General features: G+C 51.9%; 11 protein-coding genes across 15 annotated transcripts; 5 read left to right on the forward strand and 6 right to left on the reverse strand.

Moving 5' to 3' along the window:
- Positions 1 to 620: 620 nt before the first annotated feature.
- Positions 621 to 7,534, reverse strand: DBNDD2 (dysbindin domain containing 2). Its single transcript, XM_068419704.1, has 4 exons — positions 7,432 to 7,534; positions 2,623 to 2,778; positions 2,011 to 2,154; positions 621 to 1,207 (listed from the first exon to the last, which is right to left on the reverse strand). The coding sequence occupies exons 1-4, from the start codon at positions 7,472 to 7,474 to the stop codon at positions 1,008 to 1,010; spliced, it is 543 nt and encodes a 180-aa protein (XP_068275805.1). The 5' UTR covers positions 7,475 to 7,534; the 3' UTR covers positions 621 to 1,007.
- Positions 7,535 to 16,852: 9,318 nt separating this feature from the next.
- Positions 16,853 to 19,151, reverse strand: SYS1 (SYS1 golgi trafficking protein). Its single transcript, XM_068419732.1, has 3 exons — positions 18,980 to 19,151; positions 18,295 to 18,362; positions 16,853 to 17,727 (listed from the first exon to the last, which is right to left on the reverse strand). Exons 1-3 carry the CDS (start codon positions 19,139 to 19,141, stop codon positions 17,487 to 17,489), a joined length of 471 nt encoding a protein of 156 aa, XP_068275833.1. The 5' UTR covers positions 19,142 to 19,151; the 3' UTR covers positions 16,853 to 17,486.
- Positions 19,152 to 19,212: 61 nt separating this feature from the next.
- Positions 19,213 to 44,558, forward strand: SDC4 (syndecan 4). Of its 2 annotated transcripts, none has more exons than XM_068419762.1 (5): positions 19,213 to 19,345; positions 39,164 to 39,305; positions 40,193 to 40,245; positions 40,484 to 40,667; positions 41,931 to 44,558. In XM_068419762.1, the coding sequence occupies exons 2-5, from the start codon at positions 39,182 to 39,184 to the stop codon at positions 42,080 to 42,082; spliced, it is 513 nt and encodes a 170-aa protein (XP_068275863.1). In that variant the 5' UTR covers positions 19,213 to 19,345; positions 39,164 to 39,181; the 3' UTR covers positions 42,083 to 44,558. The 2 variants fall into 2 exon arrangements, with proteins under 2 accessions (XP_068275863.1, XP_068275862.1); XM_068419761.1 differs by lacking the exon at positions 19,213 to 19,345 and adding an exon at positions 25,165 to 25,287.
- Positions 44,559 to 55,775: 11,217 nt separating this feature from the next.
- Positions 55,776 to 76,499, reverse strand: RBPJL (recombination signal binding protein for immunoglobulin kappa J region like). The gene is made up of 12 exons (XM_068419605.1): positions 76,472 to 76,499; positions 68,786 to 68,861; positions 61,857 to 61,982; positions 60,112 to 60,182; positions 59,770 to 59,885; positions 58,731 to 58,905; positions 58,217 to 58,354; positions 57,544 to 57,653; positions 57,304 to 57,444; positions 56,802 to 56,957; positions 56,465 to 56,568; positions 55,776 to 56,049 (listed from the first exon to the last, which is right to left on the reverse strand). The coding sequence occupies exons 1-12, from the start codon at positions 76,497 to 76,499 to the stop codon at positions 55,776 to 55,778; spliced, it is 1,515 nt and encodes a 504-aa protein (XP_068275706.1).
- Positions 76,500 to 78,932: 2,433 nt separating this feature from the next.
- MATN4 (matrilin 4) lies at positions 78,933 to 85,537 on the forward strand. Its single transcript, XM_068419731.1, has 10 exons — positions 78,933 to 79,002; positions 80,125 to 80,694; positions 81,857 to 81,979; positions 82,446 to 82,568; positions 82,673 to 82,795; positions 82,927 to 83,049; positions 83,519 to 83,932; positions 84,288 to 84,440; positions 85,198 to 85,302; positions 85,479 to 85,537. Exons 1-10 carry the CDS (start codon positions 78,933 to 78,935, stop codon positions 85,535 to 85,537), a joined length of 1,863 nt encoding a protein of 620 aa, XP_068275832.1.
- Positions 85,538 to 90,434: 4,897 nt separating this feature from the next.
- Positions 90,435 to 91,310, forward strand: LOC137674424 (caltrin-like protein 2). The gene is made up of 3 exons (XM_068419764.1): positions 90,435 to 90,509; positions 90,676 to 90,837; positions 91,044 to 91,310. The coding sequence occupies exons 1-3, from the start codon at positions 90,446 to 90,448 to the stop codon at positions 91,046 to 91,048; spliced, it is 231 nt and encodes a 76-aa protein (XP_068275865.1). The 5' UTR covers positions 90,435 to 90,445; the 3' UTR covers positions 91,049 to 91,310.
- Positions 91,311 to 102,107: 10,797 nt separating this feature from the next.
- Positions 102,108 to 113,462, forward strand: KCNS1 (potassium voltage-gated channel modifier subfamily S member 1). The gene is made up of 3 exons (XM_068419737.1): positions 102,108 to 102,146; positions 106,055 to 107,047; positions 113,007 to 113,462. The coding sequence occupies exons 2-3, from the start codon at positions 106,082 to 106,084 to the stop codon at positions 113,460 to 113,462; spliced, it is 1,422 nt and encodes a 473-aa protein (XP_068275838.1). The 5' UTR covers positions 102,108 to 102,146; positions 106,055 to 106,081.
- A 7,039-nt stretch (positions 113,463 to 120,501) lies between these two features.
- STK4 (serine/threonine kinase 4) lies at positions 120,502 to 168,447 on the reverse strand. 4 transcript variants are annotated; one of them, XM_068419710.1, is made up of 12 exons: positions 168,345 to 168,447; positions 165,565 to 165,645; positions 164,577 to 164,705; positions 162,528 to 162,642; positions 161,811 to 161,975; positions 161,237 to 161,404; positions 160,546 to 160,683; positions 159,765 to 159,893; positions 159,280 to 159,333; positions 157,289 to 157,475; positions 143,929 to 144,086; positions 120,502 to 123,722 (listed from the first exon to the last, which is right to left on the reverse strand). In XM_068419710.1, the coding sequence occupies exons 1-12, from the start codon at positions 168,374 to 168,376 to the stop codon at positions 123,564 to 123,566; spliced, it is 1,515 nt and encodes a 504-aa protein (XP_068275811.1). In that variant the 5' UTR covers positions 168,377 to 168,447; the 3' UTR covers positions 120,502 to 123,563. The 4 variants fall into 4 exon arrangements, with proteins under 4 accessions (XP_068275811.1, XP_068275815.1, XP_068275813.1 ...); XM_068419714.1 differs by lacking the exon at positions 168,345 to 168,447 and adding an exon at positions 164,386 to 164,466 and having other exon boundaries at positions 165,537 to 165,619; XM_068419713.1 differs by lacking the exon at positions 120,502 to 123,722 and adding an exon at positions 134,452 to 134,520.
- An 81-nt stretch (positions 168,448 to 168,528) lies between these two features.
- Positions 168,529 to 172,837, forward strand: TOMM34 (translocase of outer mitochondrial membrane 34). The gene is made up of 7 exons (XM_068419691.1): positions 168,529 to 168,714; positions 168,792 to 168,891; positions 169,133 to 169,285; positions 169,945 to 170,102; positions 170,378 to 170,522; positions 171,170 to 171,296; positions 171,817 to 172,837. Exons 1-7 carry the CDS (start codon positions 168,594 to 168,596, stop codon positions 171,913 to 171,915), a joined length of 903 nt encoding a protein of 300 aa, XP_068275792.1. The 5' UTR covers positions 168,529 to 168,593; the 3' UTR covers positions 171,916 to 172,837.
- A 3,071-nt stretch (positions 172,838 to 175,908) lies between these two features.
- Positions 175,909 to 187,328, reverse strand: PABPC1L (poly(A) binding protein cytoplasmic 1 like). The gene is made up of 15 exons (XM_068419688.1): positions 187,136 to 187,328; positions 186,112 to 186,305; positions 185,510 to 185,625; positions 184,724 to 184,863; positions 183,794 to 183,888; positions 183,364 to 183,501; positions 182,741 to 182,836; positions 181,580 to 181,846; positions 180,930 to 181,020; positions 180,509 to 180,637; positions 179,012 to 179,151; positions 178,549 to 178,642; positions 177,536 to 177,666; positions 176,595 to 176,684; positions 175,909 to 176,002 (listed from the first exon to the last, which is right to left on the reverse strand). Exons 1-14 carry the CDS (start codon positions 187,326 to 187,328, stop codon positions 176,601 to 176,603), a joined length of 1,908 nt encoding a protein of 635 aa, XP_068275789.1. The 3' UTR covers positions 175,909 to 176,002; positions 176,595 to 176,600.
- Positions 187,329 to 191,418: 4,090 nt separating this feature from the next.
- YWHAB (tyrosine 3-monooxygenase/tryptophan 5-monooxygenase activation protein beta) lies at positions 191,419 to 205,482 on the reverse strand. Its single transcript, XM_068419620.1, has 6 exons — positions 205,398 to 205,482; positions 197,414 to 197,714; positions 196,306 to 196,429; positions 195,132 to 195,295; positions 193,738 to 193,833; positions 191,419 to 193,288 (listed from the first exon to the last, which is right to left on the reverse strand). The coding sequence occupies exons 2-6, from the start codon at positions 197,705 to 197,707 to the stop codon at positions 193,232 to 193,234; spliced, it is 735 nt and encodes a 244-aa protein (XP_068275721.1). The 5' UTR covers positions 197,708 to 197,714; positions 205,398 to 205,482; the 3' UTR covers positions 191,419 to 193,231.
- Positions 205,483 to 228,595: the final 23,113 nt, after the last annotated feature.

Here is a 228,595-nt window from a genome sequence, read left to right on the forward strand (position 1 = left end):
GACCATGGTTGTGCTGACACAGGCCCAGCAGGGACAGTGCTTTCCTGGCCTGCAGCCACTGATAGCAGCAGCGGGCCCCCGGCCAGCTTTGTGCCTGACTCCTCTTGACCTCTCCTGCAGGGAGCAAGCGTAGCAGGCTGCAAAGTGGCTTCATTGTGATGGCTCTTCCTTCGCTCTTCTAAATCAGCCTCCAGCCAGAGCTGCTGCTGTCATGCTGTGCTGGGGAGCAGTGGCAGCTGGTGCTGTTGTGCTGATGTTCACTCAGCTGATTTGCATGGCAAATCATGTGTGTGTGCTCATGGCGGGTAGTTACAGGTCCCCAGCAGCCCTGCTTGGGTCAGCTGTGTCCACGCTGCAGTCGCCAGCTCTCTCCCTCCTGGAGGCAGCACTGGAGTTTCTCAGTATGGTGACCTGCTCCACCAACAGCCGCCCTGCTCTGCCGAGGTCCGTGCTGTCTGCTCCCACCCTGGGTGCAGGAACCATCCCTGTGCTGGAGCTGGGCTTTGTTTGCTCCTGCACTGCGCCCTTCACACTGCCTTTACCCAGCTCTCCCTCCTGCAATCCCCACCTAACCCTCATCCCCAGTGCTGTTTTCTCCCAATAACACACGCACCCACTGCTTGTTTAGATCGGAGTGTTATTTCTCTGTATGCCACCGTTAAGTGCTTGTCTGAACGGGACCTTTGTCAGTAGGACGGGGGGCCTGGGATCCCAGGGGATGGCTTTCCGGGAATGGTGGGGCTGTGGGATGCTGAGCGTTTTGGGGGAGTGAAGCAGGGAGTGTTAGCAGCAAAGCCTGAAGAGTTAATTTTGGGAGCCTACAATACCCCATTTCTTTCTCCCTTGGCTGCCAGGAGAACCTGCGGAGGGAGAGGAGGGAAAAACCACCTCTCCACTCCTGCAGGGCAGCAGTCCAGGACGGGGTTTATACTGAGTGGCAGCAGCTTTCCTTCCTCCGGGCTGGCAGGTCCGTACAGAGGAGGCTGAGAGCAGGGCAAAGCTGGCTGCTAGCTTCTTGCCTCCTGCTCTTTGGGACTGTCCTCCTGCAGGTCCTCCTCATCCGACTGCACCACGGGGGTCTCGGCCCCCTCCTCGCTGGTGTCCAGATCCGTAGAGGCAGAGGACGTGGAGGAAATGCGTGACTTGCTCTCGGCTTCGCTGGGCACTTGCAGGGTGATTTCCTCTGGGCACTGGCCGGCATCTGCCCCTGGAGGAGACAGCGGTAAGAGAAAGAAAAAGCCTTCTGGAGTTTTATTGCTCCCTAAGCTTCATGGACAGCCCCTCCAACACACATGTCTTATTCCTTGGCAGGCCACACTTTCCTGGCCGCTCCCCATGCGGCTGCGGTGGCCGTTCCCCACCTCACACCCCCGGCTTGGCTCTGGGCAATGCCGCACATTCCTTCCCCGTTTTTGGCAGTGGAGCCTCTTCTGTCTCACTTGAAACGCGGCTCGGAGCCATGCGGTGTGAGGCCATCAGCTGCAGCAGGCAAGGAGATGTTGGGCTTGGCCTCGGTGAATCACTACAGCGTGTGTGCGTGTGGAGGAAGGTGCTGGCACCCCAGGCTTTCCCTGTGGGACCCAAGCCCAGCTCCCTGGGGTCTGGCTGGGAGGTGGAGGGGTCCTGCAGCCTTCCCGCTTGGTGCAGTGAGCTCTGCAGCATGGCGGGGACCTGGGAAATGGTGACAAGACACTGGCTGCTCCAGAGGAGCTTCAGGACAAGAGAATTTGCCCCACAGACTCTGGAAAGTGTCTGGGTTCCCCTGTCCTCTGCAGTGTAAGGTGTTTACAGGGGTCTGTACCTTTGGGCTGTGCAGGTGGATACTGACATGGACCAGCCCAGGGCTGGGTCCCTCCAACCTCACAGACCTCAAGCACCAAGTGTCTGTCTGTGCGTGGATGTGTGTGGATATGCACGCCGGGTGGCCAGGGCTGAAGAACAAGCTGGTGTGGGCACTGGGGGCAGGAAGGGCTCCCAGCCTGGCCCGCAAAAGGCTGGGACTGCACGTACCTGGCAGGGGCCCAGCAACACTGCTCTCCTCTGTCCCACAGCCCAGAAACACGTCCACAGTGTCCTGGTCTGACAGGTCCATCATGTCCATCTGCTCCAGCATGTCCACGTTGACCTCCATGGAGGAAATGCTGCCTAAGGGGGCTGCAAAGACAGAGGCCAGCAAAAAGGTGAGTGCTAGTGCCAGGCAAAAGGCACCGTGAGCCCTGTGCGGCAGGACCCCGAGGAGGGGGCCAGCCTTGCTGTGGGGAACTGAGTTCCACTTGCTGCTCAGAGTACCCCAGGAAAATCATGTTTCCTTAAAACACCCCTCTGGAAGCCCCTGCTGTGTCACCACAGTCCTTGTCCCTGCCCCAAACTGCTGTCTGGAGGAGCCTGTCTGAAGCCAGTGCCTATGCAGGGCGCCAGCCTGGGTACCCACACGCAGCGACGTCAGCTAAGTGGTGTGAGTAACCCACAGCACACCCACACGCAGCGTGTGTGGTCTGTCTCAGGGCAGGACACGCGTGTCCCCGGCCGTCTTTAGACTGGGGATGTCCCACTGATCTCTAACACCCGTGTCATTGTTCCCTGAAACACCCCCAGCCCCGTGCCGGTGCCTGCAGCACTTACGTCTCCGATGCTCTATCTGCAGGTGAGACATAGGGAAGAAGAAATCCACGTCATGCTGGAAAACCTCCTCAAAGAACTTCTGCCGGTCCCGTAGTTTCAGCTGCTGCTGCTGCATCTGCTCTGCCTCCAGGCTCCGCTGCGCCTGCTCCATGTCGGCTGGGGAGAAAGGTGAGGAGGGTGGGACCAGGCAGGGCTGTCCGAGCCCTTCTGCCCATCCCAGCTCCCACGGTATGGCCGTGCTGTAGGGTGGGTGATTCCCTTCTGCTCAGCTTTACCAGCGCACATTGATTTAGTCACCGTGAATAGATGTTACACGCCGTAACGGCGTCACCAGCACCTGCTGCGCTGGAGCCTCAGATCTCGCTTCTGAGGCGCAGGGCAGCCAGGAGCTGGGAGCTCATATGCTGCGTTCACGGCTGCTGAAGTGAATTATTGAGGGGGGGAAAGGGTGGTGTTAGGAGATCGGCCGTGGTTTGCACATGTTCAAGTTTCAGTTTCCTTGCTACAGAACAGAGGGTTGTCTGTGAACGCTAACAACAGGGGAAACTCCCAGGGACAAGAACTGGCGTTAGTGCTCCAGGCTTCCTGGGCTGAGGGCTGCATAAGGAGCCCTGTCACCCCCGCACACGCGCACCCCTGCTGCCACCGGCGCTATAAATACAGCTGCACCCACGCTCGCAGGCTCCCCCCTTCACGTCCCCCGCCTGCACAGCCAGCTTGGCTTCTGCCTGCACAAACATTTTCATTCCTGTAATTCCTCCCGCAGTTCAATGCCAGTGCCTGTGTCCCCGGTTCACACGGCAGGGAGTGATGGGAGCCCTCAGGCTGTTGCTGAAGGAGATTGTTGCTGCATCCCTGGGCCTGGTACCTCCCTTCCAGGTTGGGTACCCACAATGGCAAGGACCCAAATGGCACAGAGGGGCCGTGGCTGGTGGCCCTGGCTGTTCCCAGGCTGGTGTTTGACCTCAGCCATTCCAGATCTCCTCTCTGCTGCTCTTGGCCCAGCCAGCACAGGGAAAAAGTGATTACTGGAGCAGGCAGTGCAGTAACCAAGGAAACCAAACAAACATCCTCTGCTCTTCCTGAGCACAGCCCAAACCCTCCACTCCTCCAGGCTGGGGAGGAGGGAACAGAGTGAGCAGCATCCCCACCCTGTCTGGCAGGAGCGGGGGCGAGGGCAGCAGCGGGGCTGGCTGCCAGCAATATGTAGCGGCGTAGGACCCAAACAGGAGAGAGGCGGTGGGCCTGGTGAGATGTCCTGGAGATCAATGTCACATCTTCCCGAGAGCCCTTCCAGGGCTCCTCTGCACCCCGTTTCTGGGGCATCCTTCAGCTAAACCCCATCGTCTGCAGGTGCCTGCCCTGGGAAGCTGGGTTGCGCCTGCAGCACAGCGCGGGGATGTAGCGTGACTCATGGCCAGTCACCATACACTTGCTGGAGGAGGCTCCGGTCCTTTCCTGGCTGCTCAGCGTCTTCCTGCAATGCCCAGGGCAGTGATCCTGGCTGCCTGAAGGGGTCTTTGCCTTGGTATGTCTGACCTAAGCACTGGGTGCTGGTCAGAGGCTCGACGTGCTGTGCAGCACCCGGGCTAACAGCCGCGGTGGTGGACGCAGTGTGCTGGTGAAGGTTTCCTCACAAGGCTGACCAGCGGCTGCAGCCCAGCGCTGCTGGGGTAAGGCACAAACCTCCTGCCTCCCTTGTGCCATCTGCAAGAGAGGATAGAGCTAGGGACGAGGAGGGGGTGCTGACTATGGAGCTGGCCCCCTTCAGCAGCTGGAGCCAGCCCTGTCCTCTCTGTCCCAGGCAGAGCTTTGCCCACCCCGGCTGTGCCAAATCCATGGCAAACTGCCGCAGTTCACCCCCCGAGGAGAGCCCATCGGGCTCCAGCTGTCGGAAGGCTGGGCTCGGGGCAGAGCCTGCGCTGCCTCCCAGATTCAGGGCAACAGACCAGCTCTCCGTGCGGCATCTTGCCAAAGGGACCCCAGTGTGGAGGTAAGGAGGAGGGTCTCTAAATCCTTCTGCAGTGCAAATAAATACAAAATAAACCAAAATGCTAGCGGGCACTGCCCCGAGCACCGTGAGCGTGGCTGATCCATTAATGTTCTCACTGCCCAGCTCTTTCTGGCACGTGACCGATTCTCAGGGTAAGGGTGCTTGGGGAGAGTCAGGACGGGTGCTGGTGGCAGCATTCCTGTGGGCGCCGGCATTCCTCTTGCGGGACAAATTAGCAGGACCTGTTTATGAACTTGTTTTCGAGCTCTCGCTGGGGAGTCGGGCACGAGCACTGAGATCCCTTTATGTAAAGATCGCCGGCAGCGGGAGACGGCAGCTGGGCTGTGCCCGGCCCTGCCTGACCCGTGACCGCGGTGAGAGTCGGGGACGGAGCCTTCCCCCCCTCCGGGGGCTCTTCCGGGCCCGGGGGGGCAAACAGCCCTGCTAGTGTACCCGCTCCTCAGCAACCCTGGCTGGGGGAATAAAGGAGAGCGGCGTTCCCTGCCGCGGCCCTTCCCATGCCATGGCCGGTCACGCTGCCCGGCTGTCATCGCCGGGATTGTCTCATCCTGCTGGCATGTTCCCACCACGGGACACGTTCGCGCACACAATGCGGCCCCTGTGCAGCGCGGGGGATCTGTCGGTACCTGCTGGTGGCCTGGCTTTTATTACTATTGTCATGGTTATTACTACAGCCCGCCGAGCCAAGGGGCTGGCGGCTTATCTGCATTCAGAGCCAGGCTCTTCCCCGCTGGCTGAACCCCACAGTGCGGCTGCGACGGCACCGAGCGCCCCGCTGCCTTCAAATCCTTCCGGCTCTCACGGCTTAGTAGCCAGCGCGGCTTGGAGAGGAACCGGGGCCAGACGCTGGTGCTGGGTGGGCAGGGCAGGATTCCCCCCAGGAGGTGCAGGAAGGGATTTCTTTCTCACCCGCTCCTGGGCAGCTGCACAGAGGGTGGGTTGCAGGCAAGGATGCCAGCCCCGCTGGTCCCTCTGCCCTGCCGGGGCACGCCGAGGAGCCAGCCCTCACGTGGTGTGGGCTCGTGGCCACCGCCACGGTGGGGAACGGCGCGGGAGGGCTGGCCGTGGAGCAAACCGCTGCGAGCTCTCCCATCCACAGCCTCGCCAAAGCGGGCTGGGAGAGGAGCAGTTCCTGGGGGGGTGTTAGCATGGGGTGAGGGCCAAACAGGGCTACAGGGTGCTGGGAGCACGAACTAAGGGTGCTGTCGGACCCAACGGTTCCATTATCTGGCTGCCTTTCTGCTGGGAGGGGAGCGTTTGTCATTCCTCCTTGACCCACCGGATCCCAGTACAACCCCCGCTGTGCCAGTGAATAGCAGGGGTGGCTTTGAGGGTAGGAGCTGGCTTGTTAGTGGAGGCACAAGGCCAAGAGAGGATGGAGACGGCCTTTTCTTGAGGCCATGGCTCTGCAATACTCACAGAGATTTCAAGGGATTTAAATAAGGTCCTGAAAAATAATCTGGGCTGTGGAAAGGGGCAAGGGGGTGACAGGGAGGTGAGCAGAGTTTAAGCGAGGTGTCACTCCAAGCGTGGGCCAGTTCCCTGGTGAATGAAAGAGCTGGGGCAGGCTGGCCCAGACAGCTTTTGCCCCTGTCCCTGCGCTTTCTCAGCACCTGATCCCCTGACCCCGCTCCTCCAGAGAGGTCCGGGGCACCCCACCGCTGACCGGCTCGCCGGACTGTGCCTTGCCCTCTCGGTCCCTGCGTGCAGTGCTGTGAGGAGATCTGGTGGGGGGAAGATGCAGCTCCTCCACTGCCACAGCATCTTCCAGGAGGCCCTGCGGGGATCGCAAGCCTTTCCCTTATCACCCTGCCCCAGCAAAACCGCTGCGGGACAAGGGTAAATCCCCAGGGCTTTCGGCTCCTTTAGCCTTGGGAGAAGCAGCTGGCGCGGAGAGCTGGGAATGCCTCGGAGAATCGTGCCGAGTCAGGCTGTGAGGAGACGGGACGCCTGGACGCCAGCGGCTGCCTGAGCGTTAATTCCCTGCACGGTCTTTTCTCCATCGGCACGTCTGACCTCGCGTTGCAGCACAGCAAAAAATAACCGTGGCCCCGGTGAGAGGAAATGCACCAGGAGGCAGCGGTTTTGGCAGAGCTGCTTGCTGGGAAAAGCTGGGGGGGTTGGAACTAGAGAGGGAAGACACGACACCTTGTAACCTCTGCCTGCGCAGCGGTTCCATCGCCTGCACTCCTCGAGCCATCGCCAAATCCCCTGCGTCTCAGCACTAAAAATATCCCCGCCGCCCGGAGCTCCTTCCCCAGCGGAGGCTGTGTCATAAGACCCTGCTATTTACGGGGCCCCGCTTCGATCCCTGCAGCGAGAAGCGTGAGGACAAGGCAGCCAGGAGGGCAGCGCGGTGCCAGCCCCGGGCACGGGGCCGTGCCAGGCTGTCCCCCCGCAAACCCCCCCTCACCCCGGCTCTGCTCAGCCGCCTCCTCCCCTAAACCCCGCGGCTGCGGGGGGCTCCGCTCCTCCCGGGGGGGCTCCGAGGGATACCGACACCACTCCACAACCAGCCCGTGGCCCAACAGGTCCCCCAGCTCAGCCACTTCCCACGCAGGTGCCCCCCCCGCCCCGAGCATCCCCATCCCAGGCACGGAGCGTCCCGGGCGGCCCCTGCCCAGAGCAGCCGCGGAGCGGGGCCGGTACCGCGGGCTGGGGCTGGGGGCTCGGGAGTAGCGGCGGGGGGGCATGGGGTGGGTGTTGCGGGGGGGGGTACGGGCAGCCCGAGCCCTGCCCGCCCGCCCGGTGCCCCGCTCCCCTCCCGCCGAGCGCGCCCCGCGGCCGGCACTTACCGGGTAGCCGCCGGCTGCGGCTCTGCGCCCCGGGCCCCGACATGCGGCGGCTGCACCGGCTGCGATGGGGCCGGGCCGGCGGGGCTCAGCGCGGGGCGGCCGCCCCCCCCCCGCCTCCCGCCGTGCCGCCCGCCGGGGCTGCGCGCTCGGGGCGGTGCTCGGCGCTGCGCGGGGCGGTACCGGCGCGCCCGGCCCCGCGGCATCGCGGCGGCGCCTCCCGCCCGCTGCCCCGCCGGGGCCCGGCGCTCGGGGAGGGGTCCCCGGCCCCCAGGGAGGGTCCTCGCAGAGGGTCCCCGCGCAGCGTCCCTGGCCCCCGCGGACGGCAGGGCCCGGTGCGCGATGCCCGGCCCTCGCGGAGTGTCTGTTCCCGGGCCCCAAAGAGAGTCCCCAGGGAGGGTCCCTGCAAAGGGTCCCCCCGCCATCCACAGCCACCGCAGGCAGAGCTCTGTGCCCTGCAGGGGCAGCAGGGCTGGGGCAGGGGGAGCGGGGCTGGGGCAGGGGCAGCAGGGCTGGGGGCAGGGGTCTCTAGGCCTGGGCAAGGAGCACAGTTACTACTCATGCTTTGGGGCTTTATTTTTTTTGCCTTTCTTCTCTAAATGCCCAGCTCGCGCCATCACGCAGGAGAGATGACAGCGTGCTGTGCCCTGGGCTCCCTCCCAGCTCACCCCCAGCCTTCTGAGACCCTCGTCCCCCAGCAGATCCCACTCCAGGGTGTTTTCTCCCACGTTCAGCCCTGTACATCAGGGCTGTTCCTTGGCACAGAAGTGGACTTGGCCGCCCGCCTCCTTCCCGTGGCTCAGCAGGGTGAGTCAGTGCCTCGCCGTGCCCAGCGCCAGCTCTGCCCGCAGCCTGGTCACTGCCGGGCCGGGCCGGGATGGGGGGGCACCCACTCTGCCCTCTTCTCTCGCTGAAAGGGAGTTTCCAGTGTCTGTGGCGTGTCCTGCCTGCCCCCTTCTCGCTGTGTTTGTCTCACTGTCTGGATGGTTACAGATAACTGGGTATTGTTTGTGTCCCAGCTCTGCTTTGGCTACTGTTGCTTTGCTGTCCCCCTCCCTTGCCGCCTGGGAGCTCCTGCTGCCAAAAACCAGCTTTGTGCTGAGGACCCAGTGCCCGCACCCTCTACACTTGCCTGTAGCTGCTGGCTTCAGCTCACACACAGGGCAGTGGTTACGAGGAGTCAGCTTTGCTCACGCAAGTGTTTATCCATATCCAAAAAGCACCCTGAGTCCTGCCTGCCTGTTTCCACCTGAGCGTGGGATGCCAGCGCTGTGGCTGGGCCCTGGGGAGCTGGGGGGCCAGGCTGGTGTAGCAGGAGGGGGCTCATGGTCCTCGAGAAGCTGTGGCAGAAAAATCTCTGCTGGGTACCTGCTGGCTCGGGCTTGCTCATGGCTCGGTGTGGTCTGGCGTGGCCTCGGACAGCGTCAGCCGATCGCCACCGTCCCTGCTGACCCCCTGCCCTGCCAGCGGGGAGGACAGGAGGCAGGGCACAGAATTAGCTCAGGTCTCTGCTATGTGACACGTCCGTGGCGATCGGCGCTGGTTGCTGCTGCGAGGCGCGGGGACTGCTCCTGTGCACGTGAGCCCCCCGGAGCACCCCAAGCCCCCAGGGCTCACTGCAGCCCGAGCCCCCGCTGCGGGGACGGCGATGGTGGGTGCTGCCCGCGCAGTGACACACACCCAGGCCCCCGCTGCCGCGGCCCTTCCGCCCTGCCTCGCTGGGAGGGGGCTGGCAGAGCAGTGATATCATCCATCATCTGCACGGAGCCTGACTCACCCGGCTCTCCAGCACGCGCCGTGCCGCTCAGCGGGGCACACATTTTATTCCAATTAAACCAGCGCAGGCAAGACAGCTCCACATAATGATTTTTTTTTGCTCGTGGCCAAGCGTGCCTGCCCCTGGCCAAAAGGCGAGAGGGGACAGAGGTGACGCTGAAGTTGATGGAGAGTTTCTGCTTCTGCTGGGGAGCCCTAAGAATGAGCCTTGGAAGATACCTGCTGGGTCTGCCTCGGCCACCGTGGCATCCCTGCCTCCCTTGTGCCTCCAGCCTCGGCTGATGGCACCTTTTTGTGTCAACAGCCTTTGCCCTAACCGTGAACGCCCGGGTCCTTGGGCGGTGTCCCTGGAGATCCGGGTCACAAGCTCAGGTAGGAATCGTGCCTCTTCTCTCCATGACACAGAGCACAGCTCCTGCCAAATGTCCCCAGGGGAGCCAGCATCAAAGCGCACCCATCATCAGGAGAAAATGTAACGTGACTTGTTCCCCCTGCCCTTCCCGCTCAGGTTTCTCCCACCTATTAGAGGTTTGGGAGGTGAGTCAGGGAGCCGTGGGGCGAGGATGGAGCTGAGCAGGAGTTGGCTGCTACGGGAAAGGTGAACCAGCGCCAGGCAGGTGAATCACTGGCTGGTGAAAACAGAGCTGATTCTCCAGGAGGAGCGTGTGGATGAGCTGGGAGTGAGCTGCAGCTTGACTCGGTCAGCAAATTGTGGAGTGGGGAGAAAAACAAGGCAAGGCTTTTCCAGTGCACGAGGGGATACGCTGCAAGGCAGCAGCCCGCAGCAGGCAAGGCTCCAGTGACCGGCCCTCCTGCGGCTCCCTTAAAAGGGGCGATTTTAGCCTGGGACAGCGGGGAGACAGAAAAGCCATAAACACCCTCGTAGGCATATGGCTGCTGAGAAACGAGCATCTCCGCAGGGCCGGGGAGGGAGGCGAGACGGGGGGAGCCGAGGGGCCGCCTGGCCGGGGTTCACAGCCCTGCTTCGTGCCAGGAGCCGGCTGGCTCCTTGGCCACGTCCTGCCCCGAGGGAGGGGAGCCCAGTCCCGGTGCTAGCGGTCCCTGCACGGTGCCAGTGGAGGCTCCTGCCAGGCCCCGGGGGTGTCGTGTCCCCACATCCTGGGGCTCCACACCATGCAGACGTCCCCGACAGCCAGCTGCTGGCACGGGAGCTGGTAGAGCTGGGAGGTCCTGTGGGGGCAGCAGGACACCCAGCCCCGGCCCCGGGCGAAGAAGGGGTATTCCTGGAGCACCTCGGCAGACACCTGGGCAGGGCGAGGAGAGGTCCCGCGTCAGGTGGGGGCAGGGGCAGCCCCTCAGCCGTCCGCTCTCGCCTGCTCACCCCACAGTTTGGGCAGGCTGGCTCCTTCCCAGCTGCGCCAGCAGCCAGGCTCAGCCGTGCTGTGTTTGTCCCCAGTAAACCCACCAGTCCCACCGGTCCCCACAGCTCCTTGTATCCTCCCACATACAGAGGGGTGACTGGGGCCGTGCAGCGTGTCGGTGGCAGAGCGGGGATTCGTCTGCCCCAGCCGTCCCTGGCCGCTGCCCCTCTCTGCTGAGGGGACTGGGCCAGCCTGGCCTTGAGCAATGGCACCGACCCGGCCGTCAGGAGGCCAGGAGCTGCTCAGGGCTGGCCAGTCCTGCTCTGCAGTAACATTTGCCGAGCCCATGGAGTTGCTTTGGGTAACAAGAGCTGTGGGAGCGCAAAGGACGGGAGCTTGTGTCGGTGACCGCCACGTACCCTGCGTGTTTGGGCAGGAGGTCCCGGCTCCCCTGGTGTTCCCTGTTCTCTGTAGGACGGTACCTTACGCACCCGCCTGTTCTGGTCCACAGATGAAATCAAGCTGCTCGTCCCCCGATGAAATCAAGCATCCTTGCCTGGGGGGACACATCCCCGGGGGAGCCCTGAGCACCCCGGGGTCGTGCTGGAGGGATGCTCGCCGGGAGCAGCTGAGTCCTGCCTGGGTTTGTAGTTTGTTTTATTGAGTTGTTCTTTTGAAAATCAGGAGATGTGTTCATGTTTTTCAGACCCAAGCGCTCTCAGAGTTGCGTTTGCTCTGGGCACACGCGGCATTTGCAGGGTTGTGGTGCCCGCTCGCTCTGGGTTCCCGGGGCTGGAGGCGGCTGGGGGTGCTGGCACGGCCACCCCAAGGGCAGAGGGTACCTGAGCACAGGGGGGGTCCCACTTACGGAGGTGGCACCAGCTGGCACGTTCCCAGCCCCGGAGCATTGCAGGCTCCTGGGAGCGATGGGGGGACTGGGGGAGAGACCGGGGAGCGAGAGCGGCGGCGTGTGGGTGCACCCAGAGGGGCTAAACCCGAAGCAAGGCAGCCCTGGCCCTGCGCTGGTGCGGGGAGCGGGGTGCGGGAGCCGCGAGTGCTGGCGGGGAGTCCCGAGAGGATCGGTGCTGGGAGGTCCGGGGGTGCGGGGCACGGTGGGGCCGGGGGTACGGGCACGGGGCTGCCCCCGGGAGCTCATCAGCCGCGGCCCCGCCCCCTCCTTCATTAGCTGCGGCCAAAGCTGCTCATTAGCCGCGGCCGGGGCCAGGCGCCCTCCCCGCGGAGGCGGGATGGGGAGAGCTGCCGGCCATGGGGCTGCGGGCAGCGGTACCGGCAGCTCCTTGCCCTGGGTACCGCTGCCCGGGCAGGGGTCGGGGTGCCCAGGCCGGGGGGGGGCCGCTGCCCGGTGGCCTCTGGGGTGCGCAGGCCGGGGGCGATGCGGGCTCCCCTCCCTGCGCCCCGGGGCGGTGCGGGCTGTGTCCCCGGTGGGTGCTGGGTGCCGGTGCTGAGCTGGCCGTGCCCCCCCCCGCCTGTCCCTGCCCTCGGGCCGGGGGTGCCGGTGCTGGGTGGGGGGGAGCAGCCGGGGCAGGCTGGGAGCAGGGCACCCCGACTGCCCCCGCACCGGCTCCCTGCCCTGGCAGAGCGGCTCGTCTGGGCTCTCTGCAAACGCAGGCAGGGCCGGACACGGGCGAGGGACGGGGCGAGGCTTGTGTGTGTCCATATGAGGGAGAGCTCGCCATGGCCGGGTGGCACCGGCACTGCGGCAGCCCAGGGTGCCCAGGTCACTCCGCGAGGGAGGTGGGCTATGTCCCCAAAGGTCTGGGTGCTCATGCCGGCCCCCTCGGCGGCTGGTAGGGCACCTGGCCGGGCTGCTGGCATCAGGCACCTCCTGCGCCAATGTTTACCAAGGTTTCTTGGACTGTGTCCTCAAGCTGGGGGAAAGCATGGCCACGGAGGAGCAGGTGGATGGTATCGAGCTGCAGGGCTTGCACCGAGTCTGTGGGTGAGTACAGCCCCGTGCCAGGACCCCCTGCGTGAAATGGGAACTGCTCTGCTTTGGGCTGCAATATATACTTTTTTTTGAACACGTGGCTTCTTGATATTAGAAAACAACCGAGCACGCAGCCCAGCACGTGCTGTGGTTGACTGCCGGAGGAGCAATTCCTCTGCTGAAACTCACATGAGAGGTGTGAGATGAGGTTTTTCTTTCACAGGCTCTGGGGCACTAACCATCACAGAACAGGTCCTGGGATCTTCCCCGCCAGCAGGCCTGGGGCTCTGCACTTTCTGAGACATGCCAGCTTCTCCTGCCCATCCCAGAGCATGGCTAGCTGGGCTTGCTGTGGCTGGAGGAAAAAGCTGATGATGTCCCAGCTTCCTGCCAGGAAATATTTCTGAATCATTGGCCTTTAGCCCTCAGTCTTCTCTTCTGCTGTCTGCTTTCCTGGTGCCGTGGTCCCCTCTCCAGGAGCGTGGGCGAGGGACGGATGCGGAGCTGAGAGCTGGCCTGGAGCTGGTGGTGTCTGGGCTCTGGGCGCGTGGTGCTGCCCCAGAGCTGGTATGGGCAAGTCACTGGACAGCAGCAGAGCAGATGGAGGCTGGGAAGGGTGAAACACTGGGAATTGCCATCCCAGCTGAAAGCAGACCGAGGCAGGAGCTGTCATCCCCCTCTGCCTTCCCCCAGCCATCCTTTGCCCAAAGACACGGGCCAGGTTTCACCCTCGCCTGGCAGACCTGCCTTCTGCTGCTGCCGCAGCTGGGGAGCGAGTGCAGGAGGTTACCTGGGTTGGCACCAGCTTTTCTCATTATCTGGGGACATTTATTCTGCCACAGTGACTCAGTTTAATGAACTCCCTCACAGCTGGTGTTCTGACGTAAGCCCTGGTAGGAAAATTCAGTCAGTGGAGCGCTCGGTCTGCGTGTCTGCTCAAGGTGGTGTCTCCAGCACGGTGTGCTTGGACAAAACCAAGCTGCCCCTTTCCTGCGTGCAGGGTCCCTGCTCAGCTGGCCAGGCTGCATCTCCTTCCTGAGGGGTGGCATGTGTGCCTGGTGTCCCGGTGGGACGGGGAAGGTGGCAGAGCAATTGCTCCTGCCCTCTAGGCAGTCCCCAGCTCACAGGTCAGTTATGGGCTGGAGGTGGTGCCCAGCCCTGGCTCACGTGGGACAGCGAAACTTGAGGTGGAGGGGAGGACAGGGCAGGAGGGTGCCTCGGGGTGTGAGTCGTTTGGTGCTGTGGGCTGGCAGAGGCTGAGAAGCTGGCTGGGACCCGGGGGGTGCTGCCCGTGGCTGGCCCCTGCCTTGGCCTGGTGTTGGGCGCCAGGACATGCATTGCTTCAAAGCAGCTGCAATACGAAATGCTTTTGTGAAGCTCTTTTCAGGTAAAAGAAACTCCCTTTGAAAGAAGTCATGGGGGGAAGTTTAGTGGCAAGCATGGTGTAAAGCCTTACCAGTCCCTTGGGGCAGTTTTTGTTTTGGAGAGGAGCCACTTCCAGAGGAGAGGATTGCCCATGGCAGTTGCTGAGACTTTCGGGCTCCCACTTTTTTATTTTGTGGGTTTGTACCAAAACTGAGACCTCATCTGTGAATTCAGCTGCGTCAGGACTTACGGACATGCTCGTGTGTGCGCAGCAACCTGCCAGGCTGTGGGTGCCCTCCCCATTGCAGCACCCACAGCAGCCTTTGGGGAGTCTGACACAGCGTCTAATGCCCCACTGTCCTCAGATACTCAGCAGCCAAAACAAATCAGGCAGGGATGCCCGTTCTTCTCCTCCCTACACTGGGTGGGGGGACACGGCCCAGCCTGGTACCTGCTGTCCTTGTCCCTGGACAGCTGGAGCCTAGCCCTCCCTGCTCAGCTTGACTCCTGGGGACAAGGAGCTTGTTAGAAACAGCTCAAACCCAGCTGCTTCTTCTCCAGAGGTAAGGAACGAGCTCCAGGAGGGGATAAAGCCTTGGCAGGCTCGATACTGCTCTGGGTAAATGCAGCGCGGGGTCATCCCATGTGGCGCTGGCTCCAGTGTGCCAGACCGGTGGGGTGATGTCCACTGCGCCCCTCCTGGGAGAGTCTTCTTGGGGGCTGTGGTCTTCAGCTCTGTTTCTGCTGGGATTTTTCCCTGCCTGGTTCTAGCTCTGGATCTGAAAAAAAAAAAAAAAAGAAAAAAGAAAATCCAAGGTGTCGACCCAGGGGGAGGCAGCCAAGGGGTCTCCAGCAAGCAGCTCCCTGTTACTGCAGGACCACAGGTTATCTTTGCCTGCCCATGCTCCCCAAGAGCCTCTTCCCATCGAATGGCTTCCACTCACGCAGGGTAATACCCAGCAGATAAATGGAGATGTGTCTAATGAGAACACACTGAATAACTCCTCTGGCCCCTGCCCATACCTGAGTTATAAAGCTGCGACTGTCTGCGGGAGATGTACTCTTTCTTGCTTTGTGCTTGCATTTTGCCCTTGACTCAACTTGGGGAAAGCTATGAAAGAAACACGCTGGGCCTTTGTTCGGAGCCCATTTTACACACTCAGGGTGCTTGGTGCCAAAGGGAAACATTTGTTGATGGAAAATAATGGATTTTATTGACTTCCAGAGAAAGAAAAAAAAAAAAAAGTCATGAAATAATTTCAGTGTTTTGATGTTTGGAGTTTTATCCAAGATGGTCTGGGAGACAAGGGAGGGGATGATGAAATGCTGAGGTTGTTGCTGCTCAAAGGGCAGGCTCGGGGCAGCAAGGCTCTGCCCAGCTTCTTGGCATTCTGCTGCTGCAAAGGGACTGATGGTGCGATGTCTCCCCTGGCTGCAGGTACTGGGATGAATTTCACACGTGTGCCCTGGGAGTGCCAGAAGCAGCAGCTGTCTGGGAGACACTGAGAAGGGAGTCTTGAAAAAGCAAATTTCAAGGCAGCTTGTTTGACCTCTGCAGGCCCAGCACGGCCCAAAGCTTTGCCTGGACCCATGTTCCCAATGCTTCCGTCCTTGGCATCCCCCTCATCATCACTTGGCTGAACTTACAGAGCCGCAGTTTGTAAGCACCGCACAAAGGTGGTGGCAGCCTGTGTCGTGGCATTTCTGATCATTGTTACAAACCTTTGAGGAATGAATGCACTGCCCCGATCCCCATCGCAGCACATTCTCTGCTCTTTTCCGAGGGAGATACTGGCACCTACTGGAAGACCAGTTTATATCTAGGCTGAAGGTGACTGGAAGAAAGGCAAGTATCCTTATATATGAGGAACGAGCAGATATTGAGAGGGGATGAACCACTTGCTGACTGCAGAGCAGAATTGCAGGGGAAGCCCTAGGAAGTGACCTCTGGGTGGCCCTCCCGCAAGCACTGGCTCCTGCCCAGAAAAAAACAAACTCGTGTGAACTCTTGCCTCTGAAAGACTGCTGCTGCTCTGAAAGGTGTTTTGGTCAGGAAGAGATTCTGGCGAAATCTCAGAATATAAAACGTTCTGTCTAAACAACTGTAACCGGCAATCCTCCTCCTCCGCGGCAGAGCTGCCAAGTCCTTACACCACCAGGATGTTATCCTGCCTCGATGTGCAGTGTGAGAGCAGGAAACGAAATGCAGCTCCCCCAGTAACAAAAGAGCAGCTTCAAAGAGTTTATCAACTTCTGCATCTCTCATCATCCCACACTTTTCAATGAACTGAATTAGCAAATAAATGATGCAAATTAACACTTACAGATATTAATGTACACAGGAAAGTTACTGCAGCAAGGTGCTGCACAGGAGAAAAATCTGTCTGTGGAACTGGCTTTGCCCTTGTTTGGGATTGCACAAACTGGCCAGTTTGCAGAAACGAGGCAGGATGCAGCTCTGCTTGCTCAGGCTGCGGGCTCTGGAGGAGCCATCCAGCTCTGGCCCCTCGGCAGTGAGGTGTCGTCCCTGCCTGCCCACAGGTAACGTTTATTTGAAGTGCCTCTAAATAAAGGAACATCCTATTATTTTGAGAAACAAGCAGCAGACTCTCACTTAACTAACCATCACCTCTACCACACCAGATCTGTTGCCAGACTTCTGAAGCCTGACAGGAAGACCCAGACAAGTGGGAACAGCAGTGTGGCTCCAGGACACCTTTGCAGGCTTCTCTGGGATGGCTCCAGCCGCGGGCTGAACGTGTGGAGATCCTGGATTGCTGACACGGCTCCTGAAGCGAGGATTATGCTGGCTGACTTCCCAAGACAGCACTCACTGATGCCTTCATTTCAGAGCAGAGGTATGAAATATTTATTGTAGGAAATTTTATGTGCCCTAGACAGTGGGCATCTTACAGCCGCGTGTTCTCCTCTGGCCCAATCCTTCTGTTGCCATGATAGGGACACTCGCAGTATTTCTTGAAGTGCTCAGCTTCCCAGGAGAACCATAACACGCTCACAGTAACATAATATTTTTATTATTACAAAAGATTTCTTCAGCAAACTGCTGTCTGACACCTCTATGTATTAAATATGGAAACAGCAAACAAACCCATCTAATATTATAGGTTATTTAGGGTCTCAGCTGGTGATTCATGTAAGTACAACTGTTTTCTTTCTCCCCATCCATTCACTTCCTTGCCTTTTTTTCCAACCAAAGCCCAAACAAACAAGTTACAGCTCAGAAGCAGCAGCTCCCAGCCTCACTGCTCACCGTGCCAGCTCCCGCAAGAAGAGCTGACCATTGCATTACCCACACAGGGCACTCCCACGTTTGTTAAATTCCAGATGCTCCTCACGCATCAAACTCACATTAAAAGCTACCTGGCTTTTAACAGTCTCTTGAGCAAAGAGTTTAAGAGCACATTCGCCATACAGTCATATTAAATGCTTTGTGTTAACAAAATAAACATCTGCTTCTCCCCGCGCTGTCGGCTGATGCCAGAGGAGATGCTCATGCAGTTTACCACAGCCCCAAAAAAAAAAGTCTAACCAGACCTGCTGTGCTTCTTCAGTGATGATTCTCAGGCATTAGATGCACTTGTGCTGGAAACAATGACATAATGCAGCATGTTGTTGCCAGAGCGAGTCTATACGTTGGATTTGGGGGCAGAATTGAGGGGGATTTCTCTGAGTTCTATCCTCATGCAGAGGTACTCGCCGATGGCAGCCATCAGGGCCGTGCACACGATGTGTACCAGCCACCACGTCAGGGTGGAGGGAAAGCGTGAGTTATAAATCCAGCAGCCCAGAAGGTGGAAGAAGTGGACCGTGACTGTGAAATCCAGGCACTGCTTTCCTCGGCGGATGAAGTACAGCAAGCCCAGAGCACTGCGAAATAAAGACAGGAGATTAATGAACAAACTGTGCTGTGTCTAGGAAAAAGGAGATACAGCAAGAGCTATCAGGAGCTGTTGGTGCAAATTTAGCTGCTTTAGAACTTCGTAAATGTTTGAAGGATAGGCTGTTTCTCACCTTGCTCTCAGCCGCTTCAGCAAGACTTAAATGCTTACAGGTTTTTAACCATCTGATGGCAGGGAAATGAGCTTTTAGTTTAAAAATTCCTGCCTGGTGCTCTGCACAATCTCCCCCAGTAATCTTTGCTCACTGGCAAAATACATTCTTGTTTAGAGATCAGTGTTTGCTGAGATCCATTAATTCTAACTTTCAGTAAAATCTCTCACAGAAGCAAATCTCATTCCCAGCTGAGAAACTGAGGCAGTGAAGTGAAACGACTTATCCAGGCTCTAGAAAGTCAGGAGTCAGCAGCTCCTGACTCCCCTCAGCAGACATGCTCACCCAAGCACAGGGCTTTGAGAGACGTAGGTCTTGCTAAATTCTCTTAAAGTTTAATCTTAAAGAACAAGACACAGGTGCTCCAGCTAGTTGCCAACTTACCAGGTGAGTGCATTGAGGACGAAAGCCATCATGGAGAGCCTCCCCGGTGGGGTTGAGAAGCCTAAAATCTACACGGGACTATTAGTAGGAAACCACGGCACAAATCACAGCCCACAGCACGTAATCTCCTCCCGTGGCCCAGCCGCGTCGGCACGGCCCTGCGCTGTGACCGGTAAGAGGAGCCTGAGCAGTGAGGGCAGCCCTTCTAAGAGGTCTGTCTCTCTGCCTGGAGGTACCCACAGAAAAGGGCCAGGTCTGTTTCTGTACTGAGGGGTGCCACCTACACAGGCTGTGGGGGGGTGTGTCTCCATGCTGGGGTTACCTGTATGGAGGGGGGGGGTGTGTTTGTCTTTATGCTGGGGGTACCTACACAGGGTGTCTCTCTCTATACTAGCAGGCGGCACCTACACAGCGAGGTGCTCTCTGTACCGGCGGCACCACCTATTCCAAGGGAGGGCTCTGCTCCATACTGGGGGCACGTACACTGGCAGCGGGTCTGTCTGTAGTGGAGGCAGCTACACGGGGGGGGGGGCAGGCCTGCCTCTGTACCGGGGTGCTACCCACGGCGGGGGGGCTGTCCCTAGCACTGCGGAATGCCCGCACGGGGCGCGGGGTCCGTCTCCCCCGCCCCAGGGGCCTGCGCCCCCGGCGGCTCCCCGGGGCCCGGGCGGGCCCGCGCCCTCACCTCGTCGCTGAAGACCTGCTGGAGGGAGGGCCCGGTCCTGCCCAGGGCGCCGAGGAGGGCGAGCCAGAGCCCGAGCGAGCTGTAGTAGCCGGCCTGCAGCAGCACCATCTGCGCCACGATCAGCGCCGGGTCCCACACGTAGCTGCGGAACTGCGCCGCCATCGCCCGCCCGCCGCCGCGCGCCGGAAGTGGCGGTCGCCGCCGCGCGGCAGCGCCCCCTGGCGCGGCGGAGGGTCCTGGCGCTGCCCCCGGTCCGGCACCGAGCCCTGACCTCGACCCCCGCCCTCTGACCCCGCGGCACGGCGGGCCCGGCCCCGGCGGCCACCGAGGGGGGTGCCGCTGCCTCCCGCCCCCGCTGCGAGGCAGGTAAGTGCCGGGCCCCGGGCCGCGGGTGGGCCGCGGGGAGCTGAGCCCGCCGGGGAGCTGAGCCCGCCGGGGAGCGCGGCCCGGCTCCGCGCGGGGCCGGGGGCAGCGCCTGGTGGGCCTTGCCGGGAGCGCTGGGGCCTTCGGCCGGGGCTGCGGCATCGCCCTTGGGCGCCTTGAGCGCAGACCGGGCGGCTGGGGAGGGGCAGCGGTCTCCCCGGGCGGCCGCAGCACGTATTTGGTTTGTTGTAGGTGTGTCGGCGGTGGGTCCGCACCCGGCTCCCGTGCTGGCGTGGTGTGGGCTTTCCCGGTCTGCACGGTGCCGATCGGGGTTTGTTTCAGTGGATTCAATGATTTGGCTGAGCAGCCCTTGCTAAAGAGGCCCAGATACCGAGCATAGACGGAATGCTTGTCCTGGGAGATTTCCTTTCATCTCCAGCCCAGTTCCCGTGGGCGCCGGGGCTGTGGGGAGCTGCTGCCCAGCTGTGCGCGTTTGAGCTTTAGGCCATAGGGCACCAAGATGTTCTTATGAGTCCTGGTGTGCCCTGGCAGCACCTTTCCATTACAGGGCTGGTCGTGTGTGGGGCTTGGCTTTTTTTGTGGGGTTTCTTCTGGTACGTGGTGGTTTCTTCTTCTTATGCCTTATGCAATGGCCAGGTGCCAGAGTCCCTCGTGCTCTGCTGTACCTCCTCTGTCATCTGCTCTTGGCTGCTGGAGCTCATTTTAGTGGCCTCAATAAGCTGTCCTGCTTGCTTAGCTTCGGATGTGACAATTGTCACTAGCTGAATACTAAAATCCCCAAGGTTGCCTGGCACAACGGAGCATTTTGGAGGCAAGGTCTCTGCTGGAAAAAGGAGAGGAGACACCCCCAGGCTGCTCCAGGGGTTGAGGGAGTTGCCCCAGAGCTCTTGTCACCTGGAAAAGAGAGGAGGAGGACAACAGGGGAACCTAGCTTTTATGGGAGGTGGTAGACTCGCATCAGTCATGGGTGTGGAATATTTCTGGCTATGGGAACTCCGATGATGATCTCTGACATTCTCTCATGACGTTTTTTCCGTGTCCCCATATGGGAAGTTCCCTGTGTAGCTTCGCTGCGTGTTTTCCCTTCCTTGTTCTGTGGATGTCGCTGCACAAGGCAGGTTTGATACATTTTCCTCCCTGTTCCCTGACCTGCCACTCCTAGAAAGGATTGTGCAAGGCAGAGGTGGCGTGGGGCGGACAGGGGCCACCGCTGCCAAGTTCTGACTTGGGCCTTCGGAGAATTTCTCTCTGCAGAAGGTTACCAGCCTTAGCCAGTGCAGAAATGAACACGGGAAAATCCCAGCCCTATCAGGGCTGTGCTGCCAGCACATTGCTGAGCATAAATTGCGAGACTCAACACTTCCTCTGTTAACTCTTGGTAGAAATTGGTTTCCTTTCCTGAAATCTGCTGCGTTTGGCTCTCTGAGACATGCAAGCCACTGCTTAGATAGTAATTTTCACTTCTCTCTTTCCTTTTCAAGCTTTATAGGACTGACTTCCCTTTGCCAGCAAAAATTTTGGTTGTTTAGTCATAGCCAACTAAAACTCCAAGCTAGCGTGAGGCAGGACTGTTGGTATAACTGCTGGGTGTCTTTCCACAGCCAGAGTCATCAGCAACAATATTTCTGATTTATCCAATAGTCCCTGGGATCACAAGATCTGAGCTGGTGTTTTGGGAGGCACCGACTCCTTTCAAGTTCGAGACTCCTCCCGAGGGGTGAGTTGAGGCTCCCTGCTGTCTTGGGTGGGCAGTGCACCGCCACAGACACAGTGAAGCACTGAGGCACAAGGACATTTGTGCTCCCAGTCAGCTGCAGCCCAGTTCATCAATTCATTTCCTGGCTGACTTGGCGATGGCGTGTTGCATGGTCGCGTCTGTTAGTCTGTGCTCCTGAATTCAGCTCTCCCTCCTCTCCAGGCTGCTCCAGCTTAGAGGACCCTGTCCTTCTCCTGGAAGAGAGGGTGTTCTTTCCACGGGGAGCCTTGCCCCACACCCCTGCTCTGTGGGAAGGGTTTAAAGTGGACCTGGGGACCAGATATTTTTGGGGAAATAAGTGGCATTTTCAATTTTCCTTTTCTTCTTCTTTAGCTGAAATGAAAGTCGGGGGCAGCTTTGGAGGAAACACGTGTAAAGGGGAAAAGGATGTTGAAACACAGAGATTATGCTTTCTAGGGTGCCATAGTAGGTGCTGCTCGCCTGGCTTCTGGTTAGAATGTCCCTTTTTAACCAGCTGACTGGTTTGTGCGTGACACCTGCGTGTCGTGAAGAGCAGCAGGTGGAAGAAGTGGCGATATGCCCAGCAGATGCCCTGAGAATGTACCCAGGTCACATGCAGCTATCATGGTCACTTCTTTAATAGCAGTGTGGAATAAGAATGCCCTGTTTAGCCAGGGATTCTTTCCATAAGAAATGGCTGTATAGGATGGTATTGTTTTTCCTCCTCAGGAATCATCGCCTAAAGGAGGAAGCTGTTTATTTAGGTGATCTGTATGTTACCAGCTGGTGTACAAAGGGTGGTGCTATCTGAACTGACCTTGGCTGGGGTTCATTTCCCTCTTGCGAGGCAGGTAGCATTTGTGCTAAAGTGACCTTTGCTAAAGGGACACTAAGGCTAAGATTGTACATTTCAGAATAACTCGGCATTAAGTAGCTCAGAATGTGGGATGAGAATTTTCAGTCGCTTCCCTTCCTCTTCTCACACAGCGTGCAGGTGAGTTTTTCCAAAGAGCTCAGCATACTGAACAGACTTTGGGAGTTGAGATTTTTTAAAACGCTACTTAAAGTTTCTTCGTGCTTAAGAATCCTGCTCTAAGCTCGTTTTAAAACCCGTCTTTAAGAACTGTGCAGAGCTTGGCCAAACAATCTATTTTTCTGACCAGTGCAGTAGCATTTATGGTGTAGAATTGTCTAAAGGGCTCTGCGTGTGGCCTTCTCAAGATTATCTCGACATTTCTTTACGAGTCATGTAAAATGTGATTTCCCCTCACCCTCCAAATCAATTGTATTTGAACACTCCTTTCGACTTCCAGCACGCTTGTGTCATGTATTGGGAACTGGCAGATGTTTACTTTTATTTTCAGCGCAAGAGTTAGGTAACTGTTCACTGTTGAATGCTGGGTTAGGAACAGTGGAGGCCAGCCTACCTTATTTGTATGCCAACTGTAATTTTTAAATGGAGAAGGGAGCTGACACACCTTGAATGTGAGAATTCATCACCCAGAACAAACATATGGCTCATCGTGTGTTTTATTTTTCTTCTGCTTCTCTCACTTGTAGTGAGGTTTCAGGAAAGTACATTTCAGTTGTGCGTTTTTTCTCACTGGGCCCATTTGTCCTGTCGCTCTTGGTGAGTGTCATATACCCACAATTTTCTGCTTTATTCCAGGGAGAAGAGAATGTCAGCATTTTGAGAGGGGACATTTGAAGGGCAAAATAAAGCAGGCTATTTAATGTCATGGGTTGACATAAATTAATTCTCTTGAGATACAGTCACAGCAAGTTTGTGTGTGTGGTCAGGGAGGTGGATCTACACAGTACACTTTGAAAATGTCATTGGTAAAGTTACGTAAATTTGTTCTCAAGGTTGGAAAATACATTAGGGTTGAGTTTAATTTTCTCTTCTGTTTCCAGAAGCCCAACTTTGCTTGAAGGATTGCGTGTGCAGGTGTGACTTTGATGGACAATGTGCGTGGTCCCTGGGCCAAGTAGGCAGGCTGGCTCCTCTCCATTCTGTCAAAGCAGAACTTCCCTAGGAGGGAAAATGTTGTCCTGTGCCGTGCAGGGGGACTTCTTGGTGAAGGGAGTGTGTGTTGAGGGGTGTGACAACCAGGAGGAGTATGGTGTATTGTGCTTGTTTGAAGAGGAAGTTAACAGCCAGGTTAGCAGTGTTTGTAGCCACGATACAGACAGCTGGTTTTGAGAGCACCTATGTGGTGGCTGCTTTACCTGGAAAGAGGTGTAGAGAGGTCATGGCCACACGCACACAAATACAGGTGCCATTTAGGGGGTTAGAGAGCAGCGGAGGGCTTCTGGCCACCTTGTGCTGCTGACGCTCTCTCCTGGCTGGCAGATGTTGTCATGGTATGGACCAGTCTTTGCACATTTGACCCAGCCCATGTGCTCTCGTTCCTCTCCATCTTCTGCTGCCCACTCTGCTGGGTGTCCAGAGGTGGAGACTCGCTGGAGCTGGGCTCCCCGACCGCACCAGGAGTGACTTTCATCAGCTCCTCTGTGTGATGAAGCGAGGGAAATCATGAAGGGTAGTAACCGAGCCCACAGCGCAGATCCCTCCTGGCCTTGGAACTAGAGGGTTAGCCATACATCGCTGTCCTAAGCACAGAGGGTCATGTGCTACAGGAAACTCCACCACAGCCTCCTCTAGGCTGGTTCCTACCTTACCTGGATGTATGCTATCTTCAGATCTTATTTTTTTAAACTCCGAGTAGTGTTCCTTGTCACTTCATATGGAGCCAACTGGCTCCACAGCCAGTTCAGCGCGGTGCTGCCAGGAGATTCTCCTGCCAGCGGTCATGTATGCAGGCACGGTCCTAACGAACATTGAGACCTCTTGCCCTCAGCTCGCACCCTCTGTACCTATTTATTCCCAAAGGAACAGGCAGTTGGGAAGGCTGCTTCACCTTAGGGATCTTTTTGGTTTGAGGGGTAGCATGTTAAGGTGGGACAGGGGGAAGGCTACGGGGTCTCTCAGGATAGCTTTGTAGTGCTGGAGCGGGCTGAGAACTGAGTTTGCATCCGTACCTGGCAGCTGGGATCATGGCACACATGCTTTGTAGCCTGTGCATTGCTTCCCTGTTAAGAACATATTTTATTCTCTACAAACTAGAGCCCAAGTGCAAACCGATGTGACTGCAGTATGAGTGAGGGACCGATGCAGACAGAGTACCGCTAGGGTAGTTCAGCTGCACCTGGGTTGTTAAGAGGCTGAATTGGGTGCTTTCGAGCAAATTCTCATGGTCAGGCAAAGTTATTAATGAGAGAAGGAAAAATGAAATAGTTAAACTGTGCTGTTGGGTTTTTCCCGTCTTTATCTGTGTGGGTTTTTTGCACTTGCCACTGACGGAGAAAACAGACGGAGCGGTTTCGTTTTCCATCTCCAACAAGAACCCTGTGATGTAACACCCGCCTGACAGCCGCAGCCACGACGCGCTGCGAGGCCCTTTTCGGTTTTCTGTAAATGTGAGACTGTCACTTGTGGAACCAAAGCGGATATTGTGTGCCTGCTTCCCCCCGGCTTTCCTTCTCCCCCCTTCCCCCCCCCGTTTCCTTTCCCCTCCTCCCCCCTTTCCTTTCCCCCTCTCCTCTCCCCTTTCCTTTTCCCCCTTCTCCTCTCCCCTTTCCTTTTCCCCCTTCTCCTCTCCCCTTTCCTTTTCCCCCTTCTCCTCTCCCCTTTCCTTTTCCCCCTTCTCCTCTCCTCTTTCATTTTCCCCCTTTCTCTCCCCTTTCCTTTCCCCCCTTCTCCCCTCTTTCCCTTCCCGTCGTCTTCCCCCCTTTCACCCCAAGGCAGTAGCCATCCCCACGCCGGCGGTACAGGGGCACAAGCGCCCCCCCCCCCCAAGCGGGCTCCGGGCCCTCCCGGCTCTCACAGCGCGGGGCTGAACCCCTTCGGCAAACAGCCGGACGGAGTCCCCGGTCCCCGTGCCGGCCGCCCTCCTCCGCCCCCCGCCGCGGTGCCGGGGCTGCCGGGGCGGGGGCAGCGGCGCTCCGCCCCCGCGGGGGCTGCACCGTCCCTATAAGCGCGGCGGCGGCGGCGGGCGGCGGTCAGAGCCGCTCCCGCGCCGGCCGCTGCCCCGCTCCGATCCGCTCCGCCTCGCCCGGACCGGCCATGCCGCTGCCCCGCGTCCCGCCGGTGCTCCGCGCCGCGCTGCTGCTCGGCCTCCTCCTGCGAGCCGCCGCCGCCGAGTCGGTGAGTCCCGCCGGGTCTCCCCCCGCCTGCGCGCCCCGGGTGGGGAAGGGCGCTCCCGGTGCCGGGGGTGGCTGTCCCGGCTGTGCCAGCCCCGGCTCTCAGCACGGGTCCCGGCCGGGGCCGCGCCGGTGCCCTGGGAGCTGATGCCGCCGCTGCCGGCCTGGGGCTCTCCCGCAGCCCTTTATCCTTCCCCGAGGGCGAGGGGGCAAAACGGGCTAGTAGCAATGGGGCAGTTCCCGTTCCCTCCCCCGGTTCCCTGCCTCCTTCCCGGCTTGTGCTGCTTCCTCGGGTGCCGGAGCAGCATTGCCCTGGCCCAGGGGGGCCCCGTGCAGACCTCTTGCGCTGTCACTGACAGGTTATGCCACCCCTCACGTCTCCCCCTCTCACCCCTGCACACTGCTGAGCCTCGTCTTGCTCTTCTGTAATCAGGCCCAGTGGAATTAGAGCGGTCTGGGCTACAAGGGTACGTGATAGACGTGAACTACTGCTCTCCATTATAGCTCTGATCTCCAACTGCTGCTTATGGATTTAAGTCTTTTAATCCTGCTTTTATCATGAATGTGTGATGGGTTAGATACGTGCAGTGTGTTACAGCGCCTGGGGAGGCTTTCCAGTCTTACCTGAGTTTGGTTCTGCCGATACCTGATGTCTTTGTGTATCAAACCTTCCTGACTTCCACCTGGGAGTGAAAAACAATGCATTACCATGGAGGGTTTGAGAATCTCTTAAATATATAATGAGGTGAAACTGTTTGGATGCTTCAAGCCAGGCACATGAGGGGTCTTCATGGTGAAGCAGAGATTTTGGGATTCTGCCTTCCCTGCTGTTTGTTTGGTTTTGTGTGTGTGTGTCCCCATCTTGCTGATAGTGCAGTCAGGGCAGATTCCTCTGCTAGTCTGAAAGAGCTGCTGAGATTAAGGTAACTGCAGGAGATCAGGAGTTCTCAAAACTAGGTTTAATCATCCACATTGCTTCGTTCTGGACTGAAGGCTGGGTGGGCAGATCAGAACTGATAAGGCTGTGCTGCTTGGTTGCTCTCCAATAGGGACAGGGGGTTGGGAAGTTGCTGGTTGTGGAGTAGAAAACTCTCCCACAGAGAGCATCTGTAGTAATTGTCAGCTACTCTTTGCTAAGACCAACCAGCACAAATCCACTTTAATCTGGTGTCTTTATCCCTGCTATTAAGCACGTGATGAATCGCTTGTTTGAGAACTGGCCCAAACTAGCAGGGTACACCTTTGGGGCAGGCAGCATCTGGAAGTCACATTGACCATGTTTGGTATGAAATGCAACTTGGTGTCCCTGGGGAACTGAGTGGTCTGCAAGCATCGGATTTCTGCGAAGACGACAAGTTTTACACAGATGTATTCTGTAAATCCTTATATAGAACTTGTACAGAGTATTTGTCCGTATCTGTTATACCTAAGATGGAGTGTATGCTTGAGAAGGAACTCTGGCCTACTATAAAGCCTTATCCAAACAAATTGTTTGGGTTACAGGCTGCTGGGGAGGAGATGAGGATGACACACTGTTTGGGAGAGTTCTGCTGGCGCTCCTCCCATGTTATTTTTTTTTAATAGCACTGCCAAAACGTGCAGGGCTGCACAGCATGTGGCTCTTAGTTCTCCTGTGCAGGCAGGGGTGAAGAGAGGTAGCTGTTTCTTAACAGGACGGGGATTGTATTTCATGTGCTTATGTAAGAGCGTGGCTTTTGAGAGTGATTCGGTGCTTGAATATTTCCCCAAGCCTGTACAAACAAAAATGCCTTGGCTCCTTTCCCCTTGCGTGGCTTTCTGGTGGAGATGGGATTTCTCCGCGTGAAGCAATCTTGGATGTGTAAGAGGGTGGGGAGTATTACTGAAGTGCCGAAGTGTGACGTTGGGTGCTTGGGCTGTGGGTGGGTTGTGTTACGACAGCGCAGCAGCTTTGTGTGAGAACGTGGGCTGGTTCCCGTGGGGTGCGGGGAGGCTCCAGCTGAAGGCCCACATCTCTCAGGGGTCCCCGGCCCTCTCTGGTTGAGGGCTTTAGAAAGCAAAGGCTGTGCGGGCAGGGTGCTCCCCTCTGCTCGTGCTCTGCGAGGATGGGCTTCCTGCAGAAGATGCCTTTGGGGCCTGCAGCTGGGGACAGGCAGAAAGCCACCAATGCAGCCAAGACATGGGATCAGTGGAGCTGACGAAGGGCTTGAGGTCTTCTTGCTTGGGCAGAGTAGCGTTGTTGAGCTCTCTCTGTGCTTTTAGCATCTAAAAGTGCCCCTGGCAGCACAGGAGGGAAGCAAGGGGTATTCCCCCGCAGCAGAGGTGTCTGCTTGCTGCAGGCTTGGGCTGCTCCTCTGTTTATCTGAGCTGCGAGAGGGCTCTGATGCCCTGAGCTCAGCAGGGCCGTAGCAGTGCTGATGGGCTGCCAGCTTGTTGCAGCTGTCCTGCTTTTCTGCCTTGAAGTATGCAGAAAGTCTCCGTGCAGCACCACGTCGTGTTTGTGCGTCCCCAGCAGTATAGACAGCAGAAATCCAACCCAGGAGCTGCTGGCAGAGGATTGCTCAGGGAGAGGGGGGAGGCTTCGTGCTGTTTGTGGGCTCTGTTTGCTGGTTTAAAGCAATCATGCTCGGAGGCCTCCTGATTGGCAAAGCTGGTGTCTTGTTGATGATAGCTGTGTTTGGAAAGTAGTGCAGCATTATTAATGTTAAAACCGGTTTGGCTTGTCCTGCTGCCATTGATCCCCGAGGCCTGTTCTTTCTGCTCTTTGCCCAGTTTCTCATCTGTCCCTCCCAATCAAATCAAGACATTGCTATCTGCACGTTTTACTTTATTTTACCTTCTGAGTTGGCAAACTCACGAGGCAGCTGAACATGTAGATCAAATCTTTGCTTTGCTTCAGTCTCCCTAAAACAGAGAGCAGCACAATCACAGTGTCTAAGGTGATGCCCCTTAGTCCTGAAGGGAAGGAGCCCATGACTTCTGGTAGCCAAACCCAGAGCTGGCTGTTGGGATGAAACGCCTGTAACATGGAGAAAGAGCGAGCCCCTCGAGCACCGTGTACCTTGTCGAACTGCGTGCACAGCTCACGGGGTGGGCGCTCAGGGGTGCACGGTCCCTCTGTAGCCCAGCACCTTGTCCATACCAGATGAGGAGGTACCCGCGCGGGTGGGAGCAGTCACCCCCGCAGTGCTTGGGGCACAGGCAGGGAAACGGCACTGCTGCCCGGTTCCCATCTGTCCTCAGTGCCTGCCAGCTCCCATGCTGGAGAGCACTTTCTTGTGGTTTAGAGTTTTCCGAACAGCTTAGGCAAGAGGCGCATCGGGGCTGAACTTGGTACTTTTCAGACTCACGACAGTAGAGACTCATTCACTCTAGGAAGGTGAGGCTGTTAGCCAAAGAGATTGCTCTCTTTCCTGCCCCTCCTGTTGTGGTCTCCCAAGGCCTTGACACTTCAAGGGCCTGCAAAGGTCTGTATCCAGTCCAACAACAGTGAAAATGTTTGGTTTTTTTTTTTCCTCTGTCTTCCCCTCTCCCTTCCCCTCCAAGCCTCTGTTGATGGATTTACTATCGCCTTGAGCTGTCTGAATGCTTGGGGTGGGGAAGCCATTTGCTGCTCTCAAATGCCTGAGAAGGGGAGGCTAATGTGACCTTGCCATGATTTTCCTGTGGTGGCTTTCTGCCCTCTTGATACACCATGAAGCTGAAAGCTGCTGACTTGACTTCCAGAGTGACCATGGAGAGGAGGGACTGGCTGACTGCTTGGCATGCAAAATTTGGCACAACTCCTGCAGCTACTTTTCCCTCCCTTCTGACTCCTGGTGCTGGTAAATGCTCTGTTGAAAACATGCTGGTTGCTCAAATCCACTTGGCTATAAGTTAACACCAGGTTGTGTTGCATTTTGTGTGTGTTAAGTTGTTCTCCCTCAAACGGATGGATTGATGGGCTTTGTCTTTAAAACCAACTTGTTTTTTTTTAAATTCGGTGGTAGTGACTGTCCCAACAAGGAAAGCATGGTAGCTGTGGTTCTATGGTCTGCAGTGTAAGTGACTTGACTCGTGATATGACTTGATTAAGTTATTGTGGCTCGCTGATCCCGCAGGACTCCCCAGCTATCGCTTCAGCTAGATAAAACGGAGTGTCCAACTTTCAAAACACTTCCTTGCTCTGAGTTAACATCTATCCTCTTCAGCCTGCTCTTAGATCCTTGCAGCTGCGTTCTCCCCCTCCACTCAGTGCAGCTTGTTCCCTTATGCCTGTAACAACAGCAGGTTTGTGCTGCTTTTGCAGCCTCCAACTAGAAGCTGATGCAGTTGAAACACTACAAAACTGGTGGGGACAAACCCTGCGCACGCCTGACCTCTGGGCTGCTGTTGTGGAGCATGTGTGGCTGTTTGTGTGAGACTCTGTGGAATGCAAATGCTTTAGATTAAGGATTCAAATAACTTACCCTAGAATGAGACTCCTGTGATGAGACTGGGCTTGGTGGCTCTGACAGGGCAGCCTAGTTAAAGAGTTTAACTTGTAATAAGCTACTGCTCAGAGGGGCTGTAGAAGATCCTGCTTTAATGAGCTGTTAGGGCTGCACTTCTAGATTAGTTCAGACTTATGTGTTTTTTTTTTACTTTAAGCATCTGCTTGAATGGTTGTCCGGTAAGTGCTGCTGCCTCAGATCGGCTCTGCTGTGTGTCGCCGTCAGCCCTGACTCGCAGCAGTCATGCTCTGACTCAGGGTTTCTGGCACTGGCCTGGCCTCGCAGCTCCCCGAGACTCTGCTGTCACCCTCTGAGTAACGGCCCTCGCCCCTTACCCAAAGCGATGACTCAGGCTTCTGAGGCGCTGCAGCACAGAGGTGGATCTCCTCTCATGGGGGAAGAAAAGGGGAACTAGTGCTGCTTGGCAGATGGGCTGTGCTGCCCTCGGCGCCGAGCGCCTTCGCTGCTGCCTCTTGTCTAATCTGCTGTGGGTTGTGGCTACGGTGGGCAAAAAGCTATCGGGCTCCGACATCTGATTGCTGCTGGTAGCGGAGCTGGTGTTGGCGAAGGCAATCAGAAAATGGCCTTGTCTTGAGCAGCCACTAACTTGCCCTGGCAGCTCTCTGGCTGTTGTGTTTTCAGACAGACAGAGCTGGAAAGGAGAGTTGCATGGGAGAGAGAGGAAAGCAGCCCTGTTATCTGAAATGACTGAAAGCGTTCAAAGCAAGCTGAAGGAGTGGAAAGTCTCAAAAGAGGGGGTTAAATACTTCATCCTGAATCTGGAGAAAATGTCAGCGTAGGAGGGGAAAACACACAAGATGTAGTTGCGTCCCTCTCAATTTCTGAAGGCTGGCTGACTTCAGAAACAAACTTCTTGTAAAAGCCTTACTTCTGATGGAAGTACACGCTCTTGTCAGTTTTATCCTTAAATCCTTTGAGGCTGAGACTCTGCTTATAAAATGCCAAGTGGCTCTTGTTAGACAAATTATTGAGATAACTTAAAAATCAAAGCAGTTAATTAAAATCTCAGAGAGACACTCCTTGGGGTGGGAAGGAGACTGGGAGACTCGTAGCGCTGTTACCCAAGCAGCTAGTGTCATGTCAAGCAAAAACAAGGTTTCTTCTTGCTTAAACAAATTGCATTCTGTCAGGGAAAGCAACGCCTGCCACGGGAAGGATTTCTCTCTTCTGATGTTGCTCTGCCTTAGCTGCTGAAGGGGAGAAGGTGTCTCCACCGCAGTACAACTAAAAATCTGCTGCTGTCTGCTCTAAAACTTGAAGACAAAGTGCCCTGTTTACCTTGCTGCGAGGCTCACCCTGCCTCCTGCCCTTTACCTGCCGTTACAGTCGAACTATGGCAATAAAAAGAAGTGTTAATGTGTGTTAACTGTGGAAGTGCCTGCCTTGGACTAGCACCGAAACAGCCTGCACGGCGCAGCAGCCAGAAAACTGTGCGCTAGGCGAGGTGACCGAGGGGAGCGTGGCTGGAAGGAGGGTGCCTGGTGTGATGGCTGCCTCACTGGCCTGGAGAGGAGGTAGGACCCACGGGTGGAGGGATGGATCCTGGCCAGCGTGGTGCTAGGAGGGTGGCAGAAGCTTCTTTTGTGGGCTAGTGTCCCCGTTTAAAGACAGAGAAGCTTCTAGCGGTCTCTCCCCCAAATGGAAATATATCCTTACTGATGTCAGGAGCTTTTGCTTGGAAGGGTCTGTTCCCCAGCGAGATAAATATTTATTGCAAATCCACAGCGTGCAGTGGAGCAGACTCTGGAGCCAGGATCTTGTGGCAGACTGTTTACATGAGGTCTGTTCTTGGCGCTAATTCCAAATTTCCCGAGGCTGAGTATGAGGAGCTGGTCCTACACATGGGTAACTAAACAACTTGCTAGTCCAGGCGAGTGCAGGCTTTGCAGAGCCAGGGGAGGAGTGACCAAAACAAGAGCTGGGTCCCCCAGCTCCTGGCTGTGACAGTGAGGGTTCAGGACGCGGGCAGGGAGTGCTGGAAAACTGCTGCCAGCTGCTCACCCCCGCCTCGGAGAGGGGGGGAAGCCTGGCTGGGAGTCCAGAGCTCTCCGAGAGAGAAAAATGCTCCCAGGAGTGACAGGTTTCCCGAAGTACAGCTGCATTATCCCCAACAGCGCATGCTGTGTCCGCTGCTTCCTGATCCCAAGCCAAGGCCAACCTCTGCACAAGTTGGGAATGTCTCTATTAAAAAACAAACCAAAAAAACCCCCCCCACACCAAAACCCCAGCCTCTACTGCTGTGGCTACCTAAGAAAATCCCTGCTGTTGAAATGTTTGTTTGTATAAATGCTTACACGGGTATAGCCTGATAGCGGAGTGGCACGGGTGCTGTCTCAAGTGCTTTTGTGCTGATAACTTCCTCTGCTACAATTTTTTGCTGGTAGCTTTGCCAACAGAGCAAAACTCTAAACAGCGTAACTGTGCTGGCAGAGCTCAACTGCCTGGGTTAAGCCTAAATCTTTGGGCTACTACTTCTGATAAGATTAAAATGGATTGTGGGAGGGGAAGCATTTGTAGGGCGCAGCATTGGGAGTCTTGGCTGTACAAACAAGCTGAGATTAGGTGGATGGTGAGCCAGCTAGGAGAGGCACCCTTTGAAGTTGAGTGTCTGCCTGGTTTAATTTTGCTAACCCTCTGGCATGAGGGAGCAGAAAGATCCCAAAAACGCATGTCACGCGTTTCTTGCCAAGTGGAAATTCTGCTTGTGTGCGTGTTCAGGGAAATACTGGGGTGTAGCTGTATTCTAGGAAAGGGCAGTGAGGGCAGGCCTCTCCCTGCCATGAGGGGGAAATACGATACATGAACTATCCCAAGCTTGAAGTATCGGCCTGAGAAATCATCCTTGATGGAAAAGCTGCTTTGCTGGTCCTTTTTTTTTTTTTTTTCCACAGACAGAGATGCAATAGGAGCCTCCTGGTACAGAGTAGGGCAACTCAGAGTCAGTCATAGGCTGGAAAAACTTAATTCCTTCTATAACCTTGAATATATTTCTCCAACTTCTGAACTGAGCCCTGGGTAGTGAAGTGTATGAAATACCTATGATCAGGTTTGTAAATACCATAAAAAATATGATCTCTTTATGAGCGAGGTGTGTATCACTGCCGGTGACCAGGAGAACCTTTCGGGGCATGAAATGGCTCTGCTGAAGTTGTTTTCCTCCTGAGTCACATGAGAGCTCCTGCTTTCCCCTCCTGCAGATTTATTCTGAACCTTATCTTTATTTGCTTCAGGGCAAGTGATGGACACAAAGCCCTCTGCAACTGCCTGCTGAGCTTTATCTCCTCTAGCTGGAGGGGGCAAGCAGTCATCTCCTTCCCGCTCGGCTCTGTAGATCTCTGGAGCTGGGCATTGAGTATTTAGAGAAGCTATTTTGCCTCTGTTGCAGTAAACAGATCCCAGCATATGCCGGTCTGGCAAAGGAGTCAATCTTTATGGCTTTGCTCTTGGTTGATAATCGGGCAAGAGCAGTTAAACAAGAATTCATTCCTTTGTAATCTCTTGGTCCTCCTCCTGCTTTCTTCTACGGCACAGCCTGAAAGGCACGCGCGTACGGTGTGGTCTGAAGAGAGCAAGCTGTGTGTAAGCAAACGCACGTAAGTTAAAAGGTAACGGAGGTTTGACTTTGTAAGTGCAGGGAAGCCTATTTTGAGCAACAGAGCCCAGGAGGATTCATCCCTGCTGCAGAGGAGGCACCCGTGACAGCGGGTCGCTCTCCAGAGCCCAGGATTATGGTGCGACTGTCATGGGGATTATGCCTCCGCTGCCACATGAGCCCCCAGGAGAGCTGCTTGGGACAACACAGCTTAAAGAATCACACAGGGAGTGGGGGGGTGACCCAGGCCGAGGCTGCGTTAGTGCTGAACGTGCGTTACTGCGCCTGCCCCCGCGGAGCACGTGGGCTCCTGAGCCTGAGCACACAGGGCTGGTTATGTGGCCCTCGGGAGATGGGTACCTGGTTGGACAGGGACTGGGGATGCTTCTCTTAAGTCACCTCGAATGAGTGACGTTTTTACCAGCTGAACAGTTTGTCAGCCTGCATGTTGCTCTTGCTCTGTCTTATTAAGCAAGACCCTGCTCCCTGCCTGTATTACCGACCACAGTTCCAAAAATAATATATATTCTTTTTCCCTCTTTGGTAAGAGGCACAAATGCAAAGGGCAGCGTGCAGCAGCTGATCCTGGGGTACTGGAGATGCAGTGCTGTCCCCTGCTGCCAGCCAGGAGCTGCCTGCAAGCCCTGGTCTGTGCTTCTGTCTCAGATTTCCCCCTTATTCCTCAGAGGTGTTAAGGATTTACCTTTCCAGCTCACTGTCATGGGAGTGCACCTTTACAGTGGCTGTCGGAGGGGAGACAGGCAAGGCTGGCTCTGCCCGAAGCCACTGTGCCTGTGGTCCTGCTTTAGGACCGCTTGAAAAGTGTTGAGCAAGGGCACAGTAGTATTTAACCATGTCTGGAAGTCTCAGGGTGAGCCTGTCATGCAACTGAACACACATGTGTGCCTGGATGGGAGCTGTTTTAACTTCTGTCCCTTGGCACAGAGGCCCTTCACTTACTAGTCTGTCAGGAGCTACCTCTGCCAGAAGCTCATGTCACTTCTTTCTTTTAATGCTTATTAAGAGGGGAAGATAGAGCTGCCTTTGCCTGTTACCTCGCTGCACGCCTCCCTCCCTTGGAGGCCAGCTCGCTTGGGCTGACTCTCACCTCTCCGAGCCGCCCCGGTTCCAGCACTGTGGGACTCCTCCTCTCTCCTGCTTTCGGGGGGCTGGTGTGCTTCGAGGGGATGAGCTCAGCTCCTAACCCCTGCTCCTTTGCACGAGCTTTAAAACCTTCCTGGTTTGTGTGCTTCTGCAAGAGCTCGGTGGAAGTGAACTGTATGGAAATCCCCTCTCTTGGGCTTGGTGGTTTACAGAGCTTTGCATCCTTGCACTGGGAAGGCCCCAGTGGATTCGTTGCTCTTTGATTCGTGATGCAGGACAGCATGGGGGCCAGGGTGGTGGCTTTGTGAGAGTGATCTCTTAATAACAAGGCTCTGAGGCTGGACCATGAGGGCAGCTGCTCGTGTGGTCCAGAGCCCTTTCTTGTTAAACTGATCTAGATGTGCATTGTGGTGGTGTGAGGTGACCTCTGTCTGTGACAGCACAGGTCTGGGAAAGACATTTTGTGTGATAGCACTTACTGAAGAGAAACAAGGTGGTCTGTACAACTGTCCCCTGGTACAGAGCACCTGAGAAAAGCCCCAGGAGCAGCTCACATTGATCTGTCTGTGCAGGCTGCAAAGAGTTAACAGGTCTGCACCTCTGCCCTCTCTTCTGCTGCCTCCCAGGCTGGCCCAGCTCCATGTGCTTTTGTCTGGGAAAGATTGACTTTCACCTTGCCCCTGTTTACTCCTCGACTTGTGTACACAGTGCTGGGGAGGGAGACGCAGGAGCAAGCGCTGAGTCTCCACACCAGAGAGTTATAAACTTGATAAAGAGCTCCCTGCTTGGCTGCCCGAGTCTCCGCAGGTCTGACTGCCTTCGCAGCTTGCTGGCTGGGACCCTTCAAAGGAGCTTTTAATGAACTCTGGTGTGTTTGATCAGAGACAAGGACCAGCCGTAAAAGCCAGTTCTGTGTCTGGAAAACTTTGTCTCTACCCCAAAACATCATTTGGGTTTTTTTTGAAAGGGTTTGCAAAGGCTGTGGTGAGGATGTGTGGGCTGGGGCAAGCTAGCTGCCAGGGTTTGTTATTTCCCAGAACTAGCCAGCAGCTGGGGAAATTCACGCATCGGGCAGAAGCTTTGCTTGCTGCCTCAATAAGTAGATGTTCTTGCTTTGAGAAGAGGCTAGTGGTATGCTGGGGCTGGAAGTGAAGGCCCCAGGAGCATGGAATGGAGTGGGGTGGGCTAGGGATGGAGCACAGCAGGGCTGCAAGCCCCTGCCTGGGATGCCAGGGGTGTGATTCCTGTGCCTGACCTGAGCAAACAGGGTCTGGCTTCACCCAGTAGCGCAGCATGTCTCGGGCTCAAACATGAGACCTCTGTGTCTGGCTTTTCCAGGAATGACGCTCATAGTTCACGTGCCTGGTTGTCTGGCAAGGGATAAACTTATTTTTTTGCCACTGGCAGGCAGGAAAAGCTTCTGCTCCGCAGCACGTTGGTTAATCCCCCTTGGTGCTTACTGGGGATGAAAGCTGCTTAACATAAGGAAGAAATCCTGGAACTAGATTCCTGCAGAAAAGGTTGATTGCTGTACAGACCTCTCCTAGAGGGGAGCATATTAATAGTAGGGCTCGACTTCAGCTGCCGGGGCGAGGTGGGGCTGCTCAGTCACCCAGTCTGACTCTCCCAGCAAGTCCCTGGCCTGGCTCCAGTGCTGGGATAACAGGTGGTGGAAAGCAGGCTCCGAGCAGCGCCGGTGCCCTTCTCCGGATGGCATTTGCAGAAGGTGTTAAGCTGAATGTGGCCAGAGATGACTTGGCAAGGGCTGACCATCATCCTGCAGCAGTCTCCTGGATTTTTCCTCTTGACTGCAGCCTGCCAGCCGAGAGGAAGCATGGCCACCTTCCATGGTGCCTCTTCACCTGGTAGTGGAGCTGTAGAGGAGACTGAATCCTCTTGGAAAGGGATGCACTTTTTAAGCAGTTCTCCAGGGAGCTCTTTATGTGGCACTTGGGAAGCCCACAGCCCTTGTTTTTAAGTCTGTGAAAGTGCCTGTGTGCCCTCTCGCAGGTGTGTATGTGAGGAATGTGCCTGCTCCAGACCTGCCCTGTGAGCACAAGCACGGCACTCCAGTGTTAACTCTTCCCGGGCTGCCCATGCCCCAGCTCCCAGGAGGAGCCTGCTCCCTAGAAGAGCATGTCTTGAAACCTGGAGGGTAAGTATGGCAATGCCCAGCAGCCCTCTTAACTTCCCTGGCAGGTGAATGTGTAAAATGAGGCTCGCTGCCCACAAGAAAAGTTTCCTGTACAGTTTGAGAAGCTCTTGTGTCTTCCAGGAACTTCCCTGTCCTTGTTCAAGAGATTGATGAAGGCTGAGTTCAGGGTATGCTCCCATATAATCTTATTTACGCTTGTGAGTCAGTAATTATGTCCTCTGGCTTGTAAACACTGTCTGTCCTGGTTTAAATAGAGTTTTCTGATGCCCAAACCTGGTGCGTTCCACAGCGTGTACTGATCACCGTGGCTGGCTGCCACCGACGGCTGGGTGATCTGATAAGGCCAGCCTGCCGTCCAGCCACGCAGTGGCCTCAGCGCGGGTTTTCTTGAGCCGCCCTCACTAGGACATTAGCTGGCTGTGATTCATAACGAAGGACGGCGTGAGCTGGCACAGGGGTGTGGCTCGGTGCTCTTGCCAATGTTGATCTGCCCTGGCACAGCAGCTGGGATAGACGGCTCTGCAGCAAAGGTGCTGCCCAGCCCGGGTGCCCAACTTGGGCAGGCGGGAGTAGGGCTCTTCCTGCCCCTTGCTGAAATGGCCAGAAGCTCTCATGGGAACAGCTACTGTGTGCTGGCAGCGGTCTCCATTGCAGGTCTGGCTTTGGCTGGGTTTCACATGTCTTGAAATGAGTTTGTCTTGGAGCAAGTGATCCATAATGTTAGGAATGCCTGGATCCAGGCTGGGAGGGGATTTCTTCCCAGCTGGCCTTCCTCCCCAGCCCCCTTCCCATCACCTAGTGCCAGGCCCTGGCAGAGAGGAGACAGGGGGTCTAGGAGGAGAGCCTGCCTCAGCACTTCATGCCCTCCAGGCTGTTCATTTGGTTATCCTCTAGCAGGGGTGCTGGGGAAACCAGAGATGCCTCAATAAGCTAATGAAAAGCACATCTAGTAGCCACTGCTCCTTATGCAAAATGAGAAACATCTTGTCCTGACCACAAGACTTTGTTTGTGGCAAAAGCAGAATGCTAATGGCCAGGGAAGTCTGGGCTGGAAGCAGGGCTGGGGCTGCAGGCAGAGGAAGCTGACACATGGCTTGTGGCTGATCGCTGGCCTTTGCTTGTGAGATCAATAGGGGATGTGATTTGTCGGTCAGTGTCACCGCTGGGCTGTAGGATGAGCCACGCGTGGCCCGGTGAGCAGGAAGGCTGATCCCAGCCACTGGAGCTGCAAAACCCCTTACTTCATTCTCAGGGTCTCGCTGCTGCCCTGATGAAGCAGCAAGCGCTGGGGCTCAGGTGCTGCCACCCAGCTCTAACTGTCCCTGCAAGTCTCTCATCTGCACCCCTTGCGAGGCTGTATCTCGTGGTAAACCTGTACAGTAAGAAGAGCCCTCGGATGTGTGGGACTGTGGAGTGCATTAAAAATGCTCTCCTGGGTAGTTAAATCTTCAGGACTTGAGCCCAAGCTCTAGGAGACTCCCAGGGAACCTGTTCCTAGTCTTTCTGTGACTACAGCATGAAAAAATGTTGACAGCTTAGCCCCCAGCTATGGGAGCCATCCATCTGCCCTGTAGGGGAAGGGGTCGAGTGCCCCATGATGGTGATGACTTCATGGCTGTGGAAGCATCTGGAGCTGATGGAATCTGTGAGCTGGCGTAGAGCAACCCAGGAGCTCATACCTGTGGTGCCCTCACTGGGGCTGGCCCCCGGGCTGTGGGGTGAGGAGAAATAGTTCTGGGAAAATTGCGTAACGTTGGTGAGGGCAGGAGGTTTGGGCTTGTGGCTTCTTGAAGGTCCAAGTGCAAATGAGCTCTGGTGTGTAAGTGGCTGTTGTGGCCAAACAGCTGATTCTCTGGGAGGCTCTCCTGCTGTTCTGTGTCTGTAGCTGCAGTCATCGGCCATAGGACTGCTGATTTCTACTTTGTTTTACAGGCTTGTTTATGTGTGTTTTGAGAAGTGAGGCAGGGGAAGCTCTTCCTTCAGGCAAGTCATTATTGATAACAAGTGCTCTTGAACGTCACACTATATTGCCCTGCAATTCAGCTGAACTGACAGACCAGTTTTTAACCCTTGGGTGATAAATTAGGTTTGTTCTCATTACGAGAAGCAACGAATTGCCTTGGCGTGAGGCTTCGGTGCTATGCAGAGAACTGACCTATAGGTGCCAGGCTTTTTCCTCTGGGAACAGCAAGTCCTTCCAACTCCCCCTTTATCACAAACTGGAGGTATTGCTTTTCCAAATGCTTTTGCTACAAACTCCTGACCAAGATCCTGTTGTGTTATTTTCACCCTGTGAGTTCAAGTGAACCTTCTGCATCTGTAGCCCTCAGGAAATTCCCCTCCTAGGCTGGCTCTCACTTCTGTTCTGAGAAATTCTAGGGGAATTCAGCTATTTCCAGACTGATGAAGATAATGGTTTTGGTGGAGAGGAAGTTCAGCATTTAATGTTCTTCTGATGGAAGTGATGTGCTCAGCAGAGGCTCTGAACTCCTGACCTTTCGTGAAATGCTTCTGAGGAGTTGCCTGATACTTAACACTTCTCCACCCCCATTTACAGGTGAGAGAAACCGAGACCATGGATGCCCGATGGCTTGACTACCCTGCCTCCGGAGACTTGCCAGACGATGAAGACATTGGGGAATTCAGGCCTCACTTAACTTCTGATGGATTAGATATAGATGAGGCATCTGGGTCTGGAGGTAAGCAGGGAAGGGGGGAAATGGATCTCCCTCAGTTGATGCTGTGAAATTCTTCCCAGGGTCAGGTGGAGATGAGAAAGCTGGGTGAATCGTAGGCACTCACAGATGGGAACAGGGAAAGTGGTTGTGCTGTGATGTTGAATCACTTGGGGAGCACAGATGGAGTCCAGCCAAGCTTGTCTTACTGCAAGTGAAAAGGCATTGCACTGGCTGGATCTCTTTCCTGTTGAACTCCAAAGAACTTCTGAGAAACTTTTTAACAACAACAACAAAAAAAATCTATTGTTGAGGTAGTGTTAAAGGGCTTAAAGTTGGTGTCTCAACTGAAGCCAAACGAGGTAAAGGACTAACTGGTGTTCAAGTGAACTCTGTGACATGCAAAGCTCCCTACCCAAACCGGTTTCTGTAGCTCTGTGTCCCCTTTATGTGAACATTTGTTCTCTAAAAGGGAAAGAACAAGTGCTGAAATCAGTGCCTGACATGTTTGGGCAGATCTGGTAACTAGAGGGTGGGCAAACTATCCTTTAGGGGTGGGTGGTGAGAGCATTGCCCTCCATTGGCATTACCTTAGCAAGATATAGCAGACCTGCTTTGCAGGGCAGTTCCTAATAATCTGGGCCAGTGGATCCAGCTGTAGATCCCTCCCGTGCGAGAGGTGTTGGCCTTAAGATTACATCTCATGGCCTTGTGCAATCAAAGCCATTCAGTGGTGAAAGTATTAGTAGGTAAGAGGGAATTGTAGACAGCAGAGAACAAGAGTCGTAAGTTTGTCTGCAGTTGCTGGTATTGCAGGAACTGTCTGAATTCTGGAAAGATTGCATGTAATGAGAGGAAAATTTAGTGTCCTCTTCTATTTTTAAATTTTATTTATTCCCCATCCCCTGCAGACTACCCAGACTCTGAAGATGCCATCTATCTGACCACCATGGATACTCCTGTGGTAGGTATTGCCTCTGCATGCTTTAAGCAACTTGTAACTACTCTGGTCTGTCTGTGAAGCTTTCCGAAACCCTTCCCTTGCAAGACGTGGCATCAAGAAGAATCTACCTGCATGAGCAGGAACAGTGTACTCGTGATGCATTAAGCAAACTTTCTTCTCCCTGCACACCCTCCTCCTTTCAATTGTAGGTAGGCTGGGTGCTGCTTACTTAGGGGTGTGGTTTGTCTCTATTCTGTAGATATCTGACAACTATATCCCTGGAGATACTGAGAGGAAGATAGAAGGTGAGAAGAAAAACACAGTGCTGGACAATGAAATCATTCCAGACAAAGCTGTACCTGTCGAAGAGAACCTGTCCAACAAGATCTCCATGGCAAGCACAGCCAACAGCAGCATCTTTGAAAGAACAGAAGTCCTTACAGGTAATACTCCACCTTGTCCTGATAAGTCATTAATACTGTAAATCAAAATGGCTTTTATCGTTCCCTGTTTCTCTGGGGAGCAGTTCCCTGCTGACAAGGGGAGTGAGACGCATTACCTCTGTGACCACCTGTAGCAGGGTCTCTTCTGCCTTCTAGTCCTTAAACAACAGAAGAGCCTACTGCTTGCCTTGCTGGGGTAAACTGCTTGTTTTGGAGCTTGCCAGCTGACTGTTGGCTTAAGTGCCACACAAGTCACGTGGCAGCTGCTCTGCACCCAGAGACTACCTCAACAAGAGGCATATCTGGCCATAAATCAATGACATCATAGAATTTCATATCAAATGCAGGCGTCTTCCTTCTAACCTCTGCCCAAGTCCTGCCGTTTCTGAGCCTTGCCAGGAGCCAGCCGACCCCTCTAAGGGATTTGAACACCTAGTCAACTGTTAGGAATCTAAGTACCTCTGTCTAGAGCAAAACCAAGCAATTGGCTTCCCCCCAGCACGTGGGACAGGTCTGTCTCAAGTCATGCTTCATCAAGCACTTGGCCTGATGGTCCGAGTACAAACCTCGGCACATTTTGCTGATCTGCAGCCATCCTCCCAGTCAGAGGAGTGACTGGAAGAGTGGATTGCAAAGCCCCCTAACAAAGAAGCTGATTTAGCACAGTGAGTAGATGTCACAGCAAAGGATGAACTTCACTTGTGGCCAGCCTTGGTGTGAGGAGAGAGAAAATCTTGGTGGTTTGTTTGTGGGTTTGTGGTTTTTGGTTGTTGGGGTGTGGTTTTTGGTTGTTTTCAGAGGGAGGTGGTGGTGGTAGTGGGATGTTGCTGTTTAATTGAAATACAGAGTCCCCACAGTGTGCTCACACAGGTTGTTAACAAAGCATTCAAACCACTTCCATGGAGGGGATGCTCTTTGTGGGTTGTGGTGGGGCTTTTTTGGGTGGGTTTTCTTGGTGTGTCTCCATGCAGGGAGGATGTCTTTTTGTCAAAATTTCTTTCTTGCACTAACCTGGAAGATTAACCAGCTTATGTTAATGTGGAACATGTGATTGTTCTATGGTGAAAAGCAATTTCTGTCCTTTTCCAATAACATCTGGTGTCGCTGAAAACGCCAGCACATGTGGTGACAGACACGTGGATAGCACTGCCTCTGGAGGCAGTTCGGGGGGCTGGTACTCTTGAAGCAGACTTTGAGATGTAGCTGGTCGTTTGGAGTTGTCCAGGAGTTCAGACTTATCCATGCTCTTTTTTTCCTCCCCAGCTCTCATTGCAGGAGGGGCAGTGGGCCTCCTCTTTGCTGTCTTCCTGATCCTCCTCTTAGTCTATCGCATGAAGAAAAAGGACGAAGGCAGTTACGACCTTGGGAAGAAACCGATCTACAAGAAGGCCCCTACAAATGAGTTCTATGCTTAAAGCTCAGCAGCACCTTGTGCCCATCAAGGGACAAACAGACTGTCTGGAAACACTGTGCCATCAGACGAGATGTGCTGAACAAATGCTTTTTTTGGATTGAATTTCAAAGCGACTTTGAGAAAAAACAAACTTCCTACGTGACCCTTCCCATCCTGCTCAGCTAACAAGGGCCCAAAGAAATACAAAGAGTCTGAAAAAAAAAAAACCCCAAAACCTCAGTGTATTTTTTTTCTAAAGCTAGTGTATAAAGGATAAAGATGCCAAACTTTCTGCTTGGTTTTATGGAGGGTATATAAACACAAACCAGACTGTATGGAAGCAAACACCATGTGTTTGCACGCAGTGTGCCCTGCTCAGATTGGCTGCTTCTATAGAAGACGGCTTTTTTTATAAACCTTGCGAGTAGATGTCTTGCAGCAGGCTGTTCATGCGGAGCGTTTCTGTGGAGAGCTATATTTATGAATCTCTGACACTACAGATAATGTTGCCTTATCAGGGAGAAAGAGGTCCTCAGGGGCTCCAGATCCCTGAATGCCAGAAAGGGCCTATGGGAACGTCTTCCCCAGGAGAGTTCTGTCCCTTCCTGTCGGCCCCAGGCAAGGGTCATCAGTCCATGAAATCAGGACAGCCAGTTCTGTTGGGCTATGACAACACCCTTTCCTTGCCTCCAGTCTCTTACCTTTTTTTTAAGGATTGCTTGTAGGATTTTTTTATAACAAAATTTAAAGAAAATAGCTGAATGTTTATATAAAGTTTGTAGAAATTGTTTTGAAATAATAATAATAAAAAAAATCTACTTTTTTAATTTCCTCAGATTTATTTTTTCAATCCCTTTGTGTTTCCTTTGGCCGGGCATTTCTCTTAGAGATGTTGTCTTGTATGATTCATATTCTGAACTGAAGCAGAGTTAGCTCCAGTGTGTTACAGGTTTCTTGTAGTTCTATAGCAGCTACTGTAGAGGGTAAAGATATTTATGCTTTTCGCATAACTTTTTTTAGGATTTGATTTTTTTTTTTTTTTTTTAAATATAATTATTTATAGTTTCTGAAATGGCTGCTCTTCTCATTTGGTAACTTTTATCCTTTTTATGTAAAACACTAGTATAACGAGTCTCTGTGGAAACTATTTAAGTTTTATTCTGTGGATTTTAATTATAAATTTAAGGCAATAACTTCTAGGATTAATCTGTATGCAAAATGGGATTCATACTATGGTTGAAGTAGGGAAAAGACGAGAGTATTTCTAGCCTGTAATATATTATAATCAGTCCTATAGAGCTATATATTATATATTTTACTGAGAAATATACAGTTAAGAGTGAAAAGGCTGGAGTTAATTCTTCAGCAGCCCCACTGTGCGTAAGAGGCTTGATCTTGTTTGTACTGCTGCTCGCCCAGCGTCTTGTGGGCTTGTGCTGGGGAGGGCAGCTGGGAGCAGCCTGAGCCCTGGGGCTCTGTGGCCGTGTCCCGGGCCGTGCCTGGAAGCAGACTGTGGTGGGTGATGTGCTGGGTTTGAGCCTCCGGGCTGGAGCAGAGATCCCCGTCTGGGGTTGCTCTTTGCAGCGAGCGTTGGAAGCTCGCAGGACGGAGACAGTAACTGTGTTGGTTTGGGGCCTGGCTGTGCTGCAGAGTCCCCTGAGGTGCTGTGCCCAGTACCTGCCTCTTGCAGAAGGCTGGCTTTGGTGGCTGAAGTCTGCCTTGGTGGCATCTCCCAGCTGGGAGCACTGAGCTTTCCGAGACTGAACCTCCTACGGTGGGTCTGTCTTGATGTATCATGTACATAGCTCCTATCTCTACTGAGAGTTAGAGCCATTCCCCAGTGCTCCTAGAGCGAAGGGGCATGTGCATGTTCAATGCCTCTGCCTCGGGAAGGCGTTGCAGAACTGCTTTGTGCGAGTCATGTCCCCTCGCAGCTCTCTGAATCTGGTGTGGCTTAACCCAAAATCTGAGAGTGGGGCCCCAAACCGAGTTCACTGGGTAGGCAGCACAAAACCAGACGGTTGAGAAGGTTGTTTAGAAATCTAATGGACTCCTGAAACCTCCTTCCTGCAGCTTTGCTGTAGGCTTGAGGCCAAATTCATGGAGGCGAAGGAAGAAAGCAGCTCAGCTTCAGCCGGTGGCAGCTGCTTCTCGGAGCCGGGCAGGCGAAGGGGGGACGCAGGGGAGCCGGGTATTGAGACATCTCTGCGAGAGGACTTTTCCCAAGGCTCCTCCTCCGGGTTGACTCACTCACTTGGTCCGGGTACAAGCGTGTTTGGGGAAACTGGGGGCTCTGGGAGGCATGAAAAACTGCACAGAGGTCACTGTAGAGTGGGAAGGAGAGGGAGGATTTCCCTGCCTATGGACAGCACTGCCAGGAAGGCAGGAGCGGTGTCTGCTGCTCTGGGTGTTTAGATTCTCTTGTGTAATTGCTCTTGGGGATTTTCCACTGTTACTGATTTATTTTTTTTTCTCAAATAAACTAGTACTTTCTAAAATTGGCTTTTGGGACTGTTTATGGTCTGAAATGAGTTTTGGGAGCTGGGTAACAGGGAGCTCATGTTTATGTAACTTCCTGGTTTACCGAAGCGGGAGGCAAGCCAGGATCTGGCTTGGTCATCACCAAGCTCACAGGGGCTTTGTCAGCTACTCCTGAGTTGTCTTCAACGTCTGACCCACAAGTGGCTCCTGTGGGACCAGTGTCACTGCGTTTCTGGAGCTACTGGAGCTCTTCCAGGCAAGCAAAGAAGATGCAGCATGGCACAATGAGGTGAGTCCATCCCTTTGCTGGTGATCAGTTGTGCGATGGCGCTTTCAGAGGGTTGTCCTCTTGCAGCCAGAAGGGACAGAGGGAGGGAGAGATGGGCTTGTGCGTGTCCCCTGATGATGGCAGCGTGTTCCCATGCCCTCAGACTTACGGGGTCAATGTGCAGAGTCTTGCTCGACCAAGTGTTAAGCCAACCCTGTTTAACTGATGTGGGCCTTCAAGTTGGGGTAGAGCTGTTTCAGCTTCCCTGGGAGCAAGTCCACGGGTGACTTCATGCCATTTCGGACTGCAGCAGCTCTTCTCTTAAGCAAGACCTAGAGGAAGATGCTGCTTCTCTGCACCCCTCTGCTCTGATAGCTTGGAGCCCTTGAGGGACGGGACCCATCTCTGTCTCCCCAGGCACATGGGAGAGAGTGGGCTCTGCGGAGAGCAGGGCTGCTTGCTGGCAAAAGTGCCGAGTCTCCTAAGTGCTGTGTTTGATGGGTTATTGTCCTGGAGAAAATCTAATTCCCTTCTCCCTGGTGGGAACTCCTACTCCAGGTGGTTACAATTAGCAGGGGTGGAGGAAACAAACTAGGACTAGTAGACAGGCTCCCTCGGGGGTGAGGGAGTGACAAGCGCTTGCTCTGCTTGGTGTTGCACGGTCCATCACTGGTGTGCTCTTAAAGGTCCTCTGAGAACCTGCTTCTGGTACCAAGAAGAAGACACCCACGCTCAGGGCTGGTCTTTGCTCCGTGGGAGCTGCTGTTTGTCGGTAAACTGGTGACGTACGCCTGCGATCTTCATGTTCTCATGCCTCGTGTGGCTGTGACAGGTTCTTGGACTTACTCCTTGGAACAATGTATGTTTATTTTTTTTTTCTTCCTTTCTCTCCTGGGCTTCATCTCTCAGTTGCAAGAATCCCGTGTACTTTCCAAAACCGCCCTCAGCGTCAAAGCGCCGTGTTTTTTCAAAGCAATCTGGATGGGAACTCTGCAAATCCCCGGAGCGCAAGCCTGGCTGCCTGCCCGTGCTCACAGGGCCACGGTTCCCGAGACGGATTTGTCACTGTTCCCTTCCTCCTGCCTTTCTGCCCTCCCTGACCAGCCTGCCCGTCTCCGGTGTTAACTGATGGGCGACTCGCACTTGTCAGTTGTTGGTCTTCAGCTTTGACCCCAGAGTTGTCACTCGTTTTTTCCTCCTAGTGCTGCTCTGGTTTTAAAACCAAAACCCTGAGGACCTGCTTTGCCTGGCTTGGAAATAGCCGCAACCCCCCTGGGACTGATGGGCTGGAGTGGCCGTGGGCAGCTCTGCCCTTCCCAGCACTCCCTGGCAGGAGGGGCTGGGGCTGGGGGGGCGAGCGGAGGAGCTGGAACGTGCAGTGTAACCTTGCTGGTCCCCTTTATGGCTTCCAGAGGGGTTTTCAGGTGGAGTGCATGGGTGTGTGGGTCCCGTGTTTTGCAGGGTGAGCTGTGGTGCTGCGGTGGGTGCTGTGCTGTGTGCCAGGGGTGCCGAAGCGGGTCACGGAGATGGTGTGCGGGAGTGCTGGCGATGGTGCTGCCCGTCCTCAGCACCCCGGAGGGGCACAGGGCACCCCCCGTGCCGGGCAGGACCCCCGCGCTGCCCGGGGAGGCCGGGAGGGGACAATTCCTGCCCCCCGCAGACACGGTGTTTCCCGGGAGCACCCCCAGCCCGCCGGGCGCTGAGCAGGGCGCGCAGCCCGTTACCGGGGGGAGCCCCGCGCCCACCCGTGACACCCCGGCACGGCTCGGCCCGGCCCGGCCCCTCTGCTCGCCCGGGCTCTGCTGCCACCTCCTGGGCACAGCCCGGCCCCGCCCGGCCCTCGCTGCCCGCGGCTCCCACCGGGGAGCGGGTTGTGGGGATGTGGGGTGCGGGGGGGTCTGTGCCCACTCCAGGCTGCAGCCGTGGCACCCGCCCGGCACGCGGCGGGCTGGGGATGGGTCGGAGCTGACGGGGTCGGGGCATCCAGCCGGCCCCTACAGGTCTGTCCTTTTTCTTTTAATTTCCCCCTCTTTCCCCGCCCCTTTCCCCCCCTCTTTCCCCCCATCTTATCCTTTCCCCTCTTCTTCTTCTTTTCTTCTTTTTTTCTTTTTTCCCTTTTTTCTTTTTCCATTTTCCTGTTTTCCCTTCCCCCCTTTTTTCTTTTTTCCTTCCCTTCAATTTTTTCTTTTTTATTTCTCCTTCCCTCCCTTCCCTCCCTTCCCTCCCTTCCCTCCCTTCCCTCCCTTCCCTCCCTTCCCTCCCTTCCCTCCCTTCCCTCCCTTCCCTCCCTTCCCTCCCTTCCCTTCTTCTTTCCTTTTTCCAGGGCAGCGGAAGGCCCTGAGCCCTTGGCAGGAACGGGAAGGAGAGACCGAAACAGCTTCTCACCTGGAGGTGCCACCAGCTCCCGAATCCTCAGACAAGCGCTTCCCCGAGCGCTCCCCAGCCCAGGTTTGTGCTCCTTACAGGGAGGATTCAGCGAAAGCATTATCGAGGCATTAGCTACGTCATTTTTCATCCCAGCTATTGCAGCCAAAGCTCATGGGCAGCTCTATAGAGGTGGCCTGGGAAATGATGCCTTCAGGCATCATAAAGGGCATTAAAAGAACCTTGGTAGGGCTTTGCTGCGGGGGGAGCAGCACATGGCTGGACAGAGCAGCAGAGGGACAGTCACCCACAGTGTCTGGTCAGCTGGGGAGGGTGGGGGAGTGGTGTGAGCCTGGGGGGAAGGGGGACCCACAGACGTCCCAGTGCCGTGGGGCTGGGCCCTTCCCCTCTCCCTTTCCCCAGCAGAGCAGAGGGAGATGCAGATCCCCTGTCCCCACGTAGAAACCAGAAGGGGCAGGGATTTCTCCTGCCATCCTAAAATACTGGTGGCTTGGGAAAAGTGTGTGTGGGAAAAGCTGTAACGACGCATTTGTCCTGGGAACAGATTAAACTTAATAACACGGGGTTACTGTGGTGAAGGTGCGTCTGATCGATGTGAGATGAGGCAGAGCTCGATGGGAGCAGCCCCGGTGTGTCTGGTGTGACCCCACGGCACCAGGACCTCACCCGAGAACATCCACCCGCGGTTGTGCCAAGCATGGGGTGGCCAGGGCTGCCCTGCCCAGGAAGGGGCTTGGGGCTGCCCGCCAGCCTGCTTCATGCAGGAACCCACCACCCAGCACGGGGGTCCCAACGGGCTGTGGGGATAGCGGGTGCTGGCAGCCCCAGCACCTCCCCCAGGTGCCCCCTTCTTGTCCTGGCCTGGGACCAGCACGCTGCCGTGAGCTGCCATGTCCTTGGAGCCAGCGGCAAGCCCGGACCTGCGAGGGCTGTGCTGAGCATGGCGGAGGGTGTGGTGGAGCCAGCCTGGCTCCCAGCGGCACCCCCAGCCCCGGGGCGGGGGGCGGTGGTGGCTCGGTGCAGAGCCTGGACCCCTGGGCAGCCCCGGGGCAGGGATGCTGGCTCGGCTCAGCCTCCCTGTCGCGTGCTTTGCCGCGGGAGGCTGAGCCCAGCGGGGCCAGCCTGAGCCCTGTGGGTGCATCTCCATTGGGCTGCAGGGGTGGGAAGCTCCCCCAGGACTGGTGGCCCCTTGTCCCGGGTGCTCGCCTGCGTGGCCAAGACAGCCAGACGTGTGGGGTGCTGAGTGTCTGCCAGCAGCCAGTCCCTGCCTGTCCTTAGCCTGAGTGCTGGTTGTGCAGGATCTGGCCACCAAGGCTGAGGCTGTTGGGCTCATTGCAGGTTTGTTTTGCAAGTCCATCCTTGGCAAAGGTGACTCAAAACCCTGGTCCTCCCGTTGAGCCTTTCCTGGGGCTACCAGGAAGACGCTGGCTGGGGCCCCTTCGTGCCCATCTCCTCGCAGCAGGCTCAGGAAGCAGCACAGCCCCAAAGCAGAGTGAGAGCTCGGGGCTGCCTAATTTTGAGGCAACCTGCTGGGACCAACATGAGGGGCAGGCTGGCGTGCTATCCCCTGCCGCTGCCCTGGAGAGTGGCCGTACCACCAACGACTGGTTTATTGTTGGAAACCAGTTTGCTGCAGCTGCAATTCCATTGCTGCTCTGCACCCTGAGGGTGGGAGCGTGTCAGCGCGAGGCAGGGCAAGGGCTGGGTGTCCCCAGACCTCCGCAGGGCTTGGCACGGGCAGGGATGGACACGAGTGTGGATGCCCCCATGGCTCTGCCCAGCCAGGCTGGCGTGAGGGCCCGGGGTGCTGGGGGTGCTCCCTGGCTCAACAAGCACCCGAGGCTGAAGTTACCCCCCGGGGGAGAGGAGGGTGCTCCCAGTGCCCAAAGCCGCCGGCTCACCCGTGGGCACCGCCCTTACTGCTGCAGTCGCCCTGCCAGCCCCAGGCAGGGGGAGGCTCGGGGGGGGTTTGCCCAGTTTTGCAGAGGGAAAAGACACGGTTTTTAGTCACAGGCTGGTTATTTTGGGGAAGCGGGGGGTGCACGAGGTGGGCTGGCGGCCCCAGGCACGTGGAAGGGAACAATGGGGCCACTGTGCGGCCAAACACCCCGGCTCCTGTCAGAAGGGTCCAGCGAGGGGCTTTCAGCACGTTCCTATTCCCCCGCTCAGGTATAATTACACGAGGGAACAAAGAGCCCTTCAAACCTGCCTGCTCCCCCCGGCGCAGCCCCGGGGGGCTGTGTGCATGCACGCGTGTCGGCTCTCGGCGGGGTGCGAGGGGACGGTGACTGTGCCACCAGCGAGGGCAGCCCGGTGGGGCTCGTGATGCTGGGCAGTGGCGTGGGGACAAACCCTGGTGCGTCCCCAGCTCCCCTGGGAGCCACAGCCGGGGTGGGGGGCTCCTCTCCTGGAGCCACGCTCCTGGTTGTGCCCCCCCGGGGCGGAAAGCAAAGAGCAAATCTCGTCCTGCCCCCAGCACTGATCCTGCTCCTGTTAGTGCAGCTTCTGTTAACATAGGGAGCGGGTTTGTGCAGGACAGAGCTGTGCTCACCCATCAAAGCTGGAGCAATTCACTCCTCCTGTCTTTTTTTTTTTTCCAGCCCGTGTCTGCAGCTCAGCACACCCCCCGAAACCCCGGTGCTGGGACCAGGGCCAGGTCCCTGTTGTGGTTGCAGGGAGCAAGGACACATCACTGTGGGGTCGAAGCCCTCCAGCTGCTACTTCTCCTCCCAGCTGCTGTCCTGGCAGAGGCCGGTGCCCTCAGTCCCTTCGCAGTGGGCTGTCCCCCACAGGCCTGATGCAGAGGTGAGGGGCACTGATGAGGGAGTTTGGGGCTTCATTCCCAAACTGTCCCAGCCCAAACCAGCCAAGGCAGGAGGTCAGATTTAACGTGGCAGGGGGCATGGGGGTACTTGCAGCCAGCACGGCCGTGCAGGCGAGGTGCCGGCACGCTCCGTGCACAGCACTGCCTGATGCGGCCGAGCACCCAGGGGTGCTGCTCGGCTCTGCTGCTGCCAAGTCCTCACTGGGCTCACGAGGAGGGAGCTGCACCCAGTCATTTCTTTCTCAGTGCAGATCTTAACCGCTGTCACTGCCTGGTTTGCATGCTTCATTACAGCAATGGTCCATGGAAATCAGGCCGGTATTTTTCAAGCCCTGTTGTTTATTTAATCTGTTTAAAAATCGACTTTCCCTCCCCAGTGAACCCCGAGAAAACTATCCATGTGGTTCTTCAGAAAGGGGGATGAAAGCAGATTGCCAGCTCCCTCCATCCTGCCCCTGCCAGCTGGGCTCCCTGGGCCCTGGCAGCGCTGCAGTGTGGGGCTGGCTGCGAGGAGCCGTGGCCAGCGCTGGCCCCGCACCCCTCATCCAGCCAGCGAGCCCCGGCTGCAGCCTGGGGCAGTGGTCCAGCCCTGCATCCCAGCAGGATGCTGCTGGCCACTGGGCTGGGTCCTTCCCTGGGCTGCAGGGAGTCAGGAGCCTGCCAGGAGGGAGCTTGTTCTCAACTTGTTTTTCTTGTTTTCAGGAAAAAAACCCAAAGAAACCAAAAAGGAAACCAAATTTTCCACAGGCTTTTTGGCTGCATGGGCAGGGCTGAGCACCCGGAGCTGTGGGTACAGCAGTGTGGCGGTCTCTGCCCCTGAACAGCCCGTCTCGGGACAGGGGCTAATAATAACCGCTCCTGGTGTCACCGGTGACGCGGGCACCCATGGGTGTCTTGGGCTCGCTCCATCCTTAATGCTTTCTGGTTTTTTTTTTAGAGTCTGGCCAGCTGGGCCACACGCCTGGGCAGTTCCTGATGTGCTTGGAGTCTCTTGAGCAGGTAATTGTAATTCCTCAGCCACCCAGCTCAGCTTATTTTGGCCTCGGTGCAGTTTTGCATCCCACTGCCCAGCTGGGTTATTTATAGCTCTGTCCAAAAAAGGATAAAGTCAGCAGAGGTTTTCTGGTCTGCGCTGGGGCCAGGGGTGCCCTTGGAGGGATGCTCGGGGTGATGGGACCCCCCTGGGGTCTGCGGGTAGGGCTGGGACCAGTGCGGGGGCTTGGGAGGGAGGGGGATTTTTTGACTTGTGATGCAGTAACCGGCCCCTTGGTTCAGTCTTGTTGGCCGAGCCTGGTTCGTGCACTACACCAGCCCCAGGGCACCACCTTTCCAAGAAAGGGCTTTTTCTCTGCACCTTTCCCCTGGGTGCTCGGCAGAGCAGCATCCCTGCATCCCCCACTCTCCTGGGCTGGTGATCCCAGATATTTACACCAAGCAGCGTGGGCTGTGGGCCCACAGGACCTCCCGAGGCTGTGCCTGGGGTGTGGGACAGGGACAGCCCCAGGGGAAGCGCTTAGGGCTGGGGGAGACAGGCTGCTGGGTGAGGTGGCCCTGCTTGCCCCGTGTCTCTGGCGCTGGCTGCGGCAGCTCGTCCTGACGCCGGGTCCCTGGCGATGTTCTCCTGCTGCCCCGAGCTCCTCCGCAGGGGACGGGCACGGACCTGGCAACAATGTCGGCAGGCTGGGTTCGGGCTCAGTGAGCAGGGAAGGGACATTCCCCGCACTCCCTGTGTGCAACGGCTGCCCCCCGCTCCCCAAAACCCACCCACCCAACCCACCAGGAAGCCTGCTGTAAGGTTTGGGGCAAAATACACTGCAATTGCTGGTTAAAAAACCCGGCCAAACCCTCTGAGTTGGGCAGAAAGTGTCCCCTGGGGATGGCCGGGGATGGCCAGAGATACCCAGGTGACCCCCAGAACCCGTGTGGCTGCCAGGCTGGCCTGCGACCACAGGCAGTGTGATGAGTGTGGCAGTGCTCAGTGGGCACAGGCAGTATGCTGAGCGTAGCAGTGCTCGGCAGTGTGCTGAGCGTGGCAGTGCTCGGCAGGCGCAGGCAGTGTGCTGAGCGTGGCAGTGCTCGGCGGGCGCAGGCGGTGTGATGAGCGTGGCAGTGCTCGGCAGGCAGCGTGCTGAGCGTGGCAGTGCTCGGCGGGCGCAGGCGGTGTGATGAGCGTGGCAGTGCTCGGCAGGCAGCGTGCTGAGCGTGGCAGTGCTCGGCGGGCGCAGGCAGCGTGCTGAGCGTGGCAGTGCTCGGCGGGCGCAGGCGGTGTGATGAGCGTGGCAGTGCTCGGCAGGCAGCGTGCTGAGCGTGGCAGTGCTCGGCAGGGCGGGTGCCCCAGCCTGGCCTCACTAGATGGCAGCAACTGTTTTCCCAGACGGCCAGGACGGTGCTGCACAGCCCAGGGAGGCAGACCCAGACCAGGCTTCGCGTTCCTCTGGGATACTGTTTTAGGGAGGGCAAGCCAGGATTTCATTTTCCTCTGGATATTTTGGAAGGTACGCTCATCTCCGGGACCTGCCAACGGCTCCTGGGTGCAGTGGGGCAGCCCCAGCTTCGCCCTGACCCGGCGGGAGCAGGGGATCCCCGGTGCCTTCCAGCCTCACCATCGCCCAGGGATGCTCACACAATGCCACGGCCACACGCAGTGTAACTTATCCTGAGCACCCCTAAAGCATTTGATGTTTTTCCTAAATCCCCAGCTCTTGGAGTGATGTGAAGGTTTTATAACGCTTCATAAAACCTGTGGCTGAGGGAACTGGGGGTGTTTAGCCTGGAGAAAAGGAGGCTGAGGGGAGACCTTATCGCTCTCTAAAACTGCCTGAAAGGAGGGTGTAGTGAGGAGGGTGTTGGTCTCTTCTCTCAGGTAACAAGTGATAGGGTGAGAGGAAACGGCCTCAGGTTGTGCCAGGGGAGGTTTAGATTGAATATCAGGAAAAATTTCTTCACTGAAAGGGTTTATCAAGCATTGGAACAGGCTGCCCAGGGCAGTGGTGGAGTCACCATCCCTGGAGGGATTTAAAAGCCGAGTAGATGTGGTGCTTGGGGACATGGGTTAGTGGAGGGCTTGGCGGTGCTGGGTTATTGGTTGGACTCAATGATCTTAAAGGTCCTTTCCAGCCAAAACGGTTCTGTGATTCTGTGATTTTATACCCGTGTTTCTGGCTGCCTTGGGGATGGGGAAAAGCCCCACGTGTAACTCAGGAGAACAGAAAAGAGCTGCCAGACGGGCTCCGCGGGCAGCCCAGCTCTCTGGAGCCAGCGGGACGGTCTGTGTGTGTTCCCCTGGCACGTGCTGGGTTACTGTAGGATCCGGCGGCGATGGGTGCTGCCGACGAGCGAGAGCACACCACTGCATGGCTGGTGCCTGTCTGAGACATTTGTGTTAATCAGTGATTATGCAAATACACAGCTCTGCCGATGCCACCAGCTCCGCCGCTGCGACATGGAGAGTGTGTTCCCATGGCAGGGAAGTGCCTCCTCCGGGAGCCGCAGAGCTCCTCATCCCTATTTGTGGGACCTGCTGTGAAAAGCAGATTTAAAGCAGCCTGTGGCTGGTCGGGGGAAGGCAGGAGCCCCTCGAGGCCCCCCCAGCCCACCCGCCGCCACCTCTCCCCTTTCCCCATGTGGTTCGAATTAGGGCTGCTGTTTGTTTAATCCCCCAGCCTTCGAGACTGAGCCACTCGGTGCTGTCGTGGCCTCTCCAGCAAAGCGCCGTGCTGTAAACACAAGGCAGGCTTGTTCCAAGCCCTTGAAGTCAACAAGCAATGCTCCTGCTGCCCTTTGGGACCGGGCTGCTGCTAAATATAGCTGAGAGTGCTTTCCATTCATAAAATGTGAATTATGCCCCGGCCTCTGAGGGAGCAGAGCGGGTTGAGGAGCCCATGGGCTCCAGACACCCCTGCACGGGTGAAGCTGGAAGGCTTGGCCCCATCCCTTCCCTGCCCTCCAGCCCTTCCCCAAGGAGATGGGGGAGGAAATGCTTTTGGGGAGATAGGAGAGATCCTCTGCTCAGGTTGCTTAAGGGATTTTCTTGCATCTCATCCTCAGTTACCTCCGGGATGGGGTGGATTTGCTGGGGAGGTGAGCTTAGGGGATGGGAAGCGTGGGCTGATGGGGTAGCCCAAGCGGCTGCCGCGCAGGGAGAGCCCCCTCTGCCCCCAGCACCCGTGTAAGATGCTCGAGAGTTTGCCAGGAACAGGAGTAGTGAGTTCTCGTACCAACTGCTCCCAACACCTAATGAGCACATCGGGACCTGCCTCCTGCTCGAGGGACTTGCTTCCTTTTGAAACCCCCTGCGGATCTTCACGTGGTTGCCCTTCCTCTCTCCTCCAGCCCTTTCCTCCGCCGGCCCTTGGCTGTTGGCGTGCCCTGTAATATTGTCCCTGAGTTTTCCCCTGGCAGCTGCAGGTCCAGATGCACACGGATGTGTCTGCCAACAGCTTTTCACCCTCTGTGAGGTTCCTGGTTTGTGGAAGGATGAACCCCATCTCCTGGTGGAGTTTAGGGAGGTGCTGTGCCCCGGGTTAGGACCCCGGAGCCCCAAGCTCCTGCGCTCCCACCGGAGCTGGGGCTGTGCAGGTGCTGCAGAGGGAGGAGGCCAAGACACTGGGCATCATTCTGCATCTCTGTGCTGGGTGGTGCCAGGCTGCCGGTCCCCTGTAGCCCCGAATTCAGCATCCTGAGCCGCAGCATGGCAGGGGACACACACAGCGAGGCTGAGGATGGGCTGCACGCCGGGGCTGTTGGTCTGCGCGGTGCCGGCGTCTGGAATGTGCGGGATGGCACGAAACACGCAGGTAAGCCGGGCAATGAGCCAGGGATGCTCGTGTGCAGGGCCGGGCACCCCACGGCCCTGGGGTGCTGCAGGTTGTGGGGCACCGTGCGTCCCCTGCTCCCCTGCCAGTTCAGCGTGGGTTAAACTCCTCCGTGGGTTTGGCCGTCGCGTTGTTTCAAAACCCAGCTCTGAACTGCCAAAGCAGCAGGTTTCCAGGCACACCATGGGCCTTTTGATGCCACGGAGATCTGAAGACTAAATAAAGCTGTAAGACCCACTCTGCATAAGGCTCGGGTCCGGCTCCAGGAAACCTGCTGCTTTTTATGGCATCTTCAGGTCAGCAGTTCCCTCCTGATGCCAGCACTGCAGTTTGTGTGTGTGTGAGTGTGTAAAACAACGGAGCTCAGCAGAGCCACGCCAGCTAGGAAGGGGCTGGGTTTCACACCAAAGTGTTTTTTTCTCTCTCTTTTTCCCTTTTCCTTTTGAAATAACCCCATTTGGGCCTCTAATAAAAAAACCAAAACATCTGGCGCCAAGTACTCAGCTGCTGGAAATCAGCTCCTCATCACTGAAAAGCACAGAAGCGATGCAGGGATTCCTGGTATAGATCAATAACACTGAGGTCACATTCATGCATCATCCCTGCCCCTCCTGGGCCGTTGAATGTATGGACTGAGGACATCGAGGCAGCTGCAATGCTCTGTGCCAGCACAGAAGGTTAGTAAAGAAGCAATTGCATCAGTGAAGAGTCCTGCAAGCCCGATTTATTGACGCTCTCCTGTGAGATCTCAGCAGGGTGAGATGCTGCCGTGAAGAAGAGCCAAGCCAGCAAACCGCAGTAACGTGGTGGGCATTCGATGCGTGGAGAGGGACCCTTTGGCAGGGCCCCCCCGAGCCCTGGATGGGGGACCTGCAGCAGGGCTCAGGGCTGCTCCCCTGCCCCGGGGCCGGCGGCAGGGCCAGGGCTCTGCCCGCCCAGCTCACTAGCTCTGCATGAAGAGGTGGAAGTTGGTCCTGGTGAACTCCTGATGGATGCTGTCAAGTAGTTTGTCTGAATCCTGGGGGATATCCGAGAGGACCTGCTGCCCTGGGATGAAGCTCTGCTCCGGGGTGTAGGTGAACGTGAACGAGCTGGAGTAGATGAGGCCATCATCCCTGATCAGCAGGAGCGGGACCGTGATGGGGTATCGCAGCCACCTCCAGTCACTGCCGAAGGCGGAGACGTCGGGGACAACGCACACAAGCGACTTGGGGCTCCTGGGAACAGCGCAGGAGAGGAAAACGTGCATTAGGCCAGGAGGGTCCCACACAGGAGCGGCTGGCAGCGAGTGCCCACACATCTCCTTCAGCCTGGAGCTCACAGCGAAGCCTCCAGCTGGTTTCTCCTCTCCTCCCCCATGTTTCATTCCCCTCTGCTTGGTCGTTTGCAGCCCCCTGAGGTCCCTGTTGTCCCCCACCCACCGCTCTCCCTAGACTGCATCCAGAGCCAGCAGGCACCAGCCAGGCCCATCTCTGCCTCTCCTTGCAATGCTCGTGCTTGGTCCTGCAGAACGGGCAGTGCAAGTGCCCCCTCCCCAAGGTCGGCAGCCACGGCCCTCCCAGAGCTGCCCAGCACAGCCCAGACCTAGCTGCCCGTTCCCTGCCTGCTCCCTGGCCCCCTCGGTCACGTTACCTGTACATCGTCTCTGCTTCCACGTCTCCGAACCAGACCTTGAGGTGTGCGTGGAAATATTCCCCCTGCACCTCCAGCATGGCCACGTCCCCGCCGCCTGTGAGCTGTGACAGGGGAGCACACAGCAGGCGTTACGTGGTGGCATGAGCCAGACTCCATCCCCCAAAGGTTGCTCTGCCCACGTGCCCCGTCCGCACCGCAGCTGCCCAGACCCAGCCATTCCCACAGCATCCCAGAACTGGGAGACACCGAGCGCGGGTGCAAGGGCTCAGCAGCAGGAGCCACGACAGAGGTGACGGAGAGGAGGGGGGTGGCCTGTGACCAGCGCTGTACCTACCTGCAGGGCAGCGATGAGCGGCATGGGGCTGACGGGCTCGCGGATGCAGGCCAGGCTCTCGCTGAAGGTGTACTCCACCATCTCGGTGCCGATGATGGTCCAGCAGGAACCGTCGTTCAGCAGCTCCCGGTTGGCTTCCTTTGGGCAGGGAGATGCCTGCGGAGAGTGTCACATCTCCAGCCACACCACAGCAGGGACGGCGGGGGACCGGGGCCAGGGCTTCTGCCCACAGCGTCTTGGTTCCAGCAAGCGACTTCTTCGCTCACTGGGAAACGGGGATCACGGTGCCTTTGCAAAGACCTCAGTGACTATGTCCCCACCAGAGAGACAAGCTGAAGGCAGATGGCTTTGCAGCGATTCTGACCTTAATTTGGGCATAAACCCCCTTTCCTGGAAGACCCCTCCCAGTGACATGTTCCCCAGCCAGCAGCAAGGCAGAGGAGGCTGGAGAGAGGACGGGGAGTGCCACGGGAGTCCCCATCCCCTCCTCACGCTGCCGTACCTGGAACTGGATCACTTTCTCCGTGGAGAGACACAGGTACATGCGGTCGGTGCCCTGGAACTGGAAGGCGCATTTGTGGAGCTGGGAGATGGGCTCGTCCACGTCCAGCATGGCGTACTGCTTCGTCACCTTCCGGATGATCTGCGGGGCGGCAGCATCGTCCCAGGGCCGGTACCCGTCTCCCAGAGGCACGGAGCAGCCGGGTCCACGTGCCTGACACCCGCAGGGATGGAGGCTTACCAGGGGAGGCAGGGTGATGCCGGTGGCCGTGCAGACGAGCCGGACCACGGAGCCGTAGCGGATATACCCTTCCCGCAGCGGGAACTCGCTCCGGGCGCAGCGCTCGTCGGCTGGCGGGGACGGAGAGAGGCAGAGTCACTGCCCCGAGAGGCCGGGGAGCAGGTCAGCCTGTGCTGCTTTGCTACGTGCAGCTCTGGCCATGCTCCCGGTGCTTTCTTACTGCTTCCTCTGCTCTGCAGGTGCCCACTGCTTGGAGAGACCGCTGCTCCCTGGGAGCCCAGCACGGGAGAGCAGGACTGGGATACGGCACCTCGCAGGGACACCGCCGGAGGCAGCGTGGGCAGGGATGCTCTGGGCTCCGGCCTCTTCCAGGCAAGTTACTCCCTTGGATTCGTGAGCCCCCAGACTGGTACAGCTCTTTCTGCCCCAGTCACGGCCCATGTGCTCTCAGGGCACGATGCCAACCCTCAAAGCCAGCAGGAAACAGCTGTCGGCTCCAGAGCCACACCAGGAACACCGGGCAGAGGCAAGACCTGAGCCAGGTTCTCGTATCCCCTGGCTACCTCCCACCCCTTTCACCCCCAAGAACTGGCTTTGTGGAAGGGGAGAGCCAGGGCTGGAGGCAGACAGCCCTGGGCATGGCCAGCATCAGCGGCCCCACGACGGTCCTTACCCAGGTGGAGGGTGAAGGCTGCCCACTGCCTGGCGCTGGCGATGAAGGCTCCCCCCTCGACGGAGAGGTAGCGGGTGCTGATGGTCTGGGAGCGCAGGCGGTTGAAGAGGGAGACTTTGGAGCCCGAGGAGATGCAGACTGTGGGTAGAGGTGGCTGCGTTAGCGCTTGCCAGGTCTGCGTGTGGCTTGAACTATGGCTGTGTCAAGGCCAGGGAGGACAAGTCCTGGTTACTGGTGTAACCAGCCACCCCCCTCGACTGCCTTTCTCTGCAGGTGGGTGCCAGCCCAGCTGGGCTTTTCAGAGGTGGGGAGCCCGGGGAGCACATCAGCATCATGCAGCGTGGTGGGTGAACCCTTCAGAAAAGAGACATCAATATGCCCAGGTACATCCTCTTCTGGGGGTGTCCATTATGCCCAGCCTGGACCACTCTGGAGCCAAGCTGGGAGCACTTGGAGAGCATCCCACCCTGACTCACACGCACTTCCCTCCCCGCAGAGCCATCCCTGTACGCACGGTCCGTGTTCTTCAGCGACTGCTTCTTCTGCGAGGGCTTGGAGATGACCTTGATCAGCTTGCTGTGGAAGGTGCCGATCTCCTGCCCGTTGCTGAAGAAGAGCTTCAGGACCAGGCGGAAATGTTTGCGCTTGTCCGTGTCCGAGATGTACAGCGCCTTGGCGCAGCCGAAGCCCTGCCGAGGGCAGAGAGGGGCTGCCGGCAGCTCCAGCCTTCCTCACCCTCCTCACCGCCCCGCAAGGACATAATAGCACCCTTTCAAAGAGCCCCGTGTTCGTTTAAAGGGGGAAATGACCAGAGATGTTATTACAGGTGGAATGAAGAGCTGGGGATCGGCAGAGGCTTTATTTACACTGGGGGCAAAGAATTCCTCATGGAAATGAATGTTCACGTGTGATTTATCCCACAGAACATGAGAAATCGCCCTGGGTTTATGGTTTCCCCGCCGTCCCAGCTGATACGCTGCGCCTTAGCAGCAGCGCAAGCACTGCAGACAAAGGCTCTTTTTGTGAGGTTCCTGGCCCGGCTCAGCCCCCGTGCTCTTCAGGGACCCCAGGTAATGCTTTTTTTTTCTTTTTATTTCTTTTTTTTTTTTTCCCTATCAAAAGGTGCCAGATCTCTGCTGAAGCTCTTGGACTTTGGGATCGATCAGGATTTTTTTTTTTAGCTGTTTATCTGCAAATGAAAGCCTGGGGAGTTCTGCTCATGGGGAGAATGTAGCGGGGCTGAGGGAGCCGTGCAATTTTTGGCAGCTTGCCTGCCACGGGGCTGCAGACCCGAAAAGATGGTGCCAAAGAAAGATGGGGCTCTTTGCAAGGCAGGGGAGCCTGTCCAGCTGCTCGGGCTGCCACCCGTGCCACAACAGGGAGGCAGAGCAGGAGCAGGGAGCGATGGCCAGGAAGGAAGGACCACGACACCCCGAGGAAAGGGATGACGTGACATCCCAGGGTGTGGGGTGACGCCAGGGAAAGTCCAGCCCTGTTTGAGTGGGGTCCCCATGGTATGCCACCGCGTGGTCCTGGGGAGCATCAGCCTGTACCTTCGCGTCTGGCTGCTCCTCGAAGCTGAGCTTCTGGGTCTCCATCAGGCTGCTGCCCATGCTGTCCAGCCCCATGTACCCGCACACCCGAAAACCCGCCTCTCCCAGGTCCCTGCCTGGAAGAGATGGGGAGAAGCACCCTCCAGCCCCTGCGCAGGCACAGGCGTGGGCTCGGCTCTTCCTGGCCACCGTGGTGGCTCAGCCCCGAGGGGGAAAGAGGCGTTTGGGGGGGGGCAAGATAAACTAAACTGGGTCACCCTCCCCTTTGCAGAGGTGAAGGGCAGCTCTCCATGGCATGGGAAGGATGGGAGGAGAGGTCCGGGGATGCCGCCCAGCGCTTACCTTTCATCTGTTCCTGTTTTAACTTCCATCCTGGCCCGCTCAGGTAAACGCAAGGCGGGGGGCAGAAAAACCTGCCGAGACAAGAGGACATTTTCTTACTGCACTTCAGCACCCAGAAAAGGTGCTTGGGGATGATGGGATGGCTGCGCTGAGAGCAGAGACCTTTGCTGGGGCTCACTGGTGACGGGAGCAACCCTGCACCCCGAGAGGTACGTGGTGCTGCGGCGAGGGGCTGGGGACCCCCGGGCTGGGGGCGCGGGCAGGGCTGGCTGGAGGAATCGGGCTCTGCTGAAGCAGTTGCCTCAGCCTCTCTGCCCTGCACCGGCTGCATCCGACCCCAGCATCTGGCCCCAGCCCGGGTGGCTGCCACATCTGTGGGTGCTGCTGGTGGCCATGAGGCCACTGGCCCCAGGAGGGGAGGACAGGGTGCCTCGGCACCCCCCTGCCCTGAGCCGAGCGGGGATCGAGCCCCCTGCCCCTACCCGCCTGCCATGTGGGAGGTTCGGCAGGTCAGGAACAGAGTTTGCATTCACAGCCAGGCTCGGAGCCCAACGCAAATAAATCTATAGCCAGGGCTTTGGAAACCTATTTTCCTGTGTTTTATTTGGGTTTCCACTGTCTTTGCACTTGTGTGAATGGTGCAAATTCATCCTCTATTGATACTGGGTGAAGTGCTAGCAGAGGAAACACCCGTGCAGGGGGCTGGATATTTCAGAGTCCCAAAGTCCTGGGTATGGGTTTATTTAAACAACTCATCCACAGCACGGGCCCCTGACTCCCACCATGAACTAAAATGGCACCAGCACCTTTAGACTTTAACCTGGCAGCTCTGTGCTGGTTTTCTCTCCCTCCCCAGACCTGACGTCTGATTTTCACTCTCATTTCTTGCACGGGGTCTGGAGCAGGGGCAAGAAGCTGTCCCAAAGGCTCAGCGACACAAGGGCTTCCCTCCTGCCTGGGAGACCCAGCCCTGAAATAAAACCTTTGCTGGGGACCAGCAGCCCCTGGCAGGAGGCTGGATGCGGTGAGGACTTTGTAGGCGCAGCCCAGGCTCGAGCTGTCTCCTGGGGTCGCTGGGGTCTGTGTGGGTTATGCCTTGGAGGTAGAGCTTGTCACCTCATAGCTGCTCCACACTCGGTAATAACGGAGGATTATTTATAGCAGAAGCATTAATGGAGGATTAATTATACTGCAGTGCCACAGTCTGACGTCACTGCCCAGGAGTAGCAATTTTGGAGATTCAAGCCAGAACCTCAAGGTGTTTTTGCAGTGCGGGAAGGATTTTAAAAATAGCAGCTTTTGGAGACCGTGGGCATTGATGGAAACACCCCAGTCCCTGCTGCGGCCGCTCAGATTTTAAGACAAGATTTCCAGAGCACTCAAAACACTAACCTTTCCTCTTCTTCATCTTTGTAATTTCATGCTTGAGGGGTAAGATTTGAATAGTATCTCTCCTTCTTTTGCTTTATCTTTCTGATCTCCAGCACTTTGCAGGAGGAAGCTGACCACTGGGAACGTCTGACTGGGACAGAGGCAGGCAGGGGTTGATATCTTTCTTGTGTTATTCAGTTCACAAAGACTAAATTATGGTTTTGGATGCAAAGAGGTCATGAGTGGATGGACCGGGGATATATCAAATCATTTGCTTCACCAGCTTAAATCAGAGAAATCCAGCAAGGCTGAAACCAAGCTTTAGGCAGCCGGGTTTGGAAGCGGCTATCAGAGAAGCTGGAGCACTCTCCTACCTTTTTTCATTGCCGTATGACTTCTGTGCGACTTTGGCGTGCAGTATCAGCACTGTCTGGTCTGCTGGCAGCTGCAGGTACCTCCGCACGCCGTCTCGGAGCAGGTTGGATTGGTAGGGGTTGGATCTACAAGACAGCAGTCCCCCAGCCCTGTAACACCAGCACCGGGCTCCTTGCCGTGCCCTACGCCGAGTCGGGAGCTCCCTCCGTGTCCAGCCTGGTGGGGTGGGCAAGGTGGAGAGGCTTTCCCCTCGGAAAGCACTGGAGCTCAGAGAACATCTCAGCTGCTGCAAGACCAGGGTTGGCATTGAAAAATATAAAGTTTGGATAACTGAGTAATGGCTTCATCAGTTTTCAAGCACACACACACAGGGCACTATGTTTCTAGCTCTGAAATGTGCATTTCTAAGACTTCCAGTCCCACGCGATGGTGGCAGTGCTCTAATTGATCACAAATTTGTTTTTCCACCTGATATGCTTGTTGCTGCATGGCTTTTTGGTGAGTTGGGAAACGATGCTGCTGAGCCGTGAGTGGAGCTGGGGAGCTGTCACTGCTTGTTGGCTTCTGCAAGGGCTGTTGGGTGAAAATAGCTGCATTTTTCTCTGAGACCTAAGAAGTAGGTGGTTTTGCTGATTGTTTCTGCTCTATTAACTAGAAGGAGTTCCCATGCACCCAGAATTTAACTCTGCTAACTCATTAGGTTGGGCGTTAACCGGCTGGAGAGAGACGAGGTAGGTCCAAGCCTGAGGTGCCCTGCTCTGCCACCTGGGACACGTGTGCAGGAACTGGGGGATGAGAGAGGAGGGTTATGGGGTGGCTACTGGGGAGACCTTCTGTGGTGCTGCCTTGCTTTCAGAGGAGGCGAGACTGCCCATCTGAAGACCATCAGCTCCTGCCCTACTGAAATCCCTTAAACCCCCCGAGTACTTTCAGCTGGATAAGAAGAAACCAGAGAAGAGGGAAGGTGTGCTGCCTGGGCAGCTTGTTGGCATGTCTGCCCATGGTTGGGACATGGCAGCTGGGCACACTCAGGAGAAATTTCTCCTACCCAGGGGACCCAGCCTGGCTGGTTACGATAAGGTCTTGGCTTAAGCCTGAGCTCACTTCTTCCATGCGCTGAGCTCACTTGCCTTCCTCCAAAGGGGTGTTCGTGCCTGCTGGTATTGGGACAACGGCTCAGTGTTTCTGCTCTGCATGCCCCAGAGATGTTTTTAGACCTACTTGGATGAACATCAGACCCAAACCAGATCCAGCATCCTCAGGAGAGAGAAAACTGGATGGAAACTGCCTTCAGGCTCTGGCTCTTGACCCTCGCAAGGCTGCTGGGGTCTCTCATGACCTCTCCACACAGCGATGGCCTTGCATTGGAGGCAGAGACAACCAGCAGTGTCCAGAGAAGGCTGTGAAGCCCCAAGCCCAGCTACAAACACACTGCTGAGCCACCGAGAGGAAGCAGCCGGGGACTGAGGGCAGCGCTGAGGGATCGCTCGGAGGAGAAGCGGTGAGGATGGGGGGCATCAGCCATGGCCCCCCAGGGTAAATCTTGCAAGAGGTACACAGTGGAGCATCCCCATTAAAAACAGCCTCTCTTCCTCTTAAATGGGCTAGAGATGGAGAGTAATTTAGGGCATAAACGATCAGATGTGTGAAGAGAGGTAAATCTGGTCCTGCCAAGCACCCCGAGGCAGGCTACGGTGAGCTCTTGCTCGCTTGCAACCACTGCCATACCAGGCAGCCATTTAGAAGAGTTCATCAGCCAGTTTTGCTCTTCCCAGTGCAACGTGTATTTGAAAGAGGCTGTGCCCTTTACAGCTTCCAGGACCCACATTACCATTAGCCTTAAACTTATAGCCCTTCACTGCCAGCTTTCCCACGGTGTAGAGGGAGCCGATGCTCTCCTGTTTGTGCGTGGAACACAAGCACGTCTGCCCATACAAGCAAATATTTACCCAGCATCTCCCCTGGGTAGTCCCACGGGGACCCGACGCTTTGCACTCCCCAGATTTTCCCGTCACTGCTGTGTTCGGGCAATATAATCTCCTGCCCTTCTTGTGCTCAGGTCTTTACCCCAGACACGTTAGCCAGATCACCAGCAGACATAAATCAACAGAGCTCTGCCAAAATCAGATTTACAGCCGGTGCCAGCGTCACCCACAGCATTAGCTGCTGCTCTGTGTCTGAGCAATGAACGTTTGATGGCCGCGGCAAGCCCGTTCCTGACTGCAGAGCACGTGCCGCAGCCGAGCTCCTCTCCCCGCGGCAGCCCCGGTGCTGCTGCCAGCACACGGCTCGGGGCTCAGCCACGGCTGGCACTCACGGCAAGGCAGAAGGAGCTCCTTTGCCACACACCCCCTTGGATTGCCCCTGACAGCTCCCGTGCCAAGGCTGGATCTGCTTCCTCTGCCGCAGGGCTGGGAGACTCCTGCTCATGCTGAAGTTGAGCTCAATCAACCAGTAGCCCACCAGTGCTCCAGGGTGGGCTACTGAGTCTTGCTGAAAAGCTTCACTCCAGCCTTTCGATCTCCTGAATGGTTTGTATCTTTGCACAGCCAGAAATCCCGTAAGGAAGTTATTTACTCTTTTTCCATACTGGCAATCTGCAGCTGTCTCTCTCCTCTGCTGCCAAGCAATAGTGTGATTTCAGCTTTTGCTATTTTTCCCTTCATCTAAAAGCACCATTTGGGAATCTCTCTGAAAAAGTCTTTTTTTTTTTTTTTTTTTTTACAGAACTACTGATTGTGATCAGGATAAATGTGGAAACGGATCGAGGACAAGGCTGTCCGTTGGCCTGACCCTGGAGATTCTTTTACACTAATGCAACACAGTGAAAAAAGAGTATTAAACCTTGCTGGCTCCGTTCAGCAGCGTTTCACCCTCAGTTTGCCAGAGACAACGGGCACAGAGCAGGGAAGAACCAGGCTGTGTGTGTGAATTTTTTCCTGGTGAGTCTCATCATTGAGTATCCAGTGCAAAACGAGGAGCGTAGCTTTGGGTCCTTGCTCGTGTCTCAGCTGTGGGGACACACGCTCCATCCCTGTTAGTGTCACCCACCGGCATCGAGGTGCTCACCAGTGCCCACCAGCCCATCAGCGGAGCACAGAGCAGCCTGGTACCGAGGCCAGGCGGTAGCAGGGAGTGTGCAGGAGCAAATTGCCAAAACCTCTGGATTAAGACATGTGCTGACAGCGTGGCCAGCAGCAACGCCTGCTCCGCAGAGCCTCCCGTGGCCCCGGCGCGGGGCAGGGCCAGGCTTGTGCCGGTATCACTGCTCCCTGCCATCCGTGCGTAATACCAGAGGCACGTGGGTTACTGCCCGGAGCTTATTGAAGAGCCTTCTGGAATAATTATCCACATGCTATTTACTGCTTAAAGTGGGAGCTTCCATGCCAAAGGCAGGTAAGCAGACTGCAGTTCTTCAGATTTGATGTCTAGCTGGAGGAGCTACTATTGAGAAACTTGTTTTTCTTTTCTTCGTCCATTCTCTGCAGCCATTGCCTTCCAAATTTGGGGGTGAAATTGTTGGAGCGATGCATTTCTGAACAGTGCTCGCCATTCTGCCCTCCGAGGCGACCACCCAGCATCCATCATCTGGTTTAAATTTACCTTCAGAGAGTCAAAGGGCTATTGCTAAAGCAGCTCAATGTACCCACTCGGCTCCTTCTGGCACCTACAGCCTCCTCAGGGTTACAGGGAATTATTCAGTCCTTCTGACATTTATTATATAAAATTATTAAAATGCTTTGATTGGAGGGCAGTGTTAGTTCAGTGTCATGTTAGCAGCGCGGCACGGGCCGGGCTCTCGGAGCTCACGCTAAAAGCCACCTTTTCAGAGCCCGAGGTCTCAGCGGGGACTCGGCTGCTCTCGCACACAGTCAGGCATTATGTGGCAGCAGCGGGGGAGCGAGGGGGGAGCCACCACCTTTCTCCTACGCTGGTTTTTGTGAGCCTTTCCCCTCCCCGCTCAGCCTGGCATTGCTTGCCGCAGAGGCTCGTCCCTCGCTTAGGGCAGGATGTGCTTCAGGAGAGGGTGCGAGCGAGCTTCGAGCTGCCCTGGTGTTGGAGGTGGGAGAGACCCAGGGCACCCGCGGGTGTTTGCAAGCCCCGGCTGTGTTGCTGTGCCCCCTCCCATGGGAAAGGAAGCAGAAAAGGAGGAGTGCCCTGTGTGCTCCCCGCAGGAGACACACGGCTGGGCCACCTCGTGAAGGGCTGGTTGATGGGGGCACGCAGGGAACCCAGGCAGGCGCTGAGAGGCTTCGGGAGGGTCAGACCCTGCACTCAAATCGCTGACGGTTAACACCACAGCTGAAAATTAGCCCTCGCCTCCCCAGCAGCGAGCGTGGGGGGAATCACTCAGTGCTTTGTCCTGCTTCCAGCTGGGAAACCCATTTTCCCCTTCCTTGGGTGCCCGTGGGTCGGGCAGGGCAGTGCATCGCCTGGTACCTCTCACTGCAGAGCACTGCAGCTCAGTGCCTCCTGCCCTCCCGCTGCCGCCCTGGGTGACCGCCCTGCTGCAGGCACGGCTCCTGCCTGTGTCACACGCAGGGCAAAACCCAACAAAGGGGCCTTTTCAGCTCAGCCTTCCCCTGCCACTGGGTCGCACGTCCCTGCCGAGATAGCCATGCTCATGGTGTGGGATGTATCCTGGTCCCCACATCACCTTCTGCTCTGCGAGGGCAGATGGGGCTGGGAAGTCCCACAACACCCCATGTGTGCACCCTGGGGCAACCACAGGAGCAGAAAAAGCACTTTACGGGCACCGGGAGAAGCGAACCACCTTCTGCACTGCTGCTTTCCAGCTCACTGACGTTCACCAGCTCAGTCTGCACAGGAAGGGATCCGATTTTGTCGGTCCCCTGGGAACGAAAGTACCCGACTCAGGACACCACAATACGATCCCGTCAGCTATTGTTCAGAAACTGGGTCTTCAAATCAACTCTTTATACAAGAACTTTAACTCACGGTAACACTGTCCTCAAGTGCAGGTAACACTGAATTCAAGGGCAGAGATTTAATTGGCTGCTTTTCCCTCTTTGCCTTGCTCAGCAGACAGCTGCTCAGCAGCTTGCTGGGGACTTGCTGCCACAGAGGGCAATTGTTCTTTCCTGGGCTTGGGGAAACCGAATGTCCTAATAAAAAATATCCATTTTAGAGGTCTCGGTTCTATTTTGTACAGAGCAGGGGAGAAAATGCCTGCAGTGCTCTTGGGTATGGAGTCAATGCAATGTTTATGCAAAAGGAAAAGCCATTAGAAATTACAGAAATGAGAAGCCTGCAGTTTCTGGCTTCCCTCATTTTTCAATACCTCCTTTAATCCAGCCCAACCCAACCCACAAGCCCTTGTATATGCATGGGTATTTATAAATCTTATATTTTCCTCACTGCACACACAAGTGAAATTCAGCCTTTTCTGGGCTTGGGGGATTTATTGACCACACCAACGGCAAACACCAGCCGAGAGCAGGAAGCACGAAAACCCTGCGGGGGACCAGGGGCCAGCCAGGGTGGTCACTGTGGGCATGTTCCCGGCTGTCCTGCGCCTGCCCCAGCAGCACCCACACCCTCAAAATGCCCGAGTTTGATAACACAGTATTGGCTCATCTGCTAGAAAATTCAGATAATGTGGGTGATTTACCGTAGTCTCCTTTCTCCATTCCTCATGTAGCTACTTATGTTAGTGCAAAGAGGAAGGCAAGTGCTGTTAAAGCACTAAAACACAGTCCTGTAAAGCCCTGACGGTGGTTCCTACCACCACTAGACTGATGCAAGTGCTGAGAAGAGGTGGAGGGCTTGGAAGGTGTATTCCAGGGTCTCTAAGAAGCCTCTGCTGATGATCTCTGATTTTTGATGGTGCCAGAGCCCTGGCACAGGCTGCCCAGGGAGGGTGGGGAGACTTCTTCTCTGGAGATATTCAAACCCGCCTGGACGCAACGCTGTGCAACGTGCTCTGGGTGACCCTGCTTGGGCAGGGGGTTGGGCTGGATGATCTCCAGAGGTCCCTTCCAACCTCAACCAGGCTGGGATTCTGTGATCTCTGTTGCCACAGTCGGGCACATCACTTGACCTTCTTGCTGGAAGCGTGACCTGAGGCCCTACAGCCCTCAGAGCTCTGGTCTGCAGCTCCCTGGTTCAGACCCACCTCCCTACACTGACTGCAGCTGCGACCTGCCGAGGTTCCTAAACTCCCAGGGCACTGGAGCTCCAATGGACGGTAAGCTTGCACCCTGATTTTTCCAGGACCTTTGGAGTTTATGGGGCTCCCAGGTGCACTCCCACAGCGGGGGAAGATGAAAGAAAAAAAAAAAAGAAAAAGAAAGAGAAAAAAAGGAAAAAAAAAAGAAAAAAGAAAAAAAAGAAAAAAAAAGAAGAGAAAAAAAAAGGCGGCCTCTCCCCGGACGGTGAGCTCCCCGCAGGCACGGTCTGTGAGTACCCCGGGCCGGGCACAGCCCGGTGCCGGTGCCCCCGCACATCTGGCCACCTCCGTTTCCACCTGCGCGCAGCTCCGCGGGCACCGGCACGGACACGACCCGCGGGGCGGGGGGAGCCGGCAGCCCTCGGCCCCCCCCCGGCCCCAGCGCTGCCCCGGGGCCGTGCCCGCCCCGCTGCCCCCCCCCGCTCCCCCCGCCCCGTTAAATACCGCGCGGGGCCCCGCCACCGCCCAGCGCTGCCGCCGCCGCGCACCTCCGCGCACCGACCCGCACCGCGCAGCCCCGAGCACCTCTGCGCACCGCCCTGCACCGCCCCGCGCAGCCCCGAGCACCTCCGCGCACCGCTCCGCGCACCGCTCCGCACACCGCATCGCACCGCGCACCTCCGCTCCGCGCACCGCCCCGCGCAGCCCCGAGCACCTCCGCGCACCGCTCCGCGCACCGCTCCGCGCAGTTCCCCGCAGCCCCGCGCACCGCACCGCGCAGCTCCGCGCCCGCCGTACCTGCCCCAGCAGCGCGGCGGGGAGCGGCTCGGCGGCCGGCCCGGGTGAGTGAGGGGCTCCGCGGGTCCCGCCGCCCCTGCGGGAAGGGAGAGGAGAGGAGCGGGGTGAGGGTGAGCCCGGCCCGGCCCCGCGGGGCTGAGCCGCGGTGCTGTGCGCACGGGGCGGGCAGCCTCCGGGGGGGCTTTTCCTTGGAGTGGGGCTGGCAGAGAGGGGAGCAGCGGTCCTGGGCACGAAGCAAAGCCGGGCAGGGGAAGAGAAGAGCCTTTGCTGTGGGTTTTTCCCCCAAAGCTGGAGCCCTCCCGAAGCCCCCCCCCGGCTGGGTGCTTTTGCACCCCCGGCTGGGTGCCAGCGATCGCCCCCCCGGAGTGCGCTGGGCCGGGGGTCTGTGTTGTGGGGCAGCAGGAGGTCACGGTACCCCGCTCGGTCTGTGGGGTCTGTGTTGTGGGGCAGCAGGAGGGCACGGTACCCCGCTCGGTCTGTGGGTGCGGAGGATGTGAACTCTTCTCCCCCGTGGGGATGGCGCAGTTTGCAGCGTGCCCTGCTCACCTTTCGCCTAGCTTTCGGGCAGGTTCCTGCTTATACGCTCGAGGATCTCTTTTAGCAGAGAATAATAATAAGGTCTGGTACACCTGGGCAAGGCGTGCTGAGCAGCAGGAGAGCGAGATCCTGCAAAAAGATAAGCTTAAAAGTGTGCCCTATGTTTGTTGCGCACTCTTTCTGCACGACTGGAAGATTGGATCTGTGCATACTCATAAATATGTTTGCACAAGCAATCACCCACCTTTGGCTTATAATTCCAACCATTTCATGGGGAAAAATTAGCTTTGGGCACTTCTGTTTACATGGGAAAACTTGTTTGGAAAATCAGATTATTCTGCACGCGTCGTATCTGTGCTGACACGCAGCCGTCCGAGATAAGCGGAGCTGAGCAGACACACGATGTGGGGGTACGCGCTCGGCTGGGCTTTGCCCCCTCGTTCTGCGAGGACAGGCTTTGCTGCCGAATCCATCCCGGAGGCAGGGCTCCGGAGCGGGTGTCGGTGAGGAGGCCGGCACGGGAACGGGACTGTGCTGCTTCGAAGAAAGCCACCACGTGTGTGCAAGGGGACTGGGGGGGAAACAGGGCTCGAGAGGAGCCTGTTCAGAGCCCCGACTGAGACGAGGCACACAACTTCACCTCTGCTGCTTAAACTCATTGGATTTTTGCTTCAGTCAAGCCCAGTTTATAAAGTTACTATGAAGTCCTCCCTGTGGGACCCTCTGTAGCATCTCATGATAGTAAAGATGATTTTTTTTTTTCTTTTTCCAAGAACAGGAGCAATTAACCACAGGCAGTGAGCGCGCAGGTTCTCAGTAACAAGTAGAAACTGCATTTCACAAGCAGATTCTTGTGATCTCTTCAGGGATTCATTAGATTGGCATTTGACAGCGGCAAAAAGTGTGTGTGGGGAAATCTGCTCTCGGATCTCAGCCCTGATACTTGCCACCAGGATATGGCTAAATTTGGCCTCGTCCGAAATACAAATTCCCATCTGGAAGACGTGCAAGAGATCTCGGTGTTTGCAGTAAAACACCACTTTCCGTCGAAGCAGGCGGGTATTACTGCATCCAACTGGAAAAAAGCTGTTGTTGATTTTTATAGAAGTTGTAACTTTCTTTTTTCTTGAAGAATCAGAGAAATTTTACGTGATTAGTACAAGATGGGCTCGGGAGCTGCCCCTGTGGCGACGGGAGCACACAGAAAAGACGAAGCCAACAAGGCAGCCCGTTGTAGGCAACCTGCGGTCACAGAAGATGTTTGTGCTCCGATTGCTCGTAACTTAGCGTTTCCCTTGAGGTTGGTATTAGGGGTTAAAGGTTTTCAAGAGAAGCCTTTGTTTAAACATCTTTAAAGTTTCCAATAGGGGCCCCTTTGTTCGCTGGCCGAGCGTGCCTGTCTTGTTAAAAACTCGGTGCTCATAAAATGCCATTTATGAATGCTTGATGGATGGGGCTGGAACGCAGAGGGGGAGAGAAAAGGTGTTTGTATCTACACGCACATACGAATTACAGACAAGCCCTGCTGTGAGTGAATAAAGAAGAAACACGGCAAAAAAAAAAAGATGGAGTGGTGCTTATAAAGAAACTTATAAAAATCAGCTACTCCCCCAGAACCAGGCAGTCCCTCTCGTGCCAGATGTCACACGCGTCTCCTCTGGCCGTGCTGGGAGGCTGAGTGACTCCTGCCACTTGTCATTACCTCTCAGTAACCGTGTTTTCGCCACTTTGGGCCCAGACCAAATTGATCACTTGGGCTCAGGGGGGCTCATGCAGCTGCCATAAGGGCTCCATTGAGCAGCCGGGCGCGGGGACCCGGACTTTGGGCTTTCGGTTACCTGGTGCGGGCTGGCAAGAATCACCCCTCTGTACGTACCTGCAGCACGGATGTACCTTTAGGTATCGAGTAACATTTTTAGCACTCAGCCGACTTTGGTTCCCTCTCCCATCCTGGCTAACTGTAAAGGGTTTAAATACAGCTCTGTTAAAGCTGGGGAGGGTACAGGCGTGTGCTCAGGGGACTCTGGAGAGTGGTGCACAGCTATGGCAGTGTTTCCATGCGGCATCCCCCGGGGCTGCTATGCCTGATCCTGTGTCTGCAGCTTTTCTGGTTCTCAGGCAGCTTGTTCTTCCTGGTGTTTTTCACTGGAGGCTGGATCCTTTTTCCCCAGCCAGTTTCTGCCTTTGCCTGTGTCTCTTTTTCTGCAAACTTCTGATTTCTCGCCGTGCAAGCCCTTGGTTGCACACGTGAATCCATCACTAACCTGGTCCCTCTGGTCGCATCGGGGAAATCCATAGGGATCAGCTGTGGTCCCTTGCAGAGAGGTGGCAGTCATTTGGTTTCTCTCCAGACTTCAGCTTTCTGTCCCTGAGCTGTGTCACACTGCTTCGCTGGTTGATTGCCAATGTATAAGTTTGGGAGCCTTTGGGCTGTAGTCTGTGGACCCAGAGGAGTCCGTGGTCTACAGCAGGAACCAGTAGGAGCAGACCTGTTGACAGCAGAGGTAACCCACTATACGAGAGTCTGTGTCTTGACTGGAAAATTAGCAGGGTCCACAAGCTGAAAAAAATGGAAAAACCCTGCCTTTGGGTATTCACAGCTCCTACGCTTGCAGCTGGGCTTGGATGGCTTCCCCGAAGTGTCACGTTAGACATTCCCCTCGTCTTTTTCTCTTTTCACAGCGTCTTGCTTTGGCTTTAACAGTACCAGCCAGGACGAGAGTGACACAAAACATTTCAGTCTGTGCTCAAATGCCAGGCAGCAATCTCACTACTGCTTTTCCATTTTGCTGTCCTTGTCATCTGCTGAACCTCTGGTGTCAAGTTGTTGAGGCAGATGACGGGCTGAGAGCGGCTGCCCCATGCCCAGGTACCCAAAAGCACATCTGGGCATTCCTTTGTCTGTCTGAAGTGCCCTTGTTTCACCCCAGCTGGGTCTGGGCCCTCATCCCGGGGTGCAGGTGGGAGAGCCAGCTCAGGTCCCAGCTCTGCCACAGACTTCCCACAACCTTGAGCAAGTGGCTTTGACTCCCCTGGTCTCTGGTTCCTCATGCCATGATGTAGGACTCTCCTTGGAGAACCTCATGAGGCCTGAAAGCTTCAGTGAAGCAACCTCGGACTGTTCCCTGATCTCTCCTGGAAGCAAAGACCTTGTAGGCACCTTTGGCAAGGACTTGGTAAATGCATCAGAATGAGATGATTTCAACTAGTTGCTCACGAGTTGACCAGAAAGGGCTAATCCCACACAGGGGTGAGGCTGAGGTCAAGTGGTCCTCAGCCATGGCCTCAAATGCTGCTTTGAGTCCCTGGGAAGGTCTCACAGGAGATTTCCATGCAGCATCGGAGCGTGCTGACGAGGCCAGGGTGACGCGCAGATACTGAGGCACAAGGGTCCCCAAGGCACCTGCTCTTCAGCGTGGGCAGAAGTGAGGCCACAGGCCTCTGCGACTCTGGTGCAAGTTCTTCTCTGGTGCATGTCCTGTGGGCTGACAGCATCCCAGTCCTGGGGCAGCAGTTTTCCTGCCGTCAGAGGGACGTGGCGGCTGTGACGTTAGGTGGGAACAGTTTCCCGTGCTACCTTTGAGGTTCTCCCTGTGAAAAGTATCTAGACAAAGAATTCCACCAGCTTGCATTTCTCTCTTGAGGAGGGCCGAAAAGTCTCCGTGTGCTTTTCTGCAGCCGCCAAACGCTCCTCGCTTTCTGCTATTTCAATTAAACACATAGCAGGATGGGTAGGATAAAGGGGAGAGGCACAAGAATATTCTCCTGGCGTGTTTCCTTATGCCAACACATTGAGTCACGTCTCTAGAGTGAGAAATATGATATAAAGATTTAGAGAAGGAGGTCAGGCAATGAATCTATGATTGCGGGGCTGAAATAGCAGGCGTTCTCTGTGGTTGTCTGTGCCATGTAAGCTTGCTGGAGGTCAGCTGGGGATATTGGTCCCAGCAGATTTGGGAGACAGACATCCTGCTAGTAACCATCAATCTCATTGCTTAGAGATACCGGCTCTGCTGCATCAGGAGCTCAGCTGAGAAACTGCCCCAGCCCAGAGCTGCTCCGGGCCACTTCTCTTTCCTTTGTGGTTGAACATGCATATTTCTGGGGAAAAAAAAAATGCACTCTAACACCTTCCTCCCAGAACAAGAACTTGGGCAATGGATTGCTGCTTCAGCTTCTGGATGGCCCAGACCTCCTTTCCTCCAAGTAAAGTCTCTTGGCCCAGTCCAGCTGTCCTCCAGGGCCCCGTCTGCAGAAGAGCATTTGCTTTTTGAAGAGAGTCAGTTAGGTGGGTCTTTCCCTTGTGGATCCCTCTTCATCAAAATCTAAAAGTATGCTAAGATTCCTCCAGTTTTGCTTAAAATACTGGGCAGGACCAAGTTTGCCTGTCATGCAGCTCAGGGGACAAGCACAGCCTAGGGTCTTGAGTGGGATAGAGAGGAACAGAGGAATACCTCCAGCAGTCCTGAAATAGGAGCCATCTCTTGCCATGATTAGTTGAACAAGGGGAATTTGCTGAACATCTGATGTTTTCCTCTTGACTAGATCTTTAATGTGCGCTTCGAAAGGCCGTGTTTAATTTGCAAGTGGATATGGCATTTCTTCTTGCCAGCTGTTGCCGCAGCAGCCCAGGTACAGCGTGTTTCAGGGCAGAGGCTGGCTGGGCGAGAGGCTTTCCTCTTAGCTGAGCTGCAGAGCACTGGGAGGTCTTTTAGGAATAGATGGGCAGCAGAGAAAGGCCCCATGTGCTGTCGTGGAGAACATCTAAAAGGGGGTGCTGTGTCCATTGCTGCATCCAGCATTTCCCTCCCAAGGGGACTTCAAATGTCATCTCATGGTATAAGCCTGTCGGGACTTGTATGATGTTAAGTCCATGAGCTGTGAGACAAAGACATCTGTCACTCAGCCTGCAAATGGACCTGGACAAGAAACCACTCTTCCTTCTGCCCTCCCTGCGAAGGTGCTAATCCTAGTGAGTGCAGGAGTGGGCCCTGTAAAATGGGGAATTGGCTTTTTACGGGGAGCGAGGGGAGAGAAAGAGAAGTCCCTTCTGCATCCAGCAAGGTTTTCCTGTTACAGCGCTCCTGTTGGGTTTGGAGCCATGATGTGCTGTTCGAGAAATACAGCCTTGTTTTTCAAACAACGTGTCCTTCCAGGTGGCACGTGGCCCAGTAAAGCTGCCATAGCGTTGTAACCAGAGAGTGCTGTGATGTCCTGGAAAGAGTCTGCTCTTGTTCTCCCACACGTGTGTTTGGGAAGAACCAAGGACACACCAGTCCCTAAAAAGGGGGAAAAAACCATTTTGGACTGGAAATTCATGCCATTTTCCTGATCTGGACGTGCTTGTGCTCCCTGACACTTCCTTGCTCTGAAAACCTCATTGGTGTCGTCACTTGTGGGATTTGCAACTCATCACCCAGCCACTGTGGAGGATGAGTATTGAGATGCTGGAACTGTGACTGAGTGCAAGGTCAGTGCTGCCTATAAAACGGTCCTGAGGGAGGATTCAGTGCTCACGGGCAGCAGAGGCACTGCAGGAGGGTAAGGCTGGGTCACACTGCGAGAGCTGTGCGTCTGCAGGCAGGGAGTGCCTAGAGATTGTGGCTTGTGTTGGGAGAAACCAGCTTTGGGCAACCCTCCAGGAGAGGGTGGATCCAGCTCCACGGCTGTCCTAGGCCTTGTCCATTCACATGGCTTGAGGGTCTTGCAAATATGTGGACCACATGCCAGTGGTCCATCAGGGTTTCCACAGCAAAATCTGACATCAAGAGGTGCCTCTAGGTTGATGTAACTTGTCTGTATCTCTCCAGGCAGCTCTGGCTGCTTCCTTGTCCCCCATACCTGGGGTAAGACACACTTCTGTCATCCTCTCGTGGTCTCACCTGCACTTTTTGGGCAGTCTTTCTCTTGGGCCTGGACCCGACAGATGACTTGCTGTCCTGCCAAGGACAGATGCAAATTTGTCCCCACATCCTCCAGCCCAAGGCCAGCTCTTGCTGTCTTTCTGCTGTTGTCCTGGCAGGACTGCAGTGTCCTAAGCAGAAGGAGCCTGTGTCCAGGCTCCTGAGCCTGTTTTGGGGCTTCTTTGACACTTTCATCAAATAACAGTCATGTGGGAGTTGAATTATGGCCTGCCAAAACAGCCTGATGGGGTGTCCACGAAGAAGAGCCCCGCAGAACAAAGCAGGCTACACGGAGAGGCAGGTGAGCCGGGTGAGTCTCAGGAACATCACGTCTAGGGCTGCTCTACCACCACCAAGGTTTCCAGCACAGCAATACGTGCTGTTAGCTGGTAGTACATGTGGCATCAGTGCCGTGCACCCCTGCCATGCATGCCCAGGCAGGCTGTGCGTGCCTCCTCCGGCGCATGGGCACGCTACATCGCACTGCCCTCCGGCTTTGATGTGTTGGGTAACAGCGTGCTCGGTCAGGGGCCCCTGCCTGTGCCCTGCTCCTTGCAATGCACGGCGATCCCTTGTCCTGGCTTCTCACAGGGGCTGGAGCCAGGGCAGAGCTGCTGCTCGTACAACGTGCCAAAGGGCTGCCAAGCCTGGGCAGGTAGCTGGGATCGTGTGTGTTTTGTTATAAACAGAAATCTCAGCTGAAGGCTGACATGCCCAGATATATGAAATCTTGCATGTGGTTGTCCCTGAGACCTGGCTCCTGACTCCATAGCCATGGTCCACAACCTACTTTCCTCCTCGTGGCACTACGGTTGGGGCTGTTCCTGGGCTGTGAATGCACTGCCATCACCTGAGCCTTTCACCCCTTCTTTCTCCATCACCTTCATCCCCTCTACAATTCAATATATAAAGCCCCCACCCCTGTACCAAGGAGGGTATGGAGCTGGATGCATCCCTCACCCTGCTCCCTGCCGTGCCCCGTCCTTTGGGCTTGCCCAAGGGAGGATGCACCCAGGTCCGACCTGCGTGGGTGAACCAGAAGGAGAATATTCAGAGCATTTCTGTGAACCTGTAGCCAGGAGGGAGCTGCCAAGGAGGCCGTGCTGAAACCCAAAGCGTCTGTTTTTCCCGAGACTCAGCACTTGGCAGGGAGAGCAGATGGAGGAGCGGGGGAGCAGGGAGGGCTGCAAGCGCCCTGGGGGGCAGGTGCCCGGGGAAGGTGGCCAGGGAAGGCATGCTAGCTTACCTGTTTGCCTCTGGGGATTCAGCTCCATGTCCTCCTTGTCCGAGATCACAAGAGGAGCCGAGAGGAGGCAGGGGTCATTGCTGTCCCTTCTGTCCTTAGGTGTGGCTCTTCCCTTGGTCACCCTCTTTGTGCCATGGACTGAGCATCTCCTCCAGCAGCGACAAGCGACGGCTGGTTTTTCCCCTTGCGTTGCTCAGAAAGGTCAGGAGATGGTCCAAGTGCCCCTCTCGGCTCAGCCACCACGGGGTTCGGCTGAGCCAGCCCAGCCAGCAGCACTCAGCCTGCCTGGACCTTTTTCCCTTTATAGCTCAGCGTTATCTCAAGGTCTCCGGCGCTGCAGCCGGCGCCGTGTTTGCCTTGCCTCGCAGCACCTGCCTGCCAGCCGGTCGCTTCCCACCCATCTCCCTCCTGCCCCCCGGGTGCTGACAGGGGGCTCGGGGGGGTTGTGGGAGCCCTCGGGGTGGGGGGGAACCCCCATGGGGCTGCAAGTCAGCTCCAGGGGAGGGAAGACAGCGAGTAATAGGGGAGGTTGCCCAGCGTGGGATGGTGGGAGAGATACTCGGGGGCATCTGTCCTGTCAGCTTTGTTTCCCCATCAGCCTTGCAGCTGGGGCAGGGCTGGGTGTTACACTGAATCGGGGACCAGGGCACTGTCCTAGGCTGGGTCTGCGCTGCCAGGACCAGCGCTGGATGCATGGCTGAGCCGCCATGCCCTGCCCTGTCCAGGCAGCCTCAGCCCCTCCAGCTGCGGAGGATGCCAAGACTTCATCCAAAGACCCATAAATACTGAGATGCTGTTAAAAATAGATCAGTCGTGAACTGGTTTTCTCCTCCTTGATTCCTGGCCCGAGAGCTCATTCCTCTCTCTGGGCTGGCTTTGAAGCGATCTGGATGCTGCGAGACGCAGGCTGTGTGCCAGCCTGCCATTGCAGGGAGGCCTGGAGAGCTGCAGGAACGTTATAGGTGGCATAGCTGTCCCCCGAATATGTAGTGGTTAGTGAGTGCTTTCTCCCCCCCAAAAAAGCATTGCTGGAAAAAGAATCTGCTAAATAAAAGGGGAAACGAAGCTGGAATAGGAGGGGCTGGCTGGGCTGCTCACACTCGCCGGGAAAGGGCTGTGTCCCTCACTTTGAGACTGGTATTCTGGATCCCAGTTTCCTCTCGTAGCCCTTTTCTGTCCTAATTCTTCAATATCATTTTTCAGGTGTGAGCACTGGGTCTGGAGACAATTTTAAGATGCAGCTGTGAAACCTATTATCAGTGTTGCTGCTATCAAATACGTGAGGTTCAGGGTTGCACGTAACCACTGAGCAATTAAACGGCAACCCTGGTGATGAATTACAACTGAGACCTCCTGGGGCTAAATAAATATCAGCTGATAACTACCGATAAAATGAATTTCCGTGGGCTTTTTTTAAAAGCACCCTTCCAGTATCTGTGCCGGGTCACGGCGCTGCATGTCTCCCGGGGGAAGCCGCATTAAGTGTGGCATTTCCCCCCACCCAGCACCTTGGGTTTCCAACCAGAGCTGGAATAAAAATAAACCAAATAAATCTGTGTCATTGGAGGAGCCAGGCAAGGCAAGGTAACACAGAGGTGGGCAGGGAGGGAGGCAAGTGACAGGTGAGGTTTTGGGTAAGGGGTGTAAATGTCTTTTGCTCATCTATCCTACCCCAGACTGGGGAGAGCTGCAAAGCGCCAGTGGCAGAGCGGAGGGGTCCCCTGGGGTGATGCGGAGAAGGAGAGCAGTGGGCTGGCAGTGCTTCACCCAGCACCCTGCCCGGGGGAACGGGTACAAGCCCATCTGCGCAGGCATCCTTAGCCCTGTGCCTGTGGAGGCTTCTGCTCCCTGCTCTCCAAAGGTAGTGTGGAAAAAGGCAGAAAATAAATTTATGGAGCTTCTTGGAAAAATGATCTTTGCCGGTGACTTTGAGAGACTTCCGAGGGGGTTTTGCCTGCACTGGCATTTGATTTGGGGGCTTCTCTTCCCAGCACACTGTGGTGTGGAGGGAGCGTCGGGAGGGCTGGTGCTGTGCGGCCCCGGGCGCAGCTTCCCCAGTCTCTGGCTGGCTGCGGAGAGCAGCCGCACCGCCAGCGGAAAAGCCTTTGGCTGAACATCCCACCCGCCTGGTTTGCGAGTGAAAATAAGGCTTGTCCGATGGCCAACTCCACCCAGAGCAGAAAATCAGACCCTTTGGCGGATGGTTGCTGCTGTAATGAAATTTAGCTGTGCTGAGACTGCCAGTCCTCGAATGGGAAAAGTCTCACGTGGGTTCAGAGGAGTTTGGGGATGGATCTGTCACAACTGCTGCTGCACAGGGGTTTTGGCGCTGCCTGGGGACACCCAGCACAGCTGAGCGTGGCCCCGTGGCTCAGCCCACCCTCAGCACTGATTGCGACGTTGTCCTCTCCCTGCAGTGAGTCCCCCCAGCCCCGGAGCCGTGTGGTCTCGCAGAGCCGTGATGAAGCTCCTGCCTGTTGCCCCTCTCCTGCTTCTCCTGACGACGCTGGAAGCCAGACCCAGACCTGCAGGTGAGCCCCAGCCGGTGGGAATTGCCTGCAGGAGAGAGAAGTGAGGCTGTCAGGGCAGTGAAGCCCTCAGAGGGTGGCTTGCTGCTTGAGGTGGGGGGACCTGATGCTTTTTCTTCGGGGGCATCCCCAGGAGGACGGAGGATCCCCCCAGGCATGGGACCCGAACCTCCCAGCGCTGCCCAGGGGAGCAGGAGCACGAGCCTGGCCCCAGCGTGGTGGGTCTGGTGCCACTTGCTCCGGGCACGTCCTCAGCCTTGGCACAACCCAGCTCAGGGCTTGTCACCCTCCTGCCCGCTGGCTCCGACCTTGGCAGGAGGCACAGGCGTGAGGGGGGACACCCTCCTTGCATGGGTCTACTGATGGGGGGACAAAGCCAACCCTGGGGCACCAGCCTCTCTCCTCCCAGGGCAGAGGGAGATAAATCAATTCCAGTTTAAAAAGAGTGAAGGCACCGAACACAGGAAGGAGCTGGGTATGTCTCAGACCTTCGGAGTAGCTGAGATGCCAGCCTGGGTCAGGGCATCATCCCATGAGGACTCAAAGTGTTTGCTTACCGTTAGGGCCAAATTCTCCCAGGCGTGGGTACACACAAGCCAAGCAAAATATGTTCATTGGCATTTCACTCACGAAACACTCTCCTGGTTTGCACTGCAAGTAGCGCCCATATGTCCAAGAGAGGCTCTTTGGCTCGATCGCCACTGTGTGCATGCCCTTAGCTGGGCTTTTCACTGTCTCATCCCTTAAAAAAAACCCCAAAACCCAAGACAACAAAGCAAGCCCTGGTTTTAGGCAGAAACTGGCAAAATGCAGTAAAAACCAGGGGAGGCTGGAGCTGGGTCTGACTGCAGGGACAGTGTCGGGGAGGAGGGGACACTGCCATTTCCCCATAGCCCCATGGCCAGGGCATGTCTCCCCAGCCTGTTGTTCCTGCTCCCACTCTGCCAGCACCCTCCATGGGTTTGTTTGGCAGTGGGAAGGTGCTGGTTGGTGGGAGCTGCCCAGACCTGCCCTCTCCATCCCCCACTGAGCACCCCTCAAGCCACCCGACAGGAATGTCCCCGCTCCCAGCCCTGCTCCCCACAGGCAGCCGTGAGGCTGAGCCGTCTCTTTGCCCCCTTCCAGCCCTGAAGTGCCGGACGGGCCCCCTGGACATCGTGTTTGTGATCGACAGCTCCCGCAGCGTGCGCCCCTTCGAGTTCGAGACCATGCGGCAGTTCATGATAGACATCATCGGCAGCCTGGACGTGGGCCCCAACGCCACGCGGGTGGGGGTGATCCAGTACTCCAGCCAGGTGCAGAACATCTTCTCCCTCAAGACCTTCTTCACGCGGGCGGACATGGAGAAGGCCATCAACAGCATCGTCCCGCTGGCCCAGGGCACCATGACGGGGCTGGCCATCCAGTACGCCATGAACGTGGCCTTCACCACGCAGGAGGGCGCACGCCCTCTGCACAAGAAGATCCCCCGCATTGCCATCATCGTGACAGACGGACGGCCCCAGGACCGCGTCACCGAGGTGGCCACCCAGGCGCGGAACGCTGGCATCGAGATCTACGCCGTGGGTGTCCAGCGGGCAGACATGAACTCGCTGCGGGCCATGGCCTCGCCACCGCTGGAGGAGCACGTCTTCCTGGTGGAGTCCTTCGAGCTCATCCAGCAGTTTGGGAAGCAGTTCCAGGACAAGCTCTGCGGTGGGTGAGAGCCACGGCTGTGGGGTGGCAAGGGTGGCCCTGGTGTCTGCTCCTCACCCGGGCTAGAAGGTGACCTTCACAGGGGTGTTGGGGGTGGCTGCCCTGGCTAGGAGCAGCGTGGACAGGGAAGCAGCCTCCCTGATGGGATACTGGGACAGGCATCCCATCTTGCTCACCTCTCCTCTTGCTCTTTCCTCTTGTTCACCTTTCCTTTGCAGGGCTGAGATAAGGAAAGCTTTGAAATCATCGCAAGCAAACGCTTTTCTTCACTCATGCCCAGTAGCTCTTCTCCAAGCCAGGACACGATAACAGCAGTGATGGGAATATTGAAGAGCAGGAAACGTGGAGCTGGTTTCCCTGTGTGTGACAGGGAGGGGTGACACGTCCCAGAGCCCTGTATACGTTTCGACGTGGCTCTAGCAGGGTCTCCTCCTACGCAGACACGTGCGTGGCATCTGCTGCGTGCACATCTGTGTTCAATAAAACCCTGGCTGCGTGGAGCTGCTCTGGAGCGGCCGGCCGGGCTCGGCTGGGAGCCGGGAGGCTGGTTCACACCGTGGCTGTGCTGGCACGGGTCAGGAGCTTGCAGACTGGGACTTGTCTGTCCCCTCCTGTGCTGGCGGGCTTTGCTGGAGACCTGGCCCTGCAGTGGGCTGGCAGGACCTTGCTCATGTGCTCCAGCCTCTGTGTAAGGGCAGAAGGCAGCTGCCAGCCTCTTCAGGCAGCGTTTCCTCGCCAGGGGCACATGCGTGCCTGCAGGGCTGCCTCAGTGCCGCGGCGTGTGGGGCAGGGGCCAGGGCTGACCAGGTATTGCCCTCCGGGGGCCTGATGGGCTCCTGCACCTCGTGCCTTTGCTTACAACGCCCTGCCCGTCACCTGCCTGCCCTGGTCCCTGCTTCCAGCTCAAGCTATCAACAGTATCTGTTAATATTGAGCGTTGATTTAGTGCTGGGGTAGGTCTGAAAGCCGAGGCGGTTCAGCCACCTGCCCCACGTGGTGTCCGTGCACTGAAATCAGTGGGTGAGCGCTGGGGCTGGAAGGGCCGGGGCCGTGCGGGTCATCCCGGTGGCTTTGGCTGCAGGGACAGGGCACGTGCCGGAGCTGGGGTCCCCACTTATCCATCATGCCCACGGGCCGCTCTGATGCCATTTCTGCCTTGCAGGAGTGGACATGTGCGTGGAGCAGGAGCATGGCTGCCAGCACAGCTGCATCAGCATCCCCGGCTCCTTCTACTGCGAATGCAACCCAGGCTACAAGCTCAACGTGGACGGAAGGACCTGTTCCCGTAAAACCCCTTTTTTTATCCTAACTTTTATAGACGACTCGTAGTTACAGGTCTCACGGAGGGAAACTGAACCACAGCAGAGGACCCTGCAAGGCCAGCAGCAGCCTGGGTGCTCCGTTCACCGGGCCCGCAGCCTCCTGGGTCTGTAGTGGCTGTGGATGGTGCTCAGCATTGCTAAATCCTGGTCACCTCTCTGGGATGGGACACTTGGGGCTCAAGTGGGCACAACTGGCTGCCACCTGAGGGAGCTCCAGGCAGTGGGTACCAGAGGATGCATGTCTCAGCCCGAGTGCACAGTGTTTTGGCCCTGTACTTTGAGTGCAAAGTTGGTTCCAGCCACCACCCTGGGACTTGTCCTTCTTGGGTTAGGGTGCTGGGAGCTTCCTCAAAGCCCTGGAGCAGCCCCTGCTCGGCTGCCCCGGGGAGACCAGGGCAGGAGGGTGATGGGTGTCCTGTTCCCCCGCAGCCATCGATGCCTGTGCGGATGGGAGACACGGCTGTCAGCACCAGTGCGTCAGCGCTCGGGGGTCCTACTCGTGCCGCTGCCGCGCGGGTTACTACCTCAACCAGGACAAGAGGAGCTGCTCTCGTGAGTGGCCCTCTCCTTTCCTGTCCCTTCTTCATTTGCTTCTCGCTCTCCCTCTCCTTCTCTTGTCCTTCCCTGTCTGCCCACCCCTCTCCTTCTCTCACCAGTGATCGATTACTGCAGCTTCGGAAACCACAGCTGCCAGCACGAGTGCGTGAGCATCCCCAGCGGGCACTACTGCCGCTGCCGCAGGGGGTTCACGCTGCAGCCCGACGCCAGGTCCTGCAGGGGTACGTCCCGGCACCCCGCTGCGGCACAGGCTGCAGTACCTTTATGTCCTGCCCGGTCCCCAGGGGAAGGGCTGTTCCTGGGCCACCCCACCTGGGTGGGGATAACCCTCTGCCCTTGGCTTGTCTTCCAGCCACCGACCTCTGCAACGGGGTGGATCACGGCTGCGAGTTCAAGTGCGTGAGCACGGAGGGCTCCTACCGCTGCGTGTGCCCCGAGGGCCAGCAGCTCCAGGCTGACGGCAAGGCGTGCAGCAGTGAGTACCGGGACGTGGCTCCTGGCGTCCTCCTTGTCTGGGCTCTGTGCTCCTGGCGAGGGCTTACCTGAAACTAGGCTGGGGGTCTGAGCGGGACTTTGAACTGGGTTGGAAGGAGGATGGAGAGCTGGCTGGGCTTGGAGGAGCACCCCAGCTGCTGTGGGGATGGGTGTGGGCTTGTGTCCTCAGACACATGGCCCAGAACATGCAACAGGAGCTTTGAGGAAAGGTTCAGGAAGAGGGAGAGCTAGGAAAGGCTTTCAGGGGGCGCGGGGGTGGCAGTGGAGGTTTTTGGGCTGAGACCCCTGGGCGTGCTTTGCCCTGCTTCCCGGCCTCACCTCAGCTGCAGATCCAGGGGGTCCACATAGTGTCCTGAAGCCCAGCAGCTCTGCCCCAGCCCTGGGCATCTTCATCCTAATGGTGACCGTGGCCTGGCTGGTCCCTTCTCACCTTCCCCCTGTGCCCACAGAGTGCGGGGCTGGGCATGTTGACCTGGTGATGGTGATCGATGGCTCCAAGAGCGTCCGGCCCCAAAACTTCGAGCTGGTGAAGCAGTTTGTGAACCGCATCGTGGACCTGCTGGAGGTGTCCCCCCACGGCACGCGGGTGGGGCTGGTGCAGTACTCCAGCCGCGTCCGCACCGAGTTCCCCCTCAACAAGTACCACAGCGCGGACGAGATCAAGAAGGCGGTGATGGAGGTGGAGTACATGGAGAAAGGCACCATGACGGGCCTTGCCCTCAAGCACATGGTGGAGCACAGCTTCTCCGAGCTGGAAGGTGCCAGGCCTCTCTCCCACAACGTGCCCAGAATCGGGCTCGTCTTCACGGACGGGCGCTCCCAGGACGACATCTCCGAATGGGCCAGGAGAGCAAAGGAGTCAGGTGCGGGGGGCTGGGGAACCCCAGATTGCAGTGCTGTGGGCATCTCAGGAGGGTTCCTCGGGGAGGCTGGCTCTGGGAGTGGCTGTGGCATCCAGCCTTGGGGTGCTGCATCGCCCAGGTCTGCAGGGCAGATGTGCCCCTGCCGTGGTCACGGGGTGCTCTGAGCAGCACCCTTCGTGCGGCAGCCTGCGCCGTGGTGGGAGTGCCACGCTCCTGCCCGTCCTTCCCAGATTCCTGCCCTGTGTTTGGGAAGCTCAGGTGAAATCCTGCGTCCTCGGCTTTGCTCCCTCTGGGCTTGGGACTGCTTGGTGCGGGGGGGCTGGCGCAGTGCTCAGGATCCATCCTTGCCACGCAGGGATCGTCATGTTCGCTGTGGGTGTCGGCAAGGCCGTGGAAGAGGAGCTGAGGGCGATCGCCTCCGAGCCGGTGGAGCAGCACTTCTCCTACTCGGCAGACTTCACCACCATGACCCACCTCGTGGAGAACTTCAAGCTGAACGTCTGCCCAGGTGGGTGCCCCCAGCCCCGAGCTGGAGGGAGCCCTTCTCTCCCTGCAGGGGTGGTTTGTGTGTCTGTCACCCTGTGTCTTGTGCCCCAGGACCAAGCTGGGCTAGTGTGAGCCTAGGGTGTCTCTGGATCTCATCAGGCTGTTGTGGTCTCAGTGGAGACATTTGGAAGAGGAGGAGGTGGAGCCGGGGGGTTTAATATGAAGGGGATGGTGTACGAGCATCCACTCTGGTGCTGTTGCATGGGCAGAGTCTGGGGTCTCACCCTGCCTTGAGGGGTGCTGCCCCAGCTCCAAGGGTGGCCCGTCTCCTTGTCCAGACCTACACTCCTGTTGGTGCTGGGTGGAGGAGGACCACGCTGGGTTACTGTGGGATTCTCCCTGCCCTGGGGCAGGCAGGGCTCCCCAGTGCTCTTGGGACCCCCAGGGTCTGCAGACATGGGGTCAGTGACACCCCCCCTGCCACCCTGGCTTGAAGGCAAAGCGAAGCTCGGCACTGGCTGTCCTTGGCATGCTGTGACCTCGTATGTGGCAGCTCTGTGGGATGTCTGGTGCGATGTCTGGTAGTGAGGTCACTGGGATGCAGCCGGGCAAAAAGGAGTGGGGCTGGAAAAAGGGGAGAAATTGGGAGAGCCTTAAGGCTCAGGTCCAGCCCTGGCAGGTGGCTGTAGGAACAAGGGACTCGTGCTGTGTGGGAGCAGGGGAGAGCTGGGCACCGTGGGGCCATGGCTCTGACTGCACCCAAACCCCCGCGGTCACAGAGGAGGGCAAAGGGGAGACGGAGATCCGCAGCCCGTGTGAGTGCGAGGCGCTGGTGCAGTTCCAGACGAACACTGTGGCCATCCTGCAGAGCCTGACCGAGAAAAATATCCTTTGGGGTGATGCCTGGGCTTGCTGGGGTGCAGGGCAGCGGGGGGACAGACCGCACACAGCTTCTCTGGGTGGATAAAGGGGAGCGGGGAAAGTTCTAGGTTCCTTCAAGGGAAAGAAGCCCTTTGCCCAGCAGACCGCCCGGCTCACGGTGTTTCCTTAGCACGGTCACTTGCTCAGATGACGGCCAGACTCGAAGACTTGGAAAAGCAGATTGCCACCAAGAAGTGATCCTTGCAGAGGGCTGCAGTGCTCGGCTGGGGCACGGGGACGGGCAGTAGCTACGTGGCATTGTTATTGCTAGGTTATTGTAAAGCATCAGTGTTTGTTCTTGTATCGCAAAATCCCAAGGGGGATGTGGAGTGTATTTAAAAAACTAAAAATCCTAAAAAAAAAAACCAAAACACCAACCCAAAAAAGAACTTGAACAAGACCCCCTGCTGCCAAGCCAAGGGGTTCAGCCATCACCATTGCCTTGTTCCTCTGAACTGGCAGGTCTGGGCTGAGGTGGGATGGCTGCGTGGGCAGGCTGGGCTGTGACCGAGGAGACGTGACACCCGCCTCTTCCCAAAGCGGCTGGGATAAACCAGCCCCCAACACCCTGCAAGCTGCTTTGCAAGAGAAAAATAAACCTACAGTGATGGTCCCCTGAGAGCTTCTGCCACCTGGGCGTCTGGTGCCCGGTGGTGGGCAGGGCAAGGGGACGTGTGCCACGCAGCTCCCGGCACGGTGCCTGGGTGTGTGCCCACGGGAGAGCAGGCGGCACGGACCGGCAGATCCCCTTGTCCCCATTTTGGCAGAATTGTTTGGGAATCGGTCGTTTTCTCTTTTTTTTTTTTTAATCACATAGCAAACCGGTAATAATTCTTTCTATAAATATTCACATGTGTGTGTGTATATCTATTTCATTTGGAGAGCAGGGTAGTGCTATTTTTAAACACTTTTATATAAAGAAATTTCTATCCTGACAATAAACACCCTGAAGATTTGTATGACATGTCCCTCTCCTTTCGGCTGGGCTGCGGAGGCATCTCTGCGTCGGAACAGCTGCCTCTGGCTTTTGCAAAGGGCCCCTGTCCTCAGGCTCCAAAAATCCTTTGGGAAAATCCTTCCTCCACGGGCACCCCAGGGTGCTGCAGACCAGCCTGGGCTGGAGGGAGCCAGCGTGGCACGGACGCCGTGTCACCATTCTCAGTGGAGCCTGCGCTTGTGGGAGCACGGGGAGCTCAGCGCCTGCTTTATGGGGTGTGAATGTGCCAAGTCAGGGGTGCGGGGCCACTTACGCCTGTGGGGACATGGCCCTGGTGCTGGGACACATCTGCTCGGGGCAGGAGAGCCACCGAGGTCCCTAGCTGGCTGCATGGGGAGGGATGCCGAGGCAGGGGGAACCATCTCCCGCAGGTGCATGGTGCAGAGGTGGCTTTTTAATCACAGGAGCCCACCTTGGTGTAGCCCCATGTCCCACACCCAGGGGAAGGGCGGTCTCCACGTAGTCCTGGCTCCTGCATGCAGCAGAGGCAGCTGGATAGGGTCCACAGCAGGTTTTTGGAGGGGTCCTTCATGTGCCCACCTTGCTTGCTGGTCCTGGACCAGGAGGTGAGAGCAAAGCGGGACTGAGAGGAGCTGCTGCTTCTGAACTAGCAATTGGTGCATGGATTCATGTGCCTGGGGGTGCTCACGGGGCTGGGCAGGGTGCTGGGCCGCCCCGGGCTGGTGGGGGGAGGAGGATGAGGGTTACAGCCCTGGGCACACACCGCTTCGGCACAGCTCCTTCTCCCCGGGGACGCTGTTAGTGGCTCCAGCTCCCACCTTGGCCACTTTGCTGCGCAGAGTCTGGGTGTTTCCGCTGCCGTGAATAGTCCTGGTGGGTTTACAGAGCACTTTCAGGGGTGACTGGGGGGACACATCCTGCTGATCACCCTTCCAGGACTGGTTTGCTCCACAGGACACGTGTTGTAGGGGAGTGTGAGCTGGGATGTGGCGAGGTTTTGTGTGGTTGGGGCTGGGATTTGGAGCCAAGGAGCAGGAGGGTGAAAGCAGGTCCTGGGCTGGGGTGTGGGGTTTGCTGGGACTGCTCCGGGGAGAGGAGCTGGGAAGTGCTCAGGTATTCGCTTTATGAGCCAAGGAGCAGCTTTTTCCACATGCAATCAAAAGCTGTGGTTCCCCCGATCAGCGTGGGGCTCTGATGGCTTGTGAGCAGGGCTCTTGTCCCAGGGGGCGTGGGCTGGGGCACTCGCAGCCTCATCATGTCTGTTTGCTGGGCCAGCAAACAAAGCACTACTGATTGATTAGCTCTGCACATATCCCAGCTGGCAGCCCCACAGCCCTCCTGGTAGCCCCATGGCCCTCCTGGTAGCCCGATATCCCACCCATCAGCCCCCCAACCCACTTGTCAGTACCGATGCACCCCTCCCAGCCCCCATATCCCTCTCACATACCTCACAGCCCAGCAGACAGCCCTCGGGGCGGTGGTTAGGATGGTGCTGATGGTCACAAACCACATCCAAACCAGCTCCTATTGCTACAGAGAGCAGTGACCAACAAGGCACAGCGGTGCACTGCAACCCTGAAACGGGGGGGACTGGGACTTCCCTGCTTTGTACGCAGCTCCCTAAAAAAAAAAAAAGGAAGCAATTAGTTGAGTTTGGGATTTAATAACAGGCTTGATTAGGGCAGATAACGGCACGCCCTGAGGGCACGATTAAGCCTCGGTTGGCCCCATGTAATTGTGGCAAATATTAAGGGAGGTTGTAGACAAAGTGGAGCTGGGCTGGCAGTGAGACGGGGGGGCTCGAGGAGGGCTGGCAGCACGGTGTGGCCTCTGGGATGGCACAGCATGGGTGGGGAGGTGTGAGAGGGGAGGTGGGCAGCATGGGGAAGAGCAGCAGGAGCTGGGCATCAGCTGAGGTGGGATTTTTTTTTTGGGAAGGCATCCCTGGGACAGGCTGTGGGATGGCATCTGGGAGCAGGGCCGTGGTCCTGGAGAGCTTCATGAATGGCTTTTCACTAGATGGCACCAGACACCAGCGCTGATGAGGGTGCACTGGGCTGGGGGCACCCCCTTTTCCTGGGCACCCCGAGGTGGGGCAACCCAGGGGCTGGCATTTGTGCCCAGAACTGCCTGCACGGTCTGGGTTATTGCTATTGCAATAGCCGCAGATTTTAGACTTTTCCCCTATGGACTTGCTATGGATAAAGCACAAGCAAAAGTCCTTCAGATGGATTTCTTCCCCCCCAGCTTCTCCTCTGCAGCTGAATCCAAGCCTCGCTCCTTGGTGTCTTCTCATCTCTCAGAGAGAGGTGCAGCCCCAAGCACCACCTCAGCCAGCTCCTGTCACCAGCTGGGAGCACAGCACTGTCCTCTCCAGCCCCAGCAGCAGCTGAACACCAAAGGATTGCTTAAAAATTAATCCAGTGCTTGTATTTCTCCTTGAAAGTGCTAAATTGTTGGTGAACGGCCCAGAAAGTCTTTTTGGGGTTGGCTAAATACTCTCCCGCTTATTTAATAAATGACTTTACAAAGAGCTAAATGCAGGCACAGAATCATTAGGGAAACTAGACAATAATTAACAAATATCCAGTACATTAAGGTCCAGTTAACACGGCACATCGAGACATGAGAAGGGATATCTGAGCAGGAAAGGGCATGGCAAGATGCCCACCAAGCCCTGGGTGAAAAGCGGGGGCTCCAGGGGCTGGGTGATGGTGGGGGGCTCAGGGGCTGCGTGGGGCACGTAGGGGTGATGCCTGGGCTTTGGCTGCTCCTTGCCCTGCTTGGTTGCGAAATCAGGGGCTGCCCCAGCCTGCCCTTTGCAGGAGCACGGGGCATTTGGCTGCAGGTGCCTTCTCCTCCCGGGGCATTCCCAGCGCCCATTTCCAGCACAGCTCGGGTTCCTGCAGCCCCAGAAATCCCACAGAAAGGTTCCAGGAACCTGTTACACAAGGCAAGGGGGACGTTGACCCACTGGTGGGAAATGGGGTAATTTCCCATTGCCCAAGAGCACCTGAAGAAAACAGCTTTGCCTGGGGTGGGGGTACAATCTCCTTGTGAGGGGGAAGATGGAGGCCTGAAGGCTGGTGAGATCTTTGCCCTCTGAGCAAGGACTACAGCCCCTTATCCCTACAACCATGAAGAGGGAGGGCTCAGTCACACCAGGGATGTTTGGCTGATGACAGGGCTCTGCGGAGCTAATGCTCCTACCCAGCCACTTTCTTCCAGCACCAACCTGCTTCCCACGTGCCCCAGAGAAGATGCTGGGGCCCAGGTGACCCCCACAGAGCTTGGGAAAGACTCACCCTCGGCTGAGCCAAAGCTGCTTTCCCCACACCAGCAGAGCACGAGCCAGGAGGGTTTGGGGCTGGGGCAGGTTCCTCTGGGAAAACCTTGTAGGATCATCCGTGGGAAGGCACAGGCAGCCCCACGCTGGTCTGGATCATGCTGTAAGGTTTGGTTCACAGGTCCATGTTGAAGCAAGGTACAGGGGAAACCCACAGAACAGACCCCCCAGAAGGGAACACAGCGTAATCACCACAATGGTTTAGAATCACAGAATCACAGACTGGTTTGGGTTGGAAGGGACTTTAAAGCCCATCTAGTTCCAACCCCCTACCACAGGCAGGGACACCTTCCACCAGACCAGGTTGCTCCAAGCCCCATCCAACCTGGCCTTGAACACTGCCAGAGAGGGGGCAGCCACAGCTTCTCTGGGCAACCTGGGCCAGTGTCTCACCACCCTCACAGCAAAGAATTTCTTCCTAGTATCTCATCTAAATCTCCCCTCTTTCAGTAGGTAGTAGATTTCTCCTGGAGAAGCATACCTGTCCAGGAGGAAGCAGCTCCTCCACCTCCAGCCTGCTTGGGGAATGATGCCCTGGCCCATCGCCCCTTGGCTGGTCCCTCAGCCCCAGGTGTGGCTGCAGGGAACCGTTGTGCAATGGAACAAAAGCTTTTTGAGCAATCGAACAATCCTGTTTGTATCTTGTGCAAAAGGCTTCCGGAAAACACAGTGCAACAGCAGAGGAAAGAGGTACAAACCTGGGCACGTGCCCAGCCCCATTGCCCACCCCCCCACTCCCCAAGGGTTTAAATGTCGCCGTCCCCCAGCTCCCCACACTCACACCTCTCGGGGACACGGCAGCATGAAGACGGTGGCCGCCCTTCTCCTGGTGGGGATGCTCATCCTCTGGGCAGAGCTGCCAACAGGTACGGGACGTCCTGGGATGGGGACAGGGAGGGAAAGCACAGGGGCTGGGAAGGAGCCGTGTTTGCGGGGATCCTCGGGGACAGGAGAGGGGCGTTTGCTGGGGAGCATCTCCCCAGGGCCCCTCCGCTGCTGGCAGCCTGGAACAACCACTGTCTCCTCTGGCAGGCAGCGCCTGGTCCTGCCCGCCCGTCCGCTTCACCTGCGCCATGCACAACCCACCCAACAAGTGCTACGCCGACTGGCACTGCCCGCAGGGCAAGAAGTGCTGCCGGTCCTTCTGCGGGTTGAGATGCATCTCACGCCCACCTTCCGTCCCCATCTCCTACGGTAGGCTCTCAGGGGCCCCCCATCCTGCGTCCACCTCCCTGGGTGGCAGAGGGGGGATGCGGTGACAGTGGCTCTGGGCAGGGAGCTGTCTCCAGCTGCCAGAGCCCCCCACTGTCAGGCTGGTGGGGTGACTGATGGCCGAACACACGGGCGGGGGTTACTCTGAGCACCAGACCCAACCTGTGGCTTTCTCTCCCTTTCCCCAGTGTAAGCTCCTGCTCCCAGGACAGACCAAGCACCTTCTCAGCATCCTCGTGCCACTTCAGCACCAACCAGCTGCCCATGCCTCTGCTAAGGCTTGTCCTGCCCAACTCCACCTCCCAGGATGGGGACAGCCACCAGCCCGTGCTCAGAGACCACCTCAGCTCCAGGACCACCCTGCTGATGGCTGCTGCAGGATGATACTTGCTGCCTGCTCGCCTCCTCCCTCCCCTTCCCCGCTGCTGTTTTAACAAATAAAATGGTGTGTCCCAGGGATGCTCATGATGTGCAGCTCCTTCCCCCACCTCCTCCAGGCCCATCCTAGCACACGCTCCCACTGCTACATCCATCCCAGAATTTCTGCCTGGGGAAGAGGATGAAAACAGCCTGTCTGCAGCCCCACAGCGTGGTTAGGGGCTGGCTCTGGGGAGCAAATCCAACCCCAGAAGGAGGGGGCGATGGGAAGGGGTTGGAGGGAAACATGATGGGATGCTTTAAGGGACTCTCCTGGCAGGCTGCGAGGGGCCCTGGAGAGCAGCGTGTTCCCCCCCAGGCACACCCCAAGCCGGGCAGGGCTGTGGGAGAGGACTGAGCCTGCCTGCCCGGGGGGATGCAGGAGGCAGAGCCTCCCCGGGGGTACCCCATGTGGGGCACATCTGGAGGGCAGAGGAGGGGGGCTACATAGACCCCAACACCAAGTGGTGCTGAGCCCCTCACTGGGCCTGAGCTGGTAGGGAAAAGTCATCTGAAGAAAGTCGCCTGGGAAATCCTCAAGCCAGGGCACAATCCACAGCTCTAAGGGGTTCTTGTAATTTTTGTAGAGCCGAGTGCCAGTGCCAAAAACGCAGGAAATGCTGAGGAACAGCAGCAGGAGAGAGCGTGCGCAGCCCGAGGGACCTGCCTGTGTCTGCCCAGTGCAGCAGCAGGGCCAGGCGTTGCCCCACGGGCTGCAGGGACAGAGCATCACCCAGCCTGCGCCCATGCCCAGCAAACAGTGCCTGCCAGCCCCTGCCCGGCCCCACGGCTGACACCAGGCTCGCACGTCCCATCAACAGGCAGACCCAGCCCAGACTGGGAGAGGAGCCTGGTCTGCCTGCACACACTGGAGAGAACAGAGAGGAAAATGAGTGAGTGCTGGACGACATGGGAAAGGCTGCCCGGGAGGAGGCCCTTTGCCTCCATCACCTTGGACCTGCGCGCAGACCCCACAAGCAGCCCAGCTCCAGCCCCTCACACCTCCCTGCCCAGGGGGAGCGTCCCGCAGGCACTGCCTGGTGCAGGAGCTGCTGCTAATGGTCCCCACTGCCAGGCACGAGCAAGGCAATGAGAGCACCATGAACTGGCCAGATAGTCAAAGCCAACCACAGACAGAGAGGATGAAACCTCTGGCTGTGGGATTGACATCTTACATGGCCCAAGGCAGCCACTGGAAGCTCCCTGGCCAAGGCTGGGGGGATCATCTGCTGGAGCGAGTCCTTCCATGGCAGAACAGGAGGGAGGGAGGCAAAGACTCAGGAATTACTCAGTACTGAGAAGGAAGAAGCCCTATGGTGAAAGACCACCTCTCTGCCTAGCTCAGCCAAGGAGGGCAGAGGTAAGCGAAGAGCCCCTGCAGTGCCAGGGGAGGCTGGAAACACCAGGGACATGCAGAACAAGGGCTGGGAGCTCATCAGCCAAATTCGGTGTGAAATCAGACATTGCTTCTGACCAGTACAGTGTCCTCCTGTGGGAGGAAGATCTCCCTGCCATCCTCACACCCACCCCGTGGGAAGCGCTGTGCCACATAAGCCGTGGGGTGGCAGGGGCACAGCCCCAGCAGTCCCCTGGCTGTCCCCACACCAGGCTGGTGCAGCAGCCAGGGCAGGGAAGCCTGATGACACATCCCACCGGTCATTAGTCACAGATCCCAGCCCTCCCTCCTCCGTCAGGCCCAGCTATTATCAGCTATTAAGCAGGCATTTCCATACAGCTGGCTAATTTGATAATGCTGCAATTATCTTGGTTTGTTAACAAGATTAAGTTGCTAATTGGTTTGATTAAACACAGAGCTCCAGGCATGGGGTGCCTCTCAGCTGGCAGTGCTCATGGCCCCACACACCCCATGGCTGCCATGCCCAGCACAGCAGCTCCTGCGCAGAGACAAGGGCAAGGCAGCAGCCCAGGCAGGCTCCATCCTCCCAAAAACTGCTGCGTGAGGCCTCCAGATCTCCATGTGACAGCCTGGGGGGGTCCCTCCCCCTGCCCTGGGACAGAGCCAGCTTTGCCCTTGTCACCGCTGTCACCCAGCTGCTGGCCCAGGGGATGGCTGTGGGGCCAGAGGATGCTACGGGGACATCTGGTCTGCCCCAGTCCTGCTTCTTGCTGTTCAGGAGCACTTCAAGTTAGAAATCCCTGAGGCAATGCGCCTGCATCAACAAATCCCCTGCCCTTCTCTCCCCAGGCACAGGTCCCTGCCACCATGCACAGCGTTCCCAGCAACACCCAGCTCACCACTGCAGCCATACTGGGGAGGTCCCATCACCCTGGGTTAGACTAACCCGTACCTCCCCTGCAGCCAGCACCCACCCGGGAGGAGCTGGGCAATGCACCAAAACCCGCACAGGGCAGGATCACGGTGGTAGCTCCTGGCAGCACGTTTTGACTGGAAATCCTTTAGATCCAGGTCTCTGGGGAGGGAGGGAGTTCCCCTCTGCATCCTAGGAACATGCCAGCAAGACAGCAGGAAAAGCAGCGAGTCCTGTGCCAGCGAGGAGATGTTTCCATGCTGGTTCTTCACTCATCATCTGCTTCCCCAGGGCTGGAGCAGCCTGGAGATGGAGGGGTTTGTTCTCTCTGTCTGGGGGCTTACCACAGCTCAGGACTCGCTGCTGTGGGACCTTCTTCTGGGTTGAGCCCATCAGGGCTGGTGCTGGGAAGGTGGGCAAAGGCTGCACTCAAGGACCCAGCTTTGGGTTAGGAACATCCATCATGGCAGGTCACAGCAGCAGCACCATTGCAGGGCAGGGAGCCGCTCAGCTCCTCCTGCACATGGGCAGGTCAGGCTCCCTCCCTCTTCCCTCAAAACAGGGCCTTTGGGGCCAGTCACTCTTGGACCGATCCCAAAGGAAACATCCAACACTCCCTGACATCCCAGGGGATGGATCCAGAGGGGGTCCCCGGGGAGCCATGGGCATCACGGAGGCAGCCTTGCTCCATACAGGAATGGACTGTGGTCCACTCTGAGATGGAGACAGGGCAGAGGATGGAGGAGTAAGGTCTCACCCACAGCACACCCCTTGCACACATGAACGTCTTCTAATATTTTCTTGGAGCCTTCTCCCTGCATATTTTATGCTCTGGCTCAGCAGCCTGGGTGATCAGGGTCTGAATATAGAACAGTTTGGTGCTCAAGAGTGATGCGAGACCTTTTCAAGAGATGATTCAAGCCAGCCTAATAAGAATTACTCCAGCTTGGAAAACCTTTGAAAAGGGAGGGTTATTTAACTAGCCTGGCCCAGGAGTGGGAAGCTGTAGTCCCAGCAGGATGCAGCACTCGCATCAAACCCAGAGGAGGCAAAGCCCTGGGCTGAGCAGATCCAGGCAGCAGTGGCTCTGCCCCCATCAGGTGCTACACACAACCCTCATCTCTGCAGAGAAGCAGCAGGATTTTGGGTGGGAAAAGGAGTCAATACCCTTCTGGTCCCCACCACAGAAGAAACGTTTATACGCCTCTGCAGAAAAATAAACCATCCTCACCCTGCTGAAGGTCAACAGATGTATGAAGTCACTCTGTGCTTTCTTCTGTGGGAAGATTTATACAAAGTCAGCTCCTCACCTGGACCTAGTCACCCTCCAGCTGCAGGGAGGGGGTGGTCAGGGCCAGAGCTGGCTCACAGCAGCTGATGCCCTCCAGCATTTTCTTTCTGAAGACACAGGGATGCCCTTTTCCTGCTCTGGAGTCTTGCTATGAACACGCCTCAGCTTGCCTGGCCACGATGCACCAGTAACCCTTCCCAGTGTCCTTCCACCCTACCCAAATGCAGCAAGGGGGGACATGCGGCACCAGCTCCTGCTGTGCTGGGAGGGCAGAGGGGGATTGCACCGTGGAGGGAGGCTGCAGGTGCCACCACGAAGCCTTTGAGACAGCCGGGGTGGAAGCTATCCCTTTGGCTCTGGCACATCACCCCGGCTGTGCACCGCACGCAGCCCCCTGTGTGGTGGGGAGCCCCAGAACAGCAGGGTCTGGCAGGGGATGGGACTGTGCTGCCAAGCTTCCCAAGTTGCTTGTGATGAAGCACTTCGATCTGGCACAGAAACAGCTCTGCGTGCCCCATGACAGCCAAGAGGCAGCAGAGCTGTGCTGAGCCGCTTGGCTCCATCCCCTCTTCATCCCACCAGGAATCCTCACCAAGCTGCTCTCTGCTGCACGCCCAGGAAGCCTGGCAGATGCTGGCAGGGCTTCCCTGAGCCAGGGAACCAAAAGGAAAGGAAGGCAGAAAATGGGGCGCCGGCAGCACCTTGTAGCTGGGAGAGATCCCTGCATGCCAGCAGTCCCTCGTCCCCACACAGAAAGAGAGTGGAGGAGACAGAAACCTCTTTTCTCCGCACGAAGGCCTGTGTGGAGCTCAGCAGGAGGCTGGGCAGTGGCACAGGCAGGGCTGGGGCTGCTGGGCTCCCTCTCCCATGCCCTCTCTGCAGCCCCAGCTCTTGGCTCCAGGGCCAGACCCGCAGTCCCTCAGCCAGGCTGATATCTGCATTCAGCTGGGATGGTACACTGAAAACAGCTCTGGCAGAGGCTGGCAGAACACTTGAAGACTCACACAAAGCAGTTTGCAGAGAGCAAAGCACCAGCAGTGAGCAAAGCACCTCCCATAGACACCTGCCCTGCAACAGCCCCTGCTCACGCACCCAACTGTGGCACAGGTCCCAGCTCATGGCCCACACATGTGCTCTGGGCAAGGTCAGGGTCACAAACTCACCACCACCCCCCCAAATCCAGCACAGGTACCAGGGTACACGCACACCCCCTCCCCAATGGAGCTACTCACCTGCAGAGAGACCTTCCCAACCAAAACCAGTGCCTCCCCATAGCAAAGTGCTGTAGAAGAGGAGGGTGGGCTATTTATGCTATCAGGCCCAGGTGAGCTCCTGCCACTCCCCAGCTCCAGCTGTGGTGACAAAGCCATTTCTCAGCTCCTTGGGGTCCCAGCACTGGCTTCCCACCAGCACCAGCAGCATCGCACGGGGGAATTCCTGCCTCTTCAGCCCTGCCCGTGCCAAGGCACACACAGATGCTCCTTTCCCCGACAACTATGTAGGTTAATAACATGCAATGTGATTGCAAGACACAGGGAACCGCGAAGCTATGTCAATATTTAGCTTTTACACATTTGGCTAATTAGAGAGGAACCTGTGGTTCCCTCCGACGGAGGCACGGCTGCTTCGCCCCTCTCCCTCCCCTTCTGCCTGTTCCCAGCTCAGATGTGATAAACGTCAGCTCGTTATTTCTGGAGTTCGCTGCTCGCAAACGGTCTGTCCCCAAATGCTATTCCCGGGCACTGGATGTCAGAAATCATTACACTAAATAAAGCTTCATGAATGATTCATGAAGCCGGGTTTCACATTAGTCAGGGAGCAAAAGCAGCGCAGCATCGCAGACCGTCGTGCCGTGTTCTTGCCCAGGCAGGCAAACGGGGAGGTTCGGAGCTTCGAGGAGCAAATCAGAGCCACGGTGCAAAGCAGAGGAACACCCTGGTCCCAACACGATCGCAGCCTGACCGAGCGGAGCCCAAAAGCAGGCGATGGGCTGTTGCCCAAATACCTTTCTGCTTCAGGAGCTCCTGCAACTCGCTCACGTCCGTGAGCCCAGGGCAGCCCGCGCCGCTGCTCCGAGCACCCTCAGAGATGCACGACTGCTGTTCGCATCAGCCCCAGGCTCCAGCACGGGGCTGGGCCAGCACTCACGTACTGACTCCCCGGCTCTGTGCGCTGTGGCCACTAAAAATAGAATACTTTTTCTGAAATGTCATCAGGAGGCTCCTTCCAGGGCCCAGGCAAACGGGGCTTCTCCCTGGGTGCCACACTGTGTCCCGGTACGGGCTGTCCACCAGCGGGTATTTTCTTGGGATGCAAATGCTTCTTCCACTGCTCCAAGGCTTTGGAAAGAAGGTCGATATGTCCTCTTTTGGTACCCGAATCTAGTTAAAAAGGCAAGCCCTGGACCCCGTAAATCAATGGAAGAGTGAGGGGTGCCCTGAACAGGGCAGTGCTGGGGGAAGCAGGCAATGGAGCGTGGGATCGCGGGTGCATTTCGCAGGAGCGAGTGCCCGTGCCTCTCCCGACCAGCCAGGCTCAGCCAGCGAGCTCTCGTCCTTGGGTCTGCCCCTGCACCCCTGGCTGCTCCTCTGAGGCTTCTTCAGAGAGTCCTGGTAAAAAAAAAAAAAAAACAACTACAAAAATACAGCAACAAACAGCCAGGCCAGCTGTACGGCAGGGAAAATCCCATAGCTGGCTTTGTAAAACCTGGGCTCTGACACGAAGACAGCAGCGATTCTACTGCCCAAACCCCTCTGGCCAGAGCAACCCCCTTCCAGAGCTCGTGGGAGGCCCCGGGGGGGACAAACACAGCAGCAAGTGCAGAAACCACCAGGAAAAATGAGTATTAAGGAAAGCCCAAAGGTCTTTGCCACGGAGAAACGCAAGAGCAGGCTTTTGCGTCTGCCCTAATTCAGCTCTTTCCCTCTAGAAAGGGCTATTTGTTAAACACTTTGTGTTCGTGTGCCCAGCATTAACCAGCCCCCGTCGGCAGCCGGCTCCTCGGGTGCCCCTGCGCTCACGGTGCACCAGTGCTCGCCCCGCTCTATCCCACCGCCCCCGTGGCAGGTACCCAGCGGCTCCAGCCTTTCACAACGGATGTCCAAGGGTCTGAGAAGTGCTTGAAGATTTTTCTTTTAATTAAAGGAGCTCTGCAGATGTGCTATATTCGTATATATTTTCCCCTATTTTTTAATTTATTGCTACATCAGCCATTTGAAAAAAAAAGGCAGAAAGAAGAAAGGAAGGGAGGTGCCACCAGCTGAGCGCCTTTCGGGATGACTCACTGCAGCACTGAAATGGCTGCTGGCTTCAGACTCGCCCTGCCTCTGCGATTTGCTCCCAGACTGCAGACGAGACCACGGCAAGAGGTTTCACCCCCCGTCCTGACATGGAGGATTTGCCGTCTGGTTATCGACATAATGCCCCCGGGCCTCGTCGGGAGGAGACCTGCCTTCCCCGGGAGAGGAAGATGAGGGGAGACATGAAAGGAAGAGATGGCGAGGTGTTTCCAGCTGACCTGATTTTCTGCCTGTTCCCGTCTCCACGTCACTGCCAGTTAGCTCAGGAGTCGTGGCGGCGGCGTGGGGCTGGCCCGTGCCATGGGCAGCTGCACCCTCCCAGCGCGGCTGCAAACCCGGCTGCACCGAGGAAGGCCCCTTGCCCCCCAATTTGCTGGGAAAGAGCCTTAAAATTGGAGTCTCCCTTTCCTGCCACGGCTTGCCAGTGTCAGTGCAAAGTCAGGCCAACAAGTTCTGGTCGGTTAATAGGCGAGTCAGGCCTTTTGCATCCGAGTGTGTGCAGCAATGGGAAAATTCACCTCGGGTACCATTGATGCTGCAGCTCAGTCCCCTCTGAAGGATGCTGCGATGCCAGCACAAGCCTAAATGAGGCATCTGCAACCTCGGGAGGTGAACTTTGCTCTCCTGCAGCTGCTTCCAGCCAGGGCTTTGAGCTGCAGCAGGAGGCATGGAGGTGTCTGCCCTCCCTGTCCCCCCAGCCCTTGCCCAGGGTGACTCCTCCAGCCTGGGGGCAGAGCCCTGGCAGCTCCCTGCCTCTCTTCCCACTCATGCTTCACCTCCTCTGCACGGCCCAGGGGACACTCAGCAGGGAGAGATGGTTTTAGGAGGGACAGGGCTCCGGTCTGCCCTGTGGCAGTGTGTAAGTATGACTCTGGTACAGAGACAAAGTGCTGATGGAGCGGGCATCTTCACAGCGCCTGCACGGCCTTCAGGGCACGGCTCCTTCTCTGAAAAATGGCTGGCTGAGAAATATTTTCAGAAGGGAAACGAAAATTCACCCCAGTCACAGGATGACGGTGACAGGCAGAGAGAACCCCAGCAGGAGCCAGCCCTCCTCCCAGCCCGTGGGCTGCACCCCGTGGGCTCAGCACCTGCTGTGAGCTGGGCTGAAGCTGCTGCAAGTGGCCGGAGCAGACAAAGCCGGGCATCCTTATCTTGCAGCTTCCAGGGATGCTCAGCCGTCCCTAATTGCCATAAAAACAAATGCTTTTTGCTTCATATCACAGAGCAGAGGAATTTCCTTCAGTAGTTTTTTGTTGGTTTTTTTTTTTCCTCCTCCATTTGTTTTTTTGCTTTTCTGAAGCCTCCCTCAAAGTCGTCCCTTCCCCCTCCCTCCGCTGCCTCCTTCCCATGTAAACAGGCACACGGCACACACAGCCTGACACACCACACACATGGACACACAGCCTGACACGCCACACACATGGACACACAGCCTGACACACCACACACATGGACACACAGCCTGACACACCACACACATGGACACACAGCCTGACACATCACACACACGGACACACGCCGACGGCCCCGCAGCAGCCAGCGCTGCCTGGCGCGGGGACGGGGCTGGCAGCACACGCGGCAGCGGGAGGCAGGCGTGCAGGCGGGGGGCAGGATGCTCGCCACCAAAAAGAGCTCCCAGCCAGCCACGTGCAAGCCCAGAGAAGGGCGAGCACCCACAGGCCCCAGCCCCTTGGGCTGCAATCAGCAGGCTGACGGCCGCCATGCGGAGGGTGGTGTGAAGTCTGGCTCCGTGCGAGCCGTCTGTCTGACACAGCTGCTCTGTGCTGGCTGCCGAGCAATGAGCCATCGCCGCGAGGACACGCAGCCCCGGCCGTCACCCCGGGAAGGTCTCCCGTCCTCTCTTTCCCGTTTCTCTGCTCCAGCAGCTGACTTCTAGGGGAGTTGGTGTGCTTGCGGCAATCCCCAGACCATGCGGGGCTGGCCCCGGGTGGCATCGGCAGCTCGCTGACCTGAAACCCAGAGTGTGCCATGCCTGGGACTCTCTGCCTTCACCCACCTCCATTAAAGAGACAGCGGGAAGCTCAGCGAGCCAGGGGGGCTCTTCCCCGGGGGGCTGCCCCAGTGCCCTGCGCAGCCCCTGTCCCAAAGAGGAAGATGGAGCTGGATCACGTGGAGGGCGTCTGCGAGGGCAGAGGTGCATCGTCTGCCTGGCACAGGGCAGCACCGCTGCTGGGGCCCTGCTCGGCCTGAACACCCATGGCACGGGGCAGCACGCTGGGGGCTCCGGGGGCTCGGCCCCCCAAAGGCAGAGCTGGCCACTTGGGCAGCTCTGCAAAGAGCTGGGGTAGGCCAGGGCTGGACGAGGCCTGTGCCCCCACCGCGGCTCCCACCCGCCGTCCCGCAGGCTCTCCCGGCTGCTCGGGACACTTCTAGCAGGTAAGGCGATGGGGACAGGGGTACCCACGCCTGGCCCAGGCTTCCCATCCCTCTGCCAGCCCCAGCTCGGTCCTGCACCCCCACCCCAGCGCTGCCGCCTGCCCCGCACCGGAGCTGTGCCCACCCGCCAGCTGGTTTTGCCCAAATCGCGTCCCCCGTTTTGTGGTCCCGGTGGGCTCCCCGGGGGAACGGGGTGGGCTCCCCCCGGCATCCCCAGCCCTCTCCCCTGCACAGAGCTCGGGGGCCGCCCCAGAGCACCCGGGGGGCAGCCGGGCACCGGGGACGGGCACCGGGGACGGGCCTCCCCGCTCCCGCCCCGCGGCTCCGGGCGGGCGGGCAGGGGGGCGGCACCCCGGGGGGGCGGCGGGAGGGACCCCCCCGCCCTGCGGCCCCGCGGAGCTCCTGTCGCCGCCGCCGGCCCCGCAGGGCTCCGCGGCTCCGCGCCGGGCGCGCACGCTGCGGCGGGGGCGGCGCCGAGGCAGGTGAGAGGCGGCGCGGGGCCGGGCTCCGGCACCCGGGGTGCGGCGGGCACCGGCATCGCGGGGACCCGGGGCTCCGGCACCCGGGGTGCGGCGGGCACCGGCGTCGCGGGGACCCGGGGCTCCGGCATCCCGGGGTGCGGCGGGCACCGGCATCGCGGGGACCCGGGGCTCCGGCATCCCGGGGTGCGGCGGGCACCAGCATCACGGGGACCCGGGGCAGCGGCATCCCGGGGTGCGGCGGGGACTGGGGCAGAGGCATCCCCGGGCGGAGTGAGGACCCGGAGCACCGGCATCCCGGGAACCCGGGGCACCGGCATCCCGGCGTGCTGCAGGCACCGGCATCCCCGGGACCCGAGGCACCGGCATCCCGGGGCGCGGCGAGGACCGTGAAATCGGCAACCCAGGGAACAGCAGGGACCGGAGCACCGGCATCCCGGGAAGCCGGGGTACCAGCATCCCCGGGCACCGCAGGGATCGGCACCCTGGGGCGCGGCAGGCACCCGGGGCACCGGCATCCCGGGGTGAGAGGGCAACCAGAGCAGCGGCATGCGGGGGTGAGCAGGGCCGGGGGCGGCGGCAGAGCGGGGAAGCGAGGCACCGACACCCCGGGATGAGCAGGGAGCCGCCGTGCCAGCACCCGCATCCCGGGCTGCTGCTGGGACCCGGCGCCCGGGGATACCCCTCCCCGTCCCTCTGCAGGCGGGTGTAGGAGGGTCCCTCTCCCCGGAGCCTTCCCCCCACGGCGGCTGCATCGCCTCCTCCCCAGGGAACAGGGCAGGGTGCGGGGGTCCCCTCCGGAGAGCCATGCACCCACTGCGTGGGACCTGGGAGCAGAGGCTGGCACAGGGCAGGGCACGGTCTGCAGCAGGCGCTGGGCTGCCCGCTCGCAGCAGAAAGCCGAGCTATTGGTGATCGCCCCCTCCTGCACCCCGAAGCCAGCAGGGAGTCCCCCCCGTCATCTGCATCCCCAGCCCTGGGCGTTTTGGTGGCCTCTCAGCGAACAGCAGCAGCTTATGCTGTGCCTGCAGGGAGCAGCCACGGTGGGAATCCCCCTTCCCTGCTCCCCCTGCCCGCCTGGCCACCCCGCCACCGCCAAAGGGAGGGCTTGGTCCTGGGCATCGTCAGGCCGAGGGCTACAGGGACACACAGCGATGGGGACAGGGCTCTGCAGGGGCACTTTTGGATGCCCACAAAGCAGGCATCTCCCCAGTCCTCCCCCAGCACATGGCTGATGGGGACACCCGGCCCCACTGGAGGTCAGTCAGCCCCACTGCCCCCCGCCAGGTACCCAGCGGGAGACCCCCAGCCCTACCCCAGCCCCATGGGCATCCCACGCAGGACTTCCTCCAGCGGTTTGCAGCCGCCAGCCCCACACACCGGGGACGTGCAGGGTCACAAGCCTGGGGTGACAGGGTGTTTAAGACTGGGCTACAGGCAGAGGATGAAGGGTTTGCTCCTTCTCTACGCGTTTCTAATGGCTCCTTTGAGACAAGCCACACGACTACCCGCTGGGAAGCCTCGCTGAGCTGTAAGTACAGGGCTTTTTATTTGAACTGTTAATCTAAATCCATTGTACCTGGTTGGAAAAGCCCCTGTGTGCGATACTCCCTGCGCTTGCTGCATCCTCACTTGAATGTCTATTAGCATCCTCCTTCCCACTCCCTCAGGTCCCCTCTGCTCGTTAGAATAAATATACATAACTTCCATTTGAAAGCCTTTAAGAAAAAAATACGTTGTCAAGGGAAGCTCTTCTAGCATTTTTTACAGATATGCTTGATCTATTTTTATATTTTTTACTGTCATAAATGCATATATCAGAGATTTTTTTCTTCACAAGATACATATTCATTTGAATGCCCAGTACTCAGCTCACACTGGGCTTGTGTAATTCTGATGGTTGTCTCCTTAAAGTAGCTTACAATATACTTCAAAATTTATCAGAAAGAGACTGGCTTTATCTGTTGTATTTTTCTAATCATTCGTGGAAGTTTTGGGTTAACTAAAGGAAAATTTTGCAAATCCACATTATTCCAGACAGACACATTTGTATTCTCTGTCCATTGTGTTTTAAAATAAAAACCCACCCAACTCTCCCAAAGTAAGCTTCTGTTTCCCAGCACATACCTCTGCAAGTGTGAGACAGGCGCATGCTTTGCTGATCGGGGAGATCACACCAGGTCTTAGTTCAAACCCCAGTTTTGCTCTAAAGCTGAGCTTAGCTAGTCGTGAAACAAGAAAGCAAAAGAGTTATAAAGCTACTAATTGCTGCTTTAGATTCCTAGACGAAAGGTGTATGTGAGCAGAAATAATTTGCTCTATTCAGAAGCGAACATCAGAAAGGAGCATCTCAGACAGTTCGTGACCCTTCTCCTCGCCCTGCTCCCTGTGTGGGAGGGAGGGAGGGCTTTCCCTGGGGTACGAAGCCTTGCGGGGTCCTGACACCCACTTGTTCTTTTTGAGCTGGGAGAGAAGTGGGAGCTGGCTCCTTCCCAGCTCTCGGGGTTTGGCATGTCTCACGCGGAGCCGCAGCCGCACAGCACAGCCGTGTGCTGGGGACGGTCCTGAATCACTTTAGGCTTGTCCTGCCATTCCAGTGCAGCCTCCAGTAGCCACTCAGGTTGCCCCGTGCCCCAGCCCAGCCCTAAAACCACCTTTCCATGGATTTTGGTGACGTTTGGCCTGGCCTCCCGGAGCTGCTGCTGTATAGGACGGGTGCGGAGAGAGGCTGAGGATGGGTGTGGGATAAGCTGGATCCCACAGACCCAGCCCCATGGCCCCTCCGTGTGTGTTTGGAGCCTGAATGTGTGAACACCCTTCTGGAAGGAACCTGGATTAGTCACCCCCACCCCACAGATGGGCTGTGTGATGTCTTCCCTGGAAAAGCTCATCTGTCACAGAAATTCCAATTTATCCCTGAAAAAGTGTTTACTCCCCCTTTTTCTCCCTTCCCTTTGTCTTAAGCATTAAAAAAGTTGATCCTTCTATTTTCTCCCTCCCCTTTGAAAGGCAAGACAATGAGTCCATTAAACTCTGAGGCTTATCACAAGCCAGTCGCCTCCTTCAGACACCATATAACGATGTAACAGGGAGCGCTGGCTTTGTGGTGCAAAGCCTGTGTCTTTAAGCAGCCGTGGCTCAGAGATGCAGTGGAGTTAGCAGATGCCTTTGCCAGGCTGTTTCACAGAAATCTGGCATTTGCTGCACCCACAGCCCTGCTCAGCTTAAAAACATACCTCTGGGGTTTATTTCTAACCATTACTCCGGTACCTGTTCCTTTCCAGCCCTGCTCTGACCTTCAGATTTAGATGTGAAAATGCCCTCCAGGTCCCTCCTGGTCTGACAAACCTTTTACGCTGTCTCTCAGACACTGGAAAATACGCAGATCCCTTTACCTGCTTTGGTGTTTGCCCCAGAAACCCCATGGGACGTCTGGTGAGCAAGGCAGGCTGGGGTGCAATGGGGTCCGCAGGGGAACAGGGATTCCCCCGGGCAGGGGGGACCCACCTCATGCCACTGACCTGGCCTTGGCCCTGGGTGACTGCTGTAGGACCAGACTGTCCTGCATGGGCTCGGGTGGCACCTCGACATCTCCGCAGGGGCTGCTGCAGCCTTTTCCTCGGCTCCTGCTACCTGTCTGTGGCCTCTGTCCCTGTGTCACTTAAAAGTTGTCTGAAAACTTCAGAGGGTGACACAAGGCGGAGAAGGTGAGGGGTTTTCCTAATAAGCAGCTGGCTGATTCAAAGCAGGGAGGGAAGCCTTTGGGATGGGGGACAGGCCAGTCTGGAGGTCACAAATGCCTCAGTGGCCGCTGCAGCAAAAGCATCACCAGCTGCAGGAGTCGTGTCCGTACCAGCAGCGACCCTGAAGCGCGAGCAGAGCTCAGGAGCAAGTCACACCTAATAGTGGGATTTTCCAAAGTAGCCGATGTGTGGGGAAAAATGTCATTCTTCAACCAAGAGAGTAAATCCAGTGTCCCTGCTGAGGACACCCAACACCCCTGTGCCAGGAGCGGGGGGACCGCGCGGGTATGGGTCTGCTCCGCGCATCCCCAGCCGTCTTGACGGATAAGGTAGGTGGAGAAATCTGATTTCAAGGGGATGCAGGACGATCAGAAACCTTTTGATTTGCCTTTTTATTCTAAGCAAGACGGGTAAATGCATTTGAAGGCGTGGGAATGCTTCTCTTTGTTAGATGCTTTAACTGCCGCTTGTTAGAAGATGGAATTTCTGCTGGATGGAAAAGCCCAGCTCCCAGAAGCTCCTAAAATCCTGAAACACACTAGAAATCAAAACTTTGTTTTTTTATTTCTCCACCAACATACAGGTTTTTAATTCAGAGCCATCAATGATTCTGAATCATGGTTTTGTTATGTTTCAACATCACAAAAATAATATTTTACATGACAGAACACACAAGAGGAAACAAAGCAGGCAGATGAATTGTTTTGACACTTCTTCCACTGAAATTCTCCCTAAAACTGACACCTTCTGTGGAAACACTTTGATTTTGGCAAAACTGCCTTTGCTGCTGGGTAGATGACACCATCGAAGGACGTTTTGACCAGGTCTAATTAGCAGCGCAGGTAGTCAGGCTACAAAGCTCTTTGGCAGAATCACTGCGGCGGTGATTTGATGAGCTCTGTTTGTTCCATGGGGGAGGCTCTTTGGGGGATAAATCCTCTCTTCAGTGACTAATTACCTGTTTGAACAAGGAAAGCCCCGTGGGTGAGGTGCTGGAGGTGCAGTAAGCTGCCTTCCTTGGGCCATCAGCAAAGGGAGAAAGTTTTAGGAGATTAAAAAAAAGCAAGGAAAAGTTTGACCTGGAAAAATCATTGGCTTTTCTTTTTTTTTCCTTCCATACCACTGAAGAACATCTGCCCGAAGCTGTTTCTCTCCCCTCCCCTCTCCCTGATCCTCACTTTTCAAAACACAGACACCCCCCTCACTTCCCCGGGGTGCTTCTGGCCCTCTCCCTGCCAGCAGCACCCAGAGCAGGGGGAGCCTTGTGTCCCCTCCAGCCCCTCCTGTGTCTCACCCGCAGGTGGAACCAGCTCCTGCTCTGCTGATCATGGTCAACAAGACCTTAAATTACTGGGGTCCTGGTTTTGAGGACGACGTTATCAACATTAACGTGGGGGGTCTGAGGAGGCGGCTCAGCTCCAGCGCCCTCTCCAAGTTCCCTGACACCCGCCTGGGACGCCTGCTCTCCTGCGACTCGGAGGAGTCCATCCTGCAGCTCTGCGATGACTACGACGTGAGCGCCAGGGAGTTCTACTTCGACCGAAACCCCGGCTTCTTCCTCTACGTGCTCCACTTCTACCAGACGGGGAAGCTGCACGTCATGGAGGAGCTGTGCGTCTTCTCCTTCTGCCAGGAGATCGAGTACTGGGGCATCAACGAGTTCTTCCTGGACTCCTGCTGCAGCTACCGCTACCACGAGCGCAAGCTGGAGAGCCGGCACCACAACTGGGACGAGGAGAGCGAGGTCAGCAGCGTGGACACGTCCCCCGATGAGATCTCTGACATCAACCACGACCTGCTGCGCTACAGCACGCTGCGCTGCGGCAACGTGCGCAAACGCCTCTGGCTCACCATGGAGAACCCCGGCTACTCCATCCCCAGCAAGCTCTTCAGCTTCGTGTCCATCAGTGTGGTGCTGGTTTCCATAGCCACCATGTGCATCCACAGCATGCCTGAGTACCAGGAGGTGGATGAGAATGGCAACGTGCTCGATGAATCCGTCCTGCACAAGCTGGAGTATTTCTGCATCTCCTGGTTCACCTTCGAAGTGTCTTCCCGCCTCCTGCTCTCCCCCAACCCCAGGAAGTTCTTCAAGCACCCGCTGAACCTGATTGACATTGTCTCGGTCTTGCCCTTCTACTTCACCCTCTTGGTGGACGTGACCATGGGCAGTGATTCGGAGCTGGGCAACCTGGGCAAGGTCGTGCAGGTGTTTCGGCTCATGAGGATATTCCGGGTGCTGAAGCTGGCTCGTCACTCCACTGGCCTGAGGTCACTGGGGGCCACCTTGAAGGTAAACTGGCTCTCTATCTCCTTACCTACTCTTTTAGGCTCTGGGCAACAAGGAGACCTCTGGTGTGGCTGGGGGATGTGGATGTACCCATTCCCAGTTTGCTGCCCGCTCTGGGTGGTGTCTGGCAAGCTTGCTGCAAGGGTGGGATGGGCTGTGGTGTGTCTGCTAAAGAAACCAAGCGTGAGGAGCACTGCACGAGTCCTCTTTGCACACACTCAGAGCAAATAGCAATTCACCCCATTGCTTGCAGACTTTGCCTCATGCAGAACTGGTGCTTTCAGTGACTTGTCCATCCCTTCCCCACCGTGGAGCGCAAGCCCTGTTGCATGGTGTTGGAATGGATTCAGCCATGCATGGGTGGATGGTGATGTCCCACCAGAAGTGGGCCACTGCCTAGTTGGGCTGTGAGCAACCTGCTGAGCAGGGACCCGGCCAGCCAGCAGCTGCTGGGTATGCCAGCACCAGTGTGTGTGGCTCAGAGCTGCTCCTATCCCCAGTCTGGGAGAAGGGGGAACCTCCTAAGGGCATGCTGTCAGCTGGCCAGAGGCCAGTGTCCAACCCTTGGTGTCTGCCCATCTAGGGAGACACAGAGGTCCTGGTCCTGAGCTGACACTTGGATGCTCCAGAATATGACGAGGCTGGGACTAGCACATGGTTAACCACGGGTGGCACAAAGCAACAATAGAAAAGCAAAGGGTTAGCTGCAGGAGCTGGGACAACCAACCCAAGGCAGGGTCCATGCCCCCAGCAGAGCTTGGGCTACCTGAAGCTCCCTCAGGGTGCTGGAAAAGCTTGGGGAAAGCACGGTGTGCAGGGCTGGGGGAAGCTGGCCCCAGGACAGGAGGAAGAGCGGGATGAGGAGATGCTGAGACAGCGAAGGACCGGGCTCCAGGCATGCTGAGCGGTGGCACCCCTGCAGGTCTGGTGAGAGGCGGTCTGCAGCCTCCGCAGCGTGCCCCAAGGCTGCGTTTCTCCAGACCCCTCTGCAGGAGTCAAAGCATGAAGCCATCATGGAATCCCCACCAGCCTGGTGCCGCAGCCCAAACCGCCATCGCTGCAGCTCTGCTGTGCAGCACGGACCACCCGTGGTGACCTGTGTGGCTCTCTGCTCTCCCTCACCATCCCTCCCTCCTCCATCCCCCTCATGCTGAGGGCCACATGCCCAAATCTGGGGGGGGGGTTAAACTGTCCCCTCACCTCCTGTGCATACACAGGAAATCCAGCTTGCTGCAGAGGCCAATTAAACTCAGCCTTTAATTGTCTCTGGTTCTTGGGACCACATCAAGAGAAATCCTAAAGCTGATCCTCAAGCCTGCCAAGACGCAGTGTGACTCATGCTCTCGATGCCCCACCACATGCAGGGCTTGTGCTGGGCACAGGCAGGAGGCCACCGGGGCAAACCTCTCCTCGCGGGGCTGCCTCTGCTCCCCACGGCCAAACCAGACGACTGGTTTTTCCAAGCACTGCTCATGCAAACATCCCTGTGCTTTTTCCCCCTTCAAACAAATGGTGTGCCACGGAGAGCAATCCTCATAAGGGAGCTTGAACTCCAACCCAAGGGACACTCTCCTCGCACTCGGCGCCTGGCAGGGGCCCGCAGCTCCTGGTGCTGCTCCCTGTGAAGGGCCATCGCAGGGGTGAAGCGGGCTGGGGACACCCCCTTTCTCGCTGCTGCAGCAGTGGCAGGGCTGGCACAGGATGTCCTGGTGTCAGCAGGACTCGACTGCCAGGGTTGGACCCATTCCTGTGGGTGAGTCGTGGAGAAAAACAACCCTCGAATGTGGCTGGGGATGAGGACGGGCAGCAGGAAAGGTCTTCTGCCAACTTCTGCTGCGAAGCAGGACCAGCCCAGCACTAATCCTGCAAAGCCCACAGAGCATCACAGTAAGTGGGGGGGAAAATTTCCTGGCATCCACAAAGCCTGCTGAAAACAGGGGCCAGGGAGGATTGTTTGAAATGAAGATGCCTGAAATCCTACCTGCATCGTGCTGACTTTGTACACTCACCTTGAAAGAGCAATTAGCAAGTGACAGCCCCGTGTAACACTGCTTGTGAAACGTAACTAAAACTGTACACACAGGAAGGGCTCCCCGAACCCTTCCTGCGCTCCATTGAAGCGTGAACACCACACTGCAGCAGAGCAGGGACTGATGGACTCATCTGCACGTTATTAAGCAGCAGATGAGATCCGGGGAGCCGGCAGCATCCCAGCTCCGGCCTCCGCCGAGCCGCTGATTCACCCGGTGACGTGCTGGGAGGTGCCGCTTTGCCGGGACTCCGGAGCCAGCTGCGAGCAGGGACGAGCGAAGACACAAATCTGACGCAGCAGCTCGGCGTTGTGATTTACTGGGCACGTAAATTACAACGTCTTGTTAATCATAATTTACTTCCTATGGCAAGAGCATAAAGCAGCAGCAGAGTAAAGGCTGTTAACGGCCAGGAAGCGGGAGCGGTGGCTCTGGCAACAAAAGTAATTGTTCCCCTGCCACGAAAGTGCTAGCACAGGAGTTTCTGCCATTTGTGCATCATGAAGTCTGAAGGGTCTTCAGATTGCTTGGGGCCTGATCCAGGGTCTATTTAATTTGAGGAGAGGCTTCCCACACGTCTCTTCTCTTCCTCCCTGCCAGGCACACCGTCCGTTGCAGCTTCCCGGGGGCAGGTTAGGTGCCTGTCTCCTGCTGGCAGTCGATAGGTGTTAGGCACCGAGTAATTTAGGCATTTGCAGGGATCTACAGGAGCTGCTGTCTGTCCCCTTAGGGGCCTAAATACCCAAACGGGTTGGAAGAGCCGGAGCTGCACGTCCCCAGGCAGCAGATGCATCACCGCTACTGCGGGCCACCTCCATGCTCGGTCCCCACGCTGGTATCTCCGGCCAGGCCCAAACCAGGCTTTTCCATGTCATTTGTCTTCTGCTGTACTGGAGGAAAGATGTGCATTCGGCACGGGAAGGCGCCCATGCATGGCCCACAGCTGTCCCAAAGGCAGGAGCCCAAGGAGACTGCCTTCGGGGTGGCTGTTTTGCTGGAGCCTTTTATCACCCAGCATCACCTCCCCCATGGCTGGCTGCTTGCTAAGCCTGCAGCCCACCTGGACCTTGGCTAAAACTGCATCTCCCCACCCGAATCCCAGCTGCGGCTGCCTGTCCCCAGATCAATGAGCCAACCACACATTTTGAGGATAAATGGCTGCAAATAGGTGGTAGCCAGTTCCTGAGGATCAGCTGGGAGATTCCTGGAGCCTCCCCTGTGCCTCGAGCCTTAACCGTGCTTGTCAATCAAAGCAGTAGGAGCTATCGAGCTGCCTGACTTCCCCTTCGCCCTCCAACACAACCCGGGGCCATAACTGATACTCTTTAAAAATGTATAAGGTTATTCAGCTCTGCTGTTCCCCAGCTGGGACACACAGACGTGCTGTGAAGCTCCAGCCAGGAGCAAGTCTTTCATGGCCAAGTGACACATCCTTGAAACTCAGCTGTTTGTCCTTCCCAAGGAGCTCCCCCGAGCTGCTATAGGGCATTTGCACCACAGGTGACAGCGGAGAAGGAGATTATTTCCCCTCAGTATTACTGGCATTAGCTGAGCAGCTTTTGCCAGCGGTCTAAGCAAAATCTTCTCGCTCCCTGCTGCGAATCCACCTCCTTTGTGTCTCGTCTTGACCATGGAAGCTCTTTTCCCACATCTTCTGCTGTTTGCTTTGCTCGAATGTAGTTTCATTTAGTCATTATACAGTCTCAAATAAAGCATTCTCTTTATTCTAGGAGACTGGGGAAAAAAACCCAACATAATCAGAGCTTTGCTTTCCTGTCCCGAAAAGATGACGAGCAAGGGGGCAGATGAGTGGGCAGAAACATCCAAGAAATTCGCTTGTGACAAGCAGAAGGCGAGCAGCCTCACCGTGCTGTGGGGATGGCGGTGACTTTGGCACTGGCCAGTGGGTAGCCTGGCCCTGCCAGAACACAGGCTCTGCAGTCCCCTCCCACTCTAGGACAAGGAGAGCCCCCCCATCCCCACAAGCTTTCCCATTTATAGTGAACCTGACGTTAATCATAGAATGGTTTCAGTTGGAAGGGACCTTAATGATGTAGCACACACCTGTGGCCAGCCTGGGGCAGCTGCCCTGGCTCTCACTGCTAGTGGCCTTGATCACCACGGATGGCCACAAACTGAAACTAAATGTAACAGAAAAGTGATTCTATAATTTTATCTTCACGAAACCAGGACATCCCCCAACTGCCCACAGCCTTTTCCCACCCCAGGTTTTTGGCACAGGTTTATATTTTGCTCAAAAATTAAGAATATCCAAAGGAAGACTGCAACATAAATGTTTTCCTTTGAAACCTGAGAAAAAAATGGCTTCTTCAAGGAGTGCTGCACACCTCTACCATCAATCTGTGCCCCTCTGGGTCCCGTGTGCCAGCCTGGGATGTTGGGTGTCCCACGGCCCCCTTCCTGTGGGTGCTCCCAGACCCCTTGGCGTGGGGCTCAGCAAGCTTGGCGGTGCAGCACCCCATGGGGGTGGGTGCTGAGACCAGCCCACGCTGACTATGGATGGAACCCTGGACTGACCCGATGACCAGGGCTGCTTGGATTCATGTCAGCTCGGAGGTTCACTTCGAGTCTCCCATGGAGGAGCAGCAAAACCTGAAGGGAAATGTCATTATCTCAGAAACAGTTTCTGCAAGAAAACTCTCGCTGGAACAAGCCCCTCTGCAGACATTGCCAGAGACTCCTCACCGGGCTCTTTGGGTGCTGTGCAGGTGCCAACGGCTGACCCCTAACCTGTCACCCAGCCCTGGGGCTGGGGTGCCAAGCCAAGAGAGACTTGCTGCTGGGCTGGTGCCTCCCAAGTCGAATCAGCCGGAGCTTTGCCTCCAGTAGCCACGAAACCTCATCTCATTTGGTGGCTGGAACAGAGCAGGGGGGCTGGCTGCCTCCACACAGGTTTCTTTCTGCAAGAAGGCAGTGCAGAGACCCCCACCCCTGCATCTGGCTCCTGCACCCATGGGCGCTGGGGAGGGGTGGGAGCCTGACCCTGCTGTGGGGGGCTGTGGGGCCACTGGAGCTGCTGCCCAGCCCAGCCGAGCAACAGAGCGGCTGTGCTGCAGCGAGCCCAGCCAAGCACTGCCTTATGCTGCTTTAGGATTGCTGGTGTCCTACAGCCAGCTCAAACACAGGTTAAAGTCATCCAGAAGCTCAGGGCTCACGTGTCCCCAGGAATGGGACCACAAGGGCCAGAAACTGGGGCAGGGGGTAGTTTCTGCATCCCGTGAGTGCAATATCCTGCACCGGCGTGTACGAGCAAGAGCCTCCTGACCTCTGCTAGCTGGAGTGCCCCAATCCCTCCTGCCCAGGTGTGTAACGAAGGGTTAAACGGACCCCGGGACTGTAGGTGGTGGTGGGGTATGCGGGGGGAGAGGGTGAGTCCTGGGGCTCTGGTTATGGGGTTGCCTGGCAGCCGGGGAGCCCAGGGCTGAAGAGCTGGGGCTGAGCCTGGAGCAGAGGCACCATCCTCCCCACCAGCACATCGCCCGTGTCTCAGGAAAATGCACATCGCTTCACTCAGAGGCTGCCTGCGAGGTGGTTCTGGGGACCTGCCAAGATAAAAGGAAAATGTGTCTAAATCTTGTCAGCTGAGACCAGGCCGGAGCGCTGGAGGCAGGGGAGCAGGCTCTGCCCGGGAGCCCCGGCTGGGAAGCACAGGCTCCCCTTCCCTCCCGGCACTGCCTCCCTGCGCAGGCTGGCGGGGGGCAGAGGGGCGGCGGGGGGTGCCCAGGCTGACTCGCTCTGGGTGTGGGGTCACCCACGCACCCCCCCCAACCCGTCTCAGCCCAGCCCCAAAGCAGGACATCCCACGGCAGGGATGGGCAGAGGCACCGAGGTCCCCCGTGTTTGCGCTGCGGGATCCCAGTGTCCCGGCCGTGCGGTGGCCCTGCTGACCACGGCTCTGCTTTGCCTTCCAGCACAGCTACCGGGAGGTGGGGATCCTGCTGCTCTACCTGGCTGTGGGGGTCTCCGTCTTCTCCGGCGTGGCCTACACAGCCGAGAAGGAGGAAGATGTGGGCTTCGACACCATCCCGGCGTGCTGGTGGTGGGGCACGGTCAGCATGACCACCGTGGGCTATGGCGACGTGGTGCCCGTCACCGTGGCGGGCAAGCTGGCCGCCTCGGGCTGCATCCTGGGGGGCATCCTGGTCGTGGCGCTGCCCATCACCATCATCTTCAACAAGTTCTCCCACTTCTACCGCAAGCAGAAGGCGCTGGAGGCGGCCGTGAGGAACAGTGGGAAGAAAGACCCCGAGGACGTGGAGAGCACCTCCAGCCGCGACCGAGACTCGGAGGCTCTGAGCGAGACCTCCCTGGGCAGAGGCAGCCCCGAGCGCCGCGGTCTGACCCCCGGCGCCCACCCCGCGCCCTGAACCCACCGCGCTGCGGCACCGGGGTGTGTGTGGGACCCACTTGCTCGCTGCGAGCACGGCACAGCTGTTGCACCGGCACACGGTGGAGGAGCCAGGCTCTCCCTGTCTCCTGGCATCACCCCTGTCCTGCGAAGGACAGGAGGGGGTGGAGGAGATGCCCAGGGGGTGCCGGCTGCTTCCAGCCTCCCGGACGCAGCGGCCAGGTCCGCCTGGACGTGTCTCAGCCTTCACCCAGCACAGCCGTGCTCCCCCGGGCTGCGAAGGGAGGCTGCAGCGCTGGACACAGCCCTGCCAGAAAGGGAGTGAGAAAAAAGGAATACAGATGATGCTCGATCAGGCACTGCCCAGCTGCATGAAGGGGGATTTTCCTCTGCCCTGAGGTTTCATGTTGTCCAGGGGGAGGTTAAATAGCCTGAGGGTGAGGCAGCCCCCGGCCAGGCTGGCTGCCCTTGCAGGTCCTGTGCCAGACCAGCATCAACTCCAGCCCCAGCCTCGTCCTACCCCCAGCTGGAAACAGCCTCGAAAGGCTCAGCTGTGCCGCCGGCCATGGGGGAAGAGGGGTTGGAAATGAGTGTGTGTGGGAGGAGAGCTGGTGTCCAGCTCGGGAGGAGCCCCACTGTCCCCAGTCCCTGAAGCGGGACCGACTGGACCTCACCTCCCTTCCATCGCAGCTGGGGTTTAACCGCTCTCCTGCGCTGCCACTGCTGGGACCGCCCAGGGACCTGGGGACTGTGCTGGGAGCGTGGCACGGCCTGGGGGGAGACCCACTGGGGTGACCGGGCAAAAGGGACACTGTCCTCCAAGGCAGGAGCAGCCGGAGGGGATCAAGCTGGGGGAGCCGAGGGGCCACCCCCAGTGGGGCTCTGCCCCCCAAGCCCTTCGCTCCATGGGGCTCCCACGCCATGGGGCGGCTGTTTCGGAGGAGCCCATGCACACACCCCCTCTGCAGGGGGGAGCACCCCATGGCTGTGGGACAGCAGGGGCAGAGGGGACCTTGCGCTGCTCCTCATCATCGTCACCTCGCGGCCGGGGAGGGGGGTCTGCCTGAGAGCCGGGGTCCCCTTCCCGCCCGGACCCCCCACCCGCCTGAGCATGTGCGGGGCCGCTCCCAGCACAGCATTAATTCCCTACGGAGTTTTTCCTTGACCCCAGGTTCTCTGTTTGGAAACTGTGCAGCTCCTCGGTGCACAGAGGAATACCCCCAGCACTGCCTGTTCTGAGCAGGAGAAATGTGCACCCTGTAACCCCTGATCAGCTCAAAAACATGCTGATGGCTGCAGGATGGCCCCAGGCACCTGGGTCGGGGTGTTTGCCCCTGCTTGTCCTGGCTGGCTTTTGGCACAGCCGCAGCGCACGGTGCTGGCTCTGCCTGTAGCGACCTGCCCATCATGGAGGAGAAAAGAGAAGCCAACGCCAGTGTGGGTCCAGCCTTCCTGAACCCCAGTGGGACTTGGGTGGGGTCCCCAGGGAACAGCGGTGCAGGATGGGAGGGTGCTCACACTCCTGGCACCATCGAGTCTTCCAGTATTGACGGTCTGTGGTCGGCTCTGCGCTCGCTCTTACTGCGAGCTGGGATGGGGCAGCTCCACCGCCTGCTCCGGCCAGCTCCTGCCGCACTGTTACTTGAATAAAGGAAGGAGTTTCCCCTTCTCTCTATCAATATTCCAGTAGCAAAATGTATTAAGATGTGAAGACTAAATTACATGTATTAATTAAAAAGCATTATGCAAATAATTAAGAGCATGGAAATTACTTTTCTATCTATGCATGGATGCATACTGTATATTTTATTAAAGCCCTGAGACACCCCCTTCGGACGCTGCGTTTCTGTTCTGCGGCAGCTCCGTGCCGAGCGTCGGCTGAGCCGGGGCTGGGTCAGTGGGGGGGTGCGGGAGGATCCTCGCTGGAGCGTTTTGGATAACCCACCTCCTGGGTGCCCAACGGACTGGGTGTCCCCGGGGTGCGAGGGAACGGGTGGGAGCTGGCGGGCTCCGGGCAGAGCCGCGCAGGGAGCCAGGCATCGCGGCTGGGAGGGAGGGGAGCACAGAGCAGCTGTCAGAGGGAGAGGAGAGGATCGCAATTAACATTAAAAATGCAGGACGATTCCCAAAGCACAGCGCTTGCTCCATCCAAGCACGGTTCGTTCCTCACCCGCGAAATCCGGGAAGCAGGCGGGCAGGAGCAGAGATCTGCAGGAACGCGCCCGCTGCCATCAGCAGCATGGAGGGATGCGGGAGTGGAACAAACCCAGCGCCGGGAGCCCAGGAGCAGCCACCAGCCGTCACTGCCCCTAACAGCCACGCTTGTTTTAAGAAACTGATTTTGATCTCAAGCTCATGGGCTGTGTTTTGGACTAGAAGCAGTAACGGCTCCATTTTAAAAGAAACCATAGTTTGGGTAGCAAGTGTTAATCGCTTAACTTGGTTAAACACCGTTTTAGGCCCCCCTTTGGCAGCAGAAGGCTGGAGGACGCGTGTGCGTGCTCCTCACCAGCTCCCCACCGTCCCGCTCGCCGCTGCGGCTGCCAGCAAGGGCAGGGATCAGCGCCCGCCATGGGGAGGGGATACAGCATGCTGCAGCTCTGGAGACCCGGGAGGAGCCGGTCCCTCACACCGACACCTGCGTCCATCCCCGCTGCTCTCATTAGCTCCAAGTACTAAAGCCAGGAGGGCTGAAGCCCACCCAGACTCAGGGCAGCGGGTGCAGGTCAGCAGCTGCTCACATTCCACAGCGGAGTTTAAATCCCATCTCCTGGCCTGGAGAACGTCCCCTCGGCTTTAGTGGCCCTGATCACATCCAGCCCCCGCTGCTTTCCTCACTGCAAAGGCAAAGCTCAGACCGGCCTCCAGCAAACTGCCCCTGATAGGGACTGTGGTCGTCAGCAGATGAGAGCTATCACTAATTAAGCTGTGTTATCACAGGCTGCCTCTGGCCAACACTGCTTGTAGATGTAGAAAAGTTCAGTAGCCCCTTGGGAGGTTTAGAGGAGCCCTAAGGACAGCACCACACAGCATCGGGCTGCCTGAGGAAATACCTTTGCACTTGCAGAGGGTTTTAAGCCCCCAGGCAGAGGCTGAGCACACAAGGAATCATGGAATCATTTTGGTTGGAAAGGGCCTTTAAGATCATCCAGTCCAACCGTTAACCCAGCACTGCCAAGCCCACCACTAACCCATGTCCCCAAGCACCACATCTAGTCATCTTTTAAATCCCTCCAGGGATGGTGGCTCCACCACTGCCCTGGGCAGCCTGTTCCAGGGCTTGACAACCCTTTCGGTGAAGAAATTTTTCCTGATATCCAATCTAAACCTCCCCTGGCACAACTTGAGGCCGTTTCCTCTCGTCCTGTCACTTGTTACTTGGGAGAAGAGACCAACACCCACCTCACTACACCCTCCTTTCAGGCAGTTGTAGTCAGCGAGAAGGTCTCCCCTCAGTCTCCTTTTCTCCAGACTAAACACCCCCAGTTCCCTCAGCTGCTCCCCATCACACTTATTCTCCAGACCCTTCACCAGCTTCGTTGCCTTTCTTTGGACTCACTCCAGCACCTCAATGTCTTTCCTGTAGTGAGGGGCCCAAAACAAGGAGCAGCATCCCCAGCCACGCTGAGCAAGTCCCGCACCAATTTTCTCTCCAGAGAGGAGTTCTCTCACCAGCGCACCCAGCTCCTTCAAGGGGGTGGCTGCTCTTTGGGAGCTGGCTCTCCTCTGCCTCAGGGGGGTAGTTTTGTGCTCTGATGCTGCTTGGGCTTTATCCTCCTTTATCCTAAAGGCAGCACAGAAGGCTGAGCTCATTCCTGATGCTGTAAGTGGCCCCTGATGCTCTGAAATGAGGGGGGTGTCTCCAGGCTGCTTGTCTGCAGGGGGCTGGCTGGGGGGGACCTGCTGCTGTCCCTGTGCCAAACGCATTCCTGCACTAGATGCGAGCGGAGGGAAGGATTAAAAATAGAGTTCAATCTTTATTCCTTTGAGAATTTTCCCGTTAAAAAAAAATAATCCACACGCTGCTGATCTTTCCAAGGCAAAAGCTCCCCCAACGTGGGGGTTAAAAGCAAGGCAGGACCTCCCGTGACCCCCTCTGCCACGCCGCAAACGGCGGCTGCCCTCGGAGCGGGGCTGGCGTGCGAGAGCTCCAGGCTCGGGTTTGGGAAAGCCACGAAAGATGTTGTTTTCTTTTTTTAGCCTCCTGCTCTCCGTGAAGACATTAGGATTTGTGTGGCTATGAGTAACCGCACCAGGAGAATCCTCCCACTGCTGCGCAGGCAGCTCTAGCAGAGCTGAGTTGAGCAGAGCAGGGAGAACCGGGTGCAGGAAGGTGCCCGGCACCAGAGGAGTGGGTGATCGCAGCCCACACTCGCCTCAGCGAGACACTTCTGTGCAGCGACGGGTTGCCAGGACTGGTCTAACTCACTATTTCTAAGGCAAGGAGGAAATTCATGGTCTTTTGCTAATCCCTAATCAGTTTTTCTGAGAGTGACTGTGTTGTCACTGGGTACAGTGGGTAAATCAATTAAACACTTCATCAGGTTATTTCTCCAAAAGCTGCTCTCTGCACTCACAAAATGACTGATGAAACAGTGGCTTTCTCGCCTCCAGGGAATGGTGATTAAGGAATGACCTTATTAAGCTATTTAATGCAGCTGAGAATTAGACAACTCTGCTCAGAGACCACGTAAACCTCATTACTTTTGTTTAAAACTTCTTTGCCAACTTTCAGATCCATGACGACCCTGAGCGTGGTTTGTGCACTCAGCTGGTTATTGGAAAACTGGGAGATGTTACAGGGCTTGACCTGCAGGAAGGAAAGCCTCCTCGCCAGCAGCGGTTCGGGGATCTGTCCTGCTCGTAGGCTCCTACAGCCCTGCTGATCTCAGCTCAGGGAGTCAAAAATCAGAGCTGACTGCTTGAGTACGTACATGTTAAATCAGCGTTACCTGTAATTCCTGTATTTGCTGAACCACGTATAGAGACAACCAGTGCTGCAAATCAAACTTTTGTTTTACAAAATTAAAACACTTTCTCCTGGTAGCAAGAAAGCCCCAAAGTCTGCATATACTCATGGGTTCACTTTAGCCATTATCTGAACCACGGCTGTTAACTCAGCTGTAAGAAACACGTAAGCTCAAGGCTTTCGTTCTAACCGTTTGAGATAGCTAAAGGCATAGCCTTGAAGGGGTGGGATTAAGTTAACCAAGTATGTCTAGACGGGTCACACAACTTCAGGAGCAGAAAAACACAGGTGAGGTGTGCAGGGAAGCAAAGCACCATCCGATGCGTCGAATCTGGTGAGAGCAGTAGAGGGGGAAAACCACCCTGCGCCTTTGGTTCATGATCATCCCCTCTACAGTTAACGAGTGATGGTCCAGAGCTCGTGAGCCCCTCGGGCCGAGGAAAGGCTGCCCTGCAGCTCAGCCACCCCTGGATTGTGCAGAGGCAGGTCTGCGTGAGGCTGTTCTGCTGCTGTGACCACTCTGGATGGGATTCAGGGACTCCGAGCTCCCTCCGCTTCAGCGCTGTATTGATTTTAATAGCGACAGCCTAGAGAGGAGCAGAACAGACTGTGCTTTTTAGATGGAATTGAATTGTTTTAAAGTTTTTAAACAAGTTGGCTGTCTTCCTGGACTCTTAAATTAAAGGGCAATTAAGTCACTTTCAGTCTGGAAAGAGTTGATGGGTGTTTCCTGGTTTGTCTCTTTAAAATTTTGCCAGAGTGATTAATGCAATGAAAAATTGTCAACTGTCAAGTTGGGGCTGTCAGCCAACACTCAAAGCATTTATCTAAAGCCCATGCTCAGACTCTTTTGGACTGCGGACAGGAGGAAATGGGATAAAATGAGGATGTAGGAAAGAGTAGCTGGGCATAAAGGACACCAGCACAGCAACACCTGTACCTTAATACTGATAATTATTATGGGAGGAGGAGAAAAACTGCTGGTGCTACGGGCTTCGTGGAAAGCTGTCTTTTTCCCCCATGGGGGAGAAAAACCTGCCTAAACATCAGCCCCAGCTCATGGCTACTTGTCAGCGTTGGCTTTGCCAGTTATACACAATTAATATTTGCAGAGCAGGTGCCCTGCTGCCAGCACGAAGTGAGCACACGTGAACCCTCCCCTGGTACGGCGGCAGGGCTGCTGCTGCACAGGGAGTACAACCTGCCCTTCGTGCTGGGGCTCCCCGATATCCTGGCAACGTTGCTGAGACTGTGCAAGAGCTCCCGGCTTTCCCAGTTACTAGAAATGCCTGCAGTCTCCTTCCCTTTGATTTCCATGCTCCTTCCTAAGACTTAAAAGCTCAGATCTATTTTGTTTCTTCCGGGGCTGCTAACCAAAGCTGACTCCTGAATGAATTCTGTCTTTGCTTCGGTTAGTCATCCCTTCAGGACAGATTTAGTAACTGCTCAGGGGAACCACGGAGAAGCCAACAGTTCATCGTTGGAAGGCAGCACCCACTCACTGTCAGCTTCATCTTTTTCTGAGCTAGAAAGCTGAAAGCACAGCAAGTCAGCCAGAATTAGGAGAGCGAACCTCGAGCCTCACCTGTTGTGTGGGAAGGTGGATAAGCTGATACGTACCTCGTCCCAAACCTGACTGCAGGCTCCGGAAAGTTGCTGCAGTGTGAAATAACAGAGCAGAGAGAGCAAGTATCTGCAGCAGGGTTCATCGTCCCCATCTGCCAGAGCATCCCTTGGGGCAAATGAACCTCCAGGAAGGGCTCCCAACACTCCTGGCTGCGGGGAAACTGCCGGAGCTTCCACCACGCGTCCCTCTGAACCACCACAGAGCTCACGGCACCCGGACCTGCCCCTGGACTGCAGCAAATCTCTCCTTGAGGTGCAGAATTAGTAACGTTTGAAGGCTAAAGAATTACCCGTTCAAAAATGTTTACTGCTTGTGTTTCTTAAAGCCTGTATGCTCCTCCAGAATTTTCCATAACATTGGTTGACTAGAGGCACGGCACGTTAAAACTTGTCCTGATAAGCAATAATACACCAGAGTATTTTAATGCATAGATATGAGTCACGACACTGATGCTTCCAGGTAAGGACAGTTTATTTGCCCCTTTGAACAAATAAGGCAAGATATTTGAGAAAGATCAAACAAAATCTCCTGTATCAAACTCAGAGGAATGCAATAAAAGTTACTATTTCATACATATACAAACTAATGACCCAACACTATTATATACAAACAGCCAGATCTTACAAAACAGCATTTCAAGTCAGCACTTTATGCCAGTGTTGCTAATTTCTTTGTTACAAAAAAGTTAAAGCTACGAACTTCACATTTTTAAGTCTCACATGACTGACATAATCAGTATCTCTGGGTTTTAGAAGCAAAGATAATGGTTTGTCCAGAACACTTTCAGCAATGCAGATGGACCCAAGGAGCACACGAATGCAGCTTCACAATTAAGCAAGCTTTTTGCTTACAAACTTTGTCAGAACAGCTTTCCCCTAGGGCATGAGCCTTGGTCTTAGCCTGGAGGACTCTGAGAAGTGAGCAGGTACTATGCTCCCAGACACTACAAAGAGACCAAAAAGGGAATTACTTTCTCTAACAGATTGAAAATTGGTGAAGGAGAAAATTATTCCTCTGCATTAGAGCTCCAAGTGCAAGAAACATCATTGAGTCTCAGCCACTGCAAGCATTTAAGAAAGGTTCAAAGACAGTTAATCCATCAGACCAGTTTTACTTATTTTGGTTCATTTGCTGTATTTTAAGACAATCACATCAGCAAAGCGGAGTATTTTGAGAGTGCTTACATTCAGTTACAGCAGTCACAGGTTTGCATATTCGTAAATAAGACACCACCCTGTGGTGTTTCACCTAAACCTGGGGTTTTCTAATGCCCTCCAATCACTAGAAAGTTACCTACACAGTGCAGAGGTAAAACTACTCCCAGCAGAATCTGCTTGATCCACGCCACATGCAGGCAGTGCACCATTTACCATGTCCCATATCCATGCCTGTCACCAGAGGTGTTGGGCCAGATCTGTCCAAGTGCCTAATACAAGATCAATACTTGACCAGAGAACTCTCTCTCAAGTTGTGGGAGTTTCTTTGATGCAAAGTGTGCTCATGAATATTGCTCATAATAAACACGTGTTTAGGGTAAAACGTATTGCACCGATTTCAGACGAGCACTGTATGAGCCCTGATGTTCACACAGCACTTCATGACACCTCATTAGAGAGCCTGGACTAAGGGATTTTAGTCTGTTAACAACAACGAAGCTTTTAATTACCTGGCTTTCCCAATTCAAAACTTTCCCAATAGTTGAGGCTACCAAATAGCTGGCTGTCCCAGATGTACTCTTCCTTCTGCACCCTACACACACCGCTCACTGCCTCCCTTCCCCCTTAGGGGCAGCCGGTTTGCTGATCTCCGAACCAGCTGTGTTCGCACTGCGCATCAAACTGAGACAAACCGATACAACCAGACCTGCAGAGGGGTAAGAATGGCTTGGTTCCTTTCACAGCAATGGAGTATATCTGTTAACAGTAGCCAAGAGTCTGCTCCAAGGGGAAAAAAAGACCCTACAGAGGCATGAAATGAACACTTCACCTCTCTAGCAGCATTTGATTCAGGAGGCTCTGTTATTTAGTTAAATTATCTAGGTGACATACCAAGACCTATTTCAGAAGAATGACATGGAAACTGTTCCCTCTATCAGAGCAAAATAAAAATAAATCAGTAAAAACACTCGCTCCGTCCAAATATTTCATCATCTGCTAGATCCATCTAAAACTACATATCTCTCCTGTTACAGCCCGTGGACAGAGGCATCACTTGGTCTCTGCCCTGCAACTAGGCTCTTCCCTTCTTCTGTTTTACTCTCCACTCTGTCGGTGTGAGTTCATTGCACCATCCTCACAGCGATTGTACGTCCTGGGGCATTTTCATTTGTTGAGACATACCAGACAGGAATGACAGGGAAATTTAAAGAAAGAACACAAGTGCATCCAGAGGAACTGGAAGAGCAGAGACTGATTCTCTTCCAGTAAGACAGCAGTAATTGTCTTCTATCCAGATCAACTCCGCCTTTGCTCCACCACCGTAAATGCACATCTTTGTTAATTCAACAAAGAAATTTTTCTGATGTGCTAAACCTTGCAGAAATGTGAAGGATTGTGAAATTAAGTTTTTATTCAAGCATCTAAAGATGTAAATCTGAAATGAAGCCTATAAAATAGTTCACAAACTGGAGATTAAGTCCTCTCAGACACAGCAGAAGCACCTAATTCCTGAGAGAGGTTTGCACAACTTCCACCCATTCGAATACTGTTTCCTTTTCCCAGCACCGCACTGCCAGCAGGGTCAGTCTCCCTGAAGGACACCTCCAAACAGACAGACAAAGGGGAACTGGATTGCCGATTGGCTTTTGGTTTTAAGCCAGTGTGGATTTTAAACTGCAGAATGTAATTTCTGATGGAGGCACAACATGTTTTATCTACTTGTATTAATTCGTAAACTACACAAAAAGAGGACAAAACTGAGGTCTCGAAGAAACCACACTTGCTTAAAGCAAACAGTGTAAGGCATGGGGCTTATTACAGGCTTTTTAAAAAATGAGATTTAAGTTTCTTTCCAAAGGCTGGAACAGTTTGTACGTGTTCTCACCTGCTCTCTTCAGTGACCTAAACTTATCAGTACCTTAACAGTAGAAAAATACAGTTAACAGCTTGGAATTGAGCTGTGCATTCACAAAGAAAAACAAAAACACAAAAGATGCAGCCATTAAATACCACAAATCCATATTAACTTAAACCAAAATGGACTACTGAAAGTTCAGTTGAGAAGAGAGTGAGCCAACTTTCATTAGGCTATTTCTATCTGTTCCTCTGATTTAAAAACAATCTCCCTAAAAACAGTAACACAGCTCCTTCGGAATAATGTTTTAAATATATGTCTAACATTAAAACATACCATCAGGATTTTCCACTTAATGGCATTCCTGAGTTCACAAAGGTGCTATGGAAAAATAAACGAGCAGAAGTATTGCCCTCTATTTTGCTAGCGTATTTCAATAGAAATCAATCTGTTTAGTAGTCATAAAAGCAAGGAGTGATTGTTTGAGGATGGAAGAACATTCTACCAGTGGCTCAGAAGTTCTGCTGCCGCCGCTTCTTGGCTTCAATGGCATCGAGGATCGGCTGCCGCTTTGACTGGTACTTCTGGCGGATTTCTTCAATCTCCTGCTCCATCATGGGGTCCAGGGCTGAGAGCCTCCTCTGAAGTTCATCGACACTCCAAGTCTTTAGCTAGCAGGGAGGTGAAAAGAGGAACAGACATCAGCATCAGCACAGCCATCACCCACGCATCTACAGGGATTTGCTGCCCGTCCGATGGTCACAAGGCATCTTCCATCAGGAGAAGGTGGAAAAGTTCTGCTCCAGGCTGCTGGGCTCCTCTCTCAATAAGACTGGCATGAGCCTCAGGACACTAGGCTGCTTTTGCTCATTTTACACATATATTACCTGCTCTGTTCAGTGACAGTGTGAGTGTATAAAAACAGTGAAATGTTTCTCCCATTGAGTCTTTTTTTAACGCTTCATTTTGCAGGCTTAGAACAGAGATACTGTATTGACATGGAATAGAAGTGAAGTTCTCTTCCCCTCCCCTTTCCTTGCAACTAAACTTCCTTCTGCTAAGTGACAAACAGAAGGGAATAGGAAGAAAAAAAATCATTGACAAAAGCTGCATTTGAAAAAAAAAAAAAACACATTTATGTACAATTAGGCTGAACCTCAATCATGGTGAGGAGTTCAAAGTTCTCTAAGAGACAAATCCCAGAACACACCCAACAGGTCACTCTGGGTCAGCCTCATACTGATATAATGTGCAAGTACAATTTGTATTTTACTGTACACGTGAAGATGTCAGGCTAGTCTGGACAAGCTTCCCTTCACTGAATTCCCTGTCTGCCTGCCCTTTGTTTAATTGGTTCTCTTGTGTGTGCCAATTCGCTGGGAACTGGCACAGAAAAGTTTTATTCTGCGATTAGAGATGCCAAGTGTGGCCTGGGACAGTCTAGACTGTTCACAGCTACATCCTATACATAATATTATATTATAACCTGTGGAACAGACAGGATTTTAGGAGTATGGTAAATAATATGGACACTGGCAGTGCTTCAAATGTTCATCTCAGCACCAGTCCTTTTCCCATCCAAGGCCAAGTGATCCCCACAAACACACGGCAGACACTATTTTACAGCCACTGCCGCAGGATGGGAATGACTATTTGCACCACCTGCTTTCAGCCACCACCCGCTGTGGCAACTAAGGACATGCCAAATAATTTGGGGGGGGGGGTTTCGTGAAAAAAGAAGTGTCAATGTTTAGACTTTCAACAAATGTCATAACTGAGCGATTTATCTTTACTTCAGTTAAATGCAAGCGATGCTGCTGTCCCGGTTTAGCTGCTAATTACGTCAGCTATCGTGGTTATTCTTCAAGCCATTTCTGAACCAAAAGACACAGCGAAACGCTTGCTGCCTATTCTAAGGCAACAATTGAATTACTGGCTGTTTAATGGCAGTTGTACAGTTTGCATCAGTCCTTAAAACATACGTAAATACTACAATAAGGAAATCCTGATCCTTCTTCCTGAGGTGGAGGAGACACCAGTCCCCAAACCACAAAGTCATCTGTTGGCTGATTTCTCACATATTCTGCAAAATAAGACAGAGATTTCCTAGTTGCGGTTACAGGATCACCAATCCACTTTAATAATCTAAGCACAAACGAAACAAAACCTTTTTAGCAAGGGTATACAGTCTTTCGGCCTCTCCAATCAGCCAACTGTTCATTAGAAAGACAAAGCACTTCCTCCACAAAGATATACATTATTTATACACATTAATGCAACTTTACCAGACAGCAGTTTAAGTTGATGCATGGCACCAGTTGCCTTTTCACACTAATTTATTATGGAGCAGGTAATCATTCAACATTCCCCTTCCTCACAGTCCAGGGAATTGAACAGTCAAATAAAAATGCAAAAAAAGAAGAAAACATTAATTCAAGTACTGAACATATATACTAATCAGCTATATCACATCAAATGGCTGTCAGCTCTCACAGAGCACCCAGCGCTAGAATACTAAAAGAGAGTTTTGGAACAGATCTAAACCACCCTGCTCGTGGCTTAAGCCTACTATTAGGTGTCAGAAATGGTCCTGAGGGTGCAATCTTCCACAGACACCTTTTGAGCATCCTCCATCATCCTCCCAAAGTGCTGGTTGCTGCTTACAGCCAGAGTCGGCGGACCAGAGGGCAGAGCAGATTTACAGCGATGGTCTCTCCAGGCCCCAAGAATGTAGCAGTAAGAAGAAAAAACTGCCCCATGAATGTTCTCGAACATGATCTAGCATCATGGGACATCCTCCGTGGATACCGACACACAAAATCCTTCTGCTAACCGTAAGCAACTGCTTGCCAAGGGACGCAATGACAACTCCTGGGACTGTGTTTGTCAGGACAGATGGCTACGGTACGGAAGGGGCTTAGAGCCCAGCTAAGCCTGGAGCAGGCAAAAGCCTACAGATACATATTAATATGAACAAACTGGGAAGTGGGTTACCTGCGCAGATGCGTGATGCAGAACAAAGTAGCTACTTAAGAACGGGGATGGTGGGAGAAGGAAGAAAGGCAAGTCGACACAGGCAAAAATCTAAGAGCACAGCAACACGTTCTGTGTGCAACGCTCCGTGCTCATGGGGATGAACTAATTACAGAGTTTTCATCTGGAATAACGTCAGCATGGCTGTGAATGCCATGCTACTCTGAAAAGAGGCAGAAAAGCCAAAGGGCAACACTAGTAAAAGGTCCAGATCGTGACTGCTCACCACAGATGAGCTGACAAGAGACTGACAGGAGCCCAATCCCTAACGAGAGGCAAGTGCCCCCGCAGTCGCAGAGGATGCCCAGCTCTCCGCTCCCACTGTGCTTCAGGCCTGCGACAACACGAGCCCTGGGACCTGGGCTGGGCTGTTACTCAGCTTGTCCTTCCACTTGCACACACATCTTTAAAGGAAAAAAAAAAAAAAAAAAAAAAAAGAGAACTGTTTAAAACACAACGGCCTCCATTTCCCTTTGCTGCGTGGCATTTCAGTGTAAGCCAATGCCACAGACAGGTTTCCTCCCAGAAAAGAAGTTTTTAAACTCTAGCATATCTGTCTCTGCAGTGGCAGACTCCTGGGATACTGACATTATTCTCTTAGAGAAACGCCAGAAGCAAAATAAGGAAAGAAGGACAAGGACAGAGCATCTCATGACAGACGGTTACTCAGCATAAAGTCTCAGCCCTGAGCAGCTGCAATTAGAGCTGGTTTTAGTGAAGAGAGAATGGAATGGGCTGGAATGGGCTCAGTCTCATTCCTCTCCTCACTTCTCCTCGGCAATTCTTCTGTTATAAGAAATCAGAAGTGTCTTTGTAAAAGCTACCTGTTTTGGTCCACAGTGATCAAATAGCTAAGACAAACTTTTAAATGAAGATATCTCATTTTAAATGTAAAGGCTGATATAAAATACTTGTTCTAAGGTTGGTCAAACACATCTATCGACAGGGAGAGGCAGCAGCGCAGCAAAACTGTCCAAGCAAGGCTGTATGTGCTGAAAGCTAATTTTTAACCATTCGATTAACAGCTGTATTTTTACTCAGGGTTTTGAGAACAATCTTAACTCTGTAAAAATGCCCAACTGAAGACAAACCTCAGAGGTGCAAATCTTCACCCGAAAGCCTCTCGCCCACAGCTGCGTGTGCCGTTCGTTGTTCCTCAGGCTGCAGACACCACTGACAGCAACATCTTGTTTTACTACGTTGATGATTTCCACTATATAATTCAGAAGGACATATATAATTACATCCTTCAGAAGGACATAACCTACGGCCTTTCCATGCATACGCAGTAACAGTGGACAAATCAGGAACAGATCATTTGATACACAATTTCTTCCTCAAGGAGAAGATTTGTAGGCTATTCATGACGTCCCTTTGCCAGCATTTCAGACAGACTTGCGGATAACTACTCCGCTGAACAATGTTCACCTCAGCAAACTGCTTCTGAGTTACCGTCCTTTCAAATCAGCATTTTAAAAACAGGGGGGAAAAAAATTCCGCTTGCATTTGTTACAGTCAGCTAAAGTGTCACTGCAACGTGATATTCTACTGAATGTAAATGAATCTAAGCAGCAAATGGAGAATAAATGAAGGCTCTCTGCAGACAATGTTAGACATAGCCACAGGTTCGATATTCGAGGGCACCATGGGCTGAAATTTATACCTACGCAGTTCTGTCCTGGGCAAGAAGCGGTCTAAAATCCTCCCACAGTATTTTTCAACAGACCATGCCAGATTTATATTTCACACAAGATCTACTGTAAAACACAAAGCCTAGAGAATTAGCTCAGCCCCTTCCCAGCCCCCAAGAAAACAACACAAAAAACCCAAACAGTGAAAACTTTTTGAATTAGAAGCTGATGCAAATGATTTATCACAGTTCTCTTGGTATCCATAGTCCTTACACTGAAGAGCACCCATGCCTGGTTTTCCTACAGCACAGTCTGTAGCTTGACCAGTTTGGGACCCAGCATACTCCCCTGGTCCCTCAATAGCCCTTCAGCAGCACAAGGTCACCACTGCCTCGGACCAGTCTGCACTACTGACATAGATACAACGCCGTCCGGTAACCCCCAAGTCACTTCAGCTATCATTCTTATTTGTTCCTCTACCAAAACCACTGCCAGCAAAAGCCTCTTGCTGCATGAATTATAAAGCATCAAACAGAAACGAGCTGCTTCCCAGCAGCTTTCAAATATTTCTCCCCCAACAAAGAGTTTCTGCAGAGCACTAACTCACCGGCTGCGCAGGAATCAAAAAATATTATCTTGGGGCAAATGAAAAACATGTTCCTCCTGCAACTTTCTTTTTATTTGCTGACATTGAATCTGATCCCTAGATTTAGCACAAAGGCTTTTCTTTGCATCTTTGCAACATTTCACGCAATCTGGGCTTTGTTTTTAAACACTGTCTTAGAAGCCCTGAAGCTTGTGCCAAACATGAACCCTCCATCTCCAGGGAGGGGATGCAGCTCTTCTACCATCATCTTTTAATCGTGTAGATTGACCTTGACTTCTAGAACAAAACAGGAATATATATGACATTGGTGAGACGGGGTTATTTTCCCCACGGTGAAAGGATTTGGATAGTTTTGCAGAAGAAGGATATTTTCAAGTCTTGATAGTACAGCAAATCCCACAAATAAAATTAGGAAGTTGTTCTTTGCTTCCTTAGCCCTCTAGTCATACCCCTCCGCTGTAATTTCTGCGAGTTTGAACACTTGTCTTCCACATGCTCACGCAGAGGATTTTCTGAAGAGCCTCCCACCTTTACCACCAATAGCCTGTGGCTTTCTAAAAAGGAGACACCCGGCTGCAGCAATCGGTCTGCCCTTCACCCAGATATTCCAGGTGGCACTTACTGCTCAACACAACTTGATGTCAAACTTTTTAAGTTTTAAATAGCCTTTAGAAAAACCGGCTTTCGCAATTATCACTTCATAAGGGGCAGTGGGAGTTTGAAGACTAAAATACAGAAGTAATAAAATTGCAGCTTCCCACGCTACACAGGGAAATAAATTCTTAGTGGAAAAGATATGAGCTAGATGGGAACTAAAGAAAAAAAACAAACGAATTGTCTCTTTAGCACAGCTTTTATTTTTATATCTTCCTTTTCTGCCTAGTTTTACACTGCAATCTAACAGTTGTTGACTGCACACCCAGTGATCAAAGCCCCCCAAAGAAACTCAAAACACCTTGAATCACAGTAATAGCGAGCACAACTCATTTACTTGTGTGTTTAGACAGGCAAACATGACTTGAAAAGGGTTTTTATCCAAACCAAGTTATCCAAGCCATGCTAAACATTAAAAGCCAAATAGAAATCTGCTGCTAGAGATAATGAAAAATATTACCGCTGTAATCTAGTAGCAACAGGGTACTTTGGAAAAATAAACCAAACCCAAAGGGGACTACAACTGTATGGAAGCACATCAGAGCCCCTCGCAGGAGGCTATTGATTATCACACTAGACACCAGAAGCAGCTACATACCAGACATAAGTACAAAACCTACAGATAATCTATTAAGTGTTCAGACATCCTTTGGGAAGGGAGGCTCTTCACCGAAGAGGCTAATTAAAAACTCTTGCTTCAGCTGACCTTGGCTATCAGCAATGCTATCAAGACGCTCCCCTTCCAATAAAACCGAGGGCACGCTTGCACTTCCTCTCCAGGATCAGATCAGTTTGATGCGTATCCGCCTCGACTTCTGAACTTTTCTTCTCTCACCTCCTCAAGCAGAGGTTTATTTTTGGGAGGCAATCACCCATTGGATGCCACTTGCTGCGACTATTTGTAGCAACCACCTCGGAGCGTAATTCAGCCTGCCGCACGCGGGAGTGCATGGGTGCCACAGCAGACCACAAGCTAGGGAGAGGTGTCAGATCTCAAGGGTTCATGAATGTGAGCTCCGACCAGTGTAAGAACTGAGATTATTCTGGAATTAGCCTTCTGTAACTTGAAAGACTGGTTAAACACAGTATCAATTAAATGCTCGTATCAAATATACTCTGAGGGAAGAGATTACTGAATAGTACTGTGCACTTTTTTAAACCAGCAAAAAAGGCATTCAATTTCTCTGGCCAAAATTAAATGTAGAGGGTGATTTCTCATGCTAAGCAGTGCTCCAGACTTTAGGTCTTGAAAACGGTGATATAAATTGGTGCTGGAATAGCATGCCATTTTTTTCCTCAGCATTTTTCCTGAAATGCTGGCTCAATACCATTTGGCATCCTTTCAATCACTGATCTAAAAAATTAAATGCCTTATTCTCATTTATGTTTCTAGCATAAGGAGGCCTTGATGTAATGTATGAGCAGGCATTAACTATTTATTCACTGTAAGTTGTCCAATGCAAGGGACACAAGAATCTAAGAATGTACAGGCACTTACTGCCCACTTTTCATCACGACTGTCAGGTCCCTACAACTGCACAAATCTGCCAAGAAGCCATGCTACAGAAAATCAGAACCCCAGTGCCCACACAAACATTAATTATCTTTATTTTCCCCCCTTTTAGCATTAGCATGTCAGGGAAGTTTCTCGCTGTTATGAAAGCAGTGGATGAAATGCACTCGCTGTGGGATTTCATGCAAGATTAAAAATACAGATATTAATCTTTCAAAGGATTTGAAAAATAAGTCTCAGCAGCACAAGCTTCTGCTTTTAATGCATCTTAATTATTTAGGCAATGTGCTAGCAAAACACATCATGGGCTGCAGCATTCAGCACAAGTCAAAACAGCACTGCAGCCAGAGCTTCCCAAGGAAAGTGAAGAGGATCTGCCACCAGTGCACGTCCGGAGACAGTTCTTCCAGGCCACCTCGTCTGGGCAGCAGATGACTTTCCACAAAGAACTAACGCTCCAGTTTCAACTAGATCAGCATATGCTCTAGAGGTCAAATCAACTTCAGTCAGTGCAAGTCAAGCAGCTGAAACAGTTAAATGACTACAATCAGCATCACTTTTTGTGGAGGAAAGGCAGAAGCTAACACATACTCAGCATTTGATCCCTAGCCGAACGGAAAAAAGGATTTAAGAGAGAGTTTTATCAGAGGAGACCCAGGCCGCCTTAGATGACGTGCTCGGGCTAGCTCTACCTTACTTTCACAAATGTGGAGTTTTATGGCTACCGAAAGTGAAACATGTTACTGCTACATTGCCAGTAAGGATCCTAGTTATTTTCTATGTAGCTCTGCTTATTTGATTAAAATAAAGGTGCACGATACCAGACCACTGCATCTGTCCTATTCCTCAGAATTACTGGAAGGCGACGTGTGCCTTCCTCCCCTGCTCCCTGCCAGACCACTTTGTGAAGACCATGGCTAAACTGGAACCTTCCCTCTGTCTTGCATCTGCAGGAAGGACTACTGCCAAGACCTCTCTTTTCAGCTTAGCATCTTGCTAGCTTAGCCAGGCTTCTCCCAAGCTGCCACACGACCACAGCCTGACGGGTTTCTTGGGAAGCTGCCCCTCCATTCCGGGCACTGCTGCTCACACCACCGGTACCCCTTCACTGATGGAGTCTCACTCACCAGTGGCTGCCGAGGCAAAAGGCTGCCTTTAGCATGAGACAAGTAAAGAAGCCCAAGCTTCATCGATACCGGCTTTCTGGCTATTACTTGGATGGCAGCAGGGTGATGCTGTAACAAGGATTCAAGTTGAGCCCAGACTCAGGTCAGTCTGAACCACCACCAGCACAGCTCGCCTCCAGGCTCACCTACTCCCAGCCATGGGCTCCTGCTGTGCCTTGTCTTGCCAACCTACGAGCCATGTGATAGCCGAGATCTCACTGGGAAGTTACTCACACACTTCCCCAGTCACTCCTCATCTGATATATCCTATGCTGATATTTGATTTTCTGATTTCAGGGGATCTGAAGGGTCTATATGAGAGTGAAAGTATGTGTGTGTGTGCTCAGGATTTGTCTCTTCCATAGCAAGAACTGCCATAGTACTATTACTCAACTATCTCTTATTTGAGGGTATATTTACACCCATAACTTTGATCCTGCTGGTTCAGCAAGGACCATCCTCAGGTGTACTTTCAGTAGCTAATTCCTGTGACCACTATGGAAGAGACACACACACATGCTTTAGACACATAACTGCTCCTTCACCAGCTAAGAGGGATCTTTGCTTTGTCTTCTCACCCTCCCCACAGTTTGGAAGTTTTCCCCCATTTCTCGAAAGCCTGGAAGAGCCAGGGGGGAGCTTTGCTCTTGGCAAGATGTCAGAAAATTCCCGATACAGAAACCAATTTCAGAAGATTATAGCAAACATCTACATCTCCCTGGCTACTCTGGCTACCCAGACATAACTACGCAGCGATTATGCAGAGCGGTTACCCACAGAGCACAGAAGATTGCACAACTACGGGAACACCATAGCCTGCATCAATAACGCTGGCATCCCTGAGTTGCTCTTAGCCAAGAATTGCACTTTATTAATCCTTACTGTAATACTTAAAAGGCTCAAGACAGTTTTGGTGTTACGGCCAGCACAACCATATATCCTCTGCATACTGTTATTACCCTCAGCATTGTGTAGAAGTTATATGAAGGAAGAAAACCCACCCAAAGCTCTACTCATTGATAGGAGTGGTCATAATTTTTTTTTTTTTTAAAAAAAGAGCAATGCATTTTAATCTTCTGAGCTCCAAGATTAAATTTCCTTTTTTTAGCCTTAGTATCAATTATGAGTATGAGTAATGTTATTCACTTCCAAAATCATCCCAAGTACCATACACACTTAATCTAAACAAAGGAAATGACAAATTGTGTCAGTGTTATTCTGCAGCACTGAACTTCAAGAAATCCAAACCTTAAAATCCTTTCGGGACTTAGAAAGTGGCTGACTAATCCTGTAACCACAAAGACAAGTTATCTCACTGTTTTTTCTTCAGTAACTGAATTAGAAACCAAGCTAAAAGGTCAGCCTGTCTGGACAAGAAAAAAAAAAGAGCAAAAAAGGAGCATCACTTGCTTATAAAAAACACTTGCTTGCCAGAGATTTGACTAAGGAAAAACACAGCAAAGTTTTTTTTTTTCCTTCTCTAAGTGATAATGTTTTAATTTTATCATAGAACCACAGAATGGTTTGGGTTGGAAGGGACCTTAAAGATCATCTAGTTCCAACCCCCCTGCCACGGGCAGGGACACCTTCCACTAGAGCAGGTTGCTCCAAGCCCCATCCAACCTGGCCTTGAGCACTGCCAGGGAGGGGGCAGCCACAGCTTCTCTGGGCAACCTGGGCCAGTGTTCTTATTTTCTTAAGTAAGCGTACCAAAATACCTCTGGACATGCTAAAATAAATGATGTCATTGGGCTTTGAAGATCTGTCTAGCTGCACAAATCAACTGTAAAGTACACAGCTGACCAACGTGGGGTTTTTTCTTCTTTTTTAAAGAAAAGCAATCTGTGAGAAAACGCTGATTCCTTTAAACCAAACAAAATTTTCTACAATCTGAGAGGTTTAACTAAGTTCTGCCAGGAAGGGTACGTCGGTCTGCAACGGAGCTTCCTTCCAATCCGACATACCCTTTCCTCCTGTCTCCCTTGCTCCTAAGGGCTCTACTCACTTAAGGATTAACAATTAATTTATTTATTCAGGATCACTTACCCTGAATAAAGCAGAACTCCTGAAGAAGTACAAGAATGAATACCTGAAGTAAGAATGATTCCTTCATACAATATTGATCAGTGTACTATTACCATGAAACACAAATGTAACTGAAGTGGTAACCAATTAGTTAACACTACATTAGTATGTGAATACAGCTTTTGTCAATAATGTGGAGTGAGAAGTTTGCTACTGGTATATTAGCCCTCCTTCACTACAGGAAAGGAAGCAATAGACACAATTTGAAAGCAAGGAAGATGGGAGAGAGAATTAAAAGCTTTCTGAGAAAAGACTGAACTACAGAGATTTCCAGGGCATTTTGAAAAGTGACCATGGGAGAGGCTGTCGTCCTTAAAACCAGGGGCATATGTTTAATATCTCAGAGACAAATTTTTTTTGGGACAGTCCCCCAGTGAACCACCTCCATAAAATCCATGTCACATGAACCTGCACGCCTCTCCATGCAAGGTTTTCCCAAGTGTTCACTATTGCTTGGGCATCTATTTATAATGATTCTGCATGATGGCAAGACACAGAACAAGAAGGAATTAAGCACTTAATTTCCGAATAACATTCCTTTCAGACTGTATCAGTCTGTATGTACCAAGCTACTCTTTCTCCCTCTTTCTTGAAGGTCAAAGCTTGGGTTCTGAAGCTACCTGGCCCCTGAGGTTATTGAAATAAAAGCTAAAGCAAACCTCCTGGGATACCCTGGCTGTTGAAGCAGCCACAGCCAACTGCAAACTCCATTACCTTCTCTGTATGAGCGAGACCTCAACCATGCCTCACACACGACGAAACTCCTCCCTGCAAAGTCTCCTGGTGAGGTAAACAGGGAAACACTCAGTAATTACACGCACCAAATAACACTGGCAATAAGCAACATCTAGATTTTTTTGCAGGTTTTATAGTAATATAAGGAGAGAGTGCACAAAGGCAAATGCACCACGGCCAGAAGTCAGAGCTGAGATAACTTTGCTCCTCCGTATTACATCATTTCAGGCACTTTTCCGGATGAGGCCCTGCCCATTGGAAAGTATTCACAGACTTGATAGAGACTATCCCCAGGCTTTTCCCTTATGGTCCAGAGACTCCATCCTCCAAGAAGCAATCCAGAGCAGCTATATTAGGCTCTTGATGCAGAGAGTCCCCAAAAGGAGCCCTTTTTGCTACAGATGAGAAAAAACCTGGACAAGCTTATCTTTTTAAGCTACATTACCCTTTACAAACATTTGTACTGACAGATGAGTTGCAAGAAGATGTTAGAAGCACTTCAAATAGATCTCTTTTGAGCAGCAGTGTTCTTTCTTTAAGTGAGATGCTGTGCCAAGAACACACCCAGTCTTGAAAACATCTCAAGGCATAAAAAGGCTCAAACAGGTTTTCTAAAGAATTCAGTATGCTCAGAGATTTTTTCCAATGTCACACCTTCAATTATTAATTCCTCTTTCCTTTTTCCCAGAGCAGAAATGCACGTTGCAGCCTGACCTTAAATATACAGCAGCAGTGAAACAATCCCATGATCAAAGGACCTGGATGAAGTTCTGTTAGTTACTTAGTTCATCCGCAAAACTTTCAGGCAACATCGCAGCTGATTAAATGCTACAGTAGGAAAGAGGCCTCCAAGGTAGCCCAGGATGTTGAATTTACAAGCCTGAATACTCTCATATAAAGTTGATTTCAGGTTACATTATTTCAGCCTCCATTAAGGGCTATGACCTAAGCAATTCAACACAAACAACAGCAACTCATCTTACTTCCCACTCACCTCAAGTTTCATTTAAAAGCCTTATGTCACAGAAGGCCTGCTATATACAAAAATATAGCAAAAAATGAAATTTTGACAGCAAGTTGTGGCAGTAAGTGCTTTGCAATCAATGTCAGTGTGCACCAAAGTGAAAGCAGGTGGTGAGCAATGACCCTGTTATCAAACAGAAGAGAGCAGAAATCTATTCTCTTCCACAGCAGGTACAAGAGTCAAGCCACTGAACTACCTTTTTCAATTTCAAATATTACTAACAAATGTTAAAACCAAATGTGGTATCTTCTGGGGTTTTTTTTGTTGTTAAAAGGGAATTTAGAAAGGTTTATAAAAACCTACATACATGGAGCTTGCTGTAAATCACGCTGGTGGTTTGAAGCAGCCATGAATTCGATGAGGTTTACAGTAAGGTTCAGAGCATCTTCCTCATGCAAATGTTACAGAAGATTCAAGACCACTTAACAAACAATAAAAGAGATAAGCAAGCTGTTCCTGGGCTTATTTTTAAAATGACTGTATGTTTGATTACAAAGTGACAAAATGAACCAATTTTCCTTAACAAAGATGTCACAGTTAAAACTATTTGCTGGGAAGAACATAATAAATATGCTGAAAAGGTAATGCTTAAAAGAAACACAAACAATTAGCAGAGCTTTAAAAATTCTTGGCAGATGGCTGAAGGGAAAAAAAAAAAGGAAATCCATTTAAGGGACATCAATGTTATGAATCAAGGCAGGTGACATTTAAAACCAATGAATAAAACATCACAAAAACCTGTCTCTTTTTATAAATCATACTTCACAGTGGAAATTACAGCTAGGTGCTACACTAACATCTCCCTCAATTAGCAGAAGATACCATGGTGGCATGATTGCAGATTTGGAAATTAATAGTTGTCTACTCTGGACTGTCTTCTGTTGTCAGAAAAATACTCTTTTTATTAGAGGCTGGGTTTTTTTTCCAAAAATATGGTCTTAATGCTCTCCCATTGAACAAAAGCTTTATTCTAGATTCAGCACAGCACAAACAAGTTTACTTGTTTCCCAGCTAGGAATCAGCCCTAGTTCCACAGGACCTAGACAGGGATATCTATCAGCCATCCCAGATCTGGCTTTATCTCTCAAACTGATGAATGCTCTAGCAAATAAATTCACTTTACGATCAAAGTAAGACTATTGGAAGAAATCAGTGCCTGAGAAGTGATTTTTATTCCAGCCACCTCTGGGAAAAGGGGGAGTTAATGATAGATGAAGGGAAGAAGCTTTTGCACAGAGAAATCCCTGAAGACGTACTCAAACGTGTTTGGTTTAGTCTTGGAAAAAAATGTTCTTGAAAAAAGCTCTACTTTAACCAAACTTTTTTGTTCTTCTATGCAAAACTATATATATTCAAGTGAATTTTTGGAACAATCAATCTCATCACACAAGGATCAGAGAAATTTGCTGCCTTAGAAAAGAAAGAATGTATTGCAAGTTTCATAATAATTCAATGGAAGTCTCAAGATTATTTGGTTGTCAAATAATGCCATTTAAATGACCTGCAAATGTGCACACTCTAATAAAGCTGTTTTGCTCCTGTCCAAATGGATAGACTTTCTGGAGTCTTAGCAACAGCTCAGATTATTCACTTGAGTAATTTGGATAGGAGAAAGGAAGAACAGAAAGATTAGTGTAGAGGCCTGGATCTGACACCTTTACCAAGCTGCTTAAAAGACGGAAGTAAAAAGAAGATAAAGCTCAGAGGATCACAGCAGCATCAGGAAACACTATAAAATGCTGAACTATAAAAGTCACACAACAGCAGCTTACCAATATAATGCAAGTACTTTTCTTCTAGCATCTGCCTTATCCGTGTATCCTCAGCATGCATTCTTCCTACTGCTAGAAAAGACCCACAGACCAGTTCCAACAAAATGAGAGCCAATTATTTAGCCTGCCATCATTTTCAAAGCCTGCAAATGTACAGAAAACACTCCCAAGTTTTTAATCGATTGAACTTTTAGAAGGACAAAAGGCAGTAAAGCTATAAAGCATAATATTAGATCGCTAATAAATGCTATCCAAATGAATGTTCAAGAGAACCCGAAGACATTGAATGTTCCAGGTACTGGTAGACAACAAGCTGTTCACCAGACAAATGACACCTTCACAGACAGAATACAATAAATTAGAGACTCTGGTCATTGTAAAGCAGAATGTGTTTGCTGTTATTGATAAGCAATAAATCACCTGCCCTCTAACAGTTCCTCCCCATAAATCACTTCCAATGAAAGAAACAGATGGTTCCAGCATGCGGCCATTCTTCACCACAGTCTTGAGCTGGGAGAAGAAATATACTGTACCGAGTGATATTCATTTTTAACTGTAGTCATTCTACAGTGGCGCAGGGGAAGCAGCAGGGCGATGCAAGAGATGTACCACTGTGCACCCCGAGAGACCAGATGCAACTTCTGCAGATTCACGGCAGGGCTGAGCTGAGCACTGAGCTGCAGCGTGCACCAGTCACCGCACCCCCCGGCTCTGGGCTCCAGCCTGCAGCCATCCATCGCGGCCGGCATCCTTACTGCCTGGACCGCACCTGGCAGGCACGAGCAGAGTCTCATCTGCAGGCTGGTGTCTACCACCAGACACAAAAATACAATATGAACCTAATAATATAATACACAATATAATCCTAATATGATCCTAATTTTTCTGCTTTGAAAAAATAAGCTTTCTATAAACTTTTCAGTAAGAACTTCAAACTCTTGCAATCACACCAATACCTAATTTGCCTAACTAGAAGAAAAGGATTCACATTCATGATTTCACTGCAAACCCACGGTCATTTGTCCAATCGAACAAGCTGAAGACACCATTAGACTAACACACTTTCCTTCTCTGCTGGTAAAGATACCAGAAGTGGGTTTACTTATTGACTTTAAAATCTTTGTTTCCAATGTAATGTTTCAAACTACTAAGTAAAAGCATAGAAATGAGGACCTTAATAAAAACCAGTATAGCCCAGATGAGAGCAGCACAATGAAACATTGTGTCAGTAAATGGAAAATTGTATTTTTCTTTGCTACTTCAAGAAAAAGAAATATACCCCCACTCAGGTAAGAGGAAGACTTGCTTTCATTTACATTTTACTTATAAAAAAGAAAGATCTAAGCAGTAGCTGTTAAAAGCTCTGGCTAGAAGCTGCTTACAGACAGATACACACAAAAAATATCATGGCTTCCTATCAGGTAAGTGTAAATGGACATAGAGTAATTCAAAGTCATTTAAAGGAGGTTGCAGTTGCGATACCAACTCTTGCAGTGCAAATAATTCAAGAAGACCCAAAGATGTGAATATACTTTTAGACACTGTACTTTATTAAAATGTAAGTATTTTCTTGACGTTTTGCTTCAAGAGTTTGCCAGACTATTGCTTTGTCCCTTAACTGAACAAATTGCAATTGCAAGCGTGAAATGTTTCTGTTGCTCACTCCTTTCTCCCGCTGGCTTGGTGAACCACCCAGCTCCTACAGCTCCCTGCTCCAAGGAGCCCCTGGCAGGACTCAGTGTAAGGAAGAGGAACACTGTCTGGAGCAAGAGCTTCTAAACAAAACCAAACACCTCAGTAAGTGGTCTACAGACACTTTTAAATCAGAGATGTCTCATTTCAAAATTAGTCAATTTTAAGAAGCACAAGCCACGGAGAAGTCAGGTATCAACAGCAAGATGTGGCCCAAGCACTTTGGAAGCAACAGGCTAGACTGGAAAGACAGGTTACTGGAAAGTGATCTGTAGCTGTGGGATCAAACCCAACCCTTTCTCTGACTCTTGTAACTCAGCAAAGTCCCTTCTCTGCCCATCTCTGTCTAGCAGATGGTGGGGAGACAGGAACTGTTGCTTGTACAGGAGGGCTCTAACTGTGCAGCCCTGACAAACGTGGCAGCTGATCAGCACCTGCATTCTTCCCCTCAATTAGAGTTAATTAACACCTCCTGCTCACCCTTCCTTCTTTTGCCCTGAAAAAATTTCAGAAGCAACAGTCCTACTGTTTGCGGGACAGTCTGCCCCAGCAGTAGAGAAACAGATAACACTGTGCCCTGAGAAATGATAAAGCCTGTTTTGGGACTGGAGGAAATCACACCAACCTTTCCTATCCAAAGAAATTCCCACCAGCAGCCAGTGAGACACTTCTCAAAGGGATGGGCTAGTGCAGAGAATAGCACTCACAGCATGGAAATGCAAGACCTGAAACAGGTCCACTCACAGCAGACCAAAGCGTGGTGAACCTGCGAACAAAGGCTGTGACAAACAGCCGTCTTCCACAGTCCTTCCACAAAAAGCTGAGATTTGCCACGTCTACTCTTCCTACTTCTGCAAACCTTGACACTCTCGAGGACATATGTTAATTTAATTTTTGTAAAGAAAAAAGTTCTACTCCAAAGTTTTTCTGCTTCAATGAGAAAACCTGTGAAGGCAGACCCTCTTCGTTAAGCCAAGGAGTGAGGAGGAAAGACCCAAACTACTGGCTGTTGATAACAGTAGGAATAGGAAAGGTCTGATTCACCAAAACTTAGCAGATGTAAACAAACCAAGGTGTTCCCAACGGCAGCAGGCCTTAGGAGAGAGGCATAAACCTTGTTTCTGAATGTCACCTTCCTCGCCAGAGCTGCGGCAGCAGGACAGAGATTGCCAGTGCAGAAAACAACTGCTGATGGCTGCAGCTCTCCACTGGGGTCCTGCAGGTGAACGGCAGTGCTCTCCTTCAAAAACTCAGCTGTCACCTGGTGTTCTTCCAGAAAACACAGGTAGCAAGAGCAGCTAAAGACAACGTAAAAGTGTCTGTACCAACCAAGCTCTTGACAGGCTGCCTTACGCAGGCCAGGAATGGTGCTGGCAGACAGACAGGTGCTGGAATCAAAAATACCTTGGAGCAAATGGCTACAACTGCTTGCATAAAGCCTGCAGAAAGACCTGATGTCCTGCAGTACACTCTTGCTCTAGTGTCTGTTAAAAGGTCAGGTTCTACTTGACTCTGCATCCAAAACAAGCCCCTAGGATACTTAATCAGCATAGATCCACTGATAGATGAAAAACTATGAATTAGAGTTACAGGAAACCTACGCTCAACACTACAGGTATTAAAAAACCAGCAGTTGCGTCATGACGGCAAAATTCAAGATTGACAGGGGCTCTACAGCCACTCATCTTCCCCAGTGAAACCACACTCATGAAATAAAACTGAAAAGGTTTCAGTCTTGTCATAGCTACCATAAGCCATGAACAGGTGGAACCTGCTAATTTGCTAACAAAACAGGCTTTCAATAAAATGATTAGTGATATAATACACAATATTCGTGACATTGTGATCCACAAATACCTGATACAATCGGTTTGGCAAGACTGAAGGCCTTTCAAGCAGGGCCACATTAATTATGCCGTATGTTACAGTACTACTGAAAGATTAAAGTGAAAAAATGTATGCCATTGTCTAAACAAATCTTCATTATCAATTTAAGTCTCTGCAACAGTATGTGACTGATGTTCACTGGCAAAATGAAATTCAGCTAAAAAAAATTTTGAGATCTGATTATGGCAATTAGGGATTCTACACACAATGCAGCCTGCCCATTAACAGCCTACTCCTGCAGCATTTTTGTATTACAGTTTGTTATATTCTTCCTAACAACAAGAATTTTTGCCCATAATTACTATTTTTTTCCCCAGTTAAATAAATCATAATGTTCTTGAAAACATTTTTTGTAATCAAGCAGGGCTTAAATCTTTAGAGATCCTTGTTCAAACATGAGTGGGGATAAACATTAACCCCACTGGGCATTGACTAATCAGTTAATAATAACTTCTACCTCAGAAATCCAAGGCTGGAAACACACTGCTGGAAATACACTGGGTTTATACCATCTCAGAGCACAACCAGGACATAGCCAGAGCATCACGTTTGGGAGGAATGGAGTTCCTCACCTTTTAGAACAGGACCTCTAGGTTTTCAGCTCTGCAGCAGACGGGGCTGACTTGATCTAACCCTTATCTAACGACATTGCCATTGTGATATAAACAGTGTCTTATTTGCCTGCTTCAGAGGAACAATGTTAGTCAAGAAAAGGTCAAACGGTTTTGATACAGGGAAAATGAGAAAAAAATCTTTCGTAATTTAATATTGCCCTTTTTTTGGAAGACAGGAGACTCCAGGTGCTAGTCACATAGGAGGGAGAGGAATACAGAAGAGAAGACAAGGTATATTTATCTAGTCTGCAACAGCACAAAGCAATAATATTTCAATCATCTTTTAAGGCCCAGGAGGAACTATTATTCATCCAGCACCTCACTGATCTCATCTTTACTTAGAATCTTGCAAACTCTATAGACAAAGTCAGCTCAAACCTGCCTACTTTGACAACGCAGAAATAAGTTATAGCTCCAGGCAAGTCTAGGACAGATGTACTTGATACACCTACTAGTGAATGTGTATTTTCTTATTCCACAACTTATTGCATTGATGCTTTCAAATAATAAAGCATTAATAAACGTGACTTTTATCCATAGCTAGCCAAACTGAGCCATTTTTAGCCAAACAGGGAAAATACCCAGTTTTAAGCCTTTGAATACATTACACAACCTGAGGTTACTGCTACTAACCCTCTGATAAGCACTATACAAATACCCATATGTATTTATTAAAGTTGCTTTCAAGCATTTTTCTTATTCTACAGAAAATAAAGTCTCTCTGCTACAAAATTTGCATGCAAGACAGGCTGGTATAATCATACACAGTTGAACTAGAGAAATACATACAGTCGGGAAGCAAAATTTCTACAAATTACTACACGAAGGTGACCCAAAGCCCAGTTTATTGCTAGCTTTTATTGCTTGCTTTTGTTGCTTCCAGCACACTGGTGCTCTATGCACGTGGCAATACTTCAGTACTAATGGAAATCAGCAAACAAGGTCACGTGCATGTCAAACAGCTGCTTTGCACACTCTAAAAATCCTTGTAGGTCCTGTTTGCTAGAATGACACCGACCTGTCCTTGTGTCGGCCGCGCTGCCTGCGCTGCTCGCTGGGCGTAGCCTGCACCTACAGCTCACGCTATGCAGGGTGGAATACATCCTACGCAGTGGAAATAAGGGTAATTGCTAAACTTGTTATCAACCAAATTAGAATGTAAAATAATTACAGCAAATTTCCCCTTGGGCCATCTTCTGCAGACTACAAAAGACTTCTAAGATATTCCAAACCAGTCCTGGGAAATACCACACATTGAAAAATAATTGTTTAGCATTAAATGAAGTTAGAGCATGTAAGGTGAATGAGATAAACGGAGTATCTGACTCGTGTGTTTGGCCCTGACCCTGTGATACACAGGCTGACAAGTCAGCTTGTAGGTTATTTTTGCAAAACATGTCTATGCAGTGACTTTAAGCCTTCAGGCTAAACATAACATAATACAAAGGGCTATCAGAGAGAATGCAGCAGGTCCCCTCAGCCAGCCATCCTTTTCAGTCTCAACAGGAAAATCTGAGATGCAGCAGCAAAGACAACAAAATATATGTAACAGCAGCAGCCTGCACAGTCTGTACAAAGAGAACAAGAGGCTCCAGCTATTATTCCAGCCTTAAAGTAAAGCATCTCCTCGAGTCATGACTAGCAGAGGGATTTTGCTTTCCACGCTGCTTTGTGAAGGCAGAGTGAATCTCACCAACTGCTGAATGCAGCGTGACAACCTGAACCACGGGCAAGAGGGACAGAGAGCATAAGGGCACACAACGCACTTAAAGCAAAAAGTGCTTGCACTGAAGTATCACTGAAAGAAAATGCAGCGGAGGGAACAGTGCTCAGCAGAGCATGCGGCTTCTGGCATTCTGAGCTCAAAACAGAAGTTTTCGATCCTCACAAAAAGAATTAAATCATAAAATTTACGAATAATAGATCTTTCTTTGGACTTCTGAAAAGTTCCTGAAAATTCCCAGCATGTGAACCTTAGTTAGGAAGACTGAAAGTGGGGATTTTAAAAAGAGATGAAGACAAGCTCGATGTTTATATAATAAAAACAAAACCCAGTGCCAAAGCTTGAGAAAAACAAGGAAATTCAATTGTGCTACCACCGTTTTTTGTCAAACACTATACATTCAGGATTTGCATTTTCCAACTGCCATCTGGAATTCTATTTTTTTTTATTTTAAATGCATAATGGGAAGTAAAGCAAGATAGCTTGTACCTTCATGTCCTCGGGCTTTTTTGTTCATTTGTTTCTTTTTAAACAGGAAAGCATACAGATAATGACTGGTTACGATTACCCAGAAATACCTAAAGAAAATGAGTTTTTCAAAATGCCCCATTCAAATGCATTAGCAATTAGAATCTCCTCAAGTTTCCCTTAGTCTATCAAAACAAAAAATAATCTTACAGCAGCTCTGACTAAAACTCTTAAAGATTGTCACATTGATTGAATTTCAAAGTATAGACTTACAAATTCGTAGTCTCCATCCTGTGGCACTTTCCAATCAGATGAATTTTTTGTCTGGCCAGACACATTCTTCCCAAAGCTATTGATTTGATTCTCCTTCTCCTTCTGCTCAAAATATTCAAGGAATGATGGCTTGGCTGGCTGCATCGTTTCATCCCTCCCTGGAAATATTAAAAATAAAAAAAAACCAGTTGTTTTGAAAAATATATTTTCAGTTATACTGCCTTACATCATGCCCAAAAGTGATTTTATTTTTTTAACACACACTAAATCACATAGTACTGCTGAAGTACTATTTTTTAAGCAGCTTTTCAAATATAAAAATGATTGTACAGTGAGAAAACTGCAGAAAGGAAGCTTAAAGCCCACCACACAAGTGATTACAATGCTGGAGGCCTTGGCCTCTAGACCTGCAATCTGTCCATCAAAGCATGCCACCAGGTAACCGAGCTTCATGCACCGAATGCTAGAACTGAACTGCTACCAACTAGAGAGGTTGGGTTTTTTTCATCCCAGCCAGGCTGCGTGCAATGCAAAATACATAAAGTTCCAAAACTAAACAGCATTGTTTTACAAGCAGAAACTCATCTTTATATTTATGAATGGAACAGTACAAAAGTGAGGCTTTCAATGACCACATCCACCATACAAGTATCACGTAACTCTCCTTGGGTGGCAGCAGTCAAGTTCTACATGTCTTGGGTAGAAAGGATTCATTAGTTTGCAAAGCTTCTTTTTTTCTTTTTATAAACAGTCAGGAAGTTTTCAAGTTTACTGCCCTAGTTTTCTTTTTGTAAGTTAATTTCTCTGAACACACTTTCCTAGTGGGTTACTCGAATAAGCCAGATATATAGATTAACCATTCAATTCTAGACTGTATTTAAGAAACTTGGGGTAATAAGAAATGGGTAAGGGTAAACACAGAGACAGAAGAGTCAAAATAATCCCCTAAATATGAATACTTTGATTTTTAAGAGCAGGTCTCATAAGCCTCCCAAGCACCATTCTCAATAACAAAGAGTTCACCCATACTGATGAGAGACGAAAGGATATAGCCAAGAGCACAAAGCTTTAGCACCACTAGATTTACATTATTCTCATTTGTCTAAATTATTCTTTAGAACAAGCAGCAGCTAAAAGAAAAGGAAGAACATTGCTGATCCATTAAGAGCAACCACTTAGTAAAACTACATTCTCACAGGGTGCCCAGGTATGTCAGGCAGCTGGTGGGATTAGGGATACAAGCACTAATGTACCCCTTCTTCCTTCAGCCATCACACCATCCAAATCCCTGCTCACGTGATTTAAGTACCATTACAAATAAATCTCGCAACCCATTCAGCAAACAGGTTTCCATCACTGAAGGAAGAAACGCAGGGTTACAAGTTCTCAGATCAAAGCAGATCCCCGGTGCTGTTTGGAGAGAGGAGGTAGGCTCCACGAACGAAGGCAGCTTCAGCTGTAGGGTGACGACAGTGCAATAGGGAAGGAAGTGATGAAAAGTGAGAGGATGAAAATACTGATTCCTAGCAGAGACTGCACAAAAGCCAATGCAGGAAGGAAACACAGAACTTAACTTCACAGCAAGTCAAGAGCGAAAGACCTTCACTATCTTTACTAGTGCAACTGGTACAGCATCAGATGCTGCCCAGAAAACTCACACTTAAAACTGGCCTGTCCCGCGAGTTACAGTGCAGCTGACATCTGGGAAGAGCCTCAATCTAAACGAAGAGGCAGTCCTGCACAGCAAACATGCGTTAACATGGCTGCACCACAAGACCGTGACAGCTGCAAATGCAGCTAAAGACTCACAGCCTAATGCCGCTGCGCTGCTCTTTACGATAAAATGTTTCACAAAAACCTGTGAGTACAATGGAAGCAAGCATTGTAATATTATCTAGTAAAATGCTTTTGTTATGATAAAATATGGTTCTCTAGACACTGAGGTAGGTAAACACATGTTTTAGGCAATGCAGAAACCATCATTTTCAGAAAGCAGAACTAGGAGTGGAGTTAACAGAAAATGGCACCAGAATAGCCTAATTCTGGACTGTGGAAGTAAGTTCACTGTCGAATGCCACACATTTGAAATAAATATAATCTGTCAGGCAGACAATCAACCAAAAGTTTAGAGCCTCAGACAAGCACACAGGGGATGGAGCCATCCTTTCAGGGCTTTGTGGGGTCTGTGTAACGCAGAGACTCTCCTACAAGAGTCTATACAGAAGGCAGGCTATCACAAGAGCCCTCACTAAGGACATTCAGCAGTGCTTTCCTCTTGAAAAAATATTAGCTACTCTGGAAACCCATTAAGATTTAATCACCGAATATTATTCTTGCACATAAAATTGCCATCCAGTGATCCAGAACTCCCCTGGCAGACTCTGTCTGATCCTCAGACAAGTGTATGAATTCCTTGGTCAGCTATGAGATACTTTAGGAAGTTATTTTTCTATAGACATGTTAAATACAGAATAAATTTCCGCAAAGTATGAGAAATCTTGGCAGGATATTTGGGTTGTGATACTGAGAGAAGTGTGGTTCTACACAGCCTGAAATGTCACGATGCACTCTGAAAAAGCACCGCGTCGTACTGCCTCTCCAGGGTCAGCTAAAAGCTCAGGCATGAACTGAAGTGCTTCTGCTTTTACACTATGACAGCTGGAGCAAAGACAAATTATACCACCCCTGGCAGTAGTTCCCCTTTTTTAAAAAACAAAACCAAAAACCTCCTCGTACAGAATTAGATCAAGAAAGACACCTTCAGACAGGCTGCGTGAAGGTCAGTCAGGAAACACGTCTGCGAAGGGAAGAACAGATTTGCTGTTGGGAATAATTACTGAAATACAATAGCAATCCAATTACTGCTAAGTGATAAAACATTTCTTTAGAATGAAGTAAATACACCCCTTGTATTCTGCTGCAGTCCAGCCTGTTTGAAGCAGGAGGTAAACTGTTATGGCCAGTCGTGGCAAGGTTTAACACCAACAAAATTTTGTAGAAATAGAGGAATTCATAACTACCCAGGCTAAACTGCACACAGCTTACTGACAGCCAGCCTAGGTCTCAGTGATTCCGGCTTCCTAGGGGAAAAAAAAAAAAAAAAGAAAATCTAAATCAAGCTTGTACTGTGTGTTTTGAAAACAATTGTTTGCAGCACAGGAGACTTTGCAAGCAAGTGTTTCACTCCAGTGACATTGCCTTATTCAGTTCTTTTCTATTTATTTATTTTTTTAAAAGACTGTTCACTCATACCAGAGCTTAATTCAGTAATCACGCTCATTTCCCCACATCTCAGGTTTTACCAAGAACTGCAATATTTGTAAACAACTACTTACATCTACTGAACAACCACCTATTGTAGTATCACACAGAATCATAGAATCACTGAATTATCAAAAGACATATCCAAACCCAAGCTTAATTTAACAAGACTTCTGTTTTCACACAGAAATGAAACAGACAAAGAAGGAGAAGGAAGCACATGAAGTGGTGGCGGTAGTTTATAATCCTGAAGAGTACAACTGGATTTTCAGCCGCACCAGTACAAGTGACCAAAAAGCTGGGGGGCTGCAGCGGGACACCGAAGGGGTCTCTGCCATGCTGAGAGGGTGGGAGGGAAGGGGGTTTGTTCAGCCTGGGGAGGGCAGGAGGGGCTCTAGCTGTGGTCTCCCACCCCAAGAGGCCATCAGAGCCGCGCTCACCCCAGCAACAGGATGAGAGGAACGGGCTGAACTGCAGCAAGGGAAACTCAGCTGAATATAAGGAAGAAAGTTTTCACAACAGAGACGGTTGTGCAACGGAGCAGGGCTGGAGCGAGTGTGCGAGGCCCTGAGCAACCGGACCTGACATTGCCCTCGGTCCCAGCCACCACACAGGGACCGGACGGGTGACCTCCAGAGGTCCCTGCCAAGCCAAGCCAAGCTCTTCTGCGGCTCACGCTCTTCACACCCGCTGTCAGACACCTCTAACCTCGCAGTCACCTTAGGCCTTTCAATTGCATGCAACATTTAGTCACCAATTTTAGTACATTTAGTCACCAATTTTAGTACATTTCTACCCATCAACATGTAACACTGCATCTTCATTTAGTGTTAGTTTGGTTTTTGTTTAAACTGATTAAAATAGAGATTGCTAACTGACAAACAAAAAATGGCAAAATTATAATATAAAATGAAAATTATCCTGAATACAGATCTAAAATGTCTGAAATTGTAGTTGCTGCTATGGTCTCAGTAGGGGTGCATATGCAGCAAGACCGACAGAAATGCTCCTAGAGACAGAAAGACATTACACCAAATCAATTATCATCCCAGCACGACTGGCTTTTTGTCAATCTTGGCACTTAACAGCAGTGTCATCATTCCAAAGATGATCTGCTATTAATTCAACCCAAGAATCACCGCTATATCTTTAAGGTTTTGATAACAGGCAGCCAAAGACAAAAATCGATCACTGCTATTTGCAGAAGCAGATGCTGCTGAAAGATGACACTGCACTAAACGTGTCTGTGCCAAAACGCATTTAACTTCCTCGTTTTATAGAGTTAGACTAAAATATGAACATTTGACAGAAAGTGAGATCACAAATGTGGCCGAGCAGAGCCTTTTATGAGAAGGTCACCCTGCGGTGACAAAAAGGCTTCTCCATGCATTTATTTTGGATCCTAAAGAGTTGCTTATGAGGATGAGCCGCGAGGGCTCCCTGGAGCCATCCATTCTCCTATCATTTAGACACGCAATCATCTTTTTAAGACCTGTATTAATTACACAAATGGAACACCACAGCTCTTCTGGAGCCGGTCCAGCTGACTGCAGAATTGCAGGTTTGGGCTAGCTGTACAGAGCCACTGGCGCTGGGAGGACCGTGCTGTCCAGCCTGCCTTGCAGTGAAGAGCGGAAGCCTTCCGTGGAAACATCACAAACGCTGCCTGGTATAAAGTCATGTTTAAAAAAGTATAAGAACATCAGCATTGTGTGTGAGAACAGAAAAAAGATGTGGAATTGGTGGGTCCAAAGGTAGAGAATGCTGGAAATTGTGAACAACAAATATCCCCTTAGATTTTGATTTCTAAAGGAGTTTACTGCCTCTGTAACTGCGTTACCCTTTCAGCACTGGAAAGCAAAAGTCCAACCGCATGCAGTACCATGCAAGCTGGGACAGTCCTTACCCAAAGCACAAACAGCCCAGACAAGCCAAAATACAACTGACAGGGCACTGCAAGAAGGCAGCTGGGCAACATCAGCAACAGCCAGTGGCCTCAGCATACTGGATCCTCTCCTCTGCTAGGCTACAGCAAGGGCAAGTTTTAAGGAAAAACTAAAACAACAATGTGCTCCCTCACAGAAAATGTCTGAACACTTGAGGGAATGGAAGAGGTCAGTCTTAGTGGCTGACTGCAGCATACAGACCTCATTACACCAAGCAAAAGATGACAAGGAAGGTGTGGCGAGCCTTCAAGACACTTCAATTTCCATATGATGCTGAAAAGAAAGTAGAATGATAAAGAAGAAACAGCACAGCCAATTAAACCAGCAAGAGATTTCTTTTTTTTTCCCCAGCAGTAAAGAATATTCATGAAACCAGATCATTTAGTATCATCTAGTCCCAGAAATGAAAGCACTCATTTTGCTGATTTTGTCAAATTAGCTCTCACAATTTAAAATTTTCAGAAGCTCATGAGCTTCAAAGGATGCCTTCAAAATGAAAGTGGGATTTACAAAGTCCTTCTATCTACCTGAACAAGCTTGCTAAGTAATGAAACTAGAATTTCTGCTTTTCTCTAAAATTATTCTCTACTCAAACTTGACAGCAGAAGAATCCTTGTTTTGTTATTCTTTCCTCTTGAAAGAGATTGCTCTTATCTACCTAGGGTGAATATTCTACAGTCACAAAGCTTGTCATGAGAGAGAGCAAGATAACCTCAGGCACACATTTTGTGTGGTCTTTACTCAAGTCAGTTAATACTTAAAATACCTATTCTTGAAGCCACGGTGAGAGATTTCCTCCCTTATATCACAAAAATTGGAGCTAGAGTTGTGGCTGGGAACAGTCAGGAGTTCATGCTACAAATTAATCTACAAAGGTAATGTAAATCAACAACAATGAAGCGATCAATTACTACACTAGCAATATCAAACTAAAACGTGACACTTGGTACATGTATACATATTTGTCAAGATTTCAGGAGGCTGTGATCTTTATGAAAGACAACTGGCCTTGGCTCTGGAGAATACCTGTGCTTATGAGAATGAGGTGTCAGCAGCGACAAGACCAAAAATTTTTAAGTTGGCTTGTGCTAGGAAAGTATCACGAACACCCTGCACAAAGCTCAGGAAGGGGCACCCCAGTGAGCAGGAGCTCAAAGCAGCTCTGCAGAGATGCAGCGAAGAGCACTCACGTTAACTTTAAAGAAAGCAGAGCTATCATTGCCTTCTGTCAGACGTAAGGCCAGAAAGGATCTCCTGGGACAAGCCGCAGTGTCTTCTGCTATCATATACAAGATTATATAGTCCCTTTCACAGAGGGATCAATATCTATTGTAAAGCAATGGGTTTGCTTTGTCCTTGCTGTTGACAGGCTTGCTGTTCTCCTGGAGTTATAAACCCTCTCATTTCCAGTCTGAAGTTTATGGGTAGCCAGTGTATATGCAATTGTTCTTGCGCAAGCCTCAGCTCTTCAGCATTCAAACCGTTATCCTCTAGAGTGTTCACCTTCTCTCCTTGTCCTCTTTCATTTATTTTTTTTTTAAGGAGTTCTCATATCCAATGTCATCTTTCATTTTAGTGGTCACGTAACAGGCTTAGTCCCCAGCAGTCTCTCAGTAAGCTCCCGTCTGCTTTAGATTGAATTATGTAACTTTAAGACTGAAAATGCACATGTACTTAGTATGCATAAAAAAAGCACCCAATGATTATGTGCAAGCAACACTTCATTAATATTAAATTTCAAACGGAATTGCCGTTTTATTTGCTTCAGGCTATTTCTTAAAGATCACAGATGAACTTTAGCAGCTGGACAGCATAATTTGTACAGTATGAACAGGACTGAGTCATTTTATGCAGCAGAGCAGAGAGATGCCAATTTATTCAACCAGAGCAAAAAGTGCTCCATCATTAACGAATTCACCCTATGGCAACACAGGCTGAGATTTCCTCACATAAAAAGCAGACCACATAACACTTCATATCTATTGAAGTTTATGAGGACAAGTCTTCACGTAATTATAGCCTATCTCAAACCAAATCAAAGCAGAACATAACTCACTGGTCCTGCTATTAAGGAGCTTCTAAATGACCATAAAAATTAATGCTAGGTATCCTAACTAATGTCTTTTATTGAATATAAGACATCAAAGTCATCTAAGGAAAAGAGTACCAACACTCATCCAAAACTGTGGTGTATACAACTGAGGACTCTTTCTGAAAGAGGAGGAAACCCTCACAACAATGAAAGCTGTTTGAGACCAGGTTACCTCCCCTTTTGGATCTCTTTCACATAAAAACTCAGAAAAGATTATAAATATATAGCAGCTTTCTTCCTCCATCAAAAATTTTCAGTGGACACCTACGTCTTTCACCTCATTAGCTTGAATAGCTAATTTAGTCCAGCAACTACAGTGCATGACACAGGCAGCGAGAAGTGAAGGTGTGTGAGGAAAAAAGTGAACATTTCACACCCTGCCTCATCTGGCTCAGGTCCTGATGGATCTTAATGAGAAGCAACCTCATCGACAGGGCTGCAATCTTCAGATCCGGCACGCTGTGGGCAACAGCTCCGGCTCCCCGAATGGCGTATAACCAAGGTAGCGTTTGCTAACACCCTTTCTATTCATAACCTGAAAACTCATTTGCTTATCTGGAGAGAACAAAAAACAACACGGCAATGAACTTTATTTTTCCTGAAGCTTGAAAGTCTGCTGGGGAAAATGAATTTGGTTTTAAATTTCTGCAATTAAGGAATTTAAGAGTTTATCGAGTTTTCCTCATTCCTGCTCAGGAGGAAAGCTTTCTCCAGGGTTTATTTTGATCCAGTAAGAAGCAAGTTTATTCTTAGAAGAGATAGGTAGGTTACAGTTTGCCTGTACATGCAAATATATGCATGCGTACGGGACAGAGATATATTTACTAAGTGATTTACTACTACTGTCTCTTGGTTGAGTCTCCTGAAACATGCTGCCTCCTGAATGACTCTACTAGCCATACTTCCCATCTTCCTCAAAACAATGCTTCTGTCCAGAAAAAAAAAAAAAATCCCTCTACTTTCTATCCCCCACCATCACAAATGCAGGGGTGCTTAATAATAAAGTGCAAAAATAGCTGTGTTAAACACATACATCTCTTCTTCCAATTTCAGTGTCTCTGAAAATATAAACAGATGATTAAATTTGTCTTAGCATTCCAGCTTTGTCAAATATTCAGGACAACCAGAGGTGGACAAGCATCCAGCTTAGATCCTGGACTTAACTTTTCTTCATGCCTCATTTCAAAACCCCTATTTCAATTGCTAACACACTGCACAGAAGTCCAGTAGCCCACCACTATTCAAACAGAAAAAACAAAACCCCCAGCAAAAACCCCACACCAAAATGACAGCACATATAACTCCTCCCATTGCTCAAGAACACTGTCTGCATGCCTGCACCACTTGATACTCTTAAACAAACTGTGCTGGCCGCTGTTCATGTCCAGTCTGCCAGCAAGGCTGCTATTAAGATAAAAGTCACAGTAACACAGCTAGAAGTCTTACCTGTGAAGATTTCTATTCTCCACACCTCACGAGTGGCAGCGTAATACTGCTTACGGTTCAAGGAGAATTCAATCAATGTAGGCGTTTCTATAAACAGTGTGTTATTTAAATGTTAAGAGTGTTTTATGGTCCAATTATGCCTAAATGGACCAATTTATTTTAAAGACAAAAATGTACCACTGGACATTAATAACACTAAGTAGTGGGAAGCTGCTACAAAGAGCTACTGTCTACAGAGAAAACCAGGCAAAACACAGCCAATATCTTTGACATACATACGATTAAATTCTGACAAAATGTGGAGCTATTCTCTACAGTACCTGCATCAGCTATTTGGATAACCTGCATCTACAGATTTTTGGACAACTATTGATATTACACCACCTATAGCTACCTCAGCTACGTGCCAATAATACTTCCTTCAATTATAATATTAATGCAATCACATAAACCTTCTGCCATCCATATTCATTCTGCTGTTCACATTACAGCTTTTACAGTCATTGCTTTACATGAAAAATTACAGGTTAATTAGTGGAGACAAAAAGTTCCCTGAGGCTTGGCAGTAACACTTCTCTGGTTTAGATTTAAGTGGCACCCACTGGATGCCTCACAAAGCCACCAAGACTAACAAGCTTACCCTGAATCATTTTTCTAATAGGAAATTGCTGAGTTTGCATCTCAGCTCGTTTAATTTGCTAATGAAACCCAATCTCCCCTCAAAAGAGGAAATATCTTTTTAAAAGGACACAACCATGCTTAGCAGCATGGGCATGGTAAAAGCATAACAAAACCCAAACCACCCCTAACTGTACTATAAGAATTAAGTCTAGAATTTTTTATTTAAACATTCACAAACTATTAGGAATTTTTACCGGCACATTACATTATCAGGGTAGAGGCAACAGCGTTATTAGAGCTTCTGGTCTACCTCTGCACCAGACGCTCTACTGAATGCGTGCCGCATGAGCAAAAACCCCACACCCACAACTCTTCCACCCTCTCCAAATCCCTCATTCATCTCAACCCAAAAACCAGACAGCCCAACTCACACCACTGTCGCCAGTTCCACATTCTCCAGTGTCATTTTATTTGGTGCTTAAACAAGCAAGAGGTACTTTAACATAGAAAATAGGACAGATTATAGTACTAGACAAACTAGATCCTATTTCACTTGGATCTGATTGTACTGCAGTGTCCAAGGAAGGCAATATGTTTATCTGCTTTATTATAAAATTATGTTCTACTCTTTATATTGAAGCAGCAAACTCATGCCAAGTTTCCATTACCTAAAGACCTTCAGCAAATAAAGCAGAAAAAGAAAAAAAAAATAAAGAGTAAAAAATGCTGCACTATTTACTGGCACTATATATTCTCTCACAGAAAATTTTAAAAATACGATTTCAGACACATTCACAGTTCAAAAGTTATTCCAGCTCTCAAGCACAATGGAATGTCTGTTATTACAAATGATTGTTCATCTATAGTTCTTCAGCAACTTCCAAAGTTCTCCTGGAATAGTTTAACTGCAATCCATAAGTAATTCGTTAGCAATCGATTTATAAGTAAAATGTGTCACAGAGCAATTTAGTACCTGCGGTTTCAGGCAATCACTTGAGTGCTTTCAAAATGCGTAACAGAATGTCATCGTGACATTTTTAATGCTGCCTGAATATTTATATTGAGCGCCCAGAAAAAAGCCAAGCAAATGAAAGAATTTAAGCAAAAAGAATTACAGCTCAATTGACTACAAAACAAAACTTCCCCTACAATGTAAAATACTGGAATTTAAGAACGCTTCTCCTCTGAGCCTGAAAAGTCATGAATTGATTTATGGCAGAACCACTTTCAAGGCCATTAGAAGTTGTTTGCTAGAGATTTCTAAGACAATTCTGTCTAAAGCATCATATTTCAATATCCTATAAACACTTTTTACATTAAAAAGAAATAAAACCAAAGACTGGTGAAGACACAGATTATTTTTTTTAAATTAGGAGGAAGGGTTAGACCACTAGCTCAGAAGGCTGCAGTTAAAAAGCCCCAGACACCTAGGAAAGCTAAATTCTCCTACTAATGCCATGAAAGAAAAAATCAGAACTTTTATATTGACTTAAAACAGGTTTTATTGTGAGTCATAACACAAGCTGCCAAGTGAAATATAGACTTCTTAAAAAATATGAATCAATGAAGCTTCTTCAAACTCAGTGGTTTCCAAACAGCATCATTACATTTATATTTAAGACTACAAAAAGAACTTGCTCCAGAGAGTTCTGCAGCAGGATGATGAGCTTTGCAGTTAAATCAATTTAAGTGACTATTAAAAGAACATGAATATGGAAACAGCAAGCTAAAAAATGGAGCTACAGGCAATTCACATGAAGGGCAAGCTGCTCAAAGACACTGCCGTGCAGTGAGTCCGAGAAACAAACACAGAACTGCTCTGGGCAGCAGCCAGAATTTCAGCATTATGCTGAAGGAGGAGAATAAGGTGTTAAGGAAAAGTTAGGTTTTAGTCTGGTACAATCATTCTCATTAACATCAGATTTCTTGGAATCAAGGTACGAGTTATTAAAACGCAGCACAACCTGCAGCAGAGAGAGCGCTGAGTGCAGCTGGGGTTCACCATGGACTACTGTGTTGAACCTGCCGACATGAAAGCGGTACCAGTGTCCACCATCACTTGCACCGAGGACCTCAAAATGCTCCCTCCAGAAGGCAGAGCTGCTCAAGCACTTCTGCTGCATACTCAGCTTTGAATACTGTTACACAGCGGCAGCTGAAGAACAGAGTGCTTTTAAGAAGTCTGAAGTCTAAGTCAAATCTTTGACTTTCTAGTCAGAGATCTAGAGTTCTTAGAGCTTGTTCTGGAGCTCCCTCTTGAGGTTAGATACTACCCCATATTAAAGACATTGCTACATCCTCATAACCGATTCTACTCAAAATGAGAGTATGTCCTTGCAAAATAGGTATTATCAAAGACATCTCCTCAAACCTCTGTACACCACTTCATAAAGAGCATTAGATGCTTTTGAGTTACAAGCGCTGCAATCTTAAAAATAGTGAGAAGATAAGTGCTTTACTTACACACCTTTAGCAGCCAGTGCAGGAGCACCACAGACAGTAAACTATTGTTACTATGAATCATGAAATTGAACAGTACCTGCTGATGATGAGAAGTTAACACTGTCTATTTGTAAAAGAAACCACAACTTCACTTGATTTATTTAAGGCTGCTAACATGTCCCACTCTTTAGGTGACCTTTTAGCTACTCTAAGCATCCATCTCTTTGCTAGTGCTACCTTGTTCTACAAAACCCGACGGCATTACTCCATTGTCTTTGTTGCCACAAGCTGCTACATAGGCTGACACCTCTGATTTTTAACGTGCTGAATCACTGTTTGCCACAGTTCAGAAAACTCTTTAAATGGGTTCTGCTGAAATTTCACTCTTGAAAACAGTATCTTTCCACGAGCTCTAGAGGGTCCCCACATGGAAGAAGCTTTCAACACAGAAATTCACAAGAAAAGGATTTTCCCAAACTGCTGTTGAGCATTTTTTCCTCTCCCACAATAGCTCAAGTTCAAAATCAGATGGCCAAGGAAGTCTTTGGCAGCAGTGCAAGAGCCAAAAGAACAAGCCCTGCCTATGATGGTCACACTTTACTACTGCTGAGCCCCCACTCAGCACTTTCCTTGATCCTTGAACAAACATCCATGCTGGCCAGCTGAGTCATCTATGCCTACACCTCTGCCTCAATACTGTTGAGACTACCAAATCTGTGGGAATGAATTTCTATGAGAACCCATAACTGAGAAAAGATTCTTTTTCTTCTAGTCATACTTTTCCAAGGAGGCTCTCCCTGCCATCTCTTTAATAAAAAAAGCATTTTAACCCTTTTCCAGGTCAAGCTGTGAGGTCTTCCACAGACTAACAGGGACCAAAGTCACATCATTTTAAGCCTTACATCCTATGACAAGGTCTGTAGTTTTAGTAAGCTTTCCTGTTTTAGGGCAGAGCAGATTTCAACTTGAATGCCTCAGAAAAGCAACACATAGTTTATTCAGTTGTCCTTACTGAAAGAAACACACAGTCTAGAGAGATGCTAGCTCCTCCCTCTGCATGCCTTGCTGTTTTTGAAACGTGTTAAGATATTTGTCATTTCATAAATGTAGCCCTTCATTTGATGCATCAGTTCTGAAACAGAATTCCAGGTTACAGCCAGATCACCTTCTAAAGCAACACAATTTTTTTGATTAACACTTTGCTGGAGTTTCCCTCCTCTACATTCTGTGAAAAAGACAAAACAGACAAAAAAGAACCAACAAAAAAAACTGTACTAGCCAGAATCAGACCTTATTCTATCAGCACAGAAGCTCGTGGAAATTGTGCACAACTCATCAGCTATACCAAGTGCAAGACCAAAAAGAATGGCTTGAAACTTGGACCTAAAAAGGGTCTGTCTTCTCTACTGCCAAAGGGCATTGACCTAAGAGTTTTAGCTCCTGACAACAAAAAGACATCACAATAAGCTACCAAAAATATTAAAGCAGGTTGGGAATACATATCATAGCCCACATTAGGTCCTGAGTAATATTCTAGAAGATATTTTCTTACTTTTCATGGTGCCCTCCTCCTCTTCCTCTTCTGTGTTTATGACCATTGTACCCAACTGAGATTCCAAAGTGCCATCATGTTCTATCATTGTGTTGGCTCCATCACTCATCGTGTTGACAGCTCTTATGGTACCAGTTTCATCTCCGCTCGCCCTTACCATGGTACCTGAATCAGTTTCATCTTCTTCCTGTACAAGGATGCCATAAATACATTTTTACTGATGGTGGTGAAGTGCCATGAAGAACATCTGTATTCAAGGACACCAGCAAGTCTTACTAATTCAGAGATTTTTTTAAAAATACACATAGAAGTGACAATTTGTTTTAAGCACTTAGTTCTCTCCCTGTCATCTCCAAACAGGTAATGAAAAGTCTTCATATTTTTCTGCCAGCATGATAAATGAGACAACAGATAAATAATCAGCAGAAGCTTCTCAATGCAAGTTGTATCTCATTTCTGCCCTGGTGCCCTGTCTGTAAGAGTAGATTACAATACTCATTCAGTCTTTAGTGTTTCTATTCATGTTGCCAGTTTTAACAGTTGACGTAAAGCCCCTGTCTCAAGTGGTACAGTTCACAAAGGAGTCATTAGTTACCAGACAGCAACAGGTCTAAGTCTGGAGTGCATGTGGCACACTGAAGAAATACTATCACCCTATTTTTAGGAGCCTGCCTTTACCATTTAGGTAGCTTTACTTGCTATAAACTTCAGAACCACTGAAGAAAAATGAACTGAATTTGCAAATCTTAAAAAGGAACGAAATTACCAAATTCTGGTCATTTTTTTCAGATGAAAATTATTTCTTATATTTCCATTTGTTAACAAGTACTAATATTTTAGAAGTTTGAATTATTGCTGTCAAGGCTCAAGAGACTGACTGTAGGAAAACACAAGCTCCTGAAACAAATTCTGGTAGGACAACTTCCTGGCGGATAGTTACATTAGCCAGAGGTAGTAGTTTCATTAGGTGGTGTGTGCTTCACTAAGTACATGTTGTGACCAGGATTTCATGAAGAACAAGGTCAAAATTTCCAGTCTCTTTAGTTTCTTGAAAATGTAGAGCAGCTATCCAACTACAAGAAGTCACTTCCTAGATTTACAGTAGGTTTTCTAAGCATCTCGCCTTGGATGAGGTGCTTATGTTTTGTTATAAGGATGAAGTTCACAGTTCTTTATGTGTGACCATGGGCTTACTGATCTGTATTAGTGTTAAGAGGAAAAACATAGGTCTCACACATCAGGCTGTAATACTCCATTTCGATGTCATTGGAAGAAAGAAGTACATCCCCTCCACGTTCGGATGTTCCACGCATTTTATCTGTTCTGTCAAAGGTATCTATAGAGTTTACTTCCCAACCTCAAAACCAATAGCAAGAGGAGGAGAAAACTACGCAAGATGTTAATGGAGGAGAAGTAATTTTACGTGGAGATGAGTGGGTGAGAGGAAGTAATAAATTTGTTAGCTACACATCATTTAACAAAGGACTACAGCAGAAATTTCCACAGCACTTGCAAAGTGCTGGGAACACTATTCCGCTAGCAGACACGCAGTAAAGAAGCTTCAGGAAAACACACACACCGACAGAGACCACTCAACTCAACTACGTAGACGCCATCTCTCACCAATGTGACTGCAGATCAGTCAGAAATGAAGGAGAGAGGGTAGGGACAACAATCTTAGAGTCAACATCATGGCAACATGACCAATAAAGTTACTTCCACACTGAATAAATAGATGGTCTTAAACTGGAAAACTAGATTAACAATGTCTTCAGCATAGATACTGTGGACCATGCTATGCAAATCTAACCTCTGAGAAGCACTGGCGTACAATGCCTCTTGTTGCCCATTTCATTTATTCAGGTTGAAGCAGGCAGAAGCGCAAAAAACAGCTTTCAACATGCTTTCCATAGTCACATGCTGTAACCACTGAAACAAGGAGCCCAAACTTAAATTCACAGCAATCCCCTGAACACTTGCCATGCCCTCACCTCAGGTTTCTGTCGGTTGCTCTTGTGTAGTAGAAAGTTTCTATAAGGGGGGTTCTAAAGCACAACAATAGTAAAACAACATAACGTAGTGCATCACAGATGATATTATTATTTTATACTAGGAGAGAAGTTGTAAGACCTGAATCTACAATGAAAAATTCTCATTACTGCATAAATAATATAATCTAACTGGGAAAATGTATCAAGACTTTTGCATACACTACTTTGTAGACCTATACAATCACAGGTCTCTAGCTACACTCTAAGCTAAACAGTAAGCCATACGTGCTGGCTATCCCACTCAAATATAACGACAGAGCAGGGACCAAGCATCAGGTTAAACATTCATAAAGTAGAAAAGTCGAGAACTAAGTCAAATCCAAGGGCAATTGGACAAAATACTGCAAAACCAAAACCAAAGCAGCTAAGCCTTATGAAAGGAGCAAGAGTCTGAACTTTGTGCACTGTTGCTATTAAATACTCACTGAATTTTCTTCATCATCTTGATCTAGCTCACGCTGTTGTGCCTCTTGACGTTTCAGCTTGATATCCATTGCTTCATTAATCAAGTCTCGTAGAATTGACACTCCTTTGGCACTTTTAACAAATGGATGCTGAGAAATATTTTAAAAACAAATAAGCACTGCATCCAAACCAAGATATAACAATAAAACACTGTTACTATGGCCTACTTCCAATCAAAATTAAGGTTTAACTCAACACATTACTAAAATAAAAATCCAGTACTTCTGTTTGGCACAGGAGGGAGACCTCCCACCCTCCAAACAAGATCATGCTCCAAAGGCACTACTGCTGTGAGACCTTGGGCTCATTCCCCTCCCTCAGCTCTAATTATTTCTTTCCTTAGCAGCTTAGCTGTTGAGAACCAATTACGTAGATCATCACCCCACCCAGATCATTCTGAGCAATCACTTTCATTTAGCCTCCCCTTTTTAGTGTTTTAAGAGGCAGTTTCTTGGCAGTGTTTGTGAGAATTTGGAAGTAAAAAAAACCTCCAAAAGCCGAACAAAAAAACCCCAAACAACCCAGAAAAGACAAAGGTAGGAAGCTGACATTAGACTGGTTCTTATAGAAGAGCTGAAAAGTTGAAGCCGAGTGTAAGATTTTTAAAATCAGATATTAAAAAGCAAAATCTGTAGTGAGCAGGAGCAGCAAGAAATGAAACCAACATCTCAACAGACATGCAGCACTGCCTCCCCTAGCAAGCTTTCTCTAGAGCTTATGTTCTTGTAAGAAAAGGCAGACCTGCAGAAGCTGTGTTGCAGTGGCACGCTGCTCTGGGCTCTTGACAAGACACTGTTTTACAAAGTCCGTGAAGTTGTCTGACCAGAGCTCTGGTTTCCGGAATGTTGGAGGCGGATTGGTAGGAATCATGAAAATTGCCTGAAAACAGAAGAATATTCCAGATTTCCAACCAAAGCTTAAAGCTTTCCAACAGTACAACATAAATACACACAAACATACACTTGTACTGAAGAATAATAGACGTTTCAGGTTTACTGCTTCTGAGGAGTTTCTGCCGATATTATACACAAATTTTCTCAGAGGGATCAAGTAGCAAGAAATCAGACTTTTCTCATTAGGTGCTTACACTGCTGTCTGAGCCATTTTGTGCCCCAAGTGGTGTGAATCTGCCATTTTTAAGCCTTAAAAATCTGTGATTGCATTTAAAAAAAATTACTTTGGACAATACAGCTGAAAATAGGTTTCTTCACACCCAACACAAGGAGTTGCAGCTATGTCTTAACAGAAGAGGATCATGATTTTCTCCTTCTCAAAGACCTGTTTTTCATTTAATCAACAGTACAAAGAACTGACAGAAAACAAATCATTTACTCTAAATTGAAAGCAAGATGGCACATTGATGTTATTCAGTCAGCTATAACAGCAAATCCTTTCCATACAGCAATACATTTTAAAAGGCCTCAGTCCTTACCCTCATAGGATGAATATCTGCGTATGGTGGCTTGCCTTCGGCCATTTCTATTGCAGTGATCCCCAGAGACCAGATGTCTGCAACACAGTTATACCCAATTTCTTGAATCACTTCTGGAGCCATCCAAAATGGGGTCCCTATAACTGTGTTCCGCTTTGCCATGGTGTCCTGAGAAGAGCAGGATAAAGATCCAGACAATGGCAATTGTATTAGCCACAAACATTCATTAATGAATTATCACCCTAGTTATCTTCCACTTGCATGCACACACATTATTAGACTCAGCAAGACTGGGACATGGAGGGCTGCAAAGAGGAACTGAAATGTGCGTACAGAAGTTACAAATATCCCGAAGAAAATAGCAAATGCTATTGCAAACCATTACTCAGGTGTAACGGCTTCCACAGAGGAAGCTCTGCTCCAATCTGTTGCTGGTTTAGCATCTCATTATGTTGATGTAAAGTGCTAAAACACAGTTTAGAACAATTTCTCAAAGTCTCCACAAGCACGTTATACTCACATGCAGGTTAAAAAGATAATCCGAAATGTACGAAACCATCTTGGTTTTACTTACTGTAAGCTGCCCCGCCACTCCAAAATCTGCAAGCTTAGCATGCCCCTCTGTATTTAGCAATATATTTCCAGCTTTGATGTCCCTGTGTATTTTCCTCATAAAATGCAGGTACTCTAGGCCTTTCAGTGTTGATCGCACTATTGTAGCAACTTCCTCCTCTGTGAGCTAAAGAAAAGAAGAGTTACTGCCAACCTATCAGTTGCTGAGAGGTAACACTATTGTGCTTCAGTCTGGCTTTCCTGAGATTCACTAATTGCCATTTAATTGCCTTCACTAAAGGTTGCCATACTAATGGGAAATTGGTTAGCAACTTACAGCATTATGTAGTAGAATTAGATCACAACCAGCATACATATACACACATACCACACTTCACATATCATAACCCTTTCTCAACTACTAATTCTTACCCTGCAATAACCAAAGTAAGGCAAAGTAGAGTCTGTTATTCAGAATCGGTCTGGGTTTTCAGGAAAGCCAACAAACCAAAATCTGCTCCACCGATTACATTATCCAGATAACCAAAACTCAATCAACGTAATCAGCTTTCTCATTTTCAGAGGAACAAAGGACCTGCACCTCAAGTTATGGCCAATGGTTGTCAGGCATTGAACCATGAGAATTATGCCCAAACGCCAGTGCACAAACTACTCCGCTTCCCTGAGCTGCTGGACACCCATATCTCCCATTCACACATTCCAAGGAGAAAGGACGTACAGTTTTGTTTCGTAATCGAATAATATCGGACACAGATCCAGCGCCGCAGTATTCCATGACTATCCACAGGTCTGTGTTCTTAAAATAGCTGCCGTAATATTTCACCACATGAGGACTATGAAATGTGAAAAAAGGAGAAGAAAACAAAGGGTCAAATACCAGTAACCAGCATAACTGAGTAAGAACAATACACTGCAGAGTCCCTAAGTACGTTTTAGAAATTCAGAGCTGAAGTGCCACTGAAACCCTGATCAAAAGTATCCCAAAACAGTCTGAACTTGCACAGGACTTACTGCAGTCCTGCCAAGCCTTTTCCCCACATCGGGGCTCATCTGACCTGCCAGTAACTCAGTTCAGGGAGCTAAACCATCTGAAAATAAACCCTACAGAAATAAGGAGCAATTAGCCCTCAATCTGGTTTAGCTCCCTGAACAGGACTACAACATGGTCAGTGCTGTGGCAAGCAAGAAGGTGGACACGGGAACGAGAAACAGACCACGGCAGTCCCTGGTAAAGCTGCCGCAGAGCATTTGCAACCAAATGGAAACATTAAATAAGGTCCCAAGTTTGCTAGAAAATAGCTAGGAGTTCATTAAGGGGAATGTTCCCCCACTGCCACATGCACCTACTTGTTTCTACAATTTAGTCCAGGATGTATTTTAGGAATCCAATACAACCGAAGACTGTCTCTCACAGTCAGCTATCTGGCTGCCCAAAAGCAAACCACCTAGTAACGTATACTGATCAGGGTAACCAGCTGTCCTCTGGGAAAGGTAAAGGAGAAAACTAACAGAAAGACTGTTCCTGATTTTGTGGGAACAGAGCTAAGGAACAAAAGTGCACTTGATCTATTCTCTGCTGAGTATTTTCTAATGAGAAACTGTAAAATTAGCAAAACAAAGTCAGTCACACCGCAGTGTCCCTTAATGCTTGCACAGAAAGCGTGATACTCCAGTGATTCACTCCCTCTGCTGTTCGTAACTGTAAGGTCTCATTTTAGGCCTTACAATGTTAACATTCAATTTCTCTTAAGAAAGAAACACCTAGTAACGCCTTCCAAGTTACACAATAATTTTTCAGGAACAAATTCTTTTGAAGTTACATTTTGTTGTCTGCCACCAGTCACCTTCACTTAATGATAGCAAAAGTGAAGTGCAATAGAGTAAGTAATGGGACCATAGTCTTATATTGCTAATGTAGTTTATTTTAAATGGTTTTCCATGCCTGAAGTCCATCAAAGCAGTGTTTCTTAAGGCTAAATTCATAATACTAGAAGAAATTAATATATTTTAAACTTCCAGCCTAGGACACACTTTGAGAGGAGGTCTTCTGCACCCATGAGCTCTTCATTAGCTAGGTTAGTACAACATCTTTTCCCACAAGAAACATGCAAAGACAACCCAGAGAGCCAACCACCAGCCCGCAGAGCTGCCAGCAAGTTATTTTGGGGATGCTCAGATCAGCAGACAGCTTGTTCCACACTAGAACCTGCAGACGCAGAAAATGGCCAGGAAGGACAATTCTGCCACCCAAGCAGATGACGGCATGTAGATTATGCACATGCAAGAGCAGTCATGCATTAGTGGCTCTCATCCACGTGCCCCTTAAAAACAAACAAAAAACCCTCTTCTAACAGTTTTCTGTGTCTGTACCAGAACTCGTTTGGAATTCATTACCCTTTGGGCATGAGAGCTGCTGTTGTAGCACACAATCAAGTTACCACTGTTCAAGAAGTGATGGCGCACAGGGAGAACCGCAGTAACTGCTCACACGCTCGGCTCTTTGCTGGCAGCAAGTGCAAGGTTATTCAACTCAGCCTAAGGCTCTCTTGGTGCAAGCTGAATTTTTGTTGTCTTACCTTTGCTTGGATTAACACTACCCAAATGGTCAGTTAACATGACTCAGTTGATGGGAGGTAACTTGATGGTACAAGTCCAGCCTTTTAAAAAACATTTAAGGCAACATCATGGCTTTTATTTGATTAAATACCAAATCATAGACAATACTTTTCTTTGCATACCGATAATGGGTTTTGCAGTGTACATTTACCTGTCACATTGCTGCATTATGGATATTTCCTTTATAATCTCTTGCAGGTCAGACTCCACAGGAACTTGTTTAATTGCAACAATTTGACCCGTTTCTTTATGAATGGCTTTGAACACACTGCCATAGGAACTATGAAACAAAATATTAAACAAACACTGAATATAATAACATCTTAAAAATGGAAATCTTATGGTTTTGCTTCTTGCAAGCGCAGACATCAGGTAAAAAATTAACTATCCTCCTGCTAAAAATATTTTGTATTTTAATGTAAATAATCAGTCCACTAGTTTCTAAACACTGCAGTAATACAAATAAGTCACAGCACACTGAGACGGTCAGAAAGGAGCCAACCATCCTTACACTGCCCATAGCTTTGGAAGGGCCTTTTACACAAATCCAACAAATACAATTCCCTCTTTTCCCAGCACACGGTACCAGCTGAGCATCAGCAAGAACTACAGCTCTGGTCAGAGAGGGTTGCTTGTTCTTGTCAGATCTTATCTGTCTTATTTCCAGCTTCTTTACTTGCAGCAGCCAGGCAGATTTACAACCCAGTTGTTTCAAATGAACTGCTTAAGAAGGCAAACATGTCACTCGCCAAGCGTTCCCATGCTGCTCTGCCTTACCAAGTGGCACAATGCAACAGAAGTTCGTTTCCACCACACAGATCTTCCGCAAGAGGTACCAGGGATGACCTACAGAACCCCTCGAGTTCCCACAGAGCCCTATCAACTCCCGATGGGCATTTCTCAATAACGTTTTAACTCCCTACTGCTGAGCCGTAAGCTACTGTTTGGATTAAGATAGCTTAATCTTGGGAAACAAATTCTTTACTCTGATACTAACCACACACAGTCACTACGCTAGTGCACACCTGCGCAGTAAGAGGATCGTGACAAAAGTGAAAAAACAGACCACTGAATGTATCCGTTACATAGATTTGTTCTTAGAGAAACGTACAGTGGGCACGTGGGAACAGAAGACATACCCTTCTCCAAGCTTCTCCAATACATCAAACACTTCTTCGGGTTGTTTGGTTAAACTGTCTTCATCTAACTTCTTCAGCTGCCTGTATACGTAAGAATAGAGAAATTATTACATTTAATTTTACAGCAGTTTGGGCTTTGTTGAAACAGAAGAATAAATAGTACCACTTAAACATATGCCAGGCTTAGCACGAAGTAAGTTGATTATGAAGTAAGTTTATTTCACTTGACCAGAAGGCCAATTATTAGCATCCAGCAGCAAAATAGGACTGGGAATCACAGAGAATGGAATTTGATCAGGCACACAAATCTACAGTTCCTCTTGGTGGAAATGCACCTCAGGATCTATATGCTGGCGGTCAAATCCCAACACAGCACTGCAGAGTCTTGCAGCTATTGAACATACCTGCTAAAGTTCAAAATATCGAATGGAAGGATATGTAGCTAAGGCCACACAAAAGGGAACATCATCTTTCCTGATGCCTTAGAGTATATGTGGAATACATTTGTTGGGAGCAAGGAGGCAATACTGATCTCACTTGTGCATTTTTAACATCAGAAGTTCAGATCTTGACTTTGTGGGCCTGGACATACACCAAGAAAATTCTGTCGGGGGGGGGGAAAAAAGAAAGAAAGTGCTGACTCTTTTAGGATCTTAACACTACTTGGTCCACTCCTCTTAAATGCATTGCTAGTAAGAGTCAGCTGAAATACTTCCTAGGGAAAAAAAACCATGCTATGTACTGTGATCCTTCACTTCACCCCCCTCGCCCCCAGTGCAGCTTCCAGGGAGTTTCTGTACACAATGCAACAAGATCAACTGCATTTGTTTCCGTCCACCTCTACCACACTGGAGAGAAGTTTACCAAGAAATTTCCTGAAACAGCTAAGGGCTACGCAAAAAGAAAAGTCCTGAAAACAAAGTCGAACTGTCGAACAAACAGTATCCCACAGCCCACAAACAAGTGCTCTTTCATTTTCTCACAAACTAAAACAAAATCGGACACAACAACAAAAATAAACCCACAAAAAAACACACAAAGAAAAAGAACTCCAAACTCCCCAAACCAGCTCATACAAGTTTTCGAAACACAGAAACTTATTAGCCTCGGAGTTTTCAGAACTTACTGGTCTCACAGTGAGCAGTGTTTAAAATGGAACGTGCGTGGTCGCCTGCAACTGCAAATTCCTACTGAAAGCTCTTACTGTTGCTGTTAAAGATCACAACTCCAGCCACAGGCATCCTCATTTGGATACTAAATATGTAATTTTTTCCCCCAGTTTCTTCAGAAACAGAGTGAGAAACCACTCATTGATCCCTGGCTATTATGTTCGTGCACAAAAGCCATATAGGAGGAGCAGGTCACACATGGGGTACATACAATGGCTTCCTCATGCAAAGGAAACATTATAAAGAAGCAGACTCAGGAAGTGGTGAAATACTGAAAGTAGTCACTAGCTTCCCTGCAAAGATAAGCGTTAACCAACAGAATGTTATTTGTCCTTGTGAAAATGGGGAGGGAGGAAGGTGTGGGAAGAGGAGAAAAGGGAAAAAAACAAAAAAATACATGTATCAGTGACCACACAAGCCACCATCTCCAAGGAGCCCAAAAAGTGGCGATGCAAGAGGCAGATCCTTCCTGCTGAAGTTAAGATGAGGCCTAAATTCTGTTTAAAAAAAGAAAAAAAAAAGGCTTTTCATATACCCAAACACAATAACCGGACAACTACTGTGCTTGCATCAAACTACCTCACTTCTGCTACAGTCCAGGAGCGCGATCCCTTTGCACTGCCCGGCTCGTCCAGCGCTCGCTGCTGTCACACACGCTCGGCCTTTTTGCTGTGTGTTTATACAGCACGGACAGAACAGCAACACAAACCCGATCTCACTGAAGTTGTTTTTCAGATCTCATCTGAATCACCTTCCAGTTAAACACTGGCATAAGCAAGTATAGAATAAAAACAGACTTTTTTTGTTTTTAATAGAAGATACAGTGCTGTTGCGTTTAACAAAAAAAAGACTCTGTCACCGAAGACCAGAGCCGGCAGCCTCCTTTGCTCGCTGCCCAAAGCGCTCCCCGGGCCCCGGCCGCAGAGCACCGATAGCATTTTGACAGACCGACACTTACTCAGCCGCTGATCTCCAGACGCTCCGGGGCAGCCTGGCCTGCAGAGACAGGAGGCTCGCGGCTTCCTCTGGGGCTCGCCCCGGAGCCCCTCGCCGAGCCGGGCTCGCTCCGCGCCGCCGGGCCTGAACCCAGCGGGAAGGCGGCAGCGTCCGCGCGGGGGGCGAGGGCTGGGCGCGGCCGCGGGGGCTAAAGAACCTGCACAAAACTCGCCCGGAGTGAGACGAGAGGGGAGAGTAAGCTCTTGAGGGCTCTGCCGTTACACCGGCACGGCTCAGCGCACCCTCGGTACAGCCACGTTAACCGGCGGGAGCTTCCGCAGCCTTCTCCGCACCTCCAGTATTTCAGCTTAAGCCATTTTCCCACCACCTGAGCCCGGCGCTGCCCGGTGCGTCCCGGTGCAAAGCGACTAACGCCAACGGCCCCGGCACTCCTCCCGCCGCTGCCTGACAGCTCGGGGCGAGGTCCACCAGCACGGCGCCGGAGAGGCGAAGGGCCCGGAGCTCAGCGCGGCCGGCTGCCCCGCTCCGGCCGGCGTCAAGCCCCGCGCCCACACCCCTCAGACCCGGGACGTGCCGCTGACAGAAGGCTGCGGCACCCACGCGGGCCAGACCGCGGCACCCCCGGTCCCCGCGGGGATACACGCCCCTGCTTACCGGCGCGGGTTCCGCAGCTGCACCGTCTCCATGGCGCTCCGGGGCGGCGGTCGGTCCGTCAGTCCCCCCTCACTCCCCCATGGCCGCCCGCCGCGCCGCGCCGCCGCTTCCGCCCGCCGCCGGAAAGGAGCGCCCGCCCCGCCCCGGCCGAGGTGCGTGGTCTGGCCAGGCCCCGCCCCGCCGCCCCGGCGGTGAGGGGAGTGGTCTTCCCCGGTCCCGGCCCGGCGCGGCGGCGGCAGCGGCGGGGCGATGGCAGCGTCCCCCAGCGCCAGCTCCCTGCGCCGGGCCGGCAACGAGGAGTTCCGCCGCGGGCAGTACGGGCCGGCCGCCGCTCTCTACACCCGCGCGCTGGCGCTGCTGGAGGCCGCAGGTACGGCGCGTCCCGGGCCGGGCGGGGGGCGGGAGGAGCCCGGGCTGAGCCGCTGTCCCGCTTGTGTCCCGGCGCAGGGGAGGCCGCCGCCGAGGAGCGGAGCGTGCTGCTCGCCAACCGCGCCGCCTGCCACCTCAAGGAGGGCGCCTGCCGCCTCTGCGTCGCCGACTGCAGTAGGTGAGCGGCGGCGGGGCCGGGGGCGGCGGGGCCGGGGGGCACCCGGCGGGGCTGGCTCACTTGCTCCCCCACCGTTAGGGAGGGGTGGGAGGCGAGGCAGGGACCGTGACAGCCCCGGAGCAACGCTAGCCTGGGCTGGCCACACCGTGCCTCCGAGGACAGGCCGCGACGGGGCTCCGCAGCCCTGCCCGAGGCCCCCGGGCTCACGCCGCCCCGGGCGGCTCTCTCCCCTCTGTCGCAGCGCCCTCGACCTGGTCCCTTTTGGGATCAAACCCCTCCTCAGGCGGGCCGCGGCCTACGAGGCCCTGGAGAGGTACCAGCTGGCCTACGTGGACTACAAGACGGTGCTGCAGGTGGACTGCTCCATACAGGCGGCACACGACGGCGTCAACAGGTAACGCTGCCCGGTGCTCTCGGCCGGTAATGCCGAAAGGCTGGGGCGTACAGCAGCTTGGTCAGCTGCTTGGGCGAGCCTCAGGTTGTGTCTGCAACCGTGTCAGGCGCAAGCTGGGTCCCAAGCACACCGACAAAGCAACTGAGGCCTCTGATGCCTCGCCATGCTCCCTTTGTCTGCTAGTGCCCTTAGCTTCCTTCAAGATGCTGGTTGAGGGCTGGGAATGAATTCCCTGGGACCGTTTCTGCTTTGCTCAGTGCCTGGTTTAAAGGAAATAATAAACTACACGTTCCAGTGCCCTGTCCTTTGAGCCTCCCTCTGCTGACTGGGGTTACAGGCTGCTGTAGTCCTTTTCTCTGCCTGGAGCTCTCTGCTTCACTTCATCGCTTACCTGACCGAGGAGTGACATGCACATCTCTTGCTCGCCTGAGCACTGGCAGCCTCAGCCCTTGTCCTGTGATATTTTTAGCGCTGCTGACATGAAGAAGTTCCTTTCATTAATGTCCTTTCTGTAGAAGGAACTTAGTTGAGATGCATGTAAAGGGGTTAGTGGAGAGATGCTGTCCTCAGTACAGGAGCCAGGTTAAAAAGTGACCCGACTGGGTACTGCGCGGCCCATCCAGCCAGCCGACGGGGTGACTGCCAGCTGTCTCCTCCAGGATGACTAAAGCCTTGCTGGAGAAGGATGGCGTGAACTGGCGCCAGCAGCTCCCGCCAATCCCCACAGTCCCCATTTCTGCCCAGACGAGGTGGAGCACTCCTTCTGCCGGAGTCCCCGGGGCAAACACTCCTGCAACTGCACCACAGGGAGAACCAGGTGAGAGCCGGGTGCTGAGCCCTTGGGCCGGGTGCCGAGCCCCGTAGCTCAGAAGGGCTATGAACAAGACAGCCGCCACGCCTGCTTGGTGTGTCTGCAGCTGGGGTCGAGGCCTGGAGAAACCTGGGCCTGGTTCTGCCACAGCCTCTTTGGTTTATTCTGGATCCTTTGATGTCTCTGTGTCTCGTCTCTGGTATGGGGGTATTTGGTTTCTGAGAGGCCGGGCTGATCTTGTCAGTTTTACAGCGTTCTGTATTCTTTCACGCTGTTTCCAGACCAGACTGCTGCTGGCACAGAGCGAGCTCGAACTCTGAAGGAAGAAGGAAATGAACTTGTAAAGAAAGGAAACCATAAAAAAGCAATTGAGAAGTACAGTGAGAGTTTAAAGCTCAACCAGGAATGCGCGACTTACACCAACAGGTACTGCTCAGCTCTTTGCCCAAGGACTTCTTGGCCCTTTATAAAAGCCCCCATGGTCCTTCTGACAGAGCTGTCTAATGTTTGCCCCCAAACAAATGAATAAAAGAAAAACACCCACAGATGTTCACCCAAGTGCAGACTTCCCTGTAGTTTGTATAACGTTCTTTGATCAGGTAGTGCAATAACCGTTGGAGACACTCAGCTTAGGGCTGCTAAAGGATTTCTCCCTTTAATGCTTGTCTGCCAGGACTGTGGTATCTTGAGTAGTATCTGCTGCCCCACAAACCACAAATTGCAGACTGCTATACTGAAAGCCTCAAAGTAATTCTAAAAGGCAACTGCAGCAAGGGAGAGCGTATTCTGGACTGGTACAGATAGGAACCCGCATCCTTGAAGTGCAGGTTCTTAGCTTTAGAGCAGGTTGCTCTTAAAATCTTTTTTTTTTTTCAGGCTGAAAAACTGTTTCCTTTTTTTTCCTCCTTTTAACTAAACAAACTTGAGCTTAAGATGACATAACGTACGAGGATATAGACTGGTTTTGGAAGTAGCTTTGTGCCGCATTGGGGTTGGCTGGGATCTGCTATGGATGTTGCAGCAGTAGATGCTGCTTTTAGCCAAAGGTCTCTAACCAGGTACGTGTATTGCAGAGCTCTCTGTTACCTGACTCTGAAGCAATACAAGGAAGCAGTACAGGACTGCACGGAAGCTCTGAGGTTAGATCCTAAGAACGTTAAGGCACTCTACAGGCGTGCTCAAGCACTTAAAGGACTGAAGGTAAGCAAGTCAGGAGTTTTTGAACAGTTTTAGGCTAGGACTAGAGGCTTGTTCATGCATGATCAGAGCAAGAGATGCAGTTCAGAACTCGTTTTTGTGCTAGATGACATCTGCCATCAAATAGCTGAGACCTGTGTGGACTGGGGGAATGTTCTTTCACATTGCTATTTGCCAGTTGGATCTCGTGAGTTTCTCAGCACCAGGTCCCCTTTCTGGAGGTGCTGGGAGCAGCTACATGTTGCATTGAGCTTTTATCTTTTTGTGTCTGGTGAGAGATTCTCTAGGCAGTACTAGAAGACTTACTGCATTGGTGTTGGACTCAGAACCCACTTGAGTGCTGAAATTGTCTTCTCAGCTCTAGTTTTAAGTGTGTTTTAGAACAGCTATGTTGATGCCAGTGTTTAAGCAATTATACAGAGGGAGCCAGGGGCTTAGTTATGTTGTGGGGTAGTAATTCTGCAGCAAGAGCCTTAGACTGCATTTTTAGTGTACTAACACTTCAAAAATATTCTCCTTCTAGGATTACAGATCAAGTATTGCTGATATCAAGAGCTTGTTGAAAACTGAACCAAAGAACACAGCTGCACTGAGATTACTGCAAGAACTGAACAGAGCCTAGGGTAACCAAGCAACAAGGAAAGCTTTGTTTTCCACTGCAGAAGAAAGCTTTTTCCCTTCTGATGATGTTACAGGGACCAATCTTAATGCAGGATTGGCATTGAAATTTATCTTCCACTGCTGCTAAGATATAACAGATTCTGTGCCAGCACAATGAATGTTAAGACACACAATCTGTATCAAACTCTTATCTGGCTCTAAGATCATTCAAAGTTTTAATGCCCCGGTTGAAGTGAACTTGCCTGTAACTATTGGCCTCAGGGACCCTTTCCATGTTGGCTAAGATGCATGTGAAGTGGCTCTTGTCTTTCTGAAGAGCTACAAACAGAGGGGGTTTTTTTTTGTCCTTATTCAGGTGACAGTTTTGCTGCGTTTGTGCTGTTATTACTTAAATAAGGTTGCTGTAGTTGCCCTAGCACCACCTACCATTCTTGTGATGGAGGCAGAGTTACCTGCACAGGGCTGAGCTTGTTCTCTCTCCCCCTTGATGCCTGCTGGCCTTCAGCTGAGTTACCGCTGCTTAGTGTGGCTGGGCAGATGTTTGTAGTAGCAGCTGTCTTATTTTTAATTATTCTGCACATCTAAGAAAACAGCAGCAAGTTAAGCCTGCCCTGTTACACTGCGCACTACTTCTTTGAGATTCTGGGTGCTTGGGAATTTTACAATTGTTTTTTGTGTTGTTTTTTAAAAAACACTTTAGCTCCTTTGTGCCTTTTGGAGCAATTGCTGCAGGATGTTACAGGGAGGGTGATACGCAGTGACATCCCAGCTGAGGTCTGGCTTACTACTTCAATGCATGCTCTTTTGGATCTTCTCCTTATCTGGCATGGATGGCACTGACTTAAAATGGTAGGTAAAGAGACATTTGGGGTTATTCTGTGAACCTTTGAAACCAGTTCTCATTAAAGCCATGTTTATTTTCACTTTAGAGCTGTGTTTTTTCCATGATGGATGGTATAGGGGAACTGGAACACTTTTTTAACCACTTGACTTCATACTGTCCCCCACTTTTTGTCAGAGAACTTCAAGTGCTGCTGTACAATGCCTTGCTTTGGAAACCATCTCTCAGATAGTGACAATACAACAGGGTCTCTAACCATTGCTCAGCCTTGTGCACTGTGCGTGGGCACAGTGCTGTAACTAGTAAGTCAAGATGCTGGACAGCACTAGACCTGAGCCAACCTACAGTACAGACCAGGAGATAGAAGCTAGCCCATAAGTCAGGGTTCAGATATCTTTTGTTTCCCACCTTACTTCTCCCAGCACTCTGTTTCAGGCAGGTACCCCACTGAACTGAATTTAGAAAGCAGACAATCCCTCTAATGCCATTAAAGACAAAGACTTCTTACCTTAGCCTGACATTAAGTAGCTTTTTGTAGGTCCCAGGGCTCTACTCCATCAGCTGTAATGGGCCAGGACTTGAGACAACTCCTCCCTGAGGGGCACCAATGGCTCCATTCTCTCCACTCCCACTTCTAAGTGCCACAGCTCCATTGATCCTGCAACCAGCACTTGCCAGAGCTCTTAGCAAGTAAGTGTGATGGATTTCAGGGTGGGGAAGCACAGGCCAGCAGTACACAGATAAGTAGACCAAGGTCACAGAATACAGGAGGAAGATCAGCTTCTCTTAGCAAAGAGCTGTCCTTTTAAGAGCTCTGCTGTTATCTGGAGTGGCAGATACAGTGCCCTGAACAGTGCCCTGTTCAACTACAATTCATTACAACACCTCTAAACAGCTGCATTCACCATATCTTTTCCCCTCTCAGCAACAGCAATGCATTTTTTGCACCTTATCTCCAAGACTTTCCCCGGCAATACCACCAGGCAGGCAAAGATCAAGCACAGCAACAAGATACTACTTCAAGCCCAGGGTCACTTCTGCTTCTATCTATTTCCCCTTCTGTTCCAGCAACGGTGCTGCTATCCGTGCAGGATGCTTCCCAGGCATGCAAAGGTAGCGCTGTCCACACGGGCAGCTGGAGAGTCCTTGTCAGAGGCACACCTTCATCCACCCCTTTCAAAAGCCACAGCAACGCTTCCCAACTAGAGACTCCAGATTCACATTTGCATTGCTGCTCCTGCCTCAATTCCCTACAGCCTCAGACTTGCCCGAGGAGTTCAGCCAGGGAGCTACTCTGAAAACTTTCCAGTATCCTCCAGCATATGTGGGGACCCAGGCTCCAACGTCACCTTTCCTGATAAAAATTTGAAAGATGCTAGTCCTTGTTCCTGTGCTTTTTTTTAGGCTATTCTGATGTCCCTGTGTTCCTTGGCCCCACTGTGCATTCCCTCTAGCTTTACAGATGACTTCTCAAGCCAAGCCGTCTAGCATCGTAGGTGGGGTCACAGGCACATCTGAACTGGCCTGTTAACCTGAAAAAAGGTTGCAGACAAACTAGCCAACAGCACAATGAAGTTTAGCTGTACAGTTCCATTCCAGCTCCCTATATGCATTACACTTTTCCTCTAGAGACAAAGCATAAAAGCTTCCAGCCAGTTACACTTTGAGAGAAATAATAACAACTTAAATGAAGTTCCTGTATATTAAGCAGATTAAAGTCCTTTATAAGCATCTCACTGAGGAGATATCTAAATAGTGCACAGTTGAGGCTGAGGTATCCACTACGAGGGGAAAAAAAATTATTTAAGGAGGTCAGAGGAAGAATTGGCAAAAAAAGAAAAAAGCAAGAAAAAGGAATGATGCAAATGGTTGGACTTGATGATCTTTTAGGTCTTTTCCAACCTTAACAATTTTATGATTCTGTGAAAGCCCCAGGGAAGAGTCCCAGCTGAGCAGAACAGAAACCAGGAACAAATGTGTAAGTGATTCTATTAAAATGCTGGAAGGAAAACAAGAGGTAGGAGGGATGACTCAGCAGCGAGCTGTAGTGAGAGTATGATACAGCACAGAAGGAAGATTGAGATGGCAACACCAGCCCAGAAGTTGGACAGAAAGAAGGTAGGTGGTGCTGATGGAGGTGTGCTCCTGGCAGCCCACGGCAGGAGTCAAGTAAGGTCAATACATCGTCAGTCTCAAGTACCAAGGAGCCTCTAGGGACTGAAATTCCTTTCCTAAATAGGAAGAGCAGAGCATTAAGGGCAGGATGACGACAGTGACATGCTCTGGGAGGGGCCCAGAGAGCAGAACACAGTAGTAATGTGTCCCAGCTACTCTTGCGAGCAGGGAACGTCCCAGTGGGACATGATCTGGTTATGAATGTTTTCAGGCCCATCAGCGACTCCTTGAAACCACTGGTCAGGAACACACATTGGAGAAGCAGCTTTTGATTTATAGCTACTCCACAATACCTCAAAAGCTGGGTCTTGTGCACCAGAGACACACAGAGTGTGGTGACCAGCAGAAGACACTCGGTCCCAGTACACCTGCAGGCATACAAGGTCTGTTACCAAAGGAGAACCACAGGAAGATGATGCCTTTTAAAAGGCAGTTAAAAAGAGCTAGCTAGAAAGGATAAAATCCAGGTAGATGGTGTGAAATTTGCTTAAAGCCATCCTCCTAGAGAGTCAGAAAGGATGAGGAGAGCCTGTTGGTTGGCAATTTCTTCCTTTAATCCTATATGTCCCTTCACGTCAGCTCTCAGGACTGCCACCCCACCAGCATCAAACACAAATTGGCCTGACCCAAGTCCATCCCTCCACCTGCATGAAACAGAAAAAAAAAATATTTACTGTCTTTCTGCAAAGGAAGCTAACCCATGCTTTGGGGGTAGAAGCGTCAGGTGTTTATTAGTGTCAGCTACAGGAACAAATAAAACTACAGAGCCCAATAAATTCACTAAAAATGATGATTCATCAGCACTTGTCATTTCCTGGGCAACTGAACGAGGCTGGGTTCCACACTACATTTCACAAGACGCTTTCAGTGGCGAGAAGAGAATTAATGTGGGGATTTTTTACAGGTGCAGGAGGAAGCAATTCTGCAAGGTTTACAATACACACAAAAAATAGGATGGGGCACTGAAGACAAGCCAGGGTCACTGTACGGGCACAATTCCAAAAGCACGGTGGGGTTGCTGCTGCTGTTCTTCAAAGGCAAAGTTCTCAGGGCTCGCTCTCAGTCCTGAAGTCTACAAGAAACAAAGAACCCACGTATGCAATTTTCAACTGCTAGAGGAAGAATTTCATCCAGACAAGACGAAATTCACCTGAACTTGGATTAACACAGAGTTACCTTGAGATCGCAAGTCAATAAAATGTTATCTTCAAAGGGGTACGTGAGAGCCTGAATTGCTCGTTAATGGGTCTGTCCCACCCTCATCAGGAGAGCTGGCCCTGCTACTCAAGTCCACACAGGACTGCTAACATTTTATAGGGTATCTACTGATAAGGTTCTGCACAAGACACTGGGAAATACCAGGAAAGACAGTGCTGGTCCCCACTAGACCTACAGAACAGCAAGGTCCTTTCCTATCTTCCTTTCTGGTTGCACAGTTGTTGCCCTCATCAATATAGAAAAAAAACCCCACACAGAACCAGGTCTCTGCGGTACCGTTAAGTCTGTAAGATGGAGGACGTAATTTAAAAAATGGAATATTACAGTCAAAGATACTTATGTTGCTCATCAAGCCTTACTTGGTCTGGACAAGAAACCCAAGCTCCAGTTTCAGAGTCAGAAACCAGAGACCCTGAGCACACCATGCAACATCTCCCCGTACCTACCCAGAGTCACTGCAGGAACGCCACGGCGCTGCTCTTGTGCGAGGTCTCGGTAGCCTGGTGTGCTTGGAGAACAGCGACCGCTTCCTCGATCTTACAACAGAGAGCACAAGGTGGGGGGGATTTGTGTTGCTCCGACACAGGAGCGCATCGCACAACACGTGATATTCCAGGTCCTGAGCTGGCCTCTGCACAAACCCACTTCCAAGAGGTAAAGGGCTTAAATAATAACAATTATAAAATCCAAGTCTGCTGCTTCTGCAGGAGATGGATCAGCCCACAGAGCTCTTGTGTCTCTTTCCTAGGGAAATGCTGGGGCATCTCTCCGGTTTTAGAGGAGTCAGAACTTGCCAGAGAGAAACCAAACTTCTCTGCCAGGTGGTGCCAGGCAGCCCCACATACAGAGCCCAGTCTCCTTCAAAAAAAATGTCAGCGACAGGGTAAAAGTGAATCCTGCCTCCAGGCAGCAACAAGGAGATGCAGTCAGTTCACTGTGACTGTTCTGATGGGAACCAAAGCTAAATAGTCACCAGGATTAAGGAGGAAACAGAAGAAATGCTGCAGAGAGGCAGCATTTATCTGGTTTCTGTTCTCAGGACAGAACACTTCCCTATCTCCTCCCGGGGAGCGATACCCACCCTGCTTTTCCCCTCTCGCTTCCCAGCCACCTCCAAACCACCTTGGAGCCTGGCCCGTGCTTTCGGGGAGCTGCTCTGAGCTTCTCCTTTTGCTGAAGGCGGGCAGGCGTTCAGGTACCGGGTGCAGTGCCATCAACCCAGGGCCCTTTTCTACTCATTTTTCACTTTAAAAAAAAGCAGCTACTTGCTCTTCCCACGATTATCAATGTCCTTGGCCCATCTTCTGGGCCATGGTCACCTTCCCTTGCAGCAGCAGGTAGTTGGCCCTTTGGGATGTGATTTGTCTGGGCACCAAGTGCCTCCTACCTTGGAGTGCAGGGAGTCGGGGGACTCCAGGAGCAGCAGCAGCTCCGAGTTGTCTATCTCCAGCAGCATCCCAGTGATCTTGCCAGCCAGCGAGGGATGCATCGCATGGATCAGAGGGTAGAGGCGCTCACCTGCTCCAGACACCAAGGAGGACATCAGCGCTACGCAAGACCTCCAGCATTTTCAAAGACAGCGCAAACCCTCTTGCCCTCCCAGCTCTGTCCTTTCAACTGAAAAGGGATGTAAGGGTGGTGGAAAAAAAAAAAAAAATCACTGCTCACAAGCAAACCTACTCCAGCATGTCCCAGCAACAGCGTTTGCAGGCGGAGAAGCTGCTGGGTGAAGCCAGACAGCAGCAGCCACGTGCGGTGGGAGCAGGGCAGTGCCGAACAGCGAGCGCGGCCCACGCCTGCCCATGAAAGGGCCTGCTCAGGCCGGGGCAGCTTCCTCCGGGGGAGGGATGAGCTGCTCCATGACCTGCTGTGCTTCTGCGGGGCCAAGCCCGCGAGGCAGGCAGAGCAGGGCAGCCTCCCCACAACAGGGTGAGCGATCCCCTCCCACGCCACCAGCACTGGCCGCTCCGACGGTGGGACACCAGACAGCACCCGAAGGCCAAGGGCTGTGTGGCAGAGGTGACCCCAAGCCCTACAGCCACCGAGCTCTTCATCAGCGCCCACGAGCAGAGACGCGGGATGGCTCAGAGTTTACTGCAAACGCCCTGGCACAGCCTGGCGGCACGGGCAGGACGGAGCTCTGCCTCCTCTGCAGAGCTGCACCAGACGCTGTCTCACTGCCAGGCAGCTAACAAAGACAGGGAGTGGTTCTGCTGCTTCCATACCCTTCCAACACAGCCTGGATTTATTTATTTTTTTTTAAAGCAGCATATCAGAGCAATCCCACAAAGGCTTACAGCTTCTCCTAGCAGCTGAGTTCTCCCTGGTGCATGCAAGCCCCCATGCCCTTGCATGCACGCACAGCCGGACCTCCTCCAGCAGAGCAGCCGTGACACCCACCGATCATTTGCTTCTGCTCCTGAGGAGGGGCTGCTGCAAGCATGGATGCTGTCAGGGGCTCCTGCCCCTGGACATGCACAGCAGGTTCTCCCACCTGGAAAAAACAACGCAGAGAAGAGCAGCGATCAGAAACGCTGGAAGCGATGCACAAGCTACCTGGCTTGCAGGGTTGGTGCTGGTCCCCAAACCCAGTGGAGCATTTCACCCCTCTGAGCTGCTGGTGCAGACTCTGGCATTGCCCGCTTGTATCCAGATGCTGGCTTCCAGGAAAGCTGGAGCCAGGCATCACACTGGATCCACAGCCCCAGTTACCTCAGCAGCCCCTGGGAAAGGTCCCCGTGGCACCAGTTGAACAGAGCCATGGGGCTGCCTGGGATCAGCAGCCACGTTAACCCAGACCAGAACCAGGACCAATGCACATCGCGGTGCCCATGCCAAAGCCAGGAGCCCACAGAGCTGTTACCTGTGGGGCCACCACGGGTGGCATGTGCCCCATGGGCTGGACGTTCCTGACGGCTGAGGAGTACTTGTACTGCGGGGCACCGCGCGGCAGGGAGGGCGAGGAGGGCACCCGAGCGCTGACCGTCTGCGTCCCGATGTTGGCTGCAATGGGGACAGGAACATTTGTAAGGAGAAGCCCGTTAAATGCATGCCTGCACTGGGGAGGCTGAAGCCAGAAGGGCAGCATGCTCAGAGGGCCTAAAAATGCCCCCCACGGGCTCAAAGCAGCCCCCAGGTCAAGGGCAGCTTCCCCAGACGGCACTGCCATCCTGCCCGCTGGGCTGGGGTGGTGTGATTTTGTGCAGAGGGCAGGAGAGCTGGCAAAGGCACCTACACCTCGTTGTCTGTGCTCCAGAAACACCCATCTGCACCAGCAGCCAGAGGACAGCCACAGCACTGAGGAGGGTGGGCTGCAAGAGCAAGTGCCCCTGGCTCACCCTGGCCCCGCTCCTGCAGGGAGGCAAGGGCAGGGGAATGAGGGAACAGGGACAGAAGGAGAGGGGACGAGCCAAAGACAGCCCCCCTGGTCCCTGCTCGCTTCAGCAATAAGACACTCAACGCCAAAGACCACCTTGGGCTAAATCGCACGAAGCCAGGAGGGTTGTAAGTAGATGCTGCCCCAGCAGACAGTCCCATGTTTTAGGGGACCTCAGACCTTGACCCACTCACCAAGTGGGCAGCTTCCACCCTGGGCTAATTCTGCCTCCTCCCAAACCTGCCCATGGAGGAGCCTCAGAGGGGGCTACGCTGCAAGCCCCGGCCAGCATCCTCCTCCTCCTCACCCACACTAACACAAAAGACAGAGGTGATGGGACAGATACAGGTTGAAGCACTCTCGGGGTGAGGAGTGCTCTGGGCACCACGGGCAGGAGAGCAGCTCGGTCACCACTCCACCACCCTGCAGGAGCACAGCCATGTCACGCTGGCAAGGCAGAGGGGACACCCTGGGACACAGGGACAGCCCCGGCACAGCAGGGCACTGGGGATGCCAGCAAGGCCTGGTTCTCAAGCCATAGCTCCAAACACCTCTGACATGAGCATGTTTTGCTGGAGGCTTGGCCTTGGCAGCAGTTCAGCTAGAGCTGGTGAGAACCTCTGCTTCTGCCCAAGGGGTCCTTCCCCAACCTCCACCTCGGTCTGAGCACTAAGCCTAGGGTGCCATGGCTGCACCATCGTCAACTTTAATGAACGTATTCAAGGAGCAGTTGCCAACAAGACCAACCTGCGTATCAGAGACCTATCCTGTTACCTGAGTCCACAACCTTCCCCAGAAGTTACACACTTATTTACTACAGACACTGCTCCAGTCCCATCATATCCGAGGGCACCATCCGGGCTCCTCCATGAGCAATCCCACAAACCCAACCACCTTCAGAGGCAGATCCAAGCTCGCAGCAAGCACCCTTGTCAATGCATGGCCGCTACGGCGATGTCGGAGCTCGGTCCTTCTTCCACTCACCCACTCTCTGGGCCTGGGGAGGTACGCGGGGCACTTGGGTGGAGGCCTGTCTCATGGTGCTGATGTTGGAAAGCAGGCGCCGGGGCGGTGCGGCAGCCCTCAGGATGGGCGTAGCTGCAGGGTACGCTGCTGTAGAGATGAAGCATGGTTAATAAAGCTTCTTGGTAGCGAAGGCATGGAAGGAGACGTGACGGGGAGTGACCGTGGCTGGGAGAAAGCAGGAGAGCACCTCACCTCTGGGGTCTACCCCAACGTCCCATCCCCTGGTGCCCATCACAGTGACCCCTGCACCAAACCCCCGTGCGCTTCTCCAGGCAGCAGCTCCTCATGGCTACACGCTTTGTGCTGCTTTTAGAGACCCTCAGTCCCTACCCGAGCCCAGCTCGCACCCAGAGCCCCCGGGGAGAGGCAGCTGACTCACGGGGAGGCCGGGAGGGCTGCGCACTCCAGCGAGTGGCGGGACGCACTGGGACAACTGGGCTGGGGCTGTAGAAGGTGGCTCTGGTTTGTGGCTAGGGAAGGAGAACACGTTATCCAAGGTGACTCGGGAGCTGAGCCAGATCTAACGCAGAGCATCTCAGCAGCCACCATGCCCAGACAGCAGAGCCCAGACCACAGTCTGCAGTGTGCCGGAGTGTTTTAAAGATCAGCCCCCAGTCCTGCTGCCTGTGTGTCCTACAGCAGCTCTGTTATCTCCTCCCCATGAGCTTTTGCACCTCTGTAACCTTTCTCCCTCCCCTCACTTCATCAGAGGACTTGTTCTCCATGCCCACACCCTCCCACCAAACCCCTCCTTGGTTCCCTCCTCTGAGGGGCAGTTGGTAGCTACCAAACCCCCAGCCCATTGCCTGGAGCACCCGCACCCCATCAGCATTTTGGCAAGCCCTGCCACTTATGTGGAAGCCGGCGCTGATCCCCCCAGTCCCACTGACCCCACTGATCCCACAGCAGCACGCGCCCGGGTCTGCACAAGCTGAGTTACGCTCCTCAGTCCGACTGTCACCCCAGTCCTCCAGCCTAGGGCAAACCCAGGTCCCTGCGCGAGGCTGCCAGTGGGGAACAGGGACTCACCTGGGGGATGGGGGGTAGGAAGTACCCTGGGGCGGGCTGGAAGGAGCCCAGAAGAGGACCGGGCAGGGCCCTCATGGTGGCTAATCTCTGCATGTACTGGTTGGTGAGGATTGCTTTCCGCTCCTCTTTCCTTTGAGCGAGCGCGACGTAGAGAGGCTTAGTGCTGATGATCCGCCCGTTCATTTCCGTCACGGCCTTGGTAGCCTCTTCTGGGGAGGAAAAACATACAAATCCAAACCCTTTGCTGTGGCCACCCTCTGTCATCACCTAAAATTGGATTAGAACAAGACAGCTAAGTCCACAGATCGCCGCAGCACCCGCGAAGCATGGCGTGGTGAGGGGGCGCATGGGACCCGCAGGCGCCCCATTGCAGCCCCACACCCAGGGTGGGACAGATGGGGCTGCACCCGCAGGGCTCCACAGAGAGGTTTCTCCGGGGAAGGGGAGGATTTGCTTGGGCAAAACCAGCAGGTTTAGGAAATGAAGATGGCGGAGTCTGGGCAAGCCCAAGATGTGCAGCCTGTGATCTTCCAGGGGGTCTGTGCCCCAGCCCCGCAGGACCCACGGGCCAGCAACGCCCCGGTGCTTAATGCTACAGGAGCCAGGAACGGCTGGGGATCAGCGGGGCACCGTGCCCTGCCCGAGGGCCAGGCAGCATCCGTCCCTGGCAGCTGGCAGGTTACAGGTGTCTGACCTTAATGCCACACCGTCCCTCTGCACCTGTACACACGGCCTTCAAGAGAAGCTCGACACCAGTCGTGCTGGCAAGACTGACACTTCTATACTTTTCCAAAAAGCAAAAGCCAGCCCGTCAGCCAGGCAAACCCTGCTCTGGAGTGGCTTGTGGGTCATTTCCATTTGTATCCATGTCACACTGGCCCTGAACCGCAGAGCAGCCGTGCAATATTCCGACTGATGTGGCTTTAAGGTCCCATACCCTGCACTTCACCAGGGCTGGGGTAACTCGGCAAAACTACCAAATATTTGCTGAATCGATAAGCTCAGGACAGCGTGGGGTACAAGTGGCATGTCCCTCACACTTGGCTTGAGATACAAGCCATCAGCAGGGAGCCATGACTCAACAGGATGACAACCCCAATCCATGTCCAAGGGCTGAGCACACCGACCCCAGGAGCTCCAGTGACAGCCCCGGGCCCTCACCTTGGCGCTGGTGATGGTGCCGTAGGGAGAGAACTCCTTCCTCAGCCTCTCGTCGTCTATCCCATCATCCAGGTTCTTCACATACAGGTTGACCCCCTGCAAACAGGCAGAAAAGCAGCTTGGCCTCCGGGCTCCCAAAGTTCACAGCAGCTTTTCAAGCTGGCTGTATGTTTCGCTCGCAGCTCAGCCGGAGTGTGGGACATGCCACAAACACGTCCTCTCCAGAGCTGCCGCAGGACCACGTGCATGCTCCACTCGTAGGTGAGATACCCCTAGTGAAGAGGGTGTCCAAACCATCACTATGAAGCTACTCCAAGACCTCAGGAAGCCACCTGCATTTCCAGACTAATATTTTAATTTCTGGAAAAGAGTAAACCCATTTGTTCACCTGCCAAGATCATCCTGGGTTTAGATCCCTCTCCTCCTTCCCAATACTGCTTCCCAGGACATTACCAGGCAGTGACTGGACCCCTGTGCGGGTCTTTTTTAATGGCAGAAGGGACCCAGCACACTGATCTGCTCTGGAGAGCCCTGCGCTGTCCCCAAGCCGAGGATGGCCCTGGATGCCTGGGGCACGTCCCGGGTGCAGACCTGCAGGATGGAGCATCCCACTCTCCCCTTACCTGGTACCTGCTCACTCGCTCCTGCTTCATCTGCTCAAATTTCCGCTTCAGCTCGCTCTGGCGCTCCAGCCGCTTCTGGGCTCGGCCCACGTACACCATCCGCCCGTTGATCTCCTTCCCGTTCATGTCAGCCACCGCCTGCCAGCAGAGGGAAGGGCTCTGAGCACAGCGGGAAGCCAACGGCCACAGACCTGCTCTTCACCCACCACCCCAATCCAGCCCCATTGTGAGCAGAGATCCCTCTGGGTGAGGGCAGGGGGGCAGCTCTGCTCCCCTTTGCCAGGTCCTGCCCACCCAGGCACCCCTGCCAGTGCCAGCGCCCAGGCAAGCACAAAGCCGGTGAGGTTCCCCACCCCGAGGAGAGGTGGGAATGTTAGCAGGTGACCAGCTCAGGGCTGAGACAGCAGATGAGCAGTGAGGAGCCTCTTGCCTTTTGGGCTTCTTCATGCTTCTCAAAGTTGACAAATCCAAAGCCCTTCGAGCGGCCAGCGTTGTCCATCATGACTTTGACACTTAGCGTCTTTCCTGCAAGAGGAAAGTATCTGTCTGAAGAAGGGTGCCCACCGAGGGGGGGCCACCAGCACACAGCACTGTGCTCGGGAGCCACCACAAGACACCAGTCCAGCGAGGAGACCGGACGGCCGTGGTAGCACGGAGAGCCAGACAGGAGGACAGACAGTGGGATCCCCGCGTGAGGCAGGAACGGGAGGCTGCACGTGTCGGTGAGGGCAATCCCTCCCACCCTGGATGCTGCTCTCATCGCCATTGGCTTTTCCGTTTCTCCAGCCGATGCACTGAGTTCCTTTGGCCAGAAGTTCTCATCTCCTTTACGTACGAACACACGTATTGGGTTCATATGAAGGGTATTCACAAATTACCTGAGCTAACAGCAGCCAAGCATGGACAGTCAGGTCCATGGGTTGGCACAACACTAAACCCTGTCACAAGCAGCATCCTACAGTGATGGACTAAACCAAAAAAGCCCTTTTTGCTTTAAATTCAGACTCAGCATCTCTCATTCCCAAGGCTCCTATAACCAGGCAGCAGGCTGGTTTCAAGACAATTTTAAAAGTAATAGAACAAAAAACCCGACTTTTGTTACCCAAGAAAGTAAAAAACTTCTTTTTTTCAGGAGAGCACCTAATACAAGATATCCTCCATCATAGCAGGAAAGCGCACGTAATGTCCTGATGATTTAAGCCACTGAGGTCCTTTGGTGAGGTGATGTTTAAGCAAGTTAGATCCCATCAAGAGAAGGGGCTCAGCATCGCAGTTAAGCACTCTCCCCAGCTTGCTTTGCAGCTGCCCCAACTCCAGTTTATCAGACGTGAAGACACTTTGCTTCAACAACCGTACTCACCAAACTTGGAGAATATTTCCCGCAGTCTGTCATCATCCATGTCATCCCCAAAGTTTTTGATGTAGACGTTGGTGAACTCCATCGCCCTAGCCCCAAACTCTGCCTCGCGCTCTTTGCGGGATTTGAAATGGCCAACAAACCTGCAGGAAGCAAGGAGAGGGACGTGAAACCCTCCCTGTCCCCTGCAGAGGGAAGATGGACACAGGCACATCTGTCTTGGTACATGCTTTGCTCACCCATAAACCCACCATGTGTTTGACATCCAACAACTTCAGCACATCCCACCTGGGTGTTCCCCTACCCAGACCCCACTTGGCGCTACTGAAACAGGGACAGTGGTAACGCAGGGCAGCGCCCCATGCTGGGGATGTCACCCCAGGAGACCCCAAAAGACCCCGAGGGGTGCCACCAAGTGCCAGCTCTCTTCCTCCAAGGTACCCCCAAGCCCCTTGGGCAGCTGCTTGCCTCTGCGGAGACAGGGATGTAGAGAATAAGGTGATGCAATATAAGCAGCGAGCTGAACAACAACAAAACCTCTTCCTGCCCAGGTTATCTGATGCTGACAGCCGAGATCTGTGGGCACTCGTGACACCGCCTCGGCAGTAAGACACAGCCCAGGGTTGGACTCCTTCCCCACCATCAGGAACAGCTCCAAACCACTATCACACTTCCACCAGCATTGACCACGGAGTCCCGGTGAGAGCAGCAGAGCTGCCGCGCACCGAGGCAAGGGAGGAGCAGAGCCAAGCGCGGAGGTCAGGAGACACTCTCCTGTGCAGCACTTACACCTTCCGGTCGTTGAGCAACATCCCATTCATGGTCTCGATGGCCCGAGTCGCTGCCTCATGAGTCTCAAAGTGAACAAAGCCATAGCCACGGGATCCGTTTTCATCACAAACCACCTACAAATGCAGAGCAAGGAGGAGGAAAAAAAAAAAGACAGACACTCGTTTTCTCCACACTTGCACACGACTAAGTCACAGGAAAACCCACCCTCATTTTCCAGGGGCATTTACCCTCCCCGACATCCCACTCCTGCTGTGGCATTGGGGTGTTGGCAGCAGGTCATGGAGCGGGGCGAGCCCAGGGCCAGATGCCTGGTGCTTTACATGATGCCCAGGAGCTTGTGGCTCACCGAGACCCGCTGAGCTCAGATAGGACAGCACACAACGTCTCTGTGTAGGGACTGGGAAGAAGGGGGGTATGGGGGAAAGCCCCCATTCCCAGGGGAAACACAGCAGAGCCCTTTGGCTTCAAAGCAGGTGGGAATTTAGAGGAAACTTTGTAGGAAGTGAAACGAGAAAGTGAATTTCAGCCAGCTGGAGCACACCGCTGAGAACGCGGGGCAGCTCTGAGCCCTTTCCTGCAGGGCTCACGTGCACGCGTACCTTGCACGACAGGATGTTTCCGAAGGCAGAGAACGTGTCATACAGGGCTTTGTTATCGATGGAGTCATCCAGGTTCTTGATGAAGACGTTTCCAACCCCCGACTTCCTGAGCCCGGGATCCCGCTGGGACCACATGATGCGGATGGGCCGGCCTTTGATCACTTCGAAGTTCATGGTGTCCAGGGCTCGCTCGGCTGGCAAAGAAGTGAACACGGGGGGAGAGAGGAGGGTAACAGAGACAGATCGCCTTCACATCCTCCAGCAGCTGAGATGGGCACGGGAATTAGGGATACAGTTGGACAGGGGCTCGTTAACCTGAACGACACAGGCAGCTCTGCCTCCCAGGGCAGCAGGGCTGGGCAAGGGCTGCTCTCCTCCCCACCAGCCACACCACTCCCTCCTTTTTATTTTTTTTTTTTCCTCTCCAAAGCCCGTCTGACTCCCACGGGATCACTCATTTCACCGCAAGCTCCAGTTTGGCAGATGTCCAACTCGTTTACCCAGTAACGATTTTGGTCTCCAGGGCAACTAACCCACCACCTTCCCATCACCGCTGCCTCGCTCCAGCACGGTACACCTGTCGGGTACCACTGCATCGCCGCAATGCTGGCCAGGAGAGGGGCTACGCTTCTCCACGCCACGAGCCAGCGGGCAGCTGGCTGCTCCAGGGAGGGCAAAGGGAGTTTTGGTGCCCTTCTCCATCAGCTTATGGAGGAAGGTGACCTTGCAAGAATCACTTCTCCCATTCAAGCCCAAAGCCCAGCTGCCGCATCCTTTCCATCTCTAAGCAGAGATGGGAGTGGGATGGATGGGTCACCTCCTCAGCCACAAAAGAAGAGAGAGCAGATTGGGATTAGTTACAACCAAAACCCAACATTAGCAGAATATTGCCCAAGCCCTAACAGCTGATGCATCCCCCTAAACAACTGCTCCCTCCTTTTCCACCACCTGCCCTTCCCTTTCTTGCACACCCCGAGCCCCGTTGCAAGGCAGCTCCTCGGGGCTGCGTTAACAGGGAACTTACCATCTGCGGGCTGCTGGAAGTTTATGTAGGCGTAGCCCAGCGATCGGCGCGTGGCAACGTCCCGACAGACTCGGATGGACATGATGGGCCCAGCAGGCGAGAACTTCTCGTAGAGCATGGCTTCGGTCACATCTGGGTGGAGGTCCCCCACGTAGAGAGAGGCTAACGGATAGCCAGGGCCGCTAGCGTTCATGGTCAACCACAAAGCTCAGCTGTGGAGGAAGACAGACCCAAGGCTGCAGAGCCTGGGTTTGAGATGGCGTGCAGCAGCCACAGACCCACACTGGGCCTGGCCCCATCACACCACTGCAAGCCGTGCCCTTCCCATCAGCAACGGTAGGACTGGAAATGCCCCAAGGATGCTGCAGTCCCCAAATTTTTCAGGGACATTTCAATGTTGGTGCAAAAGCTGAGCCGAGGCCATCTGTCCATCGCAGCCCTCGCACACCCAGGGAGCGCCCAGAGGGACCCAACACACCGCACACAGCGATTTGTTCCCTTCAACACTCAAAACCCAAGAGAAATACAATGGAGTTTCATTCCTCAGAAGGTAAACAGCCCTTCCCCACCAGAGACTTCCATTTTGATTCCTCCTAGACACTCCCTCCAGCCGTCTGCTCAGCCAGAGCAAACCTGGGGAGTTCGGGTTTGCTTCGATGGACGGAGCAGCCCTGCGGCCCACGCTGCTTCTGCCAGCGCTCCCAGCCACTATCTCCACGTCTAAGGTGGCAAACGCAGGTTTTTAGCCAGCCCTTCCCAGAGAAACAAGCCTCAGCTTGCCGACGAGGCCCCCAAAGCGGAAGAGACGCTCAGTCTCCTACTGTTCTCAGCTGGGTATAAAGTTGTGTGTGAAGATGTCAGTTGCTGCTTGAGACCCCCGAGGTACCGCCTGGGAAAACAGAAGTGCAGCTCCTGCCCTGGAAAATTAAGCCAATTTTTGGAGCTCCTACCTTAAAGCCCAAAAGCCCTCGGACGCTTGTTAAGATACCCTACGGGTGCTCAAAACAAATGCACACGCACCCCGGAGAGGTGCATCGAGCAATGCCTCGGTCACAGGTAAGGCACTGCCGAGGGGGCAACACGGGAGAGCCGGGCACCAGCTCCGGGACAGCCCTGCTCTGCGGCCGGGAGGCACCTCCGGGGGAGCTCAGAGAAATGAACCGGCTGGGAGAGCGAGCACGGCATCGCCCTGCAGCCGGCGGGGAGAGAGCGAGGGAAGGGAGAGCACCGAGCGGAGCTCGGGTCCGGGCGAGGCGGGGGGCCGCAGAGCTGCGGTGCGGCCCCATCCCCGGCGGCGGCCGAGCCCCCCGCGGCAGCAGCTCCTGCGCCCGGCAAAAGCAACGGGGCCGGGTACCCGCAGCCCCCGGCACGCCGGCGCCGCGGAGGAGCGAGCTGCTCGCCCTGCCCGACCCCGCTCCGCTCCGCCGGCGGGGACCACCGGCCACCCCCGCTCCGGGCCGAGACCCCCCCCGCCCCGGGAGCAACCGCCCAGGCCCGGTCCCCGGCCCCGCACTCACGCCGAGCGCTCCGGCGGGCGGCACAAGGCGGCTCCGGCCGCGGCTGCGGGCACCGCCCGCCTCTTCCCGCGGCGGCGCCGGGGGCGGGCCGGGCCCTCCCCGCCCTCCGCCAGCTGGGCCCGGCCCGGCACCGCCCCGAGCTGCGCCCGGGGGGGCGGGCACCCCGCGGGCAGGGCTGGGCTGGGCTGGGCGGGGGTAGCCCCGCGGTAGCCCCTCGGCCGCGGAGCTGAGGGGTTCAGGCCGAGAGCCAGCAGCTGCGGGGGCTGTTTCTCGCGGACCGCAGCCCGGGCAGCCGCCCGCCCTCCGCGCGTCGCCTCGAAGGGCACCGGTGCCGCACCCGAGCGCTGCCAGCGTGTCCCACCCACGCGTCTCTAGGAAATCGCCTGCAAGGTCTGGCGTGTAATTCCCTGAAGTTCAGAAATCCAGGCAGGGGCCGGTGAGAACTGGGGTGGTTTAGCCCGGAGAAAAGGAGGCTGAGAGGAGAGCTCATCACTCTCCACGACTGCCTGAAAGGAGGCTGTAGCGTGGCAGGTGTTGGCCTCTTCTCTCAGGTGACAAGTGATAGGACGAGAGGAAAAGGCCTCAAGTTGTGCCCGGGGAGGTTTAGATTGGATATCAGGAAAAATTTCCCCATCAAAAGGGTTGTCAAGCATTGGAACAGGCTGCCCAGGGAAGTGATGGGATCAGCGTCCTTGGAGGGATTTAAAAGACAAGTAGATGTGGTGCTTGGGGACACGGTTTAGTGGAGGGCTTGGCAGTGTTAGGTTAATGGTTGGACTCAATGATCTTAAAGGTCCTTTCCAACCAAAACAGTTCTATGATTCTATATACACAGCTCGGTACAAACCCCTCATCATGAGGCACTTACGCACTCCCAAACTCCACAGCAAGCTCCCTCTGCACCCAACAGAGACCCACAGGATACAGAACCTGGTCTCTGCCATCGCCTTTTATCTGGATGACATGAGTGTTGCAAGGTCACCTTCATCCACAGAGGTCACACCATTATGTGCTGGACATCATGGTAGGTGTATGAGAGGTGATGATTTGTCATTAAACAACTCGCTGTGCAGCTGCAATGCTCAATGAAAAAGCGCAGGAGCCTGGGGCAGCAGGCAGGGTAGTTCCATCAGCAACTGCCCAGCACAACTGTGTTTGCAGGGCTCTGCTGGGCCTCAGTCACCAGCACCTCCACGTTTCGACCAGGGTTATTGCTCACAGCCACACTCCCTCTGCCTCCATGCCTTTAAGGAGGGAAGCTCATGCAGCAGGACAAGTGTCTCACGTAGAGTTCAGCTGAACAGGTCTGCTGGATTTCATGAAAAAAGGCAATTCCTCTGCTGCCACAAAGTCCTTGAACGCTGCTCAGGAGACACACCAGCCTGCTCCACGCAGTGCACACCATGCAGTGCCACGGTCCCACACGTTAAAGCAAAACTAATCCAAGCGTGGTTCTCAGCTCCACCCCACCCCGTACTCTCAGAAGGGTCAGTTGCAGTGCAGATGAAGAGAAACCTGACCTTCCCAAAAGCCTTCTGGTGGTTTCCCCCACGGAACCGCCTCACCCAGAGGTCAGATGAGCATCAGCGCCAGGAATGAGAAGCTGCAGCAGCACCAATTAGATCAGTTTAAACACGCAGAGTACACCTGGACTCTTACTGTGCCTGGCCCAGCTGCAGCACCCTTTTCCAAAAAGACAGAATTGCTTGAAAAATTAAGATATTCCCTCAACTCACCACTGCTGCAGACCAGGCTCCTAGGCTCATAATTTCTCCCAAAAGAGACAGTAAGGATGGGAGATGTTATCTGAAAGAACTGAGGCAGAACAAGTGCTCTAGGAACAGGAGCAGCTAGCAGGGCCGGGATTTTTTTCCTTTTCAGAGCTGACAATGTCATCAGCATGAGACAAAAACATCATTTAAGAGCAGTTATGTCCATAAAGGCTGAAGAAAATGACAAAGTAGCAATAATTAGGTATAAGCAGGGGGACTGCCATAAAGCCATGGCACAGGACAGAGTAGTGCTTGACCAGCAGCTGGTTAGATTTCGGCCTAAGGCCTTTGCAGTGGTCAATCAGAAGAGGCTGAGCGACTTGATCCACTGAGCAGTTCCCTACCATCTCACTGCAGGAGTGAGGGAGGGACACTTGCTTTGTCCCCAACCACCCTCCTCTCCATGTCTTCAAGTACTCTTATTTCCAGGAAGACATCTCCACTTGCACTTAAAATGGGCATTTGCACTCCCAGTAGCACTTTTACACAGCACCAGCTAAGAGCAGAGTTAACTGGCGTGTGTGCATGTTACGGTTCACTAGTGCAGCTGGGTGTGCACACAGGTGAGTGACAGCAGGCCAGCTGCAGAGCTAACCCCGCGTTCACAAGCACATGTTTAAGATTCCCTGAGGAGCAACGTTTAAATGTAACCCACAGACTTTGCTCACGGATGGTGTGTTCAACCATAGAATATGCAATGACTCATGGCAAGTTAAATAGATATTTATAGCTGCATTTCTTTCAAGTCGTGCAATGACAATGTAAGTATGACCTCAACCAAAGTGAGGAGAAGCAGTGTCCTCTCCTACAAACGTGGAAGGGCGTGGGGGGAAATCTCTCTGATGAGTAATTAAGTATTTGTACCATTCCGAAAACATGAATCACCTCACACAATCCAAGATCTGAGCATTTAATAAAAGTGGTGATTTTACTACCACAAGTTTTTCTGCCACTGCTACGGCAAAGATAACAGACACAAACAATTGATAAAATTTTTTTTTATTATTCACTTTTGAATTCTTTTACACTTTCCTGATTATTTTGTGTAAGGTGAAACTAGAACTGTTTAAAAGACATACACAAATCTAGTACATCAATAACCAGGTATTTCTTTTTGCTATACTATTCTCACAACCACGTGTGTGCTAGGCAATATAACCGTCACAGAAGCAAACTTTAGGCAGAATACTGGTCAGTAAAAACGAAGCGAAAAGAGCTACCAGATATACAGACAGGCTCGGTTCCACATTCACTACTGCATTTATCAAGCGCCAAGTATTAACTGCACAATTTGTTCAGCTAGTAGAGGGGAGTTTTAAAATCAGTGCATGAAATTCTCCTCAGCAGACAGATGGACAGACAAACAGATGGATCCTATACCTAAGTGGAATGTGAAGGCAGGGGGATGATACCGCGAGACTGAGAGGTGACTATCCCTAATCTTTTCCACTGCATTATTCACGCAACTCTCATTAGGTTTTACTTAATGGGACATGTTTGAAACATAACTAGGTGAGGACATTTGGAGCTCAAATATGTTACAAATGTGTAGGTCTGCATTCCAGTACAATACACGGGAAATCCTGAATATTTGAGCCAGATCCTGGTACTACCAAAAAAATGGCAGACAAGGGCTGAAGACTGCAACAGCACTGGCAGCTCTCAAACATCTGAGAAAGAAACCTGTCCTCGAGCAGACTCAGGTCTCACCCACCATCCTGACATCACCCATAATCAAAGAAAGGATGACACGCATGTGGGAGCCCAAAATTGCTTTAATGGAGTTTAAACAGGTGAGAGGGTCAAGGATGAACGGAGTCCAAAGGGAGAAAAATTTCTATCAAGTGAACTTGAAGATGTCTCAGTGTATTACTTAAGAAGTTTTCAGGATAAATTCAAAATGGGAGTACCATGGAGATTTCGATTCACCTAAGAGTAAAGTAATGCAAAAGTGGCAGATCACTTCATGGTATCATCCAAACTAATAAGGCCATTCAAAAAATTGAATCTTCTCCTATTGCAAGTCCATGGCAGTGAACCAAGAATTCTCACTACTGAAGAACAGCTAAGGTATAATTAGGTACGTTATTGCTGTGGGAGGGGCTTAGTCATGCATGTCATATGAGCATGAAAGCACTTTTAGAAGTCAAATCCCAGTTATCTGCCAGTGTAAAGAGTTTGGAAATCAAGCTGCTAACTCCCCCATTACCCTCCTCCCCAAAACAAACCCCATCCCTGGAAAGACAGGACTGACGAAGTGAGCTCTTGACTGAAAGCGGTGCCTCACACTTGGTTACAAACGCCTACAGAGTGTGCCTGTGAAGCTAATTCAGAGCAGTGTTACTAACTGGAATGCCATACATCGGACTGTTTTCCTTCCATGCCCCAGTGTCACAATAGAATCTCTATAACTTTCTGTACAACTTTACAACAGAATTGTACTTCGACTATTTTGGTGCCAAATTAAGCTCGCCAGAGTTACAGAATTGATGTCTACTTTTCTACCAGTAAGAGTTTTGTAAAGTCAATTGCAATCACAAAACCCATAATCACAGTGTTCAGTTAAAAATATAAACACGGTAATCGTAACTGTAAATGTTCATAATAGGAAAGTTCAGAATGCCATTAGAATAACCGACCTCCGCTTGAAGTACATGAAACACCAACCAACCATTTTTACCCCACAGACAGTTTTTGCTACATTGAGGTTGTGAAAGTCAATGTACTATTCTTTTTGCTTGTCGCACAAAGGGATATATGTGTAGGATACAGGGTGACATTGAACATATAGTGAAGCGTGACAGCCATTAGTTCTCTCCCTCCCCAGCTTCCCCTTCATCTCCTTGGTTTTCCGACGTCCATAGCTGTAAGAAAATACAAGCACATGTTTATACTGAAAGCACGCAGTTAATGACAATTGTCAGGGAAGGCAGCATACTTATCAGTAGCTGCGCAGTTTTCTCAGCTAAAAGCAATACAGAACCGAACAGTAAAGCTAAAGAATAATGAACTAGAAAACGGGCAGAGGATTACAAGTAAAAAGCCATCAAAAGTTTGCAAGCTCAACACAAAGACAACCTGGACTTTCTGTTACAAAAAAGGCTGTTTGTTACTGTGGTTAACAAGTGATTTCTGGTTTAAACAAGCAAGTCTAACTGGTCTGTTACAAAAAGCAGTGCCGTTCAGACACGCAGTTAATGCCTCAGAGGAGGCTTTCAATGGCACAGAACTACCTAGAGGCGAGTCCCACTCGGTGGAGTCCAGCAGCCTGAGTAACAGCGCACAGTGCAGCAGTTTGCCCCGCGGTACTTACAGTGAGGTTGTCCCTAAGCAGCTGCATGATGAGAGTGCTGTCTTTGTACGACTCTTCATTCAGCGTGTCCAGCTCTGCTATCGCTTCATCAAACGCCTAGAAATATGCAAGACAGCACTTTCACACTCCGCTCTCCGAATTCACTTCTGCTTACACAGAGCTTACAAATTTGCCACACTACTATTCAATTTTTGTGAAAAAAGCTTCTGGTATTTTTCTTTTCCACCAAGAGAGGAAATGTAAACCAAAGTGAGCACCAGATCACTTCAGGGGGGTCCAGATGAAAGCCCAGAACAACTTTACTACCATGCCAACACCAGGTACTGAAGAGACAAGTGCACTCTCTGTCATACTGAAGAATGATTCACAGAGCTTGAAGTCAGGTTTAACAACAGCACTTAAAAGCAATACTTTCATTAAAAATGAAGGCCTCACTCGTCTAAATTGGCAGTAAAAGACAAAGGTACCATTAAATTGGTATATGTACTGCATGTAAGTAGGAAAGAAAATGGAAGACTAGGGTTTTTTGACGGTGTGGTGGAAGGTTTTGGATTTCTTTTCAAAACAGCACAGGAAATCAGGTAGGTCCCACTAGAGATCAGTAAAGTCATTCTTCCTATCAATCTGTTACACACGAAGGCCCGCACTGCAAGTCTGAGAGCCGAGAGCTAGGAATAAGTGCTATTCTTCATTCCAGTTTCAAACAGATGTAAGCACATGAACTAAAAAAGCAGGAACAGCAGCTTTGCACAGCAAAACATTGCTTGTTACAAAGTATTATTAAAACGCATATTAAGAACGCAAAGATTCACCTAACGCTGTATTATCCAAGTTACTACCAGATAACTTTCACAGATGCAAAAAGCTCCACTTAGAAGGCTCTAATCATATTTTAAGGAGAAGGCTCAGACAAAAATGACCAGCTATTTGTTTGGCATGACCCATCACACAAGCTTTTTTTGGTCTCTGGAGAGAGAAGCGCACACACACACACAGATACACAAGGATATTCAGGGCTATGACTTTAGTCACAAAAATGACACTTCATGTATTTGCTAAGTGTTCAAATTTAAGTAAATACTTCACCTCAGAAGTGCTAAATTAATCCAAGTGTTTTCAAATTTGACACAAGCAATTCTAAGAGAATTACACGGAAAGAAGAGGCACTTTGTCTCCCCTTTCACTGGAACAACGGCACTAGCGAATTAGCTTTTCTTAAAGCTAAGCTAGTCTAGCTAGCTTACCTGAAAATATGCTATGATGACAACAGTTTAAAGATGACAGCCTTTTTAAGAAATTTTATATGTAAAAGCATAATCATCTACAAAGTGCTACTGCAACCATCTAATCATCTCAGCCCCCACAAAAATTGGTAATATGAAGAGTCTGCTTACCGTCTTTGCCAGATTACAGGCTTTTTCAGGAGAATTTAGTATCTCATAATAGAAGACAGAGAAATTTAGAGCCAAACCGAGTCGAATGGGGTGTGTTGGCTGCATCTCTTTCTTGCTAATTTCAAATGCCTCCTGGTAGGCTTGCTGAGAGTTTGCTACCGTTGCTGCAAGAAGTAATTACAATCATATTAATGCACAGTACATCACTGTACTTCATGGGGGAAGCTATTACATTCTTGGTCTAGACTATCATGCCAGCAGAAATTCATACAATTATGCACAGATGCATCTTTCAATGTTTTTAGACGTAAAAGCCTGCCACTGGCTGAACTATTAAGGCAGAAATATTTCTTCAGATAAAGCTTTAAGCTACGGAAATTAAATTCAACATTTTACGAGTCTTAAAATGAAATTTATTCAAAATAAATTCCAACCAAGCTCTAGCTAAGTCAAAACGTACTGTGACTAAACACTCACTTCCAGCCTAGCTGAAGCAGTAGTAGTTCTAAATAATAAACCCAGACAAAACCATACGGGGAAGAAGAGGTATCTAAACTACCTATTTAAACTGAAGGAAACATTTAGCATCTGGGTCATGAACTTTATATTTCAGTTTGGGTTTCTGAGGAAAGACAACAGCCCCTTCCTGGCTAATGGGTAACAATAAGCTCCAGAACGGCGTCGAACTAAGTTTGCAAGACGCTCACCAGGAATTTGGGCACAGTTCAGCATTGCTTTAACATGTCAGGATTAACTGACTTCGGACCCAGTAATCCAATAACCCATATTTGCATGCAGAAAGCTTGCAAACAGTGAAGACTTGTCAGCTAAATTCATAGTTTAAACAAGAAATGATAGGAACAAAGCATTTTCCGTGAGAAAAAACACATTCTCCAGGAAAAGGGTTTTACACTGCCAAATATCCTCGAAAATCAGTCACTGAGGTCGAGGGCTGCAAGCAGGATTTGACTGGTTTGATGAAGGTCTGTCAATCACTTCTGTTAATTTCAGTGAAGTCTTTCTCTAAAAGTGACTTGCACTGCACCCATCTTCAACACTACAGAGCAGTAGCAACAAGAAAGAAATACTTCATCTTAGGGGAAAAGAACACAAGTATTTTTATACTTTATTCTGCTCAGTCCCCAGCAGAATGAGAGATTTCACCTCCACTTACTTTGCTTATTGTCCCCAGATGCCACCTCTGAGAGGTATCTGTAGTAATCGCCTTTCATTTTCAAATAGAAGACCTTGCTCTCTGGCTGCGTGGCATTGACAATAAGGTATTTATCCAGGAGTTCCTAAGAAAAGAAACATCACTTTTTTTCCAAGTCATACAAATAATGTCTGAAACAGTCTAGGTTACAATGGTAAGTGCGAACTGTTAAAACATTAACAATGACTTATGTATAATCATGCACTAATCACTTTGCCTACTGTTATCCAAACTCAGAAAAAAAGAGAAACTACTTGTACCCTAATCCCTGGAAAGCAGAAACCTTTGCTATGTTGAGGCCATCCACAATTCCCTTCTGCAGAACCTAATGACTATCATGGTTTAAGACTGCAAAGATTTTCCTTGAAATACCCTGATGCAAACCTACGTCCACAACCAAGCGGATGAAAAGCAGCAGCTTGACATTAGTACAAGTCTGGTCACTTTTGCTGCCACAGACTTGAATTCTACACAGAGCAGTGAAATTATCCACAGCAAACTGATTCTACCTGCAACTCCAATCGAAAAGCTGAACAGTGGCACAGTCAGCACATGTGCACTCAGAGAGAGATGCAAAGGCTGATAGCAACTTCTCCTGACAGACCTCTAGCAAACTGAACAGCAATAAAAGGAATCCCTCTCTAAGTGAAAGAAATAGCGAAACCAGTTTGGAGGAAGAAGCGCACACCTTCTCCATCCCAAAAAGGTTCTAAAGAAGCCTCAGGATGTCAGCGTTCATTAACAAAATAATTTAAATGGTAGGCTTTTTAGAAGGACTCCTGCCAGTACCCCAGATCTATATTTGTTTTCCTGGTGACCCCTAGCCAGCAGCTTCAAGATTGCCTCGTTTGCTTGTTTCTATTAAAAAAAAATAAATATTATTTTATAACAAATTCCCTAAGAAACAAACTAGATGACATCAGAGCTAGAATGGCCCCAAGTATGTGGCTATGCAAAATTATTCCCCTGCTAAGGTGCTGCAGTGTCTACAGCACTAGTAAGATTCCTTAAGCCTCTCTGGAGAACGCTGCAGTACTAACTACTGTTATTTTTGCTGTTGGATTATTACCAGAACGTCATTGCAGATATCCTGCAATTCAGCCTCAATTTTCTCACGATATTCTCTTCCCATCTGCTGTTTCTTCTCATTCCTCTCTGTTTTCTGTTCAATGCTGGAAATTACACGCCAGGACGAGCGACGGGCACCAACCACATTCTTGTAGGCAACTGAGAGTAGGTTCCTTTCTTCATTGGACAGTTCATGCCCTTGCTCAGTGACAGCCTTCATAGCGGCAGCCATGTCATCGTAACGCTCAGCCTGTTCAGCCAGTTTGGCTTTCTGTACCAACTCACTTTTATCCATGGCTCTCCTGTAATTAGTGAGGAATAAAAATAGAGAAAAATGTCTCTTGATTGTCTGCATTGTAGAAGGTAATGCTGAAGGGTGAAGCAGAACTCACAGTCACTAACAAGTGGGACATCTATCAACTCTTATAAAGTAATATGAAGGGTTTCTGTCTAAAAATTTATTTGACCTTTTGCCAAATATGTATAATTTCTGTGTATATGACTAACCACAATCCTGAAGATATGTAAGCATTATTCTTCAAAATGCAGCAAAATTCATACTGGCATTAAGCACAGCACAACAATATGCTACCTACGTAAATCTCTCCCCTTTCCTATACTGGCCACAGCTCAGCCTGGGAGACGTTGCATGTTCTAACCCAGAAACCACCAGTTTTAGCTGGGTTTTGGGGTTTTTTTTTGGTTTGTTTTCCCCCCACTATTATACAACAGCATCTACCTAGGAGCACTGAAGCACTGGACAGCTCCCCCTGACACTGAAGATTTTTTGCACACTACAGGAGATGTTTCTGTGAGTTTAAATAACCCACACCCAGTAAAGCTGTAGTTGTTTGCAACTATGGAAAGTACATTTATACGGTTCTGCCAGAATTTTTTTAATACATTCATCAACATACATATACTGGACAATCCTACACAGCTAGGGTGGCTGCAGTCTCAGGTCTTCAAGATCGTTCAAGTAACACTGACATTCACAAAAACCCAATGGGACATGGCCCACATGATGGTCACTACTGCAAAACTAATTGCTTATATGGAACCAACTTGTTTATAATTTCTGATAATGCATTTTAGCAACAGAAGCCAAGAAAAACACATCACATGACCACAAGGCCCCTGAAGAGCTTAAGCGATGAAAAATGAAGTTAGTATGGAACGTGTCAGGGAGGCAGCTTGAGTGTTGCTTACTTCTACAAGACAATGCTAACATGCAGTTAACTCAGCCAGCTAGCTCCCAACCTTATACTCAGCCACTTAGGGACAGGTCACAGGAGAACTTAAACAAGTGTCTTTGCCTTTATCAAAGTAAGCAGACCTCAATACCTCCCAAACTCCCAGATGCCCCAAATTCATCTGTAAAATTTCTCCACTTGCACAGGTTCACTTTCAGACAGACCCAGAACTGTTATTCTTGTCAGTACTGAGCAATAATGTTCTCCTGCTCCCTAAATCCCAATCAGGGCTCTCACTGTCCAGACAAGAAGTTTTCAGGCTGAGACCTAACAGCCTAAAAACAACTTCTAAAAGAACAATAAAAAGCAAACAATAATTTTACAGTTGTCTTTCACAGGCTTCTGTTCATCAGACAAGCATCTACAGCCCTATTAGAAAGTATCAACAGACTGAAAGTGATTGCTGTAGCCTTCTCCCTGGTGCTCTCCTTCGAAGATCCCAGTCTGACAGGCTCCTGATGGAGAATGTCTCGCACACACTGCTCAGCTTGTATTTTAATCCAAGTATTACCTACCACACTATTACACAGGGAAACCAGTCCCCTACACTAAATCCTCAACCAGGACAATGAGATGCAGACCCAAATTCCCATCGCGTGTATGAGCAGTTTCAGAGTTTCCTACTGCCGAGGATGGAGTCCTAACTACAAAATTATTTTGAGATGAGCCTACTCAATCCCTCCAGCTGAAGATACTCCACTTTAGCAAAAAAAAAATAAATCACCCAATACATCAAGTCAGGCATTGTTATTTCATATGAAAGCTCTTGAAGTAAACCCGGCAACCAAATGTCCTACCTGCTATATATTTGCAAGTCACACTCACTCCTGCTTGTGTTTGACCCTTTGTAGATCTAGCCTGATGCATCCATCCACATAAGGCACTGAGTCAGGATATGTAATGCTAAAACCAGCCTCCTGGAAAGACTTCTAAGAAAAGCTGGGCTGCAGTTTAGTTCCATTTCAAACACTGCGTTTAAACTAGTGCATTCTGGCACCTATTAAAAGGTGACACACAGACTCCAGATCGAAGCCCTCAACAAGACAGACTGGCTGTGGGTAGGAGTGTGACAAGTTCTTGTAAGGCATGATCAATTTGGCTCTGTCTTCCCCAAGAGGCTTCTACCATGGGGATATGCTATATTATCACTGGCTTCTGCAGACTTATCAAAAGGACAGCTTCTGAGGATAGAAAGGGGTAAGCGGAATTTGGGACATGCATTTTTTCTCCCTACTCTGAAGCGTATCACAGTACCAATGCATAACAAGCCTAAGGAAATCATCGGACCATTTACTGTTCAGAGAACCCATCCCACTTTTCACTGCTGAGTCTATCAAACCTTGTAAACCATTCCCTTAACTCAGCACTAAATTTAGACTATGTGCTTAACGCAGGAAGTAATTTGTGAGTGGCATTTCTCTATGCACTCACTAAAATGTGAATGTGAACAAAGTACACCTGAAGAATGCTTTTTAAGTTACAAGAGCTAACGTTAACAGGACACGTAAACAAAACAGTTTCAGAGCAGTTCTAGTTTCCTCACAGCCTGCACAGCTTCCAGAAGCATTTCCATTGCAACCGTCTTACCTTCTCCTCTTCTTCTTACGGAATGTGATTATTATGCAGAAAAAGCCTGTTTGTTGAAGTCCAGAAGCAAGTAGCTCCAACAGAGTTTACATTTTGCCATTGAAAGGTCAGTTTTATCTTTGATCTGCACTTTGCCAATAGTGGTCTAATTTGTAGACAAGTCATCCCTGCCGAATTCCGTTTACAAACAATATAGAGTTTAGTTTAAGAAATGGTGCAGAGTTTGTTTTATCAGGCTCACTGACATATATATCTCTAGATGCAAGTCAGTTCTCAGCAGTCAGTGGGTTCATATAAGGACACATGAAGGAAATGACAGAGGGAACTGCAAGGGCATAAAGACCTAATGGATAAAAGAGATCCAGAAACTAGTTTAACATTATCAATTATACAAGTGGAATACCAGCACAAAGCATTAGAACGTTGTTTCTCATCAAACAACTTTCCTCAGTAATGCAACTAATCTATGCACATCGTGAATGTAACTCAAACTGATTCCTGAAGGTGGAGTTCCTCAGAACCTCACTGGCTTAGTTGTGACACAAAAAGTCAGTATACAGCGGCTTGAGTCTTTTAATTGATTCATCTTAATATCTGTACTGTTAGTAGGTTTGCTATGAAACACAAAGTATAATTCAATAACATGGATTTAACAGAACTTAAATGCAGTTAAGAAAATCATTGCCCACACCAAAGTATCTGCAATCAACAGTAAGCCTACCAGTACTTTGTTCACAGGATGCTGCATAAAGGAACACTTAAAATCCTTATTTGATTCTCCATTGCTTACCTTTTTAGAAGCTTGGAGAGAGCTTTGCAGAGCTATGCTGGCTTGAGCTCCGAAAGAGGGAAGTGTTTGCCAGAAGGAAAAAAGATACAAGGAAAGGAGTGACGTTTGAAAAGGCAGAGAAGCAACTATCAGTTATAACTGGTCCCTCCCAGAGAGGAGATGAAAGCCACGCTCTAACAATGGATCAGTGTGCCACAGTCTGAAACAAGCAAAGCCTATAGCTAAAAATACACCTAGGCCACAAACAGAAGCCATCTAACAAAGGTTACCTGCAGCTAGGAGCAAAACACACAAAGGTGACAAACAGGAGGCCGACAGGAATGATCTGCTCTAGCACTAACGAAGCCATGCCATGTCGGCAAGGGGGAAAGAGGGAAGATGGAAAAAGGAGCGGAGACGTGCAGATCACAGCCACGGAGGAGTCCTGACAGTTGCCCATTCTAAGCAGAAGATTCTCATATTAGATGCATTAATATATTTCAAATTCTTAAGAGACTGTCTTCTTAAGAATCTGTCAAACCACAACTTAGTAGCCCTCCAAAATAAGTGGCTGGACACTATTTCCAACAAGGAATGCCAACCACTAGCCGCCAGTTGCAGCCAATAGTACCAGCTGCCAGAAATTTGAATCACCCCGAATTCCACACTCAAAATATATAATTTTTTTTTTTTTTTTCCTCTCTCTCCCATGGATTCTTTCAATCTCTCTTACAAATGCAGAATAGTATCCATACAGGTACTAAAAGTTACAAGTGTTTACTTCCCACCCCCAGAAAAGCTTTACACCTGTGTAGACAAGACTCTGAAACATATTACAAACCATTAAAAGCGGAGGTCAGAACCTGCAAAATACATTAATTTGTAACTGCCTTGCTACGTTCAGTGGAAGATGTAGTAAGAAGGGGATGGTGTGACCATCCTAGGAACAGCACCTGAAGTCAGCACGCCCACAGAGCTGGAGGTTTACATCTCACTGACAGCTGAGGAGTAAAACATACATATAATGTTCTTCAGCAGACTGCAGGAGCTTGAGGAGAACTACATCTTACTGCTCAGCAGCTACTACATCTGCTTCGTAGCTTTTATTGTTTCCAATCTCAATGAGCTGTTCACGACAAAGCCAAAACAGATCAGAAGTAACTGTGTTTAAAGTCTGCAGAAATCAAATGAAAACTGACACCGAAAAAATATCTGGCTTATATAACATATTGAACTGACAAGACAATACTAATAAGCCTACGTTGGCCTGAAGTCTGCTGCTCTTAATGAACTGTTCTTCTGATGTTAATTAAGTCATTGATTTTTGTGTACCATTTTTCTCTTTATAGCAAGCATTAGAATCTACCAGACAAATACTTCCACTTTGTAAAAAAACTGGTGAGAAAGCAGTGTCGTTGCTGGTTTGACATACTGGTCCCTAATGAGTCACGCAGAGATGCAGGTTAATAGACCTGCATGTTTCACTGTGAGAAATGAATGTAAAACCAGATTTGGTGAAATGGGATGCAATCACACTTCTCAGTCACAAACTTTCTAAGTCCATTCAAATTGTAACAGGAAAAGCAGCAGACTGGTACAGAACGTGTAGTTCAATCTTCCAACAATACGTGAACATACCTTGTGTGATTTCTGGATGGGCAATTCATTCCGAAATTAAACATTCACAGGAGGTAAGTGGTGTTTCAAATTACAGTTTTATAATTACAGAGAGTAAGCTTTGGAGATACTATTTCTAAAACAAACAGAAAATCCTTCTCCATAATTCAGGTGCACACATGCTGGCACGAGTATCTGCACGATGTCATTCACTGTCAAGTAGACATCGCTCCCAATACACATGCTTTATAGGAAAGGAATTAACTCTTTTTAAACGGAGCACAAATAACCTGCCTTGCTTTATGGCAGTATTAGGCATTTGATCTCATCACTGGTGTTTCTCTATTTGGTTCCCTCAAAGGCTACCATGTATTGTTAAACAACTGATTAGAAAATGAACACGTCTGGTAAGATCTGAACAGTGAAATCTTCCACAACTGTCAAGAGCTTGGGTATAACAAGTTCAGTAAAATATACTGCAAACAATGAGGGGAAAAAGGAAAATGACTTCATAGTTGTGATATTCTCGCTGACCTTGTGCGGCACACAACTTTAGCCTCCTCTGCATCTACTGATTAACCGTATACCCAGGCCTTCAGCTCAAATCTTTATGCAAAAATTCAGATAAAATTAACATTCTATAAAGCCATGCCTAAACCTGATCTGGCCACCTGCTGCCATCATTACTTGTTGCTTCCTAAAACTGATCAATATAATTTCTGAATAAAATTACATTCAACAGTTTTCAATCTCCATACACAAATATGAAATTTCTATGACAAGTACCAACAGCACGTAGGGATACTGATATTGTATGGACAACTTAAATTTACTGACAGTAGCCTTGTTCTTAATGTCATTTAAGCAAGGGATGGCAGGCTGAAAAGCACTGCACTGCCACATACCTACGGCCCTTCCCGCAGGACAGCTGCAGGTGGAGACAAGCACGCAGTTCCAAAGTACAATCTACTTACATGGTAACACCTTTTTGTTCCAACTAGCAAGAATTGTTTTTGGCTAGAGTCCAGGTGGAAATAGTGAGTTAACCCAAAAAATCTTCCCCCAGGCATAAAGTTCATGCCAAACTCATGTATTCATATCACAGGTAAATCACTTTTGTTAATAATAAACAGAGTATTTATATTACAGGGTGGGGCAAAAAGTGCAGCCATATAAAAGACACGCTACTATAACGCCTGGTCTTACTGGGATGTATTACGATACCAGAACGCCTAGAGTTCTAGCTTTTTACCTCATTATTCAAATCATTATTTACTTAACTCCTCCTCATCTGAGTTTATTCACATGCAGCACAAAAAGCTGCATACTGGCAAAGGCCTGCCTAGGAAAAAAAAATAGCAGAGATCAGAACATGCGGTACTGACATAACGAGGTTGAGGAAACTGCACCAGGCCCATCTGTGCAACGAGTCTACCACTTTATCAGTACCAATTTAATAAACAAAATATTATACAAGTGACATTTTTGCAGTCCTTCAATATGAAGGGTGAAAAAGGCACTAGCATTCTTACTTGTTTTCTCTTCTAAACCAGTTTATGTCTCACTATTATTTTAGAACAAAAGTAACCTTTTCTTTCCGCAGTGAACGTGTAGACACAAATATTCCTACAGCCACTAAAGTTACAAAGCCTTACACGTTCTCAAACTCTCTGATATTTTTATGTAGGAATTTGGCTTTTATGGTGCTGCATAACGTGCAACTTGTTTTCCTACCACCAGAAAATGATTTTAACTATTAAAAAAGAATTTAGCTGAAAACAACCAATTTATATTGCGATCTTTGCATTAGATGCATTTTTGCTCCCCTACACTAACACAGTGACTGTATGCCACTGCCATTTGACCATCCCAATTAATATCTGATTATACATACCTGAAATAAAACCTATGGCTAATAGTTTGGGGTTACTGCCAGCCTTTTTGTAGGCTGGGCTGGCTTGAAGCAACCTTCTTTCTCTCTGCACTCCTCCCTAAACGCGTCTCTATCCCCAAATGGACAAAAACGATCAAAATTGGAAAATAATAATGACATTATTTTGTTTCCTTCTAAAGCATCCACGACGCTTCTGTGATCGCCTCTGGTCCTAGGTGAGCAGGCTCGTACCAGCCGGCACAGAAACGGCACCTCCCTTCTCAGGCTGAAAGAGCCCAGCGTCTCGGCTGGGCACAGAGCTCTGGTGTGGGGGGGCTGCGAGGCCGCCCCAGCCAACCCCGCTCCCGGTCTGGGGTCGTGAACGCAGGAGGGCTGTGACCGACACTGACCCTGGCGCGGCGGCGCTCGCTTCCCTTCCTCCCCCGCCCGCCGGGCAGGGGAGCCCGTCCCCGCCGCCCGGTACAGGTGTGCGCGGCCGGCCTCGCCCTCCGGGGAGCAAGTGACTCACCCGGGGCGGGGCAGGACCGGGCGCTCCGGGAGGAGGCGGCACCGCCCGCCCGGGCTCCACGGCAGCCGAGGGAGGGTCACACCGTTACTCGGAGCGGGGAGGAGGGAGGCAAGACCCGCCGCCGCCCCCCACCCTCCGCGCGGGGACCCCCCCGCGGCCTGCTGCGGCCTCCGACGCCCCTCCCCGCTGGCGGGGAGGAGCGGGCCCGGCCGGCGGGGAGGCGGGGGCCAGGCCGGGGAGGCCTCCCCCGCACACTCCCGCAGGGGCCGCAGCGGCCCAACCCCAGCGGCGGGTGGAAGGCGAGGAGGGGAGCCCGGGCGGCGGGCGGCGCCGCGGGGAGGGGCCCGGGACCCTCACCTGTCGGGGGCGGCGGCGCGGCGGCCTGGATCCCGGCGGGCGAGGCGACTGCGAGCGCGGCGGCCGCTCGGCGCACGCACACACACCCTGCGGCGCTGCGGCCCCGCTTCCGCCGCCGCCGCCACGCCCCTTCCGGCGCCAGGGGGCGCCACCGCCCCTCCCGCCTCCCCATTGGGCCGGCGGGCGCCAGCCGGTCGCGGTTGCTATAGCGACGGGAGGGGGAGCCCCGCCGTGGCGGAGCTCCCCCTCCCGCCGCCGGCCCGCCCGGCCCCACCGGCCCCGGAGCGCCCATCGTGGCCCGAGGCTGGGCGCTCGGCCGGGCCGCAGGGATGGCGCCTCTCCCCAGCGCCCCGAGGCGTTGGCGTGCGGGGAGGCCGAGGGCCTGCGGGCCCCCGCCTGCTGCATAAACCCACCCAGAACAAGGCCCGTCTGTCGCGCCGTGGCACGCTTGAGACTGTGAGCTCTTTGTCTCGTCTGAGCTCGTTTCACGCACGGAGGGCAGTCCCCGGTGGGTCTCTGGTCGACGCCGGCTGACCTGGGACGATTGCAGGCAGGAATAGCCTAGAGGGCTGGCACCTTTGTTGTGGCAGCAATCTGTAATAAATGACATCTACTAAAGAAATGGCGACAGAGAGCATTTTTGGGGCATGAGGAAAAGTCTAGCTTGGTCTCCAAGAAGGAATCCAAGGAAAAGAGTTGTTTTATAACGCATGTAATCCTTTTGGATAAGAAATGACTAAACACACAACCCCCGCCCCGCTCCCAAGTTTCAAGTTTATAGCAGCACCACTTGTCAAAGCATTATTATTGGGACTGAAAGACACTGTTCAATTACAGTATCCTGGAGCCCAATTTTCTCTTGTGCTTTCAGATACAATCCTGGTCCTGTCAAAGTCACTGTCAGATTCCTTTTCAGTGATGGAAGGACTTCATTAGCTTCCTGCTTAGTCCTGGTCCAAAGGTTAATTACTTTGGAAAGTCAGGAGGAAAATTACTTGGCACCCGTGAGCTATCTTAAGCTGCAAACACTGATTCAGCTAAATCAGTTATTGTCATCTCTCTCTCTTGTTCTTTTCTTTTCTAGGTGAAGCTTTTTTTCCCCCAGTCTTCTCCTTAGCCCCCATTTTCCAGGCTTCCATCTAGGCCGTTCCCAGTGTTCTTGCTGAGGCCTTGGGAGTGCTAATTCATGGCAGAATTGCTTATATTCAACACACCTTTCATGTTTATCCCCATATAATACTTGGTTTGTAGAAGTGTACTGTCGACACCTGTTTGTTTAGTCACCCACTGTACCGCCCACAACCTTCTCACCTTGCTGCCTACTCCAGCTCGTCACTGCTCTGCCCATGTTGTCACAGCTCATTCCTCCTACTTCCAGCGAGATGCACCCAGCTCCCTTCACGCCGCTCCTCCAATTTGTCCAGATCAATTTCCCATCATCACCTCTGAAGTGCTTGCAGCACTTCTTAGCTGGTATTTTTGAACCATTCATCCTCCATCACACTATGCAGGTAGAGCAATTCAGCACTGTGTAGTCACAGAGGGGAAAACACCACACTCTGCTTTTTCAGAGCATGCTGCCTCTCCTGCGGCTGGGCCCCTGCTGGGCCAGAAGCCACTGAGACACAATGGTGTTAATAATACAGTTCATTCCTCCGTGAGCTCGTCTTACCCTGGCGTCTTCCTAGTCCATGTATGCCTGGTTGGGTGGAAGAGGTAAGCAATGCATCCTGCCGTTTCTCCAGACACAGAAGGGTGAAGGCTGGAATGAACACCAAACCTCAGCTCTGAAACACGTTGCAACAGCAGCAAGTCTTTCAAAGTGTCACCTTTCAGAGAAGGAAGTGCAGATCAGCTTGAGTGAAACCACAAGGAAGGAAATCACAGGATCCTGCTCCACAAAAGGAGACAGCCTCTGGCCAAGATGAAGTCCCCTCATTAGAGGAGAAGTTCATTACAAGAACTGAGACCCATGCTCTTCCCTGGCTACACAATAGGCTTCACCTTTAGAAGAAGCCTCTCAGCAGACAGCCGAGGTGTGCAAGGACAGTTTGTTTCTGTCTTTTGCAACTGCTTTCGCTTCAGAGAGAGGGTTTCAGTCTTCAAAACGCTTCTCTAGCATTAAAGTTTACTTAGCATCAGTGATGGTTAAAAGAAGCGGAACAACCCCCTTGTCAAAGATGGTCTGTTGCTGAACAAGGAGGGCTGGGTCTGCTCCCGGTGCAAGCAGCACCGCTGAAGCTGTTCCCAGCAGATGGCACAAGTGCTTGAGCTGCTTCAAGTGCTGCTCTCAACAGCAAGGTACCTGCCTTCAGGTGTCCAATTTCTTGCACAAGAAAAGTGAACCTGAGATTTGCAGCAAAATATTGTATTTAAATTGATAAACTTTCATTCAGAAATAAAATCCTGATGAGTTGCTCAATTTTGGTAATTTTTTTGTGGTATTTTTTTGACAGCAATAGGTCTCCGATGATGTGGATACCAGAAACAAACAGTTGATGGCACTGCATGATCACTGTCCCTGCAATTGATGTCTCCCTGGCTACCCAGCAGTCTTTCTCTGAATGAAAAGGGAAGGTGTTACACTTTCATGCTGCAGGAAAAACACTCACAAAATGTAATCGTTACCTACCAAGTATATTTTATTTCTTGCTGCTTCTGTTACTTATTTTCTCTATCTTCTGCTCTACGTATGAGAGTCTACAGTCTGGACGTTTCAGTTGTTCTAGGGCTGGATCTCACAGACCACTAAATAATGTGTTAGGTGATGGATCCCAAAGGGAATTAGCGTAGTGGTTTATGACAGCTATCCCAGCTGCCCTGCTGGTCCTGCTGGCTGGGATGTCCAGCAGAAGTTTGGTCAGTGTATTAAGAATTTCATCATTTGTCAGTGTTGGTTGTGGTGCTGCTTTGAATTGTACATGGTGGAGATAACAAGGAGGCTTGTAAGGAAGCATCATGGAACACAAAAACTGAAAAAAAATCAGTATTTTTTAAATGTTTCTGCAATGGGAAATAAAAAAAAAGCCCCAAGGGAAGATTTTCTACATTTCGTGTCTGTCTTGTATTTTCTGTGTACAGAAATTGCTTGTGACATTACAGACAGCTGTGAAGAAGTTAAAACTAGAATTAGGTTAGTTAGAATTAAGTTTACAACCAAACTGGGATCAGAGATAAACATCTTGCGTAGGCTAGAATTAATATTAGCATTATTATTAACTTTAATTAAAGCAAAATTTAAAGCAAAGAGCAGCAAGTTTTCCTCATGGTCCCTGCCAGCTAAATGCTAGACTAAATAATACTTTGTTTGGGCATCTGTCAGTTCTTCCTTCTGTCCAAGGAATGCAAGTGGTTTAGTACAGCTTTGCTATTAAATGCAATTTGGACTGAAGTCAAATGGCTATTTTAATTTTAAGGTGTTTAAAGGTCTGAAGGTGACTTTCGAGAACACAGTTAAGAGCATAATTGCAAAGCAACAAAGCAACATATAAGAAGTAACTGAGAGTATGAAAATATAAATGACCTAAATAGTATAAAATAGTATGATGGGAAATATGGGTAGAACAAATGTCTTGGATGGGATAGGAATTCAGTTCCTGGAACGCACTTTTGGCAGTAGTGTCCCAAACAGAGAATGCTATTTCTGGGGAAATGCACTGAACTCTGGGTCATGAATTAAACTCAGGTAATTTATGTTCAGCTCGTAAATAGTGGCAGTGCAAAAAACAAGCAGAAATGGACCAGAATATATGGCTGTAAATTTTGTAGCCATTGAGACCTGTAGAGTTGTCGTGTACATCTGATGCCAGGTAATGCCTAAAAAAAACTTCAAGCCAAGGAACACATCGCACGCCCTTCACAGCTGCCGACTCAACGACCTTCGGGAAATCCAGTTTCAAAGCAGCATGTTAAGAGAGGTTTGAAGAGGTAACTTCCCAAGCCCTGATCTTTATTTATTAGCTGTTTCTGAAAAGCCCTAAAGAAAGGCGAACGTCTTGATATTTTGAAATTGCATGGCAAGCATTCATTTTGTAGGAGACACTGATCTTTAGGAAATACCAATACTATTCCATTTCCTGATTTCTCATTCTTTTTCTCTCTTGGTATTTAATACCAGTCTGCTGTGCAGATCTTCCAAGCCAGTGTCAGTTCCAAGGCTTGGCTGCCTGAGGCTCACAGAGCTCCAGCTTCCTCACAACCAGCTCCCTTCCTGGTGCCTTTGAAGTGTGATTTCTGCTAGAAAAGTAGCTATGGGAGAAATATTCCTCCATGTTGCAATCAGAGTTAGGTCTGTTAAAATTTTGATAACGTTTCAGTCCTCAGCAGGTTCAGGTCAGCTAGACTTCTTCATGGGGAGATGCAGCCAAAGTGGAAACCTCCATTTGGCAGGAGGATAGGTCCCTTTGGGGTTTGATGAGATCAGCTTAGACAAGTCAGGACCCCTTATGGCAAATATGGGAGAAACCTCTCCCTAATACACGGGGTGGTGGAGCTCCTTCTTTGGTATAAGGCATAGGGGAGCCCAGCATGATGTTTTCTCTGAATGTCTCTGGGGAAAGGCAGCTTCTCTCACAGCAATATGTATCTGTATCAGGCCATACTTCAAAGCTGAGCCTGGGGTTTTGGTGTTTGCTTTGCTCCTTTTAAATAGGAACTATCTGAAGGCCTCAAAATCTGAAGCTTAAAGAACTATACAAGCTGCCTAGAGCTCTGAAAAGTTTCTTTATAATTAGAATAAATGAATGAAATATTTAGCCTTCATCCTGTGCAAACCCTGACTTTCAAAAAAGAATTTACAGCATAGGGTGGAGTTTTTATCTGCTCCTAAATAGGACAAGAATTTCCTTCCTTCCATTTCTACCCCAAATCTCAAATTCCAGTGTGCAATGAATGAATTGCAGAAGAGGAGATGACTGTTCCTCCACCCTCCCGAGCAAATGACTCTCAAAAACTTCACTCTTCTCAGGGAAGTCAGGGTGAGAGCTCTGAAGTAGCACGTCCCCAACTGGATATCTGTTCTTTATTCTCGTTTGTGGTTCAAGATGTCTTTTTCTCAATAAGCACCTACCACTAGACCATTAATAGTTTAACAGTCCACAGCTTCCAAGGAAATGCTGACGAGCAGTCAGAGCTGGAAAATAATTCAGAGGATGGCACAGGTCTGATAAAAGGATTAATAAATCACAGCACCGAGAGCTGTGAGTTCAGTTTTGTCTGACACTGGCACTGAGGATTATTTCATATATTCAGTGCTCTTAATTGTTTTTTCTCCCCCGAAGTTCCATGTACAGCTCTGGGATAGGCTTTCTAGAGCTTTCCCAAACAAACTGAACTACATTTCTTCCTCATTTGTTTAAACTCTGGTCCTTACAGCAGACTCTTGTATTTGAGATATACTGATAGGACTGAAAAACACAGAGGGTATGGGGTGACACCTTCTCTCACTCCCATCACGGCAAAAGTAAAATATTTTTGCAGAATAAAACTGCACACAATTCCAACCTAGCTCTGCTATTCCACTTTTCTTGGAATTGTTCCATCTGTTTCTCTGAAAATGGAAGTCTGTTTTCACTCCTGCCACCTGCTATTTCCGTATGAAAAAGCTGTTTTGTTATAATGAAGGTACCATTTCTCCCAAGGGCAAACTAAGGACATTTCATCACACTGATCTTCCTGAAATTTCAGTAACCAAATTCAATGTGTTACTAGATTTGATCTACTTTTTCACAAAGCTGTAAAGCCTTTCAGGGAAATACCAAGTTCTGTCTGTGGGTATTTACAAAACAAAATGTCATCTCTCTGCCAAACTGTAAGACAGTCTGATCTGGCAAAACATGAAAGAGAATCCAAAACCAAGATTCAGTTTAGCTTTGGGTCTTACCTTGTGACAAGCATTTTGAAACCAGGGTGTGATTTCTGAGCACAGACCATATTTTTATCCCAGGCACAAGCGAAGAACAATGTGACCAAAAAGTTTCTCCATGGCTACCTCTTGCTGCAAGGAACAGCAGACAGCTGAGGTGGCCTGACGTTTGTCTTCTGTGCAAGTCAGCATTCTGCAGATTCACTTGTGCTTTTTAAGAAACAATTTAAACTGCCCTTTGATCCCAGGAGGAACTCTCCAAATGAGTCATCTTTGACACCTGCCTTTTATTGAAACTGCTTAACATAATCAGCACTCTTCTCCCAACATTGTGGGTTAGTCCCACTTTCCAGGAAGAGAGCAAGAAAAAAGTCAGTGAGGCTGATCATGGGCCACCTGAGCTTCCTTGGCAGGATTCCTAGATAAATCACAGAAAATTGATCCTCTTCTTAGCATTTGTATGGATGAAAAAATTATAACCCAGCAGAGATTATACTCTGGAGAACACAGGACACCCAGAAGTTTAATATGCCATTAGTTTGGTGCTGCAGGTCTGGATGCACTGCAGGAGATGGGATACCCAACAGGCTGCCCAAAGGCTTTGGCACGGGTAAGAGCAGGTGGGTCTGCTGTGGGTCATCTCCTGGACTTTCAGCTATGCCTCAGGTCACCTTTTCAGAGCAGTGCGGACACACACATGAAATCAGAAAAGATTGCCATGGTTACATAGCCCCTTTCAGCACTGTATCATTTCTCCTTGGTTGAGCTGTACTCTTTTACCCAGGGTTAATAGGTATCATCAGGGATGAAAAGGAATAGGCTGAATTGAAGGCTGAAGAGAAAACATAGTGAATTTTCGCTCAGATTCTCAGAAAGCCACCAGCTGTCACCAGATCTCTGGCCAGGATGCTACAGCTGGTCTGAGACTGTCCAGGTTCAGAAAAACACACTAGGACAGTGGCTTCTTTTTTGACTCCTTTAGGTTCTTGCCTAAGGTGAATCCTGCAGGAGTAAGGATTGGGGCCCATAACAGCCTGAGGCCTTCTTGAAAATCCCAACTGAGACTTCCCTATTCATATTAAAGATCTGCCTGGTTCTGCAAAACATCTTTGTTTCAGGCCTGATTCATTTATCAAATACTCACAGATCAGCCAAAGGCCAGGACAGTACATGGGAACACGTTAATGCATTTACCCTTGGATTGCCAAAACATTATCTAATTATCTATGTTAATGCCAGCTGCCTTGGAACACAAAAAGCCCTTAATAAAGAAGTAACTGTGGCAAAGAAATGATGAAATGAAAATAGCAGAAGATGGCTCCCCAAGCTGGGCAAGTTTGAGTCACAACGGGATAATAAAACCATCACGAACACATACCTAAACAGTTTGCAAACATAAATGTGTCAAGGAATGAAGTCATCTGTAGTTGTAGCCCCAAGAGCTGAGACAGAGCGTGTCTTTTTGTTTTAAATCCATTTTCTGCCAGATTTCATGCAGGAAGCACTGCAAAATTCCCATGAGCCCTGGAACTGCAAGTGCTACCAGCCACTTGATGTCCCAGAGCTGCGCTCAAACCTGCAACCCACCAGCTGCAGGCAGAGGAAAGGCAAACTCGGCGGTGCGGGAGAGAGAATGTCTTTTAACAGACTAACTGATCTAGCTGGAAAATCAAGATGAGCCTTCAAGCACATATGCCCTTCTTTAGACCTTGTAGTCTTAGCAGTATTGTAGCTGTGATGGTAAGAGGAAATAAGGAATCTGGACAGATGGATCCAAAGAAGGGCTTCTACATCCAAAAGTTGGTCTTCCTTCATTTATTGGTGGAGTACCCCACCTGCAGTGCTGTATCCAGCTCTGGAGTCCTCAGCACAGGAAAGACATGGACCTGTTGGAGTGGGTCCAGAGGAGGCCACGAAGATGCTCAGAGAGCTGGAGCACTTCTCCTATGAAAACAGGCTGAGAGAGTTGGGTTGTTCAGCCTGGAGAAGGCTCCAGGGAGACCTTAGAGCAGCCTTCCAGTACCTGAAGGGGGCTTACAAGACAGGGACAGACTTTTTAGCAGGGCCTGTTGGGATAGGACAAGGGGTAATGGTTTTAAACTAAAATAGGGTGATTTAGACTAGATATAAGGAAGCAATTATTTTTTTTTTTTTTACAATGAGGGTGGTGAAACACTGGCAGAGGTTGCCCAGAGAGGTGGTAGGTGCCCCATCCCCAGAAACATTCAAGGTCAGGTTGGACGGGGCTCTGAGCAAACTGGTCTAGTTGAAGATGAAGAGCAGCTGGGGTTGGACTAGAAGACCTGTAAAGGTCCCTTCCAACCCAAATTATTCTATAATTCTGTGATTATTATTACCTTAAACCAGAGTACAGCAACACTACTACCACAACAGGAAAGCAAAGGGAGAGGGTGTCTCCATTTAGCCCACACCCAGGGCTAAACAATAACCAGTTGTTCTATCACCCATGACCCCTCCCCAGCTGAGAAAGGGAATTGGGAAAAGGAGGGAGACTCATGGGTTGAAATTTAAACAGATTTAATAAAATAAGAAAAACAATATTAATACTAATTCAAAAGACACAAAGCTATACTCAGCCCACAGAGTGGTGGCAAGTTCCTCCAGGGATCACAGCTATCGTGAAGAGAAGAGAGCCAAACAAAGAGTCCCAGATCCACAGCAGCTTTACCATTTATAGTGAACCTGACGTTACTGTTATAGCACACACCTGTGGCCAGCCTGGGGAAGCTGCCCCGGCTTTCACTGCTAATGGCCTTGATCACCATGGCTGGCCACAAACTGAAACTAAATGTAACAGAAAATTAATTCCATAAATTTTATCCCCACAAAACCAAGACAGATGGGAAAAACAAAATTTCATCATTAATAAACTCCTCAGAATAACAATATGGAAGAGCAGAAGAAAGAGAAGTATTTCTGCTCTTGTCAAGCTAGTGTAACCGCGGGATCTGTGTGTGGTGGGTCATATAAAGGTGCAATGTCAAGTTGCTTTTCTTTTCCTGTTCCTCATTTGTGGTTTAGTGGCTTTGCTCAGCAAGCTGCAATGATGCAAGTTTCTATACACACATACACTGTTTTGTGCCCACTGTTCCCCCCTTCATTTAATTGCTTTGCCACAATGTTCAGAAGGTTTTGTGATTCTTCATGCAACCCAGGAGAAGGTTGTGCACAGCTCGCTAAGAGGAAAGAAAGAGAAAATGGCTCAAGCATGGCTCATGGTCCTTCCCACAAAAATGTTTTAGAAACAAACACCTTTGCAACATCCTGACACCCTCAGGGCCTCCCTCAGCCCACGTTTAACCTCCTCTACATCTCGCATTCTCAGCTAGCTCTTGTTCTCTGAACAATCTTTATGCTGATCGATGCCTTGAGACCATATCTCTGCTTGTATGAAGCCCTCTGCTATGCTGCAGTGTCAGGGCTCCCATATTTCTCTTCTCTACTTTTTCGTGCACATGAGCTATGCCATTGCACGGTATGTCTGATACAACCCAAGCAAAATGGCTTTGTCCTTCCTTTTTGGAGTCTGCCAGACAGGCTGCATAGGTACCGTGGGACTGCTCTGAATGTACCCCTAACACATGGTTAGGATTTTGGGGTGATCAGAAACCCTGGGAAAAAAGCTTCCAAAGCCCACTGCTCCACTTCCTGCTCTAAGTACCCTCCTACACATAAACACTGATTTTTTTCTGATTATTAAGGGAACCAAGAAGGCTGTGGTCCCTTGACATACCTGAATCTGCCTCTTTCCTGGATCTTCTGGACTCACTTGCCACTCAGTTGCTATTTCTTCTCTGTCTGAGCAGTAATTCAATAACACACACCAGGAACCAGCCAACATGTCCAATAAGGGAACAGAAGCAATTTAATGTGATTCATGATCAGTCACAACTAAGCAAAAAAGCTATTTTTTTGGCATTCATTCCTGGGAGTAAGGATTCAAGAAAAAAACATATTCTTGATTAGATTTGAAGAAAGTAGAGGAGTCTGCAACCTACTCACAGACAGAAAGGATGGCAAATTAATCCAGGACATCATTTTTTTCTAAGCTACCTACTGCACTGCTGGATAAGGAGGGAGGAAGGGTCATGTACTAGCGCCGTGGTGCTGCCACTTGCCTCCTCCCAACCATTGCTGCCAGAAGGTATGAACAATTTCAGGAGACAAGGCTGGACATGATAGTATAAGGTTCTTGAAGTACTCTGATCTTTTGCTTCCTTCCTCTTCAATACATCAGCTACTAAGCAGGGTGAGGTAGAAATGGGTGTCTACAGGGGTTTTTGAGGCAGGAGGGTTGCACTTGGGCATCTGCTCTCCGTTCTGGTACAGAATGAGTGGTGTCATTTGTGCTCGGCAGGTCCTGAGGATGAATGAGAGAGGACTAATGAGAACATCAGGAAGAAACCATCTATTAATGCTTCCCTTGGTAGGAAAATCCATCATGTCCTTCTCCTGTTCCTTCTACCTTACCTACAACTTAGTGGCGCTGGGTGACATTTTTTAGCTTAGTCATTTTATCAAGCCTGTGAGATAAATCACTGCCCAGTGAGGGAAATGAGCTCAGCAACATTTATAACAGTGTGGGGTCTCATGAAATCTTAATTTAATGACCTTTGAGTAAGAATAGAGACAAATCTACACCACTGTCAGGGGACCGTATCCTGTCCCGCCTGGGAAATGGGCTCAATCAAATCCTGCCATTTGCATCTCTGACTGTGCTGAGCCTGTGCTGCAAATGGGCCCCGGTCTCAAATGTTCCTCTCATTTGGTCTAACGAAAGGGCACAGAGACCTCATTTCTGCAGCCGAAGCTACGGACAGAGGGATAGAGCCTTCTTCCCGGCGTGCAGGCAGTGCTGGTGAAAGAGCCGTCAGCAGTCAGGACTGCCAGGCACAGGCTTTGAGCTGGGGGCTGTCATGCTGTCTAAAAGCAGGCAGGGAGAGGAGCAGGACAGGCTGCGGTCCTGCTGTGACCATGGGAGCCACAAACCAGGACCTGTTGCAGCACTAGCAAACCACATTTTATCCAACAAAGCCGTCATTTTGCACCTTGGTCCTGGGGAAGACCCATGGTAGGCAGGAAGGCAGCCAAGGCTCCTGTGACAGCCCCCTCACAGTGCCTAGGAACCTCCCGTGGGCACGTATAGCACTGCGGTTAATGGCATTAACACAGGTAATAATTGTAATAGATCAGGGCAGTGTCTTGGGAACCGCACCAAGGGCAAGTTCACACTGCAGCTGCACAGGTCCTACGAACAGAAGGTAGCAAGACAAAGCGCGGAGGGGGTTTCTTGAGCAGGTGAGCCCAGACCACCCAGGCTGTTACGCTCTTCTAGTCTTCAGAGGATTGGTGTTACTATCCTTTGTAATACATTTCTTTGATGCTTCTTTATATGCCCACTTCTTTATACGGCCATACCTCTGTGGTCTTCTCTGCACGTATATCTAAGTAATGGAAGAAATCGGGAGAAACACTGAAGAAGCTGTGATGCCAGCATTCCCATGACCATCATTGTTTGTCGTATCTACCATCAGTTATGGCTTGGTTGTGCTGGGTTTTATCCAAAACCATGGAAATAAGATATTCCTCACCAGAGGGAACACACAGTGCAGTTTAGGGTGTGATGCAGCAGGTGGAGGTGGTCCAGAGTGGCAGGGGCCCATCGCTCCCCAAAGCATGGCTTTTGCCGTGGTGGCAGATTCCTCTGGTCCTGGGCAGAAGGCAGCCCCGCCAACCAACAAGCCTCTCGCCTGCAAGGAAGCAAAGATAAAGAGTTTGATGCCGGCTCTGCCCGGTGACAAGGAGAGGAGCGCTCCTCAGAAGTGGAGAGCTGGCTTTGCCAGAAAGCTGAACTCCTGGGTGGTGGGACGCGGCTGTCAGGAAGCCTGGCCAAACGTCTCAGAGAGCTTGCGACGTGGCACTGCCTCGCCACCACACGCACACCATCTGCCACCAGCCGTCACCAAGCACAGCCTGAACGCGGAGCTGCTCTGCAAAGCAAGGCTGCAAATTAGCTCAGCGAGAAGGCGGCCGGTAACGAATGCCACCCCACGCAGGCGGACCGACTGAAATGTGGCAGGCGAGCTGCAGAGCATCCTGCAGGCCCTGCGTGTCTCCCACAGTTGAAGCCAAGGGCTGCTCTGTCTACCCAACACGCAGCATTCACACAACCACCACCTCTGTGGGGCCAAACAGCTTCATCTTCTGTGGCTTTCTCACTGCCAAAGGTTTGAAGAAACCTCCAGAAAGAGAGGAGGCAGCCAGGGCTGCGCTCTGGCTCACAGGAACGTGATTAACTCCACGCTGCATTGGTCTGGTGGAGCATGTGCACGTGTGACCCCTCACACCTCGGTTAGCTCGAGCAGGTTTGGAGCACAACCCTCCTGCTAGCGAGGGGTCTATCAAACTGCTGATTCCTCAGCCGACCTTGCTCACCTCCTGCAGCCCAGACACCCCGCGAGATGCCGCAGGGCTGAGCCTGTCTTCCATCCACAACATGGCCAGGAAACACACTGGTCCCTCCCACAGGTGCATGAGAAAACTTGGAATTGGTGTTTGTTTTCTATAGGGCCGGTCTCCCACATATGGTCTATTGCCTTCTTTACTGCCCTGTACAACTCCCCCGCAGCCAGAGGAATTTGCCATTTTAAGAGGAAACAATTACTGATGAACACTAAGGGTGTCACAGATTTTACTCTCCCCCACCCTCTCCCTTTCCTCTCCCAGTTTTCTTGCTGTTGGAGACAGCCATGTGCTCTGCCTGCCCTGGGGCTCAGCCCTGGGGATAATAATCTCTCTAAGCAGCCCCAAGCACAGGGAAGCCGTGAGCCAGAGGAGTCTGCAAGCACCAGGATGAGGAAGCCTCGTGGGAACTGGGTGAGAAAACAGCAGGCCCAGCCTAACCATCCTCTTGGAGCACTCCCACTGCCTGGGAGGCTGAGACCGGCGGCGGAGAGAAGCTGCTCTGGGTTATCGCTGCTGCACATGGAGCAAACCCGCGCCAGGCATCTTTCCTGATTCCCAGGCTGCTGGCACCTGTCTGCCACCCAGCTCCAATTCAGACAATTTGCAAAAAAAGAACACCAATCTTACGAAATGCTTACTAGGGAGTTCCTGCCCAGGAAGGAAAGCGTGGCTTTATAACGCAGCTCTTATTCTCTAGCGTTTTACAGCAACCAGCTGCAGCCCGACAGCACCGTGACAACGTCAGCAAAGCCCGGAGCCGTGCCGCAGGCAGCAGGAGCTGGACAGAAGGAGCCGGCAGCTGGAGGATTGCCCCTTGCCTGACCCTCGGCAAACTGAGACTCCAGCGCAGCTGCATGAGGCTGATAACGTGTTGCATTGCTTTGTGTGCACGCCACAAAGCAGAAGGCATTGAGCCCCAGGACTCTTCTTATCAAGAAGCTGGAATCTCAAGTCCAGCCTGGCCAGCAAAACCGATTCCTTCCTGCTCGAGGGCAGGGTGAGCTTAACAGGCTCTGCAGCGGTCAGGCAGCACAGGCAAAGGTGGCTGCTTGCAGGTAGGGTTGAGTTCCACCATCCAGGGCTTTTCCCCTCCACCCTCAGGAAACAGGACTGTGCTCCACTTTTTCTCTAAGAACTTACTTCTTTCTCCCCGCCGTGCTGCAGGCCTTTGGCTAATGGGACATTCCCGCTCTAGAAACTGAAGAAGAAAGCAAATTGTTGCCAACTTCCCGCGAGGTTCCTTTACGGGGAGTCCAATAAAGCACACGAATGGATCTGATCTGCTAGAAAGTAGGACTTTTTCCTCCCTAGAGCTTGTTCTTATTGCCGTGGGGCGAGCTGCAGCACGAGGATGCCCCACGCTCCTGGGCCCAGGAGAGCCCAGAGGCTGATCCCCAGCTCCGGCTCAGCAGAGCTGCTGGAGTGCAGGCAAAGGGCTCGATGCTGCTGCTCTGCTCGTGCTCTCCTGGCGGGTTTTAAAGCAGGGCTGATGCACATTAACCCTGTTTCTCTTAGCCACCTGCCAGGTATGTGCTGTAAGTGCTGGAGATCACTTCTGTAAACAGTTAACCTAGACAGAAGGGAAAGTTTATAGCAAACACGAAGAGGTGACGTGGTGTGAGTGAGCCACAAACAGTCTTTTAAAGAAGGACCAGGGGGGCTGGGGGCTTTCTCAGCTACTAATCCAGGCTGAATGGGGTCCTGCTGAGGTGGGGATAGGGATAGTGCCGCAGCTCCACACCTACACAGGGCACTGTGTCCAGCCCAGGCAGCCCTACAGCCCCCTTGGGCTCCCTGGGGAAGGCATCCACATAATCCCGTGTTTACAAAATGCCCGCTTAGTGCTGGAGCTGGGCACACGGGCATGACCGCCTTCACGAGGGAAAGCGCTGGCTTGGGGTGACAGGCTGCCTGCAGCACTGCGCGGGAGCCTAGGGCAGGAAATCATGGAGAACAAATATCCTGTTCAAATACCAGAGGACAGCGTGTAATTACCTGAGCTGGGAGCCAGCCAGGACTCCAGGAGTAACACTGCTGCAAGAGCAAAAGAGCTGAAAAGCAGGAAGGAGGGAGGGATGGGGGAGGCAGGTCCCAAAGAACCAGGCGAGTTTGTTTCTTTGGTACCCACCAAATTTGACTCCTTTTTAGGAAGGCAAGAGCACAGCATCTCTGCGCTCTGCCCCTCGCTGGGGCTTTGCTCCAGCATGGATGGAGAGAGAGAGACGGATGTGGTCCCCCACATGCCCTCTGCTCCCTGTCTTCCCCAGCCGCCCAGCTGCCCTCCCACCCTGAGGGACTGGGGGACCTGCCCAGGGGCTGCCACAGCCCAGGTACCCCCTGTACCACCCCTCACCACTGTGACCTAGCCGTAGCCCCTCATGATAGAATCCACAGGAGCTCTGCTGAGCTCTCCACTGACCCCGTGCCAGTCCCAAGGTAAAGTTTTTGCAGCCAGACCTGGACGCTGCTGGAATGGCACATAAGGACTCGAGCCCAAATCAGTCCCAGAACCTGGTGAGGAAGATGTAGATGGGTTGGAGCAACGCACTGTTAAATACCTCAGGGACAAAGCAGGGAGTTGTAGCCTTCAGCTGGTGGTAAGGACACACAGTCATGGGAGCAGTGTCGGGACAACAGTGTCAAGGGCTGTGGTGCTTGCGGAGACCGACCCGCAGTGGTTTCAGCCTCACATCTGTGACCTCCTCAGAGCAGGATGGAACCTGCTGAATTCAGACTTCTCCAGACTCTTCAGGGCTGTCAAGCACCAGCTCAGGCTGTGCTCTGTCACTCAGTAGCTGGCAGCTGCAGGCTTGATGTGTGCATCAGGGGAGTGGCACTGCAGGTCTCTAAACCAGGAGGAAGACCTTCGTGGTGAGGCCTTTGCTGAGGAACTTTCTTAAATTGAGCCAAGCCCTCCTGGCTAGAATTTGTGCCCATATTGAAGGAATCTGGATGTGCCCAGGATGATGATGTGCCATTTTCTCAGGACTGTGCTGGGCTCCCTCGGCTGGCTCATGCTGGGCTTCAGTCCCCCAATCTATACTGACAGCAGCTTGATTTTTGAAAAAGCAGCAGTTACATGGCTGGGAGGTTGGCCCTAGAAGCACCCCCAGGCGTCAGCCTCATGGGGCTGACCTGGTGTGACTGCCAGTGAAGGGCAATCAGCCTTGGTGGACCAGGCTTCTTCATGGCGGAGAGCCTCACCCTGCAGAACCTGGTCCCACCCCCTGCAGATGCTTTTCCAAAGAGCTCTGTCTGCTTGGTGCTGCTGGCTAGATCTACAACCCTCTTGGCCCAGTGGAGCTGCTGGCTTTGGCTGAGATGTGGGACTGGAGCCATGGCTAGGGGAGGAAGCACTGCCCGGGGCAGGCGGGCGCCCGGCTGGCGTCAGGGGATGTGTGTGAGGATCCAGGCACTGACCCCCAGCCCTGAACTTCTGTGTCTCCCTTGGGATCCCGCAGCTGCTGTTGAACTGATTCAAAGACCGACTTGGTCTCGGGAGCTGCATTTTGGTGCCCCTGGAGCACCGGGTTATGCGGTTCCCTCTGCGGAGAAGCGAGCAGCCGCCGCCGTCTCCTCCTTCCCATCCATATCACCGCGTATCCCATCACACTTTTCAAGAACAATTTTTCTCCTTAACCACCAGCCCCAAGTTTCAAAGTTAATTGGGGCTGGTGAGGTATAAATAGACACTGGACCAGATGGAAACTCTGTCGTGATTTATAGCTAGCTGAGCCATCACATGTTCCACTTGTACTCTGAGCAAGGGCACTATTAATTATGACACTGCCCAGGCAGATCGCATGGGAGGTTGCGACAACGATATTCAGGCTGAGGAATTAAATATAACCTGGCTGTGACGTTTTGCTGAGTGAGCGAGACACAGAGAGGACCTGCCTGTTGCAGCAGCACAGTTTCCAGGGCGTTTCTCCGTCGAGCCCCAGGGAAGCAGGTGTTTTGGAGAGCTTTGGGGGAACAAAACCAACGTGGCTGGTCCTTTGCAGCGACTGTTCATTTGCAGGATCCTGCTTTTGTCCAGGCAAAGTGCAATAAAGCCAAGGGATATTTTCTCAGTGCTGAGGCTGTTTTCTCACTGTTCTCCAGCAGCTGCTTTGAGAAGAGCCCACGTTACAGGCACTCTCTCGCTGATGCAGACAAAACCTCCTTCTCCAAACAGGGAATTAGGATTGAGCTTCACCCACAAGGCTTCTCTTACAGCAGTTTCCCATCCCTGTGCCTCTGCCTGGGGCCTCAGCAATGTGCTTCGGGATTCTGACACAGCCCTCAGAGGAAGGAAAAGGCTCCTGTATGAGAACCCAGAAAAGGGAGGACTGGGATAAAGTAATAGGAGATGCTGAGGCTGAGCCCTGTCTGTGGCTGGCCTCTCCTGCCAGCCACCCTCGCTGCACAAGGCAAGCGAAGCCCTGGGAAGGGAGCACTGTGCATTCCTGGCCTGAGGAAACCCATGAAAAAAAAGGCAGTGTGAGCATCACACCCCACAGGCCCTGAGCCCTTCATCCCAACTGGACGGAGAGCATCGTCGCACTGGTCCAGAGGGACTGCAGTCAGGGCTGACGAGAGCGGGGGAGAGGGACATCTCCTTATTGTCATTTCCTGGGGGTGTATAAGGATCAAAGGACTTGCCAAAGGTCATCTAGATGTGTCTGGCACTGCACCAGGTCTCCTGAGTTTCAGGCTTCTCTTCATCACTGCCTGTTTCTCCTTGTAGCCCACAATTAAACCATTTCTTCAGTTACCCATTGTGAATTGGGATTTTTCTAATTACTGGAAGAAAACGAAGACCAGGGCAAGGGGGGGTGACTATTCCTACCTTTCCCCAAGCCCTTTCTGCCCGAGGAACAGATTCCCCACCGTTTATGAAGCAGTCAGTACAAGAAGAGTTTGCAGATGTCCTGATTTTTCTGGGACCTGCTGCTCAGTGGTAAAATGAGAACATGAGCCGCAGCCTCCTCGTGCTTTTAGAAAGCATCGACCTCTTGCATTCCCCGCACCACATAGCTTTCAAAATACATACAAGTGTCCCACAGTGCGGTCAGATACGGAGAAATCTTTACAAAAGCTTCCTTGGGAACTCTTTGCGTCACAAACGGAATAAGATGTGCAATTACAGAGCCATGATTTAAGAACTTAAAACCCGGCTAAGCTCAATAGAAGGTATCAGACTTACAAACAATATGTAGGGAGAATTTAATCTTGCAGGGGCTGCAGTTATTTGAGGGGAGAGATTGTGTTTGGGATTAAGAGCCAAATTATTGCATGCGTTTTTATTAAATCTTTATATTTGCAGCCATACCTTATTATGGCTGTTTTGGGACAGGAGCTTGGTTTTATGATGGGCATAAATCCCAAAAAATAGTTCAGATTCTCTGAAACAGGCAAAACACGAACAGAATGGATTTGGACCTTATCTGGGCTGCTGACTATTTAAAGCTCACACACGAGCATTTCATTAAGGCATGCGATTTTCCAGAAAGCACCAAAAGGAGGCAAAAAATACCTAATTTCCCTAGTATTCCTAAAACCCCAGGGAAACCCTGAGCACATACACGCACGCCTCGCTGGGAACCCTCCCTTCCTCCCCGCACTCACGTTGGGAAGCGCATCTCTGAGCATCCCTGTTTTGAACTGACCTCAGTATTAATGCTTGGGGAAGCAACCTCCTCGTTATCTTAGAGCTCAAGGGACCAAAGCCCAGCTCCTCTCGTGGGCTGCGGGCGGGCATTAATGTGCTTTGCAGGGCTCTGCCTGTGCCCGGATGGCCGCAGCCCCACTGGACACATGCGGTGGCTTTGTGGCAGCCCGGGGAGGTGGGGAGCAGGGGGCTCGGGGCTGCCGGGGGCTTGCTGGCTCCGCAGATACCTGTCTTCCACCTGACGAATCCCAACACACCGATGCCATGTCTTGGTGTACAACAGACATATCTCTGCAAGACATTGATCTAGAGTTAGCACCCTCTCTGCAGCGGAGAGGGCAGGAGTGGGACAAACACTTTTCCCCCTTGATGTCTCAGATTTTGTGGCTTTACGCAGCTGGCAGCCGGCTCCGGGACCGGGAGCTGAGCTCAGAGCCAAATGGAGCTCGTTGTCCCCAGCAACAGCTCAGCATCCCTCTCCTGCTCTGTGACGGGTAATGTCATGTTATTAGAGCAACACTGCCTGCAAAAATACTCGGGGAAGCAAAATCGAGTGCCCCTGGCTTGAAGCAGGCAGTGCTGGCCCCTGTGCCCCCGTGCAGCAGCTCCCTGCAGCCTGTCCTCAGTGCCAGTCACCCCAGTGCGAGTGCTCGTCTTGCTGGATGATGTTTAACAAACCTGTTCATGTCTCTGCACCTGTCAGTGGGGTGACAAATGCAAAGTGCTTTGAGATCCTCTGAAATAATTCACTCCTATCACCAGACCTGAGCACGCAAGCATCGTTTTAACTATGGGAACACACATTTATGCCAGGCGAACACGGGTAGAGATCGCATGTGATTGAATGAACCACGGAGGCCAGGAGTTGGGAGAAGGAAGGAGCAGTCTGGGACAGGGAACAAAACACTAAGCACACACTTACTGAGGGGTTTGCGGATGAAATCCATGGTACCAGAAACACCTCAGCCTCAGCTGCGAAGTGTGTTTGCAGGTGTTGGGGCTCTCCACTAGCCGAGGAGCGAAGCTGCGCCAGAGCCCAGGTGGGATTTGGCGCTTGGTGCGGCGGTGGGAGGAGGGCTGCGTCTCAGCACCCAGGCACGGCTCCTGTGCAGGCTGCCGGGACCCAGCTGGGGCCGGGCACTGCATGGCTGGCACGGTGGCAGGAGAAATGGTCCATTCCCTGTCGCCTCTCGCTTCTGTGCTGCTGCCTCAATGGGTCGCTCTCCCCGGCTCCGTTGCTGCTTTGCCCTTTCCAGCCCAGCGTGATTGCTTTGCTCCTGCTGGGATTCGCATGGTTTCCTACATTGGGTCAGTCTGGGCAATTCCAGCTTGTGCCGGGTCCCAAAGACCTTCTCTGCTTTGCGCTTTCCATCAGGAAAAGCGGGGGCAGCAGCATGCACTGACCTGACGTGGGTACCGGGGAGCTGCACCTGCTGAGAGCATTGCAGGCACCGTGGGCACAGCGTTACTCGAGGAGCAGCGTGACAACATACTGCTATGATAGTGCCCTCCTTGTCCTGCTTGTCACCGTGCCCGTGGTCATCTGCCACTACACAGCCAAAGTCCCCTTTCCGTCAAACAGCTTCGCAAACACTGGCTGCTCCTCCCGGGCCAGCCGGGTTCACCTGCAGTGTCCCCCCAGGGCCATCACCACCCTCCCTGCCCACTGCCCGCTGCTCTGCCCGGGCAGCAGGAAGGCAATGGGCAGGGAAATATTCAGCAAGTTCAGGGCTGGCTTCATATTAGAGAGAAGCCCGAGTCTCTCGGCAGCATGAGCACTTCTAATTTATGGTGACAGAGGGAAGTAATTTGATGTTTTACGGTGGTCGCACTCTTCTGTCAGCTATAACTTAATCCCTGTTGTGTGCAATGCTGGCTCTGCACGGGGGGAGCTGCCGGACGAGGGTCCCCGCCGGGAAATGGCCCTGCCGAGGCTGCAGCCAGGCTCTCCGTCAGACACAGCAGGCTCGGTGCTTGCTCCCATGTACCAGGTGCTGTTTTCCCAGCACTGCAATATGACCCCCGCAGGGATGCAGCACCAGACCACCTTGCACATCCCACTGACACCCTGTTCCCTGTGCCCTCCTGGGAGGGAAAATGAGCTGTGCACACTGCTGTGCCCTCTGGGCTTTGCACACAACTGCCACAGCACACGCCACAAAATCCTCGCACAAGCCCCAGCCCAGCAGCAGACGATGAAAAGCGAGGGCCCTTCCTTCCAGCACCTTTGCCCCTGCAGCACCATCCCTGCCGTGGGGCTGCTTCCCCCTCCCTGAGTCCCCAGCTCCCTCCCCAGAGAGCCTGGCTCACTCCCACTGCGGCTGCTGCCGTTCGGGGTGATTAATTCAGTGTGAGTAATTTTGGAGCAGATGATCTCATTCACGTGGTTCCTGCTATTTCTCCGGCAGAGCCGGGGAAGAGGCAGAGGAGAGACGAGAGGAGAGGAGAGGAGAGGAGAGGAGAGGAGAGGAGAGGAGAGGAGAGGAGAGGAGAGGAGGGGAGGGGAGGGGAGAGGAGAGAGGAACATGATGTCCATGGTAGCCATCCCTCTGTGCGTGCTCGGGAAGCCTGGCACCAACCTGCAGATCACTTAGTGCCACAGGCAGAGCGGAAGGAAATTTGCTGGCAAATTGGTTTCTCTCAATAGAGGGCAATTTAATCATTTAGGCTGATAAGGGCTCAGTTATGGCTTTGCAATAACACCAGTGTTTGGGGCAGCAAGCGGCTGCCGTGGCCGAGGAGTCGCCTGGCTTGCTGGGCTCCTGGGGGGCTGGGGAAGGTCCCCTACGTGGGATGTGGCACTAGATGGCCGAGCCATTGGGGACTGCCAAGCTCTGCCCCTGCCGGGGGTTGGGGAGGCTTTGTGAGGCCCGTGTTTGGAGGGACAGGACCAGCATGGAGGTGGCCACCCTGGGGTGGGTCCCTGGGTGATGGGACAGCTGTCAGCCAGGAGGGCAAGGGCGGCAGCACTGCCCTGTCCTGGGCTGCACTGCGAGGAAACTGGAGCGAACCCTATGAAATGGGATGAGATTAACAAAGCAGCTGAATTCTTCTAAGCTAATAAAGTACCCAGTCCAGATGGCTCCCACGATGAATACTATTAAAGAGAAAAACTCAGGGTAAATTAGGAGATTTGAGGCTAACGCTTTTAATTCATGTGCAGAAGACGCTCTGTGGGGCGGGGAGAAGCCCCCTGCTCACTGACTGCCTCTGGGGGCAGAGACTTGGTGCTTCCTCACAGCCCTGGAGAGATGAGTACGTGCTTCTTCTCACCCGATTCCAGAAGCCCAAGAGCTGGCCGCTCTTGTTACCTCCTGGCACCACCAAGTTTGGAGCCACGGGGGTACTTCCCTGCCACACGCGTGCCCACGCAAACCCCAGCTGCTGGGGATCCATCTGCAGAATTATTTCCCATCCCCGAGAGCAATCTGAGCCCCCAGACACCTCCTTGCTGGCCCCCTCCCGCCATCTCATGGGAGCCCACACTAAGTCTCTACTAAGGGAGCAGGCAACATGAGTTTGCTCCTGAATTTTGGTGCCTGAAATAAGCCACAAGCAGCGATGAGACCCGCGCTGCGCTTGTCTTGCAGAGAGGCTCAGAGGCGAGCTGGGAAGCAGAGCAGGCAGGACCCAGCGGGTGCTTAGAGGCACAGAATTTCCTACCCACCGTGGTGTCTGGCTGAGCATAGACATTTATAGCACATCCTTCTTCCAACAGGGACAGGGAAAAACTACGGCAGGGAGAAAAGAGCTGGTGTTGCTCCGTCCGCAGTGACTGGGGTAATAGACGGCTGGTGGGTTTAGTTTTCAAATTACCCTTATGAGATGTATAAGCTTGTTATTTGTTTTAATTAATGTGAAGGAAGCTGTCAGAGTGCCAGAAAGCGGCGAGAGAGGGGGAGAAGGGAGGGGAGATGGGGACATTTGGAACTGAAGCATCCTATTAATATCCCCGCTGTTGTATGAAAGGTCATTAATGAACCAAAGAAAAATGAGCGGGGAGAGAAACAAGAGAACTGAATCCCTCTCTCTGCCTCCTGTCGCCCGTGTTGCCACCGGGACACCTTCCAAGCACTGCTGAAGCTCTCCTGCCCCTTGTCCTGTGCCTTTCCCTGCTGTCTTTAATGTGCTGGTGGGAACCACACTCCCATTGGTGCTGGACGGGGTAGGACGGTTTCAGGGAAGATGAGAGCTGGTTCCTCACGACGCTGACACGAGGTTGCTCAGAATTGCACCCATCTGCTGACATCTCCTGCCTTTGCCTCAGGACCTCACCAGGACACAGCCCTGCGCCTGCAGTGCCGTGGTGAGCAGCAAGGGTGCAAATCCGCTGCTGAAGGCACCGAAACCCCAGCCCTGGAGTGATGGTTGACAGGGAGAGGTGCTGCAACAGGCAGTAAATCCTCCCTTGGTGTATTTATCTCATTTTTTTCTGCTCTTTTGGAGGTTAATATGACCGGTGTGTATTCCCAGCCTTGCGCTGAAGCTGTGCTTGCCCAGGAATTGATTTGACACGCTTGAGAGGGAAGAAAACAAAGATTAACTTTAAGCTATTTGTTCAGTATCTCAGTTACGCAATTGGACATCGTAGATTAGGGAAGGTGACCGCCTGTAGCACAGCAGGGATTTACTGACATGTTTGAGCAAATATTACACTTCCTGGGATCCAGCACAGCTCAGGACGAGGAGAAAAGGGCACGAGTCCGGCTTCCCTGCCTCCCTGCGTGGGCTCCTAAACGCTGGTGAGCTCTGTCTTGTCCCAGAGCCTCAGACTGGAGGAGCCAGGATCTCCAAAGCAGGGCCCAGCCTTGCCTCCTCCAGCAAGGAGGGAAAGGGAAAAGGGAAAGAAAGATGAATGGGAGCGGAAGGGGGGAATGAGCCTTTGCAGGATCTCTGCCACCTGCTAAGTGTGAGCAGCCCCAGGAGATGGAGGATTTTGTTCTGGTCACCATCTCCCACACTCCTGACTCCTGAGAGCTTCATGTGTTGGTGGAGCCAAGGCTTCGGGCTCTCGCTTGCTGCAGGGAGGCTCTGCGGGGCCAGGACTAGTCCCAAGGGCTGTGGCAGTGGGCAGGCAGGAGAGAGGACGCAACACTAGAGACCATGGGAAGGTTCTTTTGCTCAGGATCAGGAGCCCAGTCACGGACCAGCAATTTAAAATTTAAATCTGTGTGCTTAAAAAAGAAAAGAAGGGAA

The sequence above is a fragment of the Nyctibius grandis genome, chromosome 28 (genome assembly GCF_013368605.1).
Source record: "Nyctibius grandis isolate bNycGra1 chromosome 28, bNycGra1.pri, whole genome shotgun sequence".
In the NCBI taxonomy this organism is placed as follows: Eukaryota; Metazoa; Chordata; class Aves; order Nyctibiiformes; family Nyctibiidae; genus Nyctibius; species Nyctibius grandis.

What these genes read in the sequence shown, in the direction of transcription:
- DBNDD2 (XM_068419704.1), bottom strand. Translation starts at nt 7,474, where the DNA reads ATGTCGGGGCCCGGGGCGCAGAGCCGCAGCCGGCGGCTACCCG. An exon ending in CCGCAGCCGGCGGCTACCCG is followed by an intron (nt 2,779 to 7,431) that starts GTAAGTGCCGGC and finishes CTTTCTCCCCAG; the next exon opens with CCGACATGGAGCAGGCGCAG. An exon ending in GCAGATAGAGCATCGGAGAC is followed by an intron (nt 2,155 to 2,622) that starts GTAAGTGCTGCA and finishes CTGTCTTTGCAG; the next exon opens with CCCCCTTAGGCAGCATTTCC.
- SYS1 (XM_068419732.1), bottom strand. Translation starts at nt 19,141, where the DNA reads ATGGCGGCGCAGTTCCGCAGCTACGTGTGGGACCCGGCGCTGATCGTG. An exon ending in AGCAGGTCTTCAGCGACGAG is followed by an intron (nt 18,363 to 18,979) that starts GTGAGGGCGCGG and finishes AGTCCCGTGTAG; the next exon opens with ATTTTAGGCTTCTCAACCCC. An exon ending in GTCCTCAATGCACTCACCTG is followed by an intron (nt 17,728 to 18,294) that starts GTAAGTTGGCAA and finishes TTTATTTCGCAG; the next exon opens with TGCTCTGGGCTTGCTGTACT.
- SDC4 (XM_068419761.1), top strand. Translation starts at nt 25,207, where the DNA reads ATGCCGCTGCCCCGCGTCCCGCCGGTGCTCCGCGCCGCGCTGCTGCTC. An exon ending in CCACCATGGATACTCCTGTG is followed by an intron (nt 40,246 to 40,483) that starts GTAGGTATTGCC and finishes TCTATTCTGTAG; the next exon opens with ATATCTGACAACTATATCCC. An exon ending in AAGAACAGAAGTCCTTACAG is followed by an intron (nt 40,668 to 41,930) that starts GTAATACTCCAC and finishes TTTCCTCCCCAG; the next exon opens with CTCTCATTGCAGGAGGGGCA.
- RBPJL (XM_068419605.1), bottom strand. Translation starts at nt 76,499, where the DNA reads ATGGAGCTGAATCCCCAGAGGCAAACAG. An exon ending in GAATCCCCAGAGGCAAACAG is followed by an intron (nt 68,862 to 76,471) that starts GTAAGCTAGCAT and finishes CCCTTCCCGCAG; the next exon opens with GGGCGGCGGGACCCGCGGAG. An exon ending in TCATACGGCAATGAAAAAAG is followed by an intron (nt 60,183 to 61,856) that starts GTAGGAGAGTGC and finishes TTGTCTCGGCAG; the next exon opens with GTTTTTCTGCCCCCCGCCTT.
- MATN4 (XM_068419731.1), top strand. Translation starts at nt 78,933, where the DNA reads ATGAAGCTCCTGCCTGTTGCCCCTCTCCTGCTTCTCCTGACGACGCTG. An exon ending in GTTCCAGGACAAGCTCTGCG is followed by an intron (nt 80,695 to 81,856) that starts GTGGGTGAGAGC and finishes TCTGCCTTGCAG; the next exon opens with GAGTGGACATGTGCGTGGAG. An exon ending in GGACGGAAGGACCTGTTCCC is followed by an intron (nt 81,980 to 82,445) that starts GTAAAACCCCTT and finishes GTTCCCCCGCAG; the next exon opens with CCATCGATGCCTGTGCGGAT.
- LOC137674424 (XM_068419764.1), top strand. Translation starts at nt 90,446, where the DNA reads ATGAAGACGGTGGCCGCCCTTCTCCTGGTGGGGATGCTCATCCTCTGG. An exon ending in CTGGGCAGAGCTGCCAACAG is followed by an intron (nt 90,510 to 90,675) that starts GTACGGGACGTC and finishes CTCCTCTGGCAG; the next exon opens with GCAGCGCCTGGTCCTGCCCG.
- KCNS1 (XM_068419737.1), top strand. Translation starts at nt 106,082, where the DNA reads ATGGTCAACAAGACCTTAAATTACTGGGGTCCTGGTTTTGAGGACGAC. An exon ending in CACTGGGGGCCACCTTGAAG is followed by an intron (nt 107,048 to 113,006) that starts GTAAACTGGCTC and finishes TTTGCCTTCCAG; the next exon opens with CACAGCTACCGGGAGGTGGG.
- STK4 (XM_068419710.1), bottom strand. Translation starts at nt 168,376, where the DNA reads ATGGAGACGGTGCAGCTGCGGAACCCGCGCCG. An exon ending in TTCGATTACGAAACAAAACT is followed by an intron (nt 161,976 to 162,527) that starts GTACGTCCTTTC and finishes TCTTTTCTTTAG; the next exon opens with CTCACAGAGGAGGAAGTTGC. An exon ending in AGGATGGAGACTACGAATTT is followed by an intron (nt 123,723 to 143,928) that starts GTAAGTCTATAC and finishes CCTCCCTGCTAG; the next exon opens with CTAAAGACTTGGAGTGTCGA.
- TOMM34 (XM_068419691.1), top strand. Translation starts at nt 168,594, where the DNA reads ATGGCAGCGTCCCCCAGCGCCAGCTCCCTGCGCCGGGCCGGCAACGAG. An exon ending in TGCGTCGCCGACTGCAGTAG is followed by an intron (nt 168,892 to 169,132) that starts GTGAGCGGCGGC and finishes CCTCTGTCGCAG; the next exon opens with CGCCCTCGACCTGGTCCCTT. An exon ending in TGCACCACAGGGAGAACCAG is followed by an intron (nt 170,103 to 170,377) that starts GTGAGAGCCGGG and finishes CGCTGTTTCCAG; the next exon opens with ACCAGACTGCTGCTGGCACA.
- PABPC1L (XM_068419688.1), bottom strand. Translation starts at nt 187,328, where the DNA reads ATGAACGCTAGCGGCCCTGGCTATCCGTTAGCCTCTCTCTACGTGGGG. An exon ending in CTTCCAGCAGCCCGCAGATG is followed by an intron (nt 186,306 to 187,135) that starts GTAAGTTCCCTG and finishes CTTCTTTGCCAG; the next exon opens with CCGAGCGAGCCCTGGACACC. An exon ending in AGCGAGTGAGCAGGTACCAG is followed by an intron (nt 182,837 to 183,363) that starts GTAAGGGGAGAG and finishes GCCTGTTTGCAG; the next exon opens with GGGGTCAACCTGTATGTGAA.
- YWHAB (XM_068419620.1), bottom strand. Translation starts at nt 197,707, where the DNA reads ATGGATAAAAGTGAGTTGGTACAGAAAGCCAAACTGGCTGAACAGGCT. An exon ending in ATATCTGCAATGACGTTCTG is followed by an intron (nt 196,430 to 197,413) that starts GTAATAATCCAA and finishes TTCTTTTCTTAG; the next exon opens with GAACTCCTGGATAAATACCT. An exon ending in ATCTGGGGACAATAAGCAAA is followed by an intron (nt 195,296 to 196,305) that starts GTAAGTGGAGGT and finishes TACTTCTTGCAG; the next exon opens with CAACGGTAGCAAACTCTCAG.